Source organism: Mus musculus, chromosome 2, assembly GCF_000001635.26.
Source record: "Mus musculus strain C57BL/6J chromosome 2, GRCm38.p6 C57BL/6J".
Taxonomy (NCBI): Eukaryota; Metazoa; Chordata; class Mammalia; order Rodentia; family Muridae; genus Mus; species Mus musculus.
The window spans coordinates 166495529-166783886 of NC_000068.7; the positions used below are offsets into that span (position 1 = coordinate 166495529).

General features: G+C 51.1%; 1 protein-coding gene, 4 long non-coding RNA genes and 1 pseudogene across 12 annotated transcripts; 2 read left to right on the plus strand and 4 right to left on the minus strand.

Moving 5' to 3' along the window:
- Positions 1–4507: 4507 nt before the first annotated feature.
- Positions 4508–33482, minus strand: Gm14267 (predicted gene 14267; annotated as a pseudogene). 7 transcript variants are annotated; one of them, NR_168923.1, is made up of 8 exons: positions 12360–12540; positions 11934–12031; positions 11259–11422; positions 10492–10670; positions 9924–10058; positions 7799–7891; positions 6843–6950; positions 4508–5242 (listed from the first exon to the last, which is right to left on the minus strand). The product of NR_168923.1 is annotated as a predicted gene 14267, transcript variant 7 (transcript). The 7 variants fall into 7 exon arrangements; NR_168917.1 differs by lacking the exons at positions 11934–12031; positions 12360–12540 and adding an exon at positions 33368–33482; NR_168918.1 differs by lacking the exons at positions 10492–10670; positions 11259–11422; positions 11934–12031; positions 12360–12540 and adding exons at positions 23070–23157; positions 26701–26845.
- A 35511-nt stretch (positions 33483–68993) lies between these two features.
- Gm29679 (predicted gene, 29679) lies at positions 68994–71612 on the plus strand. The gene is made up of 2 exons (NR_152154.1): positions 68994–69322; positions 69413–71612. It is a non-coding gene; the product is annotated as a predicted gene, 29679 (long non-coding RNA).
- Positions 70817–218304, minus strand: Prex1 (phosphatidylinositol-3,4,5-trisphosphate-dependent Rac exchange factor 1). Its single transcript, NM_177782.3, has 40 exons — positions 217987–218304; positions 151446–151517; positions 149221–149343; positions 142787–142891; positions 137838–137939; positions 125644–125805; positions 122305–122438; positions 117614–117732; positions 116100–116249; positions 114210–114357; positions 107288–107388; positions 106196–106299; positions 105999–106048; positions 104078–104153; positions 100758–100830; positions 98232–98374; positions 97268–97360; positions 96673–96821; positions 94906–94991; positions 93982–94118; positions 93426–93531; positions 91519–91706; positions 90995–91156; positions 90205–90415; positions 89504–89777; positions 87582–87794; positions 86379–86467; positions 84889–84971; positions 84689–84779; positions 82350–82478; positions 81136–81177; positions 80018–80238; positions 78593–78692; positions 77627–77770; positions 77411–77525; positions 76002–76068; positions 74807–74979; positions 73818–73920; positions 73524–73591; positions 70817–72322 (listed from the first exon to the last, which is right to left on the minus strand). Exons 1-40 carry the CDS (start codon positions 218188–218190, stop codon positions 72280–72282), a joined length of 4953 nt encoding a protein of 1650 aa, NP_808450.2. The 5' UTR covers positions 218191–218304; the 3' UTR covers positions 70817–72279.
- Gm50596 lies at positions 205425–207370 on the minus strand. Its single transcript, XR_001783554.2, has 2 exons — positions 207303–207370; positions 205425–207212 (listed from the first exon to the last, which is right to left on the minus strand). It is a non-coding gene; the product is annotated as a predicted gene, 50596 (long non-coding RNA).
- On the plus strand, positions 218301–231209 carry Gm46777. Its single transcript, XR_001783555.2, has 3 exons — positions 218301–221834; positions 225653–225923; positions 230626–231209. It is a non-coding gene; the product is annotated as a predicted gene, 46777 (long non-coding RNA).
- A 29670-nt stretch (positions 231210–260879) lies between these two features.
- On the minus strand, positions 260880–270526 carry Gm31117. The gene is made up of 3 exons (XR_375249.1): positions 270473–270526; positions 265608–265749; positions 260880–261207 (listed from the first exon to the last, which is right to left on the minus strand). It is a non-coding gene; the product is annotated as a predicted gene, 31117 (long non-coding RNA).
- Positions 270527–288358: the final 17832 nt, after the last annotated feature.

Here is a 288358-nt window from a genome sequence, read left to right on the forward strand (position 1 = left end):
AAATGTGAGCCCATCTTCTTGTGATGCAGCCGAAAACAAGCCCATTCTAAGCGGCATCTGTAGGCAATGTCCTTCCTGGCCAGCTGGAAGGGTCTGAAGGAGGTCCCGTGTCTCCTCCCGGAAGGGGACATAGAAGGTAACAAGGTAGAAGGCCCAGCCTAGAGTGTGAAAGATCTAGGGCCCATCCAGGGTAGCTGCTGCCCACCCATCACCCCAGTGCAGACACACGAACCAACGAGACACACCACTAATGAAGTCATACGAACGTGGCTCCCAAGGATTCAGACAGAGTGACAGGAACCCATCACTCACCATGGCAGGAACTGGGGACCAGGCAGTGGGGAGCAGGGGCCTAGAAGTGTTTCTCACCGATGGTTCTTGCTCTGTGCTTACTCCTCTGCCAGTGTTCCCACAGCAGGCCATGTGTGTAAGGCTCCCAACACCTCACAATTCTCTGTGTGTCCCAGGAGAAAGATGATTCAATTCCCACTCGGGAGTAGTTTTTAACAGTTGTAGGCAGCTGTCACCTAAAAGATGGTGCGGCCTCCGGTACACCGTCTCAGTAAACAATGTCACTGTGCAGGCGCTAGCCCGAATCTGGCGCCAACCCCTCCCGAGTGGGTGCATGTAAATTAAAGTGCCGGCAGACTGACCAATCCCAGGAGGACACATAGCCCTCCCCAGTGCTGGGGTGTATATAAGCAGTCCTCCCTGGGTTCCCGGGGTTCCCGTAGCATCAAGGCGGTCCAGGAATAAAGCTGTTGAGAAGAATCCGACCGAGTTGCGTTTTTCCTTGCCAGACGAGGTGGACGCAACAAATTGGTGGCCCGTATGGGGACCTCGTAGATTCAGAACTCTTCAGCTGAGGAATGGTGGTACTGGTAAGTCCCCCAAATTGATCCCAGGTGAAAAGGAGGGATATGTTTTTCTCGCCCGTAGACCCAGTGTGGGTAGCTCTTAGCGTTTTTGTTTCGTTTTTTTTGTAATTTCTGGCCTCTGCTTTTGTTTGATAGAAGCAGTTAAAGCAGGTCAGAAAATTCTCACGGAACAAGAAGAAAGTATGTCAGAGGAAGATAGGAAACACATAATCAAAAGAAAGAAAAAAGGCGAAAAATAGAGAGAAGAGAAAAAGGGAGAAAAGGCAAATTCAAAAGGAAAAGGAAATAGCAAGAAAGAAAAAGGGAGGAAAAATAAAAGTAATTAGTGATAAAGAAAAGGAAATAGTGAAGATATATCCCTCTCTAAAGGATTTAAATTTATCAAACTCCGCTTCCAGTGACTCGGAGCTTAGGAAAGATGATGAAGCTGACCTAGAAGAAGAGGCAGCTCAATATGAGAGGGATAGGTATGATCCGGATTGGCCATATAGAGCCAACCCGATAAAAAAGGGAGTATCGGTCAACAAAAGGCCAAAAAAAGAAAAAGAAAAAGAAAAAGAAAGAAAAAAAGAAAAGAAAAAAAATTAGAAAAGAAACAATTGTTTGTAGCACCTGACAAAGTTCAGATGGGAAATTTAGGAGAGTTCTTGGGTGCTCGAATTACTCCACATTTTATTACACCTCAAAAGATAGAACTACGTAAAGATCATTTGAAAACATTGAATGATTTCCAGAACTTGTTGGGAGATATAAATTGGATTCGTCCATATATGAGGCTATCAAATTTTGAATTAATCCCTCTTTTTGATATATTGAAGGGCGATCCACAGCTTTCGTCACCTCGTGCTCTCACCCCTGAGGCCCGAGTAGCATTAGAAAAGGTAGAAAGGTGTTTAGAAAAGGCCAAGCTGTATAGATGGAAAGAAGGAGAGGACATCCTCCTATGTGTTTTGAAGACATTCCATCAACCAACAGGAGTGTTGTGGCAGTCAGGTCCTCTAATGTGAACTTATCCTCATGTGTCTCCCAATAAAACCCTTGAATATTATCCCATTGCTGTAGCTCAATTAGCGATTTTGAGCATTAAATTGTGTATTCAACATTTTGGAGCACCCCCTCAGAAAATCATTACACCTTATAATGCTAATCAAATACAGATCCTAAGTTCTTTGATAGATGATTGGGCCCTATTGCACTGTAGTTTTGATGGGGAATTAGATAATCATTATCCCAAAGATCCTTTGTTACAATTTTTTAGTGAACATCCAGTGATTTTCTCCAAAGTCACAGCATCTAAACCCATATCAGGTGCATTGGATATTTATACAGATGGTTCTAAAACAGGTGTTGGTGCCTATGTAGTTAATTCTCAAAAACCCGTTCTTTTTCAATACAATCCTGGCACCCCACAACTTACTGAATGTAAAATTGTGTTGGAAGTATTCAAAGCTTTTAAGGAATCTTTTAATCTAGTCTCTGATTCGGCTTATGTAGTAAATGCAGTGCGTGCATTAGAAATTGCAGGACCCATTAGACCTACCAGCCCTGTATGCACCATCTTATTAGAGTTACAAAAATTGATTTGGAAAAGAACACATAAATTCTTTATTCAACATATTCGAGCTCACTCTACCTTGCCAGGCCCTATGGCTGAAAGAAATGCCTTAGTGGACGCTAGCACTCGCATGGAATTTATTTTTCACGCCACCCCACTGGAGCTTGCAAAAGATTTTCATCGATTGTATCATGTTCCTACTGCCACACTTCAGCAGAAATTTGATATCTCTCGAGCCTCAGCACAAGATGTGGTGTTACAATGCCCACAGTGTGTACAATTTCACCACCCTCCTCATGTTGGTATTAACCCTCGCGGATTGCTTCCTTTAAAACTGTGGCAAATGGATGTTACTCATGTCTCAGCATTTGGAAGATTAAAATATGTTCATGTTTCAATTGACACCTGTTCAGGTTGTCATTTTTGCCTCCCCCATGTCCAGTGAGAAATCTCGCAATGTGGTTGGCCATTGCCTAGAATCCTGGGCAGCTTGGGGAAGGCCAGATAGTTTAAAAACTGATAATGGCCCCGCATATACATCAAAATCACTCCAAACCTTTTGCAAAATAATGCAGGTTAGTCACTCTACTGGCCTTCCCTACAATCCACAGGCCAAGGCATTGTGGAAAGAGCACATCAAACCTTAAAAGAACTCTTACAAAAACAAAAAGGGAGAATCGCCGATGGCCGGCCACCCAAAGAACAATTATCTTTACCCCTCTTTACTTTAAATTTTTTAATTCTGGACGAACATGGTCGTTTGGCTGCAGATAGGCATGCCATGACCTCGCCTATCCTTAAACAGGATGTCAAATGGAAAGATGTCCTAACTGGAAAATGGTATGGCCCAGATCCCGTTATCTCGAGATCCAGGGGAGCCGTTTGTGTTTTTCCACAGGGTCAAGAACACCCGATTTGGGTACCAGAGAGGCTGACACGAAAATTGCTCCCCCCGACAGAGATATAGATTGTAATGGTTCTGGAAGGAACTATTTTTAGCAGAATGTAATAGTTCTGGAAGGAATATTTTTTAGCAGAATGTTGGCAGGGTATACTGCTGTGGTTGTGAAACTTCCCACCTTTGTGCCTATAGTAGATTTTGAAATGTTTGCCACCTATGCCCATTGGTGCCCCTTGTATAAAGTTGTACAAGCTATTTCTCTCAGTCTCTTGAACAGAGTCGCCTCTTATCTGAGTAGGAAATTGGTCGGCTAAAGCTGAGAAGTTGTCCAGAAAGCTGCTCCTCCAGATTGCCAAACTCAATAGCACTCAACTGGACCCTGTCACCTTGGGGGACTTCACCTCCTGGATCACCAATGTCTTCTCATTTTTTAAGGAATGGGCGGGAATGTTGGCCTGGGGAGCAGTGGTCCTCCTGGGTTGTGTCTTTTGTATCTGGCTATTGTGTCAACTCAAACAAGAGCATGCTCAGTATAAGGCAGTGGTGTACCAAGCATTGATAGCAATTAAAGATGGCGCATCTCCCAATGTTTGGCTGGCCTCTTTAAAAAATTAAGAGTTCACCCTAGGTTATCTGGCAGTTGTAGTCACACAGATCCACGGTATCCAGTGACAGGCAACTTTCCTTATGCACAGACCAACCTAAGACATGGGGCCTGGAGGCGATAGGGTAACCCTAGGACGAGTAAGGCTGCGACATGAAAGGATCGACCTAAGACAGGAGCTGTGGCTGATGGACAGACTTGCCCAGACCTAGTCCAGCATCATATTATTAAACAAAAAAGGGGAGATGTAGGCAGCCGGGCACCTAAAAGATGGTGTGGCCTCTGGTACACCGTCTCTGTAAACAACAACACTGCGCAGGCGCTAGCCCGAATCTGGCGCCAACCCCTCCCGAATGGGTGCATGTAAATTAAAGTGCCGGCAGACTGACCAATCCCAGGAGGAAACATAGCCCTCCCCAGTGCTGGGGTGTATATAAGGAGTCCTCCCTGGGTTCCCGGGGTTCCCGTAGCATCAAGGCGTTCCAGGAGTAAAGCTGTTGAGAAGAATCCGGCCGTGTTGCATTTTTCCTTGCCGGACGAGGTGGGCGCAACAAAAAGTCAAGAATGAGTTGGGTTTTTTAATTTTTTATTACATTTGAATATTTTCTTCTTTAGTTTTTATTCATAATCATAAACTTAACTTTGTAATCCAGCTCAACTTAAAGGGGAATGAGGAAAATATGAAACCCAAAGAACTTCAGTGAGAGCAGAGATGACAGGACAATGCGAGCAGATGGGGTAGGGGCGCTCTCCTGAGCTACAGAAGGAATGGCTTGATGGGTAAAATGCCAGCAAGTCAAAAGAAACTAGAGTTGTCCACAGTCAGAAATGGTGATCTTCTTGCTGGTCTTGCCATTCCTAGACCCAAAACGCTCAATGGCTTCCGCAATGTTCACGCCTTCTTTCCCCTTCCCAAAAACCACATGCTTGCCATCCAGCCATTCAATCTTGACAGGGCAGATAGGAAACTGGGAACCATTTGTGTTTGGTCCAGCATTTGCCATGGACAAGATGCCAGGACCTGTATGCTTCAAGATGAAGTTCTCATTCCTCAAAATTCTCTCCATAGATGGACCGGTCGCCAGTGCCATTATGGCATGTAAAGTCCCCACCCTGGCACATGAATCTTGGAGTAATTCTGTGAAAGGAGGAAGCCTTATAGACAAATCCTTTCTCTCCAGGGCTCAGAGCACGGAAGTTTTCTGCTGTCTTTGGAACTTTGTCTGCAAACAGCTCGAAGGAGACGCGGCCCAAGGGTTCATCATTGGCCGTGATGTCGAAGAACACAGTGGGGTTGACCATGGCTGCAACAAGTGGTGAAAAGCTACAGTGGCGTCTGTGAAGCCTATATTTGAATTTTTATTTGTGGGACCACACATGCCAGTATGTGTATGTAGAGGTCAGAGGACAACTTCTGAGAGCTTGTTCTGTCTTTTACCATGTGGCTTCTGGGGATTGAACTCAAGTCATGTGGCTTGGCAGCAAGCGCCACTGAGCCATCTCATCAGCCCATGAGTTGGATTTTGATGAATAATCTCACTAGAAGTGAACTTTTAAAAGTACCACAGTGGGGCTGGAGAGTTGGCTCAGCGGTTAAGAGTTCTGACTGTTCTTCCAAAGGTCCTGAGTACAATTCCCAGCTCACAACCATCTGTAATGGGATCTGATGCCCTGTTCTAGTGTCTAAAGACAGCAACAGTGTACTCACATACATAAAATAAATAAATATTTTTTTAAAAAAGCAACTTGGCAAGGAAAGGGTTTATTAAAAAAATATATATATCGCAGGTGCCTTCCAAGATGAGACCCTCTAGAAGGTTCCAGCTGAGGCCTGTGCTTTTCCCAGCTCTGTGGGCGACCAGTTACACACAAACTTCTTTCTGCTGAGAACATTTGGGGCTTTGAGTTCATTGAAAAATATGGTTCAGAGTAGTTTCAGATTACAAAAATATAGAGCAGAAGGAACAGCACTCCCACGGTCCCCTCTCCACTCCACCAAGAGTGACACAGTAGCCACTTCAGCTTCTCCAGTGACCCCATCCTCTTCAGCATTGGCAACACCTATGGCCCTCCAGCGTGAAGCAAAGGAAGCCATGTTCCCTGCAGCTCCCAGCCCCTCTGCTGTCTCTCCACACCTCTCCCTCCCCTGGCATCTCCACAGACTAGAAGCAGCAGGGGGTCTTACTGTGTCTTTAGATTTTTCCAGAAGTCTTTTCTGGATAGCTAGGTTGTGGGTCTGTTTGGTTTTGGTTTTGGTTTTATAACCCAAATGGAGTACATGTTCATTGTATGTCTGTCAGTCCTTCTGTAGAGAGAATAGCTTGTGTCTGTGTGGAGGTGGCACCTGCCAATCATAAATCTGATGGCCTATGGCTTAGGCAGAAAATAGGAGGTGGGACATCCAGAAGAAGAGAGAATTCTGGGATAGCGCCAGGCAGGAGATTCTCCCAGGAAAATGGAAGAAGACACCTGGTACCTGAGCACAGGCACATGGCAGAATGTAGGTTAGAATAAGTGGGGTTTCTTAAGTTATGCTTTTAGTCAGAGAAGAGCCCAGCTGTATGACCAAGGTATTTGTAAATATATTGTGAGTCTGAGTCTTATTCCTGGGAACATGGGGCCGGGAGGTAGAGCCAGGCTTAACTTTTACATCCTTCCTTCTGCTGTCTTGCTCTTGTTCAAAGAGGGTCTGTGTGATTGGTTGGTTGGTTGGTTGGTTGGTTGTTGAATGGTTTGTTCTCTGCCAGGCCAGGGTTCGAACCCAGGGCCTCATGCACTCTAGGCGAGCACTCTACCAACTGAGTTACAGCCACTATCATATTTTCACATCCCCATGGGTGTCTAGGAAGCTGTTGTGGTGAGTGGGGAGGCCTTCCAGACCCCAGCTGAGGCATGCTTACCAACCTTCCTCCTCCAAGGCCCCTCTGCCCTTCGGGAAAGTGCTGCAGGGCACAGGCAGGGCCTTTGGGGTAGGGCTAACTGAGCCAGAGAAATTGACAGGTGACGTCACTCCTGAGAGGGAAAGAAAATAGAATGTAAGAGTCACATGACTAATTATTTGGGGTGATCAACATCAGGCATGAAGTGGACAAACTGAAGTCGTATCTTCAGGGGCCCACTGTTTGGCACCATCTTTCTCTGCCTGGTGGTGTGGTTTCAGTCCCGTGCCTGATTGAGATCACATGACTACCAGTGAATCACTGTGCTGTGCCGAGGAGAAGGGGGACCTGAAATACTGTGGGCATATGAGCCAGTAACCAGGCTATAATGTTAGATATCAGGAGATATCACGAGCCTAAGCCTAGACACGGGTGTTAGGGAGACAGTTCTTCCATGTGCACAGAACATGAACACAATAGGAAAAGCTCCTACAAGTAATATCAGGACTGGGCTTCCCAAGAGCCCATTTGTACAACATGGCACTGATTAAAGGAGCCAGGAAAGAAGCCCACAAGGTGTTCCTCACACCAAAGGGCATCAGGACAAAGTCAGGGAGGAAGGCACGTGTGGAAAAACTGCTAATTAAGGTCGAAGTCCACCATTCAACTGCTAGCTTTGGGGGCTTGGCACATAATGGGGGACTCCTTTCATTAACAGGTTTTCTCCTTCTCTGACTTTGTCCCTCCCACTCGCCTCTCCTTGAGGAATATCATGTAGCCTCAATTAGTTTATAGGACCCATTTCCATTCTCCTGACAAAACCTGTTCAGGCCACACCTGAGAGTTCTGAAATACTTCCCCATGCTCACGAGGCAGTCTAAACACCCTCAGACCCCAGCCAATCACCCTTGCCCATCCTGGGTGTTCCTACCCTCAGTCCCCCAACTTGATAAGCCTTCAGTCACCCTAAGTCATGCTGACCTGCCTCCTGACAAGCTGTCCCGGTGTGGTCATTCGCCGTAAGTACATACAGGGTTTCCAAAGCATCCCGACACTCCATGAGAACAGGGAACCCTACAGACACATTTGTGAGAAAGTCAGCAGTGCTGATATTTCACTAGAAATCGTACCACAGGCTGAAGGCAGCCAGGCCTTACTGCCAAGGACCCTGCGTTCTATAGAGAAAACAGGCTTAATTTACCTGTTTTTAAATATTAAATTTGTAGCTCAATGACTTAACCTCTTAAAACATCATTTTTATTTAATGGGTATGGGTGATTTGCCTGCCTATATGTCTGTGCACCTCCAGAGAGCCTGCTACCTGAGGGAGCCCGAAGAGGATGTTGGATCACCTGGAAATGGGGTTACAGACAGTTGTGAGTAGTTATGTAAGTGCTGGAGACCAAAACCCGGTTCTTGGAAGAGCAGCCTTTGCTTTTAACCTCTGAGCTGTGATGGCTTGCCTCTTTATCCCAGAGAGAGAACACATGTTTTGTGTAACACGCATGACCAGCCACATTTCATCTAAAGCTCACACGCTCATTAAACCTTCCCTCCGATTCGGTGCTTGGCTGCTAACACTCCAATTGTCTGAAACTGGCCACTGAGGAAAAGACTCAACAAGAGTGGAGAGTGAAGAGAGGGGTGCCCTCCACTCTCCTGCTACAAATACAGCTTGTGCTGCAAATCCATTCCTCACTGTGAACAACAGAGGAAATAAAAACTTCTAAGCACAGTGTAAGCGGCTCTGCTGAGAGGCCAGTATACAATACTGATCCTGTAAAAGTGTGAACATGAGTCTGAAATAGGAACCGTTTGTTGTTATAATTTGTGGACTCGAAGCAGCCACACATGCCAATACACCTCAATCTAGCTGCCTTCTACGCCCCCTTTCTCACCCCGCCCCCCCCCCCCAGGGAACAGGACAGGACAAGGACGGTGGAGTCTAAAACTCTCAGAGATCATGCCTGGCCTCTGGATTGCAAGCAGCCTCCAGCCCTGAGGGGTCCTGCCATATCAGCTGCTGCAGCTGCTGCTAGAAGTGAGCCTCGCCGACCATCACCACCACCAGCAGCAGCAGCATCTGCCTATGACATGGGGTCACCACCTGCATCTCTGCCATCAAAGCAACAGGGAGACTAGAGGGCCCATTAGACTGAAGATCAGATACTATCTAGGATCTGGGGTAGGGGTCTAGGAAAATAAGTCATGTTAGTTCAAGGAATGCAGAAGAATCCAGAGCCTGCCACTTGGCCCAGTTTGGTCACCCCAGCACTGGGACTCTTGTGTGACCTCTGGTGCCTCCCCTCTGTATGGACACCAGCCTGACATCTCCTTGCAAGGCAAAAAGCCAGGCTGATGTAATTCCTCCTGCTAATTCATACAGATCAGCTACTTGCTCCCCCCCACCCTGTGTGTGTATCTGTGTGTCTGTGTGTGTCTGTGTGTGTGTTAGTATGCATGCTTATATGCTTATGAGTGTAAGTGTGTAAATGTTGTGTGCATGGCTGTGTGTGTCTGTGTGTGTACACTGTTATGTGCACGTATGTGACTGTGTTAGTGTCAGTGTATGTGTGAGAATATGTGAATGTGTCTGTGTGTATATTTGCATGTGTGCTCACCATATCCCCCTCTCCCCCCCAGACACACACAGCATGAATTAACATGAGAGATCAGGTTAGCTCAGGGCTTTTAAGCTGACAAGCAGGTATCAGACTAGTTGTCATGGAAAAGTGTGGGACCACTCGGGACACCCATATAGGAACTAGGAGGCTCTGTAAGGAGGCCCAAGAGTAACAGGCATTTCAATGGTAGCTGATATGCCTGCCCCTGAGTGTGAGAGAGAGAGAGAGAGAGAGAGAGAGAGAGAGAGAGAGAGAGAGAGAAGAGAGAGGATTCTTTTAGGGGTGGGAAAGTTCTCCCACAGTGGAAGGGCCCAAGGGACCAGACCAATATGGAGGTGGATGGCAGGTTAGGGGGTGAAGGCACATCGGGAGGGCAATGGGGAGACAAGAGAGAATGCTACCCTCTTCCTGTAGCTGCAGGAGGCTGAGCAAGGCATGAGGCTGCATGAGGCAGGGCTGGGGCCAGGGCCTGAATTACACACCCGTCACTGGCGTTTATGAAGAATGTCGCCCAGCCTCCATCAGGCCTTTTAAAATAGCCGCATCCTGCCTACAGCATGGCCTCATCAAAATGCATCTGAAACCAGTTACTTTAAGGGAAACTTGATGATCTCGTTCTGCAGATGAAAAAAAAAATCAATGTTACTCGCCATAAATAGAAGCCTCTAAAACAAAGAAACCACAGAAGTCACTTCAGCAGCATGAGCCGCTGACCACCCAGGCTGAAGCCATGCCCGCTAAGCCTTGTGAAGGGCAGGAAACCTAAGATGGGGGAAGTCAAGCCAGCCTGAAACAGTCTCTCTGCCCAGAGTTCAAGAGACAGAGACTTGTGAGGATCCATGCGGCTTCCTCCTGGCTCAGGAGCACCTCAAATCATCTCACACGGAGCACCTCAAATCATCTCACACGGAGCATCTCAAATCAATTCACATGGAGCACCTCAAATCATCTCACATGGAGCACCTCAAATCATCTCACATGGAGCACCTCACATCATCTCACATGGAGCACCTCACATCATCTCACATGGAGCACCTCACATCATCTCACACTGCTTAGAAGCGCCCCAGCTGCTCTCTCTTCAGTGCTCTCCAGAACACATTTTCCCTTTGCTGTTCAAGGCGCAGAGGTCTCAGCACTGGGCAGCGTATGCTTCGTGTTCTTTGTTGCTTCAGAAGCAGGAGAGGCGGCGTACATGAGTGTTTTCTCCACACCTGCTCAACAAATGGCTGTGCAGTAGAAGAAGAGAGGCAGGACCATCTGTCAGGACCTCAGCACACAGGAGGCTGAGGCAGGAGCATCAAAAGTTCTAAGACCAGGCTGGGTACAGACATGGTACATTTAAGTCCAGCCTGGGCTATACACTGAGTTCCAATCTAACCTGGGTTGTGATACCTTGTCTCTAATAATAATAACAATAACAACAACAATAATAATAACAAAAATTATGAATGAAAGCACAGCATGCCTGGCCTCATGTCCTCTCCCAATTATCTGCCCTCCTTATAATGTCTGTTATGAGTGTTGCTGCCTGAGGTCACTGTAGAGAGAGGCAAGAGAGGGAGGAAGCTAAGGGACCAGTCACATCTAACCTGTGGGCCGTGGTAAATAAAGGAAGAAACAGATAACATGAGACTCAAAGGACCAGACCTGCTACCAGTCAAGAGTTCTCAGGGATGCCTCTTCCTTGATGCTGGAGTATAACTTTAATTTTTTCAAATACTACTTTTAGTGATGGTTCTTAAATGCTTTAACCTCCCTTGTAGCCCACCACCCACCAGGGATAGTGGAAAAGAAAGGATACAGGGGAAGTGGACCTGTTTAGAAAGGTTCTTTGGAGCAACTCTCATCTCTGTTGTCTGGAAATTGGCAGTTCAGTTCACAAGTTAGCAGTGGCAGCTCCATCCACTAGCAAACACTTCACAGATTCCCCCCGCAGTCCAGTTCAGCAGAGTCAGGTTAGCAACAGCAGTGACATGACCTAGCAGAGATGGAGAGCATGACTTGAGCACTCCTCAGCCCAGGCTCAAGTCACCAGGAGTTCTCAGCTCGGCTGTGTCTCTCTCAAAGAAGTGAAGATCAGCGAAGAAGTGAGACCCACAAGCATTGCATAGCTAGCTGTACCAGCAAGCCAAGTTTTCTCTCCTCATCACCCTGTCAAGTCCTATTTACACCCTCCAAACATCACGTGTCCTCCACGTGCCTTGTCTCAGCACAGATCTTACACATGCGTCCAATCAGCCCGAGTCAATGGAGTCCCGACAAATGCAACTCCATGTAAGGCCGACCAATACATATGTGATGCTAGCATAGAATCCTTCATCACATGTCCTTTCACACGCTTGTTTTAGCAGAGCATCCTCTCTCCTGTGTCTGCTTCAGCTAAATGTTCCTTCACGAGTCTGCCTTAGTCTTTCACCTGTGTCCACTTCAAGAAAACACTCCTTCACATATCTGCCCCAGCAAAACACCACACAACACAACTGACTCACCAAAGAACCATTAAGTTTCCACTTCACTGGAGTCTCAGAACATCACCCACTTCTGTTTAGGACTTCATAAGACAGACATCAGAGGCCCAGCCTTTGGTCTGCTAAGGAGAACTTTAGAATTATTTAGATCCACTTGGTCGGTGCGGTCCAAATTGCTTTGTTCATCTTTCAAGACTCAGACCAGCTCTTCACTCATGCACATATCCATCCATTCCTCCATACATACATGCACACACACATACATGCATGTATCCAACCTTCCACCCACTTACCCACCATCCATTCATCCATCCATCCATCATTGGCTCATTCATCCATGCATCCATCTATCTATCCATCCATTCAGTTACTCATCCTCCTGGGCTCCTTAGTAGGTGGGGCAGGTGCCTGTCAAGAGGATAGACGCTTTATTCTTACTGCACGTACACTACATCACCACAGAGGGCATCCATGTTCACGGCCGAGCCTTCCCTCTACATCCCCATCGACCTTTAGAAAGACACTTCACGAGCCATTTGCTTGGATCTCTTTCTGCACTCCCAGTGTGATGCAATGCCCTGCATGGGTTACACGTTTGAACAGCTGACCTCCAACGGTTAATGGTTCCAATTAAAAGGCTGTGGAACCTTTAAAAGGTGGAGCCTTGATGGAGACAATGGACCAATAGGAATCAAGTCTTAAGCTCATAGCCCAGCCCTCCTCTTGCTTCACTCTGCTTCCTGAGTATGAACGCAGTATCACCCTTCAGCCTCTGTCATGGTGGACCATCCTCAGGGACCATAAACTGGAACAGACTCTTTGTCCTTTCACCTGCTTTTGACACAGTATTTGTGACCCTGATAGGAAAAGAAACTAAGATGGAACCCAACCTCTGTGAGAGTCACACCCGAGTCACCTCTTCCCAGAGGAATTGAGAAGGATATTAAAGCTGAGGGGAGAGAGGGAGTGATCTGGGGAGACAAGGAGGGGGGCAGGTGCTAGGCCGTGGCACAGCTCTGGGACCACAGCCTGTAGTTACCCTGCTGGGAAGCTATCTCTCCCTCCTTTACTAATGAAATTCCCATAGGAGACTTGTCATGACTTGAATATAAACCATTCCCCACTGTGTTTGAATCCTTGATCCCCAGTTGGTGGCGGTGTTCTGTGACTCTATGGAAACTTTAGGAGTTTGGGGCACAGCTGGAGGCTGCTTGAGGTGGATCTTAAGGGTTCTGATCCTGTGGTGATTTGAATGAGAATGCCCCCCCCCCCCCCGCCCCCGTTGGAAAGCTTCCTTCCCAGTTAGTGGAAATGTTTGGGAAGGATTAGAAACAAGCATTTTTTTAGCCTTGCTGGAGACACTGCATCCTGGCTGGATTTCAAAAGCCACTCCATGCCCAGTCTGTTCCAGTCTGTTTTTCTCTGCCTGCAACTTGCAGATTGCATGAGCTCTCAGCTACTGCTCCAATGCCAAGCCTGCCTGCTACCAAACTTCCCTTTGTGATGATCCCAGTCTCACCCTCTGACACTGTAAGCAAGTCCCCAATTAAATGTTTTCCTTTTAAATTTTCCTTGGCCATGATATCTCCCTCTCCTCCCTCTCCTCCCTCTCCCTCTCTCTCAGGAGAAAGGTTCCCTCAGCATGCAGTCCCTCTAGAGACAGACAGACTACCTTGACAGCTCCTGTGCCTGCAAAAATGCCTACCCTCAGCAAGCAGGAAGTGAGAAGGAAGTGGGTGGGACTAAAAAGCCTCAAGGCTCCACCCTTCAGCGAGGCTCCGCCTTTTAAAGGTTCCACAGCCTTCTCAAACAGGGCCACTAGCTGGAGACCTTCACACTCCAGCTACAGTTAGTCCAGGCTCACACACACTCTCTCTCTGCCCTGCTCGGTAAGGGATGAGTGCAGCCTTGACCGTCATACCGTGTCCCTCTGCAGTCATACCGTGTCCCTCTGCAGTGATGGACTGCCCCTCTTAAACCGTGAGCCAGAATACAGCTTTCCTCGCCCAGACAAGAAAAACAATTCTACAGGACTCAGAGGACTGATTTCCTTTGAAGGCTCTGCCAGGGAAGCCTAGTGACAACCCCGTTCCTCGGAGCTGCCGGGAGCTCTCACTCTGAAGCGGCCGCAAAACTGGGTCGCGCGTTCTCACCTGACATTTTCCGAGCGCTCGCTCGGTAAACATCCCCTCGGCTCTGTCCTCTGGGGAACATGGGCTCAGGCACCACATGTTGTTTCTATCCTTCCTTAATATTTCCCGAGTAAATGTTGCTCCAAAGCTCCTCACCTCTGGGTCATACCCAGCTCTGTGACAGACTGAATTCATTTCCAGCTGCTGGCATTTCCTGTAGGAAACGGCCATTGACAGACTGAAACTGTCCTCCAACCCCCCATCCCCGCCCAACTCACACATCTTTCTTGCTCTGATGTTGGTTTATGCTTATTTTAGGAGTCTGGATAGGAGAAGAAATAAGACTAAGTCGGTATTTAGGCATAAAGAGCAGTTTTCATTTGCGGTGTGTGTGTGTGTGTGTGTGTGTGTGTGTGTGTGTGTGTGTGTGTGCAGTGTGTGGTGTTTGTGAGTGTGTGTGGTGTGTGTGATGTGGTGTGTGTGTATGTGGTATGTGTGTGTGCATATGTGTGGTGTGTGTATATGTGTGTTTGAGTGTGTATGGTGTGGTGTGTGTGAGTGGTGTGTATGAGTGTGTGTGCATATGTGTGATGTGTGTGTGTGTGGTGAGTGTGTGGTGGTGGGGGTGGGGGTCCACAGGATAAGTCCTGCATCTTCCTCAGCCACTTTAGTTTTTGAGACAGTATCTCTCACTAAGCTTCAGGTTCACTCATAGGCTGGATTGGCAGTTACTGAGCTTCGGGGATCTGCCTGTCTCTGCCACCATCACCCTCAACCAAATGGTGTGGTTTCTGATATGGGCCACTGTGGCCAGCTTTGCCACAGGTTCTGACAATCCAAACTCAGGTCTTCCTGCTTCAAAGCGTCTCCTCAACTTCAACATTGTCGTCTGAGAGAAGGAGAAAGGTTGATTCCTGGCAAAGTTGCGTAGGAAAGGTGGACCAGTGACAGATTCTGAAAGGGGACAATGGTCTGGCTGTGTCTCCTACTAGGACACAGCTGTCCTCTTATATCTGGATTCAGCTATTGCACTGAGTTCCTGAACATGATCTCAGAGGAGCGGTCCTGCTCCCGCCGCCCCCCCCAGGCCTGGCTGCCGCCCTGTGACTAGGAAGCCTGGGGCTTCTGCTCCTGACCTCTGCCTCTGCTGCCTTTCCCTGCCTTAGGACTGATACTGTCACTGGCCACAATCCAAGCAACAACCCCCGAGACTTGTGACCTAGAAAGTCCTGTGCCTTACGAGGGTTCTTATAGACCATGGTGGGATGAAAACATGGCTCCAGAAACTGCAGGACATTAGGGTCTCTGGAAACATCAAGACTGTCATAAGGAGAACCCCTCAGGGCCCACAATGTGAAGACCTGCACGGACATGGAGCAGACTGAGGCTATGTTCAGGCCCTGCCACTTGGGCTCTTGGCTGAGATTCCACCTCGCAAATGTCTCCTGCCAACAGTCAGGTCACCAGCTGCCCTTCTCTTATCCTGAGTCTCCTGCCCACTGTGACCTTGAGGGCTCATGGGCTCTGCCCTCCTAGAGCAGGGAGTGTTGGCAGTTGGGTTGATTTGCATATCCACCTGCAAGACCTCTGGGGCTGACAAATGAGCTGCAGAGAGCATCTCTCCTGGCCTGGGTCACACACACACACAGAGAGCTCTGTCCCCAGGAAAAGCCATCTCTGAAGAGATTAGATTCCCACATCTGCAGGGTCATGTCACGCATCAGCTCTCTGAAATGAGACAGGGAGACTCAGGCCCCAGCCCACTGAGCAGCCACTAGGATCCCACTGATGCCGGGGTGGGATGAAGGGGCTGTGATCAAAATGGTAAACTGCAGCTGATACAGGACCCAGCCTGATGCCCATAGCTTAAGTCATTTAACACAGAAATGGGAACAGCTCTAATCGGCCTCCTGAGAGCCATGAAATAGGTTTGGGACACTTGGGACAACCATTGGGTAGGGTTGCAGAACCAGGGACGGGATGGAAACAAAACAGGGTGGCCACAGACACAGTGCTGTTAACACGCCTGGGCCTGCAGCACCCCACACTTGGGAGGCTGCCAGGGTGAGTCTGGGGTGCCTGGAAGCCACATGCTAGCCACCTGCCACCGCAGACTCCATCCCAGAACTGCTGAGAGCCAAAGACCAACTTCTGAGTCCCAAGAAGGGCCATGCTTGGGTTTGGCCAAAAGCAGCTGCACCCCTGGGGCTGCCTGCCAAACCCTTTATTTTGAGGAGGTGAAGCAAAAGGCTACTTCCTGCAATGGAATGCACAGGGTGCTCACTGGTAGTATACATAACATATATTATGTGGAGGGTGTTATTCATTCTATCAGTTCTGTTCCTTCAGAGAACCCTGACTGACACACAGCCCCATGAGAAGTGTGGTAGTCTCCAACAGTTTCTGTAAAGAGAAAAAAAATTCCATAAAAGAGATGGGCCTTTCCTTCAATAACGGCTGTTTTATTTTCTTTACTCTGATGTTGGAGCTTATAAGACAATTTAAAGGAAGGAGCGCTTGAAGAACCCATTACCATATGAAATTCAAGCTGTGTGTTCTTAACTCTGCGTCTCCTTGCTTCATGACACTTGGGAAGTTTCTCTGCTTTCTGTCCACCTTAAAAGTCATTGATTTCACCAATTTGAGAAATAAGTGTATCATTTTAAAAACATCCTTTTTAAAAAACAAAACAAAACATAGCATTGAGAATTTGCAATTTAGCACAGGATGATTGAAATCATCCTGTCCGTGAGATCCGAACCAAGTTTACTGTGAGTGCCACGGTTTGCCCTAACCTCTGTTACTAACACCCCCTCCCCATGACCTAGGAGGCCTTCACCTCCCCCACCATTGTGTTCTTGTTTGTTGTTATGATGTCAGGAGGTCACTGACCTGCAAGTCCGGAGAACCTCTGAGAGGATTAAAAGCAAACCACTTGTCTCGCTGGGTATGGTGGCTCATGCCTGTAATCTGGGTACTTGGGAGATGGAAGTAGAAGGATGAGAAGTTCAAAGGTCATCCTTTAAAGGTCATTCTTAAACCCTGGGGAAGAGTTTACCAGAACCAGCCCCGCCCCCACTCCGCCCCCAGCAGCTGCATTGAGTCCTCCAGCACACAGGGGGCGCCAGAGAGCGAGCCATCCTAAAAGTAAATCAACAAGTCTAAGGGCAGAAACCATAGAGAGATAGAAACACCCACCTAGTCCCTGGGGGTGTGCAAGCCCGTGGAAGTAGCGATCCCTGAATTCCAATAGCCTTTGGACTCTTCAGTTAAGCGAATCTTTTGTAGTCTTCCCTGCTTGTTTTGTGTGTTCACCCAAGCCTATTGTAACTGGGCTCTTCCTTTAACCATCAAAACTCGGGCTAAGACAGGCAGAGAAACCCGTGAATTTAACCGTGCAATTTCTCCGTTTAAATCATGAATATCATCTCCAAACACTTCTAATGAGCTTAATAATCCACTGCGGGGAGGGGGTCAGAGGCAGATAGCACCCTGGAGAGTGAGTGAGGGACAAAAAGAGACGCCACTAGCAAATGACCTCCCCACCCCCACCCCCAATTTCCTTCTGAGAATTGACCCAAGGCGTCACGTCCCTGCCTAGCCTAATGCAGATATGCGTGTTATCACGTGTCAAGCCACAGATCCAGCTTCCCTTCCTACCTCCCTTTCCTTCCTCTGTGACCCCAGCCTCTGCTGAGTTTGGGGGAGAAGACGGTCTGTTCCCTTCACATTAGTGACAGGTGTGGCTGGAAAGACATGCTTGGGCCCCACACCCAGGCAGGTCCAGGGTTGGTCATCCCCATCACCTGCTCCTGATGGAACCTTCTTTCTTTTCTTCTTTCTGTGGGATGGCTTTGTTGCTCTACCACCTGATGTCCTATCTATCCTCTCAGAACCATGAAGATAATGAAAATATAAGCTGCCCTCTCTTTGAGGTAGGATCTCACTCTGTAGACCAGGCTGGTCTGGAACTCACAGAGATCCTCCTGCCTCTGAGTCCCTAGTGCTGGAAGTAACCACACCCTGCAGCCCCCGCCCCCTTACATGAGACCCAAAGCCACCCATTGAGAACTTCCCATACCACATCTCATCGACCGGACCTGACTCATTTGCCCACAGGTAAGACACTCCCATGACAAATGAGAAAGCTGGGTTTGGCTTCAACCAGCCACTCTCTGTTTGCTGGTGGGAGACAGTTCTTCCAAAACCAGAACAAAGCTGGAATCAGTTTGGAAGGAGGAAGGCTGGAGTCTGTACCAGCCGTTAACCATCTGACTGTGAGCCAGGGGCCCCCGTGAGTCTCAGCATAGATGGCCAATGTACTTGAAGATGACAAGGGAAGAACCATCAGCCCGCACCCTTTACCCAGGATTGCTTGCTGCTAACCCGAAGGCTCAGATCTCCCCAGCACCCCAATCAGACATCCTGGAATAAGGGCTTCCTCCAAGGACACCAGGTCTACCCTCCATCTCCTTTATCTTGTACTAGGTGACACCAAGAACTGTCACCAGGACTACCTACTTATCAGTGAGGAAACTGAGCCACCGAGAGAGCAGGGGTTAGCCCAGCATTTGGAATACATGGTACCTGGGCTCCAGGTCTCTTGGTGATATCTCAGTCACCATTTTCACTGATGCTTATACAGCCATTTACTGAGGGCAGAGTGGGTTATAAGGGACAGAATCTGTAGGTTCTGCCTGGATGACTTTCATCTTCTGATAGAAGTCTCTGACCCAAATTCCCAGGTCCTTCACCCAGTTCTATTGGTCAACACTGATCTCATGGGTCCCTGGGCAGCACTCACACTAGCAACACAGAATACGCTGTTGGGGAGGAGAGACCACACCATCTCCATGTTCTCCCTCCGTGGTGCTGATCTGACTACACAGGCTCTGTCACATCACCCCACAGACCCCACAAAAGCTGAGGCAAGGTCAAAGGCAGGAGGAGGGGCAGGCCCTGATTGCCTGACACTCTTAAGTGGCTTCTTATTCACAGGGACACAGATCAGGACCTGGCGCCTGCAGACAGGCTCATACATCACCTGGTCCTTTGCAAGCAGCACCAAGCTCCCACTTTCCTGGTGGGCAGTTGGTGCAAGAGGGAGAGGATGTCTGTGAATCTGAAACCCTGCTGTTTACCTGCCAGGAACCTGGACCTTGAGAGCGTCCTTCCTTGGAGTGGGGCAGTGGGCCAGCAAGGCAGGAACACTGTCAAGTCTCACACATGGGCGTCAAGAGAGCGAGCTGGGGCGGGGCAGGGGGGCCATGCCAAGCTGAGAGGCCTTTCAGGGCTTCAGAGACACCTAGAGAAGAAGTGTCAACAGTACAGCTCCAGAAGTGACAGAAAGAAAAGGCCACACCAGGGACAGAGGTCGTTAGCAGGAGCAACAGGCAAGCTCTAGACTCTGCCACAGGGACGCTCGTCCTGACAGTGAAAGTGTGCTTTATTCTTTCTCAGGAGCCATAATTTTCAGTTGATGCCTCGGGATGGATCCTTCGAGAAGGATGGATGACCTGAGGAGGCTCAGGTGACAGGTCCTTCTGGGGCGGGAGGAGGGGAGGTGGCAGGCGACAATCCAGCTCTTGTGAGCAGAAAAGTGTTGCTTGGAGACAATATCACTGAGTTTGTAAGAAGGGAGGCTGAGGAAAGAGATGCGGCTCGTCTTCTTCACAAATAAAATTTAATTAAGAGACTCTTCAGCAGGTCTTGCCGAGCAGCCCAGGGAAGGTGACAGGCTGAGGAATGAGCCTCCTTGAAATGCGGCCACCATGTGCTGCCCCTTAATTATTCATGGGCATCCTTGTGCAGCTACACTTACTTCTAATTAACTCGTCACTTTTTTAAAAATATGTTCAACTAAGTCTATTTTGCTTTTACGTTTTTAATGCTTGTGTGTGTGTGTGAGTGTGTGTACACACACACACACACACACACACACACACACACACACACACACACATGTGAGACCATGCACTCATTCACATATAGAAGCCAGAGGACAGTCTTCAGAAGTCAAGTCTCTCCTTCCACCATACAGTCCCAGAATCAAACTCAAGTCACCAGGGTTGGCAGTGAACGCCGTTCCCCACTGGGCAATCTCCTCAGCCTTAGTGAATCCTCTCGCCTTCATGCGCTGCTTGAGTTACTGAATGATGTAGTTGACTGTGTGTTCTGTAATATACAAAGACCTCTTAGGAACTCACAAGAGAGGAAACTGAGGGCCCGAGATAGAGAACTCTCAGAAGAGCACACCCCAGCTTCCCATGCTGGATATCTCACACACACACACACACTAGAAGTAAAAATGCAAAGATTCAGTGTAGAATTATTCCTAGTAGACCAGATCAAGAAGCAAAAGTCATTCCAACTCTTTCTTTCCTGAGACAGGGTATCATGCAGTCCAGGCTGGCCTTGAGCTCCCTACATTCATGCAAACACACACACACACACACACACACACACACACACACACACACGCATGCGCAGATGTGCACACACACCCATGTAGACAGGTGTCACAGATGAGTCACCGTGGTCCTCCAGAAAGGACACATGACTCTTACTGTGCTGCTCTGAATACATGGTGTCTTACTAAGGGTTCCCATTGCTGTGAACAGACACCATGACCATGGCAACTCTTATAAAGGACAACATTTAATTAGAGCTGGCTTACAGTTTCAGAGGTTCAGTCCATTATCATCATGATCAGGAGTATGGCAGCATGCAGGCAGGCATGGTGCTAGAGGAGCCAAGAGTTCTACATCTTGATCCAAAGGCAGCCAGAGGAAACTATTCTTCCAAGGGCAGCTAGGGGAGGCTCTCTTCCATGCCATGCCAGGCTGAGTCTAACCATAGGAGGAGACTTACAAGTCCACTCCCACAGTGACAAACTTCCTCCAACAAGGTCACACCTCCTAGTGATGCCACTCCACACTGGCCAAGCAAGTCCAAACCACCACACACGGACTGAGAACTTGGGAAAACCAAACTGAAAATAGACCTGAACCATGCTGAAGGAAACAGCACTGTAGGCAGACCATGGGCTGACTCTAGGAGCCAGGCCTTTTGCCTAACCTGAGGAAACCCAGCCAGCTACTATAGCTAACAATGACTAAAGGAACCGATCCTTGGTTTATTGAATTTTCAAAACTCCAGGGGATAATATCTAGATGACCACGACGAACTAGGGCCTTGCTCTTACTCAAATAGAAATTATATAGGAAAAAAGATGGGCAGGAGAGCTTGTCCTGAATTCTCAGAAACAATTTCGCTGACAAAGGATTTGCTTTGCCTTCTGGTTTCAGGGGTTTGCATTCATCCATGGGAAGAGCATGATGAAAGACAGCAGCTAGAATCACGGTAGCCAGAGAGGAGAGGGGTGAAGAGAGGCAGAGAAGGGGGAGGGGGAAGGAGGAGGAGAGGGGGGAGGGGAAAGAGAAGGGGAAGAGAAAGGGGAAGAGGTAGTACAGATGGGGAGAGGGAGGGGAATGAGGGGGGAGGGGAGGAGGGAGGGAGAGAGGGAGAACAAGCCCCGGTTCACAGATTTCTCCCATCCTTTCTTTTCTTCTAACGGAGACCCCACCCTGGCCTATGAGATACTCATGTCCACATCAAGTGCAGGTCTTCCTACTCCATTAAACCTCTCTGGAAACACCCTCGTAGATGCGCCTTTCTAGTGTCCAAGTTTTTTTTTTTAACATGATAAAAAAACATATCTCTATAGAAATCAACAAAATAAGTTAGTTCAAGAAGAATGAAAGACAGGGTTTGAGAGGTTTCAATGCAAACAAGCATGTCTAGAAAAACTGTCGCCTTGTGCACACCTGCCGCCTGGCCTCTGCAGGACTTTGAGTCGGGACCTGGCTCCCTCTGACCTGGGGCAGCCTCCAACCCCCAGTCTCCCCCCTCTTCTTGACCAAGCTCCCTGCAGCCAGAACAGGGTTCCTGTGGCCCCTCCATTCACAGAGCCGGCCAGCTCACATTTTCCAAATGACATCATCCCTGCGGGAGCCAAGTCTCCATTTGAAGCCATTTTCTTTGGTTCTTTTGTTTTTCTTCTTCTTAGACCCAGGAAGCAATGTTTGCTTCCCACCATGTTAGCACCAAGCTGCCCCTTTCTGAGGAGAGACGCGCACGCTGCCTTAATTGCGCGGTTGCTATTGAAACACAGAGTGAGAGACAAAGCCCTTCATTTGGGAGGAAAATTAATTGTACACAAACAAGAACACATTTCATCGGGAATTAGATTCTTCAGCACTCCCCTGGCGGAGAACTTTACGGCTGCTTCCTTTCTGTCTGACAGTCAGCTTTCTCCCCTTCTTCTCTGGAAGACTTTCTTGGCAAACCAGGAGTGGCAGTTCCCCCAAGGTCCCTTTACAGCCCCTTCCCTTACCCTGAGGCTGCCATTGCTCCAGTCCACCTCGAGCTGTGACCCTGTCAGCAGACAGTCCCTTCTTCTCAGCCTCTGAGGAGTGACAGCCCCTCAGTCCCCGGGGCCTCTGCTCCTCCCCAGCCCCCAGATTCAAAGGTAAAGGGAAGATTAAGCGTGATGAATCACAGGACGGGAGGTAACCTGGGGAAAGAGCTCGCCTCCACTGCTACTGCGAGATTTATTGCTGAGCGCCACAAGTAATGAAACCATCCATCTCCCACTGGCTGGAAAAGGAATCTAGCACAAGTCTGCAAAGGGCAGAGAGAAAATCGGACTTGTTGGAGCGGTTGGTGGCCAGGATGCTCTGTAATTGCACCAGCCTGGGACTGCCCTGGGACTGCCCTGCAGAGTGGACGTCCCTGAACTCTGGGATCTGCTAGAAGAACAAAGGGAGTCCCTGACATCCCAACCTGCTACCTGCAGAGACTCCTGGACTCTGGCCTCCAGCACATGGTGTTGGGGGTGGGGGGGTTCAGCTCCAGCTCCCCAGGGACACTCCCACTTACCTGTCACTCATCCCACTGTCCTCACATCTTGAAAACATCTCAGGAAACTCTCTCTAGAAATCACCAATAAGGCATGAAAACTCACCTGAAGATCACCAGGACCTAAGGTACCCTTCCAGAACTTTCCATCGTGGCTGGCAGCATCTCTCCTCACAGCTCCCATTCAGAAGAGCCTGGGAATTACAGGTTTGGGCAGCCCAGGAAGCAGCAGAAAGGAGATGTAGCCCCTATGCCCACACACACGACCCTACAGCTCTGGTAGACCCAGCTCATGAGCACACCACAGATCTCAGCCCCTGATGCGTTCACATCGCTCGGCACCAGCACCTCTTCCGCACTGCACTGAAATCCCACACTTCAGCAAAGTTCAAGGATGTCAGCCATTCTTGTAGTCTGTCCCATAGACAGTGGAATGGTGGCATCCTTTGCCCCTGCAGATCCAGACTCTGCCCTCCTCAACCCTGCTTCGGGCCCTGACATTTTGATCTCAGTAGTGACCTCGCAGGCTTCCTAGCCTCTTGCCTTCCCTGGGGAATCTGACTAAGGTTTGGGACGACACCCTGCTGCAGGATGAGGCTGGGATGTCAGTCTCCTGTCCTGTTGGTCCGCAGCTTTTCAGGGCGGCTGCATCACCTCTGCCTGTTAAGTGTCCCCTCCACTCAGGTTTTAGGAATGCCATAGTGTCCCTGCCCCTCTGGTCACAGCACAGCTCCCAGGCACAGTTGACTCCTGTGATCCTGTCCTTCCTCCACTCATTGTCCCTTCGTTAAACTCTCTCCAGCCCTTCTTCTTGGCTAAGGTGCATTTTCCCTGCCATTTCTTCTGCCTGGTACACTGGACTGTGTTGAACTTCTTGCTCATGGCTTCCCTTTCCAGCGTTTTGTTGCCTACAGAAACCAGAGTCCGAATCTATATCATGGAAAATTCCAGAAAGAACTTGGTATCACTAGAAGTGGTGTGAGGAAGCTGCATCCTATACCTTGCCTAGGGTGTAGTTCACCCTCTGTACAGTGTATCCACTTGGTATACACTATCCGCCCCGTGGGAACCTGGTAGCCGTTACTGTCATGGTAACTACAACGGCTAATTTTGATTACCAGTTTGACAGGACTTAAAGCCGCTATGGGAACATGCCTCCAGGGATGTCTAGAAGGATGTTTTCAGAAATATTTCATTAAGGAGCAAAGGCCCACCCTGAATACGGGCTGAAATCCCACACTGAACAGAGGAAGAAATCGGGCTGAGCCCCGACATTCACCCCTCTCTGCTTCCCAACAGTGTGTGCAATGGGCCCCACTGCCACGGGGTCCTGCAGTTATGACACCCCCACTGTGATGGACTGAACCCCAGAACTGGGAGCCACAGTGTCTTAGTCAGGGTTTCTATTCCTGCACAAACATCATGACCAAGAAGCAAGTTGGGGAGGAAAGGGTTTATTCGGCTTATACTTCCATGCTGCTGTTCATCACCAAAGGAAGTCAGGACTGGAACTCAAGCAGGTCAGGAAGCAGGAGCTGATGCAGAGGCCATGGAGGGATGTTCTTTACTGGCTTGCTTCACCTGGCTTGCTCAGCCTGCTTTCTTATAGAACCAAGACTACCAGCCCTGAGATGGTCCCACCCACAAGGGGCCTTTCCCCCTTGATCACTAATTGAGAAAATGCCTTACAGTTGGATCTCATGGAGGCATTTCCTCAACTGAAGCTCCTTTCTCTGTGATAACTCCAGCTGTGTCAAGTTGACACAAAACTAGCCAGTACACACAGTAAACACTTTCATTAGATACTTTTGCTGGAGAGCTTGTGGTGGGAAAAGTACCTAACACAGTACCTCGGTGCTTAGGTTTCACGGGACCCTTGCTCTGCCTACTAACAACCCCACAGTGATACACTGTCATAATTATTCATTTTTGCGGTTAACCTCTTGCAGGTCAAATCTGTGAAACGGACTTTTCTGTAGGTTGTCTGTGTGGGCAAAGGCATAGCATATTTAGATTTGGCCTTAGAACCCACTGGAGATCCTGGAATGTACGTTCTAGGGATGAGGGGAGTTGTATGTTTTTCTCCTCTTGACAACAGGCGTTAACGCCAGCGATGCCAGAGAATCTCATCAAATCTAAGCGCCGTTGGCTACGACAAAGCCTCTCTAACTGCACCTGGGAACCTCCCCACCTTTGGCCACAGATCTGAGCACATAGCCAGTGAGAACCCACGCACGTGTGGAGTCCTGCCAGCCTATGACTGTGCTGGCGGGTGTCTCCTCTTGCACTGACCAACACATGAATTTTGCACGGAGCTCAAGCCATAAGATAGGAGCCAATGGTGCCTGAAGCAACCTTGCCCAGATCTGAGGCCACTGTGTTATGGATTGTGCTGTTCTTATTTAACGTACAAAGCTTTGTTCTTACAGTAACATAATTGTTTAATTACCAAAAACAAGGACTTTGATATTTTCCTACCAGCATTCCTCAATATATAAGTATCAAATTAGTATATCTTAGGATTGGATTGTGGTAAACAGACAGGCTATCCATCTCCCTGGTATGTAAATTTCCCCATATCTTTATCAAATGAAGAAAACCACATGGATATCAAAGAATTGCCCTAAAATTAATTTCCTTATTATGCTATTAGAAGTAAAGGTTTTATCTGGGTTCCTATGAAAATACACATAAAAATTTGCGTACCCATGGAAATCTCTGAAGAAGCCCCAGCCTTAAGATCGGCTCTCACACATGCTAAGAACCACACTGACACGGACTCCAGCACATCACCATGGAGATAGATACATTCCGACTTCAGATATTGGACTATGAAAACAAATTGTGGTCTGTTCTGAATCGTCTTTCTAAATCAACAGGCAATGTTATGAAAGTGTTCTCTGTGCCCACCCCGCCCCCGTCAGCTCCCTCCATAGCCCAGGTTCTATTCTTCCCTGTTACTTCTAGACACTTGAAAAACAAGGAGGGATGACCTGCAGCCTCCATCAGCGCTCCTGTTAATTGGGGTACACACACCGCCTTCCGAGCATATCCACTCTCTCCCCAGCCTGAGCCCTAGGCAGGATGGAAGAGTTCTGCCCAATTTGTAATTCTCCTGTCTCTGCAGCCTGGGCCTGCTGCAGCCCAGTGTCCCAGCCAGGTGGCTTCCTGCGGGGCCAAGAACTCAGGAAAACAGATGAGGTGAACATGAGCATGTATGGATCTGGGATGAAGCTCAGATGGCGTGTGCTAGCCTAGCACACCTGAAGCCCTGGATTCAGTTCCCAGCACATGTAAACTGGACCTTGTGGCACATGCCTACTATCTCAACACTCAAGAAGTGGAAGCAGGAGGTTCAAAAGTTCAAGGTCATCCTTGGTAGTTTGAAACTGCTCTGGGCTTTATGAGACCCTATTAGACAGAGAAGGATAGGAAAACCCGATGCTGGTGAGGGCCGCCCTTGCCATGACCTACTGGTGTGGAAATGTTCAGTTTCTTCCAGCTTGCTGCCAAAGGATTTTAACCCCCCTTCCTGGCATTCTATTTACAGGGAAGCTGAAGGTCTGGCATAATCCTCATCTCCTGTCACACTTCATCGAGAGCCGGCACTCAAGAGATAACTTCCTCTCTTCCACATTCACCTCGGTGAATTGAATGGCTGGCTCCATTTCGCTAGCTGTGCAGGAGTCGCCAGTCCTGCCAGCTCCCTGGGCCCCCTGGAAACCTCCAGCACCTGCCTGCAGAGAGCACGGTGACCATTGTCTCTTCTCGGTAGAAAATACAATCCTGGGTAAAATAAAGTTTTTCATTAGAATAGGAAAAAATAGGAAATGCCGACCAAGAGGAGCAGACAGAACGGGAGCCAGGGCTGGGGCTGGGGACTGGGAGTAGCCGATGGGGATTATGGGAATGAGTTTAGAGTACAGGCGAAGATAAGGAAGTCTAAATCTTCCAGCAGAATGAAGACGGAGCCAGAGGCACGACACACATTTTTTTTTTTAAAGATTGTAAGGAGTGAGATCATTAAACCAGTCACCAGGGCTTCCTAGAGATAGTGGCAGTCATTTAATGAGAGGCCCAGTGTCGCACAAATCTAAATTAATTCTTTGCTTGGCTGTTCCCGGGAAAGGATGAGGAAATGTTTGCCAAAGTAAAAGAGAACCAAAATATTTCTTTTTACAGAAGCAAAGCGCGCGCGCGCGCGCGCGCGTGTGTGTGTGTGTGTGTGCGTGTGTGTGTGTGTAGTATAAGCAGAACCTGAGAGAGTGCAGAGAAGAGTCATGGAGTGGGAGGAAGGGAAGACCGCAAAGGGAAATTGACAAGATCCACTGCTGTTTGTGGAGTTTGGATGGAGTCTCGTGTAACTCAGGCTGGCCTCCAACTCCCTATGTGCTCCTGGATGGCACTGAACTCCTCATCCTCCTGCCTCTGCCTCTGGAGTGCTGGGGTTACAGGTGTGTGCTAACTCACCCAGTTTGTTCTGGGAGCTGAGGCTTCTTGCATGCCAGGCAGGCAGGCGCCCTGCCCACTGAGCTACATTCCCAGCTGTGAGCCACTTCTTGACATCCTGTGCAGCTTCTCTGACAGACACTTTGTAGCCTCTGCAGCCAGCCTGAGGGTCCTGCTCACTCTCCATAGTCCTTCCTGCACCCCTGCTGGCAGTATTACGCCCCCCCCCCACTGATCCACAGTGCAATGTTTTTCCCACACCCCTCCCTGCTTGCTTTGTCCCTCTAAAGCTGAAATACCCGAGGACTGAGATGGAACCGCAGGATGAACTGTGCTTGTACACCCTCCACGGATCCTTCCCTGCTTCTTTCAATGACATCTAAGAAAACATGCTAATGTAGTGCTAATGTCTTTAGCAGCTCCTACGCCTAGTACACCATCACTGTGAACAAAGAAAAGAGCAGGCTGGGCTGGAGGTGGGGTGCAGCCCTGTGTGCAGGCTCATTGGTTCTCAACATGTGGATTGAGACCCCTTTGCAGTGGAATGACCCTTTCCCAGGGGTCACCTAAGGCCATCCCATATAGCAAATATTTACATTACTATTCATAACAGTGGCAAAATTACAGTTATAAAGTAGAAATGAGAATAATTTTAGGGTTGAGATCACCACAACACAAGAAACTGTATCAAAAGGCATTGGGAAAGTTGAGAACCACTGCTCTCGGGTGACCTTCCTTTCACAGCAGGAGATGGGGCTGTCTCCTCCCCTCCCACCTTCCCACATCCCCACCCCCTTCACCTTCCCACTCTCACATCCCCACTCCAGCTTGCTCTGAGAACAGGTTTCCTTTTGAATGAAGGTGGCTTGGTGTATGTTTATTTAAAGTAAATCAGGAGTATCGCTGTCGGCTTCCGCTGTCACCCTGATGCGAACCTAAAGCCACCACTGTCACCATGATGCGAACCTAGAGCCACCGCTGTCACCATGATGCGAACCTAGAGCCACCTGGGAAGAGGGAACCTCAACTGAAGAATCACCCAGAAGGTGAGTCATTTTCCTAACTGTTCATTGATGTAGGAGAACCCAGCCCACTGTGGGCGGTGCCATCCCTAGGCAGTGGGGAGGGGGTGCTATATAAGAAGGGTAACTGAGTAAGTCAGTAAATAGTGTTCCACCATGATCTTTGCTTCAATTCCTGCCTCCAGGTTCCTGCCCTGCTTGAGGTCCTATCCTGACTTCCCTCAGTGACAGTCTGTTACCTCAGCGTGTAAGATGAAGTCAACCCTTTCCTCCCCAAGTTGCTTTCAGTAACGGTGTTTATCACAACAGTAGAATCATCAGGGTTAGCAGTGGAGGGGAGCAGTCCCCAGCCATCTCACTGACCACCAAGTCTTGTCTCCTTGATGGGACTTCAGCAGCCTTGGCTGTAAAATGGGAAGAGACACTCGTCACAAGCCCCAGGAGCATAATGAGGTGGAGGTCTGAAAGGCTCAGGTCTTGTCACAGCCCAGAGCCACCAGCCAGGAAGCTGTCTCAGGAAGGTGGCAATTCAAATAGAAACCTCACCTTTAAAACCAGATGCAGGCTGTTCAGAGAACGTGGACCTATGTAGCCCAGAAGGAAGGAAAAAAATTACCTCAAGAAGCCACTGAGCTTGGAACATGTGGCCCAAAATTGAAATAAACCCAGAAGTCATGGCTACCCTGAGGGTTGGGTTGAGAAGGTGAAGTCTGAAGGATACAGGGTGAAGGATAAGGTTGCTAAGCAACACATCCTGATACTAGAGTTAGCAGAAATGACCTGGGAACCAGGGCATCTGTAAAATCTCACTCCCATGCTGCTTCAAGGTCACCGGAAGGCAGACCCACCACAGCCACCTTGGGGGAACAATCTAAGAAAGCAGATACATCCTTGCCCACTGGGAGGACGGACTCAGAATGTCCTGCAGACCAGCCCCGAACTTACTGGATCTTGGGTCCTTTTATGGCAGAACTGTGTGGGGCCTGAATGGTTGTACTGTAAGAACACCAGGCACGACCGAATGACTCTGGTCTCCAGCCATGGATAAACAGACAGGGGATGTTCCCTGCATCCTATGAGTTAGATTCTAGCCAATGACTGACCTCCCCACCATCAGCTGCATGAACCTTGCCAAATTGAAACCTCTATTTCTTAGCTGTTCCCACTGATTGAATGTAACACAAAGCAAGACACAGTTGTGTGGAATCTCGATATGGAGTAAATATTTACCTTGTGTAAAACAGAGTTCTGGGATCTCAAGACATGAACACAAAATCCAAAGTACTTAGAAGGCAAAAAGTTTACCTCCTGGGAGGGTTTTCTAGCTCCAGGGCATCAAGCAAGCATCCTAACAAAAGAGTCCCGTGCCTCTCTCTGAGTGGTCAGAGCTCAGCTTCCATTCTCACATGATTGGCTAATGCAGAGAGGAGAGGTTTCTAAGGAGAGTTGAACCGAGCATATATTTTGATTTCACAAAGCGTTGACCATGGAGGAATTTGAATTTCTGCCCAGTGGCTTCTTTACAGTTTCTAGGGAGTTGTGTCTTATTTAACCCTTCGATAGAAAAGATAGCACGTTTTGTTACATTTCCCACATTTTAAAATATGCTCCCCTGTAGCCCCTGACTTCTCTCCCTGAACCCTGTATGTAACAGCCCTTTGCTGGAACTTTTTAGTTCTTGGACCAAATCTCCCTTTTCAGACTTGAGTTTTTCTGCAATTTAGCTAAAGAAAGAGTCCTAAGTTATAAGACCAGCTGAGGCAAACCAGTTACCCTCCCAATTCAACTGCTAAGAAAGCTGAGGGTCTTTCCAAGTTATCAGCCTGCCATCCCTGACCTTTCCAGCCAATGAACACAATAAAGGGTCAATGCTCATACCTGATTGGGCCACGAGGCATTCGGGGAAATGTAGTCTCTATTCCAGGGTACTGAGCCATCACATTGGGGAAAGAGGCAGTCTCTGCGGAGAGCCCAGGCCCTGGGGCAGCATGAGGATCAGCAAGTGGGGGATGACCTGTGCTCTATGATGGATGGGTGGTCACAGTTCAAACAAAATGGAGGGGCTTTACAAAATGGTCTGACCCTGGCTAACAGCCTTTAAGCCCCACAGCAGTGAGACAGCGCATGCTGACTACACTGGCCTGCCAAGGTCCTCCATGGCAGGTCTAGCATTTGTAGACAGACAGTGAAGGGGGTTAAGACCACACCCAAGGCAGCCATGGAGTCAACATCCTGGAACGCCAGGGAACCTGGGGTCTTCCTCTGTCATCCTGGAGCCTCCTACCCGGGTAATACTGCTGAGCTGAAGGCCCTGGGAAGCCGTGCAGAGTAACGAGTCTCCAGCCTCGGCAGGAAGTGCTGACCTAGTCTGCCCTGCTGTCTACCACCTGCTAAAAATACACCTCGCCTCCATACAGGTGCAACCCATCAGGAGGCCGGGCTGTTTTTAGCACTGGGGAAGCAGGAGACAGCTGACTTCTAGATTCATAACCTCTCTGGCTGCATGGGAATTTGTTTCCAGGCCGGCCAATGCATGGACCATTTCCGCTTCCCCAAAGCTCCTCCCCTCAGTCTCCTGTCTCAGGACAGAGTAACCTCCAATGATGTCTCAGGATACAGGCATTCCGCCATTGTTCACTAGACTATAACACTCATAACCTTTAACCCACCCTGAAGCCCCATGAGCTGGTCAGTCCTTACTGTCCTCATTTCTCCTTGCACACTCATTCACACACTCCAGCAGAGTGGCGTGTTACTACAATCTGCTTACAGTATTCTGAGCGTTCATTGGCCCATGGCTCTAAACACACTCACTCACTCTCTCTCTCTCCCTCTCCCTCTCCCTCTCCCTCTCCCTCTCCCTCTCTCTCTTTCTCACACACACACTGAAAACCATGTCCAAAGGCCCACAGACCATATGTGTATTACATCAGTAGTCCCACTGCTTAGTACACAGACGTGTGTGTGGAGCTTAGAGAAGGACCCTTGGGAGTCAGCTGTCTCCTTCCACCACATTGGTCCCGAGGATTGAATTCAGGTCACCAAGCTTGAGGACAGGCGCCTTTAACCACCAAGTCACCTTGCTGGCCCAGTGGAGATAGTTACTATCTTGATTGCCATGGTCATGGTTTTAGGACTGCACATGCATGAAACAACTTATCAAATTAGGGCCAGTGGGATGGCTCAGTGGGTAAAGGTGCTTGCTGCCAAGCATAACAACCTGAGTTTAAAGCACTGGATCCCACTCGGTGGAGGGAGAGAACCAATTTCTACCAGTTGCCCTCTGTGGTGGTTTGAATATGCTTGGCCCAGGGAGGGGTGCTATGAGGAGGTGTGGCCTTGTTGAAGTAGGTGTGGCCTTGCGGGAAGAAGTGTGTTACTTTGGGGGTGGGCTTTAAGACCCTCCTCCTAGCTGCCTGGAAGCCAGTCTGTTCCTAGCCTCCTTTGGATGAAGTCGTAGAACTCTCAGCTCCTCCTCCTGCGCCATGCCTGCTAGGACGCTGCTTCCTGCCATGATGATAATGGACTGACCCTTTGAGCCTGTAAGCCAGCCCCAATTATAGGAGTTGCCTTGGTCATAGTGTCTGTTCACAGCAATGGAAGCCCTCACTAAGACACCCTCTGGCTTCCACACGCGCACTGTAGCTTGTACTATTGGCTTCTGCACAATAAATAAATGAATCAGAAAGTAAGTAAGTAAATAAATAAATGTGCTTTTAAAAACTTACCAAACTATATGTTTTGCATGCTCATGGCCTGTCAATTTTAGAACCATGAAGGCAGAGCAGAAAAGCCACCTGCTACACAATAGAAACAACCTTTCCGTATTCCACACCGACTGCCTCGTAGGTGGCTCACACTAGGAAATGAAACTGTCTTTTCTTAGCGTAAGGTATAAGTAAGAAAAAGGAAAGAGATGACTATATATGAACAGATCCAGGTTTGGGCTCTTCCCGATGTAGCTTTCCATTAGTCAGGATGACACCAAAGAAATGTCCTAACTTGAGGAGGTATGGAGGCCCTGGGCCTTCTTACCCAGCTATGCCCTCCTCTCCTTTCTCCTTCTGAGTCTTTTACCCAGTCGGGGACCCCAGCCCATGAGACGGTGCCTCCCACCAAACACAGTCAGGATGGGTCTTCCTACCTCCACAGAATCTCTCTGGAAATGTCCTCACAGATTTACGCAGAGCTGTGTCTCCTAAGTGAGTCCAAAACCAGTCGGGTTGATATTGAAGATTAACCCTTGCAGGTCTACCTGTCATCAGCACGACAGCAAAGCCCACGGCCTTTAAGCCTTGCTATCCCACTCCTGGTCCTCAGTGGCTCGTGGCCATCTCATGGTGCAACATGCATTTAGGTCATCTGTAAAGATCCCCAGGATCTTAACCGTTCTGACGTCATTCAAAACTCTTAACAGTGAGGGAGTGTCCACTCTAAGAGCAAGTTGTCTCGCCGCAGAACAATGACATTGTCTAAGTGGGGGAACAGACAGAAGGGAAGAACGGAAGGACAGCAATGAAAGGTGGGACAGAGCAAGGCAGTAGCCAGCGCGCCAACCCTGCAGCTCCACAGCCAGGGCTTGCTGTGGCCTCACAGGGCTCCCCTAGGGAACCCCTGTCCTGCATTCTGCAACACAAGTAATCTCCCTCTGGCTCCACTGTGCCTGCTGCTTTCTGTCGGCAGCCATCCACAGTCCCAAGCTCTCCAGTATCCTGGGTCCTCCACGATTCCTTATGCTTCACCCCCACGGGCTTCAAAAACAGTCCCCCGGGGTCTCCTTGTAGGGACTATGCTGCCACAGGTCACCCACCCTCAGCCCCTATGACCCGATACCTTTTCCATTCTACATGCCCATAAGACTAGCCACACAGACAACACTACTGAGTTCTAATGCAACTCTTAAAAGGACAACATTTAATTGGGGCTGGCTTACAGGTTCTGAGGTTCAGTCCATTATCAAAGAAGGAGCATGGCAGCGTCCAGGCAGGCATGGTGCAGGAGGAGCTAAGAGTTCTACATCCTCATCTGAAGGCTGCTACTGGAAGACTAACTTCCAGGCAGCAAGGACGAGAGTCTTAAAGTCCAACAAGGCCACACCTCCAATCCCTGGGCCAAGCATGTTCAAACTAAGCTGACAATTTCAGCCTTGTTCCTGCCTTTTCAAAAAAAAAAAAAATTGAATTTTCACAAACCAGAGCCTCCAGCAGGCTGGTTCTTTTTCCTCTTGTCCCACGGAAAGGGGGGGGGTCTCTTTATTGCCGTCAATCTCTTTAATAGTTAAGGATACTTTTGCTAACCCCCCTGGCTAGCATCTGCAAACTCGACCTCCATCCCTCACCTGTATGCTCACTTCCGTCATGTCTGTCTCGTCTTCTCACTATGGAGCTGACAAAGAGCGCCAGAAGTTGCACTGGTGTGAAATACCCTCCCTTCCCCTCCCCTCCCCACACCGCTCCTTAGGAATTCAGCTCCACTCAAGTTTTCAGGAAAGAATGCAGCCATTGTTCACCACAGGATAGCACTCATGGTAGTCTGTGGTCCGTGGGGTCCTTGCTCCTCTCGGAAGTCTCGTGAGCGTGGTCTTTGCTGCCCTCCTTCCTCTCAACGATACTCGTTTCCACACCCCCACCAGAATGGTCTATCATGTTCTGCGTAGACATTCTGAAGATAGTCCATGACTCTAAACTCTTCCACATTCCTCCTAAAAAACCAGCCCCAGAGGCCCCAAATCCACAGGATCATGTTTATCACAGCAACAACCCCATTCTTGGTTGTCACACACTCAGTCTAGTGCTGAGGAGAGTGGCTCTATGTATGTCCCATGTCCAAATGTGCCTCAGAAGTCTACAGAAGGATAATATGTGCCTTTATTTCATACCCTATACACCCAGACCCTTCCCGGACCAACAGCTTCTAATGATAGGACCCTAGTGTCCATTTTAGTCTCATCTTTGCCTCAAGCACTTGTGCCAGGGTCCCAGGTTACATCTGTCTCAGTATCAGACCTGAACTCAGTAGTTCCCAGCCAAGAATGACTATATCCTTTGGGGACATTTGGTAATGTGTAGAGAAACTTTTCCTCACTCTAGACTCATGGTTCTTGAGCAAAGAGTAGCTCTGTCCTCAGTGCCTAAGGACTGTAGTTGATCCTCTGAAGTGGTACTGGGTAGCCAGATATAACTTGCCTTAACTTCAGCCTGGTCTACAGAATGAGTTCCAGGACAGCTTGAGCTATACAGTGAGATCCTGACTTGAAAACAAACTAACTAATTAACTAAGCAAGCAAACAAAAAGATGAAGGACCTAAGACCTAGAGGGGCAGCAGAGTCCAGAGTGCTTCTACACTGCTCCTGTGCAGTCACTAGGGCTCAGCTTCCATGCGGCTTCATTTGGTTTCTTGTCTGCTTATTTGAGGATAACCTCAAACTCTGTTGCCAAAGACGGCTTTGAAATTCTGATTCTCCTGTCTCTATCTCCCGACCTGGGATCACAGGCTTGCACCCCCACACCCAGTTCTTGGGGTGCTAGGGAATCAATCAGGGTCACATAGGCTTGGCAATCACTTTGTCCTGAGAGCTCTGGGTGGGCTCACATTGTGACTCAATGGACCCCAATTCTCCCCAGAGAAAAATGTCCTGGCTCTAAAGATTGGCAGCTCTGCCCCATCCAAAGAGAGCCAAAGCGTGTACCTGTTGGGAGCCGCCCCCACATTTGCCGTCACAAGATGGCGCTGACATCCTGTGTTCTAAGTGGTAAACAAATAATCTGCCCATGTGCCAAGGGTATTTTATGACTACTTGTACTCTACCTTTCCCGTGACCGTCAGCTCGGCCATGGGCTGCAGCCAATCAGGGAGTGATGCGTCCTAGGCGAAATATAACGCTCCTAAAAAAGGGGACGGGTTTCCGCCATTCTCTCTCGCTGGCATCTCTCTGGCTCTGCGCGCCCTGCGCTCGCTCGCTGCCTAAAGATGTAAACAATAGAGCACGCTCTACGCTTTGGCGCGCCGGAGCTCTGGCTCCTAAAGATATTATAGAAGGGGTTTTCGCTTTTGGGGTTGGGGTTTTTGCACTCCTGCTCCTGAAGATGTAAGCAATAAAGTTTTGCCGCAGAAGATTTTGGTTTGTTGCGTCTTTCCTGGCCGGTCGCGTGAGAACGCGATTAAGAATTGGTGCCGAAACCCGGGAAGAGAAATTCCGGGACGAGAAAAAATCCGGGAAGAAAAAACCCGGGAGGAAACTCGGGACGGGAGTTTCACCGGCGCAGGGAAGATCCCTCATTCCAGAACCAGAACTGCGGGTCGCGGTAATAAAGGTTCCCGTAAAGCAGACTGTTAAGAAGGATTCAACTGCATGAATTCAGAACTTTTCAGCTGGGGAACGGCGGTAACCCGTAAGTATAGCTTTACGAGGTAAGCCTGGCCTTGAACTTTCTAAGGAAATTCAAGACAGTCTATCAGAAGTAAAGTGAAAAATAGCTTTATAAGGTATGTTTGGCCTTGAACTTTCTCTAGTGTTAGAAGCCCTTTTGTTCCTTTTCACATGTTATCAAGTGGTTAAGGCAGGGCGGATTCTGGATGAAGTTCAGGACAATCTATCAGAAGTAAAGCGGGGAGAGAGAGTAGGAGCAAAGAGAAAATATGGTACACAAAATAAGCATACAGGCCTTTCCACGGGTCTTGAACCTGAGGAAAAGTTTAGGTCAGGTAAGAATACCTGGGGAGAGATTAGAAAAAAGGAGAAGGAAAAAGAAAAGAAAAAAGATCAATCAGCGGAGGCTTCTAGGAGAAGGAGCCTCTACTCATCACTAGGTGAGCTCAAGGAGCCAGTTCTTAGTAGTTCTGAATCAGATAAAAAGGCTATTAGGGCCTGAAAGGCGCTCTCCCGAGCAGGTGAAGCCACTGGACAATAATGACAGAGGCAGGCTCTTGCAGCCTACAAGGTCTTATTGTCCACCCTGGAGTTGTAGATCAGGATTGTAAAGGGGAACTTCAGGTTCTCTGTTCTTGTCCTCAAGTTGTCTTTTCTATATCACAAGGGGACAGAATAGCTCAACTAATAATTTTGCCAAGCCTACATGGCTGTTTTTTCTTCCTCTGGTATTCCTAGAGCTGCAAGAGGGATTGGTTCTACTAGAAATGATTCTGATTACTTAATAATGCCTTTAGATTGTTGTCAAATTTTATCTACTCACGTAGGGGTAAACCCTCGTGGCGTCAGGCCATTACAGGTCTGACAAATGGATGTCACGCATATTTCCTCCTTTGAGAGAAATCAATATTTACATGTTTAGAAGAAACCCACTTAAAAATGGAATTGTGGTATATACTGATGGATCAAAAACTGGCATAGGTGCCTATGTGGCTAATGGTAAAGTGGTATCCAAACAATATAATGAAAATTCACCTCAAGTGGTAGAATGTTTAGTGGTCTTAGAAGTTTTAAAAACCTTTTTAGAACCCCTTAATATTGTGTCAGATTCCTGTTATGTGGTTAATGCAGTAAATCTTTTAGAAGTGGCTAGAGTGATTAAGCCTTCCAGTAGAGTTGCCAATATTTTTCAGCAAATACAATTAGTTTTGTTATCTAGAAGATTTCCTGTTTATATTACTCATGTTAGAGCCCATTCAGGCCTACCTGGCCCCATGGCTCTGGAAAATGATTTGGCAGATAAGGCCACTAAAGTGGTGGCTGCTGCCCTATCATCCCCGGTAGAGGCTGCAAGAAATTTTCATAACAATTTTCATGTGACGGCTGAAACATTACGCAGTCGTTTCTCCTTGACAAGAAAAGAAGCCCGTGACATTGTTACTCAATGTCAAAGCTGCTGTGAGTTCTTGCCAGTTCCTCATGTGAGAATTAACCCACGCGGTATTCGACCTCTACAGGTCTGGCAAATGGATGTTACACATGTTTCTTCCTTTGGAAAACTTCAATATCTCCATGTGTCCATTGACACATGTTCTGGCATCATGTTTGCTTCTCCGTTAACCGGAGAAAAAGCCTCACATGTGATTCAACATTGTCTTGAGGCATGGAGTGCTTGGGGAAAACCCAGACTCCTTAAGACTGATAATGGACCAGCTTATACGTCTCAAAAATTTCAGCAGTTCTGCCGTCAGATGGACGTGACCCACCTGACTGGACTTCCATACAACCCTCAAGGACAGGGTATTGTTGAGCGTGCGCATCGCACCCTCAAAACCTATCTTATAAAACAGAAGAGGGGAATTGAAGAGATTTTACCCCGAGCACCAAGAGTGTCTGTGTCTTTGGCACTCTTTACACTCAATTTTTTAAATATTGATGCTCATGGCCATACTGCGGCTGAACGTCATTGTACAGAGCCAGATAGGCCCAATGAGATGGTTAAATGGAAAAATGTCCTTGATAATAAATGGTATGGCCCAGATCCTATTTTGATAAGATCCAGGGGAGCTATCTGTGTTTTCCCACAGAATGAAGACAACCCATTTTGGATACCAGAAAGACTCACCCGAAAAATCCAGACTGACCAAAGGAATACTGATGTCCCTCGTCTTGGTGATGTCCAGGGCATCAATAATAAAGAGAGAGCAGCGTTGGGGGATAATGTCGATATTTCCACTCCCAATGACGGTGATGTATAATGCTCAAGTATTCCCTTGCTTTTTTACCACTAACTAGGAACTGGGTTTAGCCTTGATTCAGACAGCCTTGGCTCTGTCTGGACAGGTCCAGACGACTAACACCATTAACACTTTGTCAGCCTCAGTGACTACAGTCATAGATGAACAGGCCTCAGCTAATGTCAAGATACAGAGAGGTCTCATGCTGGTTAATCAACTCATAGATCTTGTCCAGATACAACTAGATGTATTATGGCAAATAGCTCAGCTGGGGTGTAAACAAAAGTTTCCGGGATTGTGTGTTATTTCCATTCAGTATGTTAAATTTACTAGGGCAGCTAATTTGTCAAAAAGTCTTTTTCAGTATATGTTACAGAATTGGACGGCTGAATTTGAACAGATCCTTCGGGAATTGAGACTTCAGGTCAACTCCACGCGCTTGGACCTGTCCCTGACCAAAAGATTACCCAATTGGATCTCCTCAGCATTTTCTTTCTTTAAAGAATGGGTGGGATTAATATTATTTGGAGATACACTTTGCTGTGGATTAGTGTTGCTTCTTTGGTTGGTCTGTAAGCTTAAGGCCTAAACTAGGAGAGACAAGGTGGTTATTGCCCAGGCGCTTGCAGCTCTAGAACATGGTGCTCCCCCTGATATATGGTTATCTATGCTTAGGCAATAGGTCGCTGGCCACTCAGCTCTTACATCTCACGAGGCTAGTCTCATTGCACGGGATAGAGTGAGTGTGCTTCAGCAGCCCGAGAGAGTTGCACGGCTAAGCACTGCAGTAGAAAGGCTCTGCGGCATATATGAGCCTATTCTAGGGAGACATGTCATCTTTCAAGAAGGTTGAGTGTCCAAGTGTCCTTCTCTCCAGGCAAAACGACACGGGAGCAGGTCAGGGTTGCTCTGGGTAAAAGCCTGTGAGCCTAAGAGCTAATCCTGTACATGGCTCCTTTACCTACACACTGGGGATTTGACCTCTATCTCCACTCTCATTAATATGGGTGGCCTATTTGCTCTTATTAAAAGGAAAGGGGGAGATGTTGGGAGCCGCCCCCACATTCGCCGTCACAAGATGGCGCTGACATCCTGTGTTCTAAGTGGTAAACAAATAATCTGCGCATGTGCCAAGGGTATTTTATGACTACTTGTACTCTACCTTTCCCGTGACCGTCAGCTCGGCCATGGGCTGCAGCCAATCAGGGAGTGATGCGTCCTAGGCGAAATATAACGCTCCTAAAAAAGGGGACGGGTTTCCGCCATTCTCTCTCGCTGGCATCTCTCTGGCTCTGCGCGCCCTGCGCTCGCTCGCTGCCTAAAGATGTAAACAATAGAGCACGCTCTGCGCTTTGGCGCGCCGGAGCTCTGGCTCCTAAAGATATTATAGAAGGGGTTTTCGCTTTTGGGGTTGGGGTTTTTGCACTCCTGCTCCTGAAGATGTAAGCAATAAAGTTTTGCCGCAGAAGATTTTGGTTTGTTGCGTCTTTCCTGGCCGGTCGCGTGAGAACGCGATTAAGATGTACCCACTCAGTGCCACATGCCTGTCTGTGCCACCATGTGCTGGGCCTCATCTCTCATGTGTACAAGTGAGAAGGCTGGGCTAAGATCCTCCATTCTGAGGTGGCAGTGGCCCCTCACCGTCTCGGCTCAGGATGCTAAACGCCTCAGCCCTGGGGTTGACCAGTAGGCCTGTCTGTTGCTTCCGCTCCTCCCATGCTTATCCTTTATTCCCAAGCACGCTTTTCTGGGCACGGCACTCTGGTGTAAATCATTCTGTACAATTATTTGTAATTAAGGGAGAAAATGTGTTTGGGGGCCTCAAGATTAGCTATGTTTTGTTGAAATAAATCCGTACCAGTACACTGGCCCAGGAGGCAACACAAAACACAATTAACTTTCTTCTAACTTAACAGGGGTTTATGTAGCTGTTTTCATAATCTTAATATCTCAAGACATATAAACAATTTTTTCCCCTAATGTAATTGTGTCCCACCAACAAGACAGCTTGGGTTTAAACGAAGGCTCCGGCAGCATTGGCTGCAAGGCTGTGCTGTACAGAGGATCCTGGAATCCTGCTGTCTCGCCTGTGGATAACCACCCCCACACAGGCGCCTCCCACCACACCCCCCCCACTACACGCCCAAGGGTGGCTGCAGCAACTGAAGCTAGCCGTGAGAGATACCTGCGCCCCAACTTGGCAACCCTGGGCTTCAAGCGTCCTGACTCCTCACAGACCGCCCTCATTATTTTCCTTGCCTTTAATGCGTCTCCTTCCCACAGCAATTTGATAGAAACACATTCAAAGCTTGACTTTTACAGCCTCATAAAATCGCATCTGCCTCAAGCTCAGCCAGAAAGTGGTCAGGCCAAAACCACTCAGATGAGAAAACTCGGAGAAAAGCTATCAGCGAGCCTCTCTCGGTGCACAGCTACTGAGAAGAGTACGGAAGAAAGAGAGCAGCTTGTGTGTGTCAAAAGAAAGGTTCCTGTGAGCAAACATGCACCGTGGGGGGGTAGGAGGGGCTTGGGACAGCCTGAGGAGCGCGAGAGGCTCATTGTCCAGCCACAGACAGTCACAGTGCGAAAAGCATGTCACAGAGCATGCAGGACCTGAGAAGAGAAAGGCTGTCTAGATGGTGTCATCAGAAGCAGCAGGGGCTGGAGATGAAATGGTCCTAGAGACTGCTGAGCATCAACACCGCCACCAGACCCAAGGAAAGTGACTTCCTAAGCTGAGCACAGCTGAGCTCTGAGGACTCTCATGTCTCCATCAGACACTGAGACTCCAAATGGGGCCACCAGTCCCCAGGTGCCTGGTGCTCTGGTTTCATTTCTGTTCCTGTGATTAAAACACTCTCTCTCTCTCTCTCTCTCTCTCTCTCTCTCTCTCTCTCTCTGTCTCTCTCCCTAATAAAGAGCAAATTAAGGGAGAGAGAGGCTTATTTCAACTTAAAATTCCAGGCTACAGGCCACCATTGTGGGAAAGCCAAGTAAAGAACTTCCAACTGGTCACATCACAGTCCCAATCGAGAGGAGAGAGAATGAATGCGTACATGCTAGCTTGCTTGAGCTCAGCTCGAATTCTCCATTCATCTGCAGTTCAGGACCCATGCCTAGGGAATGGCACCACCCACTGTAGGCTCGGTCTTCACACATTAATTAGCTTAATTAAAATATTCTTCCATAGGCCAACCCAATATAGACAATACCCCCCGCTGAGACTTTCTCCAGGGTATTCAAGTTGTATTGACAAGCTGACAATTAGAGTTAACCATCTTATCTGAGAGCATGATGCCCAAGGGGCTTGCTGGGATTATGGGAAAACATAGCCAAAAGGCATTCTGCAGACTCCCAGGTCCCTCAAGGGTGATATGCAGGCCTTCATACATACACACATGCACACTCACACACACGTGCACACACTCGCGCACACATACAATCACACAAGTGCACTGGTGCTCTCAGGCTAGATCTGCCCCTCCTCCCCAGGGAACCATTGGAACAAATGTTGCTGTCACCACATTTGGCCTTCCAACAGCAGGAAGCAAGAGGAAGCCACATGACCAAGTGACAGCAGCCCAACCCTTCTTCCCTTGTGAACACAACTGGCTGTAGCCCCATGAGATGGAGTGTGTTTTGTTCATGGGGACAGAAGAATGGTCTAGAATCTTGTTTGCAGGGTTCAGTTTGGGGAAGCAGGGCTTCATACAGTTAAGGCCTGAAGGAGTATACCATATGGTAACAGATTCATTTTCAAATCCTTTTTTCTCCTTAAACATACATAAACCAAAGCTTCCTGGAATTAGAAAAGAAAAAATGAATTTCAGATCAACAAAAAAAAAAAAAAATGTAAATATGTACCAAATATTGCTTGGGACAGAGTTATACTAGAATAAATCAATTTGTTATTTATCTGAAATTCAAATTTAACTGAGGATCTTGAATTTAAATTTATCTATCAACTCTATACACACATGCACATGCAAACACAGACATGTGCACATACATGCACATACATACACATTCCTGCCCACTAGCACATACACACATGCACACATGCACAGACACGCACAGACAGACACATACACTTGCACACACACACCCATACACACACACTTATACACACACACTTGTGCCTACACACATTTTTCTCTGGATGAAATCTTATCTAGGAGAAAGAAAAGGGCAGAAAAAGCCCCCAACCTTTTGGCCCCGGGGCCCCTCCATCGACTCTGGAGGTGAAATTAGAAACCATCACTGGTGTCGTGGAGTGAGGGTCTCTATCCCTTTGTGTGAGACACAGTCATGGTTGCTCTAGCCTAGCCCTACACCTGTTCCAAATCCACCACGCAGCCCGTGACCTTGGACACCTCTCTTTTGCTGTTGGTTGGTTCTCTCCCACAGTTCAGCACATGTTTGAGTCTGGGGTTTGGCTTTCTGTCTGTCAGGATAGCCACCCTCCCCTCCCCGCCTTTCCATCTGTCCTCCACGTTTTCTCCATGGTGTGCCCTCGATGGTGTGCTCCCATGGGCTGCTCTAGAGCTCAGTCTCCTGGGTGACAGGGCACAGGCGACATGGGCTTTCCACAGACAACACCTGTTATTCTCCCCTGAAATCATTCACCTTGCAGACTGGTGAAGGTGATCTTTCAGGAGTCCAGCTCCCTCCCCCTGGAGCTGTGGGGATAAATAAACTAAATCAAAGCCTTTCGGTGACAGTAGAAAGACGGGGAACACAGAGAGAGCTCCTGGCAATCTGGCAGCACCAAGGAGGAGAGAGCCAATCACCAGAGCTGTCCTGGCATGGAATTTAGTGCTGTGAGGGATGGACAAGGTTGGGGGGGGCATGCTGGATATCTGCAAGTGAGGAGTCCTCCTACCCTCCCCTGGCCAGCCTTGTATTTCCTCCCTGGTGGGGGATGTGGGAATGAGGTTGATACTTGAACAAATTTTGTTTCTTTTGTTTTCTCACAGTAACTTAAGGCTTCAGCAATGCTAACAACACATTCGTTTCTAAACGCACCCGCTGAGTGATGTGTTCACTATAAAAAATCTGAGTGGGTGGGCAGCCCCAGCCAGTGTGACAACACAAGTGTGTCCGGGCCCAGACTGTGACTCAGAGCCTGCGATCCAGGTGGCCCTGTTAGTGCCCTGCACGGGCAGCAGGTATGGGAGCACCATACATGGGGAGCACTCTCCTCCCATCTGGGATGGGTTCCCCTCTGCTGGTCTGGAATTGGTGAGAAGCTGAGACTTCCTCAGGAGCTGGCTGCCTCCAGTCTCCTAGCCAAGGCTGGATGAGGACATTGGTGGCCCTGTGCAGTGACAGTGTCACTCACTTGTAGAGCGTCACTTTGGAAAGCAGAGAGTCCCCTCCCCCCAGGAGACCACCATATGTTGTTAGATTTATTCTTTGTGCTTTGGATGTTCCATGGCCATCCAGGTCACACAGCTGGGTGCCAAGGTGACCCAGGCCATAGCATGTGGCAGTGGGAAGGTTTTGTCATGGCCAGAACTGGGTCTGGTTTTCTCTGAACACCTCCAAGCTGATGTTGGAGAAAACAAGTTTTGTTACTGAGTAACAAGGGGCTCCCTCTTTGAAGTTCTTAGTGTCATTGATAAAAGAAAGCTTACAGAGTGTGTTAAGTCAGTAAGCAACATTCCTCCCTGGTTTCTGCTTGAGTTCCTGATCTAACCTCCTTCAATGATGGCAGTGTGAACCATATTAAGCCCCTTCCTCCTCTAAGTTGCTTTGGTTGGAATGCTTCATCATAGCAATGGAAAATAAACTTGAATAGTTAGCTTTTGGGTAAAGTTGCTTCCGAGACTCAAAGAGACTCAAAGGAGATGGTCATAGCTTTCAAGGAGTTCAAATTAACACATGCACACCCCAGATGAAGCCAACTTAAACTGTTTTCCATGATTTACAAAAACCCCATGCAAGGGAAGGACAAATGTCCCCATTTGGCAGATGAGAAAACTGAGGCTCCCAGAAAAGGGAAAAAACAAAACAAAACAAAACAAGTAGAGCCCGTCTTTATCACCTGCCTCTGTCACTCAGTCTCCATCACTCAACTTTTTGAGTGACTGCACACACACACACACACACACACACACACACACACACACACACACACATGCCAGGCACTGGCGAATGCCTGTGGACATGAGTGTGTCAACACAAGCCATAGGGTTATATGATCATGGCTTGTGTTTGTTCAGTACCTATGGATGCTGGGACTTCTGAGCCCTTCTCGAGAAATTCTCAGGCAGTTTTAGCTGAGACAGGTCCTTGGCTTTGGAAACCAAGGGTCAGATGAGTTCAGCCACTGGCCCTCAACTCCATGAAGACCAACCGGCTGAATGAGGAGGAGCCAGGCTGTAGAGACAGCAACAGTTCGGTTGTTGGCACCCCTGGATCCAGCTGAGCCTGAAGCCCTTACAGCTCAGTTTTAACCACACTGATGGGTTCTTCACCCCACTCTTCCTGTCTCCATGAAGAATGACTTTCTGTCGCATCAAGAGCATGCCGACCAACCAAGCTGAGTTCACCCTGGTCATCTAGACAGCCGGTCAGGCAAAGCTATGGAAAGGACAGCTTCCTCGTGCACTGTATCCTCTGTGAAAGGATAACATAAACCCCTTTGTCTCCATGTAAGGACCAGGCCTGATTTCAAAAAGAAGGCCAGAGGCGCCAGCTCCAGGAACAGACCTTAAAATCCAGAACAAGATCATAAAACCCCCTCCCCCAAAAGAACAGCCTGGGGACAGCCACAAAAAAGGGGAAACATCTTATCTCAAATGTGCCACCTGCACTGGGCAGCCCTAGTTCATCATGTTTAAACATCCATGACATAGGAATGTAGACCACTGACCTCCTGTGACCCCCTAACATCCACCAATGAACTGTTAGATGACCTAATCCTTCTAGAGAGTTCCCCTGGTTCCCTATAAGAAGGCTTGCATGCCTTTGTCTGGGGTCACCATTTTGGAAAATGGCTGATCCCCACAGGCTGGATGTGTTGTCTTGGCACATTATCTGAATCCGGGATCTTCCTTCAGTGATTTTTCCCACCCTTACACTCTGCCCCATGAAGGACCGAGTCTCCAGGAGACAAAATCATCCTGTTTTCTGTTAAGTTGTTTCCTATCAGGGATTTTGTCAGAATAATAATTATATCTACCCTCCCAGGCTAGAACCTAGCTGTCCAGGGGCGGAAAACTGCCCACTGTCTCCTCTGCATGCAGTGAAACTTTTCTAGTGTGGCAGGTGGCTCATACTCTTCTCTCCTTCTCTCTTCTGGACACCGTATGCTGATGATCCTTGGAGAGTCCCGACTTCTACATTTGGGTCACGTGCTGTGGGTTGGAGACAGCAGCCCAGTTGGGCTCTGCACTAGAGCGGAGCCCCAACCAGAAAGGCTTTCATCGTAGCCTGTAGCTACACCTTCTTCTTCTAAGGCCTCCCAGAGCATCCCAAGGAACAGCCCTGACCCTGAGTAAATCCCACCCCCTTGTCTCCTGTATTTGAGGGGCATACATGAATTGGGGGGGTCCAATCATGTGAACCACACTTGAGAGCCACAGTAAAGCAATACCACAAAGAGGTCTTGGGTTGGCAGCTCTGGCAAGGGCCCTCCCCAGTAAGGAAGGAGAGAGCACAGCTAGCTGTCAGGCTGAGAAAAGCCAGCTGGGTCCTGGATGCCACCTGACCATGGGACTTTGCCATCTGGCTGGTGTGTTCTCTTTGCTTTCAGACTCTCCAGGTTGGCTCTGTAGACCTTGTGACCAAGGGGTCAGGGAGCAGTGCCTATGCCTGACTGGGGGTCAGGGAGTGATGCCTAAGGGGGCAGCCATGATTTGGGCTGAGCCCCACCTGATGGGCATAAACCCATGTGCACAGGAAGGGCTGCCAGGCTGCCCGAGAAGTCTGGTCCCCTCCCTCTGCAGGGGGGGGCCTCTATCCCCTCCCCTTGGGGGGTTCTGACTGCTCGCCCCCACCCCTCTCTCCATATTCTGTTTCCACATTCCTCATCTTGAACGATGGCAGGCTGAAACACTTAATTTTCCTCCTCCAGCCCAATTAATATGAAAGTGTGCTGAGCTGACGAGACAGTGAGAAGCAGGTCGTTTATATCAATTAGCGAAGCCAGCGCTGAACAGCCTCCAGGGACCCACAGCAGCGGGAAGGGGAGCCGAGGAACTGAGGCCCTGAGGGAAAAGCAGCAAGGAGCTGGGGTGCCAGCATTCGGGCTCTCCTCTGCTTCTCATTAAGTCTGTCTCTCTGTCTCTTCCTTCTTTCTCTCCTCTCCTTCCCCTCCCTCGTCCTTTCTTCCTCCCTCCCTCCCTGCCTCCTCCATTCCCTCTCTCTTGTCTCTTACTCTCCCTCCAACGTTCCTCGCTTCCTTCCTTCTTCCCTCTCTTCCTTATTAGGCTAAACCCATGGGTGATTGGTTTTTTTTTTTCCTCTGTGTCTTTCACTGGCATACCTGGAGATGCAGCTCGGTGTGCAGCACTCTGTAAATATTCATGGGGCAGGCGATACCCTGTGCCCTTTGGGTCCTGGTGAGCTGTAGAGGACCTTGTCGGGGTCAGGGTTAGAGGAACCTGGGGCAAAGCTGCAGAAATGCAGGTCACAGTAGGGAGCAGGTTTACCCCACTGGCAGGGAGCACTTGCAAAGTTCATTCCAGTGGCTAAGCCACGGGGACTGGAATTTTAAAGCAGCACGTGAAGATGCCTTGCTGCCCTGCGCCTGACATCTAATCAATGGGCTCTAATCTGAGAGCAGGTGCTCATCATCTCAAGTATTGATGGACTGCAGCACAGAGTCTCTGCCTGGGGCCCCGAGGGCAGAGGTGGACAGCTGTATAACCAAACCGCAAAGCAGGCTGATGAATTAATGAGTCCTGAATCAGGCAGGTGAGTGTGGGATTCTGTGGTGCGTTTAATGAGAATAGACCCCGGGGCCCCTAGACTCATAGGTTTAAATGCTCGATTCCCAGTGGGTAGAACTGTTTGGGAAGGATCAGGAGGTGTGGCCTTGTTGGAAGTGGTACGTCCCTGAACTTGGGTTCTGAGGTTTCGAAAGCCCACTCTGTTCCAGTCAGCCTTCTCTCTGCCTCCTGCTTGTAGAACGAATGTCAGCTGCTACTCTAACGCCATGCCTGCCTGCCTGCCTGCCTGCACCTTCCATGGCAGCATGGACTCTAGACCTCTGAATCTGTAAGCTCCCAATAAACTCTTCCGTCTGTAAGAGGCCTCATTTGTGGTGTCTCTGTAACTCATATGGACCCCGGAATTCTCAGACTCCCCACAGGGTCAAGTCCCATTATTCCCATTATGCTGACAGATAATGGACCTGGAGAGCAGAGAGGTTTCTAAGTTTTCCCAAGGCCACATAGCTGACTCAGAACTTGAGTGACCCCAAGCCAAGATGACTAACCTCACCCCAGTGTGCCCAGGACCACCCCAGTCTACAAGGAAACCCCCACTGTAGAAAGCTACAGGGGCTGTAGGTCACATGGTCTGGGATGTGCACTGGAAACTGTCCTGGGGACCTGTGACACTTTTAGACCCATAAGAATATTGCAATTGTTTTGAAAACCCGAAGGAAAATGGATGGGAAATGGCCCAGATGTGTGGAGCCCCTGAAAATGCTATAGCCGACAGGGAAACAGTCTGCCCGAGGCAAGCAGGAAATCCGTTTCAGCAAGACTTAGCAGGTGTTGGTTCAGACTTCTAGTGTCTGACCCTGAGTAGTGTATGTTAAAGATACTTGAGTGCAGTACAATTTTGGAGGGAAAAATCCCTGGTAGCAATGATCTCAGTCCTGTGTCCACAATAAAGCTTAGGGCGTGACTGCATCGAAACTCCTTTGCCAAGCACATGTGACCTCTACCATAAAGATGGATTCTATAGCTTAAGGAACTAGGATCTGGTGTGATCCTGATCATGCAGATAGTATAGAGGCCAGCACACTGCAAAGTACCTGTGACATTACCTCTGAAGATGGGTTCTACTGACTGAGAAACAAAGCTAAGATAAAGGTCTGGGGAGGGAGAGTCCAGGGGATTCAGGTGTGGCCTGGTCCTTCAGATAACACAGATCACCAGGCTATTATCCACCCTGAGCTTTCAGGGGGTGGGAGGAAACAGGTATACGCATCCCCTTTGTCGGATAGACAAGTTGCATGTTTAATGTCCCTGGTTTCCCTGTACTTATCTGTGAGCCCAGAGACCTCGGGTCCTTCACATGGAAAGGACTGTTCCCCCAATGCAGTTCCAGGAGCAAGAGGAAACAGACAGAGTGGGACTAGGCATCAGCCTGAGACAGGGGGATTTCAGGGTTTGAGGGTCAGATCTTAGATCTGTGCATCTGGGCAGATGACGGCAGGACACGGTGGTCTCAGCCCTGACCCACGACTTGTCTCTGCATCTTGAATCTTGTCTGGGTTGCAAGAGAGCATCAGTGAGCTGCTTAGCAAAGCACTCTGTATACAGTAAGTGTGAAATCAATGGGGTCCTGGTCTTAGATTTAAGAAACATATGAGCAGAATGTAATAACAACACTATGGCAAGAAGTGAGACCATGAACACGGGGGACCTGCCCACAAGATCCAGGGAGCAGAGGGAGCAGGAGACAGAGCCAGGGACACCCAACTTTAAGGCCAATGGGAAAGGAAACAGCAGAATCCAGGCAGGAGGGCCTTGACAACCAGGGGGTGAAGGGCAAGGTGAAGCTGGAGGTCAGCACCAGGCTCAGAGCCCTGGAGAACATCGCGAACATGTAGGGTAGGGGAGTGGGTGGTGTCATGGGAATGGATACAGATGTCTGTGCTTTCCTGAGAGTCTACAGGCTCCTTTCCTAGCCAGGATTTCCATTGCTGCGAAGAGTCACTGCGATCACGAGATACTGTGATCCCAGCAACTCTTATAAAGGAAAGCCTTTAACTGGGGCTGGCTTATAGTTCAGAGGTTCACAGTACTGGATAAGGAGCTGAGAGTTCTACATCCGGATGGAAGGGAGGATGACGCTGGACCCGGCTTGAGCATCTGAGACCTCAGAGCCCATCCCCATGTGACACACTCCCTCCAAAAGGCCACACCTCCAACAGTGCACTTCATTCACCTGACCAGTTCTTACTGGGCTTTTTCTATAGGTGAGTATCAAGCCCACCCATGCAGGCAGCCTCGATGCAGCGCCCCCTAGAGGTTACCCATCCCCATGTCTGTGTCTCAGCCCCATCTGACTAGACTACTTGAATTGGCAGAGGTGTGGCTAGAACCTCTACATCGGGTTTGCTCACTGCTGGATAGCAGGCTAGGGTTAATGGGGGAGATAGCTGCTCAGTAACTTCCTGTATTGGATTAAGTCAGTTTGAATCAGTCTTGCATCCTCTGAAACACGATTTGATACAAAGCCTCCAATGTTCTAAAATAAATGGCAGTTTCCACACACCTTCATGGACAGATGGCTTCCCAGACAGGCAACACAGCTAAATGTGAGATCACAGCACAGAGCAGCCTCCTCTTCCTGTCCCCTCCCTCCAGTCCCAGGCTGAGCTACAAGTTAGTGCAACCTGAGATGCTGTTTTTGAAATTGTCCTTAGCTCATTAGTGTCATACACCTTCCTGTCAGCTCCAGACCACAGTCTGGGACACCCCACCACCACCATCCACCCCCTCCTCCCACTTTCCCTACCCACTCTCTCCCTTTGATCCCACTCCCCACACTCCCACACCCCTCCACCACCACTGCCCTGCCCCACCAAATATGCAAAACAGATTCCTAAATCCTGAGACCAACAGAGTTGGACCTAAGAGCCTCCCACAGTGTGTATGTTAGTTTTATTTCAGATTTATGGGCCAGGCAGGCCATCCCTAACGTCCGATGCGTACGTCTTTTACTGCGTTGGACAGCGGACCCTCATCACCATGCAGCCTGAGATTTACTGCCATCTTAAGAGCGTCCGAGTTTAATTTCATTACTTTTAAATATTTACAGAGCTTTAAAATTCTATCTTGGCTTTTATGGCGAGCAGTGGCATTGTATGTTCTGTCTGTGACTGTCTGACACCAAGTCCTTGGGAAGGGGCTGGGGCGGGGGGGGGGGGGTAAGGGGACCAAAAGGCAGCCCCACCCCTTGGGGGATCTGAGCAGCATGCTGCTGGCCATGGAGAGGCTGTGTCTGAGGGAATCCCAGTGACCCAGAGAAACCAGATGGTATAGGACCTAGAGGACAAGCCAGGCCTCCAGGACAAAGACAGGTGGAGCCTTCCAGGGAAGCCCCGTGACATCACTTCCTGGAAGTCAGGGCTCTGCTTCCAAGAGGCAATGAAGAGGTGAGGGCAGAGGCTCAGAGAACAAGGGAAGGGCAAAGATGGAGAGGAGAAGATGGAGCCTCGGAGACGAAGGCCTCTGCAGGGTGGGTGGGAGAGAAAGGGGTGGGAGGGAGGAGGACGCCTCTAGACAAGCAGCAGTTTCTGAATCCGCAGAGCTGGCTCCCCCCTGGAGCCTGTGCTGTTGCAGTAAGCCCAATTCCTGCAAGGACGTGGTGCCTGCATATTCAGACATGTGGGGGCAGACAGTGTGAGGCCATGCTGCAGGCTGATCGTTTATTCCCTCGTCAGTATCCACTGGACACTCTTCAGCACTGTGTCTCAGCCTTGGAGTTCAGCAGAGGCTGAGCAAGCCGAGCACTGTGCAGTGGGATCATGGCTTTATGGCCTTGATGAAGGAAGCCAACCACATGATGCTGGGGACTCAGCAGGGAAAGCAGGGCGCCACACAGACAGGAGGGTGTGCAGGGCACTGAGAGGGCTCCCCCAGAGCACATGCACTTGTGGTCTCAGGAGGTGACAGACAGTATGGACAGTTAAGTGAAGAGGGGACGTCATCTATTAAGTTACAGGGAAGCTGTGGGGATGCCGCATCCCGGCTGGGGTGAAATTTGATGCTGTGCTGCTTTGGGGTTCCCACAACCCCATAACCTCTCATCTATACTAATAAAAGCCCAACAAACTTGCTGGTTCACAAGTTGGAGTTTGGCTCAAGCATTACTATAGTTGGCTCTCTGGCATGAACGGACATTTGTTTTTGTCTCCCAGGAAAAGCTCGCATGACTGGAGAACAGGAAAGCCAGAGCATGGTCAGCTCCAGGGGACCCCGAAAATAAGCTGGCACCCCAACAACCATGCCTGTGACCCCCCTTTCAAGGGCCTTCACTGGGTGCACAAAGCCAGAAGCAAGGAGCCCATGGCATGGGTCACCCAGACAACACCGACAGTCCCAGAAGAAGGTAGGTCCAGAGGACCAAGAAAAACATGTGGCTCAAGCTACAGCCAAGGCCAGGGTTATGGCTTCACCTAAGAGATAGGGTGACAGTGGATAGAAAGGTGACAAGGCCTAACTCTTGTGTTCAGAGTTCTCCTCAGCTATGGGGACAATGGACAGAGCCATGAAAATGCCTGCAGTGGCTCAAGAAGAGGTGACAGTGGCTATGGCTTTGGTGGCAGGAGATGTGCAGGACACCGAGCCTGGAATCAAACCTCAGGCGCCACTTCAGGCTATCCAGGTGACATAAAGAACAAGGGAGACTCCTATGTCTGCCTGAAGCCGGTGCTAAGCCAGAGCAGCTATGTGCCTGTGTGTGGAGCAGTAAGGATTCCAGGTGGCTGGGCTTCTTGCTGTAAGCCAATAAGGAGAGGACTGCATTCCGGGCTCAGGAGACTCCAACGGGAGCAATAGACCATCTGACAAAAACCTCAGCACCAGGCATGAGAAGCCTTCTCTTGTGTTGTTGGTCAGGGTTATCCAAGAGCCTTCCAAAATGTTATAGGCTATCGCTATTGTCCTTGGTTGCCTCCCAGAGGAGGAAGGTAAGTCCCCATTGCTGAAGATAGCATATACTTCAGACTCTACCTGAGGTGTGTTATATTGCCTTAGTTAGATCACAGGATCAATTTCCTTTCTCCTGATTACAACCTGAGATTTCTGAGATGCTTCCATTATGCTAATGAGGCATCTCGGTACCCTAATCCCCCAGCCAATGACCTTTGCCCACCCTGGATGTCCCTACCCTCAGTTCCCCAAAACTTTATAAGCCTTGAATCACCCAAAGTAAAGTTGATCTGCCTCCTGATAGGTGGTCCCAGTGTGGTCATTCACCATTCGGACTCACAGAGCTTCCAACCCGTTTGTCCCCTCTGCTCCCACTGCCCTCGTGAACCATATAGGCCGATGACCACGAGAGCGGGGAGGACCACAGAAACCTAGGCAAGTCCGCAGGGCTAGTGATGTCATGGACCTTGGAGAACCTACAACCACCACTTCCCTCAGCCAGCATTACTGACGTTCTCCGACCTGTGCACATCTATGTTTGTGAGACCTGAGCTGTGAGGACCTGAAAGAACGGGGCAGACCACAGCCTAACGCTTTAGACAAGCTTACTTCAGAGTCAGTGGACTTCTATACACGAATGTAACAAAGAAAGCAGTGGCCCAGGGGAGGCTGTTGGAGTTCAGAAGAACATGATGAGACAAACATGTAAAGAAGCGTCAGTAAGCACATACCAAATATTGACAGAGCAGCGCTTTCCCAGCACTTTCTCAGGACAGAGCCATTGAAACACAATCGCCTGGCACATACTGGAGAGTATATCTGGGGAAAACATGAAAGCACAGCAGAAGGCCAGATCCAGATTCAGGGCACACTGACCGGATTGGGTTCTACAGCTATGATCCGACATCCAACAAGAATAAACATGCCTTATAAATTGAATGTAAATGTTTAGCACTGGAGGCACAAAAACACATCCAAAGAGCAAAATGCCCTCAAAGTAAAAGGCCCTCTGAGCTTTTTCCTGCCGCCTCTCTCACAGTTCCCCAAGGCATTGTTCCACATGGGTTACATTCCAAGTAGTTGTCTTTGTAACCACTGTGGTAGTTTGAATGGCACCCATAAGCTCATGTGTTTCAATGCCTGGTGCCCAGTTGGTGGAACTGTTTGAGAGGGATTACGAAGTGTGGCCTTGTTGGAGGAGGTGTGGCCTTGTTGGAAGAGGTGTGGCAGGGGCAGTGAGCCACTCTGTTTCCAGTTAGCTTTCTCTGCCTTCTGCCTGTGGATCAGAAGCTCTCACCTACTGCTCCAGCACCATGCCTGCCTGCTACTATGCTCCCCATTATGATGATAATGAACTCTAACCCTCTGGAAATGTAAGTCCTCTCCCCCCACCCCCCCACCCCCACAATTCCCCCTCAGATCTCCCCCCCCCCCCCCGCCCCTCGCCACAATGTTTTCTTTTCTAAGTTGCCTTGGTCATGGTGTCTCTTCACAGCAACAGAAAAGTAACTAAGACATCCATGGATAAGTGCAGTCCTCATCCCTCAACAAGGAAACTGTGAGTGTGTGTGTGTGTGTGTGTGTGTGTGTGTGTGTGAACTAAAGTAAAAGAGGCCATGAATTTAGAGAAACAAAGGGCAAGAGAGACAGGCAGACAAATAGAGACAGAAAGAACACTGTACCCACTGCGACCTTGAGCCCCTTTAGGCCTGGCCAGATCCAGAAAAGACCTACCTGGCCCCTGAGGGAGAGACAGCAAGAGAAGCAGGCTTACCCCTTGCCCTCCCATTTCTCACCCTGTGTGTTAGGAAACACTGTGGACCGCAGAAACCACAGGGGCTGCTTCCTTCCTGTGTCCTCTGAAGCTGGTCTGTCCCAACTGCTCTAGGTGGCACACAGCAGGTGACTAACTAGGGGTCCCATCCCCTTCCCCCCCAAGGCAGGGCGAAGGGGGAGGGTGATCCCCATCACTTGTGTCTTGTCAGAAAGTCGGGACAATGTGGCAGAGTGGAAGCCCCCAGTTGCCAGGCCCGTGGTGCACAGGCTGGGGCCTCATCAGGCCCACTGCCACCAATGCAGCAAGATCCTTGGGCAGAGGTTACACACGGGAGCATCCCAGCCCCTCCCACGGGCGAGCAGTCAGGACAAGCAGCAGTCTGAAAGCAGTGCACCTCCAACAGCTGAGCACAAAATGGACCAGGCCCGCCCTCCAGGATCCTCATGTCAAGGCAGGGGCAGACCAGGGTCAAGGGAAAAACACCTGCTTTCCTGGGTTGTAAATGCCAGAAAGGGAAGGCACGGGGTGGGTAGGGTGGAGAACATGGCCCAGACCCCTGTCTCTTCTCTCCATGTACAGACAAATTTACAACAGTTCTAAGAGGCCAGTGTCCACATCTGTCCCCAGAGTTCCTTCTGTGTATCCACTCGGATGCTATCTAGTCCAGGACGCTGAGTGCAAGGTACAGGGTATACAGCCTCTGGGCTACCAGCATGGCCGTCTGGCTGTGGAGCAGCTCAGCTGAGGAGGCCAAGCGCCTGCGGTGGACCTCAGGCTTGTACTGAGGTGCAGTGAGCACAGAGCTCCCTGGGAGGGGTTACACACAGATGGAGACAGGCACCCCAGCCTACCCTCCGTTCCCCTGCCAGCTGGTCCTGCTCGGTGGCTGTGCCTCCCTAGGGTGGGATGCTTGGCTCACACATAGTTCTCAGCACAAAGCACTCACACAGCAGATGGTACCCCAGCCCCAGTCAGGTCCTGCCTCCCTTTCACAGGAAAATGGGGGGCTGGCCAGGCAGATGCCCATCACGGCGCTTCCCCGGGCACTGTGACCTGAGGTCATGGCCACACCTGGCAGCTGGAGCGGCGGTGGGCTCCCGCTCCGCGCCTCTGTTCTGAGACTGCTGGCCTGCACAGCAGAACTGCCACTGTGTTCCTGGGGCCATGGGAGGAAAGAGCCAGCATGTGGCTGTCCTTTGTGCCTTCCATATGCATGGGACATCCCAGCAACATGGGGAGCAGAGTGTAGGGGGGCTTCCGGACCCAGAAGAAATGGCTCCCCAAGCCTCACAAGCCCAAAGGATCGTCACTCTTCCACATAGTCAATCTTTCTGTAGGTGTCTGCAGGCTCCCCCCACTGGGAAGGGAAAGGCCTCACTGAGGCTTCCTGGAAATCCCTGAATCTGAGCGTAGACATCTCTGTCCCATAGGGAATGGGCTGTCTCTGAGTGCAAGGGGAGCCCTAGGAAGTTCTGAGCAAGGTGAGTGGAGACAGGACCGCAGGTGACCAGGAAAGATCAGGAGCACAAAGGCTCCACAGGTCTAGCCTAGAGTCAGCCCAAGCTCATAAAGGGCAGCAGAGCCAGAAGATATGTGGTTCCCCCGACTCTGCAACCTCAGTACCACCCAGTCTACCCTGGCCCAGCCACCTATGAGGCCCCCAGCCTTGAGTTCCAGCGGAGTCAAGACCAGTCCATTGGCCTAGATAAAGCCCGCCTCAGGCTCCCAAAGAGCTCTCCGGACCTAACACACAGGGACTGCCACGGGCAGGGGCTGTTTTCCTCCATTCCCAGAGTCTTCCATGTGCAAGATGTGGCCAGCCCAAGACCAGGGCTGTGGTCCCCAGACAGGAAGTGCCAGGAACACTGCTTATCTCAGAACCTCCCACAGCCTCGTACTTGTCTCAGAACAAGAGGTAGTTCATTCTCTTCCCATTCCCCAGACTACAGAAGCCCAAGGACCGGAGGCCAGGATCCCGTGCCAAGGAGCCTCTGTCTTCTTATCTGTTAAATGGGTGCAAGGGAGAGATAAGCATTGTTCAAGAGCCAAAGGTGAAGAGTCTTCTGAGCTTGCCAGGCCAGAGGCTAGTGGTTCTCATGTCCCTGGCCACCTCGGTCACCACTGCCCTCCTTCTGAGGAGGTCCCGATGTCTGTGTGGCTCCTTCTCCAACACATCCCTGTCTCAAACATCCCACCACACTGGGAAATCTCCTTTCTTCCTGGAATGTTTCTCAGGTTCCATGTTCTCAGCAGAGCATGAGTCACAAGGAGCAGAGCTTCACTCCCACCTCCCTACTCAGTCACACGGGCCATCCGAATTGTGGCCATTGTTTCTCTGAAATGGGGATTTTTCCAGCTGTGGTGCTGGCTACCTGCATCATTCTTCCAGAGATGCTTCACATCTGCCCACACCTCCATGAGGGTCCAGTGCATGTCCCCAACCACTCTGTCTAAGGCGCGCACCTACACACACACACACACACACACACACACACACACACACACGGGTCCTTTCCACTAATTGCCATGGCGTCTCTCCTCCCCAGGCCTAGCACCTCCTGACACACTGATAGCACCTTTCACTCCCCTGTAGAATGTATCAGTCCCAAGAGATCAAGGCGATCTGCTCCACCCTAAGTGCCTGGCTCACAGACGATGGCCAGTCAATGCTCACTGCGCCATTAAGTTACCTAAAATCAAAGGAGCTAGGACAGGTCAGCTGGGGTCCACAAGGGGGTTGCCTAGAAACAGCCGGGCTCTTGAGTCGGGACTTAGGTCCTGGAGCATTCCAAGCTAAGCGGAAGAGAATTCCAGGTGCATCAGGACTCCATAAGCAGGGCCCAGGACACACACACCTCAAGTGCTGTCCTGACTTCTGAGCCCAGCAAAGGCCCAGATCTTAGGCCGTTTGACAACAGCCCTTTCAAAATTAACTGGATGTTTTATTCATCCTTAAATTCTTTAAAATTGCAAATCAAACAGTTGCGGGTGCTCGGCTAGCCTCGGCTTCTGGGCTCTTGTGTTGCAAATAACTGTGCTCTCCTGCATACCAAGCGGACCTTTCTGCGTCCCAGGAAAATGAATCTCTTTTGGTGTTCATTGCGCTAATTGCATCCACAGCGGAGGCAGAGCAAACATCTTTCCCTCCTGATTTGCATTATGCAAAACCTTAATCTCCCCAAGTTTCCTAAAGCCTTGTGAATGATTCACAGCCTTCCAATGCCTGGAACAGCTCGGCTTGATCTGCTTGTCCATATAAATTAGATTTACTGAGGAAATAAAGGAGGCTCGATACTATAAACTATTGGGAAGATGACCCCCGAGTGTGGATGCCCCATAAATTTGTGTCTTGGGGGGTACTGCGAGGCTGCTGATCACACACATATTGCTAGATTTATCTCTTTTGGGCTATTATTGACATGAAGAGGAGAGTAGATTGCCATTGGGAGCCACTGTGCTGTCTGGGAGAGGGGCTGGCTCTCCCTGAACTGGCAAAAAGTGGCTTACAGAAAGCCTTCTCCAGACAAGGGGCCACCAGGAGAGGACTCAGGTTGAAGCAAAAGCGTGCAGGAGAGGCTGGATTCGAAGGCAGCCGAGTTCAGCCTGTGACACTGAGGAGGTGACCGCCCCTTCCCTTTGTTCCCTCACCTCCTGTTGGGGAAAACAAAACATTTCCAAACTTAGAGGGCTAGAGGAGGTCCCAGATGGAGTCTCCGCTGCACACCTGGGCCTCCTTCTAGGAACTAGTGGGGACCAAGATAGCAGGCCCAGGCTTCCAGGTGCTCAGAGAGCTCACTGGAAGAGCTCCATCCACAATGAGAGCTTACATGGTGGTGCCGGAGAGGGGGATGGTAACATTAGCCAGATTACAGGCTCAGACCCAACGCTGTGAAGGTGTGCAGAGCCAGCCCCGATGCCAGAGCCTGTTAGTGCTGTAAGCCTGCTGCCCTGGCAACCAGAAATGCCAGGCACGACTGTGCCAGGTTCTGATGTTGGGCTTCAGATCATTATTTCTGTTATTATTTACATGGCCATTGCACAGATTTGAAAGCTGAGTCCTACTTTAGAATCTAAGTCTGCAGGACGCCCCTACCAAGCGTCTTCCTTCTCTAGTCCCCTAGAGTGGGGCTGAGCAGGGGAAAGGGGGAGTTATTAGTGTTTATGCTAATACCTGTCAGCTGGAAGTTTCTACTCTGTGCTATCTGATGGTAAAGATCAGGGTCTCTGCGACCACAGTCCCCTTTCTCAGAGACCTCTTGTTGGCCTCTGCCAGGCATTTCCTGCTGGGATTTACTCGTGACTTCCTGTCCTTTGCCAACTGCAGACCTGCAGGAAGATGGTGGAGATGGAGGAGGCAGGCAGGATTTGTATTTCCTGTTGGTTTCTTACTGTTTCTGCCATTCCCACCAACACCACAGCGGCGCCCTTAGACGCCCCACATCCCCAACCAGCCCCGCCTATGAAATGTCTCAGCCCCGCCTATGAGGCATCTCAACCCCGCCTACGAGGCTTCTCAGCCCCGCCCTCCGCTCTGCAGCATAAGGCCCAGATCTACGGCGTATTCAAGGGTCAATAAGTTTTCCCCTTAAAAGTGTCACTAACATTCCTGAAAGTGTGGCTTGTGAGCCCCCACCCCCTCCCTCTGCATTGTATGAGGACAGTCATAAGCAATTTCCGGACTCAGGAGCATGGCTGTGCTCTATACAACTCCATATACAAGCACTTAGTCTAGTCATGAGTAATAGCTGCCTGAGCACATAGATGAGGGTTCGTCTTTGTCTCAGCAAGACAACTCCGTGCTTGCATCCTGCATCTTTAGGCTTTAAACAGCCACGTGTCATCGACACTGTGGGCCAGAGTGATGCTGACAGAACAGAAAGAGAAAGGCTCTTGAAGTTCATGCCAAGGCTGGAGGTCAGCACAGGCTGAGGAAGTGCGGGCTCATACCACTGGCACCAATGGGAAGACTCGAAACATTTAGATCTCATAAACTGGTCCGGATAGGACGATGCCCCACGCAGCTGCCAATGAGGTGTCGGTGGGTGTGCTGGGTGTGCTGATTGGTAAAATAACACCTCTGGAGCAGCAGTAGCGAGTGACTTCACCACCTGACTGGGTTTAAAGTCAGTCTCCAGGAACCATTTGATTCTCCACAGGCCAAACATGCACGTTAGCTGGGGTGTGATGAGGTTCGGCACAGCGTCTCTGGAGGCACAGAACGGTTGGAAGCAAGTTATCTGAAGGGCCCCGTCTCTGACTCCTTTGAATGTCTTTCTTCACATGATTGGAGGAACACTGCGATCCAGACTGACTGAGTGGACCACCAACCAAATAGAGACCGGCTCCCCTTCATGAACTAACCATTAAATTCAGAATATCTGGGCCATTGTGATGATATGGCTGGTAAAGGCCTTTGCTGCCTGGCCTTACAACCTGAGTTTGATGTCCAAGAATCATGTGATGGAAGGGAGAGAACTGACTTACACACACACACACACACACACACACACACACACACACACAATGAGTGCACACTCACATACACACACACACTTATGTGATTTTTAGAAACTAAGACCGGAATCCCTAGCAAGTGCCCCCAGATAAACACATTCCCCGATCCCACAGAACACTCTGTCCTCCAGCGTCCTCATGCGAGCTCCCCAGCCACAAACTGTTGCAACCATTTCCAAGAACAGTCTCTGTCCCCCCAAAGCGACACTATACCTGCCTTTGGTGCTTGTGGCTGTGGCCAGTGACAGGTGGGTGGGGCCGGAAGACAGGACAGGGCTCCTTACAAGGAAGCCTTGTAGGGAGAAAAGTGGCTGCTGCTACGTCTACCTGGCTCCTGGTCCCTTTTCTATGCTCACGTGATTTCTAGTGCACATTGTGGAGTGCGTGTGTAGTAGGTGCATAGTAAATATTCTTTGTATGCACAAACCTACTGTACTGATTGTTCCCTTTTGTTTTTATTTTCAATTTTTTCATTTATTTTTTATACGTATTGGTGTTTTGCCTGCATGTATGTCTGTGCGCCATCTTCTTGCTTGGTGCATGCTGAGTCCAGAAGAGGGAATTGTATTTCTTGAGGCTGTGAACTGCAGAGGCCTGTAAGCTGACTTTTTTTTTTTTTTTTTTTTTTTTTTTTTTTGGTGTTTTTGAGACAGGGTTTCTCTGTGTAGCCCTGGCTGTCCTGGAACTCACTTTGTAGACCAGGCTGGCCTCGAACTCAGAAATCCGCCTGCCTCTGCCTCCCGAGTGCTGGGATTAAAGGCGTGCGCCACCACGCCCGGCTTAAGCTGACATGTTAATGCTGGGATTTGAACTCAGTTCCACTGGAAGAGCAACCATTGCTCTTTGCCACTGAGCCATCTCTCCTGCACCTGTTTTATTAAGATTTATTCTTTCATTTATTTTATTTATATGTATGGGCCTTTTTGAATTTTATGAGCACAACATGCATGTAATACCTACAGCAGCCAGAAGAGGGCATCGGATCCCCAGAACTGGAACCCTTAGCAGCTGTGAGCTACTGTGTGGACACAAAGAGCCAAACCTGTACACAAGAATTCAAGCTCTTCCTCGCCAGCACATTTTATTTAATTTGAAATAAAGCCTTTTCCTTAGTTAAGCCTCAATGAAACATAACCCTTAGCTATCAGTCCTCATGCAATGTTTTGGGCCTGTCAGGACATGCCTAGCTAGAGGCCAGGTGACAGGCTGACATCCCAAACCACCACTCTTGGATACATGATCCCTTGGATGCAGCAGAGACTGAGTGCAGTGGTTGGATAAGAATGATCGCCACAGGCTCCTATTTGAATGTTTGGTTCATAGGGAGTGACACTACTTGAGAGTGATTAGGAGGTGTGGCCTTGTTGGAGGAAGTGTGTCACAGGAGGTGGGCTTTGAGGTGTCAAAAGCTCAACCCAGGTCCAGTGTCTCTCTCTTCCTGCTGCCTGTGGATCCAGATGTAAAATTCTCATTACTCCAGCACCGTGTCTGCCCACGTGCCACCATGCTTCCTGATACAATGACAATGGACTGAATCTCTGAAACTGTAAGCCAGCCCCAATTAAATGTTTTCCTTTATAAGAGAGGCCATGGTCATGGTGTCTCTTCACAGCAATAAAAGTTGCTAGGTAGTGGAGTGAATTCAGGTAGCCATTGCTTCTAGAGGTCATAGGTTGCCCCCTCTCTGTCTTTGTTTTTGTTTTTTTTTCAAGACAGGGTTTCTCTGTGTAGCCCTGGCTGTCCTGGAACTCACTTTGTAGACCAGGCTGGCCACGAACTCAGAAATCCGCCTGCCTCTGCCTCCCAAGTGCTGGGATTAAAGGCGTGTGCCACTACCGCCCAGCGCCCCCTTTCTGTCTTGATGATCACCTGTACCTGCGGATTTCTGCTGTACACTCAGTGCAGTTCTGGAAAGCAACAGTCAGTGCCTGTAAGTTTAGAGGTTGTCAACACCAGTCCAGGCCTGAATACAAGCTTCTTCCCCAACACCAACACACAACTGTGTGCGTGCAGTACGATACACATTAGTGCTAACCCAGTAGCCACACCCACCCTTCAGTCCCAGCTCAGCATCAAAGTGTCCCGGTGTGCAGTCCAGAGCCACAATTGAGAGCTCAGGTTCCCTGGCCCCAGGGCAGGAATCCTGGTGGATTCAAGCCAGAGACCTTCTACCTTTGTGACCCCACCACATCCAGAGAAGCGTGCTTAACAACCTCTTCAGGGGCCTGAAATGAAAGCCTTAAATAGTTAACCTCAGCATGGTGCACCCACCTAAAAGCTCCTTAAGACGCCCTAAGTGATCGGCTAGGAGGATATAAAAGGACGATTGTTTGCAATGAAATACATCATCTCTCAATATGCAGATGAGCAGAGACAGACAGAGTCTGAGGCCCTGCTCACCCTGGGCAGTAAGTTCCAAAGGAGGGAAAATGTGGGGTAGCCTTTGAGCACAAAGGTAGCATCTTCAGGGCTAGCAAGATGCCTTAGTGGATAAAGGCGCCTGATATGAACCTTGACAACTGGAGTTTGTGGCTTGGGACCCTTACATTAGGAGAGAACTAACTCCTCTAAGTTGTCCTCTGAGCTCCACATAGTACATGCACACACGCATTCACACACACACACACACACACACATGCACGCACAAAGACACACACACAGACACACCATACACATATTTCTAACTCATCTGCAAGAGCTGAAAATCGCAATTCTACTTTCTCTGCAAGCCATGGGGAAAGGCACCCACGTGTCTATGGAGGAGGAGGCAGTGGAGGACAGCAGTGGGAGGAGGGAGCAGAGGAGGACAGCAGTTGGAGAAGGACAACAGTGGGAGATAGGTCAGTGTAGGCCATCAGTGGGAGGAAGGGGCAGTGGAGGACGGGGCAGTGGAGGACAGCAGTGGGAGGAAGGGGAAGAGGAAGACAGCAGTGGGAGGAGGACAGCAGTGGGAGGAAGGGGCAGTGGAGGATGGGGCAGTGGAGGACAGCAATGGGAGGAGGGGGAGAGGAGGACAGCAGAAGGAGAAAGACAACAGTGGAAGATAGGTCAGTGGAGGACAGCAGTGGGAGGAAGGGGCAGTGGAGGATGGGGCAGTGGAGGACAGCAATGGGAGGAAGGGGAAGAGGAAGACAGCAGTGGGAGGAGGACATCAGAGGGAAGAAGGGGCAGTGGAAGACATCAGTGGGAGGAAGGGGCAGCGGAGGACGGAGCAGCGGGAGGAGGGGACAGAGGAAGACAGCAGTGGAGGCTCTGAGAGGTGTCCTGGCTTGCTTACAGCAGTTATGGGAGGAGGCCTCAATTTCTCTTTCTGTCTCTGGCATTGCTACTGGAGCAAAGTGGCTGGAAATGGGGAATAATCCCACTGGGGCCTGCGAAGATCTGTGGATCTGAGAATCCGCTGACCCGGACCAGCAGCCAGCTCTCCGGGATGAGTTGAAAGCACTCGTGTGCGTGAAATCTGCAAGCTCTCCTGTGTGTGAAATCGTCGCCCTTAATGACTTAGCTACTCATTCTGGAATTCCTTTTTTCTCTAATTCAAGCATATCTCCTCCGTGACACTTCCATAATTCCCACAGTTTGCTGGGTCAAGGCCTGGCACTTAGAAAATAACAGACCTATCCATCACACCCCTGTGAAGCATCCATAGCAAACTCAGCCACAGAGACAACTTGCCTGGAAGCAGTCTCAGGGGAGGTAGCTGAACAGATGTCACCACCCCTGTGTTGCTCCCAAGAGTGTTAAGGGAATGTCTTCTTGAAGGAAAGAATTCAGTCAAGAGACAGAGACAGCTGGAGCAGAAGTTTATGTATCAAAGCAAACACCACAGACACACCGGAGCGGCTGCCCCACGGTTCAGTGTTACGGAGGCTAAGGATGCTTTCATGAATATTCATGAAGTAGGTAGCATATTCATGGAGTAAGTTATCCCTTGGAAATCCATTTTAGGGCATTTCTTCCCATGATCCTCTGAAGAAGCCCATAGGGACGTGACAAACCCATTACCAGAGTGAGGATATGATGACATCAGATCTTTGAGAGGCATGGGTCCTTCTGCACACACGTGTGGGCCAAGATCCAGAGATTTGTCGTCTCATATAGGAATAACTTAACAGCAGCTTCATGATGTTTAACCACAAAGAGGAGGACCTGTCTAACTCCTTACCAACCCAGTACCAAGGACCCTTCCCCTAGATCTAGGGAGGCCTTAGCCGTTGTGTGATTCAACGCCTCCCAGGGCCCTAAGTATCCCCACCACCCTCATCATCGCCTTACATTCTCGTTATTGGGGTGATGTCCCTGGATTTAAGAATCGTGTCTCTAGACGCTCCTTATTAAAACATGCATATCTTGTCTGAGAAGAAGTAATACATATTCATCAGAATAAATAAATAAATTTCCCATCAGTTCTCAGATGCGGGAGGCTTTGAGAGAGATGGGTGGGGTGTGAGGTAGGAGAGTTAGAGCTGAACCTACTCATAGTGTCGGAGTGAGCTTTTCTAGGGTGTGTGTGTGTGTGTGTGTGTGTGTGTGTGTGTGTGTTGTATGCATCTGTGTGTATGGAGGGTATGTGCACACATGTGTATGAGTGTAGGATATGCATGTGTTTGTGAGTGCCTGTTTCTAGGTAAATGCACAGGTACATGCGGGTGCACGAGTGTCCGAGCATGTGGGGGCCAGAAGTTGATGCCAAGTGTCACCTCTATCCATTTCCACCTTGTTTTTTGAGACAGGCTCTGTCACTAAGCCTGGAACTCACCAGCTCAGTCAGACTGGCTGGCCAATGAGCTGAGGGGATTCACCAGTCTCCACCCACTATACCCTGCTTTTTTTTTTTTTTTTTTTTTGCTTTGTTCTGTTTAACAGCAGTGCTGGGGACCCACACGGGCTCCTTCTGCCTTTGTGGCCAGCATCCCCTGCCCACAGAGCGACCAATCGTTCCATCAATCAATCATCTCCTTCACGGATATTGGCTGTGTCCTGTGGGCTGGACACTGCTTTGATCTGGTCTCGGCGGAGCTGACCTTTGTTCTAGTTTCATGTCTGTTGCTGTGATCAAATGTCCTGACCACAAGCAGCCTAGAGCAGAAAGGGTTTACGTTAGCCAACAATCCCAGGGGATCCTCTTGGGATCCTCTCCGTCACTGCGGGGATGTCAGAATGGCGGGAGCAGGAGGCAGCCAGTCACACACATCCACAGAAGCATCATCACACCTCTGAGGGCCAGGGGATCCTGAGAATTTGGAGGGAGCCACGAAAGACCGTAAATCTTGTCCTGCAGACAGGACTATGCACCCATACCCAAGATGCACCCTCACGTGTGCACACTCCCATGCACACACATTCACCACACACTTGCACATGTGTCCCCAGTGAGGCCATGGGTCACTAGCTGCAGTGATGAGCACCGAGACTTGAGAAGACAAAGCTCGGTGGGGCAGCAGTATAGACAGAGCACACATGCACACACACACTCACACATATTCGCATGTGTCCACGGTAAGGCTGTTTATTCACTAACTGCTGTGATGTGCTCAGAGCCCCGCCCCCTGCCCCCAACCCCTGCAGCACAGAATCTTCCGAAGTTGCAGTACAGGACAGAACAGGATTCTCTCTAATCAAAAGAAGCTGTCACAAGCCAATGAGGCTCGTGGGCAACTGCCCAGCTCTCTTCCTAAAGTTCCCAATGTCTATGGTGGCCAGGCCACAGGAGCAACGGTGGCAGGAGCATGCTGAGCCTGTGACATTGTCAGTGGCTGGGGCAGGGTCTCGGCCTGCTGAAAATCACAGCTCCTCTCTCTGTTGGCCAACTCCTTACCTTTCCTGAAGCCAGCCAAGAACGAGGGTGAAATTTGAATCCAGGACCTTCTACTTCATGCCAGGCTCAAACTCCAGCCGTCACATCTAGCGGGGGGGGGGGGTGTGCATGGGGAGGATAGCATCAGACTTCCCGTGACCGTGATCCTGAGTTCCCACTGAGAGGAGGTGATGCCCACTGGCCCTGGTTCTGTGTGGCCCAGAACATCTCCACTCATGTGCTCTCAGCCTAGCCTCCTCCAAACGCCATCTCTGGCCTAAGTGTAGCACCCAAGTGAAGCAAGCCCACTGGTTCACCTCTGGTGGGGTCACGGTGCTTCTCTGGGGGCTCTGGGTGGAGAGTCTCTGTGTGTAATCAGGGCTATGTATAAACGCCCCTCAGACCTCCCCAAGGCCAGGCCTGCCCCGGTGGCCTTCTTCCACACACCTGATGACTTTAGTCACCTCCAGTGATCCCTGCAGATACAGTACAGACCTCCAGCTGCGACAAAGGACCTTTGGTCACAGAATCTCCTGTCATATGACTACTCCTCCTCCTCCAGCCTGCACCAGGCCCAGGGAGAATGGTACAGAAAACCTGAGGCACACAGAAGTAAGACGCTGGCCCGGAAACCGGAGCCTAGAAAGTCCAGTGCAGAGTTCATGGGCTCCAGGCAGAGGCTAGCCCTCTATTACCCCTCTCTGTCATGCTCAGCACCTGGGGTCATATTTCCTGAGGCTACCTGGTTCTCATTTCCTGAACAGTGCCAAGGTGAAGTGTCACTGAGGCTTGTCAGCCACCCTCAGTCTCCACAGCTTTAAATGCACGGTGTCCTGGGTCATCTTGTACCGTCCATTCTGCTCTGGCGGGAGACCTGGAATACGACCAAGGCCCTGGACCCAGGTGCCAGGGGCCCAGTTCTTAACTGTGAGGCTCCTTAGCTATGGAGGTGTGGGCTGACTTCTGTCACTGTCCTTACCTTCCTCCCCACAGGGACCCTGTAGGGTGATCATGAGCATTTGCTGAGGAGATGTGCCCCATGCATGCCTAGCACACAGTAGGTGTTCAGCTAATGCCCATACCCTGGTGTCTCATAGGCCCCAACAGGACCCTGGATCTACCTCATCTGCTCACTGGGAGTAGATGTCCCCTTGGGCCCTTTGGCTCATCCTCAGCCTTGGGGACAGATGAGCTGGAGCAGAGAAAGAAGGGCCTGGGGAGTGACCTGCCAGCTCTGCACTCAGTCACTATTTAAGGAAGGCCCCGGGGGAAGCAGAGAAAGACAAATTCTTGGTGAGGACAGAGAAGCATGCCCACACAGCTCTGTGACCCTCACCGACAGGGAATCTGAGACAGATCCAGAGGGAGGAACCTCAGGATTCGTGGGAACTGTCTGCAGAGAGCAGCTTATGCAAAGGCCCTGAACCTTCCAAGCCACGATAGGGTGGTGGCGGCAGAGGTGGGAAGGAGTGGCCAGATGATGGTTAGAGCAGGAAGGAAGGGGGCGGGGAGGAGAAAACAGGCTCCTTGGAAGCCTCCACAGAGCAAAGAACCTTCCAGAGTTTCTCCAGCACAGCACCCATGCATTTCATTGGTCAAAAGTGACTTGATGGCTACCAGTCATCGCCAGAGAGGCAGGGCCCTGTGACTGGCTTCTGCCTCTGTCTGAGACCAATGTCGGCTTTTGTGGGTCCCAGAGCAAACTAAAACTGCAGGTATGCAGACAGGCGAGACAGCTCAGCGGGTAAAGGCACTCGCCTCCAAGCCTGACAATCAGAGTCCAATCTTCCAGGACTCACAAGTAAGAGGAAAGAACTGACTCCCACACGTGTGTGTGCACATGCACGCACATGCACGCACGCACGTGCGCGCGCACACACACACACACACACAGAGGAATAAATATAATGAAGTCAGAGCAAGAGGCCATATGGGAAGGAGTGTCCCACACTGTCCTTCAGGGTTCTTCAGAGAAAAGCCTACAGAACGAATATATGTCACAAAGGGATTTACCAATTGGATTGACTTACACAGGACTGAGTCCAACCGTAGCTGTTGGGAGAGGCTCCGAACCTGCTAGCTACTCAGTAGTGAGGCTGGATGCCTCAGCCTGGTCCCAAAGACCTGGAGGATTCCCAGAGAGAAGCTGGGCATCGATCTGGAATTGATTGGAAGGCCAAAGGACCTAGGTTCTGATCTCAGTGAAGGATGGTGGCGGCGGCGGCGGCAGCAGCATCTGGGTAGATGCACTCATCAGTGAAGAGTGAGTGAGGACAGGCTAAAGCAATGTATGGGCTGGTTTTGTGTGTCAACTCGACAAAAGCTAATCAGAAAGTTAGGAGCCTCACTTGAGGAAATGCCTCCTTGAGATCGAGCTGTAAGGCATTTTCTTAATTAGTGATCAATGGGGGGGGGGGTGTCAGCCCATTGTGGGTAGTGCCATCTCTGGGCTGGTGATCCTAGGTTCTAAGAAAGCAGACAGAACAAGCCAAGAAAATCAAGCCGGTAAGCAGCACCCCTCCATGGCCCCTGCATCACCTCCTGTCTCCAGGTTCTTGCCCTGTTTGAGGTCCTGCCCTGACTTCCTTTGGTGATGAACAGCACTGTGGAAGTGTAAGCCCAATAAACCCTTTCTTCCCCAACGTGCTTTTTGGTCCTGGTGTTTCATCACCGCACAGAAATCTTAAGTAAGATAATTAGTGTTGCCTTTCCTTCAGAACTCTTCATATCTGGGCCATCCTGGAAGGTGCCATCCGTTCCGGGGGATGGCCTCCCTCCTCCCCCATCTGCTAGTCCTTCGGGAAAACACTTTCACCCATCCACCCAAACGCATCTCTTAGTTGACCCCAGATCCAATCAAGATGCTGCTAAGACTAGCAGTCACCCTTGAACGCGTAGAAGCAGAGCTCACACTAACAAAGTCACTTTCTCTTCCCAGTGATGAGCTCAGGCCCGTTCAGTTCTTTCTTCTCCACTTTCTTCTCTGCTGCTTGGGTTCCCAGAATAAAGCCAGGCCCTCCTGTGGCATATCTGAAAGAGAGTCCATAAAACCCAATGGCACCGGGCGGTGGTGGCGCAAGCATTTAATCCCAGCACTTGGGAGGCAGAGGCAGGCGGATTTCTGAGTTCGAGGCCAACCTGGTCTACAGAGTGAGTTCCAGGACAGCCAGGGCTACACAGAGAAACCCTGTCTCGAAAAAACAAAAAACAAAAAACAAAAACAAAAACAAAACAAAAAACAACAACAACAAAAAAATCCAATGGCTTTGGTGGCTCCTGTTTGTCATATGTAATGCCCCTGCCTCTGACTGGGAACTGCATCTGGAACTACTCATCTGACCCTTAAGCCAACTGAGTGGGTTTTTTTTTTCCCCCTCTGTAGAGTGGTAAGAGTGTCACCAAGTCACTGAGCACTGTGTCAGGTCTGAATGTCACAACTGGTTCTTCAAAGGCGTCGGGACATACGCATGTGGGCAGTTTCTACCTTCAAGTGACTCCTGAACACCCCCTGGCCCCCACTACCCCTCTGCCTTGCCTCTTAACTCTGAAGCAGGCAGGGGCTCCCTCTCAAGACAGCCTTGCCCACAGCGCCACCTGGTGGTCATAGTTCTAAATGGTTCCAGTGGTAAGTGGGGGAATTGGGGGAAGACAGTAAGCATGGTTTAGCGGCCACACCCCCCACAAGCACCTCTGTGGGTGACAAGGGTTTCCTGTGTTCTCCTGGATCCAAATGGAAGAAAGACGAAGGGCAAAGGAGAGAAGGGAACAGAAGAGGAAAGAACAGAAAAACAAACAAACAAACAAACAAACACCCAAAATCACGCCCAGAGACCCAGCACAAGGCAAAGAAAACCCAGAAAGGGCGCGGGGGGGGAGGGGCGCGGGGGGAGGGGAGGACAGAATCAAAAATAATGACCAGAGAGAGAGAGAGAGAGAGAGAGAGAGAGAGAGAGAGAGAGAGAGAGAGAGACCTAAGAAAAACCGTTGAGAAACTAACGAAAAGACGCTTATACGTCATTCGGCCTTTCAGCCTGGCCGCTTATCCAAACAGCCTAGCCTCAGCCACCCCTGCAGGCAGGCGTTGTCCTCAATGAGGGCACCTGTGGCCAAACTGTGTCTGAAGCCCCTAGGAAGGACCCTACCAGGCAACTGCTACCTCTGGGCAATCCGCGGTCCCTGGTGCCCTCTGCTGGACAGGCTGGGCTCTACATGCCTTCAGAAAGTTACTTCAGGGCCAGGCTGTCGTGAAGGAAACTGAGCCTCTGAGAGAGGTAGTGACATTCCTTCGGGCAAGCACAGGGGCTGTAGGATCAGGGGACAGAGGCAAGAACTCTAGCCTCAGAAGTCATAAGGTAAGCCCTTCCCCTCGGCTTGAAAGTCCCACCAGACGGAACACAGACACCTGCACCCGGTAGGGTCAAGTGTGCAATTTATGTTCCCAGGTCTTCTCACCAGATCCAAGGACAGCACTGGCTCAAAGTCAGACACCCTGCCTCCAGTCTCCCCGAATCATTTCTGGGGGACCTTCTCTCTGCAGACCCCGGGGCAGGATTCTTGTGGACATCTCAGAGACTCCTGGCAACTCCAACTGCGCACATCTGGAATCCACATGACCCAGAAGATTCCCCTCCCTGCCCTGAAACCCTCAAAGAAGCCCTTAAAGAGATCAGTACTGTTGTTTGAAACCAGAATTGAGAGGCAAGGCTACCTTTCCACAGAGACCCAGCGGTGTTTCGAATAGACAAGGGACGGGTGGGGACTATGAGGGACTCGTGAGAAATGGACAGAAGTGTCGGTGTTTTCCTGTATGTGGGAAATGAGGGAAGAGAGAAAGAAGAGGAGGGAGAAAATGAGGAGGAACGGAAGGAGGAGGTCACCCAGGGCTGGCCACGGCCTGCACATCAAACTTAGCCCAAGAAGCAGCTGGCTGGGCTGGACCTACAAACCCCAGCAATCCATGAAGTCCATCTTGGCCCAAGCAGATGAACACCCACAAACTGTGTGGGACCCACCTGGGCCCAGGCCTGTGTGCTCAGGATGCTCTGGCTGGCTGTATGGCATCCGTTATGATGGGCATGCTTGTGGCCAGCTTGGATTCCAGGCCTTGCTGCACTTTTAAAGACTTGTCTACTTTTCTGTATGTATGTGAGTGTCTTGCCTACATTGTATACCATGTGTGTGCCTGCTGTCCACAGAGACCACAAGAGGGCGTCTGAGGCCCTGGAGCAGGAGTTACAGATGGTTGTGAGCTGCCACGAGGGGCCTCTGGAAGAGCAGTCAGTGTTCTTACTGCTGAGCCGTCTCTCCAGGCTGTGAGTGAGGACTTTGTTTGTTTGTTTGTTTTGTTTTGTTCGAGACAGGGTTTCTCTGTGTAGCCCTGGCTGTCCTGGAACTCACTTTGTAGACCAGGCTGGCCTCGAACTCAGAAATCCACCTGCCTCTGCCTCCCAAGTGCTGGGATTAAAGGCATGCGCCACAAACACCCAGGTCGGAAGTGAGGATTTTAAGCTCCGCGTTTACTCAGATGCAATGGTCTCAGACACTGGGGCAGACAGTTGGCACTCTGTGGACCCTGACTCCTGAACACATAGAAAACCTCAGGACAGGGCAGGACACGTCTAGAAAAATAACAAACACATTTCTCTACGGTCAACAACAAATTTGAGAGCTTAGAATCCAAAATATGGTTGGAATTCAATACATGACCTCTGATGGGAGCTGGCTCTCATGCCTCAGGAGGGAATTGAGGCACCCACAGCCAGAATCTAAGCCACGTTCATGTAGTTGTCTGAGCTGGAACCCATCTGGTGACACTCACCACCAAACAAGCAGGCCACACCTTATTTGTATTATATACCGACTTTAATAATAATAAAAAATCTATCATGAATTTAATGAAAAGAATCTGTACATTTAAAATAAACCAGGTATGCTGCCCTGGCCCTCGGGGCCCTTCCCCGTCCCCCTCAGCAGGGTTAACAGGGGCCCTGGTTCTCTGGATGAACAAAACACATCAACAAAGATGGCCCGATACCAAGAGAAAGGTGGCCCCGAGGGACCGAGGGGACCATACTCCCAAACCCAGCCTTACAGCCTTATAGGTGAGAAGGCATGCCCTTCCCGCTCCTACATGCCAGCGGTTCCCTATAGATGTTCAGAAGCTGGAGGACAAACAGCCCAGGGGTCCCCACGTGCAGCCGCCGACTCAGAAGGTAGGACAACAGGTTCCTATCTCTCCGGTTCTCTGACCCTGTTCTGAGATGATGACATCAAAATAAAGAACACGCAGCCCGGCCCTAAGCCACAACTGAGCACCTCTCAAACTCTGGTCCAGTCGTTGACACAACCAAGTCCAACGTGGGCCGGACTCGCGGGTGCTGAGGCAGGGGAAGGAGCAGTGAAGCCTGTGAGGCACATCTCACAGCCTTTAGATTTTAACACGGAAATAATGACCTCTTAAACCTTTTCAATAATTTAGTTCCTTTTGTTTTTTAGTAGAGCTGAATAAAGTTGTTGATAACTACTTTATGTTGGTCCCATTAGGCAATATACTCTTCTCTGAAATTTAAAGCGTCAAAGACATAATGACAAAAACGTTACGGGGAGGGGGAAAACTCTTGACAACACTAACAATGACAGTAAGAAAGAAAAATAAAACATAAACCACAGAGATGTTGTGTCATATAAATTAGCATCAGAGCCAATCTGGCGCCCAGAGCTGACAGCTCAAATTCCAATGGCGGTGGGTGTTAGAAGCCAGCCGGGCACACAAGTGTTCACAGAGTGATGGCCCAGTGTCCTCTCCTGGCAGAGGCCAGGCTGTCCCGAGTCAGCTGAGCCAGTTAGTAAGGGGCAGGAGGCATGTCCGGAAGCTTCAGCCAGCTCAGGAAATAGGTACAGTCCCCTGGAATGTGGCCCCGGGAGGAACCCAGGTTCAAAGTGCAGCTTGGCCATCTGAGGAGCGGGGTCTGCAGGCCTCCACCTGCTAGACCCTGTGACCTTTCCCTGTGTAGGGGACCTGGGTGAGTGCAGGCATCCAGGCCCCAGCTACATTCATGAGCTCTGGGGGGCCCCCCCAAGCAGCTCTCAGGCTTTAGGCATAAGTATGGAGAACCTGCCAGCCCAGCAGTGATCAGCCAGTCCAGAGAGAGGATGTGCGCAGAGGCTTGTCCCAGACAGTGGCAGCGGGGTCATCTGGGTAGGTCTTGACACAGCAATGGCAGAAGCCTCGGGTGCCCTTGCAGACCCTCCGTGTCCTCTCACACCGCAGCTGCTTGAGGCAGTGACCAAGCAGGGAACATGTTGGTGTTCAGAGGTCTCCATCCACCGGAGGCTGGCAGAGCTGGTAGAGGCTGTCAGGCAGAGGCGGAGATCGTGAGGAGGGACTGCGTGGCCACCACATGTGGCTAGTTCCCCTTCTATTGGGACAAGCAATTCATACCCAGAAGAATACACAGAGTAGTAAGTCCTGAACCTGCCCTTAGCACCTTGTCCCCTCTCAAAGGCAGATCCTGTTCCTCTAGTGCCATTGTTCTCAACTACGGGTCATAACCCCTTTGGAGGCCGACTCTCCAGCATATCAGGATATAATTCATAGTAGTAGCAAAGTTACAGTTACGAAGTAGCAATACACCAAGAACTGTGATACAAGGTTGCAGCATTAGGAAGGCCAAGAGCCAGGGCTCTAGAGGCAGGCAGGGTGTTTCCAAGTAGTGTGTGTGTATTTGGGTGCATATAGGGTATTGGGAGCCTGTCTGCTTGCAGCCTTGATGTGTCCTTGGATTGGGACTGCAGAGTGGAGACACTGCAGAATACTATGAACAAGAGTGTGTGCTAGGCTTCAAGGAGAGGCAGCCATAAAGAGCGATGATTTTAGGGGTTGGGAGGCCACTGTGGTGAACTGGAGTAACCAAAGCCACACTATGACATGGTACCAAGTTAAATGTCTATGCCTAAACTGTCTGGGGCCAGCTCTGCTATTAGCTGTGTGACCTTGGGCAAGATGCTGAACATCTCTGGGCCTCTATGTGCCCACCTGCCAATGGGAATCTCAGCAGAGCGTTGTTCACAGGGCTGCTGCAGGGGGTCAACTGGGTTTACAAGAGGGTGGATGGCCCTGTCCCTGAACAGGCCAGGCACCACAAAGGCATGAAGACGAGCTGAGAGCATGAGAACGTGGCAGACCAAATGGTGTAGGCAGGATCCGGGGTGGGGCAGGAGGGTGGACTCCTGGGCAGCCATCGGTAGCAGACTGGGCAGGGACTGAGGAGTCATGACCCCCTGAGGGGCTTCAGGAGCTGGTAGCAGATGACAGAAGGCTGGACTGACAGAGTCACCATGGGGGTGGGGAAGGAGCCCAACTGCCACTCAGGGGCTGGGCAGCAGTCAGGTGGCAGGCCAAGTCACAGTGTGTCTCCCAGAGTCCCATAGTGAGAGGTGGCCCCACAGAACACTAGGATTCTATCTGGGGTAGAGACCAGGAGTCTGATGCCAAGCAGGCCTGGGCCTTCCTGGAGAGAGCGTCGGGCTGGGAGGGGGTGGGTAGCCACTTACCGTGGTGCACCTTGGGGCATGGGGTCCTTGATGCGGAGGTTTTTGGCCAGAATCTCCACTCGGGGGCCCTAGAGGGAAGACTGCTGTCAGGCCTGGGCCTGGAACTCAGGGCCTGGGATGGGTGGGAACAAGGGTGGGGGCGGGGCAGGGGGAGCAGGGAGCCAGGTAGGGTAGCAGCTGAGACTGACTGAGCAAGGTGTCTGGGGCTGAGGAGGACCGGGCCTATGATGAACCACATCCCACAGGGCTAAGTTCAGGGTCCCTGGCCACACTGTCCACTGTGGGTGACCTCACCTGCTTGCGCATGATGTCTGTGGCCTGCATGACACACTTGGGCAACAGGCCGTGACTCCGTGCCAAGATGGCTGCTTGTTCCAAGGACACGCTCAGGGTGCTCCTGTGGTAGGTGAAGGAAGAGGTAGGACAAGGGTCGCTTCCTGTTCGCCATGCCTCCCTTCCTCCCACTATCTCCAGGTGTCCACTGTCTCTCAAGGAAGTTCCTGGAACCCTCCCATTTGGTCCTCCTGACGGCCTTCATACCTCAGAGCATGCTACCCACACCCCTAAGGCAGAGGCTGAGGCAGGAGCTTCCTGGAGCTTTCTACAAGAACCCACAGCTGCAGGCAGGGGCTGTGGCAAATACTAACGGATGGCCCTGGAGGCTCTCTCATAGGATGAGAGGGGGGCACAGGCCTTACGTCAGTTCCTGAGATGAGATTGCAAGACAGACCTAATCTACAGCTCTATTCAGTCACCCTGAGTCCTGTAACTCAGTTTCCCTAAATGTAGAGCACCAGGCCTCCCCTAACATGGTGTGCCACCCCTGTGCTGTAAGACACTCAGCAGTTTCTCTGGCCTCTACCTGCTGTTTATCCACTCTCCCTCCCACAGTCATGAGGACCACAAATGTATCCAGACATGGCTGGGTATGCCCAAAAGAGGCCACTCTCGCCAGCTGAGAACTCCAGGATAGCATCGCGCTGTCTGACAGCGGTCGCCCTGGGTGGACGCTGGCCAGACGGCCTGTTCATGGTGAGTGTGTCTTTTCTGAATTACCTAGAATCGGGACAGTGCGTGATGCTCCCAGGCTCACTGACCCTGGCCACACCATTTCAGGGACAGGTAAGCCAAGGCCCAGAGAACATGGGCACTGCAGCCCCCAGATTTGAACCTAGCTGTCCCACCTCTGTGCGTGAGCCCCTGACTTCCCAGAGTCCACCTAGTGGCCCCCCACCTCCCACCCCCCGCTAGCTATGTCCCATTCGGCCTTGACTCAGGCTCACCGCTGCATGCCGGTGCCACACATGGTGATCTGACACGCCCCCAGGCGATAGCAGAGCTCGGAGGAGACGGGGATGAGACCAGCACCCAGGCTCCCAGCAGCACCCGCTTTGGGGTGCACGAAGGTCTTCATGAGGCGGTAGAGCTCATCCAGGGCATTGATGGGACGAATCAGCTGCAAGGGAGGTGACAGATGTCCATGAAGGCTGCAGCCTGAGACCTCCACTGGCCGCCACTGACATCCTTCTAATCCAGCTGTTACACAGCTGTCTTCCCAGCACCCTCAATCATGAGCAGCCCCCATGGCCCTGTGAGTTGCCATTTGCTATTTACTGTTACAGTTCTGACCTTCCAAACTGGCTCTGCCACTGCCAAGTGCAGCCCCACCTAAGCCTAAGCGGGTGACCTGTTTTCTCCTCTCTAAACCTGTCACAACTAGTTCAAGCGGCCACTCTCCAAGTGGCAAGTCCAAGGGCTTGACCAAAATGCCAAGACTTTCCTTATCCTGTCTCCCTCAACCGTGAACCATTATGATCTTCTGGTCTGTATCCAACAGACTACAGAATCCCCAAAGATAGCACCCACACTCCTCGGAGCTCACAGCCTCTGAGCCCCATGGCCAGTTCCTCACAACCTACTCCAAGTTCAAGGCCTGGGCCTGGGGAACTAGGAGACCCAGAGAGATGCTTTGTGGATGAGAGGCAGAGGGACAGAATCCACTTGAGGCCACCATGACAAAAAAGAACTAAGCCCCAGCTAGATCTCAGAGCATCCATCTCTCGCAAGCAGCTGGAAGGCTCTGTTTTGTCGCTTTCCTCAGGGGACCGGCAGGGCACTAAGCTGGTAAGAACAGACATGACACATGCTCTTAGCCAAAAGGCCAAGAAATGGCAACGCCTCTGGTTTTGATGGAGAAATTCTGATTTGTAAATGCCTGGCAGGAACCTGAAGCAAAAGGGATACCATGCAAAGCCACACCTAGTGTGGCAGTCACCACTCTGATCTTTAGGGGTCTCAGCTCAAGAAATGTGATCAAGAAAGTGTTCATCAGAAAGCCCCAAGCAACAGAGGCCAGCAAGAGCCTGTCACCCAGAAGAAACAGGCTGACGGGGGTTGCAGGGGGCCTCTGGGCCTGATTAGAGTAGACTCAGCCTGTAAGTGACCCCACCCGGCCCAAACTTCCAGAAGCAAGCATACCTGGTCAATCTTCACAGCTGTGGCGCCAGCATCCGTGGGCAGGTTGGACCGCTCCAGGTAGAACGCCCTGAAGGAGACAGATAAGGCTGAGGATTCTGCTACTACCCACACACTCACACACAGGCACACGCACACGCCCGGCCCTCCCCTGCCCCAGGTCCCAACCCCTACAGTTACGGCCCTGTATCCTCCCCAGACTCTCAGAAGCAAATCACTGAGTCACCTGCTCTTCCAGTGACCCTAGGGAAGCAAGAAGGGTTCTCTGGGCTTCACCACCACCTCTGCCTTCCTGCCCTGGACAACAGTGCCCTGCTCCTCCAGCCCCATTGCTGCTTTCTCTCCTCTAAACATTGAACAATTGGCACAAAATTGTTCTGGGTTTACCAGCCTGTGGTCTTTCTCACTCTCTAAATCCTTCTATATGGGGCCAACCAGAAAACACTGGCCCTTTTAACCAGGGAGTCCTTGTCTTCCATTGTACACAGAAGGGGGGGGGGGCCCACAAAGAATTCAGGAAGAAACTGTCTTGGCTGTGTGTGAATAAAACTTTATTTATATATAAGGGGTGAGCCAGAGTTGGAGGCCCAGTCTTGACAGAATAAGCATTCATGAAGAACAGGACTGCTTCCCGGGTCCCAGGGCAGTGCAGGGCCCACAGAAAGTCTCCATGAGCAAGTGGAATTAGCAGCTAATCAGACAGACGGGGACAGACAAAGGACAACAACTAAGTTGTAAATTGTGTGCCTAGTAAATGAATGGAAGCTTCGTTTTCCAATTCGCAAATGGTCAGAACAGACCTGAGAAGAGAGTGCCCCTCTCCATGGAAACCCAGGCCCATGGTCTCTCCCTCTTGGTATTGCAGGGAAAGCAATGAGACAGGACTTGAGAGAGGCTGTGTCTGGGAGCCTGGTCTAGGGATCTGGTAAAGGTGAGACTGTGGGTGTGTTGGCGGGTGCGGTCAGGGTGTGGCTGCAGGCAGGGCTGTAGGTAGCTGTAGTAGGAGTGTCAGACCTTAGCTGTTTTCCTGGGTCTAGCTGTTTTCCCTCTGGACAGCATTCTGTCCACTGCCCTCTGCACCTCTCTCTGGAAGTTCTCCTCAGAGCAGGATCCAGGGCTAGGAGTCCAAAGATCCCAGAAGCAACCCTCCCTGCTCAGTCCTTCTTTGCACAGGGAGGAATGGGCCAAAGAGACTTGAGTTCATCTGTCTGTGTAATCTGGTACAGGCTGTGTGGGCCTCAGCATACTCAGCTGTACAATGGGTCAGCAGCGGCCTCCATGCACACTGCTGTATGTGCTCCAGAGAGTGTCAGGCTTGCCCGTGGCTCTGAATGATGTGTCCACTCCCTGTAGGTTGCCACCCCCACCCCAGAGCCCTCATCCCGCCCTTACCCCCAGCCCACGGTAGCTACCTGAGCTTTCTATAGTACTGCTGCACCTTCTCCAGGGACTGTGCGTTGATCTCCTGCTGCAGCTCTTCTGCTGCCTGGTTTCCAGGGGGCGGGGGCCCTTCCACGCTCTCCAGTGCTGTGAGGGAAGGCACAGGAGGGTAGGTGCTGGGCCCTAGGGCGCTCAGTGGTCTTGCCTCTGCCCCTTTCCCTGCCAGGTCCCTCAGCCTGGCTGCTCACCTTTTGTGAAGAGCACCGTGTGCAGCCTGAGGCTGGCCCCACCCTCTAGGCGAGAGGGCAGCCTGGAGAAGTGGAAGCCATCGAGGTAGAAGACTACCTTCAGTGCCTGCCTACTGCCCTCGATGTGGTAGAAGACATTGGTGTCTGTGGAGGCAAAGCAGGGTGGCTCACTAAAGAGGCCAGAGTGGCACTCCAGAGGGAAAACCTTATACTTCCAGCCCTCCTGACCCACAGGGGTAGCCTCAGACTCTCCTCTTGTCTTCCCAGCCTCCAGGTGGCATGCTGGAATTTCTATGTTTGACATCTGAGGCTTCCCTGCCCTAATATCGCAGAGGGGCAGCGTCAAGCCCCTCCCCCTCCCCTCCCCTCCGTGCTTAGCTTTGAACCGCCCTATACAGCCTCCAGACTTGCCTGTGATGACCTCCCCTTTCACTGGCACCCACAGCCTCTGGCTCCCCACTGCTTTAGTCTTGGCCCTAACACTGTCCCTGCCCTGAGAGCTGGCCGTAGTGTCTTCAACCTCCCCGACCTTGTCCTGTGACTCTCTTGCCTGACAGCTCAGAGCAAAAGCTGTTTAAAAAAAAAAAAAAAAAAAAAAAAGCCAGGCTCTGTAGCTTATCAGCATCCATAAGGAAGAATTGTGGCCGACAAACATGACTCAGAGCCCACACCTTTTACCAGGCAGGCATCACTAATCAATCACTGCTTCCCCCTGAACCTTCACACAGGTAGCTGCTGTCAGCTGAAGACTTTGCCAAGTAATTTGTTGTAACAGCCAGAGAAGTAGCTGATACACCCCCCTCCTTTTTCTATGTGCTCCCCAAAGACTGACTCTGAGTCTCGGGTTGGGCCGTGAGGCTTGAAGCACTGGAGACTGGTCCACTTGGGCTGCTGGCCTGGCAGCGGAGGAGAGCCAGCGTGGCTCTGAGCAGCTCGACTCGGGGCAGGAAGGGAGGGCTTACTCACTGGCCACAGAATTCTCATCCAGCTGCTTAAAGGAGAAGGTGACATTGTCCAGCTCCGACAGCGTCACCCAGATGTCCTCCAGCATGGTCCGTTCCTCCTTCTGCGGGAAGAGGCGGTGGTAAGGGAGACTCAGATGCCACCCTGTCCTGGGCTGCCCTGGAGATGCCATGCTTTGCACCTACGGGGCTGGGAGGCCTGTGGGTGTCTTGGGTGTGGCTCTACAGGTGACATCATGGTTCATCCCACCACCTGCCCTGTACCCCATAGGGGTCAGAAGTCACTTCTGCTCTGCCTTGCTGTGTGGCCCCAGTAAAGCCACACCCGGTACCATCCAAAATGCAGCCAACTCCATGAGCATCTGCACTTCCTCTCTTAAGCCCCCTAGACCTGCTCTGTATCCCTTTCTCAAGGCCGTCCGCTCCTGGTCGTCTTACCCCATCCAGCAGCTACGACTGCCTGGACACAGTCTGCCTCCGTCCAGCCTCCCGGCCAACACCCAACTCTAGTTGCAGCTGTTCTCACCAGGACACCTCAGAGGGTTCTTTCTCCATTTAGTCCCCTAACCGCCTCTCTCCAAGGTTACACGCTTTCTTTTAAAACTTAGCCCAGATCACAGGAGTCCCCTGCCCTTCAGCTTCCGAGTCACTTTCTGCCTGCAGACCATCCCACTAACCTTGCTTTCCCTGCCTGTCCCCACTGGCCACACGGGCCTCTGCCCAGGGCCTCTGCCCGTGCTGTCCCTCTGCATACTTTTCCTCAGACCTTCCTATTGGCTGACAGATATCATAAATCAAAAGTCACCACCCAGAAAGTCTGGCTACTCCCCCCAGAGAGACTCCAAGGCCTTTGGGCTGTCTCCCCTGTCAGTCTACTTCTCTAGGAAATAAGCTGTAGACCCAGTGGCCAGCTCGGTGCTGGTGACATCAGTGAATGAGCTGGATCTGGTATTCCATCCTTAGAGGTTAGAGGGCTGCTGTGGAGTGGGGCCAGAGGCAGATCTCTGAAGACCGGCAGCAGTGCTCACCAGTGGCCAGCAGGGGGCGATCTAGGGCTGTGCTGCCCGTGGGCGGCCTGAGATAGCCTCTGGAACCACACATAATGGAACTGCTACTGGGTAACGAGCCAGCCCTCCTGCCCTCTACACTTGCACTAGATGCAAGTAATATTCTCTCCCCTCCCTGGATTCCTCAGCTGCCAGCCCAGACTGCCACGAGACACCCGCTTGCGGCTCAGAACCATGGGTCTTTTCTGTCTGTCTCTCTTCCCCAGGACACCACAGAGCACAGGGACTTTTGTTCATCCACGAACTCCAAAACCTAAAAGCAAATGCTCAGCAAATCACTGCCACATGAACCCCTGGGTAACTGGGAGCAGAGAGTAGCCACAGCACTCTCTCCCGTGCTGCCAATGACCTCAGCCGCTTACCACGGAGGCTGGTGCCAGCAGAGACTGCCAGTGCAGCAGGACACCTGTAGCCGCCACCTGCTCCAGCCACTTGCGGCTGGCATCTCTGCTGCTCTCTTCATACTCGCCGTTGTTGTTGTAGCGGTAGTCAAGGGCGGCCAGCAGCTGCTCCGAGAAAGTGCACACGGCGGCCACCAGAGCCTGACAGAAGACAGCATCCCTGCGCAGCTGCAGCTCCGTGTCTGTGGGGGGGGGGGGGGGGGCGCTCTGGGTAAGTGGTGCTGTGCGGACTGGCAGCATCTCCACCCTCAACACCCGAACCCTGGACCTGCCATGCCCACGGGGGCCTGTGGAGAACTCTGAAGGGGCAAATAGGTTGCCAAAAGCCAGTTGCAGAAAAATAAATTCTTCAAAAGAAGACAGATCTGCCCCAAGTCTCACTCTCCCACTGCCCAAGTGCCTGCTTCTTGGAGAATCGAATGTGTGGCTCTTCCCGAGGCGGACATACGCCCAAACCCTGCCCCACTGCCCTACAGTGAATCACGGGACCTCTCAGCCTTGGCCACACGAATCCTAGCAGTACTAAGCTGCATATTCAAGATGGGTCCCAGGAACACTTCCCCCTGCCTCACCTCCCCCAAGTCCTGCCCCAACTGGTCAAGCCAGGCAGTTGGTAATCTGTATAAAGAGTAGGCACATCCACACATGCACATATGCATACTCAAGTCTACATGTGCACATGCATGTGTGTGCATGGACACACATACTACACGCACACGCACACACATGAAGGTATCCTGCAGTTACATCCTCTATTATTTCCAGGCTCCGCTCTACTAGCTCAGAGCCCATGTTCCTCACCCTCCGTCTTCCACCAGTCCCCCTGCCAACACCCACCAGGCCTAACAGGTAGCACTAAACAGGGCTCATGTTCCCCAGGACCTGAGTCTAGTCCTCTGCCTGGCCCCAGAGGAAAAGGTGAGAAGTTCTCGGCGAGACTGGGAGAAAAGGCTGCCTCCCCAGTGCAGATGCTGAGGGCCCCATTGAGATGCTGTTGGCCAGCAGAGGGACATCACCCCAGCCTGTGGCCACAGCACCCACTGTGTCTCCCAGGGACCCCTTCACAGCCCCATTCCTACCTGTGCACTTGAGCAGAGCCAGAAGCAGCTGGTTCTTTCCATCTGAAAGGAGGGAGGAGAGAGGAGGAGGGGTGAGCAGAGATGGCAGAAGCGGGGCAAGCCAGTGCCTACAGCACCCGGGCTCTGGCCCCTCACAGATGCTTGAGCTGTGCTCAATGCATGCTGGGTAAGTTCCAGAGCCCCTGAACATCAGAGATGGAGCCCCTACCACCAGTGTTCCTGTATCCTCATCAGAGAGCTGTGTTGGGGGTAACCTCTTGCACATTGTGTAAAGGTGTGACTCTGTATATTGAACGGTTAATTCTGTACCCACAGAGAGCTATAGGTTTCCTATTTTGTAAATATTCACCTTCCTCGCTTGCTGATTGACTTAATAAAAAAACTGACAGCCAGTAGCTGGGCAGGAAAGGGAAGGCAGAACTTCAGCGAGAGGGAAGGTCTCTGGGAGAAAGAGACTTGAGAGATTCACCCCCGGGACATGGAGAGGAACAGAGGTGCCAGGGCCAAGAGAGAGGGACATAGTGCTAGACTAGTCAGGATAATTTACATGAGGTAGCTGATAGTCTGCCCTGCTATACTCCTAAGCTGTAATAAATATTCACAAATCTCTGTGCCATTTAACCACTGGCGGGTACGAGAAGTCCCGCTATACAGCTGAAAGCAGAAAAGAAGGGATTCTTGGTGGCAGTCAGGTCCCAGACTCATGTTAGTGACCTACTTCTGTTTAGGAACCAGGTGGCTTGGCCTGAGACAGTCACGCCTCTGTAACTCCTCCCTCCTCCAGCCCCCGGCCCCAGGGGCCTGACTCAGGTGCCCAAAGGCTCAAATAGGTAAACGACATATGTCGGGTAGACATGAGTACCTCATGTCCTCACACAAGTGTGGCCACAGGGCAGCTGGCCACTAAGGAATCAGGACTTTCTCATATCACTGACAACTCAGACAAGTGGCTCCAATCTGTGACAATCAATGACAAGTGGATGGGATCCAGTTTTAGAAGCAGAGATGGAAGGAAGCCAGAATTCAACCTCCTGACTACAAGAAGCCTCAGTAGAAATGGCCCCATTTCCATGGGTCCTCTAGCCCAGGGCCTCAGCAGGTCAGGACATTCACTAGGAAATGGCTTCACTGCTCTGTCCCCGCCCCCCAGACATGAAGACAGGGCCACATAGCTAGGCCCGTTCCAGGCAACACCACAGTCTATACCCACGGACCTTCCACGTATTGCTGGATGTTGTCCACCAGGGTCCTGATGGAGCTGGGCAGGTTCCAAGGGTCCTCCTGGATACTGATCTGAATCAAGTTCCGCCCTCGGACCGTGCATTCCTCTTTCTGTTTGAACTCTGGGGCAGCAAAGTAGCAAAAGGATGTGAGGTCAGGAGAGGGCCACAGGCACCATCACCAGCTCACGAAGCTCACTACCCTATGTCAAGGAAACTGATGGGTCTCACGGGTATTCACGGGTTGTGCATGGCAAGCCTAAGGAAGGTATCACAGCACAGCATCCACAACAGACACCCGGCCTCTCACTGCCTCCCGGTCTCCCCATAGCTACAACCAGCCCAGTACAGACATTACAAATCAATCACGGCTGGTCCTCCTAGAGCTGGAAACTGAAGCCACAGGCTCCTCAGATATTACCTCCTCATAGCCATAACCAACTGAGCCGGCAGATGAGTGGTAGCTCAGTGGCCTTTCCCTACACAGAAACAGCAGCCCAGGCTTGGAGCGGGAAAGAGATGGGATTTATCTAAGGTTGATCATTGAATCGGCCATGGGGCAGGACCAGTCAAAGGTTAGGCAGGCACCTGACCCTGTCCTTTTCCCTGTTTGGGTTTCTGAGACCCCTGTGGCCGTGCCCTCCATGTCACCTCTGACACTGGGTAGCACCCCTGAGACAGTCCAAGAGTTCCTGATTCTCTGCTATGTCTCATCCTATGGGAACATGGCTGCCTATCTGAATCAGGTCTGCTATACACAGTGGGTGATCCCAGAGGTCTGGAGAGCAAGGACTTATCTCAAGGGCACAAGTGTCCAGAGCAGGCCTGGAGTAAGCTGGAATCAGTCTACTGGAGCCTTGGTACAGAAATGGACAGATGGATGAGAGGGTGGATAAGCAGATGTGAGTTTGTGGGTAGACGGTGGATGTGGGCGTGAGTGGGTAGGTGGATGGCGATGGTCGGCAGATGTGTAGGTGGAGAATGAATAGGTAGGAGAATGTGGGTAGGTGGGTGAAGGGCAGCGACAGGCACAGGGAGGGAGGGAGGAAGGGAGGGAAGGAGGAGTGGATAGAGGGTGGGTGATGGACAAATGGATGGTCAGAGGGTAGGTAATGTGTAGGGATGGATGAAAGGTAGGTGGGTGGGCCAATAATGATGGAGGGAGGGAGGGAGGGAGGGAGAGAGAGAAGAAGGGAGGGAAAGGGGGAGAGACGGAGAGAGAGGGTAGAGGATTATGGGTAGATAGATGGATGGATAGATGGATGGATGGATGGATGGATGGATGGATGACAGATGGACAGATGGACAGACAGAAAGATGTACGGACATATGGATGGATGGATGGATGGATGGATGGATGGATGGATGGGTGGGTGGATGGATGGGTGGATGGATGGATGGATGGGTGGATGGATGGGTGGGTGGGTGGGTGGGTGGACAGATGGATGGTAGGTGCATCCATACAGGTAGATGGATAGGTGGATGTGCAGGTAGGCAGATGGACAGAGGGTGGATGATGAAGGATGCATAGATGGATGGAGGGTTGGTGAATGTACAGACAGATGTCTATGAATAGACAGATGCAGGGCAGATGAAGAGGATGTAATGCATGCTGGGTATGCAGATAGACAGACAGTGCATGATGGATGGGGGAGGGGTGGAGCATGAGTAGGGAGATGTGTAGACAGACGGATGGAGGGTGGGTGAGTGGATACCAGGTGACTGGGTCGGGAGGGAGACGGCCACATGCCGTGAGTGTGTGAGTGGGAGGTTCAGAGAGCTCGTCTTCCCCTCCCCGCTCAGTCTGATGCCAGGGAGGCCTTAGTACGTCCTTCCCTCGGGAATTCCTCTCAAGGACGCTCTGAGCAGGTACCGGGACCAATATGTGCCGAAGACGTTTTTGGTGTTGTCTCTGTCATATCTACGGCTTTGATTTATCATTAATGAGTGTCATGTTGTGCTGGTTTCTCAACTCCATGGAGCTTAATGTGGTACTCATGAAACGAAGTTTCTAATTGGGAGAGTTTAGGTTTTAAGTTACAGAGGCCATAACACTGACCATAAATGAAAATGATTCACGCTGAGATGTGCACAGACTCTGTGCGTCAGGCTCAGGGAGGACAGTGCGAGGACTGAGATCATGTTCCAGACTGTCCTCCTGCCTCACCCCACAGGCCCAGGAAAAAAAGAAAAAAAAAATTCTAGGCTCAGTCTGAACAAACATAAGAATGGCCCAGGTCTGGCTCAGGCTGGAACTGTCAGAACCATAACCCTTCCATTGCTGTCCTGCAGAGAAGACCCACATGTGGCCATGTCTTTCAGAGTCCCCTCACCTTGCCAGCTGTGCTTCATGGGGAAATGCCTGGTCTCCTCAAATGCCCTGCTCATCACAGGCCCCTTGAGCAGGGCATGGATGGAATCGACCTAGGGAGAAGAAGCTCCCATAAGTACAGGAAGGGCCTGCCACCCACAGTGTACCCCCAACCCCAGCGTGATCAGAGTGATCCAGGGCACAGTGGGGCAAAGGTCCTACCTGGTTAAAGAGATGTTCCAGGCAGCCGTGAAGTTTGTCCTGCTTGTCGGACGGGATGCGCATGTCACAGGGCAGCTCATCCCCTGGCAGAAAGAAGGATCCACAGCCGTCAGCCACAGCTGACAAGGAATTGCCATGGCTACAGACTCAGACCCACAGGCGATGTGGATCTGACAAACTCAGGCCCCAGCCAAGGCCCTGGAGAGAGCCCTTTGCCCCTGTGAGCTTCAGTTTTGTTATGGGCATCGAAGCCTTAGGATTAGCAGCAGGTGACAGCCAGGGAGAGGGACTGATGCACCGCCCAGCTAGTCTTCCCTAGATTTTCAAAAAAGTATTTAATGATATCTATTTATTTTGCTGGGGGTGGCTGTGGTACTCAGGTGGAGGTCAGAGGACAACTTGTGGAGTCTGTTTTCTCTTTCTACCATGTATGTCCAAGAAATCAAACTCGGGTCATCGGACTGGAGAGCGCATACCTTCTCACACTGAGACACAGCACTGGCATCTCTTGACTTTCAAGATGATCTCACTCTGTACACCCAGGCTGGCCTCTTAACTCAATATGTAGCCCAGGCTAGCCTCAAATTTCCAGCAGCTTCTACCTCATCCTCCCAAGTGCCAGGATTGTGGGCAAAAGTCAGCAAGCCTGCCTTCCCGGCTCTCTCGGCTGGAGGGAGCACGTAGCTCACGGGCTACACAAGTCTGTAGAACCTAGTCTGACCTCCATTCCCCTCCCAGGAAATGGATGTAGAATTAAGATTTCTTTTTTATGCAGAGATGCTACTGGACAGACACACGGAAGAACGAGAACAGACACAACAGCTTGAGACCTAGGAGGCTGGGAACTCACGGGGACAAGATGCCTCAAACCCTTGAGGGAGTCTTCAATATGTACCGTGTGGTCACAAAATGAATTTTCCTATTCTTGGTGGTGGTGGTGGGGGCAGGGCTGGGGGCGGACCCAGTGCCCTGTACGTGCTGAGTAAGCATTCCACCATGAGGTATACCCGTGATGCACTTAGTAGTAGTAGTAGTAGTAGTAGTAGTAGTATTTAGTCTGGTGTGTGTGTGTGTTTCTGACACTGATAATGATAATGGCTGGTTCTTCTCTTCATTTCACTGGCTGCTGTGTCCCCAGCATCTGGCTGGTCTTAGGTATATAGTAAATATGTTCTGAGAAACTTGTCCCGTTCTATGATACTGAGGAGTGTGATACGATACAGTAGAACACAGACCGATGTGATGGCATATGCCCTTAATCCCAGCACTCAGGAAGCAGAGGCAGGTGGATCTCTGTGAGTTTGAGGACAGCCTGGTCTACAAAGTGACAGCCAGGGCTCTGTTACACAGAGAAACTCTGTCTCAAACACACACACACACACACACACACACACACACACACACCCAGCAGAATAGCCACCGTATTCCCATTGCAACTTCTCCATCCCTCCCACAATCCCCAGCAGCCTCTCCACTGAGGTCACACTCACCTGAGCCCATCTCGTCACTACCCAGGTACGAACTGTTGCTTCTCACGCTGGTGTAGGACAGGACAGAGTCCCGATTGCTGTTACACTCACTGCAACGGGACAAGAGACACCCTGAGTCACCCTCATCCCAGCCCTGGAATCCACCATCTGGGGTGTAGCCAAAACTCCTAGCCTTGGGCGGACACCCAGCCAGCCAGAGGCAGAGGGCAAGGCCAGCCCGGCTTGGTGTCTGATGGGGGAAATTCGCTCAGGCCCCAGCTCAGAAGCACAAACGGGGCTTTCTTCACTTGGGTGTCTTAGTGTCTGTCACCAGGTTTCTGGGCACTACACAGCTCTCACGAGCTCAGACACACCTGCCCACGTCGCACTTGGCCAAAAGGAACTCAACAGATGAGGCACAGGAAACCGCCTTGCCAACAGCTTTCTGAACAAGGAAAAATCAGAGAGCCAAAGACGTAAAAAGGAAATCGGAGCAGGCAGGGAGTGGATCTGAGACAACGCTCCACAGACTCGGAGTGAGAAGCGGACAGAAAATCCTGCCATAAAGACACCGTGGAAGGTGGCCACGGGAATGAGGCAGATCTGGGGAACACGGGGATGGTGCTGAAGCCAGGTAGGCTGGCAACACCCCACCTCCACAATCCTGTGGCTTCAGCCTTTGCCCACACTACAGACTAAAACAGACTCTGAGTCAGACACTGTGATTTTCCACTGGGGACCCCCACTTCTCTGTGGTAATGAGGGTGACCTGTCACAGCATAGAAAGTCCTGGTTTTGCCTGGTTAACTAATTAACACCCTACTGGTATTTTCAAAATAAATTTAACAATTGCAGAAATACCACTCCCATCCTCGGAGGCAGGAAAACAAGAAAACATCTGACTCCTTGGATCTACAGAAGCCCCACACACCACAGAACCCAGACTCTCGTCCAGCCTGCGAGCATACAGAGTAACACAGAATGAATGGTGTCCATCTGCCAGGCTCGGAGGCCTCAGCTCAAGGCAAGGGACCCAAGCAGGCAAGTTCTGTGGAACATCCTCTGAGAGGATCAGAAGCCCCCGGCCCTGCATCTCCGCCCCACCAAACACACATCGTTAGCCCCAGAGACTGATGCCCTTCATCTTGGGAAATGCCACAGTCTTGACTTTCCCACAGGTCAGAAGCCTCAGTTGTCCGGTGACCTCCTGTGGGCCGCACGCACCTGTAGGAGTCGCGGTAGCTCATGGTGTCGTGGCCCGAGTCTTCCTGCTCGTCCTCCGACACCTTGAAGCACACTTTCTTGATGCCGCTGTGGTCAGTCCGGTCCACTTCACTCTCCTCACTGACCGGTGGGGAAGATGAGGTCTCCTCCACCAAGGATGGGTCACAGGGCGCAGGGGCAGCTGATGTGGGCTCTGTGATGGTTGACAGCAGCCTGCCAGAGCGAGGGAAAGGCCTTGAAGGTGAGGACACAGGCTGGCAGGGCACCGCCACAGGGCTCATCAAAGAGCAGGCTTCACCTCATCTCTGACTCCACAGTGAGAGAGAGGGGGAAGCTACCCAGCAGTCTTTGCCCCTTGGAAGTCCCACCAGCGACCCCATGGATGCCCAGTGCTGCCCCCTGCTGGACCCAGCTGTAAGCACTTCTCACAGGCTGGGGATGTGATATAGCCCAGAGGATAAAGGCTTACATGGGTGTGATCAACCTGTGGGTTGTGACTTCTATATGCACCGAACTGCCCTTTCACCGGGGGTCACACATCAGATAGCCTACATATCAGATATTTATTAGCTGTATGCCTGGGGTCACCATAAAACGAGGAGCTGTATTTAAAGGCTCCAGAATCATTGCCTTAGACTAACCAGGCATGGAAGCTCGTATCTGTAGTCCCAGCACTCTGGAGTTCAAGGCCAGCCTCAGCTACAAGAGACTTTGTCTCAAAATAACAAAACAAAAACAACAACAAAAAAAAGGAAATGTAAACAAGAAACCCAGAGTCTGCAGGAACACCTCAGTTATAAGCACCAACTCTGCCACGGCAGCACACCGTTAGCAGGGATGTCTACAGTAAAACTGTAATTACAGAGTAAAGCGGGTAGTGGACAGACTCCAGCCGCCTGTGGATAGCTACAGTGAACATCCGTTAACAGCCCAGGCTTTGCCGCTGCGCGGGGCAGTGTCTAGAGACAAATTGGGCTGTCAACTGGAGGAGGATGCCAAGGCCCTGAGCAAGCAGAGACTGAGCATGCTACAGGCCCAGGAGCCCCACAGTACAGACAACCACCTGAATCGCCAGACCAAAGGAGGAGCCTTTTAAAAACTTGACTGCATGGCTCTCGCTGAACCAAATGATGATGAAGAATATGAAGATGATGATAATTGTTGTTGTTTATTATTGTTATTATTATTCCCTTTAACATTATCTGGTACCAGGCCATGCACAAGTGGTCCTGACTGACTGGCTCTAAAGTGTTCCTTCCAGACAGCATTGAGAAAGCAGGTCCCTACATTGGTCTAGACACTGTTTCTGGCTAATGCACTTTCTAAGCCTCTTGATTTACAATGGCTCCTGCTCCTCCTCCTGCCCCTCCTCCTGCTGCCCCTCCTCATCTATGTCCTCCTCCCCCCCCCTCCTCCTCCTTCTTTTTCTCCTCCTCTTCTTTCTCCTCCTCCTTTTCTTCCCTACATCCACAGCCTGGACATTTATTTGTTATGTTCTATAGAGAATGGCCTGTCCCCGGCTTTAGCCAATGTCACCCTAAGGTGCTGTTTAACTAACCTCTATCTCCCTCTAGAGGCTGAGTAGTGAGTGGAGCTATCTCTGCCCAGAGCTGGCAGCTGCTGTATGCACCACAATGTCCTATGGTAACAGGGACACCCTGTCAGCAGTCCATTTTGCTTCAGCGTTAACACAGAGAATGAATCTCACAGGCTTCAGCCTCATAAGGACACTGCCTACCTGCCTCACTTCCTTAGAACCGACTCTCCCTAGAGAATTAGGGACTTCCTGTTGTCTGTCGAAGATGCTCCGGGCAGCTGGTAGGGACAGCCCAGGCACGCTGCACAGGACCCGAGGTGCTCAAGATGGCCACTATGAGCAGTGATGTCCAGACAGCAGAGAGGGCCCCGGGGCCAGGCCTCACCTGTTAATCTGGGTGACATACTGCTTCATCTCCTTGAGGGCCACGTCCAGCTTAGTGAAGAGCTGCAGGTATGCGTCCTGGATCTCACGGTCTTCCTGTTTGAGCAGAAAGCTCAGGCCGCGGTCTTGCTGGCTCGGGGCACCACTGGCTGACCCATAGCTGCTGTCATTGAGACCCTGGCCTTGGGAGTCCTCGTCTACAGCAGGTGAGCACTTCCAGGACGGGGCAGCCATGGTGGTGATACAGTGCTGGGTATAGGCCATGGGGTTCAGGCCTGTAGCAAAGGTGGGGGAGCTTACTCAGAAACAGGCTCAGACCCACACAGAGGGGACCCTGCCTGAACCTCTGGACAGGAAAATGCATGCAGCACGTTTGACCTTTTGACATCTCAGAGCACTAGGTCACCCAAGAAGGCAGCTGCCATTTGTTGAAAACATATTTTAACTACTGAGATATTTTTCCCCCTACTTAAGAGTACAGACGTGATGGCAAGTGCTCTGGCAGCCATCTTATACCACGAGAAGCATCATGAAGGTACAAGACTCAAACTAAAGACGGTAATAACAGAAAGACAGGAGCCTGGGTCCCTGATGACTACACAGCCACTAACCCCATCCTGGACAGTGACCTTCAGTCATTTCTCTGTTTCCTCATCTGTAAGGTGAGCTCTAACACAAGTTCTGATAGACACACACAGGTACCTTGTTCTGGGTCAAGGCCGATGAGGGAGGGTTTGCGTCCGAAGCGGATGCTGAAGGACCTGCCCACCGAAGGTGTGGTCTTGGGGTAGGACACTTCCATGAGGTTGACGTGACAGTTGGTGGGGCAGAAGTCAAGGCCACACAGCGGGTGGGGCTCCAGGGATGCCTGCTTGAAGGGGGGGCTGACCCTACTCTTCAGCTGGGCTGCAAACTGAGAGGGAGAGAGGAGCGGACAAGGGAGCGTGAGTTGGCTTCAGCAAGGTCCTTGAATACCCTGGAGCCACTCTGTAGTCCTGACACTCCCAAATCGGAGAAAAAACAGTTATGGCTGTGAATGAAGCTGTCACCCTGAGTGTCTCTCACAAGGACAGCCTACCAGAAGCTGTGGGGCTGAGTACAGACGTGGAGTCTTTTCTCTCTTTTAGCTGCAGTAATGTCTTAGAAACCACATCTCCTGGTCCTCAGTTATGAGGTTCAGGCACGGTCACCTCCTTACTCTACAATGCTTGAGGCAGGGCAGGGCAAGGGACATGAGCAAAACCAGAAGCGCCCTGTGAATCCATCTTGACAGCGATGGTAAAGAGAGATCCACAAGGCTACCTGGTCACCACAGGCGAGGGCCCAACCACAGAGGGGAGCTGATCCTCTGGGGCCCAAGCCGGCACCTGGATACCGCTGTACCTGAAGTCCACTTGTGGCCTGCCCGGCGACTGAGCCCATCAGGGACAGCCTCGCTCAGGGGGAACTTAGCTGAGACGCTGTAAGCAGAGTGCGGGCACCAAGTACCTACCTCCTGGTAGCAGGCGATCCTCTGGCCGATGCTCTCCAGCTTGGTGTCACAGATGTTATGGAACTCGTAGTGGGACATGGTGACAATGGCACTGCTCATGGCCATGAGCCGCCCACAGTTCTGCACGAAGATGCTGTCGTCCACAGCAAAGGCCTCAAGGATCTGCGGAAGGGAGGACAACCTCTGAGCGTGTGTCCCACAGGGACAGAGAGGTCTTACCTGTGGGGAGCCTTTTTATACCGGAACACCCTAAGAGATTGGGACTGTGACACACCCATTTTGGAGAAAGTTAAATTGAGGCTAAAAGATCAGTAACTATCTTCCCTGGTCCTGCTGCTGATGAGCACTGGGGTAAGGACCAGAGGCCAGGGCTCCAGGGCAAAGGAATCAGCAACCCCTGACCTTGAGGCAGAACAGACCAGGTCAGGATCTGGGGGGGGGGGGAGGGCAGAACTGGGGTGGGACTGGGTATGGAGCAGTGTGAGGTGGGGTGACTGGGGTAGGGCTAGGGAGCAGGGTGAGACCTTGGCAGCAAGGCGGAAACAGCCTCGGGGCTCCACGATCTTCTCCAGCACGTGACACTTGGCTCCTGCAGTGCTCATGTATTCGTAAACCACACCGTGCTCCAAGTGAACATTGTCCAGCGTCAGGCTGACCACAGCGCTGTCCTCATGCAGACTCAGCTGGGGACCCAGGGACAGCAGGGGCAGGGCTAGAAGCCAGAGGGGCAAACCATACTGAGAACAGCACTGTGCCCTAGGAGCTAGGCTGCTGCCAGCACCCCTGAGTGGGCCATGTCGGTCGGGGACACGCCAACAGTCACATTGTACATCCATGGCTTGTTGCTCCACGATCCTACCCATAGGAGAGCCCCTTGTGGATGGAGCTGACCCAAGACCCACTAGAGGCTGATCCCTCCTGCCCACTTCAGTTCCACAGACATCAGGACACTGCCAGTCTGGACCCCACTGGGTTCCTAGAAAGGAGGAGACATTCTCTTTCATGGGTTCAAAGTTGCCAGAGCCACCATGTAAAAAGCCAACCGAGTGGCTGAGAAGTGAGAGGCGCCGGATTGAGCCAGCCCTGAAGCTTGCCTGACCCTACTCAGATCTCAGTTGGCTGAGCCCACACTTTTCTGTGAGCCGGAATCTCTAGGAAGGAGTATGTACGTAGGGCCCTCAGGGTGACTGCTGAGGCAGTGACCTCTGAGGGAAGGGAGGGGAGCAGTGGTCCAGACAGTGCACACAAGTGTGAAGTCAGAGCAGAAACACATTCATTCAGCCAGATGCAGAGCAGAGGACATGGAGCGAGGAGGAGTGAGGTGATGCTGGGAGCCGGGCTGGCCGGGACCCTGGCGTTGAAGGTTGTGGCTATGTCTTCTCCTTCTCCCTGAGCAGGGAGGAGGCCACCAGAAGGCTCTGCTCTCATTTTGTAAGAACACTGTGTGGGATTTGGGGTGGGGACCAACCAGGGAGAGGACGGCGAGCACACGGCTGCAAGAATCCTGGTAAAAACCAGGTGCAGAACAAACCAGTACCGGTTAAGGTGGTGGGAACTGGTCAGACCCTGGCGGTGGAAAGCAAACAATGGCCGAGTGGACAGCATGCATGGGTGCAGGAATCACATGGGCAGAAGCAAGGACTAAAGAGGCCTGAGAGTCCAGGGTAAAGACGGACCAGGGGCGGGCGCAGGTTAAGTTTCTGATGCCAGCAGAGGAAGTGAGCAGTCTGGTAAGAGGCCAAAGGTGACTCTAGAGGGGACCGTTGCAGGTCGTGACAGAACGGTGGCCCGCAGAAGACACGTACTTCTGATCCCATAAGCCATGAGTCTGTCACACTGTCAGCAGGGGAGAATTTGGGCTTTCACTAAGCAACCAACTCTTGACTGACAAGCCAATGAAAAGTAAACGGGAGGGGCTGTCAAAGTGGCTCAGTGGGTAAGAGCACCAACTGCTCTTCCAGAGGTCATGAGTTCAATTCCCAGCACCCACATGGCAGCTCAAAACTGACACCTCCAAAACACCCCACCACACACACACAGACAAAACACCAATGCACATGAAATAAAAATAAATAAATTGCTTTAAAAAAATAAAGCAAGAGAAACTGTGAACATCACAGGAGCCACCCTGGGCAGATGGGGGCAGAGCCACAAGGATAATAAACTAGGACTTGGGCAAACTGTGCTAGGCCATCAGGCAGCAAGAGAATCAGGAGCCAAGGCATGTGGGGAGCTTCTAGAAGCTGAGAGTCCCAGAAAGAACCACGGCCCAGGGAGATTCACTACAGTGTGAGCCGCTAAAGATGGGCCCTGCTCTGAGCTGCTCACAGCACCAAGGGGGCCAACTGGGATGGATGGAGACCTGGGGACACAAAAGACCAGACATCCCCGTGACCCCAAACTGAAGCTCTTCCCACTCCCCGTCCCTTACCTGAGTCAGGCTGGTCATCTTCCTGGGGGTCCTCATCAGGGGCACCCTGGCTGGCTCGTGCCAGCTGGGCATCCTCGTGGCTGTGGTAGACCCACTGGTAAAGACCCTGCGAAGAACCACTGTCAGAGGACGAGCCAAGGCAGGCGGTCCCCTGATTCCTGCCCATGAGGCCACCTCTGAAGAGATCTCCAAAATGTCCCTCTGGAACTGAGGGACCACTGGCTGGGGGTGGAACACCAACTCTGAAGCGGGGCTTTGACAACACTGGGGTACAAGTAATATCCTCATCTCTCCTGAATCTCCAAAGTCAAGAGAAGGCGTGTAGATGGAAGAGTGACTGTAGCCATGAGTCTGTCACACTGTCAGCAGGGGAGAATTTGGGCTGTCAGAACCCAACCCTGCAAGTGATTTCTATGGTTAATGTGGCTCGTTGCTGAAGTCACAACACTCCCGTTTGTAAAAGGGCCTTTCACACTCAGCTCAGCTCAGTGCTCCTAAGCAGTCTAAGGGGCCTCCAAGATGGCAGGCAGCCTCCCACCTTCCGCTCAGTGCTCACCAGGGCCTCCTCCCTGTGGTTGCGGAAAGCCTGGAAGTGCTCGAGAACCTCCAGGGCGCCATCATTCGCCACGCTGGTGCCGTTGACTTTCAGGATGCATTGGCCCGCGCAGAGCCCGGCAGCCACAGCCTCAGAGCCTGAGGAACAGGAACACTTGAGGCCAGAGCCAGGCAGAGGAGCCAGGGTCCAGCTGCCCCTGCCAATGGCTGCATCCAGAGCGTGCCTCCTCTCAGCTGCCAACCAGAGAGCTGCCGCTGATACAGCAGAGGCAGCCGGCCCAATGTGGTATCTCAGACCCCTATCTTTTGGAGCCCTGCATGCCCGCACAGCGACGGACTGAAGCCAGGACGCAGAGAGAGACCAAAGCTACCCTTAGGGCAAAGGCTCAGAAAATCCAGGACACAATATAGCTGCCTAGCACGGTCCATCCCTGCCAGTCCTACCACAGGTCCCAAGCAGTGGGTCGTGAGCATCTCTAGGCTAACGGACAACTCTAGAAATGAAAACAAATGGCCAGCTGACTCCAGCCTAAGATGCACAGGCCTCGAGGACCTTGGCCCATGCAGGTCCCAGTCTCAGGGGCCTCCAACTACCTCTCTGCCCTGCGTCTACAACACAACACTTCACCTCTCTGGGCCTTAATATTCTCATCTGTGAAGTTGGTAAACAGCACATCTCTTCAAAGGACTCTGGAGAGACTCTAGAAGCTTGGGCGTGGGGAATGGCTGTCCTTACTAAGTGCTCAGTAGATGTTAGTCACTTTCTCAGTTCTAGCTGGACTGCCTAAGGCTCTAGCCAAGGTCTCACACAGCTGGACCATGGCCTTGATGCCACTGGGAAGCTATAGTCGCTTGCACTGGGCATGCGGCTCTCCACGCCCACGATGTGGCCCCAAGAGGCTCTGCACACCAGACTCCCGCTCACCTCTGCCCACAGCAAAGACACACGGCGGGGCTGTTCCTCGAATCTGGAAGGACAGGGCCTCTGGGTGGTCAGGGACTTTGATGGTCCTGGCAGGCACAGGGGCAGAGACAGGCCATGAGAAAAAGGAGTGTGGGTCCTCAAGGAGTCCCTTCCCGCCAACACCCTGGGCTTCTTGGAAATCAGCCATGAGAGGAGCAATGATCAACATGGTCAGTCAACCAGGTCCCCAAAGAACCAAAGGCTGTCACCCAAGCAGACAGGGGCTGAGACAGTGGCGGATACCAAGGGGAGGCACAGCTTGGGGGCTGTGGGTGCCAAGGGAAGGTACCAGCCGCAGGGATTGGCAGATATCATTCATTTTGAGCTGCTAGGCAGCTTCTGTCCCCAGCACACAGCATGATCCCTCCTTCCATGTCTACCGGGCAAGCAGAGCCACCCTGAGAGCCTGTCCTCAAAGATTAAACCCTGGTGACTTCCGTCTCCGGCATCGAGTAGCTAAGCCTTTCCTGTCACCTTTTCCTTGAATCTCCTGTCCTTACAGAAACAGAGTCTAAACCAGCGGTTCTCAACCTTGCTAATGCTGGGGGGCCCTTTAATACAGTTCCTTATGAAGCCAGGCGTGATGGTGCACGCCTTTAATCCCAGCACTTGGGAGGCAGAGAGAGGCAGGTGGATTTCTGAGTTCGAGGCCAGCCTGGTCTACAAAGTGAGTTCCAGGACAGCCAGGGCTACACAGAGAAACACTGTCTCAAAAAAAAAAAAAAAAAAAAAAAAAAAATGCAGTTCCTTATGTTCTCGTGACCCCACCAACCATAAAATTATTTTCATAGCTACTTCCTAACTGTAATTTTCCTACTGTTAGGGATCCTAACGTGAATATCTGTGTTTTCAAATGGTCTTAGGCAACCTCTGTGAAAGGATCAGCCAACATTTGCCTCAAGTGCCTGGGAAGCAGGGAACCAAATAATTAACCAATATAAGTACATTTGTGCTGGAGAGATGGCTCAGTGGTTAAGAGCACTGACTGCCCTTCCAGCGGTCCTGCGTTCAATTCCCAGTAACCACACAGTAGTTCACAACCATCTGTAATGGGATCCAATGCCCTCTTCTGGCATGCAGGTATACATGCAGACAGAGTACATATACATAAATAAATAAATAATAAGTAAAATAAAAGTATGCCCACCGCACCTCTGTCCAGATGTGGCCCACCCTGACCCTGCAAGCCAGGCAGCCATAGAAGGCACCTGCTTCCACCTGCAGCCCCAGGGAAGCCTTCCTCTCCAGCGGTCATCCATGGGGACTTGCTCATGTCTCCTCTCTCCAACTCTGCTCTACCCCCTCACTGCCTCCTCCGACCTGCCACCAACAGTGCAACCTCGGGGGCTTTGCAGTGAGTGCTTCATCTTTCTAGAACCCTCGTCCTCCAGAAGTCGTCTCCTAGAGCCATCGCTCCATCCCCAGTGACATCTCTCTGGCCACTGTCTCTCTGCATACACTGGCTTCCTTCTCTAATCTCAGGTATCTGCTGATAACTGCCAACTCGGCACACGCCTCACACCTGCCCAGTGTATATCTGGCCCCGCCCCCTGACTTCGCAAGAATCCATGGAAGGTAGGAACTGTATCCACCTTGACGGGACGGTGTTCCCAAAACTGAGCTGGTCATGCACTTGGGACATCAAATTAGACTAACAAAGGTGGCAGCCCCATGCTGGAGGGCCAGGCCCAGGGAGACCTGCTGAGTCAGCCTGAGGCTCGCACTCACTCTTTGGCCTTGGTGGCCACCAGGAGGCGGAGCGGGCGGCGGGAGCAGAAGAACTGGTTGAGGATGGTCTCCACCTCAGAGAAGGGACGCAGGAACACCAGGTCCTCGTTGATGGAGTAAATCTTCCTCCCAGCCTGCAGGCCAGCCATCTGGAGGGACAAGCACAGGTGTCACTGGCCTCCTCCCTCTTCACCGAGGAAGCTGGAATGTTCTAGAAGCACCAGGAAGCTGGGCTCTGAGCTGTAAATGAAAGCCCAAGGAGGCAAGGGTGGGTGGCAGTTCCCTTGGGAAGAAATGGCCAGCGCCAGCCTGTGTTGTGACGGCACAGAGGTCAGTGTGGTGGCCACTTTGTAACCATGGGAATGTGAACAAGACTGTGGAAGGAGATGCCATAAACTGGGGTTTGGGAGACAGAAGAAACCCTGCAGGGAGCCAGCCATCTGCTTTCCCTGCACGTCTCCAAGAGCCCAGCAGGTGGCGCTAGTGGAACGTGCCAGGAAGGCAGTCTCATTCCCAGCTACCCTGCATCTCAGAGACACGGGGTCACCCCCAGCTCAGGTACCACCCCACCTGAGTGGCCACCGGTGGGTCTCACCTCAGCCAGCGAGCCCCTCTGCACAGACTTCACTACCACAGCCTTGTTCTTCTCCTCAAGGTCGAAGCCATAGTCGTCCTCCTGTGGCGGGATCTGAAAGCCCAAGATGCACTTATGGCAACCAGACGGGAGCGACGACAACACCCTTCTCCCCAAGAACTAGGATCCTGCGGGGGCGGGGGGTGTGTGTGGCAAGTCTACAAGGCCCCTGAGCTGCCCCACTTTTACTGCTGACTGAAGGAAACAGTCTACAGTGTGACTGGGAATGTACTCAGGCTAAAGTAAAAGAAGAGAGCGGGTGGGCAAAGAGCTCTAGGCAGCAGGTACAGGGGGTGGGAAGGCCCAGAGGCAGCCCCAGGGAGAGAGACTAGCCTGGCTCAGACAGTGAGGAAAGCGTTACCCAGGGGACAAAGCTGGAGAGGCAGGAAGAGCTCAGGACAGACGCTGACTCTTATCCAGGTGTGGTGGGTTACACTGGAGGGCTTTAGAGCACCAGAGGGAACTGCCGTCCCCAGGATTACCACAGACCAGAGAGGTTAGAGTGGCTATGGACAGACCTCTTCCGGACAACTCGCCACAAGCCCAGCCTAAGAAGTCAGGCTAGGTGGGCTGGGATGCCAACCTTGCTGACCTGGTTAGTAAATGTCCCAACTGCAGACACTCAAGGCTCCTGGATGCGAGCAGGACACAAACTCCTGAGAGCTATCTATAGTGCTGGAGGAGGTGACTCAGGAGGCACAGTGAAGCAATGGCTGTGGGCTAGATGAAAGGGTAGGAACTCCTGCAGCCCCAGCGTTTCATGAGGAATATAGTCCTGGCTAGCACAGTGACTTGGCTTTTCTGTCCCAAGACTCATGCTCAGAGCTGCATGCCCTGCTCTGGCCACTGTCTGAAGCTGCCCAGCTCCCAGGCCACAGGAGAGGCAGGGAAGAGAGGCAGAACAGCCCTACTGTGAGCCTCCTACCAGCAGTCGCTTTGCCAGGATGTTCTCCACCAGCTTGAAGTCATTGCGAAGCTGTTTGTTCTTGCTGCTGGTCCCCTCCATCTCCTCATCAGCATGGAAGCGGAAGTACTGGGACTCATCCTTGAATTCGCTCTTCTCCAGAACTGCAAGCCGCAGACACACAGTCGTGGTCAGATGGCAGCGGTTCGGCGCCTTGGCCAACCGGCAGCCACAGGCTAGAAGCAGCTCCCGGACAAGCGTGGCTTGGTCGAGAGAGCATTGTAAGGGAGCAGAATTGCAAGCCAGTGTTAACATGTGTGAACTCCACACAACGGCCTTGGCTCTCTGACTCCTTTAAAAACCTGACATGGCTTGGTGGGTTCAGTGCCTGCCATACAAGCAGTAAGGCCTGCGTTTGGATCCACAGTGCCGATATAAATGCCCTGTGAAGCACATGCCTCTAACCCCAGTGCTGGGGAGACAGAGACCAGCACATCTTCAGAGCTTGCTGGCCAGCAATTGACCCAGTTGGGAGGGCTCTGGGTTCAGATAGAGATCCTGTCTCAAAAACCACAGTGGAAAGTGGCTGAGGAAGGTACCCAGTGTCCCCCTCTGGCCTCCACATGAAGGGTGAGTCCAGCCACATGTTACACGCACACGCGCACACACAACAAGAAATCTTTAAAAACAAAAAAGAAGCTGGGCGTGGTGGCACACGCCTTTAATCCCAGCACTTGGGAGGCAGAGGCAGGTGGATTTCTGAGTTTGAGGCCAGCCTGGTCTACAGAGTGAGTTCCAGGACTGCCAGGGTTACACAAAGAAACCCTGTCTCTCCAAAAAAAAACAAAAAAACAAAAACAAAAAAACAGAAACAGAAACAGAAAAACCAAGAAAGAAAAAGCAAAGGAAGGAAGGAAAGAGAGAAGGTCCATCAAAGCAAAGAGTTAGCCTGTGAGGGCCTGCGTGCAAGAAGAGAGCCAGTCCAGATTCCTCCAGACCCCACTATGCTCATGGGGGGCCATTCTTCCTCCTGCAGGGGAACTACCTGTGTGTGAGTGGGCAACCCCTCTCCCGCTCTGGAACAAACAGGCACGCAAATTGCTACTTCCCTCAGAGCAGGGCGTGCCAGGCTCCGAGCATCCCGCTAATTTAGCCTCTGCTGTAAACATGGGGTTAGGAGGCTCCAGAGCTGGAGGAAGAGTCACCGTGCTGTCTCTGAGCAATGATGTCCAAGGAGACACAGAGGGACACTCTCCAGTCACTGGCCAGCCAGGTGAGGCCCCACCTCCCCCTTCCAGCCAAGGCTGCTAGCTCAGCTTTGAGAGGTGCACACAGACTGAAGTTCAAACCCCTCCAGCTGATACTTTAACCCTTTGCACTCTGGTTTTCCCTTCTAGAAGAAGACAAAAAGATGGTTCCAGGGCTGCAGTGGCAAGCTTCCTCTGTTTCCCTGTCTGCTAAGTCCCTCCCAGAAGACACTCGGGACCCAGACGTGGCAGAAGGTGCTGTCCCCTCCTCCACTCTGTGCTGACACTGCCCTTTGCCACAGCCACTCCCCAATGTTTGGTCCTTTCCTATTTTAGCAGATATTTGAGTTTGTGGTGGTGATGGGGGGATGTACAGCCTGCAATTTCCCCCATCAAGGGCCCTGAGGGCATCAGGCTGCCCAAGTACCCCTCCTTGTGTAGTCTCCCCAGATAGCTGCCTTCCGGGAACAAGGCTGAGTGGACCACAATTACCCTCACCCACAAATGAGAGGCTCCTGCAGAGGACGGGTGGCAGGGCCAGGGCTACTGGAGGGTGCAGGCGGCTTCTGAGAAGGAGACAGGCCCATGGGTGGCCAAGCCTGGTCCCTTCAGCTAAGGAAATGAGCAGTAGAGGGGACCAGGCAGCAAGATCTCTGGAGAAAACAGAGAAATTGAAGCCACAGGGGAGCTAAAGCCTACAGGGAGCAGAGAGCTCAGCCATGGACACAGACAGGCAAATTGCCTTCAGAATGCTATGGCCCCCGGCCAGTTTTCCTAAATAAAGTTTTATTGGCACCTAGCCACACCCATTTTGTTCCAGTGTTGTGGCAGCTGCTTGGCCCTTTGCAGAGCAAGTTCACTAAATCTAAGTTAGAACAAAGCTCACACTTCTGCAGTCTGTACCTGTATCCAAGCCTCAGCATTTGGACCACAGTACCAGCTTATCAGCATACACAAGATGGGTTGTGTCTGTCTGATATACAAGGAGGATCCACACATGCACATATGCCAGATCCCGAGCCCCAAGCCCCCCGCTGCGTTTACCACTCTGTACTACAATATGGCACCATGGTGGGTGCACAGTGGCCACCCACAGGGAGGAGTCAGAGACTCAAAGGGAGAACTCAGTTTCTCTGAGAGAGGAACCAAGAAAGGTAATGGGAGTGGGGCATAGGAGGACACCAGGCCACCTGGGAGCAGGGGAGACCAAAGCATTCACCTTCAATGCTGAGACACCGGGTATGCAAAGCTGGCTCTTGGCTCTCAGGGCCCTAAGCAAAGCTGGAGGCCCCGCACTTACCATGGTGCATAAAACCGTTGTTGCACAGGCCCACACCAAGCGCCACGGCCTCCTCCCGTGTCTGGCAGTCCCCCTGAAATGGAACAGAAGAGGCTGCTCTGAGGGGAGCCAGCACTGAATCGTTTAAGATGGGCTACTATCGGGAAACACAAGTTGCATGAGGGCAGAGATTTGTCATACTAAGGACCAAGGTCCCCAGAAATGTTAGGAACCATTCCTGATAAACTCCTAGCAACAGCCCTTTCTTGATCCCTGAAACTCCCCCCATTTCACGACCACCCTGGCAGTTAAGGTGGACAATGAGACGCAACAAAACCCTCTAGGAATAAGGGTGTTGTGGCAAACCTCCTGTGCTCACAGGCTGTCCTCTTCTTCCTGACTCCCTGCCTGGAACTAAGATGTGATGCCTGGTGCTTCTGCAATCACAATGTGACCTCAGGGTAAAACACTGTAATGGTGGCAGAATAGAAAAACAGAGAGGGGGATCCTCAAAGACCTCATGAGGCGGCCCTGGTTGTTCTGGGCCACCAACCATGTGCTGCTCTCACGAGAGACACAAAGCCCAAAATTCTCTGGCTCTGTACGTCTGTAGACCATGTCCCCTGATGTTAGAAATGAAATCTACAGTGCTTGAGAAGCCTGCAGGGCCTTTTGCAAACCTCAAGAAGGGGATACCACTGTCCCTTCCACCAGAGACGAAGCCACGTGAGGAGGTGACAGTGAGGCTGATGATGGCCTGACAGGCCACCAACTAACTGTCCCGAAGCCCACCCTGGTTCCACAGGTCTGGACATGTGGCCTCTGGTCCAGTCATCTTTCACTTAGGTCTTTCTGTCTTGATGACATGCCAGCAGAACTAGGAACCGGGCTGATCACGAGGGATGGGGCCCAGAGCTGACTTCTGATGTCTGCTCTCTTAGTGGCCTGGCTGCAGGGCTCCTGCCTCCTCCCCTGCCAGAGCAGCCTGTTTGTGTTGCTTGCAACCCAAGTCACCTGCAGCTCAGACAAGCTTTACCTTTGAAATCCCCACCCCCCGACCCAGCCCACTTGGAAGACAGGTGTATGCCACCACAACCATCCTGGAACCCCAAAATCTCCCTGCTAGTCAGATAGAAAGAGGCTAGGACCTCAGAGTGGAAGCCGGGCTGGCAGACTCAGTCCCAGCTGCTGACTGAATCGAGGGCTGTGATCAGGGGCACCTCACAACAGTTCGGGCCAGACTCCTGGGCTTCCAGATGCACAGGCAGCCAGCCCTGCACACAACTGTGACAGTCCAGAAGGGAAAAGGCTGCCAGACACCTAGCCAGCCAGACCTGGCCCCCTTTCTGGAGGGTGGAGGAGGGTACTCCTAGCCAAACAGACATGATTGCTTTTCCAGTGGCTGTGAGGACCAGGTGTAGGGACTCTTAGCAGGGGCTGTGGGGTGGGCTGAGGACTTCAGAGAGGGGCTAAGGGGTCCTCAGTGCTGAAAGCATTACTGGGTAAGGGTCACAAGGAAAACAAACAACTCCTAAGGGACCCTAGGCCAGAGGCAGGGGAATGGCAATATTGGAGCTGGGACAGAAGAGGCAACAGGGCAGAACACTCCACATACAGAGCAGCTGCCTCTAACCGCAGAGCTGGGAGGTAGTGACAGCCAGCCCAAGTGGCCTTGGCTGATGATTGGTCTTAGAAGACCAGCCAGCCTCTGGAGTCTACTCGGTTTGCAAAGAGCTCAGAACCGGACTAGCCTGTCTCTTCTATCCCCAGAGGCGGAGGCCAAGGAGTCTCCTGAGGACACAAGGCAAGCCCAGGTCACGGTGACAGACCTGAGTGCCCCAGGGGAGGACAAGTCGGTGGGTGGAGGGAGCAGTGTGGATAGTGCTCTCTAACTCCTCTCTAGCTGCTTCTGTTTCTCATTCAAAAAGTCATGGTGTCCCTCACAAGTCCCTGGGAGGGAAGTGTGCGCACCCCCCCCACACACACAAAGGAGCATAGGAAAACTGTCACCATCTTGCTTCCTGACTTCCTGAGGGACCAATGGGAGCACACGGGGAGAGCGTGAGTGACCGAAGGCCACACACAACATGGGATCCCTCTGCCCACCATGCCTACCGTGCTCCATGCCTTCACTGTCTGACTCCTTGTCGGCAGGGGAAACTGAGGCACGGGCAGGAGGGCTGACTCAGGCTTCCCGATGACCAGGAGGCTTTCTAAGCTAGCCTTTTCCAGCCACCACGTCACAGACAGGAAAACCGAGATTCCAAGGGGGGAGTCAGTCACTGGCCCCAGGCTGTGGTTCTGACACAATGTATTTGTACGCAGCCCCTCCCTGCGTGGTTCATTTGGGCCTCCCCCAGTGACTCATGTGCCCAGGCTCTCAGCAGCACCATCTGCTGGGCCCTGGTAGCTGTTGCAAAGGGTTCTCGGGGTTGGATGGACTCCAACTGTCCATCTTCTCTGCCCCAGTTGCTGGTGCTGGCCCTGGGGTCCAGGGGGCAGCAAGGAGGAAGGCCAGTGCACGTGTCATCTCTGTTCATCATCATCCCACACAGCTGGGTTATTATCAAGGCGGTGCACTCTCACCCAGCACTCCCTACCTGGCCCTGCACTCTGAACAAGTCACATGACCTAAGCCTCAGGTTTCCATCTGTAACACTGGGATGGCCACCACGCTACCCCAGCTTGTCCCAAAGGTCATATAAGACAACACGCCATGATCTGAGATCTCACAACGGTAAGGCTGGTTGGTTCCTCTAAGCCTAGATACACCTGACCTTTGGAGTCTCAACTCATCACCCAGGCATGTATGCCTGACTCCAAGCACCCAGGGGTGGATCCTGAGACACTCACTCAGTGTCCCTCTCAACACGCCTGGTCTCTTCCAGACAGACTGGCTTAAGCACTGGCGTGGGGCTCACCCAACAGATGACATCTACCGAGAAAACCACTTGGCCAGGAGAGACCATGAGGCATCCCCTCCCTTGACATTACACGAAATGAAAAGGCTCGGCTCTCCTTGCCTTTTACTGTGGTTACATGCAAGTGCAATGCCCGGAGCTGCGGCTGCCACTGCGTGACTGTGAAGCAACCAATCAGAAGATGACACAGCAGAACGGCAGAAAGGGAGAAGGCTCGGTATGAAACTGAGCACCAGGAACACCCAAGGATGCCACACGACGACGTGACAGAAAGCTGCTGCACAGGGGCAGCTACCGCACGTGCCCTCTCTGCGGGGCTCCCTGTGTGGTCACGCTGTAGACACAGAGAGCAGAAAGGAGCTGGGTCGGTCCCCAGCTATGCTGCTGTCCCCAGCTAGAGTCTGGGCTACGCGTGCTCACCTGTGCCAGTAGCCAGTCTACCAGCTTGCTCCCGGGGACCACGGACTTGTAGGTCTTCAGGTGGTAATCACGGTCCCTGGGGAAGAGGTGAGCAGTGAGCAGCACTGGAAGGGGTGGGGAGCATGGCGGTTTCTGGAGCCTGTTCTAGCTGGAAGCACCGCCACGGACATGGGAAAGAGGCTAATCCACTCCCCACTTAGGGGTCAGCTGCCCCGCCAGCAGCAGACAGGGAAGCCTCAGGCTGCAGACACTCTCTTGCCCAGGGGACTTCTCTGTGCAGCTTTGCCTGCATGTAGAGGTTTGTCCTTGGGTGGAGTGCCACACTGGGGACCGTGGGCATCCCACAGAACCACATGTCCCCACAGCAAGGACCTCTCCCAGCCAGGCGTCCACAGTCCACAGCGAAGGAGCCCTGAGTCTCTAAGGAGGGGTGATCATGGCTCCCACCATTCTGCCTTCTTTTGGTGCTGACACACACATTTCAAAGACACAGAGCTGAACTGCAGGCTAGGCCCTGAGCACAGGGCAAAGTCTAAGGCTGGAAGGTGCGGGGGGGGCGGGGAGGGTCCCCCCAGGGAGGTATGCGCTCCACCATGCTGGCCAAAGGGGTATGGGACCTGAACAGCCAAACTGAGTTCTACAGCCCTGGGTGGAGCCGCTGAGGGATGGTCAGGATTGGGCGTGGTCAGTTGTGAGAACTGGTCTCACCTAAGCAAGGACCCTAGGCATATCCCTGCCACCACCTAAAAAAGGAAAAAGTCATACCAGCAAGCTGGAAGGCCCAGGGAAGGCCACTAGGAAACAGGCAGAGGCCATAGGGACCCAGGAGGTGGCTGGGTGCAGGCAGAGGCCAGAGGGGCCCAGGAAGAAGCTAGGCACAGGTAGAGGCCAAAGGGGCCCAGGAGGAAGCTGGACACAGGCAGGGGCCAGAGGGGCCCAGGAGGAGGCTGGGCCCTTTGTCACTACCTCCTAGAACTGGCACAGAGCAGCAAATGAGGGTGACTGAGGAGGCAGGGCTCTGGGTGAAGGGTTCCCAGGGCCTGACTTCACAGACCACAAACAAACTGGATGAAGTCCCCAGAACAAGTCACATTACTTTGTCCCTGTCCCTCCACCCACAACCACAAGGTTCCTAACAGACACTGAGCCACTCATTTGTTGCCTCCAGAAGCCTGTGAGCATACTTTCCGTGACTTTAACCCTCAGCGCACCAGGAGGTACAAGCTGCTGCTAGACCCATTTGGCTGGAAGAGAACCACTCACTCAACAAAAACTGGGTTCAGTGTTGCTCCCAAGGTCCTGCGTTAAAGCCATTTGAATTCAGATTCAAACAGCCAATGAAATCAAAATAAAAAGATTTGTTAAAAGCAGACTCTGTAACTTGGAGCATCTGAAAACCTTAGGTCAGGTAGTTTCTGCAGGGGGACAATACAGACACAGAGCACAAGAACATACGGCCCTGACTGGAAGCGCTGAGAGCTTCTGGGTGTTAGGAAGGTGTCAGGGCAAGATGGAACTTGGTGGCAGAAGCTTGTCCCATCCCAGATAAAATAAGGAAGGAGGAAGTGGGAGCTGGTGTGGAGGAAAACATTCCACAGCAGCAGCAGGTGCAAAGGTCCTGTGGTGCATCCTACTTTATAATCTGCCTCAGAAAGAACTGGTGAGGAACAGAAAGGCTGAGTGCAAGGTTACACAGCTGGACACCAGCAGGCAGATCCACTCCTCAGCCTGGCTCTCCTGTCCCTTCATACGCATTCAGGACTTCCCACAGATTCACTCACTTCCTCCTGACAGTCTGATGGAAGAGGTCAGTTATTAACCATATCTGATGGAAAAGGGGACGGAGGCTCAGAGAGGTCAGGATAGGGGGTGGGGAGAGGGCGGTCTGCTACTGTCGGGTGGGAAGGCCATGGGGACTTACTTGATCACAGGGGCGTACAGGCTGTGCAGCCGGCAGTAGAGTCTCACGCCCTACAAGCAAGAGCAGGGTCTGAATGAGCCACACCCTCTGGACTGCTGGGAAGAGGAGGGTGGGCGGGGCAGGCTGCAGGGACATAGGCCTGTTCTGCAGGGACCTCCAGCTGGATCGGGGCCACAGGCTGAAAGAAGACGTCCTACCTTGGACATGATATCCTCCAGCTCGCTGCGCGCTTTGTAAGTGCCGTCGTCGTAGCGGAAGCGGTACATCACCTGCTCGTTCTTGAACTGGTGCTTGTCAGAGACTGCAAGGACCCAGGGACTGGTAAGGCTGGGGAAACCCACCCTCCGTCTCTACCCTTTGGTCCCCCAGAACAGCAAGGGATGTGAGGCCCACGGCTTGTACAGGCCTGGCGGACACTGGCGGCCTAGCTAGACATCTGTGGGCACCTCTGACTCGGCCTGTCCTTGGAAAGAAGGGAAAGTAAGCACTCTGGGGTAAGAACCGCACTGCTGGCATCTTGACAGCTACCTCTCAATGCTGCTGGAAACTTAGACCCCAAAGCAGACTCTATACAGCCAAATGTCTAAAACTCTTAAAAACAAGGACTCTTCCCTGAACACTCAGTGGCTCCTGGCTGGCTCAGTGCGCCTACACAGACTCCACAGCCGAATCCCTTCCCAAGCTCCAAGACTTCGACCTCACTTCCTGACAAGCCCCGGGTCCACTCAAGAGGTAGCCTTCCCTGGTGCTCCCTAGAAGGCACTCAGCATCCCCCTGGACACTGGGCCTTGGCTGTCCCTGCCCAGAGCCATAGCGCCTACCTGCTATGCTATCCTCCACTTCCAGGGGAGACCTCCCAAACCTCTGTTCAGACCTGACCCCCTATGACACGGACTGCCACGCCTCCTCTCGCCAGCACTGAGCCTGCCGTACCAGCACCCCCTATCATCTTCATCTCCCCTCCAAGCTCAGTCAATTCCGTAGGACAGGACTCTTCACCTGCCCCACTCACGACTGTGCAAGCAGTGCCTTACTGCAAGAAACATGATAAACAACCTCAAATTAGCTCTTCCTGAAGGGGAAAATGGAAAGTTCCACTCTCTGACCACCTGCTTTCCTGAGGAGTCCTCGCTTGCTGGTACCCAAGAGAACGTGTCATGAGGCAGCCATGGTTCTGAGTCTGCGGGACAGGGACCAGGCCAGCAGCTTGGAAGTGCAGAAGCAGCTTTCTGGGGGAAGGGCAGCTTCCCTGACATCCAGCCTACCTCGCCATACCCACTGCCACTCACCATGGTGGATGATACCATTCTCCAGCAGGGCTTGGCCCAAGTTGACGCCTTCTTCCGTCTTGCTGATCTCACCAATTTCCAGGAGCCAGGCAACAAACTCACTGCCAGAAACAGAAGATGCAGGGAGATGGTTTCCCCAACCCCGGAACCAAAACCCAGCTGGCCTGGTCCCACCCACCCCAGGAATGGCAGGCAGGTCTTTCTTCCCATAGCACATAAAGCCAGCAGCCGTAGCCCAAGAAACCATGATAAGGCTTGTCTGTGCTTTTTCAGTTGGCTAGAACAATTCCAGGCCAGCCTCATCCACCCAGGGAAGGGTGGGTGGATGGATGGACAGATGGTAGGCAGATGAACAGATGGATGGGTGAGGGATGGATAGGCAGATGGGTACATGACTAGATGGGTGGCAGATGTTTGGTAGGTAGAGGAATAGGTGTGTGGATGAACGATTGACAGATACATAGACAGGTGGCTAGATATGGGTTAGTAGGTAGGTAGGTAGATGTATAGATAGAAGAGTGAAAAAATGGTTGATGGTTGGTAGATGAATGAATGGTGGATGGATGGACAGATGGGTGGGTAGAAGGATGAATGGTGTAGCTTATTAGTCGGTGCATGGATAGATGATGGATGGATGATGAATGGATGGATAGATGGATGATGGGTTGATGGACAGACAGACGGATGGATGGATGGATGATATATGGATGATAGATGGTGAATGGACAGATGGATGGACAAACAGATGATGGGTGGATGAACGGATGGATAGACAGATGGATAACGAGTAGGTAGATGGATGAGTAGGTAGGAGATGAATGATGGATAGACAGAGAAAAGATGGTAGATGGGTGTGGGAAATAACTGAGTGGGGAGTCGCGTCCATGTGGGATCTATGGACGGAGGCATAAGCCAATGGATACACACTGGGCCACATGGTACATAGGTACATAAGAACAGACAGATGCATAAGCCATCAGAGAAATCAACACTGGATAGATGGGCAGATGTGGAGGCTGAGGAGGGATGCTGGGTAGATGGTGGACGGTGGATGAACACCAAGGGTAGTTGGGGTGAGGTAGCTAGATGGTATGGATACTAAATGCGTCTGTCTGTGTGCATGCATGTAGCTATGTACGGAGTATAAATGAAACTCACAAAATAAGGAGGAGGCCATACCAGGCCCAGAAAGCTCAGGCCCAGATGTCTCAAATCACATCCTGTCAATTCTCAGACTGGTCCATCACACCTTGTCTGTCCGTCCTCACAGAGCTCCAATCACACCCTCTCTGTCCTCACAGAGCTCCAATCACACTCTCTCTGTCCTCACAGTGCTCCCATCACACCCTCTCTGTCCTCACAGTACTCCCATCACACCCTCTCTCTCCTCACAGTGCTCCCATCACACCCTCTCTGTCCTCACAGTGCTCCCATCACACCCTCTCTGTCCTCACAGAGCTCCAATCACACTCTCTCTGTCCTCACAGTGCTCCCATCACACCCTCTCTGTCCTCACAGTGCTCCCATCACACCCTCTCTGTCCTCACAGTGCTCCCATCACACCCTCTCTGTCCTCACAGTGCTCCCATCACACCCTCTCTGTCCTCACAGTGCTCCCATCACACCCTCTCTGTCCTCACAGAGCTCCCATCACACCCTCTCTGTCCTCACAGTGCTCCCATCACACCCTCTCTGTCCTCACAGTGCTCCCATCACACCCTCTCTGTCCTCACAGAGCTCCCATCACACCCTCTCTGTCCTCACAGTGCTCCCATCACACCTTCTCCATCCTCCAATAGGCTTTTGCCTTACTCAGAAAGGAGTTCAACACCTCTGCCTCAACTGTCTCACACATCTGCCCAGAAATATGTGCATCAACATCAGCATCGCCACCAACGCCATGCCTAGAGCATAATTCCTAGATCAGTCTTCTCTCCTGCATCCCCCTCCCCATCCTCTGGGCTTTGGCTCACTTACCTTTCTTCCCTTCTTTTAAAAAAACAAAAAACAAAAAAAACAACCCTAGGCCCCAACATACCTCTGGGCCTTGAAGTTGCTGCTCCATTCACCTAAAAATGCCCTTTCCAAACTCCCTCCGTGCCACCGCTCCCAAGGGGCAACAACCCACACGACCGCCAGGGAAGACTCCACACAGAGCCTGCCCACCTGACTATGCACTCTGCAGCAATGGGTTTACAGATGTATGTGTGTTTATCAGACCCCTCCCTGAGCACACTGACACACGGCGTGTGAGCCCTCGCTGATAGCTGCTGACCTTGTTCATTGACCTTTTCTTGACACGCTTTGAGACTCAAGTGTCCTCCACACAACAAATGAGGAACGAACGAGGAAGGTTGGGGACACAGGTGAGACAGGTTCTGGCTCGAGGCCTCTGAGGTCCCAGCCCCTGTGGACTCTTGGGCTCGGCACAGATTTCAGCCCACTGGAGCCAACGCAAGAGGGTGATCCCAGAGCAGGCAGCACCCACAAGCGTGGGCAGCAGTGCCCAGCCCCCTTTATGGAAACCAGCTGTCCCACCTCCGGTTACAACAGGGGACGCTATTTTTAGCTTTTCGTGCTGGCAGAGGAAGGACCTGGCCTTATAGAGGTAGCGGCATTACGAGGCATTCAGAAAGCCCAAGGATGTGGGAAAGAAACAGGTACATTTCTGGTACGCTGGGTGGGAACTTTCCAAGTTCTGTGTCCCTCTAACCACCCCCTACTCCACTGTTCTCCAAGTCCCAACTCTTGGGACAGGCACTGACTGCCAGCAACCCCAGAAGGCAAACAGATGTTGGTGTGACCACTCGCAGAGGCTGGAGGTCAGAGAGCCAGAGCAAGGCTGCTCACCAGCTGTCCTATCCAGGGCCACAGTGGGGAACAAGAAGTATACCAAAGTGACTGCAGGGGGCAGAAAACAGACTCAGGAGAGCAACTGAGTGGCGACTATGCCTACACTTGCTACCCTTTGGGAAACCAAGCTGGGTCTTCAGCTTGTTGGGCCAACTAATGCAAAGCTGTCCCTATCTAGGGACCAAGATGCAGCTGGATGCTGCTCAACAGGATGCAGCTGGCAAATGGTTTCCTTGGGGACATCTGGAATTCGTGGGTGGACTTTTTAATCCTGTGAAACTTTAAGCTGGAACCCAGGAGGGAAACCAGATAAAGTTAATCTCTTCTTACGCAGGAACCTCAAACTCTGAACAGGGGATACTGGCCAGGTAGAGTCTGTGCCAAGCCAGTCAAAGCTAAAGCCACTGCTCAAAGAGCCCACCACAACCCCGTGGGTCCAGCTCTTCAAGAGAGCGAGCAGGAAATCTGATATTTCCTATGGAGCTCCCAGTTGTTCAATGCTGGCCCCAGGCTTCCACGTGTACTGGGCCAGCAGAGAGTGCCCCAAGCTGGACATCAGCGTGCACAGAAGCTCTGAGTGACAGGTGGCAGTAGGGAGCTGGGATCTGACAGTAGCTCTGGGTGAGGCTATAAACAACAAGGCCCAGGCTTCCAGATAGATGTCCCCACAGCAGTGGGAGGCACTGAGGTTTGGAGGCCAAGGTGGGGTGGAATCAAATGGCAGAGTCCTCTGACAGGCTGTGCCAACTTCCCTTCTCCTTCGGCCCTGCCGAATGGACACCACTCAGCCCGTTTCAGGTCAAGGCCAAGGTTGAGCACAGAGGGCATGTGGGCACATCCTTTCATGAGCGACACCTGATCAGAGGCTCCATGTACCACTCCCCAAAGGGACATCTTCCCACTTGCTTCCTGCCTGGAGCCTGGGGTTGAGATGCCACCTGGAGTCCCATGCACAAAGTCCCTGCCAATGTCCCTGGTGATGTCTGTCAGGCCGTGTGACTCTCATACCTCAACTTCATGACTGCCGAGAGTGCAGGCGTGTGCCGCTACACCCAGTTTGATCTCTGTTGCATGCAGCTATGCACACAGCCTTCTACCTCAGAGCCCCCAGTGTGTGGATGTTTAACAACAAGACACGCCGTCACTATCAAGGGAGGCAACAAATGCCTCTGCCTCAGGAAACCATCCCGAGTGGCCCTGGGGTCTCACAATTCATCTTTGCCCCCTACTGAGCCTCCCTGAACACCTGGACTAAAGCCTGACCCCTGACCCAGTGCCACGAGATGCAGCCCTGCTGACTCCCGAGCCTCGGGCCAACAGTCGCCAACTCAGCTCCTGCCACCCCAGCATCACAGCTCACGAAAGCCACCAGACTCTGCCACGCCCAGGCGTGCTGCTCCTCTGGTCTTCTTGTGGCTGACACTCGCTTGTCACTCAGGTCTTGGTTGAAATGTGATCTCCAGTACGAGGCCACCTTTCCCACCCTGGCTGAGTCAGCTCTGCAGCTCCCCCCTTTACATCACTGCACAACTGCCTTGTGGGGTTCCCTGGCCCAGTGGGTTCCTTTATTGGCCTGTGTACTTGTCCACCGAGTGATTCCTGTAGGAACAGCCATCTCCCTGTGGGCAGGAAGTCTGTCTGTTCAGTTCCCTGCTGCTGGCTGGCAATGGGAGGGATGGAAGGGAGGGAGGGAGAGAGAGAAGGAGGGAGGAAGGAAGGATGGAAGGGAGGGAGGGAGAGAGAGAAGGAGGGAGGAAGGAAGGAATTAATTTTTGTCTCTCTAGCTAACCTGAGGCTGCTGGAAGGCAGGTACACACACACACACACACACACACACACACACACACACACACACACACACATACACACACACACAGAGTATGTTATCCCACAGTACACAGATTTTACCACTGAAATGTGAAGTCTATTCGTTTCTGAGTGGGACACAAACAGGTCACTTCTTCACACCTGTCCATGTAACATGATGTCGTGCATGGAGGCCCCAGCCCATGTTCTCAGTGCTCTGGCCAGCATGGTACTATTGCCATTGCATCCCCACTGCATCCCCACTGTGTTTCCACAGCATCCCCACTGTGTTTCCACAGCATCCCCACTGTATCCCCACTGTGTTCCCACTGCATCCCCACTGTGTTCCCACTGCAACCCCATTGTGTTGCCACTGCAACCCCATTGTGTTGCCACTGCATCCCCTCTGTGCTCCCACTGTGTCCCCACTGTGTTTCCACTGCATCCCCACTGCATCCTCCAGCCTTTCTCCTTCCTTAATTATCATTCATTGAGACCCAGAGACATTAAACCAGTGCCCAAAGTCATCCAATAAGAAGGTAAGGGGAGTAAGACGCAGTCCCAGTCTGACTCAAAACCTGGCCTTAAAAGGCTATGAAGATAAGCCAGACAGTCCATAGCCAGGGAGTCGCCATCCAGTCCCTTACAGAGGAGGAGAAAGCAATGACTGAGGAAAACTAAAGATGCTGAAGAGAGATTAAAATGAATCAAGATTGAGGTGGTGAGAGAGAACGGCAGCTACGGAGTCACCCTGTCCAGAGTTCGAATCCCACCTCACTACAGCAGTGTGACTCTGCTTTCCCCTCTCTGTGCCACTGCCTTCACCCTTAAAATGGGGACAACAGCAGTGACCTGCTTCATAGTGCTGTGTGAGATTAATAGCCACGGCCAAATGTGAACGTCATAGATCAGATTAAGGGCTGGAGGAGTCTGTATTGCAGCCACCTATTTATTCTCCTTATGGGGGGCCAGGGGCTCCCGGAGTTGCACAATGGCTGGGAAGGGGTGTTGGTTGGAAGCCCAGGCAGAGGCAGAGGAAAGCCAAGCCTGAAGGAGCGTCCTCTTAATGGGAAGTCAGTTTCTCTGGGCCTGGAGGTTACATGAGCTGTGCTGCTGGCTGGGGTTCAAATGGGCAGCAAGAGAAATCTCCTCTAATCCTTCCTGAGGAGTCAGACCTCAGAAGTCTTAATCACAGACAGGTTATCCCATCCGGCCGGCAGGGCCGGCAGGAAGGCTCTCAGATATCCCCCTGGGCAGAATCGGGGCGGGGCTGCTGCTAGAGAAACAGCTCCTTCGGTGGAATGGGGATTAACAGTGGAAACATCCAGGGGCCTTCCCAACTTCTCCAGCTAGCTCCCACAAGGCTCCTGGGCCCAGCTCTCTCCTTTCCAGAGAGAGGCTGAGCCAAGACTGTCGGCCCCCAAGGACAATGGATGAAAGAGTTCAAACATGCTGGTTCCCCCAACAGCCAGCCCTGGCTTGTTTAATGCCAGGTCTCAAGATCTACCCTGGGTTATCTCCTCACTCCAAAAGCTCCAATGGGTGGCATGGACACCCAGTAGGGCCTTCCGTTTTCACACATCTAGACCCAAGTCCCCAACATTCCGGCTTCCACCCTCCACTGGCTCTATCATGTCATCTCGTTTCTGGGAATTATGCCCTACCCAGGGACACCCACCTCCCTGGCCACTGGCCACAGAGGCCTCAGCTTGTCCCTTCCCCAACACTACTGGCTCAGACTCTTCTGTGTACACAGTGCCCCGCAGGGCAGTCTCCTGACCTGCCACACACATGGGTCTTCAATCTCACCTTTTCCTCCCAGAACAATCAACATTATTCCCAGCTTCCTCCTTAGTGCCCTGGCTAGCGAGCTCCAGTCTGCCTCAGACCCACCCTACCTCATCTCCCTCATCTTCTAAACATAGCCCCAGCAACCTCTGTCTTGGCCAAGGCAGAACAGAACAGAAATGGGTAGAGTGTGGCCGGCCCACTGAGTCGGGACACTCTCAGCTTCTACAGTGTACTTTGTTACAGGAATTGGATCACACAGCGAGTCAAGAGCAAACGCAGTGGACAGACCTGTAGCAGAACCCTGCAGCCTCGACCCTCATCCAAGCCTGCTCCACAGGCCTGAGGGGCATTAGGTGGCTGTATAAGGAGGTCCCAGGCAAGAGAAACGGGGTGTGGGACAGGGTGGGGCAAAGCAGATGCAGGGCAGGAAGGGAAGGTGGCCAGCTGGGATCAGGACACAGAAGCCACTCACTTGCCAAGGAAGCACTTGGGGACGGTGCTCAGCTTCCGCCGGCGGTCCTTGATCAAGTTCACCTTCTTGCTCATCATCATGTGATACAGCTTCTCCCCCTTCTCCGCAATCATGACGTACGCGTCACGCTCCATGCCCAGCTTCAGGCCTGCGTGGGGATATGATTGCCATGGGGGACACAGGAGGCAGTCGGGGGTTCTGGCATTCACGCCCCCCTGCCTTGACCCCTGCATAGCCACGGAGCACTTCCTGACCCCTGCTCAACGCCACACACACCTGTCAGGGACTGCTCAGAAAGTCTGGGTGAGGACCCATGGAGGTTAAGTCCCAGGTAACTGGTGGTACCTTAATTCAGAACTAAGCTCCGAAGCCTAGCTCTACCCACAGTGCACACACACAGCTCTGCCCCCCATGCCATATGCACTGGTCCCTACCCCATCTAGACAACAACAGCAACAGCAATTAAGTGCTTCCCAGCTCCGGACACACGTCCCATGCTCCTGAGAAAAGAGACACAATCACTCCCATTTTACAAACAAGAAGCTGGGGCCCAGGGAACACATGCTGTCTGCATAGAAGACGTGGTACCGAAATTTTGACCCAAGATGTTTTGCTCCGGATTCCAACCTGAAACTCTGACCACAGACCACAGCGTGAGCCCAGCCCTGTGTGCCCTGCCCTGGTTGAACTTTAGACAGCACTCACTTCTAAGGACACGGCCTCCTTGGACCACACACACCTCTTAATGACATAGACCCTGTGCTAACCACAGCTCAAGATTCTAACCACAAAAGTACAGCTCAGCCCCACCCAGTCAGGCCAACTCCCTGCCCCTACCCCAGGACCAACCCTGCCCCAGGCCTGAGAAGTTTCAGAGGTTCAGCCCTTACCCATCCAAAGGCCAAAGCCAGGAGCCTATCTGGCCTTCCAGCATTTTAATACATTCTGGCTCATATTTAAGTGCTACTACCTAAAGGCCCCACTTTCTCCAGAAAACCAGCAGAGGCACTATGTTTGGAACAGTGACTTGGGAAGTATGGGGCAGGGAGACAGGCGGTTGGCCTGGACCGTGTTAAAGGGCAGGCCTGCAGGACCATGATGACCTCCTGAACAGAGAGCGGCAATGAGGGGTTCAGGGGTGGCACCAAGGATGTGCTTCAGCACTGGCTGGTGGAGAGCCTGAGACACAGGCTCAGAGGGTGATGGAACCATGTGAGGTCTGTGATGCATAGACCAGCTGGGATTTCAGGTCAGCAGGATATACTAGGGGGGAGTCTGAGACCCAGTCTGTTCTGTGTCAAACCAGGAGTGACTGTGGGGTAGAAACATGTTGAGTTTGCAAGGATGGCTATATCCACGGCCTTGGGGGACAGAGTCACAATATCTGCAGTAAGAGAATGAGTCCACCTTGGCTCAGGTTCCCAGCCTGGGGCGGGGGGGTGGGGGTGGGGTGGGGTGGGGCTCAGGGCACAGACACAGCTCACAGCCCATCCAACCCTGCACTGTCTTTCCGTGAACCACCTTGGTAACTGTGTCCTAAGGGGCTCTCCACTGTGCCCAATGGGTACCCCAAGGACCATTCCCCAGACTCCCATTCAGGGAGAGCAAACAAAAGCTCGAGCAAGCACCTGAGCAGCAGGGGGAAAGAACAAGCTGTTTCTGCATGCTCTGTGTGAGTGACCAGGAAGTCACCTGGGGACTGTGGTACAACTGACTGCTAATACCAGGTCCCAGCATAGTCACAGGGGTCCCCACCCAACAAAACACTCTTCTGCAAGGGACCTCGATTCCTACATACACAGTCCTCCCCTTGGAAGAGGAGCTCCCCCCTCCCCCCACTCCCCACCCCCCCCACCCCCCGCAGCAGCCCAGGCCGGTCTAGGCACCCACTCTCTCGCTGCTCCCGCTCTCGGATCAGGGCATCCAGCCACTTCTGTTTCTCCTCCGCCGTCTTGGCCATACACACGAACCACTTGTTTTTGGCGGTGTTGTGGATCTTCCAGCCATTGGTGACAGTGTAGCCATTGCTGTGGTAATCGGCTGGTAGGGGCATGAGGCAAACACGGATCAGTACACAGACAGGTATGCAACGCTCAGTAACCCACGGATTGATGGCCACCACGAGGGCCAGGCTTAGGGAGCTAGACAAGTGCTCTCTCCTGCCTTTCCCCCAACAAGTGCTCCCCCCTGGCTTCTCTCTCATAGGCAAAGAAGACCTGCACAGACCCCTTCTGACAGCATAGTGATACAGGTGTCCTGAGCATAGAGGTGGGAGATTCATGCCCAGAGCTCAGGAAAGAAGCCCTCACTAAAAGCATGATGTCACACAGTTCCTAGGAATATGGGATCCTGCCAGACCCTGAACCTAAGGAGGGGCCTACAGGTGTGTCATGGCCTAAAGCCACATGAGAACCTTTCCCAGACAGGCTCACAGAACATCTGCTGAGATGTCGCTTCTCTGGTCCCAGTAGTGAATGGCGGAAACTACCCTATGCTTGGTGCTTGCCTGTGGATAGTTCATGCCCTGCATGCGATCCAGTTACAGGAAACAGGATCTACTCACGACTACGTGAGACATGGATGCATCCCAGAGCCAGTACCCTGAGCCTGAGAGCCAGGTATAACACGTAAGACCATATAACTACATGTATACAAAAGCATATACATACCGCCATATGCCTCTAAAGCCACTTTAATACACATAAGTTTAAAAACCAAGACATTTAAAGAAAAATATCTGGTAAGGGAAGCTAAGGATGTAATGGCTTATTTTTAGTCAGTGTCACACTGTATATGGCCCTAGCTGGCCTGGAACTCACTATATAAACCAGACTGGTCTCAAACTCACAGAAACCAAGCTGCCTCTGCCTCAAGTGCTGGGGATTAAAGGTGTGCACCACCATACCAAACGTGGTAAAAAATATTTTTAAGCAGGACAAAAAAAAAAAAAAAAAAAAGGGACCGCATTACAAAGCACAGACAGTATAGGGCTAGAGAGGAGGCTCAGCAGTTAAAAGCACTGACTGCCCTTCCAAAGGACTGGGTTTCAATTCCCAGCTCCCACATGGCAGCTCACAACCATCTATAACTCCAGTTCCAGGGGATCCAATGCCCTCCTCTGGCCTCCATGGGCACTGCACACATGGTGCACATAGACATAAAGGCAGGCAAAACATCCATCCACATAAAAGAAGAATAAAATGGGGGGGAGGGGAATCAATGTACACAGTTGTCACTTGTGGGGCGGTAGGGCCAGGATGCTGAGTTCTCAGCCCCAGGACTGTACTTTGCTAAGTTCCAATGCTCTTCTTCAGTTTAGTTACATTCAACAATACATGAGACACGCATGACAGAGAGCACCAGGGCAGGCAGGGAGGGGCTTAGTGGAGAGGGGCAGGGCCCACCTGTCCCATCCTCCACATTCTCCACTTCCATGACCTCAGTGTTGATCCGACCCCTAAAGATGTACAGGGAGCCGTTGATGGACTTGGTCCTTTTGGTAGATTTCTTGCTCCCAGTGACCCTGAAAGGCAACAGTAAGTCAGTCTCCCCTACAAAGGACAGCGTCACAGTGGGGAGTGCCCGGGGCAGAGGGGAGCTCTGGGTTAGGGTGAAGCACATGGGGTGTCTGCTGCTGGGCAGGCGACTTGGGTGAGTCTCTGCTGGTCATCGTTTCTCATCTGGAAATAGGCTAATAGCTCTGTTGACCTCACAGATCAATTTTTCAGTAAATGGGGATCTCGTGGAAGACCAACAGGAAGAACAGAAACCCAGTCTGCTGGGCTGGCAAGCAGGCAAGTGGGGGGGGCTGGGGGTGGGTGGAGACTGATTTCCAACAGATGGTACCTCACAAACTGAAACCAGAATAGGAGAAGGCAATCGTCCATCCACCCACTCATCTATTCATCTATCCATCTACCTACATCCATTAATCCACTTACCATCCATCCACATACCATCTACTTACCATCCATATATCCACCATCCATATAACCATCACACATGAGAGCACACACACACACACTCATACACACACATGCTCTCTCACGCACACACACACACACACACACACCATTTATCCTTAATCCATCATCCATTGACGACTCACCCACCCACCCACCATCTCCAACCATCTCCTGATACTATCTATAACCTACCCACCCATCCAAACACCATTCCTCTACCCATCCACCCACAAACACATTCATCTACCTTCCCATTTCATTAACCACCTATCCATATACTAACCCCCCATTCATCTATCTACCCATCTATGTTATCCATCCATTCACCTATCTGTCGCCCACCTACCCCTACTCACGCTTTCACTTGGGGGAACCCTGTTGCCCACTCATTCAGTTACAGCCTGAATGTGGTACCCTTCACATCTATCTGCCGATTTCTAAACTGTGATGTTAAGAGTTAGGAGGTATACAGCCTTGAGAGGAAAGGTGAATAGACAGTAGAGGTTGGTGGCATCTCATGAATGGGATTAGTGTCTTTTATAAAAAGACCTCAACCCCTTCCACCATGCCAGGACACAAGGGAAAGCCTTGCTGGGCACTGGTCTGGAGTCTTATACCCTTAGCTTCTCACGTTGCAGAACTTGAAGAAATGTGTCCTTTAAGATGCCCAGTTAATGTAATTTTGTTACGGTCACCCAAACAAATTAAAATATCAAACAAAAAACATCTGGCCATGGCTTCCTATGGACAGGGTAACAAGTGAGGGGCCACATATTCAGAGCCCATAAGTGACTGGCAGGTGCCAGGCACCCTGCTCAGTGCTGGTCCGCAGGGAAACACAGAAAGTCTTGGGCAACTAACTTGTCTTCTGTTGGTAGAGGCAGCATAGAGCACAGAAAGAGACACCAGTCAGAGCAAGGGCCCTCTGTGCCTCCTTGATCCAATGGGTGGGTGTTCTTTACCCATGGCTGGCTAGGGCTGTGGCCAGACCGCTCTTCTCTACCTGAGACAAACTCACTGCAACTGAGGAGATAAAAGTCTGGGACAGAAGTGTGGACCAGAAGATAGGACGAGCTCAGATGCATGTGAGCTGCATGCAAAACATCCAAGGAAAATGGAACAGGAGGGCTGGTGAGATGGCTCAGTGGGTAAGAGCACCCGACTGCTCTTCCGAAGGTCTGGAGTTCAAATCCCAGCATCCACATGGTGGCTCACAACCATCCGTAACAAGATCTGACTCCCTCTTCTGGAGTGTCTGAAGACAGCTACAGTGTACTTACATATAATAAATAAACAAATCTTTAAAAAAAAAAAAAAGAAATGGAACAGGAATGGTGGTCTCAGCCTCACTCATGAGCCTTCACCACCCCAGCCACTTCACAGTGGCGCCCAACATGTCTTGTTCACTCTGTAAAGCGCGCCCTCCAGGACAGCAGTGCTTCAGCCCCCACATTACAGATACAAAAACAGCATCCGCCCAGAGTCACACAGCAGCAGGAGGGCCCGGTGCTAACTCTGGCCTCTCAGAACATAGCGGGCAGCAACAGGGTAGGAGACTTAGCTCTTCCAGGCCTCAGTTTCCCCTACTGTAACTGAGAAGATTGACTTTTAGAACACCCCTTTCCTCCTTTGGTGGCCAAAGGGAGGCCTTGGCCTCTTAAATCAACAAGAATACGCTGTGCTACTGTTCATGGAGACTGCTCCACCCACATCCCAGACAGGGACCAGGAGAGCCAGCAGCTGCCTAGCCACATCAGGTACTTCCTGTGGCCACTCCAGTCAGTCAGGCACCATCCACCAGCAGCTGACCCTGCCCACAGGGCACTCAGCCTTCTGGCTGCTAAGCCAGAGGCAGGACCCTGGCCTCATGCCTGGCCCTCTCAGGAGACTAGTGTGTCCTTTCCCTCAGGACAGCTCCCTGTGTCACTCAGGAGGGAGTGGCCTTCAGAGAGTATAGCCTGGCCACAGGAAGGCTAGAGACAGTCCCCACAGAAGCCAAGATGGTGGAAGATACTGTTATTCCTCCCAGGGCAGGTGACACAGAGAAAGAGGGGCCTGGCAAGGAAGCCAGGGGCTGGGCATGCTTAGCTGGCAGCTGGGAGCTGTCCACAGAGTTGTAAAGGGACATTCTGTTTCCCAAACCCTCATAAGCTCTGGGAAAAGTGTCTGCCTCTAGCAGCCAGGGCGGGGAAGGGCTAGGGAGTAACATTTCATAAGCACTCTTAGGATTGTCAGAGGAGGCCTCTAGGGGTGGCCCCAGCAGGACAGAACACACAAGACAGCAATGGGGATGTGTACAGAGCAAGCAAGAGAACATCTGGAAAAGAGGCAGACTGAACATGTCTACACTGGGAGATGACCTGAAGGGAGACTGAGGCCTGTGGCAAGAAGGATCAACCCCCAGAACAGAGAGGAGAGACAGTAGGAGGGGCTCTGTGCCCCAGGGCTGCCCACAGGAAGCACCAAGAACCCAGGAGTGCCATGGCCCCAGCAGCCAGCCCCAACTTCACACACCAGGCACTTACTACCCTCACCTTCACAATGACCCTGGGAGGTACAGTCAGTAGCGTCTCCTGTTTGACAAGCAAGGAAACTGAGGCACGGGCAGGAGGAGCTATGGAGCTTGAGAAGTGGCCAAATTCTGAACCAAACACAGAGGACTGATGTGGCTCTGGTTGCAGAAGGGGAAACTGAGCCTGCGCAGAACGTGTGGAATGGCCACCCATCCCTTGCAGCCTGCTTTCTCACACAGCCTTAGAGCCGGGAACAGACAAGGAAAGTGAACGTGAGGCTCTACGACAACAGTCCTGAAGGCCACGATGCTGTGCGTGCACAGCCTTGGCCAGATCAAGGCATGGAGGAGCCTCTGGGAGGTTACTATTTCACTCTCAGAACAGCCGCCCTCTGCCCATTACCCCTCTCCCCATCCATGGTGCATCTGGAGAACCAGCCAATGACCTTGGCAGCCACCAACCCAATGCTGCCCAGCTGACCACTATCCACCAAGCCTTGACCTTCCCATACCCTCCCTATTAGCAGACCCACCCAGCCATCTGCCCAGCCACCAACACACCTGATACTCAGGCCCCCACTCCATCATCTACCAAACAAGCCTACGGTCGCCTCCATAGCCTGTCTTTCTCTCAACAGCCATACTTGCCCCCAACCCACCAACCCACGCCTCTAGTCAACTCTAGCTGACCACCTCCTAACCTCTAACCATCCCTGCACCCCCCCTCTCTTCTCATTCCCTTTCCATCTCCAGCCTCTCGACACCCTCGTCTACTCCCCGCATCCGAGGCTCAACAAACTCCCCATCATTGCTTCACCCTTTCCCACCTCCCTTGTCTATCCCTCCCACCTTCACTCACACATCACCAGGCTCAAAAGGTCACTCACCCACTCCCTCACCTCCCCCTCCATCCCTCCTTTATTCAATCATCCCCCCCCACTCCACTCCTTCATCCCCAGGCTCAACGATTCCTCATCACCCGCTTCCTCCCTCCTCCTCCATGTCCACATCGTCACATTCTTCTCTCTCCCTTCCATACCCACTATCCATTCACCATCCAAGCCTCTAGCGATCTCTCCATCCCCCTTCCCACCGCCCCACGCCCCACTTGACACTTCCAACCACACACAAGCGTGCCTGCCACCTGTCCCTCACTCCTGGTCCCCACAGAGGGCAAGCGGCTCAGGGAGAGATGCGAAGATGCTGCCCAGCTGGTCTTTTCTCCGCCTGTCCAGTGGGGAGAGCCTTCTCCCCTCCCACTCTGCACCCCGGGGACCTTCGGATCTCAGGATGCTGGTGAACTTCCACAGCCGTCTAGAGCTGCCCTGTATGATGCAGTGTTCCCGGGGCACAAGGAGACCGTGACTGGGACCCACGGACGCGTCATGCTAATATGTGAACCACTTCAAAGGCTGAACATTAAAACATATACGGCAAAAATACCCCCTTGCTGCTTTTCAGAACTTGACTTAGAGTATCTCCATGAATACTCAGAAGAAAAAACAAAGCCCAGAGAGGGACACTGGCAAGCCTGAGGTGACACCTGAAGAAATGGGCATTTAGCATTGTCTATTTCTATCACCATGGTAACCATGGGGGGGAGGGGGCAGCAGCTCACCTAGACTTCCGCTTGCAGTAGACAAGCAGGTTGTCAAAGAGGAAGAAGGCTCTCTCTTGGATGTTGCCCGCAGAGATCTTCAGCAGGTTGCCCTGAAGGAGGAGCTCGGTGCAGATGTCTGTGAGGTTGGAGCCCTGGGGAGGCAATGAAGGGCAGCAATGAGCAGCCAGGGACACACCCATCTTAAGCCTCTTCCCTCACTGCAGAGGGAAAACACCCCGGCAAAAGTAACTCAAGGGAGAAGGGTTTGCTTCAGCCCCACAGTTCGATGTACAGTCCTTCACGGCTGGATGGTCAGAGCGGGAGCTTGAAGCAGCTGCCTGGATCACATTCACAATCAGGAAGCAGAGAGTCATGGACGCCCCCTGCTGCTCAGCTCGCTCTGCATCTGCACAGTCCAGGATCCCAGCCAGGTGATGGTACCCCCACATCTCAAATGGATCTTTCCACATCAATGGATCTAAGACAGCCCTTAGAGGCATGCCCAGACACTAAATAATCACTCACCAATATACCTGGAGGCTAGGAGACATTGTACCTGTCTCCAAGGTGATTCTAGACCCTGTCAGCCTGACAACACTAACCATCAAGCACCTTTCCCTCCACACCCCTACATCCCTATCAGCCTCCACACTCAAAGCTCTCAGCAGACAAGAAGCCAAGGCAATGGGATGGAGGGCTGTGTGGGCCAGTGCCATCAGTGGACTGCATGTCCTTTTACAGGAGACACTCAGAGGTACAGGGAGCTGATACACCAACTCACGTGGCTGACAACAGGCCCTAGGGGGCTGCATCCAGCCCTTTAGGGGACTGGGTTTTGTCTAGGTGTCCTGCGGTCTGTCTTTCCCTGTGATCTATTTGCAATCTGGCTTGTTGAGCCTTCCCCACAAGATAAGCACTTCGGTAAGGACTGGAGATTTCTAGCACCTAACGACCTTCCCCGGGATGCAGGAGGGACTTGACAGATGCCATGTAGGAATGTTAGGGCAGGATTCTGGGAGCACTTGATCCAGTGAAGGCTGGATCCATCCATCACCAAGCTCTGTGGGATGAGTGTCACACAGGCTAATACAGCAGGTGTGCTGAGCAGCAATGATAAGATTGGGGCCAAGGACCAGGAGAAGTGTTAAGGACAAGCACAGACAGGGACTAGGAAAGTCCTGCTAGCAGGAGTCCTCAGAGCCAACACGTAGTGGGTCTGTGTGGAGTCCTGGGTAGGCTGGGCCAGGTCATATAGATTCCGAGAGCTGAGGAGAGGGAATTGAGTGGAATCCTGGCAAACTCAGAAACCCTCATTCAGGTAGCCCAGATCCTTGCTCCCCTTGGTTCATCTTGGGGAATGAGTTTCACAGGCATTGGCTGCCTGACCAATGACCTACATTCCCCAGCTTCTTTGGCGCCAAGCATGGTCCAAAGGACCAAGTCACACCAAGGAGCCGGTGGTATGTCACTATCTTGAAATAGGTCTCTAGCCCCTCTCCCCGCTCCTTTATCTCTTTCCAGAGATGCAAGATAGCCATCGGGGGTTAAGGAAGGGCGCTGGTGACAGACATGTCCAAGGCACAGGAAGGAAAGAGCCCTGTTGGTGCAAAGTCACCCACCCAGCCTGGCTGGTCACACATCCTGGTCTATACTGCATTGTGAGCTCCTCGGAGTCACCCCCTCAGCCCCATGGCAACCAGGATGTGCCAGAGTGTGTCTAGAGACTGCAAGGAGCTGAGGACAGAGGCCTGTGACACAGTTGGAAGGCAGACCATGTGGCACTTGCTTTGGGTAAAGCCACAAGTGGCCCCTACAGTCAAAGGAGCCAGATGCCAGGTTGGCTGCCTTACCAGCCACCTTGCCTGATGAACACACCACCCTACCTACTCAGGCCAGTTAACAGAAGCTGGAGGGAGGAAGCTAGAAGCTCGGGAAGCTGGATGGAAAGGGGGAGGGCTGTACTGCTAAAGCCACAGAAAGCCAGGCCCTCCTGTGGCAGCCCGTCTCACAAGGGGGAACCTTATCTCTCCCACCATCCACTTGATCGAGGCCAAACCTCAATGCCCCTTCCAAAGTCCATCTGCAAGGGACTCTGGGAGCTAGAGGGCTCCCCTTGGGAAGATGGCCAGTGAGGGAGAGTTCAGGGGACATGTCACCCCCTAGTCTCTGAACAAAGCCCCAGTCTTCTCTGCAGCTGGACCTTCCATGGGGGGGGGGGCGCCAGTACAAGAAAGGAATATTAAATCCAGGAACACCCAGGTCCCGGTAGGGTTGGGGGCGGGGCTTGGGCTGGGGGTGTCAGACAGCAACGTCTGTCCCCAGAATCTTTCATCTCAGCTCCTAACCTCTCACTCCAGTGGAGCTGGCCTTTCCTACCGGTTGCATTTCCTGTCTGTCAGCTTTCTAGAGACAAGAAACTTCCAATAGTGTAGGAGGCAAGGGTCAGGAAAGTGCGTTGGTTACAGGCTGAGGAGATGGCTCAGTGGGTGAAGGGGCTTGCTGCCAAACCGGATGATGTGAGTTCAACGCCTAGGTCCCACCCAGTGGAAGAAAAGCGCTGACTCTTACCAGTTGTCCTCTGACTTCTACATACATGCTGTGGCACACTGGGCTCACACACATGAATGCACACACACACACACACACACACACACACGTAAGTGTGATAAAGAAAAGTCAGTTACATACACTGTGTGTGTGAAAGCTTGATTCTGTCAACCTGTCAGGACCTAGAATCACCTTCTAGACTTCTGGCTGTGAGGAAGTGTCTAGACTGTGTTTACCGAGGAGGGAAGATCACCTTAAACGTGGGTGGTATCATCATCTGAGTACAAAGGAGAAGAGAGCTATCTCGCCTCTGCCGGCTTCCTGTGGGTGTGCTGGGACCAGCTGTGCGAAGCTACTGCTCTTCTCCATCACGGTGGGCTGCACCCCCAGCTGCCAGCCACAACAAACTCTTTCTTCCTTCCGTGGTTTTCATCTGGCATTTTGTCACAGTGACAGGAAAATAAACTAATACTGATAGATATGTAAATGTTGCCCTCAGTGCTGGCACAAGAAGCACAAAGGCTTGTAGGTGTCAGGAAGGCGAGGCCACACACAGTTACTGAGGGGAGTTGGCATGGCCTGCAGTGACAGAGGCTAAGGAAACAGGCGTCTCAGTGACAGCTACTGGGAGACACAGCAGTGTTACCAAGTTTTCTACCGAAATGTAAAATCTGGGATTTTATGTTTCATTGAGTCAACTAAGTCACTTGTAAGCAACCACACGAGGCAGGCCAAACTGAGGAGCGAGCCCGTGATCTACAGCTCCAACTGGGGGCCCAGCCCCCTCAGCAGAGGACCCTGACCACGCACCTCCCAGCCTTCAATGTGAGACTGCAGCTGCTCCAGGGCCTCCAGCTTCTCCATCTGCCTCTTAGTCTCATTGATGTTGGAGCAGACAGTCTTCATGGCCTGCAGGGCACTCTGTACCGCGGTGTGGTCAGGGTGCTTGCCGGGGGTCCTCTTGGCCAACTCCTAGTGTGGGAAGGGGCAGAACAGAGGGTGATCAGTGCAGGGGCATAGACTCGGGCAGAGGTAGAGTCACGCCAAACCAGTGTGCCAAAGGGAGGATGAGCAAAGCTAACACTTGCTGGCTCATTCACACGAGTGTCAGTCTTCCCAGAGAACTAACTAGATCTGGGGTCACATAGAAGATAAATCCCTGAGTGTCAATGAGGGCGCTTCCAGAGAGGTTTAACAGGGTAGGCTGGCCTTGAACATGGGTGGTAAAATCCCAAAGGCTGGGCTTCCAGACTGAACAAAGAGAAGAACGGCAGCTGAACACCAGCATCCACTCCTGTCTGCTCCCTGACTACAGACACAGAGACCAGCTACACCCCTCTCTTTCCTGATGGACCGGACCTGAAAGAACTGCAATAAAACCATCCTCCCTTATGATGATTTTGTCAGATGTTTCATTCCATTGACAGAAAAGGAAACGAAGACATTCATTTGTTCCCTCCCTCATTCATTAATTCGTTCTGTGGGTGCCATCTGACTGTCTTTAAAGGGAGAGTCAATATACCAGGAAACAGACAAAAAACACTTTGCCTGGTGGGTATCATAGAAGACAGAGGCCAGAAAGCTAAGAAAAATTGGGGACCACCAGGAAGAAACACTTAGAGAAGTTAGAATAGAGAGCATACAAGCACCAATCAGGGAGGCTGGGGACGTGAGGAGGGAGCAACATGGCGGGCAGCCGGAAGAGCGGGCTCAAAGGGCATGACAAGGGATGGCAGGTGACTGGGGGAGGGGGTCACAGAACACAGAAATGGGCAGGTCACAAAGGTGACCACAGACACTGATTACCCCAGCTCTCTTAGTGAACTGGACAGGGGGATACGCCTACTGGGGCTCATGCACAGCTCACTGGTAACCACTCCCCTATGCGTATGTCCAAGGCTCACCCTGGGTTCAGTCCCCAGGACTGAAAGGTAAATAAACGAACAGGCCTCTTGCTCAGAGGACACAGGGCAGAGTGCATAAAGCATCCAGCCCGGTTGCCATCAGCTGACTCTTGTCTCAGACACAGGCCAGGACATTATCAAAGCCGGACAGTGGTTTCCAGAGACAAGGCCTTGTGTAGACCAGGCTAGCCTCACGCTTACTATGTAGTTGAAGAACCCTAAACTCCTGATCCCCCGGCCGGCCTCTGCATCCCAAGAGCTGGGATTTAAAGCGTGTGCCACCACGATCAGTTTATGCAGCACTGAGGGCAGGAGCCAGGGCTTCCTGCATGCTACTCAAGCGCTGTACCAATTCACCTCCCGGCTGATCACAACCACAAGAATCCAACCACTCGCTAGGTGTGGTAAGTGAGATGTGGAAGAGACCTAAGGGCCAGCAGCAGTGCTGACGATGCTGAGGTGGCAATGCCTGTGCCAGGTCCTCGCCTTCCTCGGTCAGGGCATTAGGACAGCATCAAAGAAGTTTCCTGAACCAGACACCCCACCCACCAGCCTGCCATCAAGCACTTCTCTACTTCCTGTGTTCACGGTCAATGTCCCTTACTTCTGCACTGGGTACCAGGGTGGCTCTGGCTACTAACTGGATAAGCACAGGCCAACCACACCCCCACCCCCACATCCCAGCCTCAGCATCACCCTTAGTCCCCTGGCTGGGCTTGAAAGACAGGTCCCAGACTGTCTGACAAAAGAAACTGTGGTAGCCAAAGCCACTGGGGAGGAGGGGCTGGGATTGCAACTCAGGGACACCAGCTTGCTCGGGACAGCAAGGGATCGACCAGGCACCAGCCACACTTTGGTCAGCTCGATAAGTGTCCCAGGAGGCCATTATGGAGCAGCGGCTTGTTCACAGACAGCAGCTGTCTCCTACCCCTGACAGCCTGAGCTAAAAGTCCAGCCACTCCTTGGAGGGGTCCCCCCAGGCAGTCAATGCCCAGCACTCAGACACTTCCTGTTCCCAGCTGACTGCCCCTGCCTCTATTTCTGCCTGAGGTCAGCAATGAAGGTGGGAACAGAAACTAAGCACAAAGGCCAGGCTGGTAAGTGGCCCAAGCTGCGGGGGGGAAGTGCAGACTTTGGTGTCTCGGGCCACAGAGGAGTGTTGGCTCCGCTCCATGAAGTTCCAAGAACTGAGAGTCGCCCCTGCCCCTGCCCCTCTGTGCAGGCTGCTTCCTCCAGGCATGCCACTCAGGCTCTTACAGGGAGAGGAGTCGGGTGGGAGAGAACTGAGCATCAGAGAGAACCCCACAATGCACAGGCTTGTTCACTTTCAACCCTGCAGGGCACTCCTGGGAAAGGGAAGCCTCGGCCGCGCATCCATCAGAGTGCAGCATCAAACCAGGCCACTTCCTCACCAAGAGCTAACCTAGTGGGCTGAATTCCAAATGGAAGAACCAAGACCATACAACTGAGAGAGGAGAACAGAGAAGGGAGCCCTTGTGACCCAGGTCAGGCAATGTGTTCTCAGGCACACACACACACACACACACACACACACACACGTAAAGCAGTCTCATGATCCTGACACTCTACCTCGTCAAGTCCTCACCATGTCCCCGAGGACACGTCCAAAAGGTGGGAAGAAGAGACTACGGAACCATGTCCAAACTAGACAAAAATCACAACCAAACAGCAAAAAAGATGATCCAGGGCTAGGGGGTCAAGGGGGCAGCTCAGTTGGTAAAGTGCTTGCCTTGTAAGAACCTGAGTTTGGATCCCCAGAGCCACCTAAAAAGCTAGGCACCTATAAGCCCAGAAATGGTAAGGGAGGAGGTGGAGACAGGTGGCTCCCTAGAAGAGGGTAGACCAGCTAGCCTGGCCTACATGGTGAGGACCAATGAGAGACTGTCTCGAATAAAAGACAGAAGGTACCTGATGACAGTCACCCAGGGTGTCTGTCTGTCTGTCTGTCTGTCTGTCTGTCTGTCTCTATCTCTGTCTCTCTCTCTGTCTGTCTGTCTGTCTCTATCTCTGTCTCTCTCTCTGTCTGTCTCTCTCTCATACACACACACACACAAATAAATAAATATATAATAATATAATAAAAAATTTTTTAAATAATGTGGGGTGGGGGAGGGGTCCAGATGGGCAGTTAACACTTGCTGCTTTTCCAAAAAAAACCAGAGTTCACTTCCCAACACCCACACGAGGTAGCTCAACTACCTCTGAGTCCATCTCCCAGGAATCTGGCCCCTCTGGCAACCATACTCACATGCACACGGGTGCACACACACACACACACACACACACACACACACACACACACACACAGAGCGAGATTTTAAAAAATAAAACAATTTCTTTAAAAATAAAATTGATGAAGAGAGCCATGCAGAGGGCTGGCCCATCAATGGAGGCTGCTTCCGCACCCAAACCCCTCTTTGATCCCTGGGACCTACAATCTACGTGGTGAAAGGTGGGATTCCCTGTTCATTTCAGAACGCAGCTAAACTCAGGTTTCTCTGGGTAAAGTCAGAACAGAACCAGGTTCCAAGGAGACAGACTGCCAGCCTGAAAATTCCGGGACCCACACCCAAAGTGACAGCTGTATGAACTTACAGGGTCCAAGAGGTATTTCTGAAAGGAACTCCAAGCTCTTTGCTAAGCACCTTGGGAGAATGATGACCAAAAAACTCCACTGGGCCCCACTGGAGTTCAGAGCGTCTAGTAGGCAGACGAGGGGGATAGTGGCTGGGTGGAGTTAATTACATCCTTATGATGGTTAGAGTTTTCCTTGAGAAAGAGGTCTGCCTTATAAAGCAGTGGGCACCCCATCACTAGGGGCATCGATGAGAGGTTCAAGTCTCCTGTGCATCTTGCTTCCCAGACCCTGCTGCCAGGAGACAGAGGCAGCCCACATCCACCCTTTGCGAGCAGGTGAACTGACCTCTCTGAGCCAGAATGTGCTCACAGCGAAACCAGGTAGCATCCCCTGGCGACCCAGCAACAGATGCAGAAGTGAATGAACGGGAACTTCTCGGCAAACAGAGTGAGCACCGGGTTTATCATGGTTGCTATTGTTTCCGTGGTAACGGTAACTCACTTCTTGCTGTCTCTATACAGCCAGAGTAATGACAAGAGCTGTTCAGGTGGGGATCACACAACAGCATCAGCTAGGAGCACTGACTGCACACCAGCACGGAAACCAGCATAGCCAAGCATTGCCACCCCCAAAGAGGAAACTGAGGCACGATCGACAGAGCCTCTAGCCCAAGACCACGGACAGGAAGTGGGGCATGGTAGATGGTAGTTTCAGGTCTCCTTCTGTTATGTATGCTCTTGTAAAACTGTTTGGAAGAGGCCAGCCCTGGGTGAGGGGGGACAGCGGGCCACCACACAAGCCAGGGTGTGAACCTGCACAGCGTCGTTCTACCCTGTGTGGTTTCACAGGTAGCCTGGGGTTCCAGGAAGTAAGGAAACAGGGCAGCAGGCCTGGGCTTCTGCAAGCCACCTCATGCCTCTACCTCCTGCAATCACTTATACCAAGGTGGTGCCCTCAGGTATGACTCTGAGCGACTCCATCCTGCCCCCAAAGTAGGGGTGGTCCTGCCACAGTACAGCCACAGAGTACAACTCAGAACATGAGCTTCTGACACCAGATCCAGCCAGGCAACAAGAAAAGGTCAGGTGTGATACACAACTGCTTGCTCGCTAGGTCTCCATGGGGCCCAACAAGGGCTTATGGGAAAACATGAAGAGGAAGACTGGAAGACAGATGGGACATCTAAACCCACCATTCCTGACCCTCTCCTGGGCTATGGGTCCCAGAGATGCCACTACAGGCAGGCTTCCAGCGTAGGTTCGTGTCGGAAGCCTGGGTCTTCCCACCTCCACCTCAGGAAGGGAGCCCAAGACCCACTCAGCAAGGGCTTCAGCCAGGACTCAGGTTGGGGGGCTCAGAGGGATAAGCCCTCTTTTTCCTGAGGATGTAAGCCTGATGCTGCTGGTGACTGATGGGGAAGCCACCTGAGGGAAGGGCCAACTGAGCTGGAGACACTGGCCTGGGGGGACCCAGATAACACTTTTTGTTTGTTTGTTTGTTTGATTGGTTGGTTGGTTTTTGTTTGTTTGCTTTTTGGCTGAAGCAGGCCCTGCTGGGAGTCCTGGCTATTTTCCACTCTTTTCTGAAAAAGCGAGTGTAAGTTAGGTTTTCTGGGTGTGGAGGTGGCTAACGACATAGAATGATAAATTAGGTTTTTCAGTCACCAGTGGGATGTGGTCATCAAACTAGTGTAAAGACAACGCTGGATTCGTTACTGGGAGATTCAATGAAACCCATCACTGCCTGTACCCTGGCCTTCCAGATGCCTGAAAGTCAACACAAGGCTAAGAGGCCATGCCATCATCTCCGCAGAGAAAAGAGGGGCCCAGAAAGGAAGGGGTGCCAACCACAGGCTAGACCAAACAAAGCAACAACCCTACTTTCTGAGGCTGAGTATAGATTGGACCTCTCTATGTAAGCTCTGCTCACAAAGGCCCCTGCACCAGGCTCCTCTACTTAGCTCAGAGAGCGCAGCCCAAAGGGTCCGGTGCCCCCTCTAGGATGCTGCGGATAACAGTGGAGAGCATCTAAAGGTGTCCGGTTTGAATGAGAACGGCCCCCACTTGGCTCATAGGTTTGAATGCTTAAGTCACCAGGGAGTAGAACTGTTTGGGAAGGATTAGGAGGTGTGGCCTTGGGGGAGATGTGTCAGTGTGGGATGGGCTTTGAGGTTGTAAAAGCCCACTGCAGGCTCTTCCCTGCCCCTCACCCTTCTCTCTCCACCTGCTACCCTGGATCAGGATATAATGCTCTCAGCTACTTCTCCATGTTTGCCACCACACTTTCCACCATGACAATGAACTGACCCTCAGAAGCTGAGAGCAACCTCCTCCCCCGCCCCCAGCTAGATGTTTTCTTTTATACTTTGCCTTGGCTATGGTGTCTGTTCACAGCAACAGAACAGTGACTGAGACAGGGGATTGCTCAAAGAAAAGGAGGGGCTGGGGAAGTGCCTCAGTTACAAAAGTGAGGACCTAAGTAAGCTTGGGTCCTCAGCACTTGTGTGACAAAAGCAGAGACAGCCTGGTGATGCGAGCCTGTATCCCCAGCACTCGGGAGGCAGAGGCAGGCAAATCTCCTAGTTTGAGGCCAGCCTGGTCTACAAAATAAATATGGAGATCAATAGATGAAGACATTTGATACTGACCTCTGGCCTCCACACAGAAGCATGTGAATACACACATACACACACACACACACACACACACACACACACACACATCACAAGTACATAACACTATGTGCAAACACATACACCCATACAACACACACACACACACACACATACACCAAAGAAAGAAAAAAATGAAGTAAGAAAACAGGAAGTGAAAACTTCTAGAAGAACTTGAAAAGATGTCCACCACAGCAGAGAAAGCCTTGACACAGATGCTCTATGCAAACTCCATGCAAATATCTTGAGCAATTCTACCCTGTGGGGATCCAGCGACCCAGGCCTCCAAGAAGAGCAGAGACAGAACCCATAATATGTGGCGGACTCGCAGCTCCTGGGCCAGCAGTGCGGGGGCAAGGGGTGCCGGCTCTTCAGTTCCAGTGGGGGTGCTCTGCTCAGTGCAGACACAGCTGATCTTACCCAGCATCGTCCCAATCCACCATCCTGTGGCTAGCTGTGGCTTTGCCTGTGCAGGCCTGGGTCTTCACCTACAAATGACCACTGGTGGGGTACAGATTGGCTACCCCTCAGCAGGACCAGCCATGTCAAGATCCATGCTGCCCTAACTTATCTGGGGGAGCACTGCTGTATATGTGGCCCAGGTCTGCAGCCTATGGTCAAATCTCCACAATCCTCAGAGGAGGGCCAGGCCCCCAAGGAAGCCACCCCCAGGCTCTAGAGACATGATGCTCCAGAGACAACGGGAAAACTGCAGATACTTGGGACTCTCCTTGGACAGCTGCAGCAGGAAAAACAGGAAAACAGGAAACAAGAGTGACTTACCCCCAAAATCACCAAGTAAACCATCCTAGAGAGAGATGGGGAGAAACAGCAGCAGGGGATGGACAGAAGACAGGACAGGACAGCACCCAGCTACTAAGGAGGCTAAGGAAGAAGGAGGGTGGAGAGTTCAAGGCCAACCTGGGCAACTTTACTGGGACCTTTCTCAAAATAAAAGGGGGTGAGCTGCAGCTCAGTGACCAGGTTACCTAGGATACAGTTACCTAGGATACAGCAGGCTCTGGGTCCTGTCCCCAGGAAAGGCAGAGAATCAGAGAGAGACATATACAGACAGATGGACAGAGTTCACATCAGTATACACAATAACAGAAGCAACTGAGCTAGGATAATGCTATCATGTCAGACTGTAGGCATGGCCTTTCTGGTGCTTCTTGAAGTTTCTTAAGCTGAAGGACAAAGACAGCTCAACTGTAAGAGGGTGAAACATGGACCAAACTAAGTGTGTGGCTAATCAGGGTTGAAGCAGACCTGTGTCAATCAAGATAGCTTGTGTTCACTGAAGGATCTCAGAGTTCCTTCCACTCCTTCTTTATCCAGCCACTTACAGTAACTATAACGCACTACCAACACAAGGACACTGAGGCACAGAGCTTCGGTTGCGTCTCAAAGAGGAAATAAAAATCCCACAACAGCATCAGAGAATCCTCCCCTGGCATGCCTGTGGCACGCTTGGGTGTCAGCACAAGCCTCCCCGACTCCACTGTCCAATCCAGGCACACACAGGTGCCAGTGCAAGTCCCCCGTCCCCCAAAACTGTTCAATCTATGCAGAGAATCAGGATGGTAAGCACCATCCCCACTGAGGAAGCAAACACAGCCGACTAAAAGAAGTCACAAGGCTAAAAGAAGGCAAAAGCAGAATGAAGCCCTGGAAGGGGTGATCTGGGCACACTCCCATCGAAGGCACTGTATGAGAACACAGGGGGATACTTTCAGGGTAGGAGGGCCAGGGGCTGAGGCAGAGGCTGGGGTGAAAGCAAGGAAACCTGATGGAACTGGAAACAGCCTCGGGCAAGGCAGAGGGCAGGCTTAGCAAGCAGCCAGCCCTGGGCAGGCTCCATGGGGAAGTCAACAGGACTTCTTCACCAACTGAAATGGAGGGAGAGCAAGTTGGGGGACATAGATAACACAAGGCTTGGCCTGAGAGACCACCAGCATGAAGTGTTGATTCCTGGAATGGAGACAGAAGGTAGGATAGGAGGGGAGCCATTCTTGGGAAGATGAGAGCCAGCATGCAGGGAGACCGGGGTGGGGGTGGGTTGTTAAGAGCTGTGGATGATCATAGCAGTGTTGCTCCTAAATGTCCACCAGTCAATGAATGAACAGTAAGGTACAGCCCAGCTCACAGGGGAATACTACTCAGTCATGAAAAGGGATAGAAAGTATAAACCCAGGCCACAAGTGACAAAAGCCAGACACACAGGGATAAGACCCATGACACCAAGATCCTTATAGATCCATCAGTGGGAGACTCAGAAGGCTCAGGCTGGAGTCTGTTACTCCAGCTGTGGATCCAAGGCTATGTCAGCAGCCAGGTCAGGACAGAGCCACAGCAAGGGTCGGGTACCATCGGCAGACAATCAAAAGGTCCAGTGTCAGGCTGGGTTCCCATTAGGGACCAGCTTGCTACATATCAAGGCGTCGTCACCCCAACTCTGAATCATCTCCCTGGAAACATTGACGGAAAACTCAATAAAGCTTGAAAATGCCAACTGTCTATCCTGAGCCCGGGCTGAAGAGCCAAAATAGAACGTTCCGGCTATTCTTAGGCAGTGTTCAAGTTCAGCTTTGGGGGCTGTTCCCAAAAGGCTTTCACTCTTGCCTACTCTTCTCCCACCCCAGGCTCCCCAACCCTGCAGCCTGTACCACCGGGAGTTCAGCGGGAACAAGGGGCCTCACAAAACGGAGGACATCTGCGGGTACATGTTTGCCATCTGAGGGGACGGGCTGGGGTTGGAGTCAGCTGCTGCGCTCGCAGGGTCATCTTTTAGAAAGCCCTGGAAACTGTGAGCAAAGCAGGCCTCCCAGGAGGGTGTAAAGGGCCCTCAGCCCTGCTGCTTGCTGATGCAAATGTTCCAGTGGCAGGAGCCAAGGCGGGGGACACTGAGCAGTTGTCTGTCAGGGAGTGTGCATGTCTCCACAGGAATCTCGGGCCCTGCTGGCTGGTCCCCAGCAGTCCCCAAGCTCCCGATACATGCAGAAGAGAGAGCAGCAGTGTGCACAGCTGTCAAGAGGGCAAGGCCAGACCTCCACCACTTCCTGTGGGTGCTTCCTGCAGAAGCAGCCAGCGGTTTGCCCCAGCTGCCTCCATCTTCCTGGGGCAAGAGCCCTATGGGACTAAACCCCAGGCTCTAGAGAAAAAGGAACAGGCCCCAGGTCCACCAAGCTCTGAAGCCACACAGGTCTTCCCACCTGGGTTACTGATATGTATCAATAAACCTGCTTCATTGCAAGCTCCTGTGACCCCGGACTTGGTCAGGACCCAGAAACCAAAGGGTTAGCAGTTCGGCTCAGCTCTGGGGCTGCAAATAAGGGTTCTTTCTCAAGGGTCAGATGATCAAGGTTTATAACCCAGAAAACCGGACACACCACTGAGCCATGAAGCCTCTCAGGCCTCGTTTAGGGAACTGACGAGCCCTACAAACTTCACCCCCAAGCATGGGGGCAGCTGAGCTCCCGGGCCTGCTGCTTCTTACCCCTGATTTCAGAGCCAGGGATAAGACTCTAGAATGGGACTGAGCAGCAGCAGCAGCAGCTCATGTGCTCTGGCACAGCCATTTATGTCCCTTCTCTGTGTCCCTAAGGCCTCGCCCACCCTCCTGACTACACTGCAGGGGTGTGCCCTCACTGCATAACAAACTGAGAAGCACCATGGTTACAAGCTCTGCACTACAAAGGAGAAACTGAGGCATAAGGAGTGGCATGACTGACTCAAGAGCTGGCACTAATAAACTGCACAGCTGCAACTCTCGCTCACACAGGCAGCCGTGGACTACCAAGCCCAGCCCTAAGGCAGGACCACTGAGGGGTGGGCAGCCATGGACTACCAAGCCCAGCACCAACACAGGACCATCGAGGTGCTCGACAGGGCCAGAGAGTGGGCAGCCAGGCTTGCCATCAGCAGCACATCCTCCTGCTCGCTTTGGTTTGCCTTAGGGGTGGGAGGTTGAGGGTTTTTTTTTCCCCTCTGTTTCAAAGCTTTGCAAAAGCACAAGTTCTCAGCTCATGAGTTACAAGAGCAAACTACTTGCTGGATCTGGCCCTGGTCTCCCCAATCTCTCTCTAAACCCCACAACCTGTGTCTTTCTGAGAACTAAGGACTAGTGTGAATGCAAAACAAAAGGGTAGGGGACAGACCAAGGGGCACCACCTCCAAGGGACAGCTCAGGCTCCATGGCCAGATCCGCCTGCAGCTTCAGAGCCCAGTCTGTCCACTGCCCGGGCCCTCACTGAAGTCACAGGAGGATGCAGCTGAGCTTCCTGGGGAGTCCCTCAGAGGTCCAAGCGGCCATGGCCGGAGGAAACACAGGGAGAGCTGAGCCCCACTCCCACAGCTTCATGTGTTAGCACAGCACGCTGCGTGGGCTGGAGAGACGGCTCAGTCCTGCTGTGGAAGAAAAAGGGTCCGACCTCAGGATGCAAGCTGGGACCTCTGCACTCACACAAAGGCCAGGTGTGGTGACACACGCTTGTAAGCACTGTGCTGGGGAAACAGAGACAGGAAGGCAGGCTCCTGGAGCTCCACAGCCAGGCAGGCTAAGGTCCAGGTCCCACTAAGGCGCTCTATCTCAAAGACAGATAGATGGCTCTGAAGAATACATACACCCAAGATTGGCCTCCGGTGTCCACACACACAGAAGAACCATGACCCCAGCAGTGCTGACAGCTCCAGGATGCTGTCAGCTCAGATGCTCAGGGTCATTCACCTTGAGATTTCCCTCAGCACCATCCTTACCCTCCCTGCAGTTCATGGAACAAAGACAGAAGTAGCCCCTGCGAGCAGGTTCAAGAACGAGGCATGGGCAGTCAGTTAGATTAGCCTGCCGGCAGGAAGCCCCACAAGCCAGCCATCAGACAGGCGTCGGGACAGAGTCAGGGTTGGCACTAGCCAACAGCCACCATTCGTAAAGTCTGGGAAAACAGAACCAAGCAGCAGATGGGGACAGGGCCATCCACGCAGCCTGGGACCTGCCTGCCTGTCGGTTCTGAAGCTGAGGATGAAGCTGTCAAGGGTCAGAGCTGCCCTGGACCGCTCGGGCAAGACCAGGCCAAGGTGGCTAGCAGGGAAGGTGACAGCAGGTGCATGGGTGGCTTTCCTAGTCATCCCATGCCCCGCCAGCAGAGCCCAGGTTTTGGTGCCAGCCTGTCTGTCCCTCCTTGGGGCTGTGGCATATGGGTTTCAGTAACTGGCTTAAGGCTCAAGTCTGAGTAAAAAGTAATAGGTTCAGGGGCAGAGCACCTGACCCAGATCTCAGCCAATCAGAACACAGTCCTGCTCTGCACACTGCTATTGGACTAGAGCAGAATGTGGGTCCCATCTTAGCCAATCAGAGCATAGCACTACCCAGTGGCTAATGACCAAGGGAAAAGCAATGGTCTAAGGAGGTTGGAAGAAGATCAGAGGGCTAAGCCAAAGTTTCCCATGATTGGCTAACGTCAAACCACATGACTCAAATCCAAACCATTTGGAATACACCATTCCCTCAGCCCCAGATGGCTGGCCACAGCCGGAGTGACTCTCGGGCTGTCCGTCAGAACTCCAAGAGAGAAACTCACTGTCTTCTGCTGACTTTAAACTTGACAGGGTGTGAGTCCAGATGCCTACAGCCATCTGCTGCCTCGCTAGAGATGAAGTTGGTTGTGGAAGCCCAGAGAACAGCAGAGAAAGAGGCAGAAGCTGGGCACGCCTGGCCTAGGGCCAGCTCTGCCACCAGACACCACGGATCCTAAAAGCTAACAGCTTCTCTTATCAGTGGCAGGCCGGCAGAGCCCGCCATTTTTGCCTGGGGACAGGTCCACGGGAGTCTCACCTTGAGCAGGAGCGGGTACTTGCAGATTCTCTGGATCGGGGACAGCAGGTAGCCTTCCAGAGGAATGTCAGTGGTCTTCCGGCCCCCCAGAAGCATGCAGCTCTACAAAGGACATGAGAGACCATCATTAATAGACTTGAAGAACAACACGGGAGTGTGGGAACTCTCAGGACATAGTGCTCAGGAGCAGCTATGCGACCCTAGGAGAGGGGCAAATTCTGAAACTCTGCAGAAACCTTTATGGTGCCGCATGCTGGGGCCTGGGGCCTGATCTCACCCATGCCATAGCCGGTGTTAACACGGAGTCACCCCACACACAGTGCCTCAGCAGTTAAGGTGGACCATAGAACTGCAGATCCAAAGACTTTGACAATGAAGATTTTACAGACAATTTCACCATTCTGGTCGGAGAAATCTCTCTCTCTCTCTCACACACACACACACAGAGAGAGAGAGAGAGAGAGAGAAGAGAGAGAGACAGAGACACAGAGAGAAACAGAAACAGAGAGACAGAGAGAGCAAACAGTCAAACAACCTTATTTAGGCTGACCAAACCTGAGAAGCCCTGAATAACCTTCGGTAGAGAAGGAAAGCATTTTTGCTTAAATTGGTTTGTAGCCATACATCAGCACCCCAGACATCAGGGAACATGGGAGAACCAGGGTCACATACAGCAACACAGATAAACCCCCAAACCTACTGGAACAAGAAAGAAAAACAGAAAGTTATGGACAGGACAACCCCATTCATAAACCTTTTAAAGGCGTCGAGAAAAAGAAACCCAAGTGTTTGGGTTTTGCTGTTCTGTTTGTTTATTTTCGTGTGTATCTACGTCTGTCTGCATGACGATACTCCACGTGGATGCCACGGAGGCCAGAAAAAAACCTCAGGTCCCCTGGATCTAGAATCACAGGCAGTGAGAGTCCCAAGCCCTGGTCCTCTAGAAGACCAGTAAGAACTCTCAACTGTGCCTCCATCCCAATGTACGAGGAAAAAAAAAAAAAAAACGAACATTAAGCAGAGTCACCCCAGATTTCAACAGGCTAGGAACCGAGAATCTTACTTCTAAAATGAGGGTATGTGGTGGCCTGGGGATGCCTAGAAGCTGGGAAAGTCCAGAACCAGGACTCTGCAGTGGTTAGCAGAGCCCCCATATACACCCAGCCCAGTACCAGTACCACTGGGTAGACTGAGCTACCCAGTACCAGTACCACCAGCAGCAGCAGCAGCCCTGCCTCCCAGCAATGCCCTCGCCTCTGCTCATCCTGGGCCCGGCCCACAAAGCCTTCTCCTGCCCCAGCATGTGACAACGGCCAGAGCCTGACCTCCAACCAGCCAAGAACTGGGAACTGTTACTATTTCAGTGCACAGCTCAGGCACTGGAGTTTGGGGTTTTCAGAACCAGTAAGCCACAGACGGTGGCGTGGGGAGTTACAGGTGTGCATGCTCCCGCTTGTGGGTATGGAGGCCAGGGGTCAACATCAAGTTGTCCTCTGTTGTATCTACTTATTTCTGAGTCAGAATTTCACTATGTGCCCCTGGCTATTCTGGACCAGGCTGGCCTTGAACTTAGAGATCCATCTGCTTCTGCCTCTGCCTCTGCCTCCTAAAGTCTAGGATTAAGGGCCCACACCATCACACCTGGCTGAGCCTGGAGCTCAGTAATTACATGAGGCTGGCTGGCCAATGAGCCTCGGGGATCCACCTGCCTCTGCCCTCCAGCACTGAGATTACAGGTGTGTACCACCATGCCTGGCTTTTCACACAGGTTCAGGGGTCAAACTCTGGTCCTGACTTCCTTTACTATCTCCTCAGTCCCTCTCAAGACTCCTTCACCTAGTGCTAACACAGAAGGCAATTTATTCCATGTCACAGGTAATGTCTTCCCTTTATGAGGGACTCAGACACGAGAACTCATCTGGTAGATACAGGAAGCATGAATTTCAAGTCTGAGGTTGGCGGTCTTGGTACCAAGTATAGCGTATATACACAGAGACAGCATCACCAGCACCTCAGCCTTCCCCCTCTGCAGAAAGAAATTAGCCTGGCCTCCCAGGAAACAGGACCTCCTCCTATGGTTTACCATGATCCCAGCGTGGTTAAATATACAGGCATATAGCCTCAGAAATGAGTGTGCCTGCTGACCCCTAATTCCCATGGGGTAACTACGCACCCAGAGTTGGCCTTAGGACCAGGGAGGGATGCCCGACAGCCCTTTGGGCATCATCATAGGCTCCCGTCTCTGAGAGGCACAATTCTGGATCCTGGCTGTAGCTGCCCACACATCCTTAGCCTCTGCATCTGCCCCTGGCACAGGGGAGGGGTCCTGGCTGCGGCAGCTGGGTGATACCAGACCCCACACTGCGCACACTTGGGCCTTTGTCCTCACCACAAGCTGCCTGGATGATGTCAGTTCCAGGCGAAGGAGAACAGAGAGCTGAGGATGAGAGGACTTGCCAGAAGTCCTTTAGATTCAAACGGGATGACCACAGCCACCACCGGTCCCAATGCTCCGACACCCACATTGTCTTGCTATTCCTTTTCTTCTTTGCGACAGGGTCTCATGTACTCCAGGCAAGCTGTGAACTCACTGTCAGGAAGGGATCACTGTGAGCTTTCTGATTCTCCTGTCCCTACCTCCTGAGACCTGGGATTACAGGCACCCAACAATATGCCCAGTTTCTGTGGGGCTAGGTAGGGAACTCGGGGATGAACGCACACTGGGCGAGCGCTCTACCAACTGAGCTACATCCCTGGCTGGCTCTCTTTCATTTGAAAGGAGAGCAAGCAAACACTCAGACTGTTCACTGCTCTCCTGCCTCTTCCAGGCCTGGAGACAGAATTCCTCAAAACCCCTGTTGACACACGACCCTCAGATGAGTGCCGCCCCATGGCGACCCTAGCCCTGTGATATCCACGTTCACTCTCTGGGTATAGATCACACTTAGACCCATGGCTTTAGAGAGCACCTTGACTGAAGAGCCTCCAGCTCCCTCCTCCAGCACTGCTCCTTCCTGCAGTCCAGGCTCCAGACTCCTCTGCACGCCTTGCTTTCACCTAAAAGGGCATTCCTGCTTGGCCTGCCTGCTCCCCCACCATCTGAGGACAAACTACTCCAGTCAGTCCATTGGTGGGGTCTCATGACACTTCTAATTGTCAACTTGGCACAGCCTAGAATCACCTGTGGAGACTTAGATCCAAACAGCCCATGGGCATCTGTGGGGATCGTCTTGGCTATGCTAATTGATGTGGAAAGACCCAGCCCGGGGTGGGCAGCACCACTCCCTGGACTGTGCCCCGGAATGTCTAAGAGTGGCCATGAGCTGGGTGGTATGATCCTGCCAACCTCAGCACCATGTCTCATTCAGAGAACTTAAGGCTACATAATACATCTTTAAGGTATACCTGGTCAGCCTCCATGAGGACAGGGACATCTGCTTTGTCCACTACTGTACCACCCAATATTGATCCTCTCACGATGACAGGCTCTCCACACAAAGCCACCAAGTGAACTCATAAATCGACCATTTAACAGACACAGAAACACTGAAAGCCAAAGTCTCCGAGGCCTTCCACAAGTGAACAGCCATCTCCAACAGAGAGCCAGCTTGTCTGTTCCCAGCACAGTCACCTCCCATGGCATCCATGACAGCTCTTTTGCAGGTGGCCAGAAGCTATGAGATGCCAGCCAGGAGGGAGACAGATGGTACAGTACAACACCCCACACGCCGCCCTGTCTACACAGCCCCCGGGCAGCTGCCACCAGAGCGTGGCAGCCCAGCCCACCAGAAAGGCTGCGTGCCTGCGTGAGAAGGAAGTGGGGGACTCTTCCTTTATAGTGCCCCCTTCATTTCACTGACTTCTTCTTGCTCCCGCCGCCCCCAGGATCCCTGCAGAGTCCAGGGGTGGGTCCTAGGCAGCAGGGACTAGAGAAGGACAATGTTGCTCTGAGACCAGGGCAGAGGGACCTCCCTGTCTTTGTGTTCTGCCCAGACTGTTTTATGAGCACAAGAACAAAGAGCAAAGTTCAAAGGTCCAGACGGCAGGAGTAAGGGAGAACTGGCCACGAAAGCTTGACAGAGTGGAGACAAAAATGGGATAAGAGCGGGGCAATTCTCCGCCCTGGGATGCTCACTGGCCCTGGAGGCGTATGAACGTGCCAGTGAGTGCCAGTGAGGGAATCCCATGTGATGCTGGCATCAAAGGCCTGGGGATGCTTGGCAGGAGGCTGTGCAGAGTGGAGATGATGGCTCAGAGGGTAGAGGGTGGGGGGAACGCTGTGGTGCAGGTTAGATGCCTGTGAGCCTGGCTAAAGCCTCCCCAGCTATACCACTGAACCAATCGATTCCATGAGCCAGAGCTCTCTTCTCATGGGAAAACGGCAGCATGGACCATGGAGTCCCCGAGGTTTCCCTGGCCAAATGTGCAGGGACTCAAAGGTCAGAGTCCAGGACTGGTGCCCTGACAAGCTCTCTTCAAGCACAGATCCTGAGAGACATCTGGCATCACGAAGTCCTCAAATCTACTGTTGACAAAGGATGGGGTGGTACCCTCATGCCTTCTTAGACATTTTAGATGGTCACAGGGCTGACCAGAATAAAGCCTACACTCTACCAAGCATTATGGCACGTATCTGTTACCCCAACACCACAGAGGCTATGGGAATTATCACAGTGTGGGCTACAGAATAAGATCTGTATCAGTAAGTGAGAGATGGGCAAGCGAGATGGCTCAGCAGGTGAAGGGTGTGTACCAGCCTGAGGACCTGAGTTCCATCCCCAGAATCCACTTTGATCCTTCCCTTCCCTTTACTTCAGGCCAGAAGTTGGAAACTGACCCTAACCTGGCCACTGCCTGTTTCTGTAAATAGCCCGGGGAGATCCCCAGATAGGAACTGTGGGCTGCTCCGGAGGTCAGAGATGGATAGAGTGGGCAGGGCGGGCACTCACCAGGAGGAAGGCACGCACAGCAGGGACCTTGTTGAGCTCCACCAACAGGCGCAGGGCCTTCTCGTGGTTGCTGCAGTACTCCTCATACACACAGAACTTGTCCTTCTGCAAGACAAGGGCAGAGCTGTGAGCCGCTGGGCACAGGCAGAGGCAGGCAGAGAAGGCAGATGGGGCTCCCTGGGGTCTTGCAGAGGATCCAGGCTCGGGCCTCGCGATGAAGAGATCCAGAAGCTCTAACCTGCTTCAGGTCCGGGTCTGTCTGTCTCTGGCAGCCTGTGTGACCTGTGACCTTCTAGCAATAGGGAGAAGCCCGTCCCAGACATGAGCTGAGCAAGGGGACCCAGACCTGGACACCAGCTCTGCATTTCCTGCTGTGAATCTGAGGTCCCCACAGGACCTCAGTGTCCTCAACAGCCAAGGTGGTGCTAATAAATGTTAGGGATTTGCCACAACAGGAGGCTACCTCTGTTGACCTCTGGGTGACTCTGAGCCCCAAAGTGGACTCCTTCCAGCCCAGAGGTCACCTGAAGGTCACCAGGTCGCTATGCATCTGTCATATTTCACACTTGGACAAAAGAGAGCTCTCAGCAGGAAGCTTTCGGCTAAGCATTCCCCACTCCAAAGGGTCCCAGAATCGGTCAAACCCCAAACCAGGATGTCCTGAGGAGGCCTCTCAGGGCCTGGGGCCTGCAGAGCCTAGACCTCAGATGAAGGATGGACCAGAGACCCCAGGAAACTAAGGAAGGAAGAGGTGGGTCTGCAGGGCAAGCGCTCATCCTGTGTCTAAAGCGGCTCCACAGTCCATGCTTCCTACAGAGGGGACAGGAAAGAGGAAGCCAGAGGAGGAAGACGGGGGAGGGAGACAAAAGAAGGAGCAAGAGGGGGACCGTTTCCTCCACAGACGCCTGGGAGGGAAACAGAAAAGGGAAATGAAGGAAAGGACGGGGGTTTCCAATCAACAGGAGCTCCAGCCTGCCACATTCACACTGCGCTCCACAGATCTGAGCGCATATCCTGAGGAACAGCACCTACAGCCTGAGAGCGCTAACGGCCACACCAGGCACGGGCCGAGCACTGGCCAGCGAGGCACACCCAGCACACACTGCCTGAGCAGTAGGGACCCTGGCCAGGGAGCTCCATTTCCATAAACCTTGGTTTCTATGAATAACAGGTTCCCAACACCTGTGTGGGCAGAGAACAACCTAGCACGTGGGAAACACTGCCGGGCACTCGGGTGCCCTCCAAGGCGTGGCCATGATAGCAAGCAATAAATACACACTGTTGGGAAAGTACAAACATAAAAAAAAAAAAATGGCATGATTACCCAGCATGCATTCGTACATACATCATGGGGTGAACCTGGACCATCTGGGTATTACAACAGTCAAGCTACATACTCAAAGCAGCTACTGTGCACAGAACTACGTGGATTTCAGGAAACCCAACCTCTACCTGCAACGTACGCTGCCCACTGAGAAGCAAGGGTCAGGAAGGTTTAATGGAAAATATCCCCGACAGGATAGTGTGTTTAGATACTTGGTCTCTGGCTGGTGTTTTTGGAGACTGTGGAACCAAATGCTCACAGCCACCTGTAGTTTCAGCTTTGGGGGATCTGGATGAGTGTGGCTCTCATGTGCTACACAGAGAATGAATCACCACACACATTCAGAAATAAGAAATTTAAAACTGTAAAGAACAGGGCTGGCCAAGAGCTGCCGACTGGGTACAACCCATCATATCCCAAGAAGAAAATGCAAAGCACAAGGCTCAAATATAATGAAGTAACACCTCCCTGCCGACCTACACCTACACCACAAGGAGCCAGGCCAGAAGACATGCCGACCCCAGCCAATGGCAACGAAACTAGAGCTTGCTGGCAAGTACTCTGAGGACCCCTAAGGATTCAAGATATAGAACAACTGTGATTGATTAATAATGTCTGCCACAGGCGTAGAGAGGGAAGGACCGGATACTCTACATCTGATGGTCTACAAGGTCACCCCTGCCTCAGCCTTCCAGAAGAGGAGGCCTCAAACTTGCTGCCTGGAGCAGGTAGGAGTAGCCAGTAGCACTGTGGTGGTTTGACTAAGAATGGCCTCCCACAGGCTCACAAGATTTGAATATTTAATCAAATATTAAATTTGAGTGGCACTACTTGAAAGGGTTAGGAGGTGTGGCCTTGATGGAGGAAGTGTGTTGCTGGGGATGGGCTCTTAGGTTTCAGGAGCACAAGCCAGCCCCTGTGTTGCTCCCTTCCTGCTGGCTGTGGATCTGGATGTAGAACTCTCAGCTCCTTCTCTAGCCCCACGTCTGCCCACATGCTTCCATGCTTGCCGCCATAATGGAAATAGATTAAACCTCTGAAACTGTAAGCCAGCCCCAATTGAACACCTTCCTCTGTAAGAGCTGCGTGGTCATGGGTCTCTTCAGAGCAATAGAACACTGATTAAGACAGCAGCCATGCTCCCCTCCATAAACCCAGCAAGCTCAGTCACCCACTGTCCTCACATCAAGATGCTCAGGCCCCAGCCCAAGCCTTGGTCTGCAGATTCAGAAACCTTGCTCGAAGTATCAAGTCTCCATGTGTGGCTTATTTCTTCCCAAGGAGCAGAAGAGCTAAGTCTTCTCTGCCAGGAAAGAACAAACAGACACATGGCTGTACACACAGATGCGGTGGACAGAGAATGAACAGACACATGGCTGTACACACATGTGGTGGACGGGGACATACAGCAGCGGGCTAAGAGAAAGATCCAGCCACCGGGGGAGCCAGGCACATTGTCACAGCTATGAGAATACCCCAGAGAAGGTACCATCAGCTCCAAACCACAGCCAGGAAGAAGGGCCTGGAGAAGGGTAGGGAGCAGCTGGGCCATAAAGATGGAGAACGGCCAGCTGCACCTGCAAGTGTCCCCAACCTGTCACCTGTTCACACATTCTGTAAGCAGAAAGCCTCCTTAGGACTCAAACTCACCGCCCCTGAGCTAACCACAACTCTCAGAACAAAACCCAACGTCCTGGCCTCGGCTAGAAGCCCCACAGGGCCTGGTCCTATGTCATTCCATCTCTCCCCCACAGCTTGCTAAATGGCAGCATTAGGACCTCCCTCTGCCTTTGGTCAACCAGAACACCTTCCCTCAAGGGTGCCCTACCTTCATCCTGGAAGAGGAACACCTTCTCTCAAGGGTGCCCAACCTCCATCCTGGAAGAGGGCCACTCAGGGTGCCCATATAAACACCAACTTCACATGCCCAACTGGCCACTATACAATGCACATCCCTAATACTGCATGAGTCACTATATCTGGATACTTACCTGAAAAGCCACTCTTACGTCCTGTGTTCTTGTTTATGACATCCACCAAGTCTGACCCTGAGTGGCCCCCAGAAGGGTCCTAGTTACCTGATGACCCCAACATCTCATAGCCACCATCTACACAGCCATCTGAATTGATCTCCGTCGCTCTTCATGCCAATGACTTAATAGGGTGCCAGCAGAAGGAAGTAGGGCTGCCCTGCCTATTGCTGCAAACTCACACCATCGTGCCTGGCACTCAGACTCCTCCTGTACTTCAAGAGTCAGTGTCACTTTCGATGGTGACAGATTCCAGTGTCAGAATGTCTTCTCAGGCCTAATCCCAGTTGTGATATTGACTTGTTACTTAAACTCAAACTATAACTTAGTCTCTCTGAGTCTCAGTTTCCCCATTTGTAAACTAGGTGGTGACATTAACTACCTTCTAAGGCTACTGTCAAGTTTTGAGACATAGGGGCCCACTCTTTAGCCCAGGCTAGCCTTACTTACTTCGCAGACCAGGCTGGCCTTGTACTTGAGGTAATCCACCTACCTCAGCTTTCCCAGTGTTGGGAAGACAGGTGTGTGGCACATCCCTAGCCACCCTGCAGTTTTAGTATATATGGAGCTGGTGTGCGTGAAATACTTAGAACAGCACCCTGAACAGGAAAGAGGACACTTGGAGCTTGATTATGTAAATTCAATATACAGCGGTTAGCTTGCAGGGTGTGGGTTCTTTCTAAAGACTGAGTAGGTGGCAGGGGATGGGTAGCCTTGTCCATTCCTACTCCCTCAGCCTAGATGCTGCCTGGCGTCTCCAGAGACATAAGGATGAGGAACAAAGCTGGATTTGGCCTTTGGGCTGGAGTGGACACCGTGTTGATCCTGTGGGGCCACCAGTAATAGCACCATTCCTTCACGCTGGCAACCAAATCCCTGCTAAGAGCCCCAGGTCTAAGAGACTGGCTGCCTGCACCAAGGTGGGACCTCTTCGCTGCCACTGTGCACAGGCCCCAAGGCCGCCCCCATTCTGCCACCCTCCCAGCTGGGACCAGACAGATCAACCTCACCAGCTGCCCCACCCCCATGAAGCCACCTGCACACCTGCCTCCAGCTACTGTAAAACTCCTGAGCCACGGTGACTCACGCCCTCCCTCCCTGAGCATGGGGGCAGAGAGGGTGATGGAGCTACATTTTAAATTAAAACATGATTTGAAATTAAAAACACTGACTCATCCCGGGCAGCCTGGAGGCTGCTTTCTCCGATGCTGGCACTGCCTGGAGGAGGGGTTCCGCCAGGTGTGTGGGTAATGCCAGTGTCTCCTCCATCCCACACCCTCTACTTCCCGAGACATAGCCCAGGCTGGCCAAGAACTTCCCACTCCCCCGACCTCAGCCTCCTAGACACTGAGATTACAGACCCTGCACCTCACACAGAACCTTCGGGTGGCCTTGGCCTGAGGCAGGTGATGAGTATCTGGTAGGATGCGTGAACAGGAGCTTCCAAGTACACACAGTGCCACCTGAGCACCTTCTGTCTGCAGGGGCACTGTCCCCTCCAGCAGGGACACCACACACCTTGCTAAGTATATTTATTCAAGTATTGAGATGAAATAATCTTAAAGGACTTCACAGTAACCCCAGCCAGCAGGCAGATGCAGCAGAGGCCTCAACCTCAGAGCATGAATCTGAAACCTGAAGAGCTCTGGGTGGCCGTTTCTAAGTCTAGATCTGTTGGCACAACCTTGGGCTTATCCTACTGCCATTTGCTGGTCCATGGGGTGGGCAGGTGAGCATGGGTTAATCTTTCTTTTCTCCTTTTTTTTTATTTTTATTTTTATTTTTTTAAGAAATTGTATGTATAGCTGGGTGTGGTGGTCCACACCTTCAATCCCAGCACTTAAGAGGCTAAAGCGGACAGATCACTGAGTTCAAAACCAGCCTGAGATACATAGTGCATTCCAGCCAGGCAGAGCTACACAGGGAGAGCCTATCTCAAAAAGGAAAATGAAGGGGGAGGGGAATTTCAGAGGGGAAAGCAGGAAAGGAGATAACATTGGAAATGTAAATAAAGAAAATATCTAATAAATAAGAGAAAAAAAGAAAATACAAAAGAAGGAGGAAGAAGAGGAGGAGAAAGAGGAGGAAGAAGAGGAAGAAGAAGAGGAAGAGGAGGAAGAGGAGGAGGAGGAGGAGGAGGAAAATTCTTATGTATTTGTCTGGGCATGAGAGTACCATAGCATGTCTGTGGAGCTCAGAAAACAATTTGCTGGAGTCAGGTCCCTCCTCCTACCACATGGGTCCTGGGGACCAAATGACAGTTACCAGGCCCCACAACAAGTGTTTTAATCTGCTGAGCCATCTCACCTGCCCCACAGGGACAGACCATCAAGCCATAAGGTCTCTACTCCCATGTGACCAGTATTATAAAGGGAGGCCTGCCAAGGGGACAGCTTAGAATGTTCTAGGTTCTTAACAGTCCTCATGCTGTGACCCTTTACAGCTCCCCATGTTGTGGTGACCCCCAACCATAAAGTTATTTTTGTTGCGACTTCATACTGTTATTTTGCTCGTAAGTAAATATCTGTGTTTTCCAACAGTCTTAGGTGACCCCTGTGAAAGGGTTGATCTTTGGGTTACAACCCACACGTTGAGAATGGCTTTTCTAGACCAACAAAGGGACTGGTGTGGCTGGACGAGGGGTTACGTTCTGAGAAGTGGCAGGCCTGCAGGGATGTGGGGACTTTTTTTTTTTTTTTTTTTTTTTTTTTGTCTCTGATGGGGTGGAGCCATGAGAATTATAGAAGAAGGGAGAAACAATCAAGTTTGTGTTTCTAGGGGGTCTCTAGCAGCTCAGAGGAGATGGTTTCCAAACTCTTCCGCCAGGGTGAAAGAACAGGGGCTACTGAGGCCCAGGGGCTCAGAGTAAGTCACCAAGAGCCTAGAATGAGACCTAGCAGGCTGAGGCCAGGGATCTGTGTACAAGACCATGCCCCACAGACTCTTGGGAGGTGGTTGGGAGAACCAGACCACAGGAGTGGGCACACAAAGACCACGACAGAGGCAGTGCTGACTGAAGGCTCAAACTCCGGTCCTTATCCTCACCCACGGACCCATCTCTCGGCGGGCCCCATACTTACAAATTTCAAGAAAACATTCCCAAGTTCGTGCTGAGACTGAGGCTCGGGGTGTAAGCAGTACTCCAGGGCAGCCAGAAAATCCTTATGGACTTCCAGGATGTCCTCAATGTTGGAGAAGAGGACCTAGAACGGACCAAAAAGCCAGCGTCAGTCAGGAGCACGGAGCAGGGCCATTCCCAGAAGAGCTGCACCCCAGGGGGCATGAGCAGGCATCAAAGGGTGAGGTTCCCCTGGGCCAGGCTGCCTCGCTGCTGTTGGCTGCCGTCCCACCAGCAGCAGCAGCTGTGCAGGCCAGTGGCAGACCATGGCTGGATTGCCACACTCATTCAATCTCCACGAGCAAGAAGCCGTTCCTCACCCCGATTTACCCCTGAGAACCGGAGGCTCGAAGAGCAAGAGTTGACATCCCAGCCAGCTCTGATGCAGAGTATCAGAGCATCACCTTGTATGCAAACACAGCCACTCGGAAGCTCCAGGCAGCCGTGGCCACAGGGCAAGGTGCACCAATAAGCAAAGCTCACATGGTCCTGTTCCCACAACAGTGCAAGGTGAAAGGGGAGGGCCAGGGCCCAGAGCCTACTCCTCAGTTCCTGCCGGGCCTAGAGCACCCAGAAGCCCACTCCCTCCTCTTCCCCAGTGGGGCTGCTTGTCACCTCTGTTCACCTTTCATTCCACCTACTTGCGAGGTTGAACCTGGTTATGTTGAAGGTAATGTTCTAGAACTAGCCATTGTACTGACTTTGTGAAAGGGCTCCAATACTGTCTGTCCCTTGAGTGTACACCCAAAAGCAACAAGAAACGCACACCAAGAAGGCGTACTCAGAAATGAGAACAGGGCCAAAGCGGAAATGGATCAAATATTCATTCACAGGAGAAGAGACTGTGGCGTGGCCCCTGTGTGGAATATTACAGAGTCAGGGAGAAGCACAGGCCAGGACTGCGCACTTTAATACAAACAAATCCCACAGATGTAGGATCACAAAAGACACCAGACACAAGAGAGCTCATTGTCATAAAGTGTAAGGACAGACAGAGACAGTGCTGGGCGTGGCAGCGTACACGTTTGAACCCTGTGCTTCGGGGGCAGAGGCAGGTAGATCTCTGAGTTCAAGGCCAGCCTGGTCTACAGAGTAAGTTCCAGGATAGCCAAGGCTACACAGAGAATCCCTGTCTCGAAAAAAAAAAAAAAAAAAAGACGAAAACAATCACAGCAGTGAAGTTTCACAGCTGGGAGAGGCAGTGGGCAGGCCATGGATGCTCCCTGTCTTCACAGAGAACCCAGGTGTGGTACAACCACATCCTCGGGACTCCGATCCCTTGTTGGATGGAGATTAAGACCCGACAAAAAGGCAATTTCTTAAAAACTAACAAGGCTTAAGTTTAAGTGATAAATAAGGGCTTCTAAGCTCTAACTGTGTAATAAATCAATATAATGAATTATAGGTGCTCAGTAATTATCTGTTGAATGAATGAATGAATGAATGAAGCAAGCACATAGGTTCCAGCAAAGGAGCATACTTTCACCATCCCCGCCATCCCATACCACAGGACCTGCTGTGTAGTGGCACTGCCTTCCAACAGAGCGAAAGAGTGGGCTTAGAATTACAAACATGCATGTGACTGACACAAGCCAGGACACTGGGTGGGGGGCCATCCTTGACCACATATATGACCACATGTATGGTAAATGTTGAGTACTTCAGATACACATAGCCCCTCGCATCCATTTCCCTGGACCAGGCCAATCAGAGCACAAAGTCAAAGGTTTTTAGAAACATGAGGTCAGAGTGCTGGCCAGCATGGGCCTCAGAGGCACACAGACGGTCCATTGATACCGCCCAGACTCCCCAGCGCCAGCCAGAATGAAGCTGGCCCAATGACTCGTGGGCCTGTCTTGATAACCCATGCCCACTGCAGGAGTAGGCAGGCAGCAGGAGACATCAGGCTCCCAGAACAGAGGCACCAAGCTGGGCAGGAGGAAGAGAGAAGGCAGAATGGCCACACTGAGGCTGAACTGGAGAATGGGGCCTGGGGCACAGCCTCCCTTCCCCCCTCCCGGAGGAGGCAGGCAGTGCCAGGGCTGCTGAGAGCAGGCTGGGGGCCAGATGCAGGCAGTACTAAGGAGTTAGTTCAGAGACACCTAGAAGAAGTAGGCCCAGCGGCAGCAGCAACAGCAGCAGCAGGAGAAACAGGAAACAGCAGAAAGCAGCAACGGGAGTCCTCACCTTGACATTCTCTTCTGTGAGGCCCTTCTCCACAGAGTCGGCCACATTCTGCCGGATCCGCTGTAGGAAGGCCTACGGAAACAAAAACAAGCAGAGATGAGTGGCCACATCTCCCATCCTGGTCGCCCCTGCCAGCAGGACAGGGGTTCAATGCTGGCCAGGACCTGAAAGGTTGCGCAGTCAGGTACAGGGGCAAGGACTTAAAAGCTCCCCTGCTGACAGACTTTTTTCCTGGGCTGCCCGCCCCCAACTGCTTGCTCAGCCAAAGGCTCACAGAGCATCTACAATGCCTGACCCTGTGTGGAGCTAACCACACGGAGCCCCAGGCCCCCAGGAATCTACAGCCCAAAGAGACACACTCAGACTCGCTTCCTCACCCAAATACCTCCCAGACCGTTGAGCAGCGACCACCTTTCCCTGGTGTTTTCCTTTTAAGCTTTAAGACATTTATATGACTCAAAAGAGATATCCACAAACTGTGACGAACATGACTCATCTCTTCTGTGCCCCAGCTCTGCCCACACCGAGCCAACTTAGCACCCACATGGGTGCAGAGACACTCGCCTGTCCCCTTGCATGTGGGGCCAGGTAAGAAGATGGCCAGCCAATGTCACCAGATAGGATGATAGGTTTTGGGAGTGCCAGGACCTGAAGAGCCTGAAATTCCAGGCTCTTGTGCATGCCAGACAGGTACCCTACCACTGGGCTGCATCTCTAGACCACCCCTCCTTTTTGAGGAAAACAAAAGTCACTTTTCCTTCCTCCCTCCCTTCCATCCTTCCTTATATTTTGCCTGGCCTAAACTCAGTCCTGCCTCCAATCCCTGGGCTGGGATTATAGCTATGTCCTTCGAAGTACTAGAGAGAGATCCTCATATTAGGAGAGAGTAGATGGCTGGAGAGCTTGGGTGGGACCGAGCGGCCAGAGGGGAAGCTGCAGAGGTGGCTTAAAATGCAAAGGGCATGGAGGGAAAGAGAGCGACCCAAGCCAGTACCTAAGGGAAACTGAAGCCAGTCTCCCACAAAGACTTCCAGCTCAGAATGTGAAGCAAGTCTGGCCCAGGTTAACTGGGCACTGGTCACATAGAGACTCTTGAGAAAATAAGTCCATGGGCCTGTCCCGGCACAGGGGACCAGTCAGCTAGCAACCTGTCTCGCATGTGGTTATAGCAAGGACCCAAGGGGACTGAGTGTGGTCTCCCTACCTTGGGTTAATTCAGAGTGTGCCCCATCCTATCATGCCTGTCTAAGGAGATGTCTCAGGGATGTCTCAGAGATGCTGGTGTGGGGGAGGCAGAAGCAGGTGGCAGAGGGGTTGCTGGCCCTTCAAGTCTGCTGTCAGATCTTTGTCTGTCACCTGGACTGACACCCACAGTAACCCCAAATAAACAGGGTCTCCATGCAGCGCACAGGCTGGTACACTCAGCCAGGACCCCTTGTCTCCACCTACAAGCCCCAGGTGACCATGAGTAGTGATGGACTTGAATGCTATCACTTTACTGGTGAGCCTGGTTTACTGGTCCACCTGGCCCAGGGAGTACAGACATCAAGAAACCCCCCATCTACCAGGCCCGTATGCCCCCTAACCATGGTGCTCTCAGTCCTAGCTCCCCATGGTCCCCCAGAGTCCCAGACTGCCTGGACAATGACACCTCTGCCTCCTGAGAGTTCAGCCTCTTCACCCTTCAAGATCCCTTAAGATGCGCAAACCAGTCAATGCTCCACTTAATTCTCCATGCCTCCCCGTTATGAAGCTTAAGATCTTGACTTGAGGGGCTGGAGAGATGGTTTATTGGTTAACAGCACTGGCTGTTCTTCCAGAGGGCCCGGGGTTCAAATCCTAGCACCCACGAGGAGCTCAGAGTCTGTAATTCCGGTGGAGGGGATCTGACACCCTCACACAGACATGCATGGAGGCAAAACACAAATGTAAATACAATATGCTTGAGGAGAGAGAGAGAGAGAGAGAGAGATTGATTGAGATTTTAACTTAAAATCACCGTGGGCAACACCATCCATGGGCTGTGGTGTTGGACTGACTAACAAGCAGAAAGCCAGCTGAGCACCAGCCTATCTCTCTCTCTCTCTCAGCTTCCTCACATCAGGTACAGTGCGACCACTCCTCTCACATCCCAACCCCCATCCTACCCCCTCCCCCATGATGGGCTGCACAGACTCTTCCCACCATCACACACACACACACACACACACACACACAGAGACTCCTCCCACCATCTCTCTCTCTCTCACACATACACACACACACACACACACACACACACACACACCATGATGGTTGCACCCTTGAACTGTGAACCGCAGCAAACTCCTCCTGCCTTAAGTAACTCTGGTCGAGTCTTGTGTCTCAAGCAGAAGAAAAGCATCCAATACCCTTGGGTTTTTGTTTGTTTGTTTTAAAATCCAGTCTCCTATGTCCTCCATCCTCCCACACTGGAACCATACTCTCAAGCCTGCCCCAGGACCTTTGCATATGCTCTTCCTGTCGCCATGTTTCCCCTCTGATTCTGCCCTGAGCCAGTTCCATCTTATTTTCAGGCCTTAAACACGACTCACCTCTTCCAAGAAGCCCTCCCTGCCCCCTGAGTTTGAATTATTTTTTAAAAATTAGCTCAAACAACATACACCAGCTTTTAAGAGTCAAACCACTATGATAAAAACAGGAGTGAGGCTAGGAATCTTAATCTCTACAGAGGTCAAGTTTGGAAACCACTGGGTATTGGTTTAAACCACAGCTCTTCCTCTATCCCGCTGTGTGACCTCAGGAAAGCGAACCAGATTCTCTGAATCTTAGTTTACTCTCCCCAAATATGGGGATCAGAGTGAGTCTGAGAATGTGTGTATCCGTGTGTATGCATGTGAATGTATCTGTGTTTGTGTGTGTGTGTGTATGTATGTATGTATGTATGCTGTGTATCAGTATGTATCTATGTGTGAGAGTGTGTGTGCATCAGTATGTGTCAGTATGTGTGTGCACGTATCTGTGTATATGTGTTTCTGTGTGTGTGTGTGTGTGTGTGTGTGTGTATGTGTGTGTGTATCAGTGTGTATATGTGTGAGTGTGTGCATAGTGGGTATTATGTGTGTGGTGTGTATTTATGTGTGTGTGTGTATATATGTGTGTGTGTATCTGTGTGATGTATATCAGTGTGTATGTCTGTATGAGCATGTGTATGCGCCTGTGTGTGTGTGTGTTGGTATGTGTGCATACATGTGTGTACATGTGTGCACATGTGTATATGTGTTTGTGTGTGTGTGTCTTGTCAATGTAACAGGATACTGACAGTAAGTCAGTAAGGAGGGATGTCACATCTCTTCTTACAATTGAACCCTCACGGCCGAGAGCAGAATGTGGTCCACCACAGACACTGGGAAGTCAAACATAGCTGAGAGGGCCCTGACACAGGGAAGGAGCCTCAACTCAAGCCCCTGAGACAGTTGAACTTGCTTTTTAAAAGGACACAGTAGGAATGGCTGGGAGCAAAGTTTCCTAGAGGATAGAGCAGCTAGGCCTGGTGTGCCCATTTCCAGCCACCCAGACAGGCAGACAAAGGTGGCCCCGCCCAGCACAGGCGCCCAGGCGGTCGGGCAGGAAGCTTGAGTACCACTGGGCTGACCTAGATGCAACTTCCTGTCCTGGTTTCTTCACACGAGCTGGGCTACTGCTATTGTGCAGGGACAATGAGAGGCTCGGGCCACCCACAGAGGACATGCACACAAGCCAACATGACGAGCCATGGGCACCAAGAACAGCTCGTGACCCGGAAAGAATGTGCCAGGAGGGGTTCTGGGTGCAGACACAGCAGCCCCACAGTGGCCTCCACCCTGCAGGTGCCAGTATCATCTGTACTGTGGGGCTGCTGAGGGACCCTCTAAGTGACTCTGTCCAGGGCCTGCTGGCAGCAGAATACTTAAGATGACTGCAGTACACATCTTAGAGACTTCCCTGAAACAAGATACCATCCTGCGATGCTACCTGTGGCTCCCCGGGGCCCTGTCCACTGCTGGACCACGCAGTCCCTCAGCATCCATCAAGTTCCCTCATCCCAGTAATAAGAGTAATTATGACATACATCAAGGATGCAGGAAACAGTAAGCTCATCGCTCCATGGCTTGGGCAAACAAACTCTAGCCAGGCAAGGGCTCTTGAAAGGCCAGCCACGGAGCCAGGTGTGGTGCAACAGGCCAACCAACTATACTTAGGGACCTGGGGCACTAGGAACTATATACATCCTGGTCTGAGCTGCAGACATGAGTAACTGAGAACATGGGGTCCCAGAGCAGCAAAGCATGGACCTGCTGCAGAAGTGAATGAGTGCCTAGCAGGTGCCACCAGGCACCCATCACACAGACACCACACTCTTCAGTCCCTGCCTGTGCACATATGTGCCTATAAGCAATGTCAGGTGACATCTCTAGGCCCAGAGGCCTCCTCGACGTGCAGAACAGACTGGGAACAGGTGTCAGCCCTAGCTGGCAGGAGCTGGCCCTCAGACAGATGAAGAGCCTGAGCAGGCCACACTCTAGCAGCAGGAGGTGCTGGAATCGCTTGCTGGAGACAGTAAGCCCACAGTCTATCGCCTGCCTTCCTGTGGCTGTAGCAAACATCACTACTCAATCACCTATTTTTCCTGTTCTGCCATAGCTCTAGGGACCTTGAATACTTGTGCATCAAGAGCTCTGCTTCCTAGAGCCTCCACCTCTCGTCCTATCGCCCAGAAGGTAAGGGTCCACCTCCCCACATGGCACGAGGTGTAGGTGACTCCACAAGGTGACTTGTGCCACAGCTGTCTCTCCTCACACACCCAAGCGTTCTGGTGTGTCTTCCTAGCCAGCCCACTTCTCTGAATGAGTCATGTGTGCTTACTGGGGACTCCTGCTGCTCCTTTCCTGGTCTAATCACAAACATGAGTGACTGCCACGCCACCTATACTGTACCAGGGTCAAGTGTCCCCTTGCCTAGAGCACACCCCCAAGGTTCTTCTAGGAGAGTGGCTCCACCTGCCAGGCTCTGGTGTGTGAGTCCCTTTGGGGACGGAGAGGCTGCCTGAGTCAGGTGTGCAACCTGCTCCAGGGGGAACTGGCTAGATAAAGATTAGGAACACAGACTCCTGACTAATGACCATCAGGTAGACCTACTGAGCCAGGATCAAGCAGTGGGAGAGCGCTCTTCTGACTCCACACATGGGGGGAGGGGGGAGGGAGAGAAGGGGGAGGAGGAAGAGGAAGAGGAGGGAGGGGGAAAGGAAGAGGAGGAGGAGGGAAAGGAGGAAGAAGAAGTTCGTAGGCTCTCAATGGTTCACACACCAAGGCCTCCGATTACAAGGGAGGCATTCCTGTCTGTCCATTCTACAGATGAGGTAGACTGAGCCCCAGGGACAAAGAGCCAGCATGACACCCAACCCAAAACCACAGATCACAAACCTGAACAGGGACAGAAGCCCCCATGGACCATTGGGACACACAGTACACATGGCTTCAGGGTCCCCATAACTGTACCCAGCAGGAAGATAAGATGTCTGCCACTGCTGCAGGGCTTAAAGAGTCTTTCTCAGAGAAGGCACCCATCACAGCCCAGACAGAAGCCTGACCAGTGCACAGGACCCTGGGAAAATGAGACTGCACTGCCCCCAGGCCACCCACTCAGCCCCAGCTTCACAGCTTCCTTCAAGCCTGTCCTCCCCAGGGCCTTTGCACTCACTGTCCTTGTGTCCTGCCTTTAAGACACACAACCTTCCCCCTCTACACCCCACCCCACCCCACCCCACCACCCCCGTACCTCCCCACCCCATGTATGGAAGACAGCCCTTAAAGCGATCTTCCCTGAACACACAATAAAGAGTGCTGTTACTCCCACCCAGCAGGGGCATATTCTTCGAGACACACACCCCAGCAGGACTGCTGGTGCCTGAGGCTATCACAGAGCACCTGAGTTCCACACTCCTCCTTCACTTGAGGGAGGCACGGGCACAGGCTCACCAGTGGCTGTCTCTGCCTGCAGTGTGCCTAGCCCCTGGTATGGCCTGTGGAGGAGGCCTGGGAGGGAGGGTGAGAAACAACTGAGAGAGCTGGGAGCTCCACAGAGTCTCACACCTGGAACCCTATGGCCGGCCAGCGTGGTTTCGGTTTGTTCTGATTTTATTTTTGTTTTTCTTTTGAGAGCAGTTCTTGGGTCTTTCTTTGTTACATGGGTTGACTTCAAACTCCTGGGCTCACCAGGCAGTGGTGGCACATGCCTTTAATCCCAGCACTTGGGAGGCAGAGACAGACGAATTTCTGAGTTCGAGGCCAGCCTGGTCTACAGAGTGAGTTCCAGGACAGCCAGGGCTATACAGAGAAACCCTGTCTTGGGAAAAAATTTTAAAAAAACAATAATAACTCCTGGGCTCAAGCGATGCTCCTGCCTCAGCCTCCTAAGCAGCTGGAACTTCAGGGCTTTGCCATCAAGAACAACATGTCTCTGAACCCTGCAGCTCCAGGAGGGAGGCCCCCTCCTGTGTGCCCATTTTACAGGACAGGGATGCCCAGCTGTGAAGTGTTCACTTAGAGCCACAGAGCTAGGATGTGGTGGTCTGGCCTGATATGGAGAATCCCAGCCCAAATGTGCATCTCAAGTGAGTAACTGTGGGCCACAGATGGCCCTGGCTTTTTAAGCAGCCGGCAGCTGCCTGGAGACCCAGGCCATCTGTCTGGAACCACAGTCGCAGCTTGGGGAGGATACAGCTCTCCCTGGAGATGCAGAACAGAGCAGAGCCCTGCACTCATTCCTGGAGAGAGACAATGGCAATCTGAGCGGCTCGGGGACAGGGACTGCTGTCCCCAGGGATACCCACACCTCAGCTGGGGTGACCTCACTCGACATATGGTGAAACCTGAGAGGGGTGGTGGGGGCACCCCCAGATCACACCAAGTACAAAGCAGGATGCCCATGGGACTCAATCCCCACTGTGATCTGCAGAGATTCATGGACCAGCAGCACCCTGGCCACAAAGTCAGAATAAGCCACGCCTTCAACAATAATAAACCAGCCCTATAAGACACCATGGCCTGCTCCCAGCAAACCCCCACAGCCAGACATGGGGAGGTCCCCCTAAGCACCCAGAAAGCCCTGCAAAGACCCCAGTCCTATATCCCACCGGCTTACAAACCTGGTTTGGATCCTACAGGGATCAGGAACCTCAGGCATAGCACAAAGATCTTGCTTCCACAAATGACATGCCATCCCATCAGTCATGGGAGAGTGACGCCTCCTTCCCCCACCCCAGCCCAGGACAGCCCTGCAATGACAAGTTCATGATACAGAAGTCCATTTAATGACCTGGAGAAGAGCCACTGATGACCCCTTAGCCAGGGCAATGACCAGGGCCGGGGCGGGGGGGGAGGCCTGTCATTGAGTGGGGGGCACACGGGGCCACATCTCAGTTTTGGCTCAATAAATTACCTGGGCCTCACACATGTGTGAAAAGGGCCTGGCAGGGCCAGGAACAAATGCTAACAGTGCAGAGCAGGCTGTAAAGGTCTAGCTCTGCCATTGATGGGGGGGGGGGGGGGAATATGCAGATGAGCAGTGACTACCCCCACCCCAGGCCTCAGTTTCCTCCTCTATGAATCAAAGAAAGAGTGAGAGCTCTGCCTGCAGGGAGCACGTCAGAGGCCATCACGTAACACATGTGATACACAGGAGTGATGCAGGCACATAAAATACTTGAGACTGTAGGTGAGCATCTAGCCCCATCATAATCCCATCTGCAGATTACAGGGGTCTCTGGGAATGGGAGCTGGGTATCCACAGGCTCCGGGCACCGTGCTTCCTAAGAAAGCTTCGGACACCTGCCAGCCACCACTAAGGAGCCAGACACCCAGCGTGACCACACCACCAGCATGGCCACACGTACCCCATCCTGTTTGTACTTGTGTGGGCTTGGGCTTATTTGCAGTGTTAAGAGACTGAGCCCAGGACCTCAGCACACCAGACAAGTAAGTGCTCTACCAATGAGCTACATCCCAGGCTCTCAGTTCAGTTCTTGTCTTGTGGCAATACAAGACTACTATACTATCACTGTCTCCCATCCAAATACTAACCAAGCCCGACCCTGCTTAGCTTCTGAGATCAGACGAGATAGAGCATGTTCAGGGTGGTATGGCCATAGATATATACTATCATTGTCAACCTGACAAGATCTAGAGTCACCTCAGGAGACAAGTCGCTAAGCACACCCAGTGAGGGATTATGTTAGGTTAGGGTGAGGTGGGAAGACCCATCCTGAATGTGGGGGGCAGGCACCATCCCACAGGCTGGGGGTCTCAGACTGCATAAAAAGGAGAAAGCATGCTGAGGGCAGAGTTCCTCTCCAAGTGGCCTGACAACAGACACAACGTGAGTGGCTGCCTCATGCCTCTGCCGCCATGCCCTCTCCGCCATGACTGACTGTACCCTGGAATTGTGAGCCAGAGTATTTCCCTTCCTTAAGGTTGCTGTTATCAAGGTATGTTGCCATAGCAACAGTTGGGTAACTGATACAGCAAGGTTTCATCAGGTTGCCTAGGCTACCCTTGAACTTACCATGTGTAGGCCACACAGGCTTAGAACTTATAATTCTCCTGCCTCATCCTCTCAAATAGCAGGGATAATCGGCCCATACCACCAGGCCTGGATTAGTGGTACCATTTGAAGTCTTGTGTTTTCCAGCCTGAACTTAAAATACCTGTATCTCCTGCAGAGACAGAGGACAGTGTGGCCTGTCATCAACAACAAAGCCACCTGCCACCCCCGGCACCCCCTGCCCATGCCGAGCAGACTATCCCCACCCCCAGGCCTTGGGAAACACCCAGCACCTCTGACTCAATGCTGTCTTTTTAGTAAAGGTGACCGCTCACTACCAAGACTTCCTGGAACCAGTGGGCTGGCTGTGGGAGCCGACAGTTGCTCAGATGAGAGACAGGCTGTCTGAGGGGCTGGTGTTTGAGCAAGCACTGTGACAGATGGGGAGCTCTGCAAGTATCTGGGGGAAAGGGCATTCTGGGGCAGAGGCCCTCGGCTTTCCTAGCCCTTCCCATCTGAAGCACCTGCCCCTCCACCTCCTTCACACCCATGCTGGCAGGCAGTTACACCCAGGGACGCTACTTGTGTTTGCCTATCAACTTATCGATTTGTCCATTTAGCGTGTTGTGGAGAGCCAGAGTCTAGAAAGAAGCCCTCAGTACACACGTGTCAGGCCCACCAGATGATCATCTAACCCCCATACCCTTTACCCCAGCTCCCCTTCCAGACCCTGATGAGGAACACCCACCCTGGGATCCACCAAAGAGGAACTTGAAGCAAAACCCAAGTTGCTACCACCTACTGTGAGCCACTCAACAGTGGGGGAGGGGAGGCCGCAGAAGGGAAGCAAACCTCTCCCCACAGAGCCCCACCCATCCCTCCCCTGCCAAGGCCCACTCAGTGGATACCCAGCCACCCTGGGCAACTCACACCCTCTTTAGTTGAGCCTGCAAAAGGCTTTGTGTCTCGGTTTGAATATGAATACCCCAACCCTAGCTTCTTTGGGGATAATGGGCATATAGGCTTGAAGTACCTGAAGCCCCTGTGGCTACCACCTTCCCCCAGGGCAAGCATCCTGAGTTTTCCCATCTGACACAGTCACTGCTGCCTTCCCTGGCCTGACTGAGGTTGTAAATGTGAGTGTGAGACCCTCTCCTACACAAAGACACGGCTAATGGAAATCCACACCCAAGTCAGACATCACTAATGGAGCACAGAGCTATTCTTGCTGAGTCTCCTCATTGTTATCCTGTAGATCTATAACCTGCTCTGGAGTCCCTCCCACTCAGACCCCAACTCCTCCCTTTTCCTTTGAGCCCTTTGGTTTCTTTTTCCTGTGAACAATGGGGTCACCGCAGTTAGATTAAGACTGGGGTTCTCCACCACAGGTCTTCAACATGTGATTGCCTGGAGTTTCTGAAGAGACATGGTGGAACCCACATGTGGGGCGTGATATGCAGGCATACAGATCTCAGCTATGGAGGCTGTCGGATAACTTCCCTGGCTTCCTCCCTCTAGCCAGACAACCAGATCTGCCTCCAGATATTGCCTTGGTCAGCCACAGCCAGCTGACTGAGCTAACAAAACTGCTACTAGAATGAGCATCTGGGGTTTAAGTACTACCTGTACCCTAGCCTGCTGTGTGTCCCAGTAGCCTTTCTGGGCCTTGCCTTCCTTCTCTGAGGAATTGGAACAAGGAACAATACCCTCTCTCTGTCTCAGGTCCTTCCTCTGGGAAGCAGGGGCACAGGATGGCTCCCGTGACTTCTTTTCTGGTGATGAAATATCCTTGCATCTGGCCGAGGTGATGATGACCAAACTCTGACTGCTCAAACCCACGAGTAGCACACTCCCCTTGAGTCCAGGGGACTGTGACATGCAGAATAGAGCGACACACTACCGAAGCAAAACCAAGACCCGCTTGCTGCCTAGAGGGGACAAAAGCGCCCGGAGAGCCTCCAGCACACACCACAGAAGCCTGTGTGGCAGGTGGCTAGGAGCAAAAGCATCAAACTCACAAGCCAGCAGTGTCCGGGAACAGGCCTGATTTAGGTGGCATTTCCTGCCGGAATGCGAGGACAAAGCAGGGCCAGCCACTCTAAAGCCCCAGAGCCCAGGGCTGGGCGGGTGGCCTTCTGGGTCCCACTCCTTCTGCACTTTGGGACAATGGGATTGCTGCTCTCAATGGCGCTGACACTTGACATCTGAGACAATTGCTCTGGGAGCCCCCCACACCCAGGTCCAAGGGTTAGCCTTTTTTTTCCCCCATCTCCCCAAACAATTGTCCCTGTACAGGCTTCAGTCCAGTCCAGACTTTATCTACAGGGGCTGTGGAGAACCAGGAAACAGTGCTCAAGACAGAGGATGACAACAGTGTGGCTCCAAACAGGACGGGAGGGGGTGGCGCCCACATGGCTGGAAGTTTCCCTGTTTGCTTTTACTGCAGCAGCTGTGACCCTGGGGAAGGGATTCCCAGGGACAGGATTGCGCTGCTGCCCTCGGGGTGTGAGCGCAAATCTGCCATAGCTTCCTAGCATTGCCTGGCATTGCCTTGTTCCGCCAGCCTCACCCCACTGCACAGATAAGAAGACTGAGGTTTCCATGGGCTGAAGCATCCTGCCAAGTGGACTTAGCTGAGCTCCAACCTCTGGGCTATCCAGCATCCAGGCATCCACTCTGGCCCAGTCTCTTGGTCCCAACTGTCACTCATTTCCCACCCCTGGCTCCTGATGGCAGCAGCATAAAAGCCATCCCCTCCCTAGGCTCTGTAACAGATTCTTTGTCCTCAGGGTCTATACCAGTGAAGAGAAGGCCACCCTTCAGGGAAGATCAAGGGGCCCAGAGGCAGGCTGCAGCATGGGGTAGGTCCACCAGCCTTGGGCCACTAAAGCAGACTGATAGTCCCAAATTATGGGATGGAGGAAATGACCTTGAAATGGGAGTGCAACTGGACTGTCAGTGGACCGAAGGTCATTCAAGGACCTGAAGGAATGAGGCAGACATGAGATCAAGGGTCAGATGCTGAGTCAGACTAAAGAGACAAACTGTGGACTGTGAGCAGCTTCTGAAAGCTGGAAAGGCAGGTCGAGGGATCCCGCCTACCCCAGAGGCTCCAGGGGAACCAGCCTACTGACAACCTGCCTTTAGCTCCCAGGGCCCAGTTCAGACTTCTGACCTCTAGAACTGTGTGATACATTCCTGTTGTTTTAAGCCTGAACTTGATGGTGGTGACTTCTTACAGTCCTGGGGAAGGAAAAGCAAGGAGGCTGCCGGGAAACAGTGGCCAGAAGAGCTGGCGCAGCAATGCGAGCCTTTAATCTCAGACAGAGCTCTGTGAGTTCCGAGTCCAGCCTGGTCTACAGAGTGAGTTCTAGGACAGTCAAGGCCATACAGAGAAACCTTGTCTCAAAATAAATAAATAAATAAAACACAGTGGCCAGCAAGGCCAAGAGGCCCACTCTTACCACTCCGCTCACCCACAGAGATGCACTGGACACAGCACCGATCTTTCCCTGAGACCACAGGCCCAGCTGCTCCTCCAAGGCCTGCAGCACACCCTCTCTACCTGCAGCACCCCTGTTCTCCCTTAGTCAGTCACCCACTCCTCCTAGTACAACTCTGGGCAGGGACGGTCTCCTCCGCTCCCACATCCTGCATACATGCTTAACACGCCACCAAAGCTGAAACTGCGCCTTGAGCTCCTTGATCAGTCAAGGGTTGCTCCCCAAGCCCAGCCCTTCGGGAGCCACAGGAAGGCCCAGGTTCACTCTCCCCCCATTTACATTTTGATTTACAATTGGCAGTTGGCACTTGGCATAATACATTTTGATGAGTTGATGGGTGGGTGGGTAGGATGGGGAGATGGATGGATGGAAGGATGGATGGATGGATGGATGGATGGATGGATGGATGGATGGATGGAAAGATGGATGATGGATGGACAGATAGATGGATGGATAGATGTTGGATAAATGAATGGATGGGTGGATGGATGATGGATGGATGAGTGGGTGTATAGATAAATGGACAGATCAATGGATGGATAGATGAATGGATAGAAGGATGGACGGATGGATGGACGGATGGATAGAAAGATGGACAGATGAGTGAGTGAATATAAGGATAAGTGGACAAATTGATTGATGGATAGGTAGACATATAGATAAAAGGTGGGTACATAAATGAGATGAGGGAAGGAAGAAAGGAATGAGGGAGAGGAGGCCAGAGCCCCTTTCCCTGGGCCTGCCTCCCCCATACACAGCATCAATTCCAAGACCCATAGAGGGCTAGTGATTTGGAGTGGCCCAGCCTTTCTCTTTGAGACTTGGTTTCCCCATCTGCCCAACATGGACACTACCACAATCATTATTCAAGTTCTGCTGTCCTGGTTCCTGAACATGGCTGGCCATAGCCTCTCCATGGGCCTAGGAAGCTGCTCCTGGCCTCTGACCGCTGGAGAGATTCTTGATCCTCACTGATGTGCATACAAGAACCATGCAGCACTGAGCAACCAGACGTACGCACTCATTCGCATGAAGGGGCTTTAAGAGAAGGGACTGGTTCCTGTGTCACCGGCCTACTCCCATACAGCGGTATGGGCTGAGCCATGCCTGGAGCTGGCCCCCATGGGGACTCTGACTTAGGGTCCTTTGTTGAGAGACAAGCCACCTTTCTCATGGGTCACCTCTGTGAAGAAGGGGAACAGGAAGTCTGTCTGCTCTTAGAGTCTGAAGCAAACAAGGAAAAGACTGGGGTGACAGAGAGGTGAAGGCAGAGACAGGGACTCGGCAGAGTGAGACCAGAGTGTTGGTGATAGCTGGGGAATCTCTGGTTATAATATACATCTCCCACTTGCCACAACATTAGCTTTACAGTTGATGGATATAACCAGGATCCTCTGTGAGAGCCTTGCAGGAGACAAACCCCACAGAATAAAGACACTGCTAATGTGCATCGCTTGCTTCCCTCCAACAATGGCTACCAACACCTCCGAAGCCTTCATGTTCATTCTTGTTTTCTCTCTCTCTCTCTCTCTCTCTCTCTCTCTCTCTCTCTCTCTCTCTCTCTTCCCTCCCCCCCCCCAACCTATGTGAGCATGCCTAGAAACATAACCCAGCAGGCACCCATCACAGGCCTTCTGCACAGGCTAGCCCCTCACATCACGGGTCTTCTGCACCCACCAGCCCCTCCGACCGATTCTAGGCACCCACAGAACTCAGTGTCAGCTCAGGTATCAGCTCACCATGAGGCCCTGCCTGCTCCATCTTCCTGGCACCCATCACTGCATCCCCACACCCTGCAGGCCGAGGGAGTGACCCCCCAGGGGCTCTGCTTTGCCGCTGTTACTGTTTCTTGTTTGTTTGCAGACACAGTCTCCCCATACAGCCCTGGCTGGCCTCCAGCTCACTATGTGAATCAAGCTGGCCTTGAACTCACAGAGTTCCCCCTGCATCTTCCATCTGAGTCCTGGAATCAATGGCGGGTGCTGCCGCGTAGAACCATAAACCTAACGCTTATCATAACACTGGCTCTCACAGTTTCTGGAATCCTTTCAGTTTTCTATGAAGGATGTATGCTCTTTCCTTCATTCACGCATTCATTTCTTCGTGTGTGTGTGTGTGTGTGTGTGTGTGTGTGTGTGTGTGTGTGTATACAAGCGCTCGCGCACGTGTGCCACCACCACCCACTATTCTCTTTTCCATTTATAAAATAATTAAAGGCTGGCTTGATAGCTCAGCAGGAAAAGTGTCTGCCATGCAAATGTAAGGACCTGAGTTCAAATCCCCAGGACCTACTTAAAAGGCTGGATTCAACGATGGTCTGTGTAGCCCCAGTGCTGAGGTTATGGAAGACAGACTTGCTGACCACCCAGTCAAACGGAAGAGGCAAGTTCCAGGTTCAGTGAGAGACTGTGTGTAGAAAGCCACAGAGGGAGGGAGAGAGAGAGAGAGAGAGAGAGAGAGAGAGAGAGAGAGAGAGAGACAGACCCTGGAAGTAACCTTAACAAGTAGGTGTGATGTGGCTAAGCAAGGACAACAGGAGACAAAAGCAGGGACATCCAAGCTGATTCCTAAAGGAAGCAGGAGAATCAGCTGTGGGGAGCGAGGGAGAGTGTTCTCGCCACAGAACAAGCTGCTCGTTCGTTCGCGCAAAGGCTCCAGGCGGCAGCAACCCACCCGCGTTCCAAGTACCGTGAGGCTGAATCACAGGAGTAAGAATGACGGGAAGAGGAAATGAACCCAGAGACCCAGCAGGAGCCCAGCATACAGCACCCTGGGGTCTCTGATTCTCCTCTGGGTACCGTGGGAGTCAGAGAAGTTCTAAGCAGGTGAGGGAGCAGGCTGAGTGTAGAGGAGAGACTGAGAGGAAGCAGGAGGCAATGGTAAACTGAAAAATAGGTTCTAGTATTCTGAAGGCAGAGTCCCTGTGATTTACTAAGGTGGAGTGGAGAGGAGAAGATGAAGGCTGGCTCTGGTCTCCAACATGGTTAAGGCCAGAGTCACTTTTACAAAAACAGGGCAGGCTGTAGTTTGGCGAATGTGTGGTATGAGAGTCCAATCTGAGGCATTTTGCAGTCTGGTGGTGGAGACAGGCCCCCAGTCAGCAAATGCTTGCACGAGATGGATTTGGCAGCAAGCGTTTGGAAGAGGTCTGAGCAAGGCCCAGCAGGCACACCTTCAAAGCAGGCTGTGTGAAAGAGCCAACTGGCAGCTGAAGCCAAGAGACCAAGAGGTAGGCTGGGCACATGGGGAGCAGGGATGATAGATGCTATTTGGGGGTGTCCTCTGCCTTCCCCATTGAGCCACTCCCCATGCTCTATCCACTATGGATGAGACCCTCAATTGAGTATAGGTGCTTCCAGGGTTCACAGCTCTGCACAGCACAGAACTAGGTTCAAATCCCAGAGCTGTCTCTTTTATGCTAAAGGACCCTGAGCTGCTAGCTCTCTGCCTTAGCTCATGCCCAAGACAAAGGGTAATTAAGCCAGTGTCGCCTCTTCCCATGCCAGCTTCACATGGAGAGCTAGAGACCCAGGAGTGGGTTAGCCAATGGCTAACACAACAGGCCAGCCCAGGTCCCAGGCCAGGCTGCCCTGCTGGTATTTTCCATGCGATCAGAGTAGGACTCAAGACAAGTATACAACCGCCTGCTACTACTCAAAAGGGTGGCACTGTGGTCTCAGCCCTGGGGACAGAGCTTGAACAAGACACAAAACCTCCTCTCTATAGACTGGTACAGAGCAGAAGAGAGACAAGAGCAGAAGGGGGAGGGGAGGCTGCTTTCAGTGCCGTGGCCAGGAAGGACCTCAGACAAAGAGGCCAAAGAAGGGAAGAAACCCCATGGCAGCAGTGGGGAGCCCAGGCCAAGCAAGTCCAGAGCGGGTGCAGAAGCTCTGTGGCAAGGGCCTGCTCCATGCATGAGCAAGGCTGGAAAGCAGAACCAAGGGGCAATAGAGGGCATCAGGGATGCAGTTGAGAGATGAACAGATGCGTGATCACGTGGGAAGGAAAGAGAAGTCTATGCTAAGCAGGCCAGGCCAGCCCTAAGGAAGGAGGGCTATGCACCAAGTACCATGGAAAGGCCCCCAGCAAGGAAAGATGCCCCCAGGCCTTCTCAGAGCCTTCAGTGTGCAAGACAAAGCACCTACACACACCTTGGGCAGGAACCAGGGCCACAGCCCTCCTTCTCTCATATCATGAGACTTCCCTGTCTCCATCTACGAAATGAAGGCTTGAGACCTGTCCAGCCTTGGGCCAGCGTATCTAATGAGGGATGCCAGAGCTGACTCATTCAGACCCTAAGCTCAGGGCTGCTCAGACACCACCACCCAAAAGCTTCCCTGGCTACAGCATCTACTAAGAGAACCATGTGGGCCCCACGCCACAGCAGCCCCATACAGGCTTTCTGGCAGTCAAGGGGTCTGAGGAGGTGGCACCTGGCAACCAGACACCTGCCTAGCAACAGTGTGATGGGATGACAGCTGGACTCCATGGCAACTGCAGCTGGGCCCCCAGAGGCCACATGTGGCTTTTGGAGGGCACGGGAAGGGGTTCACAGACTCAACTCTAAGGCAAAATGACCCACAGGGGCCTTACAAGCCTAGCGGGTCCCGAACTGCAGAGCACAGAGCATGGGACCTGACTGGGTTGCGTGTCTCATCTCAGAGCTGTGCACCATGGACCTGCATGGCCCACCTGACGCCTCCTCTCTGGAATGGAGACCAACGCCTCCAAACACAGAGACATGTGCAATCTCCCTAGTAGTATATAAAAATAACACTGGCAAGCACAGACTGTGGATTCTGAGAAGCCAGAGCTCATTTAATTCCCCCCAAAACTTCCAGTGGTACCAGCTAAGTCCTGAGACTCTTTGAGTGTCTCTGGCTGTGGGGTCTGGAATGCAGATGGCCAAGAGGAAGAAGAGGAGGAAGAGGGGAAAGACAGGAGGTGCCAGGGCCCCCTTGCGCAGACCTCTTCCAAGCATGCTTGCAGCCAAATGGATCTTGTGCAAGCATTCGCTGACAGGGAGTCTGTCTCTACCACCAGACTGCAAAATGCCTCAGACTGGACTCTCATACCACATACCCTCCAAACTACAGACATGGTAACTTTAGTGCTCTCAGAGAGGCCATCTTCCAAGGATTCCACGAGGCCACAGATGAGTCCTGGCTGGCACTGACAGCTCCCACCATCCCCTTCTTCTTCCCCTTCTTCTTCCTCTCGGCTGTCTGCATGCCAGACCCCAAAGCCAGGCACCCGAAGAGTTCCAGAACTTGGACACCAATGCCTACTGAAGCCGTGTGTTTGGAGATAGAAAGAAGCCAGCCAGGCTAAGGACAAGGAGAAGGACCAGTGGGGACAGCAGACACTAATCTGAAAGGGTGGCCACCGATCTCCAATCCATCGGCAGCTGGGCTTCCACCGGAGAAATCAAACATGCAGCTTCTTCAGAGGACTTTCCAACTGCAACCCCCACCCCCTTGCTGCTTGATATTATAAAAATGCCTAAGAGAAGAAGGCAAAGAAACTAGAAGAGCTGAAACGGTTTGGAGAAAGAACATTGGGACTCCCACGGCCCAATCTTCAGAATGACTGTGAAGTCATAATAATTATGCCGGCGCCCGGTGCGAGGGGAAGGGCGTGGGTCTGTGAACATGAACAGACGTGCAAGCGCCTCTCACGAGGGCAGGATGCAGCTAAAGCAAAGGATGCGAAGGAAAGTCAGCAGAGAAAGGCAGTCTTCAGCCGACAGTACCCCAGCAGTCAAACACAAAGTACAGAGTCTCAAGCCTCCTGCAAAGACAGGCTTCACACAAAACAAAGCTCTAGACAGATCCCACAGGCGAGGGGCGTGACTCAGCGAGTGAAGCAATTCCTACACAAGAGTGAGGACTCGAGTTCAGATCCACGGTGCTCAGGTAAAATACCAGGCCTGGGAGCACACACCCATCACCCTAGCACTGTGGTGCGTAGACAGGCAGGTCCCAGGGGCTCGATGACCAAGCCAGCTATCCACAATGGCAAGGTTCACATTCAGTGACAAGATTCTCTCTGAAAAAGTGAGGTGGTGAGAAATAAACTAAGATAATCAAAGTTGACCTCTGACCTCCATAGGTAACACACAGGCAGGCATGCCCCCAAATACATGTACATACAGCACACACATGTACACATACCCCACACCCACTACACACATACACATGGCACACAATATATGCTCACACTGCATACATACATACTCACACATACACACAATACATACACACACATACACACACACAATACATACACACATTTAAATACAAATCTCAAAACTATGAAACTTGAGGGAGAAAACAAGGGGAAAATACCTTTTGGCTTGAGGTTAAGCAAAGTGACATCAACATCACTTATAATTGACGCTCAAAAGCACAGAGGAAGACAAGCGCTAAATCAGCACAGAAGCCATGTTCTGTTCTGCGAAAGGCCCAGTAAGACAATGGACAAACAAGCGAGGGCTTGGGGACTATGTATGAATGACATTCTGGCAAGGGAAGTGTGCCCAGGCTATAACCCTAACCCCAAAAAAGAAACCAAGCAAACCAACCTTTAAACTAGTTTCTCATGTGACTCCTGGGGATTCACACAGAAATGTCTATCACTCCAGATAGGCAGCCACAGACCAAAGAAACCCCTCCCATCCCAAGCCCAGCTTGGTGAACCAATGGCCTTATCAGGGTTCCTTCCAAGAGCACGGGTGACTCCTGAGCAGCCAGAGGATACTAAAACCCCACCCCAGCCGGCATGGTGACTCACACAAACTAGACCACAGGAGTCCCCATCCCAACCACTCTCTCTTCTCTGTGCATTGTAGCACCCCAAGATCATGTGCAGCAGCAGAGGGGGAGGGAACCACAGCTAGAATCTTGGAGGTGGGTTTGAGGACCCTCTCTGATCTCATGATGGCCTTATCCAGGGGGTCACACGGCTAGTGTAACTTTTTTATCTTGCTGATTAGTTTCATTTGGAGGGAGCATGCCTGCAATGCCTGCAATGATGCTCCTGTGGAAGTCAGGGGACAGCTGGCAGAAGCTTGGGGCTTCAACTCCAGTCACAAGGCTTAGAGACAAGCGCCTCTGTCCACTGAGCCAGTTCACCAGCCCCGGCTACTCTGGTCTCAAGACGACACCGGCTGTGAGTATCAGGCCCAGAGGTTCTACATAAGCAGAAACATGAAAATCATAAAAAGTCAACCTTGAACACACAGCTGTGCAAAGAAGATATACGAGTGGAAGGAAGGCACAGGAAAAGCTATCCAGCGCCATCAGTGAGGGAGAGGCTGAGGAAAACCACAACCTGCCACTTCCACACGTATGTACGTACATCTGCCAGAATGGCTTAAAAGGCAAATCGACAATACCAAGTGTTGTCAGGGATGTGAACCACCAATCTCTCAGATCCCACTGGTGAGAAATTTAAGTGACCCGGCGCCTTTGCAAAGCCGCCTGCAACTTCACACGCTGCTAAGCACTCAGAGCCCACACAGCCTAACAACGCCACTCCTGGTGTCTATTCTGGATACACGAGAACTCATGTTCACAAGCAAACAGTGCATACACTCTTAACAGCGGATGTCCAGGTCAGCCAATGAGGAGGGACTCTGTGTCCTTGGGTGAATGTTGAACCGTGGGATGGTGTAAGCTCTAAAAGGAACACACTTGACACACGGAGACCCCGGCTGAACCCCAAGTGCTACCTGCTGGGACTCAGAAAGCTGTATACCATGTGAGTCCCCTGTGTGCAGTGCACAGCCTCCTTTATGTCCCCACGACATTGTCTACAGTGAAGCATATATTTTTAATTTTCTAGAAAAGACAAAACTATGGGCCATGGGAAATAGATGAGTGAGTGGCTGTGGAGGAGGAACAGACCTGAAAGCATGGCTCCTCAGAGGCCACAGAAGGTCTGTGGAGGATAGAGTTGCTCTCTACGTGGGCTGCGGTGGGAAAGAACTCCACACATGTGACGTAATGTGCATACACACCATACATGTACACACACACACACACACACACACACACACACACACACTTAACCCAAAACATCCATCTTTACTATTTTCAAATTCTAAATGTTAAATCTGTTTAACATACCTCACTCTGGGCTTTTCCAAACAGAGCTACAACTTGAAGGGAAGATGAAGTGAGTACAAGGAGCCCTCTATGCAGGGCACTCAGTGAGCCACAAGCACACAGGTCACCTGACCTTGGGTGCTAAGTCCCTTGGGGATGAGCTGGTACTGCACTAGGGCAGGAAAAGCTCAAGGTGTGCCTAACAAACACAGAAGGGACATGAGAGGAGAACCCTGAGCAGGCCCAAGAGCCCTGGGGTCAGAGGGCTCGTGGGGGCGGGGAATGCCGAAGACACAGAAGAGCACACAAGGCCAATTCATTCCCGTTAAACAAGGTATAGGGAAGGTTCGAAGGCAGAGGTGTCTGGGACAAGATTGGGGTCTAGCTGGGATGCTGGGGAGAAAGCAGCCAGAGCGACCCCAAATCCCTGGTGTGAGCAAGGGCAAGGAAGGAGTTACCTGTGCAGGCAGGAGCAGGCCAGGGAGGAAGGGATGCTGAGTACTGGCTGAAAGGGAAGTCAGAGGCCATCACAGGACCTACCCAACACCTTGTCTCAAAACAAGGCAGAGGGGGAGAGGGGGGACAGGGAGCTAGGGAGGGATGAATCAGACCGGTTAGTAAGTTCTGGACTGTTACAATAAGGCTGCCATGTTCTTCCATAGTCCAGTGCCCCCCACCCCCATCCCTCACGAAAAACACCCTTCATCCAAGAATAAAAGAAACACCAGGAGCTCAGGCACTCTTTGGAGCAAACGCTCTGGCTGACTCAGACCTTCCTCCAGAGTGACAAACTCCATCCTCAGTGAGCTGTCTGGGGCAGGCATGTGACTGGAAAGACAATGCTTGGCATCCACCACAGAGCCCAACTCACAGGCACCAGCTCGGGCTCTGCAAGCGCCCTGGATGGCACTGTGAAAACTGCTCACACTTTATCCAACACAAGCCATACCTACCCTGGTGGCTCTCAAATTGCAGAACTTATCAGCTTGTTCCTATGTTAATCAGGGTGCCGGGGACCTGCTGTAAAAACACTTTAGGAGCCAGTGGCTCTGCACAGACTACAAGTGGCGGCTGAGGATCGAGTTTCTGCAAGGTGCTGCCAATAAAATCGCAGTGGTCCACTTTCCCAGCAGGTCTGTGGAAGACATCAGCGAACAGGCTGCCCATGAATGTGGTGACAAAAAAAAAAAAAAAAACGCTATGTCGCTGCCAGCGCTCCTTCCAGCTGACAGAATTTCAAGAGCTTTCGGTGAATCAAAGTCACATTTGCTGGGAAAGCTGGCTGAGCCTGGCTACCTTGAAGATACCTCAGCAGGAAGGAGGCGACGTCGCTAGCCACTGCCCCTGCCTTTTGCAAACCCGTGTCCTCCACAAATGAACACAGAATCCAGGCATGTGCTTGACACGGGTGGAAAGAACCCAGGGGAGGCGGTGGCACGGGACTGAAGAGGGGGTAGCGACGATGTACCCAGCTGAGAATGCCTCCATCCCATGAGTCTGGCTTCCCAAACTCCTATAGGCCACTTCCAAAAGAAGTTGTGAGGGATGAACAGATGGCTCAGCGGTTAAGAGCATTTGCTGCTCTTGACGAGAAAAAAATAAAGACAAAAAATAAAAGCCCTTGAAGAGGTGACCATCAGAGCCCTCACTAGGGGCCAGTGAGATGGCCCAGAGGGGAAAGACGCTTGCTGCCAAACCCACAACCTGAGTTTGATCCCTGAACCCAGTGGTAGAAGCTATTCTCTGACTTCCCCCCACACAAGCCAACAATGTGCGGCATACAAACACACACACACCCCTGGATGGATAGGTGGATGGATGGATGGATGGATGGACAGACACATGTGATAAAAAGAAGAGGCCTTCATGAAATAACTCTTATCAAGGCCCTGTGAAGGGCAACTCCACATTAGGGTGCCTCCAGCACTCCTGCAGTGTTATCAGAGAAATCATGCATTCCCCAAGAGACACTAATCAGCATTAAATCTCCTAACCACCACTGATGACAGCCAGAGAACCAGCTGCTCTCAGGCCCTCAGCTCTCTTCCTCAAGGTGAAGGCCTCACTGGGCCCCCTCCCACCCAGACCTCAAGCCCCCCCACCTCCCTAGAAGCCCCTCCCTGAGGACAAAGCCCTGGCTTCCCTCAGGCCGTGGGATTCCACCAGAAAAATCTGACTGGATGGACAGAGCCGTGAAGCATGTCTCTTTGCTACCTGGCCCCTCTGTCACCTGTCCCCAGCAACCTTGGCTGAGTGGGGTTGGCTCTCAGCTCCCTGCCTGCAGCCGCTACGATGCTGGCAAAGCCGTTCGGTGTACACTTAGATATTAATGACATATAAATCCATCTCAGCGGAGTTCATACTTCTAAAAAGTGATGACTGCTTTGCCTGTCAATCAACCACTCACCCAGGGTCTCCTGAAACTAGCCAGCTGAAGACAGAAGGCAGGGACATGCTAGCCCTGTCCCTATCTCTGGGTCAGAGTGACGATACCAGGCAAAACTCCACTAGACTCATTCATAAAAACTGCACTGCTGTCTACTCTGCCCAAGAACCTGGCTTTGAGGTGCCCCATTTGGTGGTGCAAGGCTTGGCTCCAGGCATCAAGCTCACCACCAACACCCAGTCCTTCGGAGAGCACAAGCCAGGTCGTTTGGCTCAGACTTCTGAGCCTCCCTCCCTCCAGCCAAGAAGCACTCATTCCCTTGGCTGGCTGTCTTCCCTCAGCTTTTATTGCTGATCTTCAAGTTCACCAACCAACTCCTTCTCACTGGACAATGACCCTCGTGCGTGCAGGCACACAACCTCAGGTGTGAGTCCTCACTCTCCACTCTATTTGAGGCAGGCCTCTTGGCTGTTTTGCTGTTGCTGATGCCAGGTTTGCTGCCCCGTCCCCCAGCTTCCAGAGCTTCTCCTGCCTCTACCTCTCATCCCCCAGTAAGAGTGCTGGGTTCGCAGACACTCCTTCATCTGGCTGGCGTTGGGTCCTTGGGCTTTGAACCGAAGGTCCTCATGTTTGCACAGTAAATGCTTTGACTCGTGTGCCATCTCCCTGGCCCATCGTCTGACGTTTTAGATCTAGTACATCAGCAAAAAAGGCCAGAGTCCAGGGTTAGAATAGGAAAGATGAAGCTTTCTGAGGATAGACAGAGCTGTGGAGAGAGAGAGAGAGAGAGAGAGAGAGAGAGAGAGAGAAAGAGAGAGAGAGGGAGGGGGAGAGGGAGGGGGAGAGAGAGAGAGATCAGAGAGGACAGGTGCTGGAGCAGTTGGGACTAAGGGGCCCTGGGGACAGGGCTGCTCCAAACGGAGAAAGGGGAGGGACCAGGTGAGACCCAGGAACAGAGGCTTGAAAGAAATTCCCCGTGGGAGGGGTGTGGGGCCACACTAGAGGTGGCAGGGTCAGAGACCCTTTGCAAGGACCAATGAGCAATGACCACCCAAAACTATACTCTAAGTGCCCTGGAAGTAGAGTCCTCCTGCAAAGCCCTCAGTACCTGGGGCCCAAGGTGTGACAAATGATGAAGGTCTGGCAGAGAGGTGGTGCAAGGGAGGGAGGAAAGGAGGGAGGAAGGGAGGGAGGGAGGGAAGGAGGGAGGGAGGGAGGGAGGAGGAGGTGTGAAAGAGGGAGGGAGGGAGGGAGGTGTGAAGGAGGGAGGGAGGGAGGTGTGAAAGAGGGAGGGATGGAGGGAGGGAGGGAGGGAGGTGTGAAGGAGGGATGGAGGGAGGTGTGAAGGAGGGAGGGAGGGAGGTGTGAAGGAGGGATGGAGGGAGGTGTGAAGGAGGGAGGGAGGTGTGAAGGAGGGAGAAGAGGAAGATGGGGCAGGGAATTTGACAGGTGAGGGGTAGAAAAGCAGCTCACTGACCCTGAGCCTTCCTAACCCCTCTCCCACACAGACTCATTAAACCTCAGTGGTGAACTGAGTCCTGGATGCAGTTGGCCTCTGAGGCCTCACTGGGGTCCAGAAATGCTCAGGAAACGCTGCACAGCACTGGCAGGAGGCCGTTCCCATGGCCTCCTTCCTCACCATGGTGATGGACGGCAGTGGCACCATCTGAGCGTCTGAGCACATTCCTCCTTCCTGCTCACCCTGGAGACAGACCCCCATGTCCCTACCTTCCCTACCGACTCCTAAGCCCCGCCCCCTGCTATTCAGAACCCTGTGAACATCATCCGTCTGCCAATCCAGTGACAGCCAGTTCTGTGTGTCCAGGGATCTGGGTCTACACTTGGCAATGGTTTTTATTTCACACGTGTTTGAAGGACCAGTGAGGTGGCTCAGCAGGTAAAGGCACTGACTGCCAGGCCTGACAGCCTGAGTTCAATCCCACAGAAGGGAAGGAGAGAGAGAACTCAGGGTTGATGGAGAAAACCCTGGCTCCATCCAACACATGAAAGCAAAACAGTTTGACACCGAGTTCACCCTCTGGCCTCCACGTGCATGCACATACATGTGTATGTGCACACTCATGTTTGTGCACGCGCGCGCACACACACACACACACACACACACACACACGCGCGCGCGCATCAAAAAAGCCTGAAAATAAAACAGGAGACGCAAAGTGGGTCCAAAGAATGTCCTAAAAAAGCAAGGGTGCCTGAGGGCAGCTGGCAGCCATCACTGCCATCCACAGGCCTTGCCCCTTCTAGCCACATCCTCTTCCTGCTGCTCCAGATTACAAATTTATACAAGAGAACAAACTGCAGGCTGGGGAGGGGGCGGGGGAGCGGGGAGGCAGAGGCAAGCTCTCCTTTAACCCCAGCATTTGGGAGGCAGAGGCAGGTGGGTCTATGAGTTTGAGGCCAGCCTGGTCTACAGAGCAAATGCCGGGCCACCAAGAGCTACACAGAGAAACGCTGTCTCAAAAAACAGAGACAGACAGAGAAAGACTAACCTTGAAAGGGGATGGGGCTGAGGGATTTGCCTCAGTGAAAAGGGTGCTTGCCCAAAAGCAAGCAGATACAGCAGAAATGTCGGCTGTTCAAGGTCCACACATATGGCAAGCCTGAAGCCAGCCTGGGCTAGAGACTCTACCTCACAGGAAAACAAATTGTAAAATCTGTAATTATAAGGAATCTTACAGGCAGGTCTGGAATCTGGGGGAAGATCTGAAGAGGCCCCTGGAGAGAGCTACTTGCAAAATGTTTTAGAAATGAGAAAGGCCCGGCAAGGCTATCATCACCTAATGGTACACGGCTACACTGCTACAGTCCGATTTTGAAGAATGATCAAAACACATCTTTTTCCCCAAACATCACAGATGACAAGTGGCCACCAGATGCTGGGGACAGGAAATACGGTTGTGGTTTATTTTCTTTGTTTTCAAAAATTAGTGATGCCATTTAAAAAAAAAAAATCCAGGCCAAATAAAAAAAGTAGAAACGGTGGGTTTTCTTTTTTGAGGGTAGGGAGGGAGGGATGCCCCCTCTCAGACCTCCACAGACTTGATGGCAGACACACCTGAAGCCAGCAGCACCAGAGGAGAAGAACCCAAACAGAACTTTTGATCAACCTCCTGCATCTGAGTCGTCGTGGGAAAGTCTCTGGGAGCCAAGAACCTAACACCGGAGCCCAAAGAGCTTGCTTCAGGGCACAGGGCACGTGTCAGGCTGTGACGCAAGTCCACCCACAGAAACATCATGAAAGCCACCGTCAAGCGTCCTCTGGAATCTCAGCTGCAACCCCAGGGACTGAACCCAAAGAACTCCTAGGTCCCAGAAGCCCCAGCCTGGCTATGACAGAGGCCACCCTACCTTTCATCACCCACTTCTCTCCTTCCTCCAGGTGAGGCACCTAATACTGCCCCCCGGAACCACCGAGCACCCCCAGATCAACTGCACCCGTGGCTCACGTTCTGGCTTCAGGGATACCAAGTCCCCTCTGTTTTAGCCTGTCTGGTCTGGACGGTCATCAGTCCCTTACACAGAAAGCCACCAGCCAAGGACTAAATGGGGTCTTTAGGGAGTGAGGTCCAGCTGTGCCCACCCATTCAGCATGGGTAAGGGTCCACACCTACAAATCTCATGGAACTGCTCCTTCACCCACTCCACTCTGGGACAATAAGCTCCAGGCCCACTCTGCTCCACTCAGCAGGGCTGCGTGAATGATGCTGTGACTCGTGGTAGTGGTAGTGGTGGTGGTGGTGGTGATGGTGGTGACGATGACGGTGATGTTGGTGATGCTGCTGCTGCTGCCGATGCTAATGTTGTGGACGGTGATACTGACACTGATGCTGATGATGGTGGTGCTGATGTTGATGATGACAATGACGATTCTGCCTATGTTCACAGGGCCATCGAGAGCTTCCAGGCCATGAAGAAACAATAAAGTGGCCTGCCCAGGATCACACAACCTCTCCTGGCTAGTCTACCAGTCAGCCCTCCCCAGTCACCCACAATGCTGGTATCTACACCTTCCCTATTCAGCCTGCTTCGACCTCAATAACCCCAACTCTTGCTCACCAACCACTTCTCCGCTATCTAGCTGTTGCCAGAATAAGGTCTAAACTTGGGCTGCACAGGTCCTAAAACATGCTCAGTCACCTGTTCTTAGAAGGTACAAGTGACAGTGAAAAGATGAGAAAGAGCTGATTCAGTTTGGGCTTAAAGGACAAGAGGCCTACAGAATGCAGCCATGCTGGAAGAGGGGTGGCCCTGCCTGTCACTGACCCATCTTTGTCCTGACTTAGAAATACCCTCCTGAGAGGCAAGTTTCTCTTCTGGCCGGTATCAGTCCTCAGCCTGTCCCTTCTCTCAGTGTGAGAGTCCTGGGGAGAGCTTAATTGTTCAGGGTCTGTGTTTAAATATCCTGGTACCAGAAGTGTCTCCCTCTCCACTCCGTCTACTCTAGATGCTTCTATTCCACTGGGCCTGAAACACGGTGTTCTCGCCCTCAGACTTCACAGTCACCCTGGCCACGCCAGCCTCCCCAGCCTCCATCCGGTCCTTCAGTCACTCAGCACAACACGGCTAACACCAGTCTTTGCTCTTCCGGCTTCCTGTACTGCTCTCCTCCTCCCCAGACCCTGCAGCAGCCCCAGTCTTCCTAAAGACTCCATTCCTACATCGCTCTGTACAGCCACACACCCCTCAGCCGAAAGGGCGTGGCTCACTCCGCTCTGCTCTCCTGTTCTCTTCCCCACTGACCGTCTTGCTCTTCATCTTCTTACTTGTTGGCTGTCTGCCCTCACACAGCACCTTCAGGCTTCTTCACTGTCCTGGCACCTAGTGACCACAGCCCCTCAAGGCAGGTGTTCAAAACATATTCGTGAATGAATAAGTAAGCGAGTCGGTAAGCAAATGCGTGAATGAATGAATGAATGAATGTGTGAACATGAATGTGAATGAGTAGGTGAATGAATGAGTGAAAAGTAGATAAGTGAATGAACAAATGCATGAATGAACAGGCAAATTACTGCATAGCTGAATAAATGAATGAATGTGAGAATGCATGACTAAGCAAGTAAGAGTGAGCAAATCTGAGTGGTGAATGAATGAATGAACAAATGAATGAGTGAGTGCTGGGGTCTCTCGATCCACTCAAGGCTATTCTAAACTCAGTCTCCTTCATTCAGGGATCTGTCTCAGTTGCTAACTCTGATCCTCAGGAGAAACAGGACCAAGGCAAGCTCAGCACTCAGAAGTAGATCTGCTGACCCACCATGACCCACCGTGCACAGCGCCAGGAGGGCAGGAGGCGGGGCCAGCCGGCAGGGGCGGGGCCAGCCGGCAGGGGGCGGGGGCGGTTGGGGAAGCCTCCTGCCAGGGGCTGGAGCTGCAAAAGCCTTGGCTCCACCTCAGAGTTGTAGCCCTGGGCTCAGCTCACAAAGCTGTGACCTGGGGGTGAGGACAGGGTAGAAAGGAGAGGGCTCAGCCTCAGACTGGGACAAGTGTAACCGGTCGGTCGGTCGTAGGAGTCATTCCCTCAACTCCTGTCCCTCCCTGACATCCAAAAGTCACTCAGCTTGGATTCCAGACCCCAGGGAATCTTACCAGGTTTACTTACTGTCCCCTCCCAACCATTACTGTGTCTCCTGCCTGGCTGTGTGCAGCACCTCCTCACAACCTACCTGCCTCCTCTACACAGTACCACAAGTCTTTTCCAAATAAACTCCCCTCACGCTCCTCCTCTGCTCTCATGGGTAGATGTATAGATGGGTGGGTGGGTGGGTGGGTGAGTGAGTGGATGGATGGATAGATGGACAAACAAGTGGACAGATGGATGGGTGGGCAAGTATCTGGATAAGTAGCAAAATGAAGAAGGTAGGGCACAGAGGGGTAATGGGCCCAGCACACAAGCATAGTGAATGAGCCCAACAGCAAAAGGGGCGGCACAGTACTGCAGTCACAAGCACAGACCCTGGGATCTGAGTGGCTTTCTACCTAGCTCAGTCTCTTCCTCATTGAGAGACCCTGTGAACATGACACAAAGCCTAAGGCTCCTTGCCAGGAAGGCGGTAGGAAAAATACAAGCGCAGAAGTACACAATGCTAGGACAGAGTCATAGCTCTCACAACAGACATGGGTCAGAAGGATCTGACAACCTGACGACCTGACAGTGGCAGAAGCCAGACTGGGACAGGGGAAAGCTCCAGGCTAGACACGCCTCCCAGGCTAGACACGCCTCCTTCGAAGCTACACAAAGCCAAGCCCACTGACTTGGGTCTGTAAACCCCAGCTACACCAAATACTGAGGCAGGAGGACACTAAGCTAAGACTCCAGGGTAAGTGAGTTCTGGGCCAGTTCTGGGCAACTTAGTGAGATCCTATCTCAAAATAAAAAGTAAAAGGGAGACTGGGGTGTGGCGAGGCAATGGATTCAACCCCCCACCCCCACCGTGCCCTGCAACCAAAAATGGAGTGGGGTGGGGCTGTGGGAGCAAAGGCCTCTGTGGCCACAGGTGCTCAGGGAAAGAGGGCGAGGGCCAAGGTAATGTAAGATGGAGGATGGGTTGGAGGGTGGAGGAAAGGAACTGGGGAGGTGAGCAGGAAGACAAGAAGCTGGCCAGGTCTCTGCTGCGCTGACTCTGCCCGCTTTGGTTTATATCAATCTCCACGGAGCTTAGGACCAAATGTGTGTGAGCCATATGCTGGGGAGAAGAAACAGGAGGTGTGGGTAGCAGAGAAAAGCTCCGCAGGCCTGTTGGGCAGGACCGGGAGAAACTGATTATCTTCCATCCAAAGGGAGCCCAGGTCAAGACAGTGATGCAGAGCCCAGCACTTTCCTACAGCCACTCTGCAGGCAGGGGTCCCACCAGAGATTCACACCCACACTGTGGGGTCACAACTAGCCCAGCTCAGGGCTCCTCACACCACCCGCCCTGTCCCTCCACCATCCGCTGGAACATCCCTGATGCTGCAGCCTCGGCGGCCCAAGGACCCCAGCTTGCATTTATTTCTGGAAATGTGGGAAAGCAAGTGGGGGGGGGGAGTGGGTGTGAATAAACCACACGCTCACATACAGCAAACAACTCCAACTGTGCAGCGTCACGTGCACGAGGGAACCCCACTTCTGCAGAAACATGATGACAACGACAATGACGGTGGTGCACGTGGGAGGATAGCCACCCTGGCACCCGTTCTGCCTGATGGGAGAACATGTGCACACGTGCATGCTAATAACCAAGTCTGCATGTCAGGCAACTCCAGTGGGGCACCAACAACAGACGGGGACACTGAGGCACCACGCAGTCGGTAGCCCAGGATCATATGGCTGCTGTAAGCCATTCAGGGAGCATTCATGATTTTAGGGCCCAAAAAGGTGATGAGGGACCCCAAAATAACCTCTAACCCCTCCCCGCTCAGTGAGGGCCCCCGTTAGAACAGGAACAAGCCTGACCCAGAACCATGTGGCACAGCCCAAGAGAAGAGTCCCTGGTTCATTCAAGGCCTCGTCCAGCAGGGCACCTCCCTCTTGCCAGCAAATCGCCAGAGGGCAGAGTGTGAGCTGGCAGCCTGTGTGGACCACAGATGTGTTGTGTTTGGCTCCTGGATTGTTTTGTTGCAAATGTGACTGACTTGCCAGCTTTTACAAAGCAAATGATTTCATACCAAAAAGTCCGCATGTCCGGCTGTTGGAAATCTCTCGCAATGCTAGACTTGTGAACTGTGGCCGGAACCACGGCTGGGAACGGTGGTGGGAGCCATGGCTCTGGCTTAGGAAGCAGCCGCTCATTCCCTTGCATGGAACTCACGCACACTGGTTCTACAGATGCCTCAGATGCGCATCCACCTCAGACACGAGTCCGTCAGGGAAGCGAGCTCTGCAGCAAGGCCTCACTTGGGTCTAATTAACCTCTGCTGCCTCCTGGCCACGTGATCCTGGGCAAGTTACTTCACCCTTCTAAACCTAGGGTTTCTCATCTACAAAACAGTGGCCTGGTGGTTGTATCCAGTAAGCAGTCTGTGTTAAAGAGAACCCTGGCTCAATTCTTCTGTAATATCAAGAGCTAGGACGTCTCATTTGACAAACACACTGTCCAAACTCAGTCCACCTAATAAACCCCAAACCACACCCAAGCGTGAACTCGGAACAATGGAAACACATGTGTGTAAAACACCACACACAAACACTCCCCGCAGCACTCCTCACAACAGCCCAACAGTAGAAACCCAAATATCAATAGATGAGTGAACTAACAAAATGTGGTACGTCCATTCACTATAATATGACTGAGCCAGGAAAAAGGAATGAAATTATAACGATTGTGATAATGACCCCTGAACATATCACGCTAAGTGAAAGAAGCCAGGCACAAGGGCCACATCTTGTGAGATACCATTAACATGTGATGTTCAAACTGCATAGAGGAAAAGGTGTGTCTGTGGTTTCCGTAAGTGAGGAGAAAAAATGGGAGTGACCACTAACAGGCTTTAGGCGTATTTCCAAAGTGATTAAAATGTTCTGGCATTGAGCCAGGTGGTGGTGGTGGACCTTGGGAGACAGAGGTCGTCAGATCTCTGTGAGTTCAAGGCCAGCCTAGTCTACAGAGTGAATTCCAGGGCTTACACAGAGAAACCCTGTGTAAAATCAAAACAACAAAATCTGATTTTTTTTCTTCCTGCAGCTGGCCACCTGAGCTGCCCAGCTGTGGGCATTAGGGTTAGTGACCTTTGCTCAGGCAAGTCACTTTGTCTCATGCTTGGGTCAAAGGCCACACTAGGGCACCTCTTAACCTCCATCCCACCAAGGTCTCCAAGGACCCTCCGAGTGTAGCCCCCTGGGTAGAAGGGCTACTTGCTGTAGATGCAGAACAGCTGAGGCCACTCATAAATGACCCAAACATCCCACGGTGGGGGCTGCCCTTGTCACAGAGGACGGGAAGAAAGCGTGTAGGTTTTCCTAAGAGATTAAGCTTTCCACGTGACCGGGTTGGATGTCAGAACACAGAATCTGCAGCCCACCTCCCCAAGAAGGGTCCGCCCAGGGCTTTCCCAGGAGGTGTTCTCTCTCAATAAGTATCCTTCTAAACTAGAGGACCCTCTCAAAGCTCAGAGTGTCCTTCACTCACCAGAAGGAGTCTCCATGGGGCAAGAAGACTCCCAAGAGACACCCCTTCCCCTTAAAGACAGGTGGAGATCCCTGCACTGGTGTAGGGCCATAGATGAACCTCTCTAAAGCAAGGGCCTGCCTCTGAGCCAAGAAAGGGGCCTACATGTCCTGAGGGCAAGTCTCTGAGCCAGCCCGCCCATCCTCAGATGAAGGGGCCATATGTGAAGTATTGGGATCCAGCCAGAGATGGGGAGGCATAGAGAGGGGAGGCAGGTAAGGAAGACCAGTGTGGACTGGCAGAGCCCCAGAACACAGGAGACTGCGCAAGGGAAACAGACAAGCCAGTGACTGAAACCAAGAAGCAACCTCAGAGGGAAGGAAGAGACCAGAAGGGTGGAAGGCCTGCAGCAGCCTTCCCTGGAGGCTCTACCCGGCAGCCCCCAGCAGTGAGGATGGGAGGAGGCTCCAGGCCAGAGCTACCAGGACAGCTCCAGACTGGGGGCTGGGGCTGGAAGTGCCAAGCGGCCAGCCAGGTTGCCATGGCCACAGAGACAAAGAGAGGGGCTGAGAAGAGGCTGGGGCAGAGGCCCACTAGGGGCCCCAGCTGCTGGTGGTCCCTGGGGAAGCCCCGCTCTCCCTCCTGGACAGGAGCTCAGAGTTGTCGATGGACAGACAGACAAGGCAGCCTTTCGGGAGGGCCAGCAGGTTCAGCTCTATCCAGGTGCCAGGACCTCCTATGCTGCTCACCTGCCTGAGCCTCAGCTTCTCCATCTGTTCAGTGGGTGGAGCCCCTCAGCTATCCCAGCCCCTCGGGGACAAAGAGCGCAGGGTGGGGATAGGGGGAAGGGAACAACCATCCTTCCGATCAACTGAGCCTCTCATTAGGAGGACTTGGCTGCAGTCTGTTGCAGGTACACTCCCCCTCCTGAGACACTCGTGTTCCATCTCCCCCGAGAACAGCTTTCTCTCTTTAATACCACATCCGTTTGGGACTGGTACTTTTGTAAAAATGCAATAAACATGAATTACCAGAAGCATACAGTCAAAAGACAGACGACAAGCCTAATTAATGGTTTCTAAGCCTTGGACGCAACCAGCACAAAAGTTTAAGCTCTGGCTCTGACTTCTTGCTGCCAACAATGTCCAGTGGTCGCCTGAGCAGGAGACTCTCAGAGCGTCCCAGGACAGGACAATGGGCCTAGAGCAATGGTTCTCAACTTTCGCAATGCTGCGACCATTTAACACAGTTCCTCATGTCGAGGTGACCCCCAGGCACAACGTTATTTCATTGCTCCTTTATAACTGTTCATTTTGCTACTGTTATGAATCATGATGTAAATACCTGATAGACAGGATATCTGAGATGTGCCCCCCTCCCCCAAAGGGCTCATGACCACAGGTCGAGAACCACTGGCCTCGAGGCAGCCTGACACAGGACTCTCAAACCTCTGGGCTCTGTGATCTCCTGGCAAATAAATTAACATCTCCGTGCCTCAGTTTCCCTATGAGCAACGAAGGAATCACATGAGCAGCATCTCGCGGGTGCCACCCGACACACTGAAACCCTCCCACACCCACTGTCATTGTAAAACACCATCAAATGTCAGGTGGTACCACAGCTATGACTTTCCCATCCCCTGACCCTCACTCACTGGTCACCATCTGATGCATCATGTGGACGTCTGGTGTCTGGCATCCTGCCTCAACTCCACCTAGAATGTTAGGCCTATGTCAGCAGGGGTGAGGGTCTATCCTAACAACCCAAATACAGCCCAGCTCGCCTACATCTAGGCTCTGGTACAAGATGGGTGCCCAACAAGTAGGAGGGAGTGCGAGTTAGAACCCAGTTCTACTACATACTTGCTGTGTTACCTCAAGAAAATGACTCAACCTCCCTGAGCCTCCATCTCCTTACCTATAGACTAAGAATACAGTCGTGCCAGCCTTGTCCATGTGTGGAGGGGTGGGAAGGGGGGGGGACTCCCTGCAGAGCAGCTCAGTACAGACCAGAGACTTCCACCTGGGCCAGGTGGCATCCCCAGGGGGACACATGATGTTTTGGACTGTCACAACTGGAGAGGGTGCTGGCCCCAGCTAGTGGGTAAAGTCAAGGACAGAACAGTTCCTGACACAAGGGGTGTCCAGAAAGAGGGGACAAGCTGGTGAACTCCAGCAGCCACACTGAGTGATGGTAGGCAGAAGACAGAAATGTGCTAGCACTACATAAAGCAATGTAAAACCATCCCCCAGGCGGTCCTCGAAGCCAGCACAGATGCTAGGTGCTCACAGCTTTCAGAGACATTAGGTCCAACAAAAGAGCTAGAGTCCAGGGCACTCGGAGTCACCGCTGGCCTGTGGACTTGACCCAAATGCATGCATACGAAAGTCGTCACTTTGACTGTCAGCGACATGAACACACTGGAAGGATCTGAGGGCTAGGGAGCTGCTCGTCTGTGGTGCATTTTCTATCAGAACACATCCACGTCTGTCAGTGGAAGCAATGAAATGTGGCCAAGAGAGGTGGCGCACACCTTTAGTTCCAGCACTCTAGAGGCAGAGGCAGGAGGATCTCTGTGAACTCAAGGCTAGCCTGATCTACGTAGTTAAGCTCCAGGATAGCCAGGGCTACTTAGTGAGACCCTGTTGCAAAGATAGATAGATAGATGCGTGTGTGTGTGTGTGTGTGTGTGTGTGTGTGTGTGTGTGAGTGAGAGAGAGAGAGAGAGAGAGAGAGAGAAAGAGAGAGAGAGCATGAATTACTGCTAAATGGCTCTGATGGGCACAGCCCCAATATCCAACAACAGGGGATTAGTCTAAACAATGCACAGAGCATCACCTGACACCTGATGGAGACCCATGCAAATGCTACTGGCAGATGAGACCACTGTGTGATATCTTCCATAGCAAAGGACAAGGTACGTGTCACCTAAACTCACATACAGGGATACATGGCTACCTCTGCCACATATGAATCACATATGTACATTTTACACATAGATGTTTAGTATACATACTACATAGGGGTGATTTTGGTTGGGTTTTTTTTTTTTTAATTTTGTTTGTGAGTGTGTTTGTGTCTGTGTGTGTGTCCCTTCTAATGAACTAAACTCAGGTCTTCAGGTTTATACACCTTTTATTTTTCTGGGCCATCTCCCAGACAGGCTGGGGGGTGTTGTTGCTGTTGTTGCTGTTGCTGTTGTTTTGAAACAGTTTCACTGTGTACACTAAGCTGGCCTGAAACCCATGGTAATCCTCCTGCTTCAGTCTACCAAGTGCTAGATGCCCAGCTATGCCATCTAGTTTTATATACGCATATCTTATATTTTTGGTTGCGAGCCTAGCCTTTAATGGCTGAGCCACCTCTCCAGCTCTATATGCACATATCTTATAAAAAAAATTGGCTATAATGGTTTTTAAGTTAATTTAAAAGACACAAAGGGATGTGTGGCGATCTAGTGGTGATGTCTGTCACCCCACTGATCACCAGGGTTAATCTGGCTGACAACCTCAGTCTGCTAGGCTTCCCTCTCTTTCTTACCTCTCCATGTGCATCCCTCCCAAAGCTACGCACTTATAAGGAAGGAAAACCTGCCCAGACAGAGGACTAGCCTTCCTTCGGTCAAGGGTACCCAGGTAGCTTTGGTCCCCGGAAAGAACTTGCAGACAAGCTCTCAAGAAACAAAGACCATATGCAACAGGATCCTAGTCTAAAGTCCAAAACCCGTTGAAGCTAATATTCAATGACAGAAATCAGGGCTGGGGATGTGCCTCGGTTGGCAGAGCCCCTACCTAACATCCAGGAGGTCCCCAGCACCCCCATCAAACAGGTGTGGTGTCTCAGGATCTGTAATCCCAGCAGAAGCAAGGGTCAAGGCCATCATGAGCTACCTAGTGAACCCAAGGTCAACCTAGGCTACATGAGATGATGCTGTCTTGAAACAACAAATCAGAATTGTGGGTATGTGGTAGTAACAAAGAGAAGGGCCAGCCTGTGGGTGCTGGTGGCCCTCCCTCTGGAAAATGGGAACTAGTTACACAGACATCATATCACACGCAAGTCCACAAGCCTGACTTAACACTGTATGTTTTACACATAAGACTTTGCTGAAGGAGCCAAGCATTTAAATGCTGTGGATGGCAAGGGAGCTAGCACGTTGATCATAGTGGACCGCATATATATGGATGGTCCCCAAATTCCATCACCTCCCTTTCCCAGAGAGAGCTCTCTGCTGGAGGCAAAGCCCCCTACTGCTCCCCAAGAAAGCAGCAAGTGAGAATCAAGCTGGCCTTTGTGGTTGGATCCAACACAGCAGGACAAAGAGCCAAATGACGAGCAGAGGGGGGACCCCAGCCCCCCAAGACACTGAAGCCCATTCACATTGGAGGCTGGCCATTTCCCCAGGGAGCTGGGAACAATATTCCCTTTTACCACCCTTCTTGTCTCCTACTTCCGCATTTAATTGCAAGTTCATGGGTATTAAGTAGCTCACACAGCTGACCTAGCTCCCTCTCCCAGCCCCATCCCCCCAAAAAGAGTGGCACAGCGTGGCCTCTGTTCCCAGCCCCTCTGTGGTCTTCCCAGGGATTTCTGCCTAGAGATGAGAAAACAGCAATCCCAAAAACCCACGTAGGTCCCCAGACTGTTTTCTCACCTAGCCAGCCAGGCTGCTCCTGTCCTCCCCACCCCTGCTCAAAGGTGACTCAATGGCAGCCTCTGCTCTGACCTCCCATGCCTTTCTGTTGCCCCACTGACTCCCAGGGAAAACTACATCCTGCCTGGCAGCAGAACCCAGGCTCAGAGCATCAGCATCTCTTGCCTGCCTGGCTTTGCCTTCCCTAGGCCAGCTTCTAGTTCCCGCCTCAGCAGGTGGCCAAGCCTTGGATCACCTCTTGCTCATCTCAGAGCAGCACTTAGGGCAGTGCCTGGTGGCCTAACAGGGCTGAGAAAACGTCCCATCCTTCAAGGATGCTCCTCCACCCCGACTCCCAGGTTTCCCACCTCCAGGAGGTTAAGCCCTCTGCACACGTCCTAGAAGTCTCCATCTTGTTCACGAAGTCCCCCGGGTGACTCCTCGACACTGAGATGCCTCATCACGCCCCCCTCCTTTCCCTTCCAATCCCAGGAGACCAGTTTTGCTTCACTAGGACACCTCCTGGTCCAGGCTGCCACCAGCCGTATACAGCACCTCTTACTGCTTTTCTAGCTCAGCCTCAATTGACCCACGGGACCCAGAGAAGCACAGGATAGACCCACACACACACAAACTTCTGCCCGCTTAAAGCCCTCATCTCATAAGCATCTGTTCTCACCCCTATTCCCTACTCCCCACCCCCACCCACCCTGCCAGAAGTCCTGCTCGTCTCCGTAGCGGGCCCTGAACTGCTGGCCAAATCACTTGCCTCATCTCAGATTCAAGCCTTTCCGGCCTGACCACGTGTCCTCGGAGGTGGGGCCTATGGGGGGCGGAGCATCTGTAGAGAGTGAGGGGTCAAAACAGACTCCTAGGCTACAATCTCCAGCAAGCACCTGGGAGAGCAGGGGCTCCCAGCAGGTGATCCATAAACATTTGCCAGGATTGGGGAAATGGAAACATCTCTTTGTTTTCGGGGACTGACTAGGAACCTCCTCCGCTCCTTACAGGACCCTGAAACTGCAGCAAATAGGTGTGTCCCTGTGGCAAGCGATCACTGCCCTATCTATAGTATTTCCTGTATTTCTCAAGAACCCCAGTTAGGGTCACAGGCATGGAGCTACCTCATATCACACAGCAATGACAAAGCAGAGAGAGGTGAGGTCCTCTGCCCTGTATGCCTGAGCCCTGTACTCCTGCAGACCACAGGAGACACGCTGAGCTGCAGTTGTCCTGCCCAGGTGTCTGCACATAGTGTCACCTGCTCCAAACGGAAGCTTTTTATTCTAAGGACCACTCCTTTCCCACATGTACCCAAATACAGAGGGGGCTCTGGCACCCCATGCACCCTTGGGTGGAGCTACAGAGAGGTGGAGAGGGGTGGGGGAGGTGGGGCTTGTCTAATCCTCTGGGGAGGTGGGGGCTCGCCCTGGGCTATACTTGCTGAGCCCTCGCTCCTGCCGGTCACCTCCAGTGGTGGACAACGCCTCCCTCTAATCTGCATCTGGACCAAGTGCCACAAAAAGAGACAGGTGGGAGAGAGCTGCTTTGATGTGGTAGAGGAGGAACCTGCCTGACTCAGGGGTCTAGCCAACAGTGGGATGGAAATAAGGACTAAAGAATGTGACCAGGGCAACTAGAATAGAACTATCCCTCAAACCCTCATGTCATCATCTTATGGAAACCACCCAGTGACCCCTGGAGCTGAGAACACCTGTCTCTCCCCCATTTATGGGTAGAGAAACCAAGGCACAGAGAGGCTTAGTAATCTGCTCTGAGTCACACAGCTTCCTAAGGCTAGACCCAAATCCAAACTTGTCAAGACAGGGTCTCTCACTGAACCTGAAGTTAGGCTGGCAGCCAACGAGTTACAGCAACCCCATCTCTAACCCTCACAGTACCAGGGTTTCGGAGACATGTACAGCTATGCCTGGCTTTTTATGTGGGTGTGGGGGGACTCGAACGCAGGTCCCCAGGCTAACATAGCGAGCACTCTTACTTAGCCCCCTGAGCCAGCTCTGCTGCCCAACATGTGGAACTCTTGAGTTTTAAAATCAGGACACAGAAACCAAGGTTGCTGCAGTTAAAACACGGATCACCAGGCCTCTCTGTGACAGGGCCCTGAGAGAAGACAGGCATCCTGAGGTGTCACCCAGGCTCTGACAGGCTAAGGAAGGGAGAGAACCAAGGGGGCCTTCCCTGAGAACAGCAGTGTGTCACAGACCAGTGAGTGGCATCTCATCTGGCCTTAGGTGGTCAAGAACCCACACTAAGGGGCTGGCAAGATGGCTCAGTGGTTAAGAGCACTGACTGCTCTTCCAGAGGTCCTGAGTTCAAATCCCAGCAACCACATGGTGGCTCACAACCATCTGTAACGGGATCCGATAACTTCTGGTGTGTCTGAAGACAGCATACAGTGTATGCATATAAAAATAAATGTCTTTTAAAAAAAAAGAAGAAGAAGAAGAAGTCACACTAGTACAGACAGTAAAACTGAGGTGTCCCAGTTTGGACCACAAGTTAAGAAGGACGGGCGTGGCTAATTCAGAGCATCCTGGGACCCAAAAGGCTCAGCAAGCCTAAGAGATCACACTTTCACCGAACAGTTCCTTTACCTGGCAGAAAGAGAGAGGATCAGATCAGCCAGTGGCCCCTGAGCATACGCTCTGAGCCCTGAAACAAGATCCAAGAGGCCCAGAGGCAACATATGCAGAAGGGGAGGGAGAGGGAGACACGCACTGACAGCTACGGAGCGACAGACAAGCCATCTGGAGCCCCATCGTGATAAAGGAAGGGGACCCAACAAGACTGGGGTGCTTATAAGACAGGAGGTAGGTGTGGGGACAGGCAGCGCTGCCTGTCATCAGAGCTCACAGGCTCCACTCCCATCAGCGACTCTACCCATTCCAAGCCCCTTCCCTCCCCCCCACCCTCCCACCCCACCCCACCCCACCCCACCCCACCCCCCACCCCCCCCCCCCCCCCGTTTCCAGTTTCTCAAAGTTGAACCTTAAGTACTATCCTGGTACAAGCCATTTGGGAGGCGTTTGGGGAGGAAGTCCATGGCCCAGTCTGGTCAATCAGAGCAGGGCTCCTCCCCACAAGGGTTCTACAATGGAGGAACTCAGGAAGCAGGCAAAGGAGCTCCTTGATCCAGCTGTGCCTGAAGCCCAAGCATGAGTCAAGCAAACACACAAAGCCTTCGTTTATTTAAAGACTGAGTCGGGATTTCTGCAAACAGGCTCAGATACCCAGGTGTTCAAACATTAGGATGTCATCAGACACCCCAAAGTGTCATAACCTACATGTCCACTATCTCTCCTCTGGATGAAACACACACCCCATGGATTGCCTCTGTCTGACCTGGGAAGGGGACAAGTGACAATGGCCAGGAGAATCTTCCCTCAGCCAGGAGACAGAAAAGACAAGACCTCTGAACTTCAAGACCTTTTGTTCCACTGACACAACCACCAGGAGCAACTGAAAGAGCAGAGAGAGAACACAGAGGAGCTGACACGTCAGACAGGTCAGGGTACCCCCAGGTCAGAGAGCGGGGTGCCCACAGGTAAGATGCCTGGCAGAGGCCTGCAAGCCTGCAGATACCTGGGGAGCATTTCAGACCAGCCCTGGGGCTGGAGGTGTTTAGATGTGTGCAGATGAGGTCTGAGCAGTGGAAACAGAGTGGAGGTGAGAACGGGACAGCTGAGGCTTTTATTCAGAGCAGAGAGGAGTGAGCTGACTAACAAGGTCCCTGGGGAGAGCCACGTGCAAGAGCCAGGATGGAAGCAGGGGGCCAGGGGAAGGGCAACCTTCCTGGTGGGGACAAAGGAGGCTGAGACCATCACCATGGGGTGTGGCTGAGGCAAGAGGAAAAGAAGCAAGGAGAGGCCAGACTCTGCCTACTGTGGAGATGGGACGGCAGGATATCCTGGTGGCTGGGGCAGTTGGGGAGGAAGATTGAACAGAGGACACCAAGCTATGCCGAGGCCACAGGGGCTTTAGGAACAGTGGGAAGATGGTGGGTTCTCGGGGGTCTGCTGAGCAGTCCGACGACAGAGATATCTGGTGTCATCTAGACAGAGCCGCCCAGGTCTGCGCAGAAGTCAGTGTGGGAATGCAATGTGAGCAAAGGTTACCAAAGGACACCGTCAGCCACAGACTGCCACAGCGAGGAAAACCTGAGGGAACTGTTGTCCCTCCTCCCTCCACTGGACCTTCAGAACTCCCATCCTCCTGTACTGGGGGAGGGCAGTAGCAAGGACCCTGCTCCCACAGGACTTTCTACAGACATGGGATTTGCAGCCATCTCCGCTCAGCCCCACAGAGAGAAGCGGGGTGGCTCTAGGCTCTCTCCCAACCCTAGTGCATGGCTCAGACACCAAACCAAGACAGTGAGCAGCTAGCTGGGCTAGCAGAGGCTGCAGACACTATCTGCCAGGAGTCACAGAGACCCTTCCCACCACCTTCCAGAGTTACCAAAGACCTGACTCACAGTGCAGAATGGGAAGGTGTCTCGGCAGGAGTGCCATGGTGGCCGGCAGGCAGCTATGCATCCTGATAAAGTGCTATGACAAAAACAGGCCAGGGGCTTCCAAGTCCTCTCAGCTTCAGGCCCTCCCTCCCTCTCAAAGTACTTAGTAAGTGACATCTGTCAGCATCCCATGTACTGCTAAGAGCATGGTGGGGCAGGCCTTTAAATCTAGCGCTCTTACAGGCAGAGGCAGGTAGTTCTCTGTGAGTCAAGGCTAGCCTGATCTACAGAAGGAGTCCTAGGCCAACCAAAGCTAAATTGCATGACCTTGTCTCAAACAAACAAAAAGGGCCAGTCTTGCAGACCAGACCCTTCTCTGTGGGGCCATCAGAAGTTTGTCTGATGCATGCGTACTCAGACGTGGGACGAACTTGTATGCATCTACACAATCACGCGTGTTGTCTCGGTTTGCTTTCTATTGCCGTGACAAAACCATGACCAGAAGTAAAGTGAGGAAGAGATTATTTTGCTTACACTTCCCCATCAGAATCCATCACTGAGGGAAGTCAGGGCAGGAACCTGGAGGCAAGAACAGAGCAGAAGCCACGGAGGGGTGCTGCTTACTGCCTTGCTCCCCGTGGCTTGCTCAGCCTGCTTTCTTAGAGAACCCAGGACCACCAGGAAGGCACCATCTACAGTGAGCTTGGCCTTCCCATATCTATCGTTAATCTAGAAAATGTCCCACAGAGCAATCTTTTGTAGGTATTTTCTCAATTGAGAGTCCCTAACTCTCTTTTTTAGGTTGTTTGGTTGTTTGGTTGGTTGTTTTTTGAGAGAGGGTTTCTCTGCGTAGCCCTGGCTGTCCTGAAACTCTGTAGACCAGGCTAGCCTTCTCTCAAGCGATTGTAGCTTGGGTCAGGCTAACAGAAAACTGGCCAGAAGGAGAAGCTGATTATCATTGCTCTTCCTCAACTGCTCCACTTCATCCACCGAGGCAAGTGCTCTCTGGTCCCAGAGCCCACTGACGGGAGCCTAGCTCGCCCACTGGTCCCAAGATCCTGTCTCTGTATGGCAGCTGCCACTGTACCTGTCTGGGTTTTTTGTGGGTTCTGGGGATCTGGATTCTGGATTTCATGCTTGCTTGGCATGCACTTTACCTGCTAAGCCACCTCCTCAGCCCCAGATACCTCCCAGCACCCCTATGCTGGGTATCCAATGGAAGTAGTATCATTCCTTCCTAGTCCTGACAGCCCAGTGCCACTGCATTTCTGTAGGTCCCCTGGCCGGCAAAACAGGTCTCCCTCAAGAACCACGATTGTGCATCCATCACCATGGTTACCAAGGCCCATCAGTGAGTGGTTTATGGAACCGAGGCTATATTCTGGGTGTTCTGTAAAGGACCCCTCTCTTTTTTCCTGGTTTAACCTTGCTTATCCTGTTTATTTTCAACTCATGGCTGGGCCTGTGTTATCCTTAGTAACACCTATCATTACTGAGTCGCCTGCCACACACCCAGCAGCATACTATACAGCTGCTACAACCTGCCTTGATTCGGGTGGGACAAGGATCAGAGGAGGGGAGAGCTACTGGGGTTCCCACTTTATGAATATAAAGCTAAGGCTCAAAGTGAGAAATGGGGGTTGAAGAGATGGCTTGGTCAGCAATTACCATGACAACCCAAAAGATAGAAGATTGATAGATGAGTACACAGATGACAGATACATAGAAAGATAGATGACAGATACACAGATGCATAGACAGACAGACAAATAGGCAGGCAGGCAGACACACAGATGTACCTTGCTTCCAAGTCACATAGCCGGGTATGAGGAGAAAGATAAAACCAAGTTTCCATACTTTGAGCCTTCAGTCTGGAAAGTTCTCTGACAAGGGATCACGGACCTCAAGACCCACTCTGAACCAAGCCACCGGCTCTATCTGCAATGCCAAGGTCAAGGTGTACTGCACAAAGGTTCCATAAAAACGGAGTGAAGTGACAGGAGCGAGGAGGGCCACACATGTGCAGGTCTCAGGACATTCAGAGCCTGTGAGGACCCAATGGACCAACTCCTATCAACACACGGGCAGGATGGTCAGGGAAGGGACCTCCCTAGGCAGCAACATCCCAGCAGAGTGGGGCCAAAAACAGAGCTGCGCTGTGTTGGGATCTGTCAGGGCCAGCAGTACAAAGGGCCACACTGGGTACAGGGAAGGGATGAGAGAGAGCAATGGAAAACACCAGGCAGAGGCGGCCACAGGGTGAGGACAACCTTGATCCCCGCATACAACAATTATAATGCAATTGTCTTCTCTGTCCCTGACCCCACAAGACTAGGGGCTCACAGAGGGCCCAGGGGGCGTCCTGCACACTACCTACCAACACATGTGTACCAAACAGCAGTGCAGAAAATCCCAGCCTGCCTCATTTCAAAGAAGAGCCTGGTATGCACAGACTACAGTATGTATGATACAGCTTGAGTTATTATTAATGTATTCTGCATTCATTTGCAAATCTGTTAATTATAACTAAGGCAGCAATGCACCAAAATATACAAAGTATCTCTCCCCATTCTCTGCCTGAGGCCCCCTGTGGTGGGCAGCCTGGTGCCCTGCAGTAGTTTTCTCTGTGATGAGGGTGTTCTTTTCTAAGAGCTGTCCTTGAGCTCACATGCCTGGTGCCCCAGCTCCAGTTCCTGAATGACCCGCCCGTGCCACCACAGACAGTAAGTTAGATCTCAAGTGTCCCTCCACCCCCACCCCCACCCCCACCCCCACCCCCAAAGCCTGGGTCACCATCCTGGATGCTACCCAGAAGTGGCAGAACCGTTAGGAGGCATGGCCTGCGGAAAGGAAGCCAGCTCTCTGGAGAGATACTACTTCATGGATATTGGGGACGCAGCCCTGAGGTGAGCGGGTCTCATGGACCTGTTCCCACAGCCGTGGCGTACTGCCTTATCACAGGTGACTGGACCAACCCCAAGTCCGAGACCTCAAATACCATGAACTGACGTTCTCGGATGCTTTGTCACCACAACAGAAAGCCAACTGACATGCCCACCCAAAGAGCCTTTTAGTGCTTTTTTTTTTCCCCTTTTCCTTCTTCCTCTTCTATTTAAGATAGAATCCAATGTAGCCCAGGCTGGACTCAAATATGCTATGTAGATGAGGACGACTTTGAAAGCCTGCCTGATCCTCCTGCCTTTGCCTCCTTTGCCAGGATTACATTAAGCCCAGCTTCTGTGCTATTATTGTTTAGTAGTAGTAGTAGTAGTAGTAGTAGTAGTAGTAGTAGTAGTAGTAGTAGTTGTTGTTGTTGTTGTTGTTTTCCCCCTAAACACTGGGATTGCCTTTCTCACTTACTCTAGCTGCCTTCCTATCCACAGAGAGGTCAGAGGTCAAGAACATTCTTTGCAAAGCACGCTTGATGGTCTAACAAGCTATTTGCTAATGCCCACCTCTGCGGTTTACCTGTTGGTTATCATTTTACTGTGTCATTAGAAATGCAGCTGGAAAAAAATCTCCACAGCTTTACATCTTTCATATGCACTGTGTGTGCGCATGTGTGTGTGCACATGTATATGTGAGTGTGTGTGTGTGTGTGTGTGTGTGTGTGTGTGTGTGTGAGTGTGTGAGTGTGTACGTGTGTGCACCAATAAGTGCGCATGCAGAAGACAGATCAGGGCCTCTGGTATCTTCCCTCACTCTCCTCCACCTCGGTGCTCTGAGGCAGGGTCTCTCCTGAACCAGACACTCACCATTTCAGCTAGGCAGGCTGGCCAGCAAGCTCTTGGAATGTGCCTCCCTCTGGCCCCACCTCTAACCCTGTGTAGCTTCTCACATGAGTATAGGGGATTCAAACTCAGGGCCTCCCACTTTCAAAGCAAGCGCTCTTACCCATTGAGCATCTCCCCTGCGCACCCACGGGCTTTTTTTCTTCCCCCTTGAGAGATTCCCAAGGGAACTGAGCCAAGGGTGTTAAAGTCACCGCCAAGCTATTTTAACACTCTGCCGCTCTGCCTGTCCCCTGCCTGTCCCCTGCAGCCATGCCAGCCTGGTTTCACAGCTGCTGTGCACACTGTGGTATAAAGGACAGAAGGTTGACGTTGACACGCGCCTTCTCAGCAGAATGGCAGCCCCGCATCGTTCTCAGCCCACAAGATCTGCGGAGTCTGGAGCATACTGGCTGGGTACTGGGACACAGGCTTGCAAACCTGAGTCTGTTCATTTGAGGCCAGCCTGGGCTACCCCGAAAGACTCTCTCACGAAATAAAGGGATGGGGCACTGCAAGGAGGGGGTAGTTCAGTGGGTGAGCACTTCTCTAGACTGTTCAAAGACTTAGGACCTATCTTCTCCTCCTAGGGCAAGGGGACAAAAAAGCATTCTGGCCCAGATGAAAGTGAGAGTAGGTAGGGGAAACGCTACCCCATTACAGGAACGGGCATGGGATGGGGACACCTTAGCCCAGCCCCTCCCTCCCTGGCAAGCTGACTCCAGAGCCTACACTATCCCCCCTGTGGAATGATTTCACACCCGGGACCGGACAAAGATGCCTTTGTCACTTGCTGCGGGAGCCAGCGCTGCCGGAACATTCTGGGTTCTGTTCATTCAGATCTCCCTGTGTGGGGAGGGGAGGGCACAGCAGAACAGGATGCTTCCCACTGGGGCTGACCTCAGGCCCAGACGCCTCAGCAGACCTGGAGCGGGCTCCAAGCCCCTGCTGGTTTTGCTGGTTCGCTCCACAAACACTAGCTGTGAGCTCAGGCTGGGCCCAGCACTGGAAGCCTGGCTCCACACTTCATCCTCTGACCCAAGAATTCCCACCATTTGCAGATGCAAACACACAGCTGGTGTGAGCCTGGACAGGTTACAAACAAAACCTTTCTCTTACAACGAAGTGACTGGAGAACACCTTCCCACTTAGTTCCTGGGAAGGCCACTGTGCTCGAAGCACAGCACTTCAGACCTGTAACCACCGGTGCTCTTAGGAGATCGGTGGAAAGAGCTAGAACAGCAGGGGAAGAGGCAGTGTGACTGTGGTTTTTAAAGCAAGCAGGCGGGTGGCGAGAAGGCAAAGGAGAGGCAAGGGAAGAAGCCCCAGCTGAGAGAAGAAACAGTCCACCCAGCATCCAGCATCCGTCCCTTTATGGTCCCAATGCTCTGGGGTCTTCTTTCTAGGAACCACCCCTCCCCCCCACCTCCAATGGGTGCAGGGAAGTCCCGCCCCGAGTCTCAGTGAAGGATCAGACATGGGCACAGGGCCTGTGATAGCAAATCGGAGCCCACCCAGGACATGATGGACTCTCTTGTAACCCAGGCCTCTCTGTTCCTGGTTTTTGTTGCTGCTGCTGCTGCTGTTTATATGTTTGTTTGTTGCTTGCTTGTTTGTATGAGACAGGTTCTATGTAGCCCTGGCTATCCTGGAACTCACTATGTATACCAGGCTAGCCACTACGCCCTGTTTTTAATATTTTTAACTGTATTTAGAGAGTGTGTGTGGGTGAGTGTGTGTATACATGTGTGCACACACTTGCAGCAATCAGTTCTCTCCTCCCAACACATAGGTCCAAGAAATCAACTCAAGTCATCAGGCTTGGTAGTGATCACCCTTACCTGCTTAGCCATCTTGCTAGCTGCCAGTTCTTGTTCTTACTGGAGGCTGTTGGGGTGGGTTTTTCTGTCACTTGTCACAAAGAATCCTGACAGACAGACAGCTCTTGCTGGTGACTACTGTTTCAAAAACACAGACTAGGGCGAGCCAAGGACAACGGCTCTAGATGTAAGGGCAGGAAGACCTGACAGCACCTGAGCGGTTCATCACACTGTGGGGGAAACCCCTTGCTTCTTCACTGTAGGGACCTCCCAAAGGGACATGGAGCAGTCTGTAGGACAGATGGACGTGAGAGCATCCTGTACCACAGCTGACACTGCAAAAGAGACTGCCCACAGGCTACAGGAAATAGAGGCTGGGCCACAGAATCAGCCCCTCTGGAGACAACCTTCTCCCTCTTCTCCACACAGAGACAGAGAAGGACCACCCAAGAGCTGGCTGGCACCTCCACTTCAAATGCCCATGCCCCAGTAGGAACAGAGGAGACCAAAGGATGGTCCTTCAAAATAACTCCTCTCTCCTGTAAGGAACATGCATTCCTTATGTGTCTGACAAAAAGACAAAAACAAGTTGGAAGAAATATTCCTTTATCCTCTTAACTATTCAATTATAAAACAAAACCAGAGATAGTGCACTGACAACCAAAATTCAAGTAGTCAGGGCTGCCTGCAGGAACCTCAGCTGGATATGCAAGCCATAAAAATAGATTTTCATGCAAGAAATAATTTTTTAATCAAAAGGTTTTTTCCTTTTTGGGGTTTTTTAGAAAGGGTTTTTCCATGTAGCCCTGGCTTTCCTGGAACTCACTGTACAGACAAGGCTGGTCTCGAACCCAGAGATCAGCCTGCCTCTGCCTCCCAAGTGTTGGGACTAAAGGCCTGTACCACCACTGCCAGGCTCAAAAAATTCTTTCTCAATGTTGACAACTAATAAGAAAAATCTAAAATACTGTGCAGGCCAACAGAACCCACTTAGGGGCCTGATCTGGCCTGAAGAGCCCCAATTTGTAGCCTGTGTTCTAACCATGAAGGATGGGGAAGGTGCTCTAACTTGATCACAGCTCCCCAATCACACTGAGACCTGACCCACAGTGTCAACCCAACTGTGACTTCCTACAAGAAACACACAGCCCACCCTCTCCTGTCATGGACACTGAAATAAAAGACACTGTTCCCAGGCACACAGTTGATCCACTGCATCCAGAGAGGGCTCAATCCCAGTCTCCTTCTCCATTTCCTTGGTGCTCAAAGGCCCTTGTCAGTAGGGTTAAAGCTGACTGTCACCATGTGATGTCACCATATGGAAACGTGAGCTCCAGTGCCATCTCAGCAACCAACTGGTAACCCTGGGTCACTGTGGTGATTTCAATAAGAATGGCCTCCAGACTCATGTATTTGACTACTCCTTCTTGGAGTGGGTGTGGCCTTTTGGGGGTGGGTGTGGCTTTTATCAGAGTGGGTGTTGCCTTCTTGGAGTGGGTGTGGCCTTGTTCAAGGAAGTATATCACTATGGGGGCAGGCTTTGAGGTTTCTATCCTCAAGCTATGCCCAGTATGCTGCACAGTCTCCTTAAGCTGCCTTTGGATCCAGATGGAGAGCTCTTGACTCCTCCTCCAGCACCATGTCTGCCAGCACGCTGCCATGCTCCCCCAACATGATGATAATGGACTGAACCTCTGAAACTGTAAGCCAGCCCCAATTAAATGCTTCCCTTTGTAAGAGTTGCCATGGTCATAGTGTCTCTTCGCAGCAATGAAATCCCAAGGCAGACACTGGGCAGCTCTGTGCCTCGGTTTCCCTTCCTGGAAAAATGAGATCATGGATAATGTGCTGTCTCTGCCTTGGCTGGCCCTGACCTCGTTCTAAGATTCTAGTGTTCTGGTGCCAATGTGTTTTATGCCAGAGTGTCCTAACGAAGGGGCAAAGCACTGGCATGGGCTGGGGAGGTGGCCCAGTTGGTAACAAGCTTGCCTTGCATACACTGGGGCCTGAGATTAATCCCCAAAAGCTATGCTTTAAAAGCTAAATATGGGACTAGGCAGTGAGTGGTAGCACAGACCACTAAGCCCAGCACTCAGGAAGCAGAGGCTGGCAGATTCTGAGTCAGAGGCCAGCCTGGTCTACAGAGTGAGTTCCAGGACAGCCAGAGCTACATAGAAAGGCCCTGTCTCAAACAAACAAACAAACAAACAAACAAACACATATGCAAACATACATACCTATCTGGGTGTGGTGGGTAGGTGGATAGATGGATGGACAGGTAAGTAAGCAGACAGACAGATAGACAGACAGATACCTAGGTGTGGTGGCCAAGTTTGTACCATGAGCCAAAGAGGAGAATCCCTAGAGCTTACTGGATGGATAGTCAGCCTAGCCTACCTGGCAAGTTCCAGGTCGGGGAGATACTCTGTAAAAAAAAAAAAAAAAAAAAAGTAGAAAATACCTGAGATGTCCTCTGGCCTATGCATACACACATGTGCACAGACATACACGCATGCATACACACTCAAACAAAGATACACATAGCTTCTAACTCTGAATAACTGAAAGGTACCCATACCCCCAATATAAGAGTAATGGCTGAATAAACAATAGAAACTTGATTAGCATGGTATCATATACCAGCATAATTAAGTGTTTTATTAGCAGTCTGGTCTTATTGCTATGATAATTTATAGCTCATATTCAGAATGCTCATTATGTGCCAGACACTGTCCTAAGAGACTTGCAGAACCTCCCTGGTCTGCCCCACCCCATCCGTCCAAGACATCATTAGAACCCGGTACAGCAGCAACCAACACTGGTCACACAGTCTGTAAATGGCCAGGATCTGAACTGGACTGTGAGGATCCAGAGTCCTCTGTCCTTCACTAGGTGACACCAACGGCCCTGGGGACAAAGAGTGCTTCATAGCAACACACAGGATTTTGCCTAGGACAGAAGAGGCAAGATACACCAACATGTACAGATGATTGGACATAGGAAGGGGAAGAAGAGAGCAAGCAAAGGTGCCGGGGTCCTGGCTATGGGAACATGGTGACCTCCTACCCATATTCATTCATCAAACACTCTATCTACTACAGGCCTGCCAATCTTGAGTACAGTAATAAGTGCAGGATGCCCATTCAAGTCCTGCTTCAGATCTGGCACTCAGCTACATGCTGCTGTCCCCAACTCTCTAAAGTAGGGCTCAAGGGCAGAAGTGTGAGGACCTAGGTCTCATCCCAGCATTGCAAAGAAAAACCTCACCAAAGGGAGAGAAAGAAACAACATCCCGGATGGTGGACGGGGATGCAGTGGGGAGGTGTCTTAGCATCGTCTGAACTACTCACAAAAGCAACTTTGAGGAGAAGGGGTTTATGTGACTTACATTCCAGGTCACACTCTATCACTTAGAGAGGTCAACAGCAGGAAGTTGAATGCAGGCCTGCTTGCTATTCCATTGCCTCTAACCAGGGAGCTCACTTCACAGCCAAAGAAGCAGAATAGGAACTGCTCTGGGGTTTTCCAGGCAACTTATCCTGCAGTGACCTCCGACTGAATCCTGAAGTGCTCAGAGAACACGCTGGGGACTCTCAACCCTTTGCACTGGCTTGAAACTTGTATTCTGACCCTGCAAAGGCTCTGACTGATTGACCAACCCTCCCAGGTGTATCCGAAAAGAACGTATGTCCCACCATGCTGGGAAGTCATGAGGGTGAAGTGGCATTCTGGGCTACTGTAGCCTTCCTAGAAGGATGTGGTCACCAGTGAGGATGGAGATGTGTCCTTCAGTTTTCACCATGTACATTTTGTTCTGTGGGATGTGACAGTTCTGTGATGACCCTTCTATCATGGTGGGACACATCTCTGACCCCTTCTCTGCTCCTTGTTTGGAAGCCTGTCTGTCTGTTCCCATGGGCTGCTAGCTGGCTGGCAGACAGGTTTATCCTCAGTTACCTTTCCTACCCAGCTCAGAAACACCTGCCTAGGGCATGGTGCTGCCCACAGTGGGCTATGCCCCCCTATATCAACTAACAATCAACATAACGCCCACAGACACATCCATAGGTCAATCTAGTCTAGGCAATTCCTCAATTGAGAAATCTACTCTAGGTTGTATCAAGCTGCCATTAAAGCTACCAGAACAGAGGAAATAGGCAAAAAGGACATTTGGGGAACTCAAGGAAATGGGGGAATTTGGGGTACTAACTGCAGAGTGGACAGTTCAGTATCAAGATTAAATTTCCTGACTTTGTGTACCAAGCTGCGGTTACCTGGGAATAATAATTCCTGTTTGTGGGGCTCCGGCTTATATATTTTGAGTCCACAGTCACTCGCAAATGGACCCAAGCAATAATGAGGATGGGGAGGGGCTGGCTGGAAGAATAAGGAAGAAAATGACCTTAAAGCTTAAGCTGAGGCCCTGTGTGCAGGCCCACAAACACGGCTCAAGTCCTAGTACCTATGCTCATAGACAATGACACGTGTGTGCCTGCCGAGCTGGGCAGGTGTAGGGAGCAGGCCTCTGCCAAGCATTTCTTTGCTGCAGTACTCCTTTGTGATTCTATGAGCCACCCTGACAACAGCTGCCAACCTTAGCCGGTGGCCAGGATCACACAGAGCTCAGATCCTTCTGAAACCCTGGTGTGGTAAAGTGAGGGCCAAGAAGCCCAATGGGTGACTCCTCCTTACCCAGGGTGCACACCCCACACACATCAGGGGCAGGGTGGCTCCTTACCCAGGGTGCACACTCCCACACATCAGGGGCAGGGTGACTCCTCACCCAGGGTACACAACCCCACACATCAGGGGCAGGGTGACTCCTCACCCAGGGTGCACCCACACACACATCAGGGGCAGGGTGACTCCTCACCCAGGGTGCACACCCCCACACATCAGGGCAGGGTGGCTCTATCACACTGTGTTCCATTTCCAACCATTCCCATGTATCCGCCTTCCTCTAACATCAACAGGGTGCCTACTCTGTGCCAGACACCAGGAGTATGCCCATGACCTGCCGCAGCAGACAAGGGCTTGTTGCAGATTCTGAGGAGCAAGCAGGCAGGTGGCTCCTGGCTATGTGGGTCCCTAAGAGTGCAGTCCTGTGGGGAAAACGACAGGAGGGCATCAAGATGAGACCTGGAGCTGTGTGAGCCAAGGTGGGGACACTCAAGGCAGAGCAGGTGGCATTGCTCTGTGCAGGAGGAACAGCAAAAAAGACTCAGGCTGGGCCGGGTGGAACAAGGTCATCGGTAGAAAGAAAGTTAATGGGACCAGCTGCAGAGTGAAGCTTCGAGGCAAGGGGAGCCAAATAATAATGCCTTAGCCACTCTGAGGAGATAAGATGACTGACCTCCTCCACGTAACACTCCTTCTACCTCCAGAGGAGTGGGTATGAGAGGGGAAGAGGCCCCTTTTCCAAACCAGAAGGATGTGGCAAGACACTAGATCTAAAACCAACCTTGTCAATCACTGAAATAAACATACGTGAGCTAAACTGTAGAATTAAAAAGTAGAGGCTGCCGGAATAGATTTGAAAAAGCAGGCTCAACTGTAAGGTGCCGGTCAGAGATGTGCTGGAGATAAAAAGACAGGAAGATGCTGGAAGAAAGGTGTAGAAAACAAAGAAAAATGGGGACAGACAGGCTTCCAAACAAGGAGTAGAGAAGGGGGTCAGAGATGTGTTCCACCATGACAGAAGGGTCATCACTTCCTTGGGAAGACAGAACTGTAATGTCACATCCCACAGAACAAAATGCACATGGTGAAAGCTGAAGGACACATCTCCATCCTCAGTGGTGACCACAGCCTTCTGGATGATCAACGGAGCAGGAGGTACCGAAACCAGGAAGGCTATAGTAGCCGAGAATGCCACTTCACTCTCATGACCTCCTCAGATCATCAGCCCAACATGGCGGGATACACGTTCTTTTTGGATGTAGTTAGAAGGGTTGGTTAATCAGTCAGAGCCTTTGCTGGGTCACAATACAAGTTTCAAGCTAGTGCAAAGGGTTGAGAGTCCCTAGAGCGCTCTCTGAGCACTTTAGAATTCAGTCGGAGGTCACTGCGGGATAAGTTGCCTGGGAAAGTCCCAACATTGAGACACCAATGCAACCAAAATGGCTTTCTCAGCCCTTATCAATCCACAGAAGAGAACAGATGGCATCAGAGAGGACAGACAGCCATCCTACTACCCTCAAGGCTGATCCTAAAGTCCCCAGTGGAAGGGCACCATGGGCTGGGCTCCAGGCTCATCCTACAACGCAATCAGCCGATAGTTAAAATACTGAGTATTTTGTACCATGTCAGAGAGGCCAGGCTATACAGAGGAAGAAAGTGCTACAATGTCCACTGCAGTCAGCAGGGAAAGGGGAAGCTCAGACCTATAAAATAGGAACGTGAATTCTGCCCACAGAAGTCTATCACAGAGCGCAGCCTGAGGCCATGGCATAGCCCGGAGCCCTCCCAGTAATAGCCTAGAGGTGTGGCTCAGCAGTACAGTACTTGCCCAAAATCTCTCAGTGAGGACCTGGGGACTGGCTCACTGGTAAAACACTTGACTAGAATCCACTAGGGTTCCTTCAGGCATTTGCATGGGCATGCATGTGTGCATGCTCCTGACTCAGTGGTAGACCACCTGCCTAGATTCTGCCAGTAGGGGTATGGCTGCGTTTGTAGTAGAACACTTGCCTCACATGCAAACCCTGTGTTCACTGCCATCCCCTCACAAAGTAAAGGAACAAAGTAACAACGAAGGAGCTAAGCCCCTCCCTCCCCACCCTCAGATGGCATCCCAGCCCTGGCTGGGACCTGTACTGCAGCTTCAATATGCTGCACCGAACCTCCGATCCACAGAAACCCTAGGAAATACACAGAAGCAGTCGTAAGCCACTTAACTTACTATAACTCATTAACAACGAAGACACAACATCTGCAGGACCTGACAAGTGACCTCAGCTCTCAGCTCAAGAAGCAGTGCACCTGCTCCGCCCACAACAGCAGCCCCGCCCACAACAGCAGCCTCCCATTTCTTTGGGTGGCACAGCATGGGAAGGGAGCAGTTTTGCTGCGTGCTTTAGGAAAAGATCCTTCCTTTCAGTCTTGGGGTTCCCTTGCAGCAGCAACTGGGGAATAGCCGCTTCTGGTTCTGTTGGCAGCCATACCTGCCAGGTACCTGCTCTCAGTGTGCAGAGTGCAGAGCCAAACATGAAGGATCAGAGCCCACCTGCTTAGGATGGGTCCTGCCGTCCTCAGTCCTCTGTCCTTGTGCAAAGAGAAGGGGGACAGAAAACAACCCAGAGGAAAGAACCGCCTCGAGGCAGAGAACTAAGCATCCCAAAGTATTTCACAGGCAAGGAAGCCAAGGACCAGAGGCAGAGATAAACGTTTACCCCGACATCCTGACTATGACGGACCAACCCGAACCCTGGGCTCGTAAGTAGGATGCCGTCCAGGAGAACACTCTGCTCGGCCCACACCCACTCACATAACTTCGGCTACATTAGAAAACACTAGACTGTTCTAATCTCAGGTTCCCAAAGTCTACACAAAAAACACTAGCTGTTACATAATCCACACCCGTCACATTATGTAACGGCGCAGGCATGTATACACAGCAGCAAGGCTTCCCATTCAACAAATCTTTAATGAGCATCTACTCTGCGCCAGGTGGCGTTCTTGAAGCCAGAGAAGGGAGTGAATGAAACAGGAATGAATATTCCTGTCCTAGTCCAGCTGACATCCTGGGGGAAGGTAAAGACATCACTCCTTAAATAAAACACCAGGAGCGTCGGCTACTGGGAAATCACACTGGGGAAAGAAGAGACAGGAAGTAGTGAGGTTGGGTGGCGAGAGGTCAGACAAGACCCAGGAGAGATGAGACTTGAGCAAAGGCCTGAAAGAAGTGGGCTGGAGTTGGGGGTGGAGGGGGACCGAGGAGGAGAACACTGCACAAGAGAGCAAGGGAAAAGGCTCAGACAGTGGGCGACCCTCGGCACGTTAGAGAAAAAACAAATGAGACCTGAAGGGGTAACGGGGAAGACGGGAATTGCACAATGTCACCAATGAGCTCGAAGCCACGTGCTGCACACTTGGGAAGGGTGAGGGTCACGATACATAAATCACATCTCAATTAAAGAGAACGGCTTGAGAAAGGAGGGAGGCTGAGGCCACACAGAAGCCTGTGTTCGTGCAGGATAACACCTCGGTGACATGACGTGACGTGACGAGAAGACAGCTGCGGCCCTGGCCCAGCCTCCTGTCCCCAGAGTCCCTCCCCATGAAGTGGTTCTGAACACACCAGCACAGGTGGGTGTGTGAGAGTTCAGAGCGCACATAAAGGGCTCACTCTGACTTTAGGACGGCTGAGCGCAGGGTGGGGCCGAGGTGTCACCAAACCGTTTTTTTTTTCTTTTCTTTTCTTTTTTTTGGCTTTTTGTTTTTAATCAGGTAACTAACTTCCTGAGCAGAAAACAAGGCTGTCTTCTTCTTTATCTATCACAGGAAAGCCGAGGCGGTCACCCTCAAGTGCATTGTGTCTGGGCTCAGAAGGCAAGCCACCAGGACACCTCATCTACACCTACACCCTGGCTACAAACAGTCCAAACTCCTCCCCTCCCTGCCTCCAAACTACCCCTCCCTGTGACCTGGCCAGACCCACAAGGAAGCTGGGACCTTGCCTGGAGAATCTCCCTGGGGCACACAGCAGCAACCTGTAAGTAGCAGGGGTCTGCCTGGAGGTGAGGTGTGTCACCTGTCTCCTAGAGAGACACCTACCTACAAAGGAGGCAAGAGGCTCCAGAGATCTCCACACAAACCACCTTCCACCATGTCCCTGCTGAACACTATCACTGGCTCTCCACATCCCCAGTGAACCTGAAGTTCACACATGCACACCACACACACACACACATACACACTGGGCCCCAGCCAACCACATCCTATCTTCTCCCCTCTAAACATTCTAGCATCTATCTGTTCAACCAGCCAGGTACCATCCTGCCCCAGGGCCTTTGCACACACACTTCTCACTGCCTGTAACGCGTCTTGAAGCTCTCCCACCTCCACAGATGCCTTCCTTGGCCACTCTTCATGAGCAGCTGCCACTAAACCTGTTACCTACATTTATTTCGTGTGTCATCATCCCCACTGCAGACTTGAGCACATTCCCAAACCACTCTGAGCCTGGTGGTGGCCCATGCCTTTAATCCCAGCACTGGAGAGGCAGAAGCAGGTGGGTCTCTGAGTTCAAGGTCAGCCTGGTTCAGGTTGGCCAGGGTTATACAGAGAAACGGTGTCATGAGAGTAAAGATGATGATGATGATGGTGGTAACAATGATGATGTATGGTGACATCTACAGGAGTCTGTGCAAAAGATCAGAGATAACTGTGTAATGCCCAGCACACAGTAGGGCCTTGTATCATTACTACAACAATTCATCATTTTCAAGGACTCTTTCTGTGGTATCTGAGGACTCTGTGAGACACACAGCACACAGTAGGACCTTGTATCATTACTACAACAATTCATCATTTTCAAGGACTCTTTCTGTGGTATCTGAGGACTCTGTGAGACACAACAAGACACTCAGAACCTAGTACATACTTGTGTCCCCCGACCAAATGGGAAGTGAATTCATGAATAAAAGCTCTCGGTGAAGGCACTCTGCTCTGTCCTCCAGGCAGAAGACACCCAGGCCCCAGAGGCTGCCAGCCACCTACCAACACCAGTCTATGACACCCTGGCCTCCTCCGCCCAGAGTCAAGGGAGCACTGTCAGCTCCACACTGGGGAAAGGAACCAGACCACTGACAAACACAGATTGAGCGCCTGACCACAAGACAAAGGAAGAGCCCTGCTGCCCGAGAAAGTGAAGAAACAGATGAAACTTCCCGTGCTCCGGCACAGGGAGGATGAAGGTCCCTCCTCCCCAACTTCCAGGGACACCGTGAACCTGCAGCCACCAGAGAAAACCCAGAGCACTGAGCCCCTCTCCCAGATCAGACCACTGCATGCACTGCAGGAAGGGATCCTGGATGGCTCCAGGCAGCCACACTTCACAGGCGGGCAAACAGAGGCAAAGGATCAGGTCCAAGGTCCCAGGAACAGAGCCAAAATATGAGCGCAGCCAGAGTTGGTGCTCTTACCTGTAAGAGGAGAGAGAACACAGGGGCCACACTGCTGGGTGAGAAGCACAACACACCAGGTCCTCCCCGAAACACACACACACACACACACAGTGGGTCCCCACATTGCTACCAGTGCACATGAGCACCCAAAGGTTGGAACCCAAAGCTGGAAGCCAGAGAGAGCCCAGCCCAGTGGTTCTTATCAGAAGGCTCTGCTCACACCGCCCCTCACGGGACATCTGGTGACTTCTGAGACTTTCCTGATAGTCAGTCCCACTGGGCAGAGGCTGATCCTGGCATCTAGCTGGTGACAGATGACACTGAAATTGTTCCACAATGCACAGAGTAGCCCCACTCTGTAGAACTGCAAGCCCAGCATATCCTGACAAGCAGCTGGCTCCTCCAGGACTCACTTCTGGGACACTGGATTATAGGGTGACAGTCCCCAAGGCTCTGGGGACAGGACTCTGTCTAATTGCAGGGCCAGTGTCCCTCACAAGGACCGCAGCTTCTCACCTGGAAACAAAAGACTCAGCCCATGACCCATGACTTGCTCTGTAGCTGGCAGAGCCATCTGAAGACCAGGGTGACGGCCCGTTCTACCCTGTCTCAGTAGTTAGGTGGGGAGGTCAGAGGACACACGTTGGATTAGGGTAAGCCCCCTATGTCAGGATTCTACCCAGAGAGCTATTTTCCAGGAAAGCAAAAAGCAATAAGCAAATGAAATTTGACACCGGCAGGAGCTGCCTACTCCAAAGACATCCTCTTGAAGGAAGAGCCTGAGAAAGGACCTGCCCAGCAGGACCTGACTCCTTGACCTAATCAAGGGAGTACTTTCTAGTTAGTACTCCTGCCCTGAGGTCTCCCAGGCCAGGAACTCCTGCACCATCCATCTCTCCTGGAGTGACAGGATCTGTGGCAGTCAGGAGGAGTGTGAAAATAATGGTGAATGACCTTCCTGTGTCTGAGAAAAAGCCGTTCATTCACAGGACAAGAGCCTCACGTGCCCTGTTGGCGACTGAATTCCCTGGGCCTGGCTCACAGTCTGGAAGGGGCAGCAAGTGTCCCATAAATACCTGTGCGCTGAGAGATGTAATCAGTGCCCAAATTTCCATCTGTCTGGGGCTCTGCTTGCCACAAACACGAAAATAGGGCCACCAAACCCAGACATCTGAGATGTTATCATCAAGGGTTCTCACTGGGGCCAGGGATATGGTTTAGCGGTAGAAAGCTTGCTTAGTATGTGCAAGGCCTTGGGTTCCATCCCCAACACCATAAACTATCCAGTATCTCAGCTGGTAAAACACTCGCCTGACATACAAGAAGTCCCAAGTTCAATTCCCAGCAATATAGAAATGGGTTGTGGCTGCACGTGTCTGTAATCTCAGCACTTAGAAGAGGAGATGAAGAACCAGAAATTAGAGAACACTCTTCTCCAAGATTAAAACATTCCATCCTGCAGGGAGGTCAACAACAAAAAGCAATTCAGGAACTCCCTGAAGCTGAGTAGAGTCACTAGGCCCCGCCCCTCCAGAGTAAGCAGAGACTAACCACAAAGACAACCCAGACCAGGGCAGCTGCCTGCAAAGAACAACAACCAGCCGGGCTGTCTGGACGAGGACCAACTGAGGCATCTGGAAAAGACACTCTCCAACCTGTTGAGCTGCCTTCTGGCTGTGCAGTGAGCTCCATGTTTACAGCTCTGTGAGCTGTCACCCATGCTAGGTGGGCTTTGGTGATGCAGCTGTCTTTGAGTCATTTGTGCTCCTGTGAGTCACCCCTTACCCATATTCCTGTCAATAACCCAATAAAACTCATGGCTCACCAAGTTGGACTTTGTCTGTACTTTGGTCTATCTTGGGTCTCCTAGCTGGAACGAGTGGATGAGTGTATTCTGTCTCCCCAGGAAAAAGTTTTGCCACACAACACGATTGGCACCTAAACAGGGACACGGCAGAAGCAAAGATGAGATGGGGAGGCGTGAGTACATGGTCCTGGCTGTGGGTATCAAGGGATGTAAGTGAGGCTGAGGAGCCCGAGAAGAGCATCTACAGAGGAAACTGCAACAGAGATGTTCTTTCCTGTATGGAGTGTGCTAGTGTGTTAATGTGCCTTTGTGTTACAATGGCAATTGCGTGCTTCTTGGTAGTAAGACATACATGCAACTGAGGCTGAGCCGTCAGGATTAGGAGAGTCTGTGGGAAGAACCGCAGGATGGCAGTCTTGATCGCAAGCCTGCTTGATGAGTGGGATCCACTGTGTAAACAAGAACTGAACACAGTTGGAAGAAATCTTGCGATCTTTGAAATGGGTACATGGAAGTCAGCAAGCAGTGGCAGAGGTCGCCTGGCCTCTGCTGTACGTGGTTGGACATGCTTACGCCGAGAGGCTGACATGGCACTGTAGAAGGAGCTGGTTTCAGAGCCACCACAACAAAAGGGAGATGCAGCTAGCCATGTTAGCTGCTGATTTGGTAACTACAAGGCAAACAAGTGGATGAGAAAGGTGGTAAAAGCAATAAAAGATCTCCCTCAAGTCCAACCTCCAGTAGAAAAAGAGGGAAGATCTGCAATACAGCATTCAGATGGGGGTTGTACTGGCTGGTTTAGTGTGTCAACTTGACACAGCTGGAGTTATAACAGAGAAAGGAGCTTCAGTTGGGGAAATGCCTCCATGAGATCCAGCTGTGGGGCATTTTCTCAATTAGTGAGCAAGGGGGAAAGGCCTCTTGTGGGTGGGACCATCTCTGGGCTGGTAGTCTTGGGTTCTATAAGAGAGCAGGCTGAGCAAGCCAGGGGAAGCAAGCCAGTAAAGAGCATCCCTCCATGGCCTCTGCATCAGCTCCTGCTTCCTGACCTGCCTGAGTTCCAGTCCTGACTTCCTTGGTGATGAACAGCAGTATGGAAGTGTAAGCCGAATAAACCCTTTCCTCCCCAACTGCTTCTGGTCATGATGTTTGTGCAGGAATAGAAACCCTGACTAAGACAGGGCCATTAACCACGGTCCAATGGAAGAAACTCGTGTGATCGGGCAATATTCAGCATTTAAACTGCTGGAATTAGGGAAGACTTTTAAACCATCAGTGAAAGAGCCTGTTACAGCTCTGGCTTGTGAAGCTGGGGGGACGTGAAAGCAGATGGGACCAAGTCTGGCTGCTGAGGAGGCAGCAAAAAAACTGAGTGATGTGACTTGCCATCCCTCCTTAAGACAAGCCTGAGACGGTGTGAGGGAAACCAGTCCCTCCCAGACTGGCTTATCAGAGCCATTAGGAACACATGGTTATCTCCATCTGAGGTCCCCACAAAGACCAGGAGCTGGCAGACCATAGAGGAGGGGCAGGCACTCTTAAAGGAGCTAGGAAAGGAATAAGAGGAGCTGTGTTTGACCCAGAGTTCACTGGGCCAGGTAGAACTCTGTTCACCAAAGAGATTTTTGTTGTTTGTTGTTTGTTTGTTTGTTTGTTTGTTTAAAGCTGAGCTAACAGGGACCTGGAGGTTGGTTTGAACCTTTAGCATCTGCTGAGTTGGTTGGTGGGGCAAGATCTTTATAAAGTAGGGAAGGCTTGAGCAACACGTAGAAGAAGAGTCTGTCAAGTGTGAGAGCATCCTGTAGGAGACAGTAAAAAGGTCTGTCTGGGTTCCTGGGTAACTGTGGCAAGATCTGTGTGTATCAAGCTGGAATTCTAAGGAAGAGCTGATAGAAAGTCCAACTGTGTCCGCCAAGGGGTTTCTGGGTGGCCTTAAAACCTGGGAGCAGTTTACAGAAACTGTTACAGAACAATACAAGGGAAGACAGTCAAACCTGTCCCAGGGTGGGTCATTATCCCAAAACTAAGGAGGGTATATTTACCTCCAGCAAAAGGTTATACTAGGGGCAGAGAGAGTTTTCCCAGTGAGGAATTCCCCCAACAGCCAGGTATGGTGGACGGAGTAGCAACAGGTACAGCTACATCCTCATTGCCAGCTTGGGGGGCTCTGACCCAGGAAGCCAGCGGGTAGCTGGCGAGAGCAGGGCCTCATCCCCACACCCCTAGGCCCTGAGTCGGTCTGAGCAAATTCAGTCAGGCCCACTGAGTTCATCAGGTGTGGGGAACTGAAGGGAGGCTCTGTGGGAGAACTGCGGGATATGGAAATGGCTTCGAGAGAATGACTAAAGATCACAGGGAGCTAATGAAGTTAGCGCCCCCTCTCCATGCTTTGTAACCAATCTTGATCTCTGGAGGAAGCAATTGATGCAAATTCATGGGCTCTTCCCGGGCTATCTTAGACCTTGCTTGTGTTACGTTTTATTATCTCAGTTGTGAACCTCTGGGATGACCTGACATCTACTGAGAAAGGACCACAACAGACTCTCAGGGCTTTGCCTAGGCTATGTAACGCCACAATTTGTTATGCCACGGGTGGCTTGGGATGTCTCCTTGTCACCTGCAAAAAGTTCTTGTTATATAGATGACATAAGGTTGGGTGTTTTGCAACTCTGGAAAGCCAATGATACTTCTACCTACCCTGAAACCCTGCTGGGGCTGGGTGATTTGAAAAGGCTGCTAAGTGACAACCCTAGTCCCGGGGTGGGGAGGGGGATGGGCCACCTCCTTGTGAATTGTTAGCCAGGAAAGCCCCAGAGGCTCCACAAACCATAAAGGCTACTGCCACAGATGCTGGTCACATGCCAATCATACGGCAAGACCCTAATGCTGAAGATACTACACGTGCATGCATGTGTGTGTACATGATCTGACTGCAGGACATGGAGAAACTAAGCTAGACTGAACTGGGAAGTGCCAGTCTGACAGCTGGCCTTTAGAATCCCAGAGATGGCCTGCAGGGCACTGGTAGAGAACTGTCACCAACATTCCTGCCAGGCTACAGACCCTGGGAGCTGAAACACTGACAGGCAAGGCAGGCTGTGCGTGCTTGCACAATAGTGGTTCGATTGTCATGAGTACAGCCTTCCAATCAGATTTAAGGCCTACACCACAAGAAAGGGTTTACATCTGGTACTGTAAGCCAGGACAAAAACTTGTGGCTGGGAGGTGCTAAGTCACTAGACGGACGTGTCGTGCCTGTCCCATAGATGTGTTTACGCCCATAGATCATTTATCAGCCTCAACTCATAACCCCCTGTGAAGCTTCTGAGAACAAGTGACTGTCACCGTTGCGTGGTGGCCTTTTTCTTAGTCATAAGTGGACATCTATGGTCACTCCTTCCAAAGCTTGGGGATCACTGGGGAGGAGGGGGGCAGGATATATGTAAGAGCAGGAGGAAGTGGTAGGGTGTTGTATAACAGTCTCCTTCAAGATTAAAACATTCCATCCTACAGGGAGCTTCTTAAGCAAGGAGGTGAACAACCAAAAGGTAGCTTCCGGAACTCCCTGAAGCTGAGCAGACTCACCAGGCCCCTTCCTGCCAGATGAGCTGCCTGGATGAAGCAAAAACCAGCCCAGCTGCTGGAAGAGGTTTAGACCAGCTGAGCCACCTGGAAGGGACACTCTCCGGCCCCCTGAGCTGCTGCAGGTGGTGGTGTGTGCTCCAGGTTCTCAGCTTCCTGAGCTGCAATCTGTGCTGTGTGGGCTTTGATGAGGCAACTGTCGTGGAGTCATTTCTGCTCCCGTGAGTAGCCAACCCCTCCCCCATATAAGTGACCCCAATAAAGCTTTGGTGGTATCTATACTTTGGTCTGTTGTGGGATCCTTAACTGGAGTAGATTCCTCTTCCCAGGAAAAGTTTTGTCATGTGACACAAGGTCATCCTAGGCTGCATGGCAGGTCCACTGCCAGTTTGGACTACAGGAGATCTAATATCAAAAAATAAATTAAAACTGGGGAGCTGGCAAGATGGTTCAGTGGGCAGGGATAGGCTTCCAGGATTAACGACCTGAGTTTGGTCCCTGGGATTCATCTGGTATGGTCCCCTGACCTGATGCATTGACACACACATACACATACACACAACACACACACACACACATGAATAATGTAATAAGGTTTTAAAGGTTTTCATCAGCTCTGGTCCAAGCTGTCTGTGCTGTGCATGTGCATGTTCACGTGTGTAGGTGTACATGTATGTGTATATGTGCATGTGTGCACATTAATCGGGAGACCCAACGTTGATGCCAGCTGCTCTCCTCTCTCTCTATCTATACTGAGGCAGGGTCTCTGACTGAGCCCCTAGCTTTCCCACTGGCTGGTCACATTGCCCCAAGGGTCCCATCTCTACATAGCAAGTGCAGAGATTAAAAACGGACAGCCACACCTGCCTAGCTTTTCCCTGGGCTCTAGAGAGCTGAACTCTTGTCTTCACACTTGCAAGGCCAGTGCTTTACCCACTGAGCTGTCTCCCCGCCCCCATGATTACTGTTTACGTCCCCAAGGCAGAACTGCTGTGCCCACACTTCGCAGCACCCTGCTTTTCCAAACACAAGCCCACAAAGATGCCCAAAGCCACTAGGTACTCATTCTGACCGGAAGACTGCAGAACCCAAAGTGTGCCCTGCACACCCAGCCCAGGCCCTTCTCCCTAGGGTAGGGCTAGGAACATAGGGGCAAAAAAAAAAAAAAAAAGCAAAAACAAAACAAAACAAGGAGTGACTCTGCAAACCACAATTTCTTGTTTTGGTGAGCAGGCTCTGGAGAGAAAATCTTTATTAGTCTCCTCCCCCAAAAAGCAGAAGCATGAGATGCATTCTGGGAGCTGTGTACCCATGATCCCTTGGGGTAGGCCTGAGAAGACCCTCCGGATGCCTGGAAATGACAAGGTCTCTGTCCTCACTCAAGAGGAGTCCTCAGGGCAAGGCTGACAGGACCTCCCCCCCACCCCAAACCCCAGGGTTTTCTGCCCACCATGCAGTATCTTCTTCCTTGCCAGCACTCTAACCAACCCAACCAAGGAACAGGGAGTGAAGGACTCAGCCAGTCTAACTCTAAAGGGACATCCTATCTACCAACGGTTACCCCAAAACACCATCATCGGTCTGCAACCACCTACTGTGTGTCAGACAGTAGGCATTAACTTCAGGCTCATTCAAGTTCCATGATACCTGTGTCAAAGAGCTGCTCCACTGCACCCAAAGTACAGATGTGGAAACTGAGGCATGGTACAAGTTGGTCTATGGGGGAAAGCCTGGCCCCACACTCACCACCAATAAACCCAGAGCAGAGAGGACATGGGGCCACCGGGGAGCTCACTTCAACTTGCTGCCTCAGTTTCTTCATCTGTCAGTGGGCTATCAACAGCACCCTTCTCTCGGAGGGGTTAAGTGGCTGCCACAGGCAGAATGCTGGGCACTAAATGACAAAGGTCAGCTCTTACATAATGGCACCTGTCATGTTACTATCCCCACTGGTGCTGTCCAAAACAGCCCCAAGATCTCAAAGTAGAGACCCAAGGTTCCCAGTCAACCCCCCCACACACACACCACCCCTGCACGGTCAGTAGCATCTACAGTGGCCTAAGACTGCGCTAACATCACCATAACGCATCCCAAAATTTTCTGCTTCCTCAGCTGAGGTCCTAGGATCCTAGGAGACAAGGAAGGGCACAACCCAGTGTCTGGATGAAGCCTAAATCCAGTGTGGGCACGCTGAAGGAGCTCTGAAGCCTCAGGAGGGGAACAGAACAGACTCTTTGGTTTCCGTAGCTGGAATCTAGAGATCAACAGGAAACTCAATGGAAGTCCCCAGGCTGTCTCTAGTGAAGGCTCAGACCCCATTCCCTCCGGGCAGCTCCCTATGACAGCCTCCTCTGTGGGAGCTCAACCTACTACCCTACTCACCTGTAAGATTAATTATCACATAAGGAATAACCCCAGTTGATATTTACATAGCTGACTGCCTGCAGGCACTGCTTAGAGTATTCAAGATAAGTTACACAATCCTATAAAACCAACAGGACAACCTCTAGTCTCCTCTCCCACTTTATAAGGGAATAAAGGCCCAAAGATGTCAAGCCAGCTTGCCTTAAATCACAGAGCCAAAGGCCTCACACCACACAGTCTGGCTCTGAATTTGGAGCTCTGGACCTTGTATTATATTATTTATCTGTCTGGTTGTTTGTTCATTTGTTATTTGTTTATTTATTTTCAGGGGTGCACGTATGCTATGGTGTGGCCTTAGGGATCAAACTCAGGTTCTCAGGTTTAGAGGCAAGTGCCTCGAAAGCTCTCATCCTTCCCACCAGCTCAAGCTCTGGACTTTTTAAAGAACCCATTTTGCCACTGTAAAACTACACTGGCTCCTCCCAGACAGCCAGGAGCCCAGGGAACCCCCTCCAGCCAGGGTGTACAAAAGCTGACAAGTTGGGGTGGGGAGAATCCCAGAAGAGCTGCCCGCTCTTCTGTGCCCTACTGCATGCAGAAAAGCCCGGGTGGTCAGAAGAGCATGCAGCTCCCGGCCAAGCTTCCAGGACTAAGTGGCCTCCCTCGGGTTGCCTGAGGGCCATTCCCTAGTGGCCAGAGGTGGCCTCCAGGGCTCACAGGGCAAGACACACTACTCAGGTTACACAATCAGTCCTCCACTTCTGGCACTGGCTTGGGGACCCAAGTAAGGGCAAGGCAGAAAAGCAGCCTGGGGTCCCCTGCTCTTGTACACGTGGGGAAACCGAGGTCAACACAGGAAGCAACGGTGTCCCAAGACACAATAATGTCTGTCTGGCTCATCTCAGAATGCCCCAGTCACACAACAATGGCTGTCCACAAACGACAGGTGTCCTGGGATGACATGAAAGTCAGAGAAAACTTTTCCCCCCCTGGTTTCTTTAATTCTAAGAATGTGGACTCTAATCAATTTCCATTATCCTAGCGGCCCCGTCTCCGTAGGGACGATTTAAAACCGCAGTCAACCTAGCACAACAGCCAGGGGCACACATGGGGGAGTGGGTTTTGTTTTTTTTCCCCCATTAATATAAAAACTAGTTTAGATTTCCTGTTTCTTTTTAAGGCTGAGCAGCTCAGTCACTGCGAGGGGGAAGTGAGGAGTTCCCTAGAATCTGTCATTGCTCAGCAATGCCAGAGTGGCTGCCTCTTTCATTTAGAAACTGCCAGCTTCAAGCCCTACCCGATTCTCTCTCTCTCTCTCTCTCTCTCTCTCTCTCTCTCTCTCTCTCTCTCTCTCCCCCACCCCCTTCTCAACTGTGAGAGAGGAAGAGATGGGAAAGAAAGCCAACCCTGTCTTATTCTCACAGGCCTTTCCAGAAGGATCCTTGGGCCAAAGGGCTTTCAATGCCTCCACACAGCGTCTTCCCCCCCCCCAACTTCGTACTCCCTCCTCCCTCAGTGGGAACCCCCCCCCCCGACCTCACACAGACTCCCCTGCATCCTTAAGCCATTGAGTGTTTCTTTTTCCCAGATGGAGAGAACTCCAGTGTGATTGGGGGTCTCTTGAAACACACACACACACACACACAAACGCACGCCTTCCTGAAGCAGGGTTAAGACTTCCTCCAACCCAAGAAGGGAGTTAAAGCGGCCCCAGCAGGAGGCACGGAGATTAAAGCCCTCAGGTCTCTAAGACCAGCCCTTCCCACCCCCTCCAGTTTTCTCACTTCCTAGGAGGGTAGGGAAGTGGCCCCTTCCTCATTCTCACTAGAGACACCAGGGCAACTACGTACCGGAGTTTAAAGCCCCCGCAGGGCTGCCCTGGGTCACCGCCCTGCATCCAACCCTACGACGTAGCCTGCAGAACTATCCAGAGCAAGGGACTCAACCTCTCTGGAGCCGAACTCTTCCCTGATCTTAAGGATCAGAAAATATAACCTACTGATGAGCCCGGTAACGGCACAGTCTGCTGATACCAGTGTAAGGTGCGTGGTACACAGACGCACTCGGACGCTGTTTTGCAGTCTAAGGCTTTGACTGTGCAATTCGAGCTGGGGCAAGGCTACGGAGCCCAGGGTCCCCGGTGCAGCTAAGGAGCCCCTACCCGGGCTTCTCCCTACACTGGCCCCCCAGCGGGGCGGCCCCGGGCAGCGGCCGCGCGGATGTAACCATTTCAAACTATGCACAAGGCGGGGAGCCACAGACAAAAGCGCAACGCGGGCCGGCCGGCCACAGGTGGCGGGAGCTCACCGACTGCAGGAAACGCAAGGTGCCCACGTAGTCGCGCTCGGTGCCCAGGATCTCGTTGAGTACGCACAGACGGAGGCGCAGCTGGCGCTCCGAGTCGCGGGCGGCCGCGCACGGCCCGGAGACGGGGCCGCGAGCATCGGGATGCGCACCGTCCCCGCCTGGGTCCCCGCCGCCGTCACCACCACCGCTGCCGGGTGCCTCCATAGCCGCGCGGCGCCCGAACTTCCCGCGCCGAGGTCGCGCCGCGGCTTAGGCGTCCGGGCTCCGCATCCCGGACAGGCGCCGCTCAGCGGGCCCGGGGCAGGCGGAGCGGGGGCGGGACCTGGGCGGGGTCATGGTGTATGGGCGGGGCCTTGGTAGAGAGGGCTGAGCGATGGGCGGGGAAGGAGGCGGGGTCAATCTGCTAGTGGGCGGGGATCTTTGTAGAAAATGGACGGGGTGGGGCGGCACCTCATGCGGAAACTGGGCGGGGACTAATGGAGAATGGACTGAGCTGGGGCGGAGTCTGGTGGGATTGGGCGGGGATTGGGCGGAGCCCCCTCCCGGCTTCCAGGGAGCGTCGGCCAAGAGCCGGTTCGTGCGCGCGCCGCACAGTCAGAGTTTGGGGCTGGAAATGCGTCGCCCCAGACCCCAGTCAGGTCGTGGTTCTGCTGAGTCTGTAGGCCAAGACCCATTCAGCAGTTCTGCAAGAGCAGCTCGCGCCATCCACCCGTAAGGAGTGCCCCGTGGGTGATCTGCTGGAGCCGGATCAGCGACCACCACGCGCATCTCCTGACGCCCGGAAGAGCAGCTCGACGCCCCCACCAACACGGCCGCTCATGCCCTCGGCTTACGGTGACCTTGGAAGAACTCTAGCTGCATCTTTGTCCTTACTTCTGTTTCTCTTTCCGTCGGAGCTCTGCGCCTACTGTCCCAGCGCTCCCCATCCCTAAGCAAAGGTGCCCACTTGGACGAGACCGTTGCAGGAAGCCGCCCTCGTACCCACCAGAGATAAAGCCAAAATGGGAATTTTGCTGCCAGCCGACAGGCTGTTCTGTGTGACCTTGATCTTTCAAACGTTCAGTTAACGTGCTAACCCCCCTTTACCCTCGAGAGGCATTGGGACCCGAGTCAGCCTCTGGGGTTCAGCCCCTCATTGATGACCTTGGTCAGCACCCCCATCCCACCTAAAGCTCCTCCGTTTGCCTCACAGTACAAGGGGAAGAACAGTAACACCTAACTCTTAGGGACCAGCATACGGCTGAGCCATAGTCCCTGGAAAGTGATTTTAACACCCTAGAAAGTCTTATCTTCGTTCTTAATTATTCCTGCCTTTGTCAACTGCCCTCTTGACCGGGCCTCTGAACTGCTTGTTCAATCCCTACCTGCCCCGCCTCAGATCTATTATCTCCTATGGAGTCAGTCCCTGTTTCACAAAATAGCCTCTGTGGAGTGTCATCATTTCTGGGGCAGGAGCACTGTCCTCTATTTACTTCCCTTCAAGATGCCTAGAATAGTTCTCTGGGGCCTTGAAGTAAAACAGTCTTTTGCACAAGGATAGAGGAGAGACTGTGGTAGCTCCTGCTACCCCTGGCCCTGTTCCTTTGGGGCCTAGGGCACCGTGACATTTGATGTGGGCAAGGTATCCTAGGTAAATGGATGTAAAAGGGTGAGCCCATCAGGTATTGGTCATGGAGTGAGTGTTTCCAAAGAATCATTATCTTCTTGTTTCTGAGCTTTCCAGACATAACACTGCTTCTGTCCTTAGATCCAGCACCTTTTTGGGTTTCAGTGGGCCCTGTCTTGAAATCATTACTCGCTAGCTGGTAGCAGTCACGAGCCAGCCAAATCCAGCTGCCTGGGTGACCTTGGCCAAGACACTTCACCTTTCTGAAGCTCCATTTTTTTTTTTTTAATCTGTAAGATGAGAGTCTGAGGGAACAAACCCAGGATTAGTGACATCTAGGGTCAGGTTAGTTCTCCATTGTAAGAGCATAGCAGCACACAGTACCCGGGATGTCCCAGGAGCACCCCGTCCACAGTTGTGAGCCGTCGGTGCCTTCTAAGGTAGCCAGAGAACCTCTGACACACGCAACACAGCTAGCTGGGTTAGGTAGTGCTAAGTAAACACTAGTCCCCTTCTCAGCCTGTGACCAAGGCTGGAGGTTAGCCTCACATTTACACATGGGTCCCACCCTCCAAACAAGAACTGACTGTCAGAAAGAATGACCGAGCACTTCCACATCTGTGGACGGGCCCCTCACATCATCTCCCACCCTGGAACAGTGACACTGCCTAGCACACGTGTCTGGATTTCTTGTGGAGCTCTTTGTTGCTGGTTTGTTGGATTTATGTAGCCCAGGACAGCCCTGAACTCCTGATCCTCCCGCCCCAGTCCCCAGAACGCTAGGGTTACAGGCCTGCATCACCAAATCTAGTTCTGTGTGGGCTTTTCCTCTGTGAGTAATGGGACTTTCTTCAACCTGGTGTTGTAAGACTTTGAGCATACAGTAAGCAGCCAATAAGTGCCAGCCTTTACTAATTCCGCTCACAGTCTGATGCTAGAGGTGCCTGTGTCTTTTAGGGTTGATTTGCAGTAAAGAGAAGGAAACACGGGCTAACAAGAGCTTAAAAGCTAAGGGCATCATTTTCTCAGAAGAGGCCCAGAGCTGGGTTCCTGAGGCTGACTCAAAATGTAGTAACGTCGTCAGAGCACCTCTGACCTTGCTGTCTCTGTCACGGTGTTTGGCCTCCAAGTCACAAGATGGCTGCTGAGAAGAGACATCACCTCCTCTCACACAACTGTCCCGTGGCAGAAAGAGGACAAAGGGGACCCTGTCTCTTCTGTGCCTCTCTTATTGAAAGGATAAAAGTTAAGACCCAGCAGGTCAGAGCTGGGTCGCGTGGCCACTCCCCTAATAGTCCCTGACCAAGACCAAGGATCACAGCATTGACTTAGGAGAGGCCTATTTCATATCCTGGGACACTGCACCCCTAAACACGTGGGGTTCTGTTAACAAGCCTAGGGGGCCCTAAAGGTAAAGCAACAAGCACCTACTAAGCACCTGGCCTTGAAGGACATGCTGAGCAGGATACAGGTTACAGAAGTGAGCTGTGAGGACAGGAATAGAGGTAATAGCAAGTTCCTGCCCTTTCATTCAACCGATGGTAGCGAGAGCCTAATATGCAGCTACTGGGGGTTGGTAGAGGTCAGGACAGATGTCCAGAGCAAGGAGAGGTCCCAAACATGATGGTCACAGTTCTTTCTGCTTCCCAGAGGCAAGCAAAGCAAAAGCCAAGAATACACAGCTGAGGGGCCTGCAGGCCTCTGATGACTCCATACCCCCGACAGAGACAACTTTGTCCACAGTTGGTGGGATCAGTGGGGGCACCCTCTGTACCCTGTCTGGTGAGACTCTCAGATTAGCTACTACTGACTGAGAGTGACTTACTAAGCCAAAGGTTGTGTAACGATCTCTTCCAAGATGAAAATGTCCCATCCAGCAGGGAAACTCCTTAAGCGGGGAGGTGAACAACCAAAGAGACTTCAAGAGCTCCCTGAAGCTGAGCAGACTCACTAGGCCCTGCCCTGCCGCCAGAGTAAGCAATCAAAGTTAAGAGTCCCTCTCAGACAGCAGGAAGTTGAGCAGCAAGGAAGACTCTGAGACCAGACTAGCCACCCAGAAGAAGCAGAAACCAGCCCAGCTGCTGGAAGAGTTTTAAGCCAGCTGGGACAGCTAGAAGGGACACTCTCCGGCCCGCTGAGCTGCCTGCAGGCTGTGCAAGTGTGCTCCAGGTTCTCAGCTTCATGAGCTGTCACCCGTGCTGGGGTGGACACCTGATGATGTCTTTGAGTCATTTCTGCTCCTGTGAGTAAACCCTCCCCCATATTCCTGTAAGTAAACCCAGTAAAACACATTGGTTTATCCTGTTAGATTCGGCGTTATCCATACTTGGGTCTATACTGGGTTCCCTGTCTGGGGTTATTAGACGAATCTGTTTCATCTCCCCTGGAAAAGTTTGTCACATGTCACTTGAGTGTTGCCAGTCAGCTGGAGAGACCAACTTCTGCCTAGTCCGGCTGTGACCTCTTGTGCCCTCCCCTCCAGGATTCTTAAAGAGGCAAGATCTGTAGCAGGCTGTGGCTGGGAGCTTTCTTAAAGGTAGACCTGGGGGGAGGAGGGTGAAGGTGCTCCTCAGGGAGAGGGGAGTTGATACTCTGACAGGGAAATTCTTCTTTTTCGGGGACAATTTTAGACTCTGTTGCCATGCACCTCGCAAGGGCTGGGGAGTACCAGTGTGTGACTGTCACACGAGCACTGCCTGTGCCAGAAGAGATGCCGACAGCAGGCAGCTTATTCCTTTACCAGGCACCACAAGCTTCTGCAGACCCTCTCCCACAGCTCTGTCTGGAAGAACATTTCAATTTAGAGCAAGCAAAAACAAAAACAAAACAAGGGCTAAGGGGACAGCTCAAGAGGCTCTCGCCACCAAGCCTAGCCACCCGAGTTTGCACCCCCAAGCCCCCATGAAGGTAGAAGGAAAAGATCTCACACACACACACACACACACACACACATACTCATTTAATGATGATGATGGTGATGGTGATAATGATGATAAGTTTTAAGGAAGAAAGGAAAACCAGGGCTGACTGAGCCTTTTACCCCATCCCAAACGGGCAAGGAGGAAAACACTGGTTTCTGAATTAGAGCTGGTCATTTCCTAAGCCTGGCCATGTGCCGAGTAAGTTGGGGCTCTTTCGCATTCATCCCTGACCTGGGAACAGGACAGAGAGCTGCCCCACGAAGGTGGGTGCTGAACACACACGCTCAGCTTCACTACTTCAGACTAAAGCTTGATTCTGTCCCAGAGTCCTCACTAGGCTACTCCCACGGTCTCAGTAAAAACTGCTTGGAAGAAGCCTACAGGATGAACACTGTGTCCATGGCAAGGCTCTTTAAAGCTCTGATGGGAGGAGCATCATTGCCGTGTAACAGTCTCCTTGAAATTGAAACATTCTATCCTACAAAGAGGCTCTTCCACGTAGCTTCAGGAAGTCCCTGAAACTGACCTGATTCACTGGTTTCTCCTGGCCACAGTAAACAATAAGAGCTGGGAGTCCCTCAGAGAGTAACAGAAGCTGAGCTTCAAAGAAAACTCTTAGAGGAGAAAAGCTACAAAGAATCTTGAGATCAGACCAGCAGCCTGGGAGAAGCAGAAACCAGCAGAGCTGCCTGGAAGAGATTTAGACAGTTACTACACCAGGAAAGGACACCCTCCAACCTGCTGAGCAACCTGCAGGTTGTGCAGTGTGCTCCAGGTTCCCAGCTTTTGTGAGCTGTCATTCAGGCTGGGATGGGCTTTGATGATGCAGCTGTCTTTGAGTCATTTCTGCTCCTGTAAGTAACTCCCCTCCACCACCACCACCACCATATTCCTGTAAAAAGCCCAACAAAGCTCATTGATTGACCAAACTGGACCTCAGTGGTATCTATATTTTTTTTTCCAGCTGCAGTGAGTAGACCAGTGTGTTGCATCTCACCAGGAAAAGTTTTGTCACACAACAACCATAGATACCAGATTAAGTCTGGGCTCCATGATCTGTCAAATCCTGCTAGTGCAAACACAGGCTGGGGGAAAAGAGGAGGTGCTTAGCGCATCCATTCACACCTGCCTTCCTTTGTGGCCTTTGGAGATGCTTGATCTAGAGACCAGCTACCTGGGTTCAAACCCTAGCACTGCCACTCCCCAACTGTTTGACTTTGTGCAGATGTCTTAATGAGCTTCAAGGTTCTTATCTGAACCATTAGGAAAGTCTTACTCCACAGAGCTAATGTGTAGATTAAAATGCTTGGTGTATCCAAAGTGTTACATTGCTGCCCAGTCCTCCCCTTAACTCTGAAGTGTTCTAATTGGGTGAGGCTGTGATGCCTGGAGGCCTGGCAGCCCTCTGGAGACCATGAGGAAGGTCACTGCTGAATGTGCAATGGTCAGATGCAAAATGACAGATGGGAAAGTACCTCTTATCTTTGATGTCACTGACTTCCTGAGTTAACAAACCACAGAAGTAGAGTCTCTGGAGTTCTTGTATTATTAAAAAAAAAAAAAAATTAAATGCCTTCATGACTTAAGCTAATCCAGTGCAGTAGCCTTTACCTCCAGGTACAGTACTTTAGTTGATGACTGTTCCCTCCCCCAATCAGTGCTCCCTTAGAGAAGCTGATTCCTCTATCCCTGGAGGAGCTTGAGCTAGGGTTTACAGGAGTCAACCCCAGGCCAGGTCTGCTGTATCAGCACAGTTATTAATAACACACCAGTTTGAGCCATATGGCCACTGTCATCATCCCCGCCCTCCCCCTCTTTTTGTTTCTGAAACAAGATCTCATATACCCCAGGCTAGCCTCAAACTCACTATGTACCTAAGGATGACCCTTAAACTTCTGATCCTTCTGCCTCCACTTCCTGGGTGCTAGGATTATAGGCGTGCATCCCCACTCCTCATGTATGCAATGTTGGGGCTAGAACCTGAGGCTCTGAGCATGCTAAGCAGGCTCTCTGTCTACTGAGCCACACCCCTCCCTCTCTACTTCTCTTAGAGAACACAGACATCCCACAGGGGTGTGGTCCCAGCATTCCACTTTCCCCAGTAGCTGGCTGACCTGTGTGCATCTTGAATTCTGCAATGAGCCTGTCAATGGCTTCCACAGATGTAGGGACACACGTTTACAAGTCTGGCTCCCCCCACCCCACCCCCCAGTTTGACTCCTGGATCTAAAGCTTGAAAATTAGGACTGCCAAATCCAAACCCAGATTCCCAGCAGTGCCCCGTGGCAGCTCCAACGAAGGCCAACAGTTTTCCCCCACAGAAACAGCCACACCCTCTCCAAATGCCACTTAACGCTGTAGCAGCTGCCTCCCAAATTTTGAAGGCAAACCCTATTCCTGGAGCCTTTGTTGTAAAGAGAATGGAGTAGCTTAAGGACATAATTACCTTTTTCCCCCTTCTTTTTGGCTGTGCTAAGATTGTCCCCAGCCCCTTCTTCACACTGGGACCCCGGGCCCAACTCCAGTGTTCCTGCTCTCAGTTATGCAACAGGCATTACTAAGAATGCATCAGATTTGCCTCCCTGCCCCGTGGTTATTGTCACCCTGTTACACAGGTGAGAAAAAAAGGCTCTGAAGAAACCTAAACTGGGTCACTGTGTCAGTTGGGATGTATGCTTGCAAATGTGCAAAGTCACAAATACTAATTTTTTTTTCAAACAGAAGCTTATGCCGGGCATGATGGCACATGCCTTTCATCCCAGTATTCAGGATGCTGAAGAAAGGAATTGCCCTGAGTTTAAGGCCATCTGGGCTAGACAGTAAGACTCTGTCTCAAAAAAAAAAAAATATATATATATATACACACACACACATACATATATACACATACTATATATACACACATATACATATATACACATTATATATATATGTGTGTGTGTGTATATATATATATATTAATAATACATATATTAATTAGAAGGGCATGCTGGTACAGGCCTGTACTTGGAAGAGGGAGGTTCAGGAATTATCCCTACTACATAACAAGTGCAATGCAGTGTGAGGCCCTGTCTCAAAAAAAAAAAAACAAACAATAAAGTAAAACTAAGCAGAAACTTATGTTTCTGTTTTGCCACAGATATGAGGACCCAAGCTTCCGGTAGGTAGCCATGGGTATCAAGATGGCTAACAGAATACCTCAAACCAACCAGCAAGAGAAGAAAATTCTGGGAAAGATGATCTGGTCCTCAAAGAAAGAAACCAGAAGCATCTCATGTGTCTTCCTCCATGCCCAGGACATGGCCACCCCAATGTCTGAACCCAAATCCATACCACACCATCTCTCACTTCCTAGATGCTGCCGGTGACTTGTGGAAGCTGTGACCTCTGTGTACAAACATTACCATCAAGTGAATATTAGCCAGATGGGTGTGTGGGTGGGTGGGTGGATGGGTGGATGGATGGGTGGATAGATACATGATTAATTGATTGAATGAATGAATGAGTGAATGAGTCAGTGAATGAATGAATGAATGATTGGATGGATGGATGGGATGGATGATTGGATGGATGGATGGATGATTGGTTGATTGAATGAATGAGTGAATGAGTGAGTGAGTGAATGGAGGGATGGATGGATGGATAGATGATTGGATAGATAGATGGATGGATGGATGGATGGATAGATGAATGGATGATTGAATGAATGAACGAGTGAATGAGTGAGTGGATGGATGGATGGATGGCTGTAGTACCTACTTTGGATTCTAGCTTGAGAGAAACCTCGCCCTGATTATTTGGCATAAAGAACGGTGAACATCAGACGTGAGGTACCAGCTAGCACCAACGTTCTTACCTCTGAAAAGGCCAGTAAAGCTGGAGCAGATGCTGCCTGTAGCCCAGCTGCAGGAACAGCAGGTGTGCCTGGAGACTGGCTCTTGTGTTCAGGGAACTGCAGGAAGGATCACAGTAGGACGTGCTGTGAAAAGGGAGGGGACCAGGTGTGAGCATTGCATGATCTTAAAGACCTGGACACCTGGGGTTGGGAAGATGCCTCAGTTGGTGAAGTGCTTGCTAAGCAAATATGAGGACATGAGTTCCATCCCCAGCATCTGTGTAAAAGCCAGGCGTGGCACTGCACATCTGTAACCCAAGGTTGGGAGGTAGAGACAGGCGGATCTCAGGGGCTAGTCTCAGCTCCAGGTTCATTGAAAGACCCCTTCCCAAAAGGTAAAGTGAAGAACAATAAAGACATCCTTCTATCCATCTTTGGCCTCCATACGTGCCCAAGTGGATACTGTACTTGCAGACACACACAACTGAGGGAACCAAACCTTGACTTCTCCTCTGAGAGAGATGGAAGCCACAGAAGGTCTCAACTGAGGAAAGTTATGATGTGACTGAAGTTCACAGGGTCCCCCTGTGGCTCCGAGGGTATAGACTTACAGAGGCTGAGACAGAGATGGTGACCTGGGAGAAGGGCACGCAATAATCCAGGCAAGACACAGCGTGGGCCAGAGTGACCACAGAGGGGACAGAATGCTCCATTCTGGGAGTGCTCCAAGGATGAAGTGGACAGGATTGGCTGAAAACCTGGGGATGAAAAGGTTAATATGACTCCAAGGTTTGGCACTGGACCCCTGGAGGATTAAGGTGGGAATAGAGAAGATTACCACAGTCCGGGCAGCTTAGGTAGAGAAGATGCTGGGGAATTCAGCTTTGGACATCTTAGATGTTGTAATAGTTAACTTTCCTTGCCTGGTAATGGTGGCACGTGCCTTCAACCCTAGCTCTCAGGAGGCAGAGGCAAGTAGATCTCTGTGAGTCTGAGGCTAACCTGGTCTACAGAGGGAGTTCCAGTACAGTCAGGGGTACACAGGAAGACCTTGTCTCTCTCTCTCAAAAAACAAAAACAAAAGTTAACTTTCCTCATTGCTGTGACCAAATGCCTGACCAGAAGCAGCTTAGGGAGGGACAGCTTAATTTTTGCTTAGTTTTAAGGGACACAGTTGGTCATGGCAGAGCTGAGGTGACCAGGTGGCAGGACATGAGGCCGCTTTCTCCCACCGGGGCAGATGAGGAAGGAAGCAGAGAAGAGAGGCTGGGCTCAGCTGGCTCTCTCCCTTTCTCCTTTTCATCTGGTCCAGGGTGGCATCTCGTGGGATGCTCAAGCACACCTTGAGCAAGAGAATTCTTTTGTCAAGCAACCCTCGCTGGAAAGACCCTTAAAGGCTCATCCAGAGGCTTACCTCACTGACGCTCATCTGTGACACAGTCAGATTGACAGAGAAGATCAGCCTGCCCACGCCCATTCCCTGAAAACTCAATACTCAACAGACATCACTTCTGTTCTTATCCTTATTGTTTGTGTGTGTGTGTGTGTGTGTGCGCGCGCGCGCGCGCGCGCATGCACGTGCGTGCTCACACACCTATGTTCACCATCTGTGTGAGCACAAGCTTGCCGTGTTATACATTTGGGAGCCAGACCAAGGCATCAGTTCTCTATTTCCACTGTAGGTTCAGGTAAATCTACTTTAGGTTGGTGAACTTGCACACCAATTACTTTATCCACTAAGTCATCTTACCAGCCCATCATGTAATTTTTAAACCATAAGGTTCCACTATAATCCCTCACAGGGCCATGGCCAGAATCTTATCATTCAAAAGAAATTCGGTCTAACTTTAAAAGTCCCATGGTCTTTAACAACCCCAAATTTGTGAGCCTCCTCTCTCTCTCTCTATTTCTCTCTCTCTCCCTCCCTCTCTCTCTCTCTCTCTGATTTATTATATATATACTGTCTTCAGACACACCAGAAGAGGTCATCAGATTCCATTACTGATAGTTGTGAGCCACCATGTGGTTGCTGGGAATTGAACTCAGGACCTCTGGAAAAGCAGTCAGTACTCTTAACCACTGAGCCATCTCTCCAGCTCCTCAAGACAGACTTTTAACTGTTAGCCCCTGTAAAAGTAAAAACCAAGTAACATATGTCCAGCATGCAATGTCACAGGGTAAGCGATGTCACAGGGTAAGCAATATCACAGGGTACGCATCCCCATTCCAAAATGAAGTGCTGGGGGCACGCCCAGGGGAGATCAGCACAAGGACTGGAGTCCAGGAGAACAAACCCCAAATATCCTATAGCTCCATGTCTGGCACCTTGAGCTCATGAGGGAATCACTGGGTTCCAATGGGCTTGAAGAACTCTGGCGACTGTCAGCGGAAGATGCAGCCTGACCCTGTTTATAGGGCTGGAGCTGGGAAAACCCTTCCCCTAAGCATCTCCCCTCCCCTGGATCACCCCAAGGCTTTCCTCTCCAGGACTCCCCTTTCAAATGGATCTGTGTTGTTTTGCCTGGTCTTTCAGATGAGCAAAGTCTCATCTGAAGTCTTTCCCATACACACTTGAGGTTCCTCCCCCTTAGATACACCACTCTTTAACAATTACGGTTGAATTACATGTCCTGTTTCCTCAACTTTGTTACGTTTGTTTGTTTGTTTGTTTGTTTGTTTGTTTCTTCTCTCCTTCCTTTTTTCCCTCACCTTGACCCTTGCCACATTATAAATCTGACTAAAAGCCTGTAAGCTGTAACCACACCACACCCTGGCTGCTTTGCCCATCTTGACTTTTCCTCTATCAAACGTATTGGTCTGTTACTCCCACCCCTCCAGACAGGGTTTCTCTGTGTAGCCCTGGCTGTCCTGGAACTCACTCTGTAGACCAGGCTGGCCTTGAACTCAGAAATCTGCCTGCCTCTGCTTCCCGAGGGCTGGGATTAAAGGCGTGCGCCACCACTGCCCGGCTGGATCTGTTACTCTTTAACTTAAGTTGACTCAGGCTTTAAGGATGTGAGCAGAACATACTCAGACACTTTGTCGGACTAATATATATATATAACATATATATATATATATATATATATATATATATATATATATATATATATATATATATGTCGGCCTAATACATATTATATGTGTGTGCATATATATATGTATATGTGTATACTCTCTAGACGGGTTCCTACTGAGTGTGCTTCCCTCTGAGGCCTCTATCCACTGTCAGGACAGAAAGACAGGCCCATTTAGCTGCTAACAGGGCCCCCGGGTCTCTCTTGCCCACAGTTCCACATTTTTCCACATTCCAGTTCCAAAGCCCGGGAAGCGATTGGTCAGGACATTCTGCGGCAGCCCTACGACCTCAAGACCAGTTTCCTGTACTTTTTCTGCTACTTTTGTGCCGTTTTGACAAAATGCCTGATCAGAAAGCATTTAGGTGAGGAAGGACTTACTTGGGTCTGGAGCTGAGAAGAGTTGGTCCCTCATAGCTTCATAGGCACGGGGTATCACGCATGAGGTTGTATGCTCACCCAGGTGGGGATCAGGAAACCAAGACAAGATTGCTGGTGCACAGCAGACTTGCTCCTTTCCCATATTCTCATACCGTTGTACTTGGTCCAGTTTCCTGGTCCCTAAGATAGCAGCACTCACATTGAGAGCAGGTCTCAATCAGCCCTCTGTGGAAACACCCTCACAGACAGATCCAACGTGGACCTCTCTAGTATGTTGGGATGCTTTGAATCCAATCATGTTGACAGTGAAGTTTGACTGTTATAGATGTCGATTTAAAACTCTACACACAATTCTGAGGCCCAGGGGAGATGCTGACAGGGTGAGCGATAGCCAATGGGGCGAGAGAGCCCAGATAAAGTGTATATGCACACATGTATCCGTAACATTATGGGTGTTAGTTCTCTTTTTCCACCAATCAGTCCCAGGGATCGCTGAGCCATCTTGGTGACCCAACATGAAGCTTAAAAGAAAAAAAAAAATCATGGGAGATGTGAATTCATGTACAGAGCTGAAATGGACAGATGGCAAGACTGTAGCGGCCAAGGGCTCACACTTTGACAGTGTTGACATGAACTGTGAACTTGGTGAGCCTCTGAGCATGACTGTGAGGGGTTATTGGGGTTATGGTCAACAGATTTTCAAAGACTCAACCTTGATCTCGAGTGGGACGATTCCTTGGGCAGGGTATCCTGAACTGCATAAAGTGGAGAGAGGCCCCTTGATCACCTGCACCCCTCATCTCCATATGCACATTGCAGACCCAGTGCGACCAGCTGCTTCCTGCTCCCGCCATCTCCACTTCTGCTCCGTGGAGAACTACACACCGAATGGCCAGCCAGAACAAATACTTCTCCCTTAAGTTGCTTTAGTCATCGTATTTTATCACGGCAAGAGATAAGTGACTACAGCAGATGGCAAAGCCATTCATGAGAGGTACAAGAGCCTGTAGGTTTCCTCTGGGGCTGGGCAGGGGTGAGGAATCAGATGAGCTTCTGAGATGTACTACAGGACTGGAGTGTGTATGTGCGCGTCATGTGAGCTCGCTTTATAATAATCTCTTACATTTACATCATTTTCTTTGTTTACATTTATTTTGGGGAGGATGACGGTGCAGTATGCATGCAGAGGTCAGAGGACAGCTGTGAAGAGTCACTTCTCTCCTTCCACACATGGATCCAGGGATCGAACACAGGTGGGCAGGCTTAGCGACAAGCTCCTTTACCCACTGAGCAATTTCACCTGCCCCCACATTTACTCTTTAAGCATTTTTCTTTAAGGGAAGGTTTCTCAGCCAGGTGTGGTAGTACATGCTTTCATCTCAGAACTTGGGAGGCAGAGGCAGGTGGATCACGGTGAGTTTGAGGCCAGCCTGGTCTACAAAGTGAGTTCCAGGACAGCCAGGGATGTTACACAAAGAAACCCTATCTGGGTGGAGGGCAGGGGGCAGAGGGAGGAAGGTTTCTCTCTTTCCCAATTTAAAAATATCCCCAAAGCCTTAAAAATAAATACATAACACTTGGATTCATGACCTTTGACCAAATTATTTTCAATCTGGCTATCTATAAACTGCAGGAACCCATCCAGCCAAGCTGCTGCCCAAAGCTGTTCATCATGGTGTCACCTATGCTGAAAGAACCTGCAGCCCCGCAAGTCTGCAAACAGTTAAACACAGTATAGTCCGCCTCAGCCTGGAAACCATTCAGCCGCCGAACCATCTGCTCAAAGAATACTCAGAGGAATGAGGAAAACGGTTGTGAGACATGGGAAAATGGGAAGGGAATGAAAAACGTGTGTAATCAATAAATTATATGTGGACTGGTCTGTATGCACCATATATCCAAGCAGAAAAGACAGTGAGGGCCTCTATTTAAAAAACAAACAAACAAACACAAAACCAGAGGTGGGGGAGGGGAGGACCCAGCAAGCAAGGACACTTGCTGCCAAGCCTGGTGGTCTGAGTTCTGTCCCCAGGTCCCACTACAGCGGGATAAAACTGACTCCTGCAAGTTGTCCTCTGACCTCCACATGTGTGCTATGGTGCATGTGCGCGTGCACACACACACACACACACACACTAAACTGTTTTGGGTTGTTTTTGGTTTTGTTTGTTTGTTTTTTAAAGGAGCAGTCACATCTGTAAAGAGGATTATGGGTATTGGTTTCTCCTTTACCCATATCTCAAATTTTCCACAATGGATGTAACTTCTGTTCTTCATCTCATTGCTCTCCCTGCCACCCCACCTCCATCCCCATTGAACCTAGCACTTCCTGTATTCTAGGCTAGCCCTCTTCCCTGTCTCTCTTGTTTGGATTTGTTTTTCGAGACAGGGTTTCTCTGTGTAGCTCTGGCTGCCCTGAAGCTCACCCTGTAGACTAGGCTGGTCTCAAACTTAAGAGATCCACCTGCTTCTGCCTCCCTAGTGCTAGGATTAAAGCCACAGGCCACCAGGACCTGGCTTCCTCTGTGCCTTTTGATTGGGCGTCTCCTGATTGGGCGTCTCCTGCCATGCCCCAGCCCACCACCGCAGCTCGGACTATATCGCCTTGGCTTGGTTTGATTTTCACGTCTTATTTTTGCCTTCTGCCGTCTCTACTCCTCAGAGTCCCAACTCCCCCACAGACACCCACTTGGGTGTATTTAAAGCGTGTTCTTTCTGCCCATCTGCCATACATTTGTTTAGATATATGTGTATTCAAACAGACATGACAGAAAATACAAAAGCGAGAAAGACCTAGCCCTGTACCGTTTCATGTGTTTCTGCTTTTATGTCAAAGATGCAACACCCACAGTCTCTCCTTTTTCTCCCTTAGTACCTTCTCTCTTGTGTGTCTGTCACTTCTGTCCCTGTCTGTGAGCATCATTTAGGGCTCCATCCCGGGCCTGAAACACCTGATACAGACCACAGGTCATTTTCTCTTCTGGCACACCCAAGGACTACATTTCCCAGAGTCCTTTGCAGGTGGACAGAGCAACATGACTGTTTTTAAGTTCCTGGAGACCTGTGGTGACCTTTGTGCCTAGTACTCTAGGCCAAAGCCCTGAGGCTTTCCCACACACTCTTCATTTTGCCCCTTTGGTGACTTCCAGGATGACCTTGGATGCTGCGGGTGGGAGTAGGGGGTGGAGCCACAGGAGCCTGGTCTGAAAGGATCTCACTATAGTGAGCAAGCCAGTCACCAACCAGTTTAGTGCCTTACCCTGGCTGTAGTGTGGCAGATCGGGTCACCCTCAACCAGGGAACTGTGCTTACAATTCCACTCCCCAGTGCTGGAAGCCCTGCCCCCTGCTCTTTAGATCAGCTTCCCTACCTAGCCTCCTTGTGTCTGTTTCCCTGTGTATCAGTGAAGAAGTGACTTCCGTCCATCCACAGGAGAGCAAGAGAGCCCTCTGTGTGTATAGATTAGGTAACCCACCTGACCAAAGCCTGGCCTACTCAGGAAGCTCTGGAGACAGAGACCGACCAGAGGGTTCTGGCTTTCATGTTGTCTTGTGTGGACACATGACTGGTGAGAAACCCTGCTGAAGCCATTTCCAAGAACAATGCTTCGTACCCATAAAGCCTCGATCTCTTTTATGCTGGATTGGAGGTCACTAACTTCCATGAACAGCAGACAACAGACAATTCTTTTTTCTTTTTTTTTTTCTTTTTCTTTTTTGTCTTTTTGGTTATTTATTTACATTTCGAATGTTATCCCCCTTCCCAGTTTCCCCTCCACGAGCCCCCTATCCCCTCCTCCATCCCCCAGACAATTCTTATTTCATGGCTCTGCAGTCCCTGCTCCACAACTTAGCTCTGTTGTGTCAAGGACGATTGGAAATGAATGAGCATGGCAGGTTTCCAATAAAGCTTTATTCACAAAAACAATGTCCCAGCTGTGGTTGCTAAGTTGTAAGCAGAGCAGAGGGAGGGAGAGAGGGAGGGAGGGAAAGAGGGAGGGAGAGGGAGGGAGAGAGAGAGATCTCCCTCTCTTTAAATCTTTATGGAGACCACCTTTTTCTGGTCTTGGCTCCTAGTAAACTTTTTTTTTTCTTACTTACACAGGGAATAACTACACAGAACCCAACACACTTTAATCCATCATTGAATGAATGAATGAATGAGTGAGTGAGTGAGAGAGAGAGTGAGTGAATGGCTCTCATTTAGAAGTGGTTCCAGTGAACATCCTAGCAGGTAACCTGGGCATAACCAGAACAACAAGTCTCCATGCTCCGTGGAGACTACCCACTCTCCCCCCCCCAATCACCCCCCCAGACATCAACAGAAGGCTTTGCTTTCCAAATCCCCCCACCTAGTGAAGAAGGACAGCCACAGGGGGGCTGAGTTCTCTGAAGCAGACTGCTGCGAGTGATGAATCCATCCCTGACTCCTGGCCTTTTCATTTGTCCCAGCAGAAATGAGAATGAGTCACAGCTCTTGCTGCGAGCATTTTTTTGTTTTTTTTACTACATCCTTGTGTGTGTATATATCTCCTGCCTGTGAACCGGGAGGTCCGGGTGCTGCTGGTGCGGGGCTAATGACTTCAGCTGCAACTACAAAAGCTGTCAAGTCTTGCTAACCAGACTTCCTTCCCTATGCCATCAGCATCCAATAAATAAAGAAGGAGAGGGAGATTTTGTGTCTGGCAGAGGATGTGGGGCTATACAGCGACTCAAGCAGCCATGTTACGCTTTCCTATCCACAATTTCCTTCCCTCCAACGCCTGCCACTGGTCCCCTCCCTCCAGAAAGTCCTTCATTAATCTGATCCTGAAGCCCAGCTCAGAAACTGCTACGACCTGTGAGTCAGCTCTCCCCTCTGTGGACCACACAGTGCCCTGGTGTGTGCTGCTGGAGTTCTCTGCAGACACAATCCAAGCTGACTCCTTTCCGTCAACTCCTCGCTCGCTTCTCTTTGAGGAGCAGCAGGAGAAACGTGAGGTCATTTCCACGTGGCCGTGTTTTCGCTCTCCAGCCTGATGTGGCAGACACAGCTGACTTGGAAATTGTGAAATCAGAAGTCAGATCAGCACTTGGCCTCTGGCTGGCTGTGTGACTTCATGTCTGGGGCCTGTGTTCCTGCGTGTGTAAATGGGGATGGTGATTGTCATGGTAATGGAGCAGATGTCTCCTGGGCATTTACTCCGCTGAGTAAATGCGGCAGGGGTTTCTGTCTACTGCTACATTTGAGCCCCAGCACAGAACCTGGCCTGTTCTGTGCTGAAGGGACCTGCTGACTTTGTGTGTGTCCCCCAAACGCCTTGTGCTGGAATCTTTATCCCTAGGGCCTTGACAACGTCTGTAAGAGGAGGTCGGTTCCAGAAGATCCTGTGCTCATGCAGGCACTGATGATGTTCTTGTGGGAGGGACTTAGACCACAGGCTGGATTTGTCATAAAAGTTCAATGGCCTGTGGTAGCACAGGCCTGTAATCCCAGCACACCCAGGAAGTGAAGGCAGGCGACTCTGGCGTCCAAGGTCATCCTTAGCTGCGTAAGGAGTTCAAAGCTACTTTGTCTCCAAAATACAAATAAACCAACAAATAAAAAAATAAGAGGGATGGAGAGATGGCTCAGGGATGCTGTCTGAGGTCCTGACCCAGGATCCCTGACACCGATGTGAAAAGCCAGGCGTGGCCGTGTACATTTATAACCCTAGAGTTTTGTGAGTGGAGACATGGGGGGGGGGGCCCTAGAGTTTTCTGACCAGCTCACCTGGCTGGACCAGTGAATCCCAAGTTCAAGGAGAGATGCTGTCTCAAAACATAAGGTGGTAGAGCCTGGAGGGATGGCTGTGAGGTTCAGAGCACTTGCTGATCTTGCAGAAGACCTGAGCTTAGTTCCCAGCATCCAAGTCAGGCAGGCCACACCCACCTGCAATGCCACACCCACCTGCAATGCCACACCCACCTGCAATGCCACACCCACCTGCAATGCCACACCCACCTGCAATGCCACACCCACCTGCAATGCCAGCTCCAGGGGATCCATTGCCTTCTTCTGACCTCTCTGGTTTCTACTCACATGTGACAGAAACACACACACAGTGTCTTAGTTAGGGTGTTACTGCTGTGAACAGACACCATGACCAAGGCAACTCTTATAAAGACAACATTTAATTGGGATTGGCTTACAGGTTCAGAGGTTCACTCCATTATTATCAAGATGGAAACATAGCAGCATCCAGGCAGGCATGGTGTAGGAGGAACTGAAAGGTCTACATCTTCATCTGAAAGCTGCTAGCAGAATACTCACTTCCAGGCAGCTAGCAGTAGGGTCCCACACGCACCTACTCCAAAAAGGCCACACCTACTCCAGCAAGGCCACACCTCCTAATAGTGCCACTCCCTGGGCCAGGCATATACAAACCATCACACACAGATAGACAAGGAAATAAGATGGAAGACAATGTTAACCTTAAGCCTCCACATAAACCCACACACAAACACTGACATAAGGCACATACAGCCCTCTCTTGCTCTCCTGCCCTGGGATGGCACAGCAAGGAGGTCCTCTCTAGACACCAGCACCGTCTGTTGCTTATAAATCACTCTGTCTCTATTACTCCATTACAGGAATGGAATACTAACCAGCAGAGTGCTTAACAAGTGTGTGTTGGATAAATGAGTGGACGGTTGCCTCCCACGCCTGCCTGATCTTAAGAAGGCCCATCATCCTCTGGGAAGATACAGTCAAGGTCAACCTTGACTCCTTGGTAGTCCATATGCAGGCGTCTTTCTGCTGAGCGCCTGTAATAGTCTAACATCCTAACGATGAGATGCCAAAAACGCAACTCAAGCCAGGACCAGCAGAGAGAGGCATAGATTGGCCCATCTCAGTGAGCGTCTGGCTTCAGGACCAGGTAGATGTAGGAGTCGAAGTCTGGCTAGGGTTGTTTCATGTGCACGTTACTTAACTCCCCTCCTATTCCATCCCTCCTTTCCCTGGAGGAGAGGGATGACCTCACAGGGGCTGTGAGGTCACTTCTCAGTTCCTCATCAGCCCAAGGGGCCTAGCAGTAGTATGACAGTAAAGGACTCCAAGGGTCCATGACAAGGCAAAACCAAGGCACACATGAATGCTCCTCCAGCCACCCTCCAATCTCATGCCCTGCCAGGAGCACACTACAAAGGGCACCTGGAGCCCCATTGAGCCCTTGTTGTATTCATGCTGTGGACAGCTGGGCTTTTCGGTGAGACCTCTCCAACCTAGAGGCAAGCTGTAAAGAGGAAAGGCTGGACCTGATGGCATGTGCCTGCCATCCCAGAAAGCTGGGCGTAGTGGCACATGCCCTTAATCCAAGCTCTGGGAAGGCAGAGGGAGGCATAGGGGCAGGTGTATCGGGCTGCATAGTGAGACTGCCTCAAAAATAAACACACAAATAAATAAATGGAAAATTACAGTGGTTGGTAGGTGGGGCGGGGGACGGCATTTTGTCCCTTCTGATTCCTTCTTCTGGGGGTAAGGGTCCCAAAGTGGCTTCTGTCTTCATGTGCCCACAGTTTGGGACCTGGGTCCAGCCCTGCCCTTCTCCCTGCCCTGGGCCATTCTGCAGTCCACACTGATAAACTCCAGGCTCCTGCAAAACTTCTGTGCTTTGAGCCAAAGGTTGCCTCACTGTGTCCGATAACTGCTGGTGGGGCCCCATGGTCCTGTGCGAAAAACAAAATGCCTGACCTTTTTCAGGGGGGCAGGGTTTTCTGAAAATCCCTGTGGGTACCTTCCTGCCCCACAGGGGCTGTGAGGTCACTTCTCAGTTCCTCATCAGCCCAAGGGACCTAGCAGTGGTATGACAGTAAAGGACCCAAGAAAAGTGTCTTGTCTTCTAGGACTGGGGATGAGCCTGGCAGAGGTCTCAGAGAGAAATCTGGGAGGACTTCATGAAGGAGTCGGCTTTGTCCAGTGGTGGAAAGGGCTGGGCTGTAGCTTAGGTGTGGAGCACTGGCTTGACTAGCACACTCTGGATTGATCCCCAGAGCTGCAGAAAACTAGCAAGCAAAAGGGAAGAGAGGGCCCTCTCTCTCCCTTACTCTGTGTGTGTGTGTGTGTGTGTGTGTGTGTGTATCTATATGTGTGAATGTGTGTATGTATGTATGTATGCATGTATGTGTGGTGTGTGTATCTATATGTATGTATGTGTGTATGTGTGTGTATGTATGTGTGTATATGTATGAGTGTCTATATGTGTGTATGTGTATATATGTATGTGTGTATATGTGTGTATGTGTGTGTATGCATGTATGTATGTGTATATGTGTATGCATGTGTGTATATGTATGAGTGTTTATATGTGTGTATATGCATGTATGTATGTGTGTATGCATGTATGTATGTGTGTGTATGTGTATGAGTGTGTATATGTGTGTATGCAAGTATGTGTGTATGTGTATGTATGTGTGTGTATATGTATGTGTGTGTATATGTGTGTATGTGTATGAGTGTGTATATGTGTGTATGCAAGTATGTGTGTATGTGTATGTATGTGTGTGTGTATATGTGTATATGTGTGTGTTTATGTGTATATGTGTGTATGTGTGTGTATATATGTATATGAGTGTGTATATATGTGTATATGTATGAGTGTATATATGTATGTATGTGTGTATGTATATGTGTGTATATGTGTATATATATGTGGGCATGAATATATGACTATATGTATGTGTGTATATATGAATATGTGTTTGTATGTGTGTATGTGTTTATATGTGTGTATATGTACATGTAAGGGTGTATGTATGAGTATATGAGTGTATATATGTGTTTATGTGCATATATGTTTATATATATGTATATTGTGCATGTGTGTATGTGTGTATATGTACATGTGTGTATATGTATGTATCTATATGTATGTATGTGTATATGAGTGTATGTGTATATGTGTGTATGTGTATATATGTGGATGTGTTTATGTGTGAGATGAAAATTGTGACCATTATTATTCTAACACCAAGCACTCCTCCTCCTCCTGTTTTTTGGTTTTGTTTTTACTTTATTTGTGTGTGCATGCGTGTGCAATGTGTTCAGTGCCTGTAGAGTCCAGAAGAGAATGTCTGATCTCCTAGAACTGAAGTTACAGGCAGCAGTGAGCTGCTGTTTGGTGCTGGGAACTGAACTTGAATCCTGTAGAGCAGCGGCTCTCAGCCTTCCTAGTGCTGTGACCCTTTAACACAGTTCCTCACGCTGTGCCGACCTCTAACCATAGAATTATGTTTGTTGCTACTTCATGACTGCAATTTTGCTACTGTTACGAATTGTAATGTAAACACTTTTGGAGATAGAGGTCTGGTAAAGGGGTCGAGACCCACAGGTTGAGAACCGCTGCTCTGGAAGGCACAGTGCTCTTAGCCACTTGGTTTTATTTTCCTTTCTTCCTTTTTAAAATTTAAAGACAGTCTCCCTCTGTATCTCAAGACATTCAAGGGCACTCTGTTTGGCTTGAACTCATGGCAGTCCTGCTTCAGCCTCTCAAGGGTTGTGGCCTCAGACACGAACCACCATGCCTTGCTTGTTTGCCTTCAATAAAGGCTTATTTTATTTTGTCTTGTGTGTGTCCGTGTGTGTGTGTGTGTCCATCCATCTGTGTATTTGCCATTTGCCACATGTGTGCAGTGCCCTATGAGGCCAGAGGAGGGTATGGAATTCCCCAGCAACTGGAGTAATGAGAGGAGCTTCATGCTTCCTAACACGGGTGCTGGAGCCAAACTCAGGTCCTCTGGAAGAGCAGACAGTGATCCTAACCACTCATGAGTTCCTTCCTTCCTTCCTTCCTTCCTTCCTTCCTTCCTTTCAAAGAAAGAAAACCTGGGTAGTGGTGGTGTACTACTTTAACCCCAGCACTCAGGAGGCAGAGGCAAGCAGATCTCTGAGTTTGAAGCCACCCTGGTTTACATAGTGCGTTCCAGGACAACCCAGGGCTACATGGAAAAACTCTTGTCTCAAAAAACAGAAGAAAGAAAGAAAGAAAGGAAGAAAGAGAGAAAGAAAGAAAGGGAGAGAGAAAGAAAAGAAAAGAAAAAAGAAAAGAAAAGAAAGGAAGAAAGGAAGGAGGGAGGGAGGAAAAGAAGAAAGAATGAGAGAAAGCCGTTTCTGCAAAGACTAAACAAAAGATGCGGAAAAGCAGCCGCGGGTTCTTTTCCATAAACACACGGGGCCACGTGACTTCAGAAGCTTTCTTCCTGGTCTCTGGAGTCATAAGTGCGCACGGTTTCTGAATCCTTCCAAAACCCAGAGGGGCAGAGAGAAGAAAATGAAAATCACCTGTTTTCTGATGCAAGCCTGCAGCTCTCACAGACTACCGCGGCTGCCTCTGCCAGCTTTGCAGGTTTCAGTGGCTGATTGCTAGGGTAGGGTTTTACTCACAGTAGAAGGGGCAGATCTGAGGCATGTGGTTAGAGAATGTTGTGGGATTCCGGACCTGTTTGTACGCCCCTCCCAGCAAGATTAGACTATGGCCACAGCCCGAGAAACCTCCCGGGGTCTCCTTCCAGCCCAGCCTAAATCCCCACAAGCATCTATCCTTCTGATATCTGTCACCGTAGATTAGTCCTGCCTGTCACATAATTGGAATCACATGGCCCAGCGCTCACTTTCTGCCATCTGGTTTCTTTCACTCCTCTTAGGGATGTATGGATTTTCTGTAGCTCTGGGGCTCAGTCCTCTTTTCCTGCTGAGTTATATTCCACTGTATGAAAGTGTCAACCACTTGCCATGGGATGATCTTTTAGCTTGTTTCCACTGTGGGCTGGGACATTTCCTTGTTAAAAACACTTTACAAGTATTCAGGTATTCACAGATGAGTTAGAACACGGAGTTTTGTTTGTCTTTCTTTCGATTTCTTTCTGTTTGTTTGTTGTGAGACAGAACTGCACTATTCAGCCTTTGGCTAGAACTCACTTTGTAGACTAGGCTGGCCTTGAACTCAGAGATCGACTCGCCTCTGCCTCTGCCCTTTGTCTCTGCCTCCCGAATCCTGGGATTAAAGGCCAACACATCTGGCTAAATTTTCATTTTCCTTGAGCAAATACTTAGAAGTGAAGCTCTCAACCTTTCTAATGCCACAGTTCTTTAACACAGTTCTTCATGTTGTGGTGACCCCCCCAACCATAAAATTATTTTCGTTGCTATTCATAACTGTAATTTTGCAACTATTAAGAATCATAATGTAAATATTTATGTTTTCTGATGGTCTTAGGCGACCCCTGTTGAAGGGTTGCTCCACTCCCCAAAGGGATCATGGCCCATAGGTTAAGAGCCACTGTTTTTGCATAATCACCCAGGACCCCCAGGTCCCCACAGAAGCATAGCGTGATTGGAGGGACCATCCACACAGATGGAAAACTGTCTCCTGTCACATCCTCTTCAGCTATGACATACTGTTCCATTACCTACCTCTGATGTTAGAGTGACTAGAGAGGACATTCCTGTGCTTCATTCACTGTGACAACCCTGGTGCTGGGAACGGTACTTACCCCACAAACACCTGGGGAAGAATGTTAGCCATGCTGCCCTACAGCTTGCTCTGTATATGCGTGTGTGTAGGTGTGTATTAGTGTGTGTGTGTGCGTGTGTTACTGAGTAGGTCTGTGGAGGTAATAGCGTGTGCTAGTGTATACAATTGTGTGTGTGTTGGTGTATGCACATATTCATGTATGTGTTTATGTGTGGGGGTCAGAGGTCAAATGTCCTCAATCCCTTTACAGGGATTGAACTCAGGCCCTCAGGCTTAGCAGCAAGCACCTTTACTCTCAGAGCCATCTTGCAGGTGTGTCACTTTTTTTTTTTTTTTTTTTTGAGACTGTCTCTCACTGAAACCTGGAACTGCATTTGGCTAGCCTAGCTGGCCAGTGAGCCCCATGAGTCTGTCTGTTTCTGGCTCAGCGTGGCATATTTGTGGGTTCCCAGGATCACGATCATGTACTCATGGCCACTCAGGGAGCACTTGATTGACAGAGCCATTCCCCAGCCCTGACAATTCGTTGCTAAGGATAAAAAGCTCTTCCTAAAGTTAGGAGCAACTGTTATTTCAAGGGAGCCGTCTCCAGGTCTGTAGGAACTGGGGTGGGGCTGGAGTGGAGGCTGAGGTTTTGATCCCCGCCTTGCCACCTCCCAGCTGTAACCCCTGCCTGTCAACTTCCCACCCCCTCTTCTTCTGGGGTCCCAAACTTTGGCCACCCGCCAAACCCAGCCCCGCCACTAGGTTTATGCAGCTTGTGAGCTAAGAATGGTTTTTACATTTTCGGATGGCTCAGAGGAAAATTCAGAAGAGCTCCGTGACAAGAGAACACAATATGAAATTCAAATTTCAGTGTCCATAAATAAAGTTTTATTGGCACTTGGTCTCTCTCTTACCTACCATCTGGGGCTGTCTTTGTGCTAAAAGGGTCCAAGTGGGCATTTGAAACAGAGACCATAGCCGGGCGTGGTGGTGCATACCTTTAATCCCAGCACTTGGGAGGCAGAGGCAGGCTGATTTCTGAGTTCAAGGTCAGCCTGGTTTACAGAGTGAGTTCCAGGACAGCCAGGGCTAAACAGAGAAACCCTGTCTCGAAAAACCAGAAACCAACCAAACAAACAAAAAAGAAACAGAGACCATGGACCTGCAACATACATAGTTGATGCATGGCTCCTCACATGAATCATGTGCTGAGTGACCCCAATCCTTGCTCCCTGCTTGGACAGAACCAAAACCAAACCAGCATCCTTCCTGGCCCTGTCTCCACTGTGACCATCCCTTGCTTCCCTGAACCACATTAGACCACTAACTACTTACTGACCCATGGTATATCCTGGCTGTCACTGGCTTGCCCCACGTTTGTCCTCCTCTCCCTTAGGGTCACAGGCCTGCGTCCAGCTGGTTGCCGACAAGTCCAGAATATTCATCTGACTCTTTTAAATATTTAAATGCTGAAGGCCACCTGTTGTCCACTCTGGGCATGATTTTCTCATCTATGAAATGGGACCCTTGGGGGCTGGAGAGATGGCTCAGCAGTTAAGAGCACTGACTGCTCTTCCCAGAGGTCCTGAGTTCAAATCCCATTACAGATACACCATCTGTAATGAAATCTGACGCTCTCTTCCGGTGTGTCTGAAGACAGCTACAGTGTACTTAGATATAATAATAAATAAATCTTTGGACCAGAGCGGGTGGAGTGACTGGGACCGATTCAATTCCCAGCAACCACATGATGGCTCACAACCATATATACAGCTACAGTGTACTCATATACATAAAATAAATAAATCTTAAAAAGAAAAAGAAGCTGGGCCTGGTGGCGCACGCCTTTAATCCCAGCACTCGGGAGGCAGAAGCAGGCGGATTTCTGAGTTCAAGGCCAGCCTGGTCTACAGAGTGAGTTCCAGGACAGCCAGGGCTATACAGAGAAACCCCTGTCTCAAAAAAAAAAAAAAAAAGAAAGAAAGAAAGGAAGGAAGGAAGGAAAGGAAAGGAAAGGAAAGGGAAAGGGAAAGGGAAAGGGAAAGGGAAAGGGAAAGGGAAAGGGAAAGGGAAAGGGAAAGGGAAAGGGAAAGGGAAAGGAAAGAAAAGAAAAGAAAAGAAAAGAAAAGAAAAGAAAACGAAATGGGACCCTTGGTTCTCCAAGATCTCTTGACACTGTAGACTGCATCAGGATGTGTGGGGCTTGCCCTTCTGAACATCAAAAAGATCTTTGGGAGAACAGATAGGTCATAAGCTCCAAAGCTGCAGGCATGACCTCAGCCCGATTGTTGGCTGGCTCCACACACAAGGCCAGAACATCATAGTAGCAGGAGTAGATGCACAAAGAGGCTTACATGGTGGAAGCCAGGAAGCAGAGAGAGAGAGAGAGACAGACAGACAGACAGACAGACAGACAGATAGACAGATAGACAGATAGACACAGAGACAGAGAGATACTGGAGACCTAGAAGTCTCCCCTGCCAAAATCATATATGCATGCACCTAGCTCTCTGTTTATCTTTCAGACAGTTTCTTCTTCAACTTCAGTGTGCACACAGGTCTCCTGGCCATCATTTTAATGTGAAGATCCCAGGGGCCAGAAATGTCTCTAGGTTGGTAGAGCACTTGCAAGCATGCATGAGGCCCTGGACTCCATAACCTAGCACGGCATAAACCGGACATGCTGCAATCCTAGCATTCAAGAGGTCACGACAGGAGGAGGATCAGGAGTTCAAGAACATCCTTAGCCCTCTGGTACATTGAAAGCCAGCCTGAGCTACATGAAACTCTGCCTTGAAAAAAAAAGAAAAAAGATCCCACCCAGCAGATCTGGGGAAGTGGGTAGAGCCAATGGCACCGAGATTCTAGCAGCAGTTCTAGCAGCCGCGCTCTAGACTCCACCCCCACCACAATGCCCCATGATTCATTCCACCATAGTCTGTAATTTCAAGTATTGGAAATAACCTAAGTGACCATTCATAGGGGGACTAGTCAAAATGACATGTGTCCCTACAACTTCAGAGCCTTACACAGCCTTGAAGAACATCCCGGGCACTGTGTCTATACCAGAATGGAATGGTCTCCAGGACACATTATTAAGTAGGAAAAAAAAAAAAAAAAAGAAGCCCACAACAACAAAACTGAGGAACAGAACAGTAAGTGGTGTGCATTGGCAGGGGAGGGACAGTCACGGTCACATGGACTTGGAGAACAGAGTCACCTTGCAGAAGACAGAGACCACCGAGTACCTGTGGGAAAGAGAACAGAGCATATGAGCAGCCAGGAGAGAGGCAGACACCATATTGACTTGGATCTTGAATTCTGTGACTCTAACACACCTATTTAAAAACAACTGAGGGGTCAGGGATGACGCTCTTTGGCTGAATGCTTGCCCAGGCCTAGACAAAGCCCTGTGTCTCATCCCCAGCAAGTCTCATCCTCTGTGTTTGAGGCACACACAGGCTCGAGCCCTGCAGACCCTCCATGGATCTTTGCACATTAGCAGAGTGAGACGGAGCTCGGGAATCAGCATCCATAAGCCCCGCTTCGACCAAGCAGGTACCCGCTGCTCAGAGTGACAGAACCTTCACCATCTGCCCAGGGCTACAAGGGTGAGTGGGGTGGGGCTGCCCTAGCCCAGGCTCCTGTGGCCCTGCACACCCTCAGGATAAGGGTGGAAGGTGGAAACCCAACACCTTGACCTTTGCTTGAGGCAGCTGCTTGGAGAAGCACGACAGTGCCAAACTCCGGCACGCTCCCATCTGCTCAGCTGTCAGGTTGAGTCACAAACATGCAGAGGGACCACACATGACCTGGGCGTGGGGCTGCGCCTGAACAGGGTGTTGGAGGTTGGGGTGGGAAGGCCACCAGATGCAATCACACTTCCTCCTCCAGGAAGCCCACAGGGTATATGCAGGCTTGTATATAAGGAGAGCCAGAGAGATACAGGCCACTAAAATCAGTAGTAAGTGTGTGCTGAGCACGACACATGGTAACCGCCATGGTCACCACCACAGCAGCTCATCTCGGTGATCCTTCCCCCATCCTAACATCATTCAGGTGAACAGCTGCAATGTTCCTTTACCTGAGGTCAGACAGCTCAGGATTAGACAGATCCTACCCCAAAGCCCCTTCCCATCTCTCAGCCACAGGGGCTTCATCCTTTAAAAGGACACCGCCACGGAAGTCCTCACAGGCCCTGGGTGACTGCGTGCATCCATTGCTTACCAGTTCTGTTAAATGAGGTGGATAATGAGATTTCCCGACTTGATACAAGGAATAAAATTCGCACCCCCTCTCCTTTTCCCCCTCCTCCCCCACCCACTCGTTTTGTATCCTGCTGTGTGTACGCTTGTATGGAGGCTAGAAGCTGACATCAGGTGTCTCTTTCTCTATCACTCTCCACCTTATCTTTTGAGACAGGGTGTCTACTGGACCTGGTGCTCATGAATTCTGTTGGACTGGCTGGACCAGTGAGTCCCAGAGTCCTCCTGTCTCTGCTGGGATGTATAGACGTGCACTGCTGTGCCTGATTTTTACATAGGTGCTGGGGTTCAAGCTCAGGCCCTCACTTGCACAGTGGGCACTCTTCTCACTGAGCCATCTGGACATCTCTTCTCAGTGGTCGCCTCCCATCATACATTTTCTGCTGCTTCCGTGAGAAGGCAGGCGGCCCTTTGGACAGAGGACGCAGATGCTCATCACAAGAAACCCACGTTGTTCAACTTTAAGCAACCTGGTTTCTTCTGAGAGTCTCAGAGAAGAGACATCCCTGCCCCCATGGCCCTGGGTCCACCCAGTAGCAGGAGGGACAAAGGAAATGTGTGTTTCAAAGCTGCTTTCACTTCTGCATCCCTTGGGAACTGCCAGGTGCCTTCAGAGGCCTGGGGACAGCACGGATGACAAGACAGACCAAAGTTGTCATCTTCCAGGAAAGAGCCTGGAGAAGCAGGAAGCTTGGGAAGATGGATCCCTGAGTGAGAGTGCGTGCCACTGAAATGCCAGAGAAAAGTCTATCACTAAGGAGCCAGGCTTGGTGGTGAGTGTCTGTGATCTCAGCTCACGGAAGGTAGAAGCCAGAGGATCGGGAGTTCAAGGTCATGCTCAGCTACATAGCAAGCCCAAGGCCAGTCTGGGCTACAGGAGACCCTGTCCCAAATAAAGTCTAAAACACCATAAAGAAGCAGATGCAGAGTCAGCAGATGCTTGCCCACCGCGCTTAAAGCCAGGGGTCCATCCTTAGCATCATATAAACTAGGCATGGTAGTGCATGCGCAGCCTGCTTTAGGGATGTGGAGCAGGGAGGATAAGTAGTTATTCTGGGCCATCCTTGGCTGAATAATGAGTTAGAGTAAGCCTGGGTTACACAAGACCCTGTTTGAAAACTAGGAGCTGGAGAGATGGCTCAGTGGTTAGGAGCACTGGCTGTTCATCCAGGAGACTCAGGTTCAGTTCCCAGCACTCACATGGTGGCTCACAGCCATCTGTAACTCCAGTTCCAAAGGACCAGATGCCCTCTCTGGCTTCTGTTGGCACCGTACCCATGTGGTATGCATGCACACATGCAGACAGAACACTCAAACACATAAAAATAAAATAAAAATAATAAGGCATGTCAGCGACCATTGCTCGCCTTTAATCCCAGCACTCACGAGGCAGAGGCAGAGGCAGAGGCAGACAGATCTCTGTGAGTTCAAGGCCAGTCTGGGCTATATAGAGTAACCCTGTCTCAAAAAACAATCATCAATCAATCAATAGAAATTAAAAAATAAAGCTAAAAAATTAAAACATATAATACAAAATTATTAGAAATATATGTATATCTTCTGAGTGTGTGTGAGATGTGTGTATGGTGTGTGTGTGAGTGTGTGTGTGGTGGTGGTGGTGTGTGTGTGTGTGTGTGAGTGTGTGTGTGCTGTATGTGTGGTGTGTGTGTGGTGTGTGTATGTGTGATGCATGTGTTGTGTGTGAGTGTGATGTGTGTGGTATGTGTGAGTGTGTGTGTGCTGTATGTGTGGTGTGTGTGTTAGTGTGTTTGTGTGATGTGGTATGTGTGTGTACGTGTGTGTGTTAGTGTGTTTGTGTGATGTGGTATGTGTGTGTATGTGTGTGAGTGTGTGTGAGTGTGTGTGTGTATGTGTGATGTGTGTGTTGTATGTGAGTGTGATGTGTGTGGTATGTGTGAGTGTGTGTGCTGTATGTGTGGTGTGTGTGTGTGAGTGTGTTTGTGTGGTGTGTGTGAGTGTGATGTGTGTGGTATGTGTGAGTGTGTGTGTGTGTAGGAATGGGAGAGGCCTCTTGGAGAGGTTTGAGAAGAGCTTGGCTGTGGGAGGACCCTGGGAGAGACAGACTATCCCAGATTGACAGCTGTGTCTTGTAAAGGAGATGGAAACCAGGGAGCTACTTGGGAACTAAGCACAGAAAGACAGACAGGGCCTTGCTTCTCACTTTTCTCTTTTCCAATCTGAAGGACAGAGGCTTGCTGTCTTGCCCACCTCCCCACCCCGCACCGAAGGATGCTGCAGAGGGTGGGTGGGAGGGGAGGGGCAGGGGAGGGCTGGGCTCAACCTGCAAGAGTGTCAGTAATGGATGCGCTGGCCAGCCTGTGCTAGGGGCACTTTGGGACAGTGTGGTTTCTCCTTCCTTCTGGCAAGTGAGTCCACCTCAGTCTAAAAACCCGGGGCTGAGAAGACCTGTGCATTTTCACCCTCTCATTTGAGGACTGGAAAAAGCAGAGCCAAGAGCTGGGAGGGCCCCACCCTGCCCCAGGTCACAAAGCAAGTTCTGGACAGAACCAGACTGAGGCTGTGACCCACTCCCTCCCCCAGGTGGAAAAAAGCCTCTGTCCTTAAGGACCTTCCATTTCCCTAGGGCACGAAGCAAATGAGGCTATTTGTCCAGCTGGCTGTAGGGGAGACACTGAGCCTTGGTTCAATCCCTGTGCTTTTCAGAGTGCCACCCGAACAATTCTGTTTCATTTCTGTGGTGTTGTCATGGAACCCGAGACCTCACAGGAGCCAGTCAAGTGGGCTACCCTGGAGCCACGCCCCCACCCCCATCCCCACCTAACTTTCTTGAGTCTACTCAGTTCAATTTAGGAGACAGAGAAGAAGCTGGGCTTATGGCTCTGGCTCCAGATGAGGAAATGGAGGTCTAGAGTAATGAAAATCCCTAGGGTCTACGGGAATGATATTTCTTTTTCTAGAAGAAAATGATTGTAAACATAGCCAGACATGACAGTGGCACACATCTGTAATCCCAGTGCTTGGAAAAGAGAGACAAGAGAATTGGGAGTTCAAGGCCAGCCTTGGTCACATAGCAAGTTGGGATTTGAGGTTAACCTGGGCTACAGGAGACACAGCCTGAGAAGAGAAGAGAAGAGAAGAGAAGAGAAGAGAAAAAAGAGAGAGGAGGGAGGAAGGAAAGGAGGGAGAGAAAGAAGGGAGGATGAGGAGGGGGTAGCATAGGTATGAGGTAATATAACAAACAGGACCCTTTCAGAGCTGTGGATAAAACAGAGATTTGGAAGCCCTTAGTGGAGGTCAGAGAAGGGCCCTGGGGAGGTAACACACACTTGACACGCACTCAGCAGCCATTCTGAAAGCCAGGCTAGAAGATGGCTTCAGTGCAAAGGTCCTGTGGTGGGGAGGAACTTGATGCTGGAGAAACAGAAAGCCAAGGATGGCAGGGCTGGAGCAGAGCAGGCCAGGGGGTGCATCAGGCTACAAGATCAGAGAGGCCTGAAGGCCTAGCGGTGGCACAGGTCCAGGGCCCACAGCCTAAAGTCCAGTGTTCTTCAGCACTGAGGCTTGCCCTGGCGTCTGCACACCGAGGTACTTCCTCTGCCAAATTCCTGCTTTGGCTTGGTGGTTTGTGGCTCTTCCTGCTGTGCCTGGGCTGTCCGTGACTCAGTGCTGACTTCCACAAATCCACTGCCCTCCTCACTCTCCTCAAACCCCCGCAGCTCTTCACCTGGGCTTCTGAGAGTTCACACTCTCTATAGCGTGGGCGCCAGCAGTTAAGTCTGCATCTCCCACCATACTCAGAGCAGTGGGAACAGCAGTGAGGGCAGGGGCTGGGGATGTGGCTCAGTGGTCGGTGCTCGCAAGGGTGTGTGAAGCCCTTGGTTCCGTTCCCAGAACCACATATGGTTCTGTTCCTAGAACCCACCACTTCCCATCACCTTCCTTGGTGTGATCTTTCTTAGACTCAGGCCTCCAAAGTCTTCCTGATATGCACATTTATTGAGCACCTACTGTGTGTTCTCCTACAGTACCAAATACAATTGTAACTTAACTCTAAGTCAGGCAAGAATAAAAATTGGGAAATATGGTGGGTGATTGTTTTTGTTTTAAATGAAGTTTCTCAGGTCAATGAAGTGTGGTGTCGTGGGACTGGACTCACTGCGCTGGGAAGGCAAAGGGAGAGATAGAAGTCCAAAAACATTTTCAACCACACAAGGAGTTAGAGGCCAGCCTGGGCTACATAGGACCCTGTCTTTAAAAGTGTGTGTGTGTGTGTGTGAGAGAGAGAGAGAGAGAGAGAGAGAGAGAAGAGCCTTGTGGGTGACTCTGTTTGCACTGTCCCTAGAGCCCAGTGCCAGAGCCCTCATGTCTTCACCACTGTCTCTGAGGTGAGACAGGACCCATGAGTGAGACTGAAGGTAGCCAGACATCCTCATCCCAGTGCCTAGGTGACTCTTGGAGTCACCTGCCATTTCCTGTCACTTTCCTTGGTGTGATCTTTCTTAGACTCGGGCAACTGAAGCCTTCCTGATATACACATTTATTGAGCACCTACTGTGTACCCCTGCCATGGTACAGCTATAACTTAACTCTCTAGTTCAAATGAGAATAAAAATTAGGAAATATGGGTGATTTTTTAAATGAATTTTCGCAATCCAACGAAGTTGCTTATGGTAGAAATAAAACCAAAACCAATGTGCACTTTTCCTGCTGGCAGGTTTCAATACAAGCCATGACTCTCCCCCCCCCCAAACTCTAAGAATTGCCCCCTGAAGAACCCAATGAGCTTGCTTGGCTCCCACCCATTAGGTTGACTGCCACAAAAGCCAGCAGCACTGGGGGCGGGTAGTTTAGTATCACACTAGCTTGCCATACAGGAAGCCCTGGGTTCTGTCTCCAAGAACTCAAGGGGAACATTGCCTCGAGAAAACCCCAGAGCACAGAGTGGAGGAACAGGAACCTTCATGCACTGTTGGAGGGGGGACAGGGTGGGGGTAGGGCAAGGCCATGCAGCTGCAGAGCCAAACGGCAGGAGAGGCCCTCAGAAACTTAAAAATAGAGCTGATTTGGCAATGCACGCACATATACAACACACTCGCACACGCACATACATGACAGACACGCATGCATACACACAACACGCATGCATGCGTGCACACACACACACACACACACACACACACACACACCTGGATTTTGCATACCCATGGGAACTGAGAGCAGGCGTCTGAGCAAAGATTTGGACCCTAGTGTTGAAAGCAGAGGCAAAGAGTAGACACCGCCCAAGGGTCCATCAACAAAGTGGGGTGCTGAACCTAAGAGGGAATATTAGCCATCCTTGAAAAGGAAAGGAGCTCCTCACACAGGCTTACAGTGTGGATAGAGCAGCAGGCACAGTGTTAAGTGAAACAATTCAGTCACAGGCAGCGGATGACATGCAGACTCGGCTGGAGACCAACAGCCAGGGCTTGGAGTTAATAAGTAGAATTCTGGTTTTGATGAGGTATTCCAGGAGTAGAAGACAGAGAGAAAGCTCTGGACAGTGCTGCCCAACACCTAATGTCGTTGGATGCTTGTAGTCTCCCCTCCCCCAGCCTGAAACCTGCTTGCTCAGGGGTGGAGCTTCCCGCTCAATCATTCTGCCACGCCCACTGCTGGAACGTGCTGCTTTGCTGTTTGGAGCCATCACGTGATCACCCTGCTACTGGACTCCAAGATTATTTGGCGGGAATTGGGCCCCTCCCCCTTCCTTCTTAACGGAGTGCCGAAATAGTAAAAATTAAACCTTGAGCAGAGACTTTTGTCTTGGTTCCTTCCTTATCTCGCGCAGCCCAGCCCCTCTTCTCTTCCAGGTTTCCAAAATGCCTTTCCAGACTAGAACCCAGGTTGTGATCTACTGGCCAGACACAACAGATGCTAACTTTAAAGTGGTAGTATTGGGAGACGGCTTAGTGGGCAAACTGCTTGCCTTGTAAGTGCGAGGGTCCCAGAGCTCACGTAAAAGGTGAGTGCAGAAATGGATGTCTGTAAGCCCAGTGCTGAAAGGCAGAGGCAGGCAGGTCTCCTGTGCTCTGACCAGCAGCCTGGTGGAATCAGAGAGGTCTTGATTCAGTGGGAGACCCTGTCTCAAAAAGTTAGGTGGGCGATGGTGGCACACACCTTTAATCCCAGCACTTGGGAGGCAGAGGGAGGCGGATCTCCGAGTTCGAGGCCAGCTTGGTCTATAAAGTGAGTTCCAGGACAGCCAGGACTACACAGAGAAACCCTGTCTCAAACCCAAAACCAAAAATATACTAAGGTGGAAAGTTGGGAGAGACACCTGGTGTAGACTCTGGCCTCCATGCATGTACACACATAGTCACACATGCACACACATGCCACATACACACCACATACATGCCTCACAAATACACAAATTAAAAATAAAGATTGACAAAAGAATGAGGTGGATTGTTTAAAATTCAAAACAAAACGTGGTCATCATGCCTCTTCTCGAGTCCGCCGAGCCAATCTCCCTTTCTGACAGGACCTGGCTGAGGTCCCTGCAGTCACACCTGGTTCCCTCCGGTGCTCACATTCACACTCTCAGAGCAGCCTTCTATGAGAGTTCAGTGAGGATGCTAGTCCCCAGAACACCACCATAATAATGGGAGGGGTATGTGTGTGTGTTTGTGTGTGTGCACATGTGTGCACATGTGTGCGCATGTGTGTGTACATGTGTACAATTGCATGCACATGTGCTTGCAAGGGATTGGGGGTTTGGAAATAGAGGGTTTTTTCGTTATATCTATGCATTTTACTATATTGTGTATTTTGAATTATATTTATATGTATGTGCCTGTTTGTCCATATATGCATCACATGTATGGAGTACCTTGGAGGCAGGGTCCAGAAGAGGGCATCTGATGCCCTGGAACTGGAGTTGACAGGCAGTTGAGAGTCACCATGTGGGTGCTAGAACTGAACCTCTGAGAGCAGCTAGCTCTTGATGGCTAAGGAGTCTAACAGAGACTTCAGGAGACCGTTCACAGTCACACTGTCTCCATATCTCCATAGGCCTCAGTTCCCCCGTCTTTAGAACCAGCCGAGGTCAGCACCATCTAACCTCTGGCATGTCTCAGTTGGCTACCTCTAGACTTGAAACCTGGGAGCATCCTATTGGAAGGCCGAGCTACTGATACTGTGTAACTCAAGGTCTCCATCTGGAAATGCTGGGTGAGGCCTGTGCCTGGAAGCTGCCTGAAGCTTCCCACATGGCCCTGACCCTTCCCTGCCAGGGCTGCATATGTGGCTGAGTTTTCCTGGGTTGGACAAAATGACATCACCGACTTCAATGACAGCTCAGTTAGGGTCTCCGGGGTGGAGATTTCTTTGGAAACACCTGGGGACTTTGGTCAGGGCATTCTCTTTCCTCAGGCTTCATTCTCATAGACTTTACAGACTACTCCAATCAGGGAGATTCCCCACTGATACCCCAACATATGACTCTATTCTGTAAGTTTTCTGGAATTCCCGGGGGGTGGAGTGGGGGCTCGGACGAACTCCTGTACCTTGTTCTGGGGACTTCCCAACAATGATCTCCCTTCAAGCCCCATCTCAAGACAGAAAAGCAAAAGGTAAAACCAAAGAGATATTTCCTGGGGTTGGGAGAGTGGCTTAGTTAATGAGAAAATTGTCACAGAAGCATGAAGACCTGAGTTCAATGCCCAGCACCCATGTAATCCCAGCTCTGGAAAGGTGAGCACAGGAGGTTCCCTGGCGTCCACTGACCAGCTAGTGTAGCCAATGATTGAGCGCCAGGCTTAGTGAGAGGCCTCGTCTCAAGATATATAAGGTGGAGAGCAACCAAGAAAGGCACCTAACGTTGACCTCTGCCTTCCACGTGCTTGCACACGCATACATACACAACGTTTCTTCATTTTAAAACTTGTTCTTACTAAGACCTTAGAATTCTTCCTAGACAGGAAAAAGAGAGGCCGGCATTTGTACCCTCCTCTCCCTCGTCACCATAATTTGATGGTCACTGTAGGTGATTTTTTTTTTTAAAGATTTATTTATTTATTTATTATATGTAAGTACACTGTAGCTGTCTTCAGACACTCCAGAAGAGGGCATCAGATCTCATTACGGGTGGTTGTGAGCCACCATGTGGTTGCTGGGATTTGAACTTCGGACCTTCAGAAGAGCAGTCGGGTGCTCTTACCCACTGAGCCATCTCACCAGCCCAGTAGGTGATTTTTACTAAGCATTTACTATGTGACGGGAATACTATCTCACTTAACCCTCACATTGACCCGAGGAGGCAGGCCCTGTTGTAAGCCCACTTTAGAGAGGAGAGAATGAAGGTGGAGCCCCATGGTGGGGCGGGAAGGCTGAGAGCCTATGACTTAGAAACAGCACCTCTCCTCCCCAGGCTCCAGTCCTGCGTGCTGTCCCAGGCAGCCCTGTGGCCCACAAGGCTCATTCTTCCTAAGAATCAAAGCACACGCCGGGCGCGGTGGCGCACGCCTTTAATCCCAGCGCTTGGGAGGCAGAGGCAAGCGGAATTCTGAGTTCGAGGCCAGCCTGGTCTACAGAGTGAGTTCCAGGACAGCCAGGGCTACACAGAGAAACCCTGTCTCGAACAAACAAACAAGCAAACAAACAAAAAGAATTAAAGCACACAAGGAAGAAATTGGAGAACTCTCTCTATATATATTGTGAGTGGTTTTAAAAAACAGTTAGTACAAGCCTGAAGGTCAGGCCTGTGTCTACATTCTAAGCTAACAGGCCATTTTCAGAGTCCATTTAGATTTCCAGAAAAATTGAAAGCGCTCGCAGTCCCCTGAGGGAGCCACCAGTGAGCTCTTGCCTCAGTCTATCTTGTCCTTGCTTGTCCTCACACAGCCTATGGCTGTCGCCATTGTGCTGTCACACAGAACAGTTTCCTGCCCTAAGCTTCCCACCTCCTACTACTCACCCTTCCTGCAGATTCCTAACTCCCTTCAGGTTTGCTTGATATCCAGAAATTCAATGGCCCGTCTCGCTGAAATCCTAAAACTGTTTTTTTTCTCCCCCACCCCCACCCCCCACCTAGTGAAGGTAATCTTGCTTCCAAACGTGTTCCTTTGCAAATAGGGTTTATTGTTCTTGTTGTTTTGTGTTTCTCTGTAGTCCTGGCCGGCCTCAAACTCACAGATCTGCCTGCCTCTGTTTGCAGAGTGCTGGGACTAAAGGCGTGCACTGCCACGCCCAGCTAGGGTTTATCATTTTTTAATCATCACTTTCTCTTCTAGATGCAGAAAGTAAGGACATCAGGTCACTACAGACCAGGAAAACACGGACGGTCACAGAGCACAAAATCAACATCTCCCACTTATCAATAGCTTCAACTAAGGCCGAGGAGGTGTGTGTGAGACTTCCTCCTTTCATCCATCCATCTGTCCATCTGTCCATCTATTCCTCCCATGACTGCTCACAGAGGGACCACTACATTTAAGTATAGTCCAGGGCATTTCTGAGAATTATTTCCTGGGAAAGATTGAACAAATGAAACCCTAGTTGCTCCATGAGTCTTACCAAGAATGAAGTAACAGCTGTTGTTTATTGTGGACTTGTGGTACCAGACATACTTGTAAGAACTCTGTCCACTGAGGCCACTGGGGAGTGAGCCCATCTCTTACAGATGGGGAAACTGAGTTCTGAGAGGTCAACAAGGTTGCTAAATTTGAAAGAGGAAGAAGCACGATTTGCAACTAAATCACGGGTCTGCACTTACGCCCTGCTGTAAAGTCGGCAGTCATTTCAGACTTGAATCTTACCCATCTGGTGGCCAGCCCTTTGCTTTCTAAGGTTCTGAGAAGCCCTGTTTCATTTTCTTCTTGGCTCCCTCCAGTTTCACAGTTGTGGGTGAGGTAAGGATATGAAGTTCTGGGGGCTGGCGAGATGGCTCAGTGGGTAAGAGCACTGACTGCTCTTCTGAAAGTCCTGAGTTCAAATCCCAGCAACCACATTGTGGCTCACAACCACCTGTAATGACATCTGATGCCTTCTTCTGGTGTGTCTGAAGACAGCCACAGTGTATTTATTTATAAGAGTGAGCAGGGAGGACCAGAGCGAGCAGAGGTCCTAAATTCAATTTCCAACAACCTCACAAAGGCTCACAACCATCTGTACAGCTACAGTGTACTCATGTAAAATTCTTTTTTTTTTTTTCCATTTTGTTTTGTTTTTCGAGACAGGGTTTCTCTCAGGTGTAGCCCTGGCTGTCCTGGAACTCACTCTGTAGACCAGGCTGGTCTTAAACTCAGAAATCTGCCTGCTTCTGCCTCCCAAGTGCTGGGATTAAAGACCTGCGCCACCACTGCCTGGCAAATAAATAAATCTTAAAAGGGGGTGGGGGGTAGGGAGATATGGAGTTCTGCAACAAAAAGGCTGAACCAGGATCACAAAAACTCACAGGCTGGCTGGCTGGTCTAATCTAGCAGGCTGTGTTTCAGAGAAAAAAGCTGTCTCAAAAAGTAAAGTAGAAGCCGGGCAGTGATGGTGCATGCCTTTAATCCCAGCACTTGGGAGGCAGAGGCAGTCAGATTTCTGAGTTCGAGGCCAGCCTGGTTTACCGAGTGAGTTCCAGGACAGCCAGGGCTACACAGAGAAACCCTGTCTCGGAAAAAAAAAAAAAAAGTAAAGTAGAGAGCAGTAGAAGATACACTCGACCTTGACCTTTGACCTCTATATGTATGTGCATACACATACCCTGCCCCCCCCACATACACTAAATTAAAAACCAGTTTTTAAAATCATATTATTTATGCTAATGGATCAGGACAAAGCCAGAATGAGAAGTGCCAGGTGAAATGTTGCCAGGCAATTTTCTGGCGGTGATTTCTGAGTTAATGGCACATGTGCCCCAAGTTCAAGGCTGCACCACTCATGATGGTCATACACACAGGGGCTGGGTGGCTCCAGGTCCATAGAGCTAAAACCCCTCACTATCAGCCCGTGCAGGTGCACCCTGGGCAAGTGCATGCAGCCCTGGTAGGTGCCAAAGCTACATAAACAGAGGCTCTGCCCATGTGCTGTGCAAGCAATGGATGGATGGATGGATGGATGATGGATGGATAAATGATGGATGGATGGATGGATGGATGGATGGATGGATGATGGATGGATGGATGGATGGATGGATAATGGATGGATGGATGGATGATGGATGGATAATGGATGGATGATGGATGGATAATGGATTGATGGATGGATAATGGATTGATGGATGGATGATGGATGATGGATGGATAATGGATGGATAATGGATTGATGGATGGATGATGGATGGATAATGGATGGATGATGGATGGATAATGGATGGATGGATGGATGGGTGATGGATGGATAATGGATTGATGGATGGATGATGGATGGATGGATGGATGGATGGATGGGTGGGTGGATGGATGGATGGATGGATGGATGATAGATAATGGATTGATGGATGGATGATGATGGATAATGGATTGATGGATGGATGAAAGGGGGAGCTCTCCTGAGGTTGGGGAGAAGGAAAAACAGAATTTGAGAATTGCTTGCTCTCTCCATAAGAGGTGTGTGACACGTGAGACCTGAGGTGGTGGCTTTTAGCAGCTCCCCACTTAGGGTTTAAAATAACTTCTGGTTAAAAAGAAAAAAATAAGGAAACGGGGAAGTTTAAAAAAAATGGAAAGGAAAAAGAGCTCCCACTGACACCCACACATCCCACCCAGAATACTCGGCTCTGCTCCCTCCTACAGCGACTCTGCCCAGATAATAATGAAAGAGCCCCTTGCAAGAGTAAGGAAGGAGTGGTTCCCAGAGCCAAGGGACTTCAAACTGTCCCCTTAAATAGAGGCTCAGAGAGGGAAAGAGGTTTGTCCAATGCAACCCAGCCACCTAGGGGTAAAAGAAGAACAAGGATGGTAAAGGCAAGACAGTCTCAGGCTTGAGCCTGCTCCCGCTTCAAACTTGAGCACATGCAATATATGGTCAGTAGAGCCAAGCTGGGCCCCGTGGGAACGAGATCTAGGGCTCCATCTCTATCCACGTGGGCAGAGCCTGACATTTTCACAGAAAGCTATGGCACCGTGTGCACACTCTGGTGTGCAGGGTTGATATGGTTTCACTTTGCTGCACTGAGTGTCTAGAGGTATGTGTGACAGTGTAACCACACTCGCAGGAGTGAAGACACCCTCAAGAGACACTTTATACTACAAGTGTTTATTGGCCTTGGCTATTGGGCTAGGGAGACACTGAACTCCAAGAAATTGGAACTTCCCCAGGAATCTTATGCAGGTGCCAGCCGGTGGGGAAGCTTGTCTGAAAGGAGATTTCACACAGATCACCTGGCAGGACAGACTGGACCCACAGTGGTGGGTCAGTGATGGGCAGAGCCAGATCCTGACCGTAGCTCTGCAGACTCTTCTTACCCATTACTTAAACCTAAACCTCACATTGGGACCCCAAAGTTGGGTTTGTGGGGGGAGGGTCACTAGATCTCTTTAGTTGTTTCTTTCCCAATGTGCCACACTGAGTAAACCTTCTTTCTCTGCCTTTCACTGCAACTTGCCTCTTTAACTGACTGCTTAAGGGCAGGTAGCGGCTCAGACTCTGATCCTAAGAACTCAGTGTGTTCCGCTGCTCTCAGGAAAAATACGGCAAGCAAAATGATCGTGGCAACCTCACTGGGAGCCATGTGCCAGGGGACACCAAGGAGTGCTAGGGAATGTGGCCAACTGGATGGACTACCCATCCCCATCCCAGGGCCCTGTTACAGTTGAGGGTTCATCCTGCTGAAGTTTCCCATACACTGAGGCTGTCACCTGGTGAGCTCCTATCACACACACCCTTCAAGGCAGGTGTCAATCCATTCAATCACTGGTGTGCCTACCTCAGACATGAAGGGCCTAGAATGGAAACATTTGCCTACTTCTTTTTTTTTTTTTTTTTAAAGATTTATTTATTTATTATATGTAAGTACACTATAGCTGTCTTCAGACGCACCAGAAGAGGGCATCAGATCTCTGTTACAGGTGGTTGTGAGCCACCATGTGGTTGCTGGGATTTGAACTTCGGACCTTTGGAAGAGCAGTCGGGTGCTCTTACCCCCTGAGCCATCTCACCAGCCCTTGCCTACTTCTTTAGTAGCTAAGCAGGATTTGAACCCAGGCCTTTCCCAAAAGTACTTACAGTTATCAATGAGGCCGCCTGTATCACACAACCTGTCCCCAGCTTTTATCCACTAATCTCTTCAGTGTGACCAAATACCTCCAAACCCCCGCCCAGAAGCACAGAACTTGAGGAAGTGTTTGTTCGAGTTCACAGTTGGAGATGATATCAGCTTGTCACAGCAGAGGGACAGAGGTGTGAGCTACTGCTTATTCATATGGGGCTGGCGCCAGAAAATGCTTAGAGGTCTGGAAGCTCAGCTGGCTTTTGATCCCCTAGCCCCACCCCAAGTCCCTTGGCTGCCCATCTGCCAATCAGACCTCACCTCTAAAAGGTTCTACAACTTCCCCAAACAGTTCTACTCACAGGGATAAACACAGGGGTTGCTGGGGACATTCCCATCAAACCGTAATATGCCTCCCTTTGAGTTCTTCAGGACCCGAGAAAAGGTGTGTGCACATGCATGTGTGCACATGCGTGCGTATGTATGTGCATGTGTGTGCATGTGTGTGAGTGAGTGTGTAAGTGTTTGCATGCATGCTGGAGGGCAGAGTGGTGTGTGTTCGGGGTGAAGGAGTGTGTTTACCATGGCCAGACATTTGTTAAGTGCTCTGGGAGACCTGACTGAGAGAGAAAGACGCTCTTGGTCATTCTCGATGCTGAAGAAATCAGAAGCTCTCTTAGGGCAGCCGGATGACAACGCAGGATGTGATGGTTAAAGTGTGGCCCATGGCAGGAAGTACCGTTATCTATTCATCTAAACTGGGGACCCAAAAGAGGCTCAGGCATGGCTGTGTCCACTGCTCAGCCTCTGGAGAGGTCCTGATCTTGGAAAGTGGTGGATGTGGGTAAAGGTGCCCAATGCCATGCTCACCAGGAACCCGGGGAGGGGTTAATCACAACTGGGGTCTCATCTAGACTTGGGGTGGGGTAGAGGGAGCATCAAGGAGGACCCTGAAGCTGAGTGTGAGGTAGATGACAAATGAGGACATCGAGGTCTACAAAAGGGACACCTGTGAGAGACCTTCCAGGCTGGGGCAGAGAGCTGAGCATCACAGCAAGGGACATGGGCACAGCCAAGGGACATACATGGGCACGGCCAGGAGGAGCATATTGGAGAAGGAAGAAGCCAGGGAGACAGCCAGGGCTTGAGTTCCAGGGCTGTTGGAAGGCCAGTAAGAAGACAAAAGCAGAATGCTAACCATGGCTGGTGCCCAGGGGCGTGGCACATTCATGCGGCCACAGGGGGGCAACTTCATCCTTGTACAGTAGGGTGAAGTTGCTGGGTTTGGTTGCACAGCTGTAATCTCAGTCCTTGGGAGGTGGATGTAGGAGGAATAGGAAAGCAAAGTCATCCGCAGCTACACAGCACGTTTGAGGCTAGCCTGAGCTACACAGCACGTTTGAGGCTAGCCTGAGCTACACAGCACGTTTGAGGCTAGCCTGAGCTACACAGCACGTTTGAGGCTAGCCTGAGCTATGTGAAACTCTAAGACAGAAAGAAAAGAGAAGGAAAAGTTAAAGGCTGGGAGAGAAGCCGTCCTATGACAGAGACTTGTGCTAGGGAATTGGGAGCACAATGGGTCCCAAAGAACTTAAATTGCCTCAGGAACCTATGTGGTTGGAGAAAGCTGAAGGTTTGTGTGAGCTAAAGGGGGCTTATCTCCCTCCCAGGAAGAGATCCCACACAGTTCTGACAGCTTGTCAAACCACCTTGCGGAGGAGGCAGTGGAGGATCAGCGATGGGAGGGCCCAGGCCTTGAGTAGGATACCTGTTAAGAAACCTTCTGCCCTCAGCTTAAACCAAAATTTGATGTCAAACCAGAAGAGGGACTTGAGGTGGTACGAACACACTCAAGGAGAGCTGAGACACAAACCTTTCCATCTTCAGACTGGAAAAAAATGTTTTGCACCAATTGTGAAGCAGAGTTACCATGAAACTGGGGAGTGGGAAAGGCAGAGGTTGCTTAAACACATTTACATCTTAAAATGTTAGAAAAGAAAACTGGAGAGTAAGAAAAAAGTAACATACACACCATGACAACAGTCTTTCTTTTCTAATGACCTCCAATTTTGTGTCTTCTAAAGGCATCCAGACCCTCATTGTAGATTATGTATCATCTCCTCTTTGGCTATGAGGTGTGTCGTTTGTTAACCAGAGACACCAGCGAGTTCAGTTTCCGTGAGCAGTCATTTAATTATTTGGATCCTTGGGTCTCTGGAAGTTGATGACTTCAGCCAACCTACTTTAGCAAAGATGGTCGTGTTAACGACTAGATTCAAGAGGAACCAAGAAGAAAGCCTCTGACTCGTCATCCACAGAGAGATGACAAGTTGAGGAAGAGTGCCCACCAATCAGAGCAGCAACCAGCTCTGGGGCCAACCCCAGGGCAGCCTCACTGTCAATCACGTGTAGCCCCTGGAAGCATTTGCGTCCGCTCAGGTTTGCAGTTGGGGAATTCAACAGCTGGGTATGTACAGTGGTTCACTTCTGTCTTCCCAGAGCTTGGAAGGTATAAAGAAGGTGACGTTAGTATTCTGCTGTGCTTGGGACACAACACATGCAGCAGCCCTCCCCTTCCACAGACACCCAGCTGAGTGGCAGTCTCTGAGTCCCCAGCATAATAGGCTTTCCTGAGCCAGGACCTCTCACCTGGGAAGTGACTTACATCAAAGAGGTATTGGTAACCACACAAGCAGCTCCTACCCGCTACTCCCATCCCACCCCCGCCTCCTGCCCAGGAATCAGAGAGCCTGGCTTCATTTTGTGCTGTGATTCCCTCACACACACCCCAAAAGGTACGAGAACAGACCCCATTTCTGCCAAAGCCTCCAATTCTGCTCTTTAGAGTCTGCTGTGCTGTCTCTGGTGCTGGGGCCTGACAACTCCGGAGCCCCACCATCCGATTGTCTTTCTGTCAGTTTGTCCACAGTGTTAACACTTCTTCTAATGAACTCCTTTCTCCTCAATAATCCATCTTGGAAGAAAAATGAGACGGCTAGGCAGACAGACTCCATCTCTCTTCAGGATTGTAGCATTTAGTGGGGCTAGAGGACTTGCATATATGTATCCATAGGAGCTACCAGGAAGTTACAGCTACTTTTTTGTGGTTTGACTGGGAACAGAGTGAGTTGTTTATGACACCACCGGGGACACATTGTTTCTTCAGATGATATAGACCAGTGAGGCAGGAGTGGAGGAGGGGTGGGATTAAGTGGGGCATGCCAGGGAATTCTTTACGGCTAGGAGCCTATCTCAGTTCCTCATGATTTGAGGCTATTACCCAACACATCTCAGCGTCCCTCTTGAATGCTCATCCTAAACCTTTCAGAAGGCTGAGGCAGGAGGTTTGCTCAAAGTTCCAGGCCAGTCTCAAAGCAAGGAACAAAAAACAGAAGTCAAGGTTCGGGCTGGGGATACAGTTCAGCGCTGGAGCGCTCGCCTTCCCAGAGAGCCTGTAATAACAGCACAGAGCAGGGATGCAGGTTAGGCAGGTTAGCGGAAGGAGAGGGGAGGTGGGGATTTGGAAGCCATTAGCAGGCGACAGGTAAACTAAATCTTGGGAAAAGACCTGACTCAGCAAGAGTGAGGAAGGATAGGAAGACCAGCATAGAGAAGGTGATGGGGGAGGAGCCTGGAGCACTGAGGTAGTGCTCCTCCTTCAGACAGGGAACTGAGGAACAGCAAGTTCAGATGCAGCAGCCCTAGTCACACACACACACACACACACACACACACACACACACACACACACACACACCCCATGCCTTCTCACCCCAGGAGACTGAAGTGAGTCATTAGGGACTCTTCCTTCTTTCTCCACACACCTTTCTGGAAGTAGAAATGGCAGATGGGGCTATGTAATCATATACCTCACCCTGAGGCAGAATACCCTTCACTGGTTGCTATGGAGACTGAGGTTGGAACCCTTTCCTCAGGTGGGCAGAGTGGATGCCACCAAGACCTCTGGAGGCAATGAGTCAGACTGTGGGATCCGCCCTGCACAGGACAAACTGAAACTCGAGGCAACTTGAGAGGTGGCCACAGCCTCCAGGGGGCTTATCTCACCCAGCCATCGCCTCCTGGGAATCAAGAGGAATGGAGCCTGTGTTGTTTTCTCTTTTCTCTCCTCCTGGCTGATTGTCAGCAGGGTCTGCTCAGCAGGGGTGGTAGGTGTGAAGCAGACTGGGAAGTGGGCAGGACCTGGACCCCCCAGCTCGGTTTTTAACATTATCTTGTCTTCAGGCTAAATGGTGAGCACTGCTTAGGGAGCACTCACTGAACAGCTCTGTAATGGGCTAAATACACTTAGGAAGGGCTGGAAAGGAAGGTACTGTCTTTTCTGTAAAGACTCTGAACTCTACAGTGGGGAGATGGCTCAGCAGGGGAAAGTGTGGGGAACGGAGTTTGGATCCTCAGCACCCAGGTAAGTAAATGCCAGATCAATGTGGTGGTCCTCCTGTAATTACAGCACAAGGGAGTTAGAGATTTGACCACTGGGTAAGCTGGCTCAATCCTGATTAGTGAGCTCTGGGTCCAACCAGAGAGCCTGCCTCAGTACATATGGTAAAGGGATCAAGGTTGATACCGGACAGCCACCTCAGGCAACATCTGTGGACACACTCGTGCAAACACACACACAGCACATCAAAAAGGAAGGAAAGTAAGTGGGCATGGCAGTTACAGCATTTTGTTTACACAAATTCTTTTTTTGTTTTTTGGGTTTTTTTTTTTTTTGTTGTTGTTGTTTTTTTCAAGACAGGGTTTCCCTGTGTAGCCCTGGCTCTCCTGGAACTCACTTTGTAGACCAGGCTGGCCTCGAACTCAGAAATCCACCAGCCTCTGCCTCCCAAGTGCTGGGAATAAAGGTGTGTGCCACCACCGCCCAGCTTACACGAATTCTTTACCTAGCTCCCTCACTCAGCTGTAGCTTCCTGGGATCCAGACCAGCTCAGCAACCAGCTCCAGAACCAAGCAGGAAACGGGGGTGAGTGAGCTGGGCATGGCTTATGCTCCTGCTGACCCATGGAGGTGAGAGGACTGTCAATAGTGTGAGGCTAGCCTAGGCTACACACCAGGGAAGGGAAGGGAAGATGGAGAAGAGACCCAATGTCCAAGCCATCTTATTGAGGACTCTCCATCATAGGAAAAACAAAGTTCAAAAGGAATTCTTTGTAAAGTGACAGGAGCCAGGTGTGGTGGTGCCTTTAACCTCAGCACTTGTGGGGTAAGGGGATGGAGCGAGGCAGAGGCAAGATTAAAGTAAAAATATATTCACATAACAAAACTGTGGGTTTTTTTGTTTGGTTGGTTGGTTGGTTGGTTGGAGTTTTTTGGGTTTTTCAAGACAGGGTTTCTCTGTATAGTCCTGGCTGTCCTGGAACTCACTTTGTAGACCAGGCTGGCCTCGAACTCAGAAATCTGCCTGCCTCTGCCTCTCGAGTGCTGAGATTAAAGGCGTGCACCACCACACCTGGCATAACTGTGTTTTTTAAGGAAACAAAAATTCTCACTACACACCTTAATGTTTGTGGTGGGGTCTCTCACTGAATTGGAGCTTGCTGGTTTGCTAGACTGGCTGGTCAGGGTTGGTCAGTGAGCTCCATCTTCCTGTGTCCACCCCTTCCAGCACTGGAATTACAAGCTGGTCCTCAACTCATGGAGATCCACCAGTGCATATGCTTTTGTGCACACACGTGTACATGTGCATGTGTGTGCATGGTGTACATGTGCATGTGTGTGCATCAATGCAGAGGCCAGAGGTCAAAGCCCTGTGTCTCTCTCCCCTGCGGCTCTCTACCTTTGTTGGTGTACTTTCTGGGCTACTTTATTGGGTTCTTACATCCACCACATTTTCAACCCTTATTCTACCCTAATCCCTTCCAAGCACCCAACATTAGGTAGGAAAGCAAGAAGGTTAGAGAGGAAAGAGAGTGTAGACGTCTTCCTGCTGACTAGGAGCATCCAGATCCTTGGGGCAAATCCAATCTTCATGGGCAAAATATCTCCATCTAGCAACCTGTGGGAAGCCACATGTGCCGTTGCTGAGTGGCACTGACTACTGCTGGCCACCACGCATAAGATTGGACAAACAACCAATGTGTACATATGCAGTAAAGTTTTTTGCAAAGACACTGCCTGGCCCAGGCATGATAATGAGGTTCTGTAAGGTACTGAGAGTATAACCAATCAGATGTGAGACATGCAAATGAGGTATGATAATGAGGTTCTGTAAGGTACTGAGAGTATAACCAATCAGATGTGAGACATGCAAATGAGGTATGATAATGAGGTTCTGTAAGGTACTGAGAGAGAGTAGCCAATCAGATGAGGAACATGCAAATGAGGCTTAGTGCATAACCAATCCGGGTGTGAGACACGCCCCTCCTAGGCCTATAAAAGCAGCACCAGTTCTGGGCTCGAAGTCTTTTCGCCTCTACAATCAAGCTTTCCCAATAAACGTGTGCAGAAGGATCCTGTTGCAGCGTTGTTCTTCCTGGCCAGTCGAGCAACCCAGCATGGCAGCAACCCAGCAATAGCAAATGCACCCGCAGAAACTGACAGCAGCAGCCACCACAGGCCCTCTAGGGGCTCTCCCATTTATACCAATCTCCAGAGTCCCAAACATAAACGATCTGCAGCTGGCAAACTCATGCCCCCTCCTAGAACATGGGACAAACATAGGTAGCAGCTGGGGACAATCTGCATGCACACATGTATGCACAAAAGCATATTCCCTATGCACAAAAACATGCAAATGCATACACCATACACACAGATACAAAGTCAATACAGTATGTTGCCTCACAAACGGAGATGTACAGGGCAGGGGACTTCACACATGACTGCACCCAGGGGTCAAAGCTGCACTTCTTCCCTCCTGCTAGTAATGTTGGCCTCATACCCAGAGAGAGTCTCTTTCCTCATGGCTGTTGGTGGCGAGGTCTCTTGGCAGGGACAGCAGATGGAGTCTCTTTCCTCCCCATAGTTTTGGGGGCAGGGCTTGTCCTGGTCACAGCTGGAGCAATGTGGGCATGCACCAACTCCTGGTGGGAGAAGCAGCCAACAAGTGGGTCTGTGTTGTTTTTCTTGCTACCAGAATAAACACAGAAGCTTAGAGGCTGGAGTAGAGCATTTTACATTTAAACAAAGGGGAGCTAAAATAACCTTTGGGGGCTTCCTCCCTTCCTTCTTTCCTTCCTTTCTTCCTCCCTTCCTTCCTTCCTTTCTGTCTATCTTATTTTGATGTGTTTATGTATGTTTGTATTTGCATGTTCACATATGTATAAGTGTGTGTGGTGTGTGTGCGTGTGTGCGTGTGCGTGTTTTGAGGCCCAAGGTTGATTTGGGAGTCATCCTCCATAGCTTTAGGCCTACTCATTGAGAAAGGGTCTCTCAATCAAACACAGAGCTCACTGATTCAGACGGCCTTGCTAGGCAGATTGCTGGGGAATCTCCTTTGCTTTCCATTTCTGATACTGGTGTTCTGGGGACACCGTCACACCTACTGGCATAGTGCTTGGGGTATGAACTCCAGTCCTCTGGCTTGTGCTGCAGGTGCTTTAGCTGCTAAGCCATCTCCTCAGCCCTTGTGCTTTGAGACAAGTCTCATGTAATATAATCTGCCTTGAACTCCCTATGTAGCCCAAGATGGCCTCAAACTCTCAATCTTCCTGCCCGTTTCCAATCATGTCTGCCATACCTGGTTTAGAACTCTTTTAAAGCTCACATCAGACCAACTTCACTGTTCTCCTCTGTACCTTGACTTCCTCTCTGAGCCAAGTGTTTCCTGATGCTTTGAGGGTCCTACCAGAGAAGCCTGAGTGGCCTAGCCTCCTACATTCTGCCCCTCGTCAGTCACTCCCTATAGCCCGTGATTCTCACAGACCCACAAACCACCAGGCAAAACTGGAGCCTTGGTTTCTTCCCTAGTAAAATAGGAAGGTCTCACTCACTCGTCTGACCACATTCCCAGAATTCTCAGGTTTTCTAACAACCATCTTGTTAGAAAAAATCTCCCCATCCACCTTGTCTTCCAGGAAGTGTTAACTGACTTCAGAGGTAGAGATGGACATGCGACCATGCCTGACCAATGAGAGGACACAGCAAGAAGCGTTCTGAATGGCTTGGGTTTGGTTCATGGGAGGCCTGAGCTGGGAGTAAGAGGAAAATAAAAATTCTGGGCCAGGGATGTGTTTAGGGGGTAGAGGGGCTGGATTCATCCCCAACACTGTGTGGACAGGGCATGATGCAGGGGTGGAGGGGTGGGGGTGGGGGACAACATTCAAGGCTATCCTTAGCAGATTTGAGGCTAGCTTGGCCTACATGAGACCATGTCTCAAAATTACAGTAACAACTAAATAAAAGGCCATCTATGGGGTGCTGAAAGGTGATGAAAGGCTTAAGATACATGGAGAGATACACCTGGAGGGTCAGGGTGGGGGGTCAGAGCCAGAGCCAGGGACAAAGAACTCTCAGGACAGCTTTGAGCCCCCTGATTCAGCTGTGCCTAAAACCCACTGGACTTTTGCCTGTCTTAAATTTTTATTACATTTATTTAGATGTGTGCATGCCTACGCACATGCCACAGTGAGTCGGGGGTCAGAGGACAGCTCGGAGAAATCAGCTCTCTCCCTGTGGGTTCCAGGGTTCGAACTTAAGTCGTCAGGCTTGACAGCCAGCTCTTTCCCCTACGGAGCGTTACACTGGCCCTCTGCTCTTTATCTTGGTAGGGTCCCTTCTTTGCCCAAGCCAGTTTGAGGTGGGTTTCAGTCTTCTGGAACAAGAAGAGCCCTGTACAGGACTACAAGGGTTACACGAGATCACGAACTATGAAGACTTTATCCGGAAGCACTCCCCCAAATGGAAGTCATTATTATTAATAGTTTATGATTTCATCTTCCACACGCAGATTCAAATCTGTTTCCACTTTTAGAATGTTTACTTTTGAAAAACAAAATGGTTGGACATTTGTGTGGTTGGGGCTGACTCTCACTTGGTGACAGTGTGGCCATGCAGGTTATTTGAATACTGAATGCTCTGTGATGATGGACTCTGTCTGATGCTTGACTCTGCTCTCATCACTGTCTCCCTCCCTCCCCTCCAACATGGCAAGATGTACAAGGAAATGCCTAAGTGTTAGCTCAGGGCCCACTAGAAGCCTCCTACACTACGAGTGTGTGTGTGTGTGTATATAGATGTGTGTGTTTGTGTGGATGTATGTGTGTATATGGATATGTGTGTGTGTGCTGATGTGGATGTGTGTGTTTATGTGTGTGCGTGTGCAGATATGTATGTGTGTGAGAGAGAATGTGTATGTGCATGTGTATTTGTGTGAGGATGTGTTTGTGTAGGTGTGTGTATGTATGGATGTGTGTTTATGTGAAGATGTGTGTGTGTGTATGTGTGTGTGTATGTGTGTGTGAGGATATGTGTGTGTATATGAGGATGTGTGTGTGTGTTTGTGTATGTGTGTGTGTAAGTGCACAATGCATGTGGAAACCAGTCTGCTTCCTCAGCTGCTCTCCACCTTATTTTTTGAGACAAGGATGTTCACTGAACCTGTAGCTCTCTGATTCAGCTACACTTCGTGTCCAGTGAGCTCTAGGGATGCCCCCGTCTGCCTCCCAAGCACTGGGACTACAGGCATGTGTCACACCCTGCTTCTTTATATGGGCTCTAGAGCTGAAACTCTGGTTCTTGTGCTATACAGCAAGTGTGTTCCTGACTGAGCTGCCTCCTGGCCACCTGGAAGAGTAGGTTTAATATTGTCTCTGGTTCTAGCTCTTGGCTCCTCTGTGTGAATGAATGCATTTACATAGGAACACTGAGCTAGCAACTGCTCCTGTGCCTCCGCTCCTGCTGGTCACGAATCCCTGTTCACTGTGACCTTTGCTGACCCTTGAAGATGCCAGAGTCCTGATCACACAAAGGGGACAGAGCCAAGTACTCACCATGTCCAGCCCCGAGGCCCCTGTTGTCAAAGTCACAGTCACCCAGACACTCTGAGTGGGGATAGTCTGTTTTACTGCCCACTGGCTGGCTGCCCTCATCCATGACGGGACATATGGTCTGCCTTTGTTCAGCCTTTTGAATTTTAAAAACTCTCTCTGTTGCAAATTGAATTCCCATGTGGTGCCCATCTTGGGGTAATAAGGGACGGATTTCCTTTCTCCTTCAAACTTCAGCTTTGAGACTTTCAGGGCACACTGTGACTCTCAGTCTGGAAGTGTTCTCTGCTGTCAGTCTTTGAAAGGAGAAGCCAAGGGCTCGATTGTGTAATGTAGTTGTTCAATAAATTATTTATTTTAACTCTAAGTCTATAAAGGGCTAAAATGGGTTATAAAATATATATATACATAGAAAGAGAGAGAGAGAGAGAGAGAGAGAGAGAGAGAGAGAGAGAGAAGGAAATCAATGTGGGAGAAGTTAAAATAGGCAAGTTAGGAGGTACTGTGTTCAGCTGTTGCTAAGAGAGTCCAGAAGTCACACTCAACATCACAGATGTGCACTTTTCTCTTGCATAAATTAAATCTACAGGGAGGAAGCCCACAGTGCCACAAAGCTGAGGGCATGGTTAAGTCCTTCCATTATTCTGAGAAGGTGATATCCACCATTGAAGTTTACCTCATATTCTACAGATGCTCAAATGCTCAAACGCACCTGCTTTTCAGGCAGCAAAACAAACAAACAAACAAAAAAACAAAAAAAAACAAAAAACAAACAAACAAAAACAACAACAACAATAAAACCAAAAACCAAATCCCTTACCATACTGATTTTTAAAGGACCTTCTTGAGTGCTTTAGCCCCAAACTTCCATGTATGCGTGTACATATAACTGATCAGAATACAGTCTTAACTGCAAACGGGGAAAGCTGAGATGAAGCTGGGATCTCAGCAGGCTCACCAAACTGTCTACCTAGGGACCTGTAAGGTACCTAACTGCCAAGGACCGATTGCAAAATTAGATGTGAGTGTGTGTGTGTGTGTGTGTGTGTGTGAGAGAGAGAGAGAGAGAGAGAGAGAGAGAGAGAGAGAGAGAGAGAGAGAGAGAGAGAGAATCCATTACTCAAGGGAGATAGATGTATCCTTTCCCCTGATAGCAGGTGTTGGGAAGGAAACTGCCCTCAAGGCTGACCGAGGAAGACATGGCACCACTGAGCGACATTCACGCAGCATGCCTGCAATTACAGGATGATGCTCTGCTGAGATTTACTTCAAAAACTCAGCTTGAGGAAGTGGGCATGGTTGTAGCTAGAGCAGATGGGCAGTGGCGGCCACTAGACTGAGTGAAGGGGATGGGCTCGCCTTGCCCTTGCCTTAATTTTGCGGTATATTGAATTTTTTCTTTACAATAAAAAAGTTCAACCGTGCACTCATTTCTTTGCTTTAAAATGTTCCTTTTCATAAAGCCTGCTTTGAGTTCAACTGACAGGCAGTTTCTGTCGTAATTACGCCCTCATATTTTAGGCCTTTTTAAAAAATCTGCTTTTCTTATTTATTGATGTATTTTTAACTTTTATCTTGAGATACCACACATACCATTAAGTTCACCCTTTCAAAGGGAACCACCCAATAGCTCCTCGCCGTTTTGCCACTGTCTCCACAACTCAATTTTAGAACACTCCTATAGCCTGTATGCCCGCTCCCAGGAGCTCTCTGTCCTTCACACTTCCCCACACTCAGCTGGGCGCCTCTCCGACCACCCCCTCGCCACCCCCCGCCCCCCACCCCCGTGCCCCTTGCCCCTTGCCTCGCCTCAACCCACCTGAGCATCTTTCTCTCTGTAGAATCACCGCCTTTTGCTGCCGCTTCCTTCCTTAACATAATGACTTCAGAGTATTGCCTTCCAGCTTGGGTCAGTGCCTCCTGTCTCCCACGCCTAAGTGGTTCGTGTCACCCATGTTTTTACTGTTTAGCTGGCTGGCAGGTAATAGGTGTGTGGGTGGTTTCTAACTGTGGCTACAGTGAGTAGTAACATCACAAACCATCACTGGCAAGTTTCCTCTGTGTGTGTGTGGGGGGGGTGGGGGGTGGGGACAGGGTCTGTGATAGGGCAGAGCTTGACCGCTTGGTGTGTGTGTTCTTTTAAAACAGAGTCTCTCCATGTAGTCCTAGTTATTTATCCTGAACTCACTCTGTAGACCAGGCTAGCCCTGAGCTCTCAGAGATCATCAGGCTCTGCCTCTGAGTGCTAGGATTAAAGGCCTGAGCTGCCACCCACAGCTTTGTTCTTGGTTTGTTTGTTTGTTTTTGGTTTTGTTTGTTTTGTTTTTGACACAGGGTTTCTCTGTGTAGCCCTGACTGTCCTGGAACTCACTCTGTAGACCAGGCTAGCCTCGAACTCAGAAATCCGCCTGCCTCTGCCTCCTGCTTGCTGGAATTAAAGGCGTGCGCCACCATTGCCTGGCTTGTTGGGTTTTTTTTTTTAAAGTGCACAACTTCAGCCATCTGGCAGTGGTGCACGCCTTTGATCCCAGCCCTCAGCAGAGGCAGGCGGGTTTCTGAGTTTGAGGACAGCCTGGTCTACAGAGCCAGTTCCAGGGCAGCCAGACCTACACAGAGAAACCCTGTCTCAAAAAAAAAAAAAAAAAAAAAAAAACCAACCAAACAAAAAGACCAACTGCACAGCTTCTCCTCTGAACATTTGCTCTGTGTATAAATCCCACAGGTCTCTACTCGGGAGCCAAATGTTCTCAAAAGTCCCCGCTGGGTTTTTTGTTTGTTTGTTCGTTCATTATAAAGCCTCCTTGGATGCTGGGATTTCCTATAAGCCGGCTGTGAGACATTCCTACGCACAGAGATTGTGAGCAGCCAGATGTGGAATGACCACATCAATTATCACCCAAAGATCTGGGTGTTTTCCATTGATAATTTTGCCGGAACAGCAAGAGTGAAGCCCAGCTGCCCTGGTTTCAAGCCTGGACAATAGGTCTCTGTAGTCAGCCTTCCCCAGCTGGACCCTCAGGTCCATCCCACCAGTTGGTCATCTTTGAGAAAATCATCCAATCTCTCTGTACCTTTGTTATCTCATCTATGCGATGGAGATGGGGCTGGAGAGATGGTTCAGCCACTAGGAGTACTCACTGCTCTTACAGAGGACCTGAGTTCTGTTCCCAGCACTGACATGGGGCAGCTCACAAATGCCTGTCACTCTAGTTCCAGCGAATCTGTTGCCCTCTTTTGGTCTCCACAGAGACCTGTACTCATGGGACACACAAGACAAACACACATACAGGCATAAGTTAAAATAAATGAATAAAATGGAATTCATTATAGTAATACTTCCCGTTCCGTCTCAGATGCACACACACACACACTCACAGGCTCATGTGTTTGAATACTTGGTCCTGAGCTGGTGGCACTGTTTTGGGAGGTTGCAGGACCTTTTGGCATAAGAACTGGGCTATATGGTTAGAAGCTGAGGATTATAGGCTGACCCTGCTTCTGGTCTAGCTTAAGTAAAAACCTAACACAGCATGCTCCTGTGACCGTAGGTGGAGCCACGGAGATCACAGTAAGCCTCGCCTCCTTCAGGTTGTCCGTGGGTGGGGCCACAGGGCTCAGAGTAAGCCTCACCTCCCTCGTGGTTGGGCATTCAGTCCACTGCAGTGACTTGGTGCGCCTCCCGGTGGGATTTCAGGGGAGCGAATAACACAGAAGAAGATGAGCAGGGGGCTGGAGGGGAGCTCACTGGTGGTGCACTGGTGCCGCACCCACAATGCCTGGCTTTGGTTCCCTGAAAATATGACAGAATAAAACTCAGACATCACGGTCAGGAGCCTGACTTTATCCATCTTCATCATGGCTGCCATAGCCCATCAGTGTCCAGTGAATACAGCTCGTAGAGGGGCGTGGTATCGAGGCAGTGTTGGTTCTCCAGGCCCTGAAGCGCTAGCTCTGTCACCTCACATGTGCATGGTAAACATTTCTAGAAGAAATACTTACCAATTAAGGGATGTGTGAGCGGGAAGGAAGTCGTGAGTGTGGGAAGGCCTTTGTAATGGGATGACATTTGACAACACTGAGTGCTGCCAGGGCGGTGGAGACACTGGAATGCCCTTCCTTGCAGGTGGGATACAGAACCTTGAAGCCACTGAAGGAACCCCTTTGGAAGCTTCTTTTTTTTTTTTTTTTTTTTTTTTTTTGGCTTTTCAACACAGGGTTTCTCTGGGTAACCTTGGGTGACCTAGAACTCAATCTGTAGACCAAGCTGGACCCCAAACTCACAGAGTTCTTTCTGCCTGCCTCTGCTTCCCAAGTGCTCGGATTAAAGGTCTAGCTTCGGGAAGCTTCTTATAAAATGATACATACCTGTACCATCCATTCAGCCAACAATTATCTTCTTTGACTTGATATTTACCACCCCTTTCCCAAAAAACGAGAGAGCCAGGCAGGATAGAGGATGCTGAGGCAGAGAGATAAATTCGTGTGGCCACTCACACTCACACTCACAGTGGTGACTTGCCATTATACATTTGTTGGAACTCATCGAAGGCACGACCCCAATGCCCACTTTGGCAGTGTGCACACTAAAATTGGGACAATTTGGACTAGAGTCACATGCTCCCTGTGCAAGGATGGCAGGGACATCTAGGAAGCTGTCCACATCCTTTAAAAAATATTTATTTATTTATCTTGCTTTATGTTTCTGGGTGCTGTGCCTTCATGCATGTCTGTGCACCACATGTATGCAGAGCCTGAGGACACCAGAAGACAATGTCAGATAGTGAGGAATTGGAGTGTCAGGAGGTTGCGAGCCACAATATCAGTGCTGGGAATTGAACCCAGGTCCTCTGGAACAGCAGCCAGTGCTCTTCACAGCTACGCCATCTCTCCACCCCCCTCACCCCCCACCCCTGCACTCCTCCCCACCCCACCCTGCCCACATTGTAACAAAAGAATACAGTGTGCAAAATGGCCCTGCACCTGCACATGGCCTTTCGGAGACTACATTGTATCATTGTGGAACCCTCCTGGTGCCATGGGTCTCCCTGAGGCTCAGACTTCAGCAGTGGAGCGGCACTTCCTGTGTAATCTTCTGTACTGACTGCTCCGGCTTGCTATGAGCCCTGAGAAAATCAGCTACTGAAAGTGTGGGTGTTGGATGAAGTTCCAGAAGCCTCCAGAGTCCGGCCAGGTGTGGGGCAGGGTTTCTGCTTGGCCCTGCCTCCAGACACTGGTCATCCCAAGACAGGGCCTCTCACTTCCTTACCTCTGAACCTAAGCCAGTTGCTCAATACAAGAGAAGCCGGTTTCACCCCAGACTCAGGACCTGTCTTTTTGAACCAACAGCCCCCACCTAGCCGCTGTTTATCGGGATCTGCCCGCAGACGCATGTATTGAAATGGCTGTGTGTCCTACAGCCTGTCTCCTCAGGCCTTGCCATGAAACTTTCCAGGAAGCTAGGCCCAGATGAGACAATCCTCAAAGGGACAAACAGACTTCAGGCTAGGATTGTGAGCCAGACCCATGTGCTGACCCATTGACTGTGCCCCAGGCTTTGCTGGACCACACAATGGTTTGTGCACATTTAGACAGGTAAAGGCTAGAGATGAGAGCCACATCTTTTAAACACAGAACTTTTCAGAAGACCATGGAAGAGCTATTTTCAGGTCATTTTATAGGCGAGGGAACTGAGGCCCAGACAGGCTAAACGAGCAACCCAAAAGTTTTTCAGCTAATGAATGTCAGGGCCAGGTTGTAACCCAAGACCCATGCAGCTGATTATTGCATTGTTCTTCCTCCCTGTGCACAGCACCCTTCAGTTTACAAAATCCATTAGGTATGGAGCATCCCACTGTGAGGCCAAACATGGATGCCAGGTACCTCTGAGTAGACAAGAAATGAGATGTGGCTGAAAGCCAGATGTGGCAACACTCACCTGTAATCAGCTCTCGGAGATGGGAACAGGACAACCAAGAGGGTCAGTGTCACCATTGTCTACACCGTGAGTTAAATGCCAGATTGGACCTTATCAGACTTTTCAAAAACAAACAAACAAACAAACAAACAACAAACAAACAAACAAAAACGGAAGCATTGGTGACAGATATAGCAGGAACCACCATTCCTGAAGTACATCAAAGAAGAAATAGGAGCTAGAAAAACAGAGAGAAAGCAGGTGACTTATCCAAAGTCACATGACAGACAGCATAGGCTCTAGAGCACATGTCCTGAGTTCAGGTCCCAGCTCCATTACTGATCGCCTGTATGACCTTTGGAATGTTAGCCCTTTTATGTCTCCATTATCCCATCTTTGAGTTCTTCTGAGAGGCAGGACACCATGTGGAAAACATTCTACAGTCTTGATTTAAAATGTTATTAGTGTTTTCCTCGGTGTATCATTGCACCCATTTCAATCCCCACGGTATGCACGGCTTCACAAAGATCATCTATCCTGGAGTTGTTGACAGGTCCTCACAGTTTGTACCAATTCCTCAACCAGGCCTTTGCACGCAGAAAGCTCAGCACACAGTCTCACTGTTGCTGCAGTCTGATGCTAACTCTGTGCTGATGACTGTCGTTAGGAATCATCTTAATAGGGCCGGGCCGGGGCGTAGCTCAGTGGATAGACTGCTTTGCCTAGCATGCATAAAGAAAGCTTTAGTTCAGTCCACACACCTCATAAAACCAGGTACAGTGGCACGCATCTGCGGTATCCCAACAAGTGGTGATAGAAAGCGGGAGGAAGGGCTGGAGAGATGGCTCGGTAGTTAAGAGCACTGACTGCTCTTCTGAAGGTACTGAGTTCAAATCCTAGCAACCACATGGTGACTCACTCGGAATGAGATCTGACGCCCTCTTCTGGTGCATCTGAAGACAGCTACAGTGTACTTATGTATAATAATAAATCTTTGAAAGAAAGAAAGAAAGAAAGAAAGAAAGAAAGAAAGAAAGAAAGAAAGAAAGAAAGAGGATGGGGATCAGGGCCAACCTTAGCTACTTAGTGATATCGAGCCCAGGCTAGGCCATATCAAATATTGTCTTAAAAGCAGGGGTGGTGGTGGTGGGGGCTTTATAAATAGGGCTGGGGAAGTGGCTCAGTGGCAGAGCACCAGGCTCTATCCATAGCTGCTTCCTCAAAAAGTTTTATAAAGACGTCCCATACAGCAATCAGAAACCCAGAAAACTACATCACAAAGTGACAGGACTGGAGAAATATTCAGCATCTTATACAGACAGAGGATTAGTGCCCCAAACATATAAGGAACTAACTGCAGACTTTTTTGAAGGGAGATGGAGGTGGGATTGAATAAAGAGCCTGGTGCATTCTGGGCCAGCGTTCTGCCACTGGGTTGGAAGCCATAGCTTCGGGTTCGGGTTACAAAAACCCAAAGTGCCGGAGGATAGGGCAGGATGTGAAGAGAGAGCCAGGCAGCTCCCAGAGAGGACAAGCAGATGGCTGAGAGCACACGAGATGCCTCAGCCTCGAAGGTTGCGAAATCCAAACTGCGGAAGTTTCTGTTAGCACGCGCCAGTGACAAGCAGGAAACAAAATCATAGGCTCCAGCAAGCTGACACCATCGTTTGGAGGGAAATTTTCAGTTTTATGAAATTAAAATTATACTTCCATTCAGTTGTAATATTCCCTCCCCCACCTCACCTTCCCTTCCTTGCCTCCTTTAAAAAAAAAAAAACTTTGGGGGTCTACTTTTTTCATATGGGTGTTTTGCCTGCACATATATATCTTTGTGTATCTGATACTTGTGAAGGTAGGAAGAAGGTGTCTGATCTCTTGGGACTGAAGTTACATTTTCAAGCCACCATTTGTTGGGGACTGAACCCAGGTCTTCTGGAAGAGCAGCCAGTGCTCTTAGCTACTGAGACACCTCTCCAGCCCTGCCTCTTTTTTTTTTTTTTTTTTTTTTTTTTTTGATTTTTCAAGACAGGGTTTCTCTGTATAGCTCTGGCTATCCTGGAATTCACTTTGTAGACCAGGCTGGCCTCGACCTCAGAAATCCGCCTGCCTCTGCTTCCTGAGTGCTGGGATCAAAGGCGTGCGCCACCACGCCCGGCTCAGCCCTGCCTCTTTTTAAAGACAGTATCTCAGCCAAGCGTGGTAGCACACATTTTTAGTCCCAGCATTCGGGAGGCAGAGGCAGGCAGATCTCTAAAAGATCTGGTCTACATATGGAGTTCTAAGCCTGCCAAGGCTATGTAGTCAGACCCTGTCTCAAAACAAAAACAAATACAAAAACAAAACCCACCAAACAAGCAAACAAGCAGTGTCTCGTGTATCTCAGGTTGATCTCTGACTTGCAATGTAGCCAAGACTGTATTCAAATACCTGGCCCTCTTTTGGGTTATTTCACCTCCTGTCATCCAGGGAAACATACCGACTTGTGCCCTGCTTTTAGTGACTTTGTGATGGCCATAAACCAAAGACACTCTAGACACTCCCAAGGAACGAACTGATGGATAAGCTACAGTATAGCAAGTCATAAAGTACAAACAGCCAGAATGCTTTTGTGGGTTTTTTTTATGGTAAATCTGCACTAGGAATTTGGACCAGAGAGGGGAAAGGCCAATTGTAATGAAGGCCACTGTGCTGCCATAAACAGTTTACCATTAAAGCTGGCTGACCAACAGCTCCAGGGTCCCTCTGCGTGAACTCTTTGAGACTCACTCTGGGTGGCACCGTGCCCCAGGCTGGGGGAGGAATGACTTTGAGACGCTTAGCTCCGATTCTACTACCAACTCTGTTCTGCACAGACTGGGTAGCCATCCTGGAACTGCCACCCTCACATCCCCTGGGAGGGAAGCAAGCACAGCCACCCCTGAGGACCTGAGCAGAACAGGCCTGCCAGGTAAGATTTTGTTCCCTTCCTACAGTCTATGAAGGCAGCATGCTGTTCCCATTGCTCTGGAGCTGAGCTAGAAATCTCTCAAGCTTCCCTGCCCTCCAGGAGAAGGTAAGCATCTTTCTCATGGATGCCAGGTCCTGCACTGCCAGACAGCAAGGCCTCTCCCTCTTCGGTACCCACAAGCTGCCCCTCAGAGGCAAGTCATCCCTTAATGCAGAGACGGGCAGCTCCTCTAACCTCCCTCAACTGCAATCACAGCCTCTTTCAGCAGGAATCCCTTTCTCCTAAACAGTCCCAGAGTCTCAACCTGAGCTGGTCTAGGATGCGAGTCTTGTTATTGTCCTACGATCAGTAAAGGACATGGGGCCGGCCATTTTTTCTGTATCTTCTGGATGTATTTCAGAGATGGGAAGGTTTCTGGAAGGTGGGATAGCCTGCAGTCTCCTGCAGTGTCACACAGCCCTGGGTTTGAGTTCTAACTTCAGCACCCCTCTGCTGTGTGGCTGTGGGAATTCACTCTCCCTCTCTGAGCCTTGACCTGTCTCCACCTCTGCAGACCCTTGCAGGGGCGTTGCAGCGATGGTGGGATGCTGTGGAATTGCACTCAGCTCCCTGCTGAGGGCCTGGCGTGAGGAGGGATCCTCCGAGCCGGCCATCCTAGAAACAGAAAGAAAGCCTTCCCAGAAGAAATCAGTGGGAATTGAAAGGGACTTGAAGAGAAGAGGAAGGAACAAGTGTGGTCAGTGACAGCTGTGACCGGGGAGAGGGACTCTCTCCAGGGAGGGGGACTGCCTACTGAGGACCATGGTGCCCATGAACAGTGGCGGGGACCGGCCTTAGGAAGAACGTGGTCTGTGACAGCGCATCCTGGGTACCTCACTCCTCTTTAAGTTCTTTGACTTTGGGGCAGGTATGCAAAGCACTCCCCACAGCTGTGTCACTATGGTCACTTTAGAAGCCAGACCGGTCCCTTTCTGGGGCTGTCTGGGGCTGTCCTGGATTGGAGCATCTGGCCACTACATCCATGGTTTCTGTAGACATCAGCAGCACCCTGCCCCCATCCGTAACAACCAAAAGCAGCTCTGGAGGGTGGTTCTTATCCTGCTAAGAACTTGAGCCCAAGGCTTGGAGAGAGATAGGTCAGCAGTTAAGAGCACTGGCTGCTCTTCCAGAGGTCCTGAGTTCAAGTCTCAGCAACTGCATGGTGGCTCTTGTACAACCATCTGTCATGGGATCTGACAGTGTACTCATATTAAAAAACAAAAACAAAATTTAGGCTCTAAATCTAATTAAGCCTCACAGTCAACGTGGGACCATAATGATAGCAATGCTGCTACAGCGCTGCTATGAATGGCAGCCATGAGGACTGGCCGCCTCCTTTGTGGCACATTTACTGAGCATTCACTGTGTGCTAATGGCTGTCGATGCAGTATGCATCAGCTGGTCCAACCCTACAGCCCATCTCGTGTGGGTAATGCCAGCGCCAACACCGACGAATTTAACGTCCTGAGGAGACTCTCTCCAGATTTGATCAGTAGCTCCCCGGGACTTACAGGAGACTGAGAGGAGACAGCTTTGGTGGAAGACCCCCCCCCCCAGTTTTGAGGGTTCTTAGTCAGTAGTAGAAGGAAGTGAGAGAAAGGGGGGATGTGGGTGTTTACCTCTTCTCACCCTGTTAAAAACCTGAGCTCAGGGCTGGAGAGATGACTCAGAGGTTAAGAGCTCTGCTGCTCTCCCAGAGGTCCTGAGTTCAATTCCCAACCCCCACGCCCCCGTGGTGGCTCACAACCATCTATAAGTGAAATCCTATAAGATCCAGTTCCAGCTGGGCGTGGTGGCCCACGCCTTTAATCCCAGCACTCGGGAGGCAGAGGCAGGTGGATTTCTGAGTTCGAGGCCAGCCTGGTCTACAGAGTGAGTTCCAGGACAGCCAGGGCTATACAGAGAAACCCTGTCTTGAAAAACAAACAAACAAAAAAAAAACCCCACAACAACAAGAACAAAAAAAGATCCAGTTCCCTCTTCTGGTGTGCAGATGAACGATGTACATGCAGACAAAACACCCACATACATACATACATACATACATAACTACATACAATCTTTTTTTTAAAGTGGGGGAATAGCTCAGCAGTTAAGAGCCCTGGCTATTCTTCTAGAGGACCCAGGTTCAATTCCCAGCAGCCATATGGCCACATGGCAGCTCACAACCCTCTGTAGCTCCAGTTCCAGGGGATCTGGCACCCTCACACACACATACGTGTGTAGTGAGAATTTGGTTTCTTTTTCTATTTTTTGGTTTTTTGAGACAGGGTTTCTCTGTGTAGCCCTAGCTGTCCTGGAATTCACTCTGTAGACCAGGCTGGCCTCGAACTCAGAAATCTGCCTGCCTCTGCCTCCCGAGTGCTGGGATTAAAGGCGTGTGCCACCACGCCCGGCAGAATTTTGGTTTCTTCAACAGAACAAAACAGAAATATGAATGTACTTTCATCTAAATCCCAGGTGTGGCGCTGCGGGGCTGCTTTGGACTGCCCACAGCCTCGTGCAGGGATGTGATTCTGCCAGCTGCTGATAGTTTCTGTGATTGTGTGACATTTGGGATTCTAGGGACTTTTCAGAGAGTATAAAAGTGCTCGAGCCTGGAGAGGCATAGCTGGTTTTTAGTTATTGTTGGTTGTTGCTGGTTGTTGTTGGTCATGGTTTGTTAAGTAGTCACGCGCAAAGAAGAAATTGGATATCCTGCTAGCAGAGATCAAAGTTACCCCAAGGAACTCAACACCCCTACTCAGCAGGAAGTAGTCTAATGACAATGTCACCCTTTTCTGATCCCTGACTCTATTCAGGGATCTTTCTTTTCCTCTCTATCCATTTTTCTCCCTTATCCAGTGTTAGGGGATTGAAAGAGTAGAAGAAAGAAAAACCTACAAAGTAGCCAAAGACAGCTGCATACATGCAGGCAAAACAAAACAAAACAAAACCAATGCATATAAAAATAAATACACCTTTAAAATGTTGCCTCTTCATGCACACATGTGTGTGCACTGCATGCATATGTGTCACGTATACATGTGTATATGTGTATGGGCATTATGCATCTGTGCATGTCCAGATATGAGCATATGTGTGTGTGTATAAGATCTTCAGTAGCTGATGTGTCACAGCTCTGACAGGACATTCATCCATGAATCCCCTCCCTTAGGCTCCTTAAAGTTCCAGTTTGCATCACAGGGCCCCAGGTTAGCTCTGCTTTGCAGCTTCTCTTGGTCCCATATCTCACCTCATCCTGTCCCCACCCCACCCCCGCCTCCCCACCTCAACCCAACCCCACCCCCGCCCCCTTCCTCCTCCACCCCCCCCCCCACCCACAGGGCAGCAGTTTCCTCCCACCACCTGGTTGTTGGCTGTTAATTGCCTCACTTCTGCCACCCATGGGGCATTCCCTGAATTACACTCTGTGGGGTTCTGTTTCTCTGATTGGATACCTGATCATTAACTAGAGTTTAGCTTCCTAGGACAAGGTGACCAATCAGAATAATGAACTCTTGGCAACATGTAGAACAGAGCAGCTAGCCATGGAAATGCATGTTTGACTGCCAGGGCTTCTGACTGCAAGTGACAGAAAAATAACACAATGCTGTAAGAAGCAAAAAAGAACTAGTGGGTGTTTTGTTGTTGCTGCTGTTGTTGTTTTTTAAAGTTAAAGGAAGGGCTGGGGTTAAAGTTCAAGGATGGGCCCCAGATCTTCTGTCAGGATATTTGCCTGCAGCTCTTTGCTCTGTGTGGACTTTATATTCTCTGTCTCTCTGTCTCTCTCTGTGTATGTTTATGTATGTGTGTGTGTATGTGTGTGTATGTATGTGTGTGTATGTGTGTGTATGTGTGTATGTATGTGTGTGTATGTGTGTACGTGTGTACATGTATGTGTGTATGTGGTCATGCACATACTCATGCATTACATGTATATGACACAGGTCATCCATAGGTGTGTTGTATCCTTTGTCACTCTCTGCCTTATTTTTTGGGAACATGGAGCGCATCGGTTGGCTAGCCTGGCTGGTCAGTGAGCCTCGAAATCCTCCTCATCTGGCTTCCAAGTGCTGAGACTGCAAGTAGGCAGCACGATGTCAGCTTTTTATGTGCACCCCAGGGATGCAAACTCAGGCCCTCCTGTCTTCACCTCGAGCTCTTTCCTTGCCAGCCGTCCCTCAGCCACTTCTCTCCCTGGCAACAGAGATGATGCCGGCAGCAGCAACTGTCTCAGTACAAAGACCTCCTCCATCCGTCCGTCCATCTGTCCCAATCCGAGGAACTCTCAGGCTGGGTGCCTGAGGGTCAGCTTGTGGGCCTGGTCCTGAGTCAAGTGCTGTGTCCTGTGCGATGGGCTCATTTTCTCCTTATGAAAAGACCGTGGTATTTTATATCACACCAAACTGGACATTCAAGCTGTTCTTGCCACAATAGTTCCCTAGCCACACCTCCATCTCTCCAATGGATCCATCCCTCCACAACCATTCCATGTCCATTAGGCCAAAGATCCTGGTCCTCTCCCTTTTTAACACTAATGGGGCTGAAGAGATGGCTCAGCCACTAAGAGCACTGACTGCTTTTGCAGAGGACCTTAGTTTAGTTCCTAGCACCCACATGGGGCAGCTCACAATCACATGAAACTTCAGCTCCAGGGTAGCCAAGGCTCCTTTGCAGTCTTCTCTATCCTCAGACACAAGCAAGGCAAACTGTGTCTCCATACCTGTGCCCAAGGCTGGGCTTTGGCTCAGTGAAGTCCTGCCACCATCTACTTGGCATAGCTGTGGTCTGCATTTTTGGGGTCCAGATGTAGTTCCGAGGCCTCTGCTTCCTCCCTCTCAGGGTGTGCAGACACCGATGTACACCAGGCTGTACGCTGGGCTAGAAGGGTGGAGCAGAGCCTGGGACGGGTGGAGCTCTGCCTGATCCAGGTGGGGGTGCTTTTCTGGGGATACTAATGTTGCAGCTCCTTTAGGTGAAGGCCTTCTCCGATGATTTTCAATGAAACAGTTCTCTAAGACTCTGAGAACTTCTTAGTGTGTGCATATTTCTTTATTCTGGGTGGGCTTGTACACATATACTTCAGTTGGGTGAGCCAAAGGTTGTATAGTTTTGGGGAAGGGGGTAAGAATATCCAGGGTGGGCAAAGGTCATTGGCTGAGGGCTAAGGCACTGATATGCCTCATTAGCATAGGGAGGCATCCCAGAAATCTCAGGTGGGGGGCTATGTGACATTCCTCAGGTGTGGGGTCCTGAACACCCACCCCAGAAGAAGAAGCCCCGCTGACAAAGGGAGTCCAGCATTTTGTACTGATCTCAGGGCTATCAGGAAATGTCAGCCTTTGACCTTAGCAGCAGGGTTTCCTGACATCTGCCTGTTTTATTTTTTAACTCCTCCACCACCAAAGCAGCAGGGATGCTTGGAACCAGGCTTGCCCTTGTTGGGACTGCATCCTGCAGATGCTCAGAGTCCAGAAGAGGACATCTGATCTCCTGGAGCTGGAGTTAACAAGTGGCTCTGAGCAGGCCAGTGTGGGTGCTAGGAACCAAACTTGGGTCGTCTGTAAGAGCAGTGCACCTCTGCAAGCCAGCTCAGCTGAGCTCTCTCTCTGGCCTTACTTTGTTCCTAATTCATGGACAGATGATGACCCATCTCTCCACTGCACTGAATTTTATTTACCATAGCTCATAGCGGACATGTGGGGCCTAAGCTTCTCTACTTGGAGTAAATAACCTTGTGTTTGTGTATGAGATTCTGTTTCTTGCTCTCAGTTCTCTTGGCTAAATAGTCAGGACTAAGGTTGCTGGGTCATATGGTGGATTTTTTTAAAATAAGGATTTTATTTTTATTTTGTGTACGTTGGTGTTTTGCCTGAATGTATGTATATCTGTATGAGGATGTCAGATCCCCTGAAACTGGAGTTACAGACAGTTATGAGCTACCAAATGGGTGCTGAGAATTGAACCTGGGTCCTCTGGAAGAACAGCCAGTGCTCTTAACTGTTGAACCATCTCTCCAGCTCCAATCCAGAGTTTTCTGATATCAGCTCTTCTTCGGGGCTCATGCTAGGCATCAAGGGGCAGCAGTCTCTAGCCTTTTGGATAGCTCAAAGTCAGTGGCAATTCTTACAAATAAAATGCATGTCTGGATGATCAACTTACGGATGACCTACTTTTTATATGGGCGAGTCAAGGCTTAGGGGAAAGTCAACTGGAAGAACAAACAGAAATATTTATACTATCTGGCATGATGATTCAGACCTTTAACTCCAGTACTTGGGAGTTGGAGGCAGGTGAATCTCTGTGAGTTTGAGGCTAGACTGGCCTATATCATGAATTCCAAGAGAAGCTAGACTGGTCTACATCATGAGTTCCAAGATATAGTGAGACCCTGCCTCAGGAAAGAAAGAAAGAAAGAAAGAAAGAAAGAAAGAAAGAAAGAAAGAAAGAAAGAAAGAAAGAAAGGAAGGAAGGAAGGAAGGAAGGAAGGAAGGAAGGAAGGAAGGAAGATAGAAAGAAAAAAAATAAAAAATATATACATTATCTTTTGTTGTTGTTGTTGTTGTTTTTGTTTTTGTTTTTCGAGACAGGGTTTCTCTGTATAGCCCTGGCTGTCCTGGAACTCACTTTGTAGACCAGGCTGGCCTCGAAGTCAGAAATCCGCCTGCCTCTGCCTCCCGAGTGCTGGGATTAAAGGCGTGCGCCACCACACCCAGCCTATATACACTATCTTAAACTAGTATTTCACAGTGAATGAATATGAAGGAGCAGGGCATGGGGGTGGGAGGTTCGTGCTTATAATCCCAGCATTTGGAAACTACAGGCAGAAGGATCTGGAGTTCACAGCCAGCCTTGGACACATATCTTGAGGACAGTCAGGACTACAGAGACCTGTCTCAAAAGATGAAAAAAAAAAGTTTAAACAGAACCTTTTCTAGTCAGGGTCTCCGTTATCTCAGGCTGGCCTCAAGCTTTCTGTGGAGCTGGGAATGACCTTGAAGCTGACCTTGAAGCTGACCCCCCTTGCTTTGACTTCCCCAGGGCTGGGCTTTCAGGCCTGTGCCGTCACGTCGTGCCTAGTTTTATTCCATATTGGGGGACCAAGCTCAGGTCATTCTGCATGTGTCAAGGACTCCACCAGTTGACTCACATCTACAGCCTCGAAAATGGGATGTTTCAACATAACATCAGTATCCTGTCACCAATGGAAAATTAAGCATGAAGAGGCGGGCATTCAACGTTCATAAAAGTTCAGCTGCGTGAGGGCTTTTCCCAAAGTACCATGAAGAGGGAAAACTACCACAGAACAAAGGAACCTCTTCAAGGGCTGCAGTTTAAGGGGAGTGGGGGGAGGTAGATGACATCCCAGTCCTGAGGAATCGGAGATGCAGGAAACATTCGTAGGCTCAGGCCGTTTTCAGGCTCTGAGCAGGGTACAGAGCCAGGGTAGCTGTTTTCAAGAAGACCTGGAGAGAACTGGAGGCAGGAGACACTTCTTTGTAGGGATGCCTGGGGCAGCGATCAGGTCGGAGGCAAAGCTTCCTACAGACTCACATGGCAGATATGAGCTCCACACCCACAGTCTGGGAGATCACTTAGCAGACCAGAGAGGACCTGCAGCTCCTACAGGCTTGGTACTTTTGGAGCAGAGTCTGTTGCCAATAATGTATTCCATTTGGGGCATCCGTGAAGACAGTGTGGGGGGAAGAGGGGAGCGGGGTGGTGGTTGCCGCCCTCACTCCAGCCCCAGGAGTTTCCATGGCTTCAATTCAAGTCACCTGCAGTGCAGGAGGAGGAGGGAATTGCTGGAGCTTTGAAGTCACTATAAAAGGACAAAAGGAAGACCCACTGGGACAGCTGATACTTCCAGGGACACACAGTGTCTTTCCTCAAGTCCCTTGAAGGTGGGATGCAGATGAGGCTGTCATGTTGAGGCAATTAACCTCCCATTCTGCAGGGATCTCAGGGATTGGGAGAACAGGTCACTGGTGATGGACAGGTCACTGGTGATGGACAGGTAGACTAGGGGAAATACCAGTATCAGGATCACGCCTTGTGGCTCCTCACCTAAGGCTATCAAGCAGGCTCAGTGAGTATCAGTCTCCCAGACTGGGAGGTGAGCTCAGGCACCAGGAGATGTTTTGTTCTGCGCACTGAACAGGTCAGTACCAAACCTCTCCTCACACGTGATGTGAAGTCAGAGTTCACTCTGGCTCTTAAATGGCTCTTGAGTTGGAGTCTAAGGGAAAAGAAATCCAGAACCTTCGGGCCTTTAAAAAGACTAAAACCGGATGGGACATCGGCTGGTACTGCTGGGGCACTTGCGCCCTCTGGTGGACAGGATGGAAATGGCGTTGAGGTGGAGAAAATAGAGTGAGTGGATAAATGACAAAGGTGAGCTGCTGGGGGAGGTCGACATGGCTTCTGACACTGTTGATCTGCAAGTGTAATCTTGGGCCTGAGTCTTGAGCATCCTTTTCCAGAGCTTCTCTTATGTCTTGGACTGATGGGTGGTTTTGTGAGTAAGTGGATAAGGAGATGGATGGATGGATGCATGGATGGATGGATGCATGGATGGATGGATGGATGGATGGATGGATAGATGACTATATAGAGAACTGATCTATCTTGCCTTGGGAAAAATCCCCAAATCCTCATTCGCGCTCCTGAGTGGGACCCACTCTAACGAAGCCGTTGCCTAGAACTGTGTGCTGAACCTTGGAAGGCTCAGCACTGCACTTGAGGTTTGCCTGAAGTTCAGGTTGCAGGGACTGAAGAGATGGCTCAGCAGTTAGGAGCATTTCTTCTTGCAGAGGACCTGGGTTCTGTTCCCAGCACCCACGACCATTTGTAATTCTAGTTCTTGGAGTTCCAATGCCCTTTTATGACCTCTTTTTTTTTTTTTTTGGTTTTCCAAAACAGGGTTTCTCTGTGTAGCCCTGGCTGTCCTGGAACTCACTCTGTAGACCAGGCTGGCCTCGACCTCAGAAATCCACCTGCCTCTGCCTCCCAAGTGTTGGGATTAAAGGCGTGCACCACCACGCCCGGCTCTTTTATGACCTCTTTAGGACATGATGTACAGTCGCAAACACGGGCAAACCAGTTAATCACATAAAATAAACACATCTAAAAGTTTATTTTTGTTTTTTGTTTTTGTTTTTTTTTTGAGACAGGGTTTCTCTGTGTAGCCCTGGAACTCACTCTGTAAACCAGGCTGGCCTCGAACTCAGAAATCTGCCTGCCTCTGCCTCCCAAGTGCTGGGATTAAAGGCATGCACCACCACTGCCCGGCAAGAAGGTATTTTAAAAATCTTGTTTCACAGTGTGGGGAGGGCAGCTGAGCAAGGACACAGGGACAGACACCCAAGGAGGTAGGCAGACCGCTGTCCGGCGCAGCAGGAGAATAAGGAGAGTATGTGCGGGGAAGGGAGACAGGCTGCTGGAAAGTCGGGCATACGCACAGACACCAGACACCAGACCTTGCCATGAGGAGACATTACTCAGGAAAGCAGGGGCCCAGGAGACCCTAGGGGCAACTCCACTACTGATTAGCGGCAAGAGGGAGAGAAACAAACTGAAAGGAGCCTGGCTTTTTCTTTTTTAAAATATTTATTTTAGCCGGGCGTGGTAGCACACGCCTTTAATCCCAGCACTCAGGAAGCAGAGGCAGGCAGATTGCTGAGTTCGAGGCCAGCCTGGTCTACAACGTGAGTTCCAGGACAGCCAGGGCTATACAGAGAAACCCTGTCTCAAAAAAAAAATATTTTATGTATGTGAGTACACTGTAGCTATACAGATGGTTGTGAGCCTGCATGTGGTTGTTGGTAATTGAATTTTTAGGACCTCTGCTTGCTCCAGTCAACTCTGCTCACTCAGTCCCTGCTCGCTCTGGCCCAAAGATTTATTTACTATTACACATAAGTACATTGAAGCTGGGCTGGAGAGATGGTTCAGTGGTTAAGAGCACTGACTGCTCCTCTGAAGGTCCTGAGTTCAAATCCCAGCAACCACATGGTGGCTCACAACCATCTGTAATGAGATCTGATGCCCTCTTCTGGGGTGTCTGAAGACAGCTACAGTGTACTCACATATAATGAAAGAAAGAAAGAAAGAAAGAAAGAAAGAAAGAAAGAAAGAAAGAAAGAAAGAAAGAAAGAAAGAAAGATGCCCTCTTCTGGGGTGTCTGAAGACAGCTACAGTGTACTCACATATAATGAAAGAAAGAAAGAAAGAAAGAAAGAAAGAAAGAAAGAAAGAAAGAAAGAAAGAAAGAAAGAAAGAAAGGAAGAGAAAGAAAGAGAGAGAAAGAAATCTTTATAAAAAAAAAGTACACTAAAGCTGTCTTCAGACATGTCAGAAGAGGACGTCAGGCATCATTATGGGAAGGGGGGGGCGGTGAGCCACCATGTGTTTTCTGGGATTTGAACTCGGGGCCTTCTGAAAAGCAGTCAGTGCTCTTACCCACTGATCCATCTCTCCAGCCCCTGCTTGGTTTTCCAGAACCCCAGAGACCTGGGTGCCTGTGCTGTGACAATAACTTGTGTTTCAGTGCTAGGACTCATGGCTGTGAAAGATCCTGACAGAATGTAAAAGGTCACAGAAGCCCTGAAATTGGCAAGATAGATGTCACTGTTAGCAGAACTAGCTTCACTGGTTTAGAAAAATAGAGGTGCACAATGCTCTGGCCACTTCTTGAACCTGTGTGTCTGCCAATGTTTTGACCGTTCCTTGAACCCATGTGTGTGCCCACTGATGAAGCCCATTGCCAAGTGTTTGTGATATTGGTTGCTGGGGAAGAGTCAGAAAATCTCCCCAGCAACCAC

Bases quoted from the DNA above. Each gene is read 5' to 3' on its own strand.
- Prex1 (NM_177782.3), bottom strand. From the start codon at position 218,190: ATGGAGGCACCCGGCAGCGGTGGTGGTGACGGCGGCGGGGACCCAGGC. The intron at 91,707-93,425 runs GTAAGGGACGGG...TCTGGCTTCTAG, and splicing joins AGATGACCAGCCTGACTCAG to CCCTGCCCCTGCTGTCCCTG. The intron at 78,693-80,017 runs GTAAGCGGCTGA...CTCTTCCCGCAG, and splicing joins TGCTGGCACCAGCCTCCGTG to AAGGAGGAACGGACCATGCT.